Source organism: Microtus oregoni, unplaced genomic scaffold, assembly GCF_018167655.1.
Source record: "Microtus oregoni isolate MIOR12 unplaced genomic scaffold, Mior012 000001F_ref0000356, whole genome shotgun sequence".
Classification (NCBI taxonomy): domain Eukaryota; kingdom Metazoa; phylum Chordata; class Mammalia; order Rodentia; family Cricetidae; genus Microtus; species Microtus oregoni.
Genome location: NW_024543060.1, coordinates 6,187,608 through 6,475,965, shown reverse-complemented (window position 1 = coordinate 6,475,965; position 288,358 = coordinate 6,187,608). Strand labels below are relative to the sequence as shown.

At 46.1% G+C, this 288,358-nt stretch overlaps 2 protein-coding genes across 7 annotated transcripts in view; one reads left to right on the top strand and one right to left on the bottom strand.

Annotated features, from left to right (window-relative positions):
* Positions 1–86,753, top strand: part of Dpysl2 (dihydropyrimidinase like 2) — a 108,473-nt gene extending 21,720 nt beyond the window's left edge. The window contains exons 2-15 of one of the 3 annotated variants that reach the window (XR_005975635.1): positions 18,478–18,566; positions 20,906–21,090; positions 48,680–48,844; positions 51,794–51,855; positions 52,667–52,747; positions 53,427–53,495; positions 58,086–58,206; positions 67,762–67,918; positions 68,256–68,397; positions 70,056–70,226; positions 76,213–76,392; positions 77,180–77,345; positions 78,942–80,328; positions 86,732–86,753. Coding sequence is in view for 2 of the 3 variants with exons in the window: in XM_041664586.1 (XP_041520520.1) it covers positions 15,372–15,410; positions 18,478–18,566; positions 20,906–21,090; positions 48,680–48,844; positions 51,794–51,855; positions 52,667–52,747; positions 53,427–53,495; positions 58,086–58,206; positions 67,762–67,918; positions 68,256–68,397; positions 70,056–70,226; positions 76,213–76,392; positions 77,180–77,345; positions 78,942–79,033 (1,719 nt within the window). In the remaining variant the exon portion in view is untranslated. Of the gene's footprint in view, positions 1–15,087; positions 15,411–18,477; positions 18,567–20,905; positions 21,091–48,679; positions 48,845–51,793; positions 51,856–52,666; positions 52,748–53,426; positions 53,496–58,085; positions 58,207–67,761; positions 67,919–68,255; positions 68,398–70,055; positions 70,227–76,212; positions 76,393–77,179; positions 77,346–78,941; positions 81,511–86,731 lie in introns of those variants that run through there. The other 2 variants (XM_041664586.1, XM_041664576.1) reach the window with 2 other exon arrangements.
* Positions 86,754–139,583: 52,830 nt separating this feature from the next.
* Adra1a (adrenoceptor alpha 1A) lies at positions 139,584–248,944 on the bottom strand. 4 transcript variants are annotated; one of them, XM_041665513.1, is made up of 4 exons: positions 248,690–248,944; positions 245,839–247,306; positions 162,126–162,511; positions 139,584–139,775 (listed from the first exon to the last, which is right to left on the bottom strand). In XM_041665513.1, the coding sequence occupies exons 2-4, from the start codon at positions 246,719–246,721 to the stop codon at positions 139,701–139,703; spliced, it is 1,344 nt and encodes a 447-aa protein (XP_041521447.1). In that variant the 5' UTR covers positions 246,722–247,306; positions 248,690–248,944; the 3' UTR covers positions 139,584–139,700. The 4 variants fall into 4 exon arrangements, with proteins under 4 accessions (XP_041521447.1, XP_041521431.1, XP_041521437.1 ...); XM_041665497.1 differs by lacking the exon at positions 139,584–139,775 and having other exon boundaries at positions 153,632–162,511; XM_041665503.1 differs by lacking the exons at positions 139,584–139,775; positions 248,690–248,944 and adding an exon at positions 247,799–247,822 and having other exon boundaries at positions 153,632–162,511.
* Between the last annotated feature and the right edge of the window lie 39,414 nt (positions 248,945–288,358).

Below are 288,358 nucleotides of genomic sequence, written 5' to 3'. Positions count from 1 at the left end.
AACATATGGAGGCTAGGATCTGTAATGAAGATGGTTTTGATTGGCTCTCATTCACTTTTCTCTTTCTTTTGTTTTTCTGTTTTTTTCCCCCCTTGGGATAAGGTTTCTCTGTGCAGCCCTGGCTGTCCTGGAACGCTCTCTGTAGATCAGGTTGACCTCGATCTCAGAGACCCACCTCTCTCGCATCTTGACTGCTGGAATTGAAGGTGTGCACTGCCATGCCCAGCCGGTTCTCTTTTTTTAGTCAAGGCAGGGGTTGAACTCACGATCTTTCTGTCACAGCTATCACCAGCCTCAGTGTTGAGATTGCATGTATGTACCATCGTGTCTGAGATTACACGCATCTTATATTTACACGCATGCTTATAAAAATTTTGTGGGACCGGAACTGGGGTGATACCTCAGCATGTAGAATGCTTGCCGTGCAGGCATGAGGACCTGAATTTGATCTGCAGGGTTCATGTTTTTTGTTTCTTTTTATAAACCCAGGCAGGGTGGAATATGCTTGTAATCCCAAGAGAGGGTTCCCGGGCTCCCTGGACGTGCATTGTACCCTATTTTGTGACCTCCAGGCCAGTGGGAGATGCAAGATGGACAGCTCCTGAAAAATGACAGCCAAGGTTGCCTTCTGGCCTTTACACACTTGTGCATACACATACACCTGCACATACATGCACCTGCACACACGTGAAAACATGCATATTAATAAATTAATAAAAATATATTTTGTGGAAAGCTTTTTTTTTAATGAATGGTTTATTTTGGCTTATATTTTCAGAAGGCAAGATTCTAAAGTGACGGAGAAGGCATGACATGCTGGCAGCAGGAAGCTGCATGCATGGTTACATTTTCTTTATATGTGTTTATATATGTATAGACACACATCCGTATACATATGTATAGACACACATATATACATATGTATAATTTAAAACATTTTTTAGCCGGGTGGTGGTGGCGCACGCCTTTAATCCCAGCACTCGGGAGGCAGAGGCAGGCGGATCTCTGTGAGTTCGAGGCCAGCCTGGTCTACAAGAGACAGTTCCAGGACAGGAACCAAAAGCTACAGAGAAACCCTGTCTCAAAAAAAAAAATACAAAAAAAAAACCCAAAAAAACATTTTTTTTCTTAGTAGATCTATTTTTAATGAGAGTTGAGTCCAAGTTACATACACACATGCACATAGAGTTGAATTCAAGTTACATACAAACGCATATAGCGTTGATTCCTAGTTACATACACAGATACACATAGAGTTGAATCTAAGTTACATAAAAATGCATATAGAGTTGAATTCAAGTTATATACAACCAAAAAACACATTTTTTACAGATGGTTGTGAGCCACCATGTGGTTGCCGGGAATTGAACTCAGGACCTTTTTGGAAGAGCAGGCAATGCTCTTAACCACTGAGCCATCTCTCCAGCCCAAAAAACATTTTTTAAATTTAAATATAATTTGATCATATTCTTCTCCTCCCCAAGTTTATCCAGATCCTCTCTTCTTCTTTTTTTTTTAAATTTATTTATTTATTTATGTATACAATATTCTGTCTATGTGTGCCTGCAGGCCAGAAGAGGGCACCAGACCTCATTCCAGATGGTTGTGAGCCAGCATGTGGTTGCTGGGAATTGAACTCAGGACCTTTGGAAGAGCAGGCAATGCTCTTAACCTCTGAGCCATCTCTCCAGCCCTCTCTCCTCTTCTATAACTTAAGTTCTTTATCAAAACTCACACCAAAAACCCAGTGTAACAACAAAATGCCCAAAGCCTAGAAAACAAAATACAACATCACCAAAAAAGAAAAACAGGCCAGTGAGAGAGCCCATCTCAAAAACCAAGATGGATAGCTCCTGAAAATAGCTGAAGTTGTCTTCTGGCCTCTACACATGTGTGCACACACATACATGAACACACATGAATACACACATATAACTATAATCAAATGAAAGCACACACACAGCACACACACACCCTGTGGAGCCCGTCATGTGTTGGTCAGCTTTTCCTCAACACGAGGCCTGCCGTGGAGTAGTTGATGGACCCGGTGTGGCTCCACTGGAAAAAATGGGGAAAAGGCTAACACTTTAGTTGCTAGCCTTTGCCCTAGTTACTTAGTATTCATTCATTCATTCATTCATTCACTCACTCACTTTAAATGTATTTAAATTCAATCATTTTAAGTGTCACAAATAAAATACAATAAGATAAAAGCTAACACATTAGAGTTTGAGCAAACAGACAAACAGAAGGAGAAGAGGCAAGAGAAGGCAAAAGAATCAGAGACCCACTTGTTCGCTCACTCAGGAATCCCATCCAAACACTAAACCGGAAGCCACACTACACGTGCAGAGGACCTGGTGCAGGCCCTGTGCTTGCGGTGGCTTCAGTCTCTGTGCATTCACATGAGCCTTTCCCACGTTTATTTAGAGAGCCTTGTTTTCTTGGTGCCCTCCATCTCCTGGTTCTCACATTCTTTCTGTCCCATCTTCCCGAGCTCTGAAGGGAGGGAGGGATTTGATGGCGACATTCCTTTTAGGGCAGAGAGTTCCAAGGTCTGGCTGTGGTCTCTAGATCTGTTCCCATCTGCTGCAGGAGGAAGCGTCTCTGATGATGGTTGACTAAGGCGCTGATATGCATGGCAGAATATATCATTAGGAGTCATTTTATGATTACATTCTTTTTCTCCACCCCTGCCCCCGCTTTAGATCAATATTATTTGGTTTTGCTCTAGGTCCCTGGGCTATCTAATCTTGGGCTCTTGGTCACCCTGACAGTGTCAGAGAAGGGTTCCATATCCTGGAATGGGCCTTAAGTCAGATCGTTTATTGGTTGGTGACGCCCACAGCTTTGTGCCGCTGTTGCCTTAGCATGTCTTGCAGGTAGAACGTTGTTGTAGATAGGGGGCCTGTGGCTAGCTCGGTGTTTACATTTCTCTGGAGAGCATGCAGAGTATCCTCCTGAACCAAAGACGCTGGCACATAGTGGTGAGGCTTCTGAGTAGACACCAGCTCGACATCTCCGTGTTCAGAGAGCTGTCTAGGCGTGGTCTTCAGCAATGGGCCCTTGATGTCAGTTTGCAGAGAGCTACCTATAATTTTGCCAACAGCCTGGGTGGTTTGGGGATTCCCACAGAGCCTGTGGGAAGCTTTTTAAGTTGATTTTCTAACGAGTGACTTAAATAAACATGTTCATAGCTAAATTAAGGGCTATAGAAATCCCAGGTAATTCCCGTTGATCTCTTTATTGCTGTATAAGTACTTAGAAAATTGGGGCAAGGTCTCGAGATCTGGGAGAAGCACCTTTACCTGCTCGCTGACCTATCCTGATGGCCCATCTACTATTTTTTTTTTGTCGGCTTATACAAAAGGGAATGTGAGATTTTGACCTTTGTCGTTTTATAAGACACGGCCTTGGAGCTCTACATTACACTGTGGTAGAGCCAGGCCTGGGCCATCTGCCCCAGAGGCTTCAAGGTCAAGGCAAATTTAGAGCTTCAGGATGAGGCAGCTAGGGGCCCCAAGTGCCAACATTTGTGAGGGTTTTTTTGGGGGGAGGGGAGTGGTTTGGCCATTTTTGTATATAACTTATAATATTATTAATACAAAATTTTGTAAAGTGACTTTGGGCCTTAACAGTGTTTTAAGGAAGCTTGCATTTTGCAGTCGTTTAGTGTGTTTAGAGAATTTTGGAGGCCCTGTACGACAGTGCACAGGTGTAATACAGAAGAGTGCTCGGGAACAGAGCAGAGGATTAATGCAAGTTCAAGGCCATCATAATCCACTCAGTGAGTTCCAGGTTGGCTGGGGAAACACAGTAAGAAAAAAAAAAAAACAGCGAGAAAGAGAATTTGGGCATGCTGAAACTTTCACTCAGATCCCCTAATTGCTGACATTTCACTACACCCCCTTTCTCTGTCACCCCTGCTTTCCCTAACGGCATGCTTTTTTTCTGTGTCACGAGAGAATAAGCTGTCATCTGTTGCTCTGTCAGCGCCTCACACTCTGGGGTGCATTTCCTGACAATGCGAGCACGTCCTCCTCATGACCAAAGCAAACCATCAAAGCCAGAGTCACAACGGACACGGTACCACTATTTCCCCCAGACTCTGTTCACAGTACACTGTTGCTTATTGGTGTCCTCCGGTGGGTCCACTGTCCAAGGCAACACCTGCATTTAGTTCTCAGGTTTCCCTGGTAGTTTCAGTCTGGAATAATCAATCTTTGTGTGACCTTTTCACCCTAGCACCTAATGGAGATTGCAGGTCCCTGAATTTGTAGCCTGTCTACTCCATTTCAATGTATCCATTGCCTCTTTGTAATCTGTGTGCTTTCTGCAAGCTGATCTTTAAAGCGATTCCAGGTCTTCTCCAAGAAGGAGACACATCATGGGGTACAAGATGTCAGTCTGTTCCGTGACTAGTCAGGTTAACGTTGATCACCGGCCATGGTGAGGTGGCCAGGCACAGCTGTAAGATTAACTAGAAAACATACTGGGATAGTGTGTCATCAGCGACACTAGGATGTCTCAGCCGTCAGCACGCCAACACAAAAACAACAAGCAGACAGCGGTGTACAGGCGCTCTGGGAGAGTTCTGGGCACAACACAGGAACAGAAAACTGAATGGCACGTCCTCACAAGCTGAGGACGACTGCAGAGAAAAGTGTGGCGAGCCAGTGCCATCCCCTCCTGACACACACTTGAGCTCTGTGGCTGCTCAGAGTGTCCCGGTGCCTTGGATGTTGGCATTACCACAGTAGTAAGTGTGACTGTTAATTAAACCTAGAGGGGTCTTGTTGACCACGACTCATTCACTCCAGCAGAAAGGAGATCACAAGGACTCTACTGTCTCAGGGCCATGGTGAACATCTCAACTCAAAGAGTTGAGGCCTTCTTAAGCTCTTCCCCAAACCAAAAGACAGGGACACTTTCCAATTCATGTCATAAATCATAACAGTTTGCCTTGATTTCAAAACCAGACAAAGACACTATTAGAAATAAAAAGCCACAGGGCAGCATTCCTAATGAAGAGATATTTACAAACACCACCAACCAAATTCAAACTCAAGTGGTTGCACAGCATGGCAGGGTGGATTTGCCTGGGAAATAAAAATGTTGTTTTAGCACAGGCAAACCAACCTACAACATGCAGACAAGATGAAATAAAAACCCTGCAATGCCACCTGAAGAAATGTAAAACAGCTTTTCACAGAGACTAACAGTTGTCGGTGGAGACCACTTGTTTGTTCCCGGCTTCCCATACTTAAAGTTACCACACAGAAACTGTATTAATTAAATCACTGCTTGGCCAATCACTTAAGCATAGCTAGCTATCTCTTACATCTAGAATTAACCCATTTCCATTATTTTATATTTTATCATGAGGCTTGTGGTCTACAGGCAAGGTTCCAGCTGACCGTTTGCGTCTTTCTCCTCTGGCAGCTACATGGCGTCTCGCAACTCTGCCTTTCCGCCTTCTTTCTCCCAGCAGCATTCAGTTTAGTCCCCCCTCCCGCCCCCCCTGCCCTCCCCCCCAGCCTAGCTCTACTTTGTCCTATCTCAGGCCAAGACATATTCTTTATTTATTAACTAATAAAAGCAACACAAAGACTTCCCCAAAGCTGGTCCCATAACCAATGGGAAAACCCCAAAATTCTCTCAGTTTGGAGCAAAGCAAGGATGCACATGTCTTTTGAAACAGTTAGACAAGGAAAAGAAAAAAAGCTGCCTGTATTAGTCAGGGTTCTCTAGAGAAACAGAACCAGTGGATAATCTATCTATCTATCTATCTATCTATCTATTATTTATCTAATTTGTCTATCATCTATCGATCTACCTACCTATTCATCAATCTACCTACATACTTACCTATCATCTATCTGCCTGTCTATCCGTCTGCCTATCTCTATCTACCTACCTATGATCTATCAGTTATCTATCATATCTATCCTATCTATCTATCTATCTATCTATCTATCTATCTACCTCTACTTACCTATCTATTATTTACCTATCAATCTACCTACATACCTACCTCTCATCTATCTACCTACCTATCCATCTACCTATTCATCTATCTATCTATCTATCTATCTATCTATCTATCTATCTCCTGACTATCTTTTTAATATATATATATATATATATATATATATATATATATATATATCATCTAAAACCACATGAGCTTACCCACTGAGTCATCTTATGGCCCCTTTACCCTCACATCTTGATTTTTAAAAAATGTTATTGTTTTGAGACAAAGTCTTCCTATGTAGTCTGCTGTGGGACAATGATCTTGTACCCTGTAAAGACTTGTCAGTTGTATTGCTTTAATAAAATGCTGATTGGCCAGGCAGGAAGTATAGGTGGGGCAATGAGAACAGGAGAATTCTGGGAAGAGGAAAGACTCAGTCTGCAGTTATCACAGAGGAAGCAAGATGAGAATGCCTCACTAATAAAAGATACCAAGCTATGTGGCTAACACAGACAAGAATTATGGGTTAATGTAGGATGTAAGAGTTAATAAGAATTCTGAGCTGATAGGTGAACCGGTTTATAATTAATGTAGACCTCTGTGTGTTTTTCTTTGGGACTAAACGGATGTGGGACTGGGTGTGACAGAAACCTCTGGCAACAGTAGTCTAAGCTAGTCTCAAACTTGTGATCCTCCTGCCTCAGTCTCTTTAGAACTGGTATTACAAGCATAGATCACATACCTGACTTCAATCTTGTTTTGGTACACCATAAACTATCCTAAAAATGGAATTTAGGGGGCTGGAGAGATGACTCAGTGGTTAAGAGCTCTGGTTGCTTTTCTAGAGGTTCTGAGTTCAATTCCCAGCAACCACCTGTAATGAGATCTGGCCTGCAGGCAGACAGAACATTTAATACATAATAAATAAATAAATAAATAAATAAATCTTTTAAAAATAAAATTTAGAAAACAATTTCATTAACATGAGCAACAGAATAATAAAATGTGTGGGAATAAATGTGACCAAAGAAGTGAAAGACTTGTACATTGTGTTAAAAAGTATAAACTATTCATAAAGGAATTAAAGATGAGAAAGATAAATGAAAGGCATCCTATAGTTCACATCGACTAATGAGTGACAGAACTGACACGTTTCCATCAGATCCTGTTGGCACTTTTTACAGAGATAGAAACCAGTCTTAACTAATGCAGGACTACCAAGGAGCATAACTAATCTAAGCATTTTTGAGGAAGAAGAACAAATCCAGAGGCACCAACGTTCCTGATTTGAAAATATATGAAAAGCTATGGTGATAAATACAGGACAGCAATGGCGTAAGGACAGAAGCATAGGTCAGTGCAGCTAGATATGAGATACAGAGCCAATCACATCTCCTGGAGCTGAAGACCACTGGAGGAGCACTTGCCTAGCAGAATGTTCAATTCTAGCACTGTAGACAAACAAACAAAATCTCCCATCAATACCAGAAGCATTTACTTAAAAAAAAAAAAAAGAACTGGGCGGTGGTGGTGCACACCTTTAGTCCTAGCACTCGAGAGGCAGAGGTAGTTGGATCTCTGAGTTCAAGACCAGTCTGGTCTACAGAGTAAGCTCCAGGACAGCCAGAGCTACACAGGGAAACCTTGTCTCACAAACAAACAAACAATAATAGTAATAAAACAAAGTTAAGATACAAAAATCTCCAATGCCCCATGTGGTCAACTAATTCCTGAAGGTGCTAAGAACTCACATTTAAGGGAGGCCAGATACCAACACAAGGCAAAATAGTAGAATCTCATGTATTTTACGGCAGGAATGAAAAGCAGAACAACTATGTTAGAAGACAGTTGAGCGATTTCTTAAAAGGCTAAATATGCTTTTGCTAGGTGACTTTATACCTTGATGTGATGAAGCATACGTTCAGATAAAACTCTGTATGAAAATTGTTACAGCAGCAAGGTCATAACCGCAAAACCTTGGAGGCCACCAAGTTGTCTTTCCCTTTTAAAGATTTATCTTTATTATCTTAATGTGTTTGTGTTTGCTCACGTGAGTTTATGTGCACCGTGTGTATGCAGTGCCCTCAGAGTACAGGAGAGTCCATCAGCTCCCCTGGGACAGGAGTTACTGATAGTGGTGAGTCACCATGTGGATGCTGGGAACTGATCCTGGGTCCGCTGCAAGGGTAGTAAGTGCTCCTAACTGCTGAGTGCTCTCCAGCCCCCAAGATGGATGTTTTTCAATAGAGAAGCAAATAAATGGATTATCCACCTGATAGAATAGTAAGTGATAAACTAAATGAGCTACCAAACTGTGAAAAGACAGAGACTCTTACCCATGTATTGATGAATGTAAGAAGCCAACTTTGAAAGGCTAAGCAGTGTATGACTCTGACAATATGATGTTCTTGAAGAAACAAAACAACAGAGTCAAGAAGATTAGTGTGTGTGTGTGTGTGTGTGTGTGTGTGATAATCTGGAGAACGCAGGGGATTTTTCAGGGCAGTGGAACAATTCTTTATGATACTGTAATAGTGTACATTACAGAGTAAACCCGCCAGGCACGGTAGTGCATGCCTCTAATGCATCCCAGAGCTCGAGAGGTGAAGGCAGAAGGATCCAGAGTTCAAATACATTCTTAGTTTCATAACGAGTTGGAGGTCAGTCTGTGCTATATGACATCCTGTCTAAGAAAAAAAAAACCACAAAGCACAGGAATGAAGTGTGAACTTTAATGTGAGTTATGTTCTTTAATTAATAATGTGTCAACATTGGATATGATGGCTCATGCCTATAATCCCATTCTCTAGCACTTGGAGGATGGAGGTAGGAAGATCACCAAGAGATTGACACCAGCTTGAGTTACAGAATAAATTTCAGGTCAGCCAGCGCTAGAAATATTTCTATGTATAATATATATATATATATTATATATAAAATTTGAGGCAAAGTCTCATTTTAACATCAGCATATATGTGCATATATAAAAATTTATTATTATACAGTATATGATCACTGGTGGTAACAAATTTATTTGAAGACATAGATTACTAATGTGTTAATAATAAGAGAAACTGTGGTTTTGGGGATAGGACATATGGAATTCTTGTTACTTTCTACTCATTTTTTCCCCTTTGAACTTAAATGCCCTAAAATCAAGTTTACTGATTATTTTGAATAAGATGACATTATGTAATAATATAGTGTAACTTATTTTTATTCATTTAATATTATGTGGTGGACATTAAACAGCTAATAGTTGTTGAAAGAAAGTAGGAAGAGGTAACAGGTCCCTTAGGGTAAAGTCTACAAAGTAGTCCTGAGGTTGACCAGTTGCCAACTCTGTGTGAGATCTCTTTCTGTTAGAGCAGGGGAAGAAGTCAGTAGTCACAGCTTGAGAAGCCAATGGGAATGGAAGCTGAGAAAATGAAGATCATGAGAAGAGGCTACACTTTGCCGGAAGAGAGTTCTGGAAGAAGGACAGTGGCAGGGCAATAGCTGGTGAGGACACAGAGCCCGGCATGGTGAAAGGACCAGGGCATTTCCCCAAGTTCAAGGAAGTAAAGAGCAGAGACATTCGATAGCAGTCAGTCTAGAAAGAATACCGCTGCTGTAACAAACAGACCCCAGGTTGTATGTCTGCAGCACAGGAGCCATTGTTAAGAGCCTTGGGTGTGTATTTACATGAAAATCAGTTTTGTATGGGTGAAATAACCTAAAAAAATCCTTCAGTCAACCTAGCTATATGACAGGGCACCCCAGCCACATGGGGTAAGACGTGCTTTGGCTGGAGAGAAATCAGTGAAGACATGGTAGGGTCACCCGTGCCTTTCTCTTGCGCAAGACAGGGCCTGGGTTCTACAATCAAGTTCTTTATTATGGGAGAACAGACCTGTTGAACCATGGGGCTCTTAGATTTGAATATTTTCCTTGCTGGAGTGGGAAGCTACCCTTGACTAGAGACCTCTTTGTACCTTACATCTCTATCTGTGATAGGATACAAAGACAAACCTTGTAGGGCTCAGGGGAAGGTGAAAGATATGTATTGTTTTTTAAAAAATGTATTGAATTTGAACTTTGGCAGGGCTGGGGATGAAAGTCAGGGACTTGCTTATTCTAGGTAAACCCAACCACTGAGCCACTCCTGGGCAGGGAATATGAGTATAAACTCTAGCCCTCTGAAAGCTCTGTTTCCTGCCTTTTTAGCTACGCAGCAACATTGTAGCAAATTGGATTGTTAGTGGAAACCGGACAAGTTGAAAGCTAATAATATTTACCACTCTTTTGTAGAATGAAGGAGCTGTCCGTCCACATTGCACTTTGGGAAGTATAGAAAGTTCTGAGTAGGGGTAAAACCTTCCTTTTAGCTCTTTGTTTTGTTTCCTCCTCCTTTAGAAGGTCTGGGTGCGAGGCTTAGTGATCAGAGGAGAATGAGAATAATCTTCCTCAACCTGGCCATGGGAGACTGTATCCCTGAGGGTGGAGCCAGGGTTCAGATAATTCTGATGGGCAGATAGGCTCTGAACACTAGGCCAAGTAACCTAAAGGTTCTTTCCCACTATGAAGTCCACTAGTCCAGGACAAAGGAGCGAACTATCTGCATACTCCTCATTGGCCACCAGGGGGAAGACCTGAGACAGGAAGGCCAGAGTCAGGTGCCTTGTGTCTCTAGCAGGGACAGAGACCCCAAGGACAATCTGCATTCACACACATTGGGGTGCAAGGTGTGCAATGTGGGGTCCTTTAGGTGGTATCTGTGCTAACTGGAGACCGGAAGGAAAAAAATTTATTCTGTTTGTTTCTGTGGCGTGCTTATTCATCCGTGCCCCAGTCCCCTTCTCGGCCTCATGTAGTCGGGATCTTCAGGACCCTTTCAGAGCCCCAAAAGGGCAGTTCCTACATGCTCAGCTCTGGTAAAAGCAGTGTGTGACTGCCCTGATGGCCCTCATGGTCGCTACTCAAAGGACTCGCCCACTGAAGGTGGTAGTGGGCTGGCCGCGTGTACGGCAGTTCTTTGGCAATCTGTGCCCGTTGGGTTTCCACAGTCAAGAAAGCGATCACCATTGCGTGCACCCATTGCAACAGCATACTCCAGCCAAAGCCTTTTGGTTTGGGCACTGCCCCTTTCTGCTGAGCACTGTGCCACCTATCCTCTGCAGATCACATTGCAGGCTGCAGCCCTGGGCAACTGGCTGCAGTGGCGCAGGGCTCTGTGGCTCTTTCTTTCTGACCACATCTAGGTTTTGATCTTCCTGTCAGCGTTTTGTTTCCAAGTGCCCCTTGGGTGCTACAGAAGCAGAAATGATTACTCCAGCTTCCCACACAGTGAGGGAAGATGAAACCAAGAGCCTGGGAGGGTTGTGCCCGGATAGAATTCACACTGGGTAGATCCTGAGGAACTGAAAGCAGCCAGTCATTCCGGAGACTCCGAAAGACAGCCCTCAGCTCACTACCCCCATTTTCTGGTACAAAGATCTTATGAGTCTCCAGTGGGTGTTATCTCTACTCTACCCATCTGCACAGCCATCTTTCAAAGCCTCGAGTTCTCCTGCGGTACCCTTTATAAGGCTGGATAATCACCAAGACTGTAATAAATTCTTAGTTCTGTGAGTTCAAACAGAATTACCCCACCTCAGGCTCGGGGCTGGGGCTCGCCATATAGTATAGGTGGCGTGATGGGACAAACAGTATCATACATGCACAAGAGGGAAGGATGGAGCAGAGGAAGGAACAGCTTCAGAGGACCAGGGTGTGGCTCCAGAATGGAGTAAAGGCCCTGGGTTAGCACCCTTCTTCTCTTACTCATTTCCAACATACAACTTCAGAAATGAGTAATGGGGACATTTTCCTAGGGACACCTCGAGTGACTCTGAGGTTGATTTTAGGATTAAGGACGCTGCCTGTTATCAGGCTTAGTGGAACATGGTAGTTTTGTTAGGAGAAACATAACATATAAACATAGGCAGTTTTTTCCCTCTCCTCTCCCACGGGAATAATTTTGCAAGCAAAATTCCATTGTGGTTCCAGGGACTTGAGGATGAGGGACTGTGTGGACAGAAGCAGACCCAGCGCAATGACAGTGTCACAAGAAAGACTGAGGTTTATTTTTTTTTTCCTTTGGGGGGGATATTGGTAATGGGGAAGAGCCTTTTGGTTTTACCTTAACAGTTAAAGTGGCCAAGCCTATTTATTTATGAACCAATCACTAATGCCTGCTATGGGTCTGACTGCTGGGACTGCGTTTGAAAAAACAAAGAAACAAAAACCGGAAGTGAAAGAAAAGAAAGCACAAAATGTACTTTCTTACCTCTTTTATTTTAAGATACAGTCTTGGTAAGTTGGCCAGGCTGGCATTGAACTTGTGTTCCTTCTGCCTCAGCTTCCTGAGTAGTTACAGTTACAAGTCTATGCCAATAGGCCCAGCTAAACACAGCTGAGCTCTGGGCACGCTAGGCAAGCGCTCTACTACTGCTGGATTGTATCTGTTCTCTCGTTCCCTCTCCCTCCCTCCCTGTCTCTGTCTCTGTCTCTCTCTCTCTGGTTTGATTTGAAGCTCTGACTGCTGAGCATGGTGATAGGATGGGAGTCCAGGGGGAGGGGCAGGCAACTACAGTGGCGGCTGACGTCAGTCTCTGACAGGGCACCTCCACCTCACCCCTCCGCTTATTGCCCCAGATGCCTGGGTGTTACCATAAAGACTGTCTCAGTAGGCATTGCTGCTTGCTCTCTTCTGCTGCTGGGTGAGGAACTGCAGGGAGGTAGGCTCTGGAAGAGACTGTGAATGCAGAAGAGAAAGATTCATCCTCGTCATAATGCATTTAATTTTTAAACCCCCAGAAGCCAGGCTGGAGCCCGGCTTCGAATATCCTATTCCCTGATAATGATTCCCTAGGAATTTTCCTTTGAGTGTCCTTAAAGAGAGTTAACAAATACAATTCGGGTTAACCCATCTGTCAGTGTAGACGCTTCTTTCCCACCCCCTCTTATTTGCCTGCATTGAACTGAGCAGTAAAGTTTGCTAAGATAAGCAAACTACAATTATTTTCCTTCATTAATTAAAGTTGATTTTTTTCTTCAGGACCTTCTATGTGCCAAATATTCTCTTAAGCTCCAGTCAGAACAGATAAATCAATTTCAACCTTATGTCTCTGGACATTTATGGGGAGAAATGTCAATTATCATGGGTTAAGAACCTTGTATGTAAAGTTGAGGGAAGGAGATTGGACACTAGTAAGATGGATGGATAGACAAAACAAAATATTCCATAGCAAATTGTATTTAAACCCATTAAGACCAAGAACAGGGAAATGCAACAAAAACGAACAATGTAACTGGAGGCAATTTTGTTTAAATTAATTTGAATCTCATTATCCTTCCCTGACAAGAACTTATTTTTCCTGTGATTTAATAGTTGATTTCCAGCTGAACCTTATTGGTGGCTTTCCCGGAGAGGAAAGCATATTTTTTGCTTTATTTTCTTATTCAATTATTTTTCAGTTCATGATATTGCCCGAGTGGTTCTTGATGCTCCTGTCTCAGCATCCTGAGTGCTGGGATTATAGAATCCACCTGCTAAATTTTGTGAGCCTGGATTCTTTAGCCATTGCTGGCTGACATCAGTCCTTAGGATCTCAGTTGGCCCTTTTAGTGCACATCATAAACGATTGGAACAGGAAGCAAGGACTGGCTTCTGTTTTTTTTTTTTTTCAAGATGCACAGCTTAAATCGAACTTGAACTTGAATGAACTGACCAGGAGCCTCACAGTCCCCTCCCTAGTGGACTGCAGATTTTAAGGCAGGAATTGAAAGGGTGATTTCCCACCTCCTAGACTGGAAAGACTGAAGACCCCTCCAGTGGCCAGGTGCAGAAAACAAAACAAAGCAGGGAAACAGAGCCCCAGGATAATTCTGTCTTTATCTGGCAGGTGTGAGCCAGTTAAACCGTAAACCTCCCTCCCTGAAAGGCTGCCCCACGACCTAGACTAAGCAGCACCCACGAGCATTCTTTGATCTCAAGGTGAGAAGGTCAAAGTCACGCCTCAGCATAAGTTTTGTCATCTGCCTGGAGAACCTTCTCCCGGGGTGCACTGCACCAGTTTTTCCCTTCCCCTGGTATTGTAAGAACATCACAGCCTGGTTTGACAATCAAAGGCTCGTAGGCCTATTGCACTACTGGAGTGCACTTAGTGACTAGAGCTAGTGTTACTCCATGACTCAGTTTCCCCTTTCTATGGGATATAACATCCCCTATCTCCTGTTCTTGCTCCTTCATAATTCATCACGTTGCTTCTGGATGTGGGAGCCTTAGGACTCCCTGCAGCTTTCTCCCCAGATCTGCTGGCGCCACAATTACACAAAAGGAGTCAGTCTTGGAGTGCCAAGACCAGGGGGCAAGACTGGCCCTTTTGGCCCCACAGGCGCTGGCCTCCATCTCTTGTTCTTGGTAGCCCGCAGTCACACACACAAAAACAAAACAAAAAACGTTCTCGGGCGGGGCGTCCGCTGCCCAGCAGCCCACGACCTTCCCGGATGCTGTTCGCGTTCCTCCAGCCGTCAATCCCCTGTCGCAGCAGCCGCTGCAGGGCGGAGGCCGCGCCTGGCGAGCGGGGCGGGGGAGGCCGCGGTGCAGTCGCGCGCTCGCCGCCAGCGAGGCCATTGGCTCTGCGCAGTCACCCCACGCGGGGCTGCAGCGGCGGCCTCCGCGGATTGGCGCGCGGGCGGGCGTGTGCGTGCCGCCCGGGTCGAACTGAAGCCCCTCCGTCGCGGGCTTGCGCCCCCTCCTCACCCTCCCGGGACGACCACTCCTCCATTGTGCCCTGCATTGCAGATGCAGCATCTGGGGCTGCTGCCAGCCGCAGTCCCCACTCGCCCGCCCAGGCTCAGAGAAAGGGCGCGAAAGGCGCGCCCCGCGAAAGGCGCGCACCCCGCTCGGGCGCACGCACCGCGCCCTGCGCGCACTGCAGCAGTCGCAGCCCGGGCGCTGCGCCTTGCCCCGCCTTTCTCATTTGCATATCCCACGATCCTGTCCAATCAGTGAGCGTCTCTCGCGAAGCGGATGGCTTTTGCCTAGGAGGAAAGGGAGTGGCTGGCAGCGCATGCGCGGTGGTGGCTGACTGGAACCAAGGCTTTTATTGCTGTAGTTTATTTCCACCCCCTTCCCTCCTGTTCTCTCTCCCTCTTTCTTTTTTTCCGCCCTAGCTGGATCTGTGTTGGAGGAGAGAAGAGACCGAGGATTGCGTTTGTCTCTTATAGCTTTGAAATCCCCTAACAGCAAGACCAGCTAAGGAATTGGACTTTTTTCCTACAAAAATATATATTTTAAACGAAATCTTCTTTTCCGGCTGTCTTTGCTTTAAAGCTGTCGTCTTGAAATTATCCCCCTCCCCCAGGAGAGATGTCTTATCAGGGGAAGAAAAACATTCCACGCATCACGGTAAGTTTGGTACTCGGGAAACGCGAACAACCTTTTGTGACATAGAATAGCTGAAGAATGTATTTTAAAGGCGGAGGAGAGAGACTCAACTTTTCCTTCTTGTTGCCAACGGTGGCGATGGTGGTGAAGGTGGGGGGTGGGGGGTGGGAGATGTAATAACAGTTACAAGGCAAGCAGTTTGCAAGGCGTTGAAATAGGCGCGGGAGTGCATGGAGGTAGCGCGCCAGATTCGCTGTATCCTTCATTGTCAGTACGAGATGCTGCAGCGCTGCCCGCGGGGTGCAAGCAAATGGATGCCAGATTGAATATGCATGGTCGACGCTCGGATATTGTTCTCCGGCTGCGTGCTACGAGGCTAGGCTCCCGGAGCCTGGTGGTGGGGAGCCTGGAAAACAGATCCTCCCGTGTCTCCCGCCCTCTCCAGAAAGAGCTTTCTGGAGCCTTCTTCCTGCGAGAAGGAGCGAGTTCCAGCCCGGAGGCGTCATGACAGCAGAGGGATGCTGGAAAGGGCAGGGCGTACCGGGATGATGCGGAGGGAAGGAAGGATCGGGACTCGATGATGAACAGAGAAGGGCGGGAGCTTTTTGTGGACCCGGAGGACCAGGGGAGCCCTGTGGTTTGGGGCTGGGGTCTTGGCAGGGCTCCCGTCTCTCTTTCTCCATCTTTCCTGCCCCTTCCGCCACCAGGGAGGCGGTTGTGGTGGCGCATACAAAGCGGGCTGGGCGGGTGGGCGCTGGGGACAGCAGCGAGCAAGCTCGCGGAGGTAATGGCGCTGGCTGCTGGCTGTGACTCGCGCAGATGGCCCGGCCTGCCCTAGACAATGATCACCGTGGCCGAGGTGCTGGCCTCGTTCATCCCTGCCAAGCATCTCTGGGAGGAATTCGCGATGCTTCGGGGATGCAGCGGGTGGTGCTCCAACCCTCGTCCTCTCTTTGCGTCTTTTACTGGGGGGAAAAAATCTCACCGGTTATGTTTTCTACATCCTCGAAGGAAATCCCGGGCAGGGAGAATCGCCAAGGAAATTCATTGTTATATAATACTGTGCGATTGCACTGGCCAGCGTGTGGCCGGCTATGACCCAGCGACACGCAGATTTGAAATCATCTTCCAAATAGTGAAGATGGGTTTTAAGGCCGGATTTGAGGGCGAGCCTTTTCTTTCCTTGACTCTGGGGCCCCGGGACCCCGGCCTCCTTTCCCTGGTGCACAAGGACACACCCATCTTCTTACATCTTACATCTGTGGTGTAAGAACAGTTGGCCAAAGGAGGGGGCGTGTGCCTGGGGTTTCTAGCTTGGGCTAGGTGGGTACTAACTAGCCTTTCTTGAAGCCCCCTCTCCCTCCAATCCCCGGTACCAGATCCCAAAGGATTGACACACAGGATGCAACATACAGTGTTCACTGCCCTGAAGGACCGCATCTGGGAAGCTGGGCAGTGGGGGTGGGGAGGGTTCCTGCAAACCTCTTGTGATTAGCTGACTTCCTGCACGAATAAGACAATTTCATTTTGACAGTATGGGGAGGGGGAAATTAGGCAACCACCACGACCACTTTTTAAAAGAGCGCCCCCTCTATCCTGGAAAAATATCTAGTCCTATACCCTAGGACCTATTGGTTCTCTCTCCCTCTGTCCTGTGGCCCGCCTCTTATGTAAGAAGCCTTCTAGAAGGCTCTAGATTGAACAGACTGATTCCCCCCCCCCCCCCCCTCCAGCCCGTTGTCGAGGGGAGGGGTGTGGTTTTCTCAGTGATGGCACTGACAGGTACTTCTGTGAGGAAGGGGAGGTAGTGAAGGACAGGACTTACTACAGACATTCAGCTCAGGGGAGAAAAGGAGGGGTCCCTGCAGGCTTAAGCCCTCTGAGCCTCAGTTTCCTCATGTGTCCCAGTAGCCGAATCTTGCCCCATTCACTTCACAAAGGTAAAGATTTTTTTTTTTAATTTACCCTCTCCATGATGACAAGGCTTTCCCAGTGCCTACATCTGGATAGAAGACCCTGCAGTGTAAAACTGAACCGACCTTGTGTTTCAATGTAACGGAAGCAATAAATACCTCCTAAGCCCAATAGCGTTTACACTTATGCACAACTGTATCTTGTTTTCTTTGTTCGGAAGCATCATGTGTCTGTTTTAAGGAAAATTTCCCTTTTCTAGGTAGTTGCAAAGCACAGGTAGTACTTGCTGAGGTTTTCTTTTGTACTAGAGTTCTGGGCTGACTGTTTTCAAGATGAATGCTGTTCTTTGAAAGGCGTAGCATAATAAAAGGGGAATGGCTCTGCAATAGCCAACCTGTGCTTCCTCCCAGGTTGATGACATCACATACACCCCATCCACAGTGTCTTGGATAGCTGTGAGCCAGAAGATAGCACCTCTTTTACATGTTCTTGGCTGGATTAGCCTTTAGTTTTAGTATTTTTTTTTTTTAACACTCAAGTGGGTCAACCATCTGTAGCGGTATTAGACTTAAAAAATTCCCCATGTCTAATTTATCATAAAACTCTTGTTTCTTGTTAGATGGGTGTCTGTTTTTATAGTTCCTCCTTTGTCCATGCACTCGCTGTGATTTACCACAAAGATAAACGAACACAGAGTGGACACACTAAGCTGAATGCCTGTTATGGCTGAAGCCCCTGTGTTTGTGTAGCATATGCTATGACAACAGACTTTTGGTCAGTTTTCCCTGACAAAAAGTTTGCCAAGACATTACTTTCCTACACGTGGGTGGATTTTTTTTTTTTTTAAAGATGAGGTTTAGCCAAAAATCATTTCAAACGCCTTGTCTTTTTTAGCTGGAATGTTCTATAATGCCCCCCTCTTTTTTTTCCTTCTTTTCAGGTCTAAGATGTTCTTGAAAAGATGATTTGTTTATGTAGGCTGAGCTTACTCATCAGGTGATGAACAGCCTGCCTAGCATAGGTTCACTTTGGTTAAGGTACCTCCCCAAATTACCCGACTTTGAGCATCACTCTTGAATGGTGAAAACATACCTTTAGCCCCCCCCCCCCCTTGAGAATGGTGCTTCTTCTAGGTCAGTTATATGTTGTGACCTTGTTCCTCTCTTTGTTACAGAGTGATCGCCTTCTGATCAAAGGTGGCAAGATTGTGAATGATGACCAGTCCTTTTATGCCGACATATACATGGAAGATGGGCTGATCAAGTAAGTATGATTCTGTGCTATGCATGTACATATGCATCGCCCACACATACACATACGTACACACGCACACACACACACCCAGACACTGTGTTCCTAAGCTTTAGCTTCTTTCATGTAAATAGTCTCAAGTTTTAATGACTCTATGCTTGGGCTGGGAATGTCGTAACATTGGTCCAATGTGCATCTGGCATTAGTCAGGCCCTGCTGAAAAACCCGAAGTGACCAATTTAGCATATTTTAAGCTTGTTTTTATTGGTGGTAATTAATGAATTTGGGGAATTCAGATTCAGGGAATTTGAAGTCACAGCACACATGAGCACCCATGTATTATGTAATCTGCTATTTTGAGCAGAGGTGACACAGCCGCCTCCTGGAGCCAGCTCACAGACTCGGTTCACGATAGGCTGCATGCGCTTCAGTTTTCCTAGACTGTCGTCGTTTGGGATGGAGTGCTCAGGCACAGCACATGAAGGTGGACAGCAGCCTGTCCTGCTAAGATGTGTACCCGCTTGCTTAATTAGGGAGGGCCACAGGATATTGAGTTAATTATCAGCAACTCAGATAAATGACTGCCTGATGCTGGAGGGGTTTTAGGGCTCATTCTTTTTCAATTTTTTTCCTTTTAGACTTATTTTCTGTATGTGAGTGTTTTGCTTCCATGTATGTATGGATACCACATCTCTGCCTTTGAAAGTCGGAAGAGGGCATTGGATCTCTGAAATTAGAATTATGGATGGTCATTAGCTACCTGTGGGTGCTGGGAATTGAACTCAGGACCTCTGGAAGAGCAGCAAGTGCTCTTAACCCCTGAGCCATTTCTCCATCTCTGCTGTATTCTTGAAGAATCATTGAGGCCCGTGTTGCTTGTGTATTGGGTTTTGGGTTTGGGGATTCTGGGACTCTGGAGGGTTAACGGAGCAGAGTGTACAGCAGTATCTTCATGCATCTCCTCTGGGGACAGCTCATGGGCTCTGGAGAGAGAGCACATCTGTTGGAAGGCAAGCAACCCAGCGAACGACATCCTTTAAATAAGCAGTGCTCATCAGACTCTCGCAGCCAGTGAGTCTGGAGAGGGGCAAGCTGCGCTGGCTGCGATTGCTTGGACGCTCACCCTGACCGGCGAAGCCAGAATGGTCTTAATGTTTCCACAGTTAATGCTTTCTCCATGTGTGTTTGTCTGTAACAGCCTCAGCTCTGGGCGGTCACAGGCTATGACTTTCTTATTCCTTTTGCATCCCCAATCGTAGGCGAGCATGATGGGTCTGGCCGAAGGACACTGGCCTGGAATGGGGCGGCCTGATGCTATTTTTAGTCATGTTTATTTGTCTTAGAAATTTAACTCCTCCTTGATGAATTTTCCCTTAAAAAATTGGTAAAAAGATGTAGTAAAATTAAACAAATTAATTGAACGATGAGATCTTGTCTCAAAAATAAAATTCTACAGCTGGTTGGGATGGCAGCCACCTTTAATCCCAGCACTCGGGAGGTAGAGACAGGAGGACCTCTGTGAGTTTGAAGCCAGCTTAGACTACAGAGTGAGTTTTAGGATAGTTAGGGCTTGGTAGAGAGGCACTGTCTCAAACAAAACATGAAACCCTCAAACACAAATCAAAAACGTTGCCACAACACCCCTCCCCCTCAAATAGCATTGATATTTGTTTTTCTACTTTTATCTGACTCCATGTGCACCTGCTTCCATATTCTACGATTATTGGAATTTCAGTGTTTGCTTTTTAGTTTTCTTTTTCCCTCCTTGTTTTGCCCTCTCTACACTTTTCCACCTCTGTTTTCCCTATATTGAAAAGGAAAACCGTGAAAACAAATGTTGGGAGATAGTTCTAGCGCGAACTGCCCTGGGAAACTAGCCGAATGGCGGCGTGTCCGAAGAAGGCAGAGTGAACGTCATATAAGTGTTGGGGGCCTTGTCAGTATTCCAGCTTTGGGGTCTCTGAGAACTAGCCATTGAATGAGGAGTTTGCTGCCTTGTGTAAATTGTGCTTTGAGGACAGGGGCCTCATTCTCCAGTGCTGGTGGGTCAGGAGCTCCCTCTGTAGCCAAGACTACAGAACTTGAACTAGAAGTAATCCCCGTGTCAGTCTCCCAAGTTGCTGGGGTCATGCAAGCCCCCGTGCCTGGTTTTTCCTCATTGTTCCCCATCTGCTCATGTTTGGGGATGAGGAGTGGGTGGGAGTGCTCCCATGAAGGATGATAGGGATGACTCCAAACAGAAGTGCTCGCCACGTAGTGAAGGTCTGTTGATAGCGCGATGAGGACAGATGTCAGATCCGATTTGATTCCGCCTCTCATTGGTGCCTCTCTCACCGACTGTGCTTTCTCAGGCAAATAGGAGAAAACCTGATTGTACCAGGGGGCGTGAAGACCATTGAAGCCCATTCCAGGATGGTGATCCCGGGAGGAATCGACGTGCACACTCGCTTCCAGATGCCTGACCAGGGAATGACGTCAGCAGATGATTTCTTCCAGGGAACCAAGGCGGCCCTGGCTGGGGGGACCACCATGATCAGTAAGGCTCGGGCACTGTCACCTTAGTGTGGCTTCAGCGCAGCGGGGAGGGGGGACGGGGGGGGGGAGAGTCCTTGTTGCTAGATTGTAACGTTGGCGAGCTGAGCAGAGCTCTGAGCGAGACCATAGAGAAAGTAAACTGTCTTATTCCCTTAGCCTCGTATTCTGCTAAGCTCTGTGTCTGCAGTTGAACTTGAGGATGGTTTTCTGGGGGAATTCTGAAAGATAAGAGGAGGGCTGGCAGCTCCATCTCATCTGGTACTTTTGTCCTCCTTGACTTCCGCATGTGACTGGGTTATGAAAATATGGCATTTGAAGCCACAAATATTAGATTACAAAAATTCCAAGGATATTTCTCAGAGTGAAGATAGGATAGATGGAGCATATTCTGTTTGTTTTCCAGACAGGGTCTTACGTAGCCCAGGCTAGCCTCAATCCCTATGTGTAGCAGAGGTTAGTGACTGGTTTTATTTCCCTGCCTCCCAAATGCTTGGATGATAGGCATATACCACCACACTCAGGAGCAAATGGAGTGGTAGCCTGAAACCTCCATTCCAATAATGTGAAGCTCAATAGAGGGTATACTTTGTAGCCTGGGCTGGACACTACATGAGCTAGGCTGCTATACTTGGAAGAAGGCCTGCTGGTATTAGCTGTTTGTTAAACAGGAACGCTGTAGGCACACATGGTGGTGCCCTTTCATGTGTCAGTCCCAGGGTTTCGTGTTCTCGAGTCAAGCAAATTTGAGGTGTGATCACTGGTCATAGCAGCCATGCTCCGGGTTTGCATGTGAACGGTTTGATTCCGGCATGCCTTTTGACAAGGGGTCTGGGGAGGTGGGTACTGCACAATGGCCTGTCAGAGTCCTGTGTTAGAAAAGGGATTTTATCCAAGAGCAAAAGTCAGTATGCTGTGTCATGAAGGAAGAGTTAACAGTGGGGTTGGGAAGAGGGTTCAGATCAATACGGAAAGGACCACAGTTGATGCCTTTTGAAGCCTGTTTTCCTGGGGGTTTCTCAGTGATGACTGTGACTTTGGGGAGTCTGTCTAGAAGATTCTCATCTGTCTTCCTGGGGTTTTCTTGGCGATGACTGTGGCTTTGGGGGAGGGTCTGTCTAGAAGATTCCCATCTGTCTTTCTGAAGCTAGAAGTGCACTGTCCCATGTCTCCTGCATTTTAAATCACACCTGACTCCCTGGTGTTCCCATCATCCTAGTCTTCAATCTGAAGCACTAGGGACAGCAGTCTGTTCCCTTGTCACACCTGTGAGGCAGATCCTTTCGGGTGTTCCTTGCTGCTCTGCCTTGCTCTAGTCTTTTGGGTGTCATTCCTGGGAGGGCCTTTCATGCAAACCCACCTTAGCTTGCTGCTCTATTGGCTGCTTGGGGCTCACTGGGATGAATGGACCCTCCCTGATCCCCTTTTGTTTCTGAGCAGCGCTTGTGGGCTTCCTTCCCTAGGCAAGGCATTTCAGTATGTCTTGTGCTAATCCAGGGGATCTAAGATGGTCACTCGAGGGCCCCAAGGAGATTTCCAGGAAAGGGCAGTGGGCATGATGGCCGCCTCTGTCTGTTGGGATGAAATGTGATGGCGTTTTAGTGCGGGTTCAAGGTGCAGGCAGTTTAGCTCAGCGGTAAGTGGGTTTGATGACCAGATCTTCTAGAACAGAAGGGCTGAGCCTCTCTCTCAGCAGTAGAACTCTGTATGGGAGGTCCTGAGTTCGAACCACAGCACTGTAAAAGGTGGAAAGAGAAAGTCTGTGGGTAAAACGGTGCTCAGGGTTGCCACGCCCTACTTCCGTTGCTTTGGCAACGACTCTTGCCAAAACCATGGTTGCTGATGCGGGCAGGATTCCCAGCAGCCTCACTGCTCTCCCCCTCCTGGGTGCAGGTGAGGACTTGGGATTTTTTTTTTTTCCTGTCTTCTGCTTGCTGGGTTCACTTATATTCTGCCCAAGTATGTGGCTGAAGCTTGCTTTGTGAGGCAGGGGCATAGCTTCGTGTAACTCAGAGCCTGCTTCTTTAACGGGGCCCTGGCTTCCTGAGTACATGTTGAAGCCAGAAAGAAAGGCTTTGGGTGTTTTCAAGTGCAAACTTGAAGGGCTTCTGGCTGTTGTAGAAACAAGCAGTTGGGTAAATTGGTACAAAGACTGCCCACACCTTTCTCCCCCTCGTCCCTCCTACCTCCTCTAATCCTTCTCACCTGCACTGGTGGGTGAATCTTTACCTCTTTCCTTCTGGCCCTGGAGGCTCCGTTTCTGTCTGGCAAAGCCCTGCTGCCTGCTGAAGAAAATGCAGCCGCGTGTTCCAGTGTAGAAGAAGGTGACACATCACCAGCAGAATATAGTTAGCATCAAGCCAAGCTGCTGCTGAGCCTTACACAATGGGATCTTTGTGAGGGGACCAAGTGTAGGGTGGCAGGATGCCCTTTGCCCTTTCCATCCAGGGATGGGTGGGCAGTGACACCAGACATAGGGCATCCAAACTGGCCCCATAGTCATGGCGGAGACTGGAGGTGGGTTGTGGGAGTGGCTGGAATTTTGCATTGGGAAAATGGGAGTTGGTGCTAGCACTCCCCCCACACAAGGGTACTAAAATTTGAGTATGCCACAGTAAGACTGGCGTAGTATTTGCATATTGTCTACCTACACCTTCCTGGAGACTTTGAATAACCTCTAGATTATTCATAACACCTAATGCGATGCAAATGTTGGGGGAAGTTACTATCATGCTGTCTTATTCATAACACCTAATGCGATGGAAATGTTGGGAAAATTATTGCCGTGCTGTCTTATTTCAGGGTGTGTTCTAGTTTGCTTCCTGTGGCTCTAAGAGCCACCACGACCGAAAGCAGCTTGTGAAGGAGAGCATTTTTGCCAGCCTACACTTCCAGGCCACAGCCCATCCTTGAGAGAAGTCAGGACAGCAATCAAGCAGGAGCTGTAGAGAAGCGCGGCTCACTGTTCACTCTGGCTCATTTTCTTAGCTGGCTTTCTTACAGGGGCCAGGCCTAGGGATGGCGCTGTCCACAGTGGGCTGGGCCCTCTCACGTCAATCACTGGCCACAGGCCGACCTGAGGGAGGCAGTTCTCTAGTTGAGGTTCTTCCCAGGTGATTCTAGGTTGTCACGGTTACAGCAGAAACTAACCAGCGCAGGGCTTAATGATAATAGAAGTCCACACAGGTTTGGTAAGATGCAATAAAAGAAAGAAAAAAAAATGAATCTGGAGTGAGTCGAATTATCAGGTGCTGTGAACACAGAGGGGGGCATCCCTCGGAAGCCTGTGCTGGTTCCACAGGCCGAAATCTCCAGGGGCAGAAGCTATGGCTGATGCTGCTGATCTAAACCCAAGGTTTTTCCTAGAGGTGTGGGACTTGGGCACAGTGCCCCCCAATGGCCCCTCTGCTGTGTCTCCAGCACCCAGTTCCAGAGCGTTGCTTCTGCAGTCCCACAGGCTTGCTTTCCAGAGCCTCCCTGGGTCTTCACTCATGCTAGGACATTTTGCCTCTATATCCATCCAATTCCTGCCTTTGCTTCCTGCTCCTCTAGTTTGGCCCCAACCTTCTGTGGCTGAACTCTTTTTTCCAAGCCTGGCCTGCCACTGTGCCCTTCCTCTGACCCCATCGGTGCTTCTCTCTTCTTCAGAGAACGCAACCCAAGCTGTCTGCCACGTGAGGCAAACCTGCTGACTAGTCTCGATGCCTATCGACTCCTTGACTGTCTTTCCTTCTGTCTGTGAGACTCCTCACCGCCTTTGAGGTTCAACATAGGTACCCCTCTCCCTGGAACCTGTAACTTCTCTGTACTTTGGCAAAAGATGGGCTTTTATCTCATACTCTGTGGCACTTAGTTTCATGTAATGTATCCATTGAAGCCCTCTGTTTTGTTGTCAAGCTTCCCCCCAAGCAATGTCAGTGCTAGGAGGGTTGGATGGATGATGCATGGATGCATGGATGGATGATGGATGCATGCATGCATGATGCATGGATGGATGGATGCATGCATGATGCATGGATGGATGGATGCATGATGCATGGATGGATGGTTGGATGGATGGATAAAAGAAAACTCCAAGGGCTCTTGATTTGAGTGATGCTGCATGACTGGGTCATGAGGGTTTGTGAACTCTGTGTCTTGTCCTCGGTATGATGGCAGTGACTGTTCCTTTAGTGCTCCAGCCACCCCGACCAACACCAGTGCTGTGCTCAGCTCTGCCAGCAGTTGGGGAGAGCCCAGAGCTCAGGTGTGTCAGCCTGTGGTTGTGGACGGGGCAGGCTCTCTCCCGGAATTGTCCCTGCATAGATGCCGGAGCTGGAGACGCACGATGGTTTGCATAGCTAAGAGAACTTGCCGCCTGTGGACAGTAGCACGACAGAAGCCATGCGTCCCTAGGGACCCTGGTGGACTCAGAAGCCTTTCCCAGGACCCTTTGTACTTGTCCCAGCTTTTTCTGTGGGTGAAGGAAGATTGAGGGGACGTGGCTCAAGAGTACCACTGTGGTACATCCGTTGCTTGTCATTTGCTCATCCGCGTGGCATTGGGTTTGCGCCTTGCCTGTGGCAAGCCTGCGTGTGAACACAGGGAGAGCTGAATGTGTCTGTAACGGATACTTTGATTATTCCCTTTGCAGTGCTCGCTTGACTCTGGTTAGAAAGTGTTTACCAAATACCCAACCACATCACACTAAAGTTTCCAAGTCTAGGACCAAAGTTGTCACCACAAAATCTGCCTGTGGTCATGATTAGAAAGCCATGTTATCCCACATACTGTCTGCGTGGACGCCCCACCTCATTCAGTGTCTTATCTCTCCCAAACCCTACGTGATTTGCCTAAGGCCATGAAGGTCTTCTCTGGACTTGCTCAGGTGTCACTGGGTGGCTGTCTGGATTAGAAGGCTTTTGTTCATGACTGTGCCAATTGCTTGATACCTGTTGCTGAGGAGAATAAAGAGGAGCATTCTGGATAGCCATAGAGCCCTTCCTGAAGGTCTCACGCTCATGTCTCATGTGAATTTTCTCTCTGAGGAGCAGTTCTATCCCATAGATCCATTTCAGGGCCATTGTGGGAGTTACCATGATCTACCAGGGGTTCTTTGTTGTATCCTGGTTCTGAGAGTTGGCAGTCCAGCCTTAGAGATCAAACCAATTTAGGAAGGGATGGTCTTCATCCATTGAAACATTGCCCTTCTCTCGGATCTCAGTCTCCACTCTGGCTGTGGGTGTTGCACACGGATCCGGGCAAGTCTGACCTCCTGGATGCTTGCAGAGCCTCTTCTTCGTTTTTTCCTAGGGTGTCCAGACACGTAGGAACTTTCCCCTCAGTCTGGTTAGTGAGAGTGATGGCTGAGGCCAGGAGGAGTGGGGGGGAGGCTGCAGAGAACATGTTGGGGCTACAGTCAGGTCTCTCCAACCCTCATATGAATGAGTGCCAGGCTTCCATGGCTCAGTGTCCCAGTTTCAGGGTTCCCGTTGGTAGATAAGATTCCATGACCTAAAGATCCCCTGTTCTATATCCCAGCTGAATAAACTAGGCAAAGACTTCTGGAGGGCAGGGCTGAGAGCTCGGGCCATTTCTTTATGCCCATGGCTCTCTGGGAGCTAGCTACACTGGCTCCTTGGCGGGTTGCTTTATAGTGGTCCTGTACAGCCATTTGTCCCACACCTGACAGAGAACTGATGTGTGTAGCTCTAGGGGTGGGTGTTGGGCTGTGGAAGACCTGGGCCCTTGCCCCCATTTTCTCTCGTCTGCTTCCTCTTGGTAGCCGCCCTACCCCTTCAGATTCTGGAGCATCCATGAATCTGGGGAAGGGCAGTGCTTACCTTCCTCAGTGTGGTGATGCTGCAGCTGTCCCTGGCCAGCTTCCGTACTGAGTCACAGGGTAGAAGGGGTTTTGTAAACAGAGGCAGCGTGCTTAGTCACTTCAGGAATGAACTTCACTCTGCTTAGCGGCCAGCGAGCACCCCTCCTTCTGCTCAACACAGGAGCTGGGGATTCACTAAAGTGCTTCCCATGCAAGCTTGAGGACCTGAGTTCATTCCCAGAACGCATGCAACAAAAGCTGGGCGTGGTAGGGAGATTTTCGAACTTGTAATCTCAACACTCTGAGGAGACTGGACAATTCCTGGGGTTTCCTGGCCAGTCAACCTAACCTGCTTGGTCTTTCCCAGGCCAGTGAAAGACTCCATCTCAAACACAAACACACACGCATACACGCACGTGCCTACACACACACACACACACACACACACACACACACCATACAGTGGAGAGCACTGTAGGACCAACATCAGAGGATCAGAGGTTTCTTTCCTTTGACTTCGGTATAGGCTACCTTTCTATTGCTATAATAAAATACTGTGACCAAGGTAACTTAGTGGAGAAAGAACTTATTTTGTTTTAGTGGTCCAGAGCGATAAGAGTCCATCATGGCAGTAGGAAGGCATGGTGGCTGCGTCAGGAGCTCCTCAGCCATCAGCACATAGCAAAGAGGGTGAACTAGAAGTAGCTCAAGGATTTCAACTCTGAAAGCCTGACCCCTTCTTCCAGCAAGGTTCTACCACCTAAACCTATCCAAACAGCACCACCAACAGGGAACCAAATATCCAAATCCCTGTGACAATGGGCGGCGTTTCTCATCCAGACCACTGCAGGTTGCACACATACCTGTTCATGCAGAACACACACACACACACACACACACACACACACACACACCTGCTCATGCAGTATACACAATAAATGGTGTGCAATGGTTAAAAAAAACAAAACTGAGTGCCTTAGGGACTGGTTGGCCAAGGGATGTGTTGCTTTTTCCCCTCATCATTGATAGCCCTGGCCCTAAGTTTCTCCCTTAAGGCTCCTTTCATGTCCTTCTTTTCCTCTTTGAGTAGCCATTTTCCCCCCATTTCTTCCCAAGTGATGATCCCTTATTTCTTCGGGTTTTGAGGGCTCTGCCTCAGACTCATTGCCATTGTTGGGTGAGGCCTTTGCCATTAGTCAGCCTTGCTGCTGTGGTTAATGGTGAAGGGGGTTGCAGTGAGTAGGAATTAAGCCCTTTCTGGCTAACCCATTTGGGAGGCCGCACCTTTAGAATGTGACTGAAATGCTCCCCTAATGATAGAGTAGATGCTGCCTGAAGTTGGGTTGTGGTGGCTCAGGGCCCCTCTCCAGTAGAGGGAATTTTGTAGTGATCTCTGGCCAACATTAAAAAGTATAATGGCACACTCGGGCCCCCTGGGGAGTTTTAAACAAACTCCAGGCACAGTAACTTCTATTTCTAGGTGGGTTTAGCCTTGCTAGTTTGGAAGCTTCCAGCGTCTAAGATTTTGTTTTAACAGTCGGGCTTCTGATAAAATGGAACGAGTGGATGTTCAGGAGGTCTCCAGAAGCTGGGTGCCCGCTGGGCTCTTCCCTGCTCAACTCTCTCCTCTCTGCCTCACTGCTGGGACCTGGTTGTGGGCGTGGCTTGCAAAGCCGCTTTTCCTCAAAAATCTTTGGAAACCAAGGGGGCTGAGCCTCGGGATTCTGTTGCTGTCCTTGGTGTCTGGAAGGTTTCGCTTGGCTCCTTCCCCAATACTGCCTAGGACCTGGAGTGAGTGGGAGAGGCAGTGAGCAGGAGAAGGGGTGGGGGGCTAGGATGAGAGGAGTGCAGGGCAGAGGTACACTAGGCGGGGTGACTGCCATCCCCAGGCCATGGGCCACCCGCTGTGCTGTGATTTTTTTTTTTGCCAGAAGCCTACCAACTTAGGGCTGCCTCAGTAGTGTTTACGACCTCGTCTCCCTCTAATGATAGATCAGGACTAAAGTCCGTCCTTGTGGGGAGCCTGCATGTAAGAAATCAAAAGATCTTGGTAATGACATAGAATCAGTGTACTCAGGACAACCAATCTGCTGTGGTGGCTAGGTGCAACTCACTGGTCCACTTCAGAGGATGAGCTTTCCGTGACAGGAGAGCACCAAGAATCAGACCTGAGCGTGGTTTCTCTGCTGGTGCTCGCTGTATGGAAGCCACCGTCCTAACGCATTTCTAGGTAGCGATTTTACATCTGCGAGATTGACAAGGCTATTATTTCTTATGGTTATGTACAGAATCAGTGAGATTTGTGGACTTTTTTGTACCATGACATTTACAAAATGGTTATTGTGATAATTCTGGTGTGGTGTGTGTGTGTGAATCTCATGTCGCTTGTCCATCTTCATCTGTTGGTCTGGCCCGTATTGCTCATTTATTATTCATGTTGTATCTATCTGTCTGCCTGTCATTTGTCTTTTTTCACCATCTATCTTTTCTCTATCATCTATAAGTTGTCTATCATATATCTGCCATCTATCTAAATCTATCTATCTATCTATCTATCTATCTATCTATCATCTATCTATCATCTATCTATCTATCTATCTATCTATCTATCTATATCTATCTATCATCTATCTATCTTTCTAATCTATGGATAAGATCCATCTATCTACCCACCTACCTACTTACTCTTGAGCTACTATGACAGAATACCATATGTGGGCTGTTTACTGAGCACAGAAATGTATTTCTCACAGCTGTGGATGCTGGGAAGTCTGAGATCAAGGCACTAGCAGATTTGGCGTCTGAGGGCCCGCCTTCTGAGTCACAGCTGCTTGTCTTCTCACTGTGTCTTCACGATGTGGAAATGATTGGGGGGTTCTCCTGGACCTCTTTAGTGAGAGCGATAAGCCCACTCATGACGTCACCACCTCCTAAAGCCTCACCTGCTGCTGCTATCCTTCTGGGGGTTGGGGTCTCAATTTACAATTTTTCCAGGGATGCTACCATTCACTCACTGTATGACCCACCCATCTACATCTGTCTATCTGTCTGTCTGTCTGTCATCCATTCATCTCTGTTATTTAACCTGTTACATACACATCAATCTAATGTGTATGTTGGCATTTGTCTAGCTAATCGATTACGATATTAAATGTATCTATTCCTGGCTATAATCTATTGAGTTGTTCACTTACATGTTGTCTGTCATTCATCAGTCATCTGTCTGTCTCTTCTGGGAGGATGTAGAAGGATGCAGTCACCTACCACCTGGCCGTGTGTGTTATTTTATAGTACTTGTTGGACCCAGCTCATCAGGAAGAGAGCTCAAAGTCTGTTTTATGTTCAAGCCTACATAAAGCAGTTCCTCTTTTGAACACAGCAAGAAAAACAAGGACAAATAAGAGTAAAAACTGTAGCTTTTACTTTTCTTCACTCTGGGGTCTGTATTTCCTTGGCAGCCCCTTTGGCCCCGTAGCTCTGAAGTTGTGCCCCTAGGACATTGTTCCTAGTGGGTGCCAGTTCTCGACTGTCTTTGGAATTCAAACGAGGCCAATGCTGTGCCTCTTCTGAGCTACTGTGCACACTGAGCTCCGTGATTTTCATAGTGGCTCTGCTGCGCAGTCTATATCCTGGTGTCCATCTCTCCCTGAGCCAGTACCCATATCCCCCGCTCCACCAGTTTGCCTTGTAGCTTGACGAGGATCCCAGGCCACAACCTTGGGTGTTTCCTCTGCCAGCCTTGGTGACAGATCCTTTCCAGTGGGTATTTTGGCTAACGAACCATTTAGTCACGTAGTGCCTGTGACTCAGGGAAGTGGACCTGGGCAAGACCTGCCAGAAGGCAGAGCTCATTTCCCTCTGGGTGGGCATTGGGAGCCTCGGCTTCTTGTTTCATAGCATCACACCAAAAGACCACATCATAGCTCTGATGCACTGATCTCCGTGCCGTGGGTGGCCTGTTCAGGAAGAGGCATATAGCAGGTACCTCTCCTGCTTCCCTTTAGTGGTGGTCGTTACTGTCATTGTTTATCTTGTGCTTTAGTTCCTATCAGCACAGATCCCAATAGGTTGAAGCCAGGCCGAATAGAGCCACTGTAAAACCCAGGAGTCCCCAAAGCCCTGACAAGTATTCAGGGTTACTCTGAAACCTATTGTGTGGGGGCACGGGTTGTGGGCATTTAATATTTTGGAAGAAAAGAAACTTTTGCTTCAGAGTTTGAAGTGGGAACTGACAGGAAGTCATAGCTTAAGAAGTTTTGCTTGTGTATTGGGTCATTCTCTGCAACTTCGTGGAACTTCTCTGAGGACAGACATTTAAGGTCCTGTCCAGTGGGTGCACTTCCGCCTATATCCTATTAATGCGACACTGTGACTGTCTCACAGGCAAGTCAGACACGTGTTGCTGGACCAGTAAGGCGCTCTTTTGTTTTGTCCACTTGTCCTCTGATGAACTCTGATGAGAAATGGCCTTATAGATGCCCTCTGGACTCCTCTGCAGACCCGGCAGGAATCACAGGCAGATTCTGTCCTTGTCACAAGACCTGAGAAGAAAGTTCATTTGCGAGTGCAGCTAATCAATTCATCGCACTGGGATTCTGCAAACCCTAGGCTTCCATTTCCAGCCCTGTCCTCCCTTTGACCTTGACGGTCAAGAGCTGATTATTAGGTTAGAACTGAAGGAATGGGAAGGGACCCAGAGAGGCCACGGGATTTTGTTACCCTGGGCGTAGATAAGGACTGCGGTTCTGATCCGTCGGCGGATCAGTGCCGGAGAACTTGGTTGCATGTGCGCATGCGTGTGCATGCGTGCGTGCATAGGCGCGTACTTGCGTTATTCAAGTACCGTCTAGCTTTTTTTTTGAAACAAGGTCTGTTGCTGATCTGGAACTTGCTAAGGAAGCTAGGTTTCTCCACTTCTGGGATTATAAAAAACCACCACCAAGTCCAAGTTTTTGTTTATTTGTTTGCGCCCCCCCACCCCCACCCCAGGGTTTCTCCCGCATCTTTGGAGCCTGCCCTGGAACTAGGCTGGCCTTGAATTCCCAGAGATCTGCCTGCCTCTGCCTCCTGAGTACTGGAGTTAAAGACTGTGCGCCACCACCACCTGACCTCATGTCCAAGTTTTTTATGTAGAATCTGGTGATTGAACCTAGGTGTTCATGTTTGTAAGACAAGCACTTAACCAACTAAGCTGTTTCCGCAGCCGAAAGTATTTGTGGCTTTATTTATTTGTTTATTTAATTATTATTATTAATTACAATGTCTGTGAATGCCACAGAAACCCTGGGCACAGCCCTTGCCTTGAGTTTGCCTGGAGGTTAGACTCTTGTCCAATCCCCCAGCAGCAGGACTATTCTGGTATTCAGGCTTTGTCCTGCATTTCCAACCAGCCTTCACTTCAAAGTGCCTTTCCCTTTTCTGTAGTAGAGAGGGAGAAAATGATCCGTTATTGTGTATCTCTCCCGCTAAGAGGGCGGCTACACCCACGAGGAGAGGCTTGCCACCATGGTGGTCTACCCAGTGTCTCTGGTCTCTGCACAGAAGCCCTGCCTCCATGACCTAGATTCCCCCTGCATCCCAGAGGACTATTTGGACTGCAGTCCTCATAGAGACTGATACCATGATTTCACTAGTCTAACTTAATTCCCCTTATGGGCGGCACAGCCCCTGGGTCAATGTAGGGCCAGCTTGAGCCAATTGCCCTCAGGCAGGCAGTCCCCCACCCCAAGGCTCCTTGACTTTGTCTGGGACCCCTCTTTCCCATGTCTCTGTGAGGTGCATCAGCTCAGCCCTCCCTATAGCTGTCTGTGAGACAGTCCAGGAAGGAGGTGTTTTCAGAAACAGAGAGTCCGAGGACGGGGAGGGGAACTAACAGTCTGGGATTGAGACTGCCACTCTCCGTATTGTTTTTTCCTTTGTGTGACTATCCCAGGGATTCACTAAGGAAACATGAGGTGTAGTGGAAAGAATTTGAGGCCTCCCTTTCTCAAGGACACATCAAGGAGGCAACCAGGAGACCTTAGTTCTGGGATGGACTGCAGCTTATTAGCTCCGGCGAGCAGCTCCCTGTCTGCCTCGCTATGCTTGCTTGCCTGAAGCCTCTTTTGCCTCCTAGCATTTCGACGAGATGTTCAGGGTGTTGTAGATTGGATAGAACTGGGGTGAGTTACAGAGGTGGGGGAAGTGGCCCACTGGCTTCCCTTCTGACAGCCCAGCTGGTTTTTAAGACTGTCTGACTCCCGGGAGAGTTGGGGATGAAATTTGTTTTGCCAAGTGACTTCAGCATTGGCCCTTGTTTTCTCATCTGTCTCTCAGGCTTCCATCCTTTCCGTAAAGGGTTCCTCCTTGCTCTGATGTGGCTTTTGCTCTGATCCAGAGGCACACTCTTATTGTCTCCTGATGTCTCTTGTTAAGAGTGTTCAGCTGTGGCTGCCGGAGACTTCTTGTCTTTGGCTGCGTTCTGTGGCTCTAAGTAAATCCCACAGGTTGGGTTGTTTATGAAGAACAGAGGGTTTGGGGTTCATTAATGAGAGTCTAGAAGTCCAAGAACATGGCGGCGGTTTTTGGAGAGGGCAGTGGGGCTGTGGCAGAGCAACAGGAGGGAGGGGCTACTTGGTGAGATGTGGCCGGGCTTGGTCTTTCTTCTGCTTCGTGTAAAGTCATCAATGCCATCATGGGCTTCCCACCCTTATGACGTCCTCTAGCCCTAGACACCCCCTAAAGTTCCTGCCTCTGACACACCACTGACATAAGGATTTAGAGGTGAAATTTTAAACATCTTAACGCAGTGAGCTGGTGGGGGAGGGGGGCATAGCACCTCCCACCATCCGTAGAGACATCTTTCTTGTCTTCCCCTGAGGATGAGAATTTGCTTTGTTGAGCTTCTGCTTCACATGGAAGGGCAGCCCATGTACCACCTCCTTCCCCACTTGGGACATCTCTCCTGCCGGGCACAGTCTCCAGCTCAGAAGAGAGTCACGCATCCTAGATCATGGGAGGAAGTCCTTCTGAGTCCTGGCTATACCACCCACGTCGTTCTGTCTCTTGAGGGCGTAGTGGAGCTGGACACCGAGCTGAGATCTCCTTTGTTCTAGTCATTTCTTGGGTGCTGTGCTGAAGAAAGGGGGTTTGGCCTTGGGGCAGGTTTGGGGTCTCCAGTGTCTTCTTCCGCATTCCACACTCATGAAAACCATGAATCCATTTTCTGTCTGTATGGACGTGGTTGTTTTGGACAGTTTATGTAAGTAGAATCGGAACCCGTGCGCTTTTGTGCTTGGCCTTCTTCCTTCAGTGAGTTATCCTCAGGGCTCACCTGTGCTGTGCTGTGCAGTGCATCAGTCCCTGCCCCACCCCCCAGTGCTAGCATTAAGGTCATGTGCATACTCTGTTGAGAACTTAGGTTTTAAACCTGCTTTGCTAACCCTGACGTGACAAGTTCAGGGTGGTACATTGAAAACAGGTGGATTTCTGGATGTCAGGGCCACCACAGGAAAGTGGGATTCAGAACTACTGCCTGCATGGACAAAGCAAATGAAATTATTGCAACATTTTTTTTCAGTGCATTCCTTAACTATTCAAGGAGACTGATGGAAGACAATATTTGCTATTTCTTTATAGAAAAGTTTATTAAGATTATCAGCTAGAAAATACGTACTAAGGTTAAACACTTCTATAGACTGTAATAAGCCATAAACAACCAAAGGAAAATTATAATTTACATATCCTTTCTACAGGAGCAACACAAAACTAAGGATTTTAAGAATCTGATACCATATAGGCTACCTAAGAGAAAAGTTTAGTTAAATTAAAAAAAAAAAAGATTCTTTAGTTTTTTTTTTAATTTTTATTATGTATACAATATTCTGTCTGTCTGTATGCCTGAAGGCCAGAAGAGGGCGCCAGACCTCATTACAGATGGTTGTGAGCCACCATGTGGTTGCTGGGAATTGAACTCAGGACCTTTGGAAGAGCAGGCAGTACTCTTAACCGCTGAGCCATCTCTCCAGCCCCTCTTTAGTTTTGCTGTAAAGAAAGATTCTTCAGTGGTTACTTTTTGTAAACTCAAAAATCTCAAAAGGTGGCGCTGGGGAGACGGCAGTTAAGAACATGTGTTACACTTGCAGAGGACCCGAGCTCAGTTTCCAGCACCTCTGTTTTCTTCTCCACTGCCTGGCAATTCAGCTCCAGGGACCCAGCACCCTCTTGGTCTGTCTGCATTCATGTGCACGTGAATGCGTGTTCTTCATGACGTGCGTGTGGAGGGCAGAGGAAAAGCTGAAGGAAGGAGTTAGTACCTTCCTCCTACTGTGTGGATCTGGGGGCTGATCAGCCATTAGGCTTGGCAGTAAGTGCCGTAATTAGTTCATTTTTATTTATTATTTATTTTGATATATGGTCTCTTTGTTGCCTAGAATGGTCTTAAACTCCTAGGCTCGCGAGATCTTCCTGCCTCACTTTCTAAATTCTGGGACTATTAGGCAAACAACATTGTGCTGAATGGACTCCGCCCCTTTTCATTTTAAAGAGAGCGCTTTAGCGATGAATAGTTTATACATGATACTATTTTAGTGCTGTATTTAAAGTACATTTGTGTGTATAGGTGAATAGAAGAGTGGTGTAGCTATTGATAAAAACAAATGACCATTGAGCGTTTTCTTTGGCTGATTGGATGACTTGCATTTATGGTTACCCATGAATTTTTCGGTTTCCAGCTGCTTTTGCATGTGGAGCTGTGCTTGGCACCCAGGTTGCCCTTCCTGAGCCCTGTTGTTCCTGGGAACAGGGAGAGCCTATTGTGAGCCTGTGTCATTGTGAGCACACTGGCGGTGCGGTGCCTGGTGCCTGCGACACCTGGATGCTAAGCACAAGTCCCTTATCAGGCTTCAACAGCATTATCAAGCACCATCCAGATTGGCTTCTATTCAGTCTTTCTAATTAACTGGGGGACAAAACAGGCCCATTGAGGCATCATTCCCAGTGGAAAAGGGAGGCACTGGTCAGTGTCGTGGCTGTGTCAGGCTCCAGTGAGGCCATGAAATGGTTTGTGCTATGCTTTTGAATTCAGTCCAGATTCCTAGGAGGAAAACACCCATCTTTTTTTTTTTTTTTTTTTTTTTTGCTTTAAATTGAGCCCAGTCAACAGATGACCTCACCAAGTCTTCCTTCCCTGTGGGACTTCATTTGGAGGGGTTGTGAGAGGCATTGTGCAATGTTGGAACAAACACTGGAGGCCAGCTCCTTTGTTTTTGTTTCTTAGTTTAGCTCCAAGCCCAGAAAGCTGATCTATTCCCGACTGCACAGGGAACTGTCTTGGCAGCTTTTGTTACAAGGATGGGATGTTTGTCCATGTACTGACGGGGCCCTAAATACACTGTGGTTAGTGTTTGACCTAAGTGCTCCTTTCGGTATGCTAATCATGTATTATCGATAAACTGTGCCCTCAAATATAGGTGTGAACACTGTATTGTTTGTTTCAATCTGTGTTTTCACAGAAGGGTCATTGTCATCAGGCTGTAGTATTTCTATGTGGACAGCAAGAGAAATGTAAACACAACCCTTCTCGTGGATTGGCACAGTGTTCTTTCCTGTTATTGTCTGTGGCCTTTGGGCTTTTGGGAGTATTCTAACATAGCTTTGCACAAATAAATGTGTGTGTTGCTGTTAGTCCCTGCTAGCGGGAAGACTGAGTCTTCGGGTTGTTTTCTGGGCAAGGAATTTTCTGGAATGAAAACTGAATTGATTGTATTCTTTGCACATGGAAGCCTTGTAGTATATGCCCTTTTAAAACTTACTCTCTCCCCCACCTCTCCTTCCTTCCTTCTTTCTTCTTTCTCTTCTGCTGTTCCACCCTGTCCCTTCATCTCTTATTTTTGGGAAGCCAGCACCAAATCTGTGGTCCTGTAGCCCAGGGCAACCGAAAGCCGAGACAAACAGAGGAAGTGTCATGAATGACATATTTCTCCAGCCACCTCATCTGGCAAGCCCAGCCAGTGGCCACCCCCGTCTCGAGGTGGTGCTCCCAGAGCATAGCCTGGCCAGGGAGGGTTGACCTAACCCCTTGTGGAAAAGCTTTAGGCTGTCCCCCATGGTCCCCAGGCTTGTCACATCTCTTCACTCTTTCTGGAATTTGCTCATCGTCTGGAGTTTATTTCTGGCAGACTGTGGTGAAAATTGGGAAGTGTCTCTTCTATTTCCCTTAAAGGGCCCAAAGGACCCACCACACGCCTTTTTTGTCCCTCGTGTACAGGCCTGCATGCACGTATGAACTTCCATATGCATGCATATACACCACACATGTGCACATGAACACACACACACACACACACACACATCTGTGTGCATATATACAAATGGGGAAGGGAGGAAGCCAAGCATCCTGCCAGCCTGGGCTTCCAGCGTCCCTAAGGGTTTCGAAAGCAAGCATGCCCTAGCACTCTGAAAGGCTGCTGTGGATGGGACTGATGTTTGGGGAGATCTCTAGGAACCTCTAGGATCAGGTTGCTTTACTCTTTAGTGGAATAACAGAGAGCCCTGCTAATGAGGCCAGTTTGTTATCTGCCCTGATTGGCAGCTTTGTTCCCCTTGTCTGAGTCCTCTTGACATTGGAAAGGGAATTTACACTGATCCTAACACTTTCCTGATAGGAAGGTTTTTTGTTTTGTTTTCTTTTGTTTTGTTTTGTATCCTGGTGTCCAGGCATGGGGTGGGGTGGTGGGGATGGTGCAGGGAATCTCCCCAGGAACTGAGGTATCTCCTCAGCGGATGGCTGCGATTTACCCACTTGTCCTTTAAATAGGGCAGCTTCATCTTGTTCCTTGGGTTTTGGTCTGTTTCTGCAGAAGCCTGTTCCTCTGAGGGGATGACTCAGAGTTCCGAGCCTTTCTTGTGGTGCGGTGGCCTTGGCCTTCCCTCTGCAGAGCCTTTATCCAATTCCTCCCCACACCCGTTCTTCGCCGCTGAAACTCCCTGCTCGAGGCCACCCTCATTCCCATCCCCCTCCCCTGCTTCTGGGGTATGTGGCTGGTCTCCCCAAGGGGAGCTTCACCCTTTAGGGGCTACAGCACTGGCCAGGAATGGCACAAAACAGCTTTTATCCTCCTCTGTCAACTAATCGTTCAACGCAGGCTTGGCAGGAGGACCTCCTGGTGTAAGGTCTTGACACATGCTGAATCACAACAGGTACTAGAATAATGTCTATTTTACAGATAAGAAAACCGAGGCCCAGGGAGGCCAAGAACCCTGAAGTTCTGTACAACCAGTGAGAAATGGTACTCGGATACAAGCTAGGAACTGTGGTTTCAGTTTCCCAATACTATGGGGGAGACACTGATGCTATACCTCTGTAGCAGATGGAGAAAATGAGGCACCAAGGAGTTAACTTGCTCCGCTTTCTAGACCTCATCCAGGGTGGCGCCTGGATTCAAGGCCAAACCTACTGGCTGTCAGATCCCCATTTCCTGCAAGCAGGAGTGGGCAGTTCGAGCGCTGGGGCCTGATCTCAGGGTCAGGCGCTTTTCCTGGTCTGCTGACATTTCTTTGAACGTCATGTCATTCTGTCTTTTCAGATGAGTGAGTCCCCATGGTCTTCACTGAGCACACGAAGGCTGGAGAGCGTGGGGGCTTGCAGTGTTTCTGAGAGCAGGGTGCCGGCAGGGCTGGGCAAAGTCACCCTCAGGATGTCAGAGCTAGAGGAATTCCAGGCTCAACACCCCCGTCAGAATCAGAGTGTGTTTCTCTCTCTGGTGCGGGGACACGAACTGCTGTCAATGTGGTGTCTGTTCAGAGTCTGACCCAGAGTGCATATCTAATGGCAGGAAGCAGGAACCTCACCCCTCCCTCAGCCAGCGACTTCAACATTGCTTGGAAAAAGCTGCACAGCCTGGAGCCTGCCTGCAGCATTGTGAGTGAAGGGTTTGGCTAGGGTGCTCACCTTGCTTCTCCTTGCTGTCTTCTCCAGGCAACAGTTGCGTCATTCTGTGTCAGGGATGGTATTTCCTATGAACTGTCTGTGCCGGGAGATGAACATGGAGCAGAGGTGGGACATGGCTTTCCTCAGTGCTGGGAACTGGGGCCTGAGCTGCCCTGCCAACCCTGTCTCCACTGTGCCTTCCTGCTGGGTCGGTGTTAGCTGGGAATTGGCCTGGAAGCAGGTTGATAGCTGAAGAAAGGCTGAACAAGAGTTAGGACTAAAATGATACAAGTGGCCCCTGGCCCTGGCTCTCATGAGATCGTGACTCATTCTGCACAGCTGGCCTGCTGAATCCTTCGTGTGTTCCCTGGGCCTCCTAGATGGGTCTTGGAAAGTGGCCAGTTTTCGAAAACAAAGGCAACCAAGAAGGGTGAAAGGGGTGTTGTGTTTGCCCCTTTAAATAGCAATCCTATAAACTGGAGCATCAGTACTATCAAGAGTGACGTCCCCTCGAATTGCTGGTGGCAGAGTGAAGCCATTTCACTCTGATCAACTAGATTGAGACCCACAGTCCATCCCTTTATGCTGACCCCAGCATCCTCTCCTCAGGGAAGAAGCTGAAGTTGGGGACCAGTTAGGAACATGAGTATATTCATAAGAACATTAATGCATCATTGGGGAATGTAGAAAACCCACAAGTTGTTCCTCAGGGAAATTGTGAAATTAATGGACACCCCCCCCCCCCAAGGATAACTCATTGGAAGATGGGTCAAGAAGATGGTAACACAACCATGCTCTTAGGATAAAATAAAGCCCCATGCCACTAAAAATGAGCATAGCTTGTGATTACACCCACATTAAATATATGTACCTGTATGACAGATCTGGGGAATAATATGGATGATGAATAGTTATTAATAAGGCAGCGGGATTATGGGTAACTTTTTTTTTCTATTATAGTGAAAAGAAAAAAAATAGAGATTTAGGAATCAGACCTGAGTTAAATTCCATCTAATTATGCATCTTTAAAATTTTTAATAATCGCACACATGTATTTATCTAGTATGCAGGGTGTGCACACACATGGTGAGGCAGTGCCATGGTGTGGAGGCTGGAGACAACCTACTGAGGTCAGTTCTCTTCTTCTGCCATGTGGTCACCAGGCTTGGGGGCGGGCACCCCCACCCACTGAGCCATCTTGACAGCCCTGATTATGTAACATTCAAGACTTTCCCAGAACCTGAATTCTTTGTCAGGAAAGTGGTAGGTTGTCCCGGAAAATTTCTGATATCTTTTCGATTTCGGTTGCAAAAATCTCTCCAGATAGAGGCTGCCTAGCTATCTTATGTCAGCTGACTTTGTGGTCATATGGTAACAGCCTTGTGTGCAAAGCCCTCTGAGGGCTTCTCCAGATCAATTGTCAGGTCTCAAGAGTTTTTTGTTTTGTTTTTTTTTTTTTTTTTGTTTTTTTTGTTTTTCAAGACAGGATTCCTCCGTGTAATAACCCTAGCTGTCCTGGAACTAGCTCTTGTAGTTCCAGGCTGGCCTCCAACTCACAGAGATCCGCCTACCTCTGCCTCCCGAGTGCTGGGATTAAAGGCATGCGCCACCACTGCCTGGCTAAGGTTTCAAGGCTTTTGATGTGTGTGTGTGTGTGTGTGTGTGTGTCTGTGCATGGAGATCAGGGGTTAATATCAAATGTCTCTCCCTTTTGTTCTCTGCCTTGTTTTATGAAGTAGTGCCTTAATGTCTCTCACTGAAGTGAAACTCACTGTTTTGGCTAGACTAGCTGGTCAGCAAGTCCCAGGGACATGCTTGTTGCTGTCCCCAGTGCTGGGGTCGCAGGTGCGTGACTTTTATGTCATGCTGGCATCTGAACCCTAGTCCTCATACTTGTATAGCAAACATTTTGACCACTATCTCCCCAACCATGTGGCTTGTCTTAGTCACTGCTCTGTTGCTGAGAAGAGACACCGTGACCAAGGCAGCTTATAAAAGAAAGCATTTAACTGAGGGCTTGCTTACAGTTTTTCAGAGGGCTAGTCTTTTATCATCATTGGGGAGCATGGCTTCAGGCAGGCAAGCTTAGCATTGGAGCAGTAGCTGAGAGCTTACATCTGGTTCCCAACCGTGAGAGTGGGAGGGAGGGATCTCAAGCACTAACTGGGGATGGTTTGGGCTTTTGAAACTCAAAGTTCCCCTACCCCACCTAGTGACACACTCCCTTCAACAGGGGACACTTCCTAATTCTTCCCAAACAGTTCTACCAACTGCAGATCAGGTATTCAAATATATGAGCCTATATGGGAACCCGTTCTTATTCAAACCACCGCGTGGCTCTGGGCCACCTTTATGAATGAATGAGTTAGAACCATCAAGCCCTCGAAATCAAGCAAAGCTGTCTGTGGTAGAGAGAGTCATTCTGGGCCTTCTCTTCCTTCCAGAGCCTGGCCCATGCCCACTAGTTGAGTCTGGTGGACCTGCTCTTGAAATCTTGACCTCCTGCTGTCTGCAGATGGCCTGAGGGCTCTCACCCCTCCACTCATCTGCTTTTGATGAGTCAGGGAATTACTGCTTGTCATTTGGCTCATCTCTTGGAGGGATTTGCGAGTTATAAATGACCCTCAGCGCCAGATTTCATTAGCCTGGCCTTTGATCTGGGTTGCCAGGAGCCCATGTGTGAGCTGCACGGAGGAAAGGGTTTTATGAGGTGCCAATGTGTTGACAAGCTCTCAACCTGATGCTTCCAATGAACATTCACCCACACTAAAGGGGGTGTTTGCTTTTTTGGTCCTGGGGTTCCCTTTAGAGCCCTCTGCTTTAGGGAACCTACATGTGTTTGGAATTCAGGCAAGGGTGTGGCAATGGAGGACCACCCTAACAAAATGCCTGGAAGATGTTGGCACTGGAGGTTGGGGGCAAGGTTCACATTCCTAGTTTGGATGGGTTCCTTTTCCATTGCTGTAAGAAAACCCCATGGCCAAAGCAACTTAGGGGAGAAAGGATTTATTTTGGCTTACAGTTCAGAGATAGAGTCGGTAATGGTGGGGAAGGCGTGGCCACAGACTGAACAGGAAGTGGAGAGAGATGACACCTCCACCTCCACTCAGGAAGCAGAGAGGGTGATGTAGAAACGGGGGGGGGGGGGGGGGGTTGAGAACTATCAAAGTGACTCACTTCCCTCAGCATGGCCACACCTCCTAAGCATTCCAAACCTCCCCAGGCAGTGCCACCAACCGAGGACCAAGTGTACAACCACCTGATCTCCTGGGGGGTTGGCATTTCTCATTAAATGACTACAGCAGATAGCCCACAGGGCCTGCATGTCTCCCAGCTGTGACCAGAGGGACATCCACCCACCCTGCCCACCCACACTGAGACTCAAAGGAAGGTATACGATGTTACTTTATGATGGCTCAGACGCTATGCCCATGTGAATTGACGGGATTGCTGTGAAATAAATACAAGCTGGAGGATGACACCGTAACAGCTTCCGAGTCCCCTCCTCACCACTGATGACTGCCTGAGAGGAGAGTGGGTGTTTCTTGAATTGGGTGCTGCGAACATGCAGGCTCATCTGGGGCAAGCAGCGAAGGCCAGAGGTGCTGTTCTAAGGGCTTTAGCATCAGAAGACGACCGGCCTTCTCTCTGCCAGTCACCTTCCTGAAGCCTGGAAGGAATGGGTCACTTCCTCCCACCAGGCCCAACCCGTGAGTAGGAAGTCTGGGGGGGTGGACTTCAGAGGCTCGCAGCTCCCTTGGTGTGACAGGTGCTGTCACTAGTGTCCCCCACTTAAGGAGCTTATGGGGGGATTTTGCCTGATACCGAAGACGGAGCCGTCTCTCAACTCTGGTGTCTGGCAAGTGCTAGAACCAAGACTGGCTCTGAGGGAGACTGAGGCAGATGAAGGTCCAGGGAGAGGAGGTAAGGGATCCTGTACCACCCAGCCAGGCAGAGGCTGGTGTTCAGCTGTTCAGACCCTGCCTGAGTACAAGTCAGGGATGGGAACAGAAGCTGGAGGACTGTGCCAACTGGGAAGTAGGGTAAAGGGTGAGACATCTTTCTGCACCATTTTTTAAAACTGCACGTGAGGGCTTGGGAAGTGCTTGCCAGTAAGCGGCTGCGTTCCCAGCCCTCATGTAAGTGCTGGATAAACCCGGCAGCTCACCCTTAATCCCAGCACTCAGGAGGTGGAAACTCCAAAGCGGACTGGCTAGCTGTACTAGCCAAACCGGTAAGCGCTGGGTTCAGGTGAGAGACCCTGCCTCAGTGTAGAGACTGAGGAACACATCTGATGGCAACCTCTGGCCTCTACATATATGTTCACAAGGGTGCACACTCACGCACACACACATGAAAACACATACACAAACCACACAGCAAACAAATAAAAACTGGATTTGAGTCTACAGTGATCTCGAAAAAGAAATTAGAATGTTTGATTCTTTTGAAATATTGTAAATTCCAAAGGGATTTTGTATTTAGGTTTTTCAAGTTTGCAGCTTACTTCTTCATGTCTTAATATTTTGCTCATGTCCCAAAGGCTTAAATATGAGCTGTCAAAGCCATTGTACCCCATAAAGGGGAATGGAGCACCAATCATGCTGCAGTGCCCGGCCTTGGGAGCTTTGTGATAAGTGGAAGCACCAGAGGAGACACAGGAGACCGCACAGTGTACGCTTCCGTGTTCTGTGAAGTGACAGGGATCAGATTCGTGACTGCTCAGGGCCGGGGTTCCTCAATCACTCTAATGGGGAGGAAGGTATGGGGGGGGTGCTCATGGGTACTGGACTTCTTTTATGGGTGTGTTTTAAAGTTATTCGGGATAATAGCTTGTACAAACATGTGAATATAGGGAAAATACCGAGTTGGGCCCTGAACCGGGTGAATTGTGTCTTGTGTTCAGTCAAGCCCTTCTTGTAGAAATAGTGCAGGCAATGGCAAAGGTCTGGTGCCCCTTGTCTGAAGGGCTTGGGACAAGAAGAGTTTTAAATTTCAGAGTAAGATATTTACATATACATAATGAATTATCTCGAAGATGGGTCTCAGATCTGAATGCGAAATTTCTATGTAAGGTTTACTACAAACCGGGTGATGGTTGTACGTGCCTTTAATCCTGGTCCTCAGGAAGCAGAGTCAGGCAGATCTCTGAGTTCGAGGCCAGCCTAGTCTACAGAGTGAGTTCCAGGACAGCTAGGACTACACAGAGAAATCCTATCTTGAAAATCCAAAAGCCAAAACCAAAATCAAAACGAAACGGTTTATTACTGACCTTATATAATGTCTGAGGTTTCTTTTTCTTTTCTTGAGACACGATCTCACGTCTACTACGCTGGCCTCCATCTTGCTGTGATCCATCAGCCTCCTCTGCCTCCTGAACGCTGGAATTACAGACCTGAGTTTGTTAGTACTGGGGACTGAGACATGGGCATGTTAGGAAAGCCTCCTACCAGCCAAGCCCCTCCCCCAGCCCCTGAAAGCAATTCTGTACACTTCGGTAGCATGCCTGCAGTTTGGCTGGCACTTGTCATATGAGATGAGTGTGGAGCTTCCCACATATGTCATGATATTTCAGACTTTGGAGCATTTTGGAGGTAGAACTTTCAGAACTAAGAACTGACAATTCAGTCATTCTTTGGATAGTCTGAGATTTTCACGGAAAACATGTCCAGATTCGGGCCATCTCCAGGGCATGCTTTTGGCTTGTCATACAGCAAGTGGACGGGCATCTATGGACTCTATGGAGATGCCCCAAGGAGGAAATGCCAGCCAACGTGTGCAAGGCATTCCACAGATACTTTTCCCTGTGCCCACGTTTACCCTCCTCCACTCTGCATGGTTATGGATAAGTCCGGGAAATCTCAGTAAACAAGGAAGGCCACCACAGGAAGTAGGCCCAACTCTTGGGGTGCTTTGACCCTAATGTTTACCCCCTTGTCATTGCTGGCTGCTGGAGGGTGGCTGTGCCTTTCTCACAGGGCAGCTAACCCAGGAAGGCCACCAGAGAGATGATCTGTGAATAGATTTCTGCTTTGGTTCCTCATCGAGGACCCCTGATCCCTCCGGAAGTGGTCATGACCCTTTGCCGTGTTCCCGAGAAGCGGCTCTTCCCAGGAGACCTTCTGTGGAAGGAGGACAGTGGGAAAGTTCATGCAGGCATTTCAGGGACACGTTTGCAAGTGCCATTAGCTTAGGGGAAGCATGCCTGTTTTTCTGAAGTGCTGGGTATCACATGGCTCACTAATCAGATAGGGAGGGCCTAGCCTCCTTGTCAGGGAATCTGGTTCTGTTTTTGAAAGTGGCATTGCCATTGTGTTGTGAACAGGGCCCTCAAAAACCCGAGTGGGTGGAGATGGGAGGGGAGGCAAATGGAAAAACGGACTACACTCAGCTAGAATCAGAGTGGCTGCTTCTCAGAAACTCACTTCCCTGGGTCGCCATCTCGACCTGTTGTCCCAGAACAGGGGCAAGGAGTGAGGGCACAAACCAGAGTTCACACTCCAGGTACGTCTCGTGTTCCTTGAGGGTGGAGAAGCATGGTGTCACAGTGTCTGAGTTCCTTTGTGGGTCCTGTTACTGATCTTCCACTTTGTGGAAGGGTGAGTGGAGGCTGAGCTACGGCAAGCTCCTTGCTTGAGCTGTCTCCGGAGCAGGCATCCTGCACGGAGCATTCTACACAGGGCTCTCTCGGGTTCCTTAGGTAGAAAAGGAAGCAGGCAGTCTTGTAGAAAGAAGTGGGCCTTTGAAAGAAACATTTTCTTTCATAAAAATGAGAGTTCTGACAGTGTAGCTCAATCATTCAGAGGTCTTACCTACCGTGTGCAAGGCACTAGGTTTGATGCTCAGCACTGGGGGAGTGTGAATATGTATGTATTTAATGGTTTTAGGATCTTAAAGGGTATCATGGAGGCTGGAGAGATGACTCAAGGTTAAAGAGCACTGACTGCTCTTCTAGAGCACCCAGGTTTGGTTCCCAGCACCCACATGGTGACTCACAACAACCCATAACTCCAGTTCCAGGGGATCCGATGCCCATTCTGGCCTTTGTGGGCACCGGGCATGCACACAGTGCACAGACTTCCATGGCAGGCAAAATACCCTTACACATAAGATGAAATACATAAATCTTAAAGAAGAGTATCCCAAAGGCCATGTTTACTCCTGACAGGATAAATAGAATGAAAGAGAGCCCGTCAAGGGACAGAATGTTGAGAACTTAGCATTTATTCTCTGTAATGGGCAGATCAAAGCATCCAGTGTGTAGATGTAAACTATTTTATCCAGTCCAATATTAAGGTATTTAAAAGAATCATTATACTTAATGGGTTAGCATTATTCCCCGACTGAGCTTGTGGTTCCCAGTGTTCTCTTGAGAAATGGCTTGCCTTGTTGACCCTCAGGAAGGACGGGTGTCAGGCTTCCTGGATGAGGGCCTGGGAGTCTGACAACATCTAGCAGAGGCATGAGGTCATCCAAACTTTGTTTATCTATTGATGCATACACACGCAGGTGTAAACATGTATGCATGCATGTATGCCTATGCATAGGTGTGAATATGCATGGACAATCACAAAGCATTCATACAGGTCTACACACATGCACACAAATATGCGTGCATTTATTTATGTCTTCTCACACACACATGTAAACATGCAACTTACAACCTTGTTCTTGATTTCATTTTGTGTTCCCTGTTTTCTTCCTTCCCCCTTGTCATCTGTTTGTCCTGTTCTTGTTTGATGGCATCTTCTTGCATTTTAAGGTTTTATTGTCGTTTACTTGTTTTTCTTAGACAGGATATCACTAAGTGTCCATGACTGACTTATTCACTAGGTAGCCCAGGCTGACCTCAAACTTGTCAAGCTCCTCCTGCCTCCAACTCCTGCATGCTGGGATGACAGGTGTGTCAGCCAGGACTGGCTTGGGTATCTCTCTCTAAAGCCACTTCCAAGCTTTTGGGGAAGAGAGAGGCTAGAGATAAGGAAATAGAATAAAATACAACATGTAGAAAAAAGATAAAAGAAAATGTACCAAGTCGAATTGGTTGATTTAAAGGGTGGTGGTGGTGATTGAATGGATTTAATATTAATTTTTACCTAAAATTACCTTTATTTTAGAAAATCAGCTTTGAAGAAGGCAATTTTCCTTATGTCCCATGCTGTCTGGTGGAAGGAACATTCCTTGTCAAGCAGGGTGGGGCAGGAGGGTCTCCAGGTTTCAGCCCTATGGGTTAAATGGAAAAGCTGACCATGTTACCAGGAGAGTACAGTTGACCCATCAGATCCAAGGATTTTGCATCTGTGGATTCAATTAATTCTGGCTTCAGCCAAACCACAAATAAAAAAAAAAAAAACTGTTTGGAAAAAAATTCTGAAAAGTTACAAAATGCGCAATTGAAATTTGCCACAATGCAAGCACTAATACCAGGTCCACACAGGCAGAGTGCTGTGTGGTCCTGCATCAGGTTCTGCAAGCAAGCAATAGAGAGAGGCTGTGAGGTGTATGGAGGGGGTCTGGAGTGGAGCCCAGCTGTAGCATGCTGGGATCCAGGGATCAATTCTCAGTCTCCCTGCGAAAGTATACAGATGGACGTAGCAGACTCTGTGCACACACTAATGTAAGGAACTTAGGTGTCTGTGGATTTTTGGCATCCTACGGGTGTTCTAGAATGATGCTCACTGACACTGAGGGTGCAGATGGGAAGCAGAGAGTACACTGGAAATGGCACGTGGCTTCTGAAGCCTCAGAGCATCTCATTCACACCACACATACAGAGTGTTCTGTGGCTGGTTGGCCTCGGGCAGTCACTCAGTCACCGTGCCGAGTCGGGACATTGCAAAGCTGAGACTGAAGTATGTATATATATATACACACACACACACACACACACACACACACAAAAGATGGGCCATAGCAGTTCCAGAAGGCCTCATGTTATCAAGGAAGCCTGGTCAAGAGCCCTCCAGGGAAAGACCCTGGGATGCAAGGAAGCCGCCCGATGTAGCAACTGAAAGAAGGTCCATGTAGCTGGAGACAGAGGGCAAGACAGAGCCATCACAGGGTCCTGTTGCAGAGGTCAGCCAGGCTCTGGAAGAGCTTGTTGGTGACTTTAAACTACATTTGCAGTTCAAGAAGAAGGCACTGGAGGGTTCAAATCAGGGAGCATTGTAAGGTTGATAGACATTTTGTCTGTGTGTGATCTTCATAACAAAGTCTGTAGGTAATACAATCCCCTTTAGAAGCAACCCTGAGACTTAGGGCAGCAGAGTAGTTTACCCAGGGTACCTGTGAGGCACCAGTGGAGCCAGGGTACAGACTGAACAGCCTGAGTTCATCTTTGTCCTAAATATCAGCCTACCTTAGTAATAATATTACAGCAAGCTCAGCTTCAAAATGTTTTAAACTCTTAAGATGAAAGATTGTCCTTAAATTACGGAGTGGAATTACACCGAGGAAACCTGACTAGCCAGGAGTGAGCGGGGCTGCTGGCTGTGTTGGAAAGGTCCGTCGTACATGGCCTCATTCCAGTCTCAACGAGGCCTGGCTGTCTATTGGGGCGTCTCAGCAGCACAAAGGAGGGTTTGGCTCCTCTAGCTGGCCCTCTGACACTGCCATTGTCCACAAGGACTCCTTGTCCTCGGAATGTGCCCCAGGCCTCGGGGACTCAGATTTGATAAATCGGATCTGAGGCATTCATGCACGGTTTCACTTGTTGGTAGTTTCTCCCCGTTGGGCACTCAGCAGGCTTAAGTGCATTCCGAGACTTTGTTGGAGAGATCAGTGTCTCCAGCGGGAACCCAGGAGGCTCAGTTCAGGGTTCAAGTGGGTAAGCACCTGCTCCCGACTCTCCAGTGATGACGACAAATGTCTGTCTTTCCTCAGTTGACCATGTCGTTCCGGAGCCCGGGACCAGCCTGCTGGCGGCCTTCGATCAGTGGAGGGAGTGGGCAGACAGCAAGTCCTGCTGTGATTACTCTCTGCACGTGGACATCACCGAGTGGCACAAGGGTATCCAGGAGGAGATGGAAGCTCTGGTGAAGGACCACGGTAGGTCTCGCAAGTCCACTGCAGGTACTTGGTTCTAACCCAAAGCCTTCCTTGAAAGAGCAAGTCGTGGGGGCTTTCGGCTCCAGCTTATGCTGACTGCAGGGGCCCTAGCCCAGTGTGTTTTTTGACACTCAAGGACCATTTTAATACAATTTAAAAGGGGGAAAAAAAGCCCAAAGGTAGATAAGTTGCCTGGAGGGCAGAGGGAGAAAGAAAAGAGAGAAAAGATCATTGCTGTTTGAGTTACGCTGGCATGAGGCCAGCTACATGGCCGCCAAGCAGCCACCAGGCAGGGAGGGGAGCTGGAGAAGCAGCAGAGCTCAAAGTGGTGGAGAAAGCACACTTTGAAGAGGGATAGAAAGAGGAAGTGGAAAAGTTACGTTTTTCTGAGTGATTCAGAGAATCGGGCAGACTATAAAGCCTCACAGCTGCGGCCCTGAAACCCACTACACTAGAGAGCTGGAATTCTAGGAAGGAAAGCTCATTACCTCATTTAAAGGAATAATTATTCCTCCTATCTTTTTAGCGTGGCTTCTGGTGAACCTGCCTTCCATAGGGGAGGTCCCTTGACCAGGTATTTCCCTTTTAAGAGAGGAGGCAGTGTTTCATCTTCATCCAGAAGTAGATCTATCTCTCTCTCTCTCTCTCTCTCTCTCTCTCTCTCTCTCTCTCTCTCTTTCAGCTAGGAGGCATCAGCTTTCTCTTAATGGTCATTCAATGCTACTGTAACTTTTTCCCCCTTCTAAAGAGGTAACCCTAAAATCATTTCAGAACCAGACCCTGGCCAGAGCCTCCAAACACACTTCTGGCATTTTTGGCTCCTAGCGAGGACCATTTTCACTTCTTGAGAATACCCAGATGCTGCTGGATTTTTAACTTTCAATTCCCAGGGTCACTCTATCCCAAATCAGGCTAGGCAGGTTGCCTGGCAACTGTTGCCTGGCATGGAGTGAAAAACTGGGATGCCCAGAGGCCTTTAGTGCAGGCAGCTTCCAGCATCCCCAGATGGCCCGGATTAAGCTCTGAGGCTCTGAGGTTGTCAAGACGATTGTTTAGAATTGCGATGGGCCTTGGACAGGGATGTTTGGTCTGGTGCCTTGGGAGGCACGAACTCCAAGGTGCTACGATAGACAGCTGCTTGCCAAACTAATGGATTTTTTTTTCTAAAAAAAAAAAGTCTCCTAAAAACCAGCATGGCTTGCCAAAGAAAAGACAATTTCCATAGTCAGAAGTTTGTAATTAATTTTCTTGTCAAAGTCAGAATAAATGTTTCTTTTCAAAAAAGTTTTTTTTAAAGTGATAAATTATATATATATAGGCTTTTTAAAAAATTATTCATTGCCGGGCGGTGGTGGCGCACGCCTTTAATCCCAGCACTCGGGAGGCAGAGGCAGGCGGATCTCTGTGAGTTCGAGGCCAGCCTGGTCTACAGAGCTAGTTCCAGGACAGGCTCCAAAGCCACAGAGAAACCCTGTCTCGAAAAAACCAAAAAAAAGAAAAAAAAAGAAAAAAAAATTATTCATTTATTTATTTTATATGTGTGAGTGCTTTGCTTACATGTGTGTCTGTGTACCATGTGGATGCCTGGTGCCTGCAGAAGCCAGAAGAGTCCATTAGATCCCCTGGGACTGGAGTTACAGACAGTTATGAGCTACAGTGTGGGTGCTGGGAACCAAACCTGGATCCTCTAGAAGAGCAACCAGTGCTCTTAACCTCCGAGATATCTCTCCAGCCTGAGATGCACAGTTTGATTCCCTTCTAAGTGCACAGTTGCGTGGGCTCCCCCTTCACCTGTGTTTGAGTCCGTTAGTATGGGGCCTCTGGGATGGGTCAACAGGTACAGGCACTTGCCGCCAAGCTTGATGACCTGACTTTGATTCCCAGTGCACACATGGTGGAAGGAGAGAACTGACTCCCCATGAGTTGTCCTGTGACCTCCGTGTGCATGCCGTGGCACAAGCATACACACATGCACGCGCACATACATGCACACATGCAAATAAATGCAATGAAACACTCTCCAAGCCATCACCACTATCCACTTCTAGAATGCGTCATCTTACTGAAATGAAACTCTGTCTTCGTAATTCCGCCTCCTCTTCCTCCAGCCCAGGTATCCCCTTCCTGCCTGTCTGTGTGACACTGACTGCTCTGTCCCTCCTACACGTGGGCTTTGCAGCACCTGTCTTTCATAACTGGTGTATTTCACTCGGTAGGATGGCCTTCTGTGGCTGTGCCCACTGTCCCACGCAGTTCCTTTGTCAGGCTGACTGGTGTTCCAGCTCGCACAGAGACCTCCTCTTGTGTGTCTGTTCATGCTCTGATGGCCCCCGGGTGGTGGGGTGGGGTGCTCCCACCTTCTGATTGTTGTGAGTTACGCTGCGGTGTGAATGCATTCACAGCACAGGTTTTAATTTTGTTGGACTTTTAAAGTTCCCACGTAGGAAAATCCCAAGAACCCTGAAAACAGTTTCTAGAAATTCTGTTCCTGGCTTCCATTTGCTGTCTGTCTCTGTCATGCTTTCTCCTCTTTAACTCTGTGATGGTGAAGATTAAACCCAGGGCTTCATCTATGCCAGTCGAGTACTCTGCTGCTGTATACCCAACACTTTGCAGTTTTGATTTTTTGAGGCAGTCTCTCTAAGCGTCCCACACTGCTTTGAGCTCACTCTGAAGCTCAGCCAAGCCTCGAAAGTGTGCTCCTCCTGTTTTAGCTTCCTGAGCATCTGGGATGAGAGGCACGAGGCTGCACGGTTGCTTTGTCATTCTCCCGGCATCTCCATCTCTTTTTCTCTTCTTTTGCCCCCCTACACCCTCCTCCTCCCACACAGATATGCACAGGCGCACACTCGGGTGAACAGTGCTATCACTGTCTTACGTCTTGATTGTTCGGTTTGGGTTCGTCTACTACAGCTCACATGTCTACCTCTCTTCTTCCTCTGTACCCAGGGGTGAACTCCTTCCTCGTGTACATGGCTTTCAAAGATCGATTCCAGCTGACGGATTCCCAGGTAAGAAAGCCAGCCTTTCTGAGCAGGCTCCTGCTGTTCTGTTTGGTCTGGTCACCACTGGCATCTGGGGAAACATTCTTCCGTGTGTGTAGAGCTCACCTATAGGTTGATGGGACATGGCTGACAGATGTGAGTTTTGATGGAGTCATGCTCCGTCAGACTCGGAAATCCGACCTTGTGACCTCAGGATACCCGTATGGCCTGGAGGTGGTACTGAGAGCCCCTCATCATACCTGGGCTGAGCCGTCATCCCCTGCTTCTCATACCTCACTCCTGTCCTTGTGGTTGGGCTACCTCTGTGAATGGCAGAGTGGTCAGAAGCCCCCTTGAGCATTGCTAAGTCTGGCCTACCAGAGCAGCCTGACTGCTATTTCTCCCTCACCAAGCGGGTTTCCTTTGACCTGGAAGATTTGGGTGTTGTGGGAGCTGCGGGCTAGCGTTCCGCCACCCAGCTCCCGCCACAGGCTAGCTTTACCCGAAATAACAACACACAAATTGTATTCTTTTAAACACTGCCTGGCCCATTAGTTTCAGCCTCTTAACCCATTTCTAATAATCTATGTAGCACCACGAGGTGCGCTTACCAGGAAAGATTCAGCATGTCTGACCTGGTGGCTGGCTGCATCGTGTCTGCCCTGGAGAGAGCTGCATGTCATCTGAGCTCACTTCCTCTACCTCCCAGCATTCTGTTCTGTTTACTCCGCCTATCTAGATTTTAACCTATCAGGGCCAAGGCAGTTTCTTTATTTAACCAATGACCTTCCTCCATCATTTGGGTTCTGGTCTCTGAGTTCTCCCTCATCTTCCTCAGATCTATGAAGTGCTGAGCGTGATCCGGGATATCGGTGCCATTGCTCAAGTCCATGCAGAGAATGGTGACATCATTGCTGAGGTATGGGACCCTTCTCTCATATTCTATATCTCCAGGAAAGCAACCTCAACAATATATATATATGACAGCTTTGGGAGCAGAACACAGTGTGGGGATCCTGAGGGCCTGGTGTTCTGGTCCCGGGGCTCTATTGGTAATCTCCTGCTATTAGGAGATTACCTAATCCTGTGTTCTTAGGATATGTGGCTGGCTCCCATTCTAGGCTCTTTCTCCCGGCCCTGCAGCACAGATATTCTGGATGGAGTTGAATACCCAGCTCCCACAGGGGCATCATCATATACTCAGATGTGGGCCAGGAGGGCCTCTACGTTCAGCATCCCCAGGGAAGGTTCACAACCTTCCTGATGCTAAGACCCTCCCTTTAATACAGTTCCTCATCTTGTGGTGACCCGCACAACCTTAAAATTGTTTCATTGCTCCTTTATAGCTGTAATTTTGCTACCGTTGTGAACCATACTATAGCTATCTGATATGCAGGATATCCGATGACCCCCACAGGCTGAGTCCCACTACTCAAGTGGGACTGGGGTTAGTGTCGTGCCCCTTCTCTCTCTGAGGTCTGGGATGACACCATGAACAAGGCCCACTCTCCTTGCTGGGAGACTTTTAGCCCAGGTCTCTCAGCATCAGCCACCTGACACCCGGCTCATCTCATCAGTTGGCTTTTTATGCATTACAGGAACAGCAGAGGATCCTGGATCTAGGCATCACGGGCCCCGAGGGACACGTGCTGAGCCGACCGGAGGAGGTGAACATCTGGGAGTGGGATGTGTGGCTTGGGGTCTCTTGGACTCTGCAGAGCACTAACCCTTCCCCCCCGAAGTACCTCTTGAAATCGGGGGCTTTTTGGATGCACACTGGTCTTTCGAAGAAATGTGTGCATATGTGTCTGCATGTGCATATCCACCAGCATACCGCCAGGCCCCAAACACAGGCTGGAGTCACAAAACTCTTTTACATCTCTGCAACACACGTGAGGAGCCTTCACCCAGAGCAGCACGCTCGGTGGAGCCTGGTGGACAGAACCATTGAGAACTGTGGCCAGGGTTAGCCCTGGCTACGAAGCATAGAGTTACCACACCAGACCATGGAGTCTGTTAAGTCAGAGGCTGCAGGCTTCATGTTGTAGGAGATGGCGTTTTGGCCACTAGATTTTTCACCTGACAGTACTTTACAGAATGTCTTAGTTAGGGTTTTTATTGGCTGTGAAGAGACACCATGACCATGGCAACTCATAAGTAAAACATTTAACTGGGGTGGCTCGCTTACAGTTTCAGAGGTTTAGTCTGTTATCATGAAGGAGAGTGTGGCGGCGTGCAGGCAGATGTGGTGCTGGGGCTGAGAGTGCTACATCTTGCAGGCAACAGAAAGATGGCTGAAAGTCACACTGAGGGAAGCTTGAGCGAAAAAAGACCTGAAAACCCACCCCGCAGTGGCATGCTTCCCCCAACAAGGCCGCACCCCCAATAGTGCCCCTCCTTTTGAGGGACTTTTTTTTCAAACCCCCACATAGAGGCTAGTCCTTCAGTAAGGGTAAAGGTCATTCTAATAGCCGTCTGAAAAGTCTAAGGGAAGAGGATGATGGGGGAGTTCTGCAAGGAATGTTCTAGATTACAAAGATGTGTTAGAGATAAAGAGAAGTCTCTCAGGGACCTGGATGGATGGAGACTCAACATTTAAGAGTTCCCAGAACCAGATAAGAAGGGGGGTGTTTGGTACGTGGTCTGTGAAGGAGCTGGGGCCACCAGATCCCAGAGCTTGCCAGAACAAAGCACGGAAGCAGGAAGGATGCCCACGTGTCTCCCAGAAGGAGATCGCTATCAGCGAGCCACCGTTGTGATTGAGCCTTTAAACAGAAAACTTAAACCCATTTGTATGTTTAAGTTCAACATAAAGAAGTGGGGGCTTCTCTTTGGCCATTGTCATACAGAACTGCACAGCGCAGAGGGGCCAGTTATGGACATCCCTGAGGGCCAGCAGAGCTAGGACCATAGCATGGGGGGAGTAGGCTTTTTAGTTGATTTGAAGGTGCCCAACTTATGCCAGGCTCTGAACTTGATGGTGCCCTCACTAATTTCACCCTGTGGCATTCCTGTGAGGTGAGGCTAGATATAGGGTCTTCAGAGGAGCAGAGACAGGGGATGGGAGGGAGGGAGAGAGGGAGGGGCTGGCAGAATAGAGTTAGGACTCCAAGGCCTTCACTCTTGCCATTTCTTCAGATGATGACTGTTCAGTTTGCCAAGCTGAGTCTGTTGTGTGTGTGTTAAACACAGAGAATCAAACATGGAGCCGTTCTGAGTGGACTTGCTGTACAGCCCGCTTAGGAAGAAACCACCAACACATAGGACACAGCATTAACTAACGATTTAGCTTCTGTGTGGCGTCAGGATCTCTCCCATCAGTAGTGCCCCGGTGGCCAGCTTGCGTTTGAACTTCACCGTACGCCCTTCTTTGCAGCCTGCCACGTGGGCAGCTTGGTAGGATTTTACCTTGTTTTTAGATAAGGCGATGGGAAAGGGGAGACTGGTGAGGACGTAGGTAGGACTCTAGGAATCGTCTGTGTGAGGCGGTACAGTGTGGTCAGCATGTGTTCTGATCGCGGCAGTGCCTGGCCCTGTGTGGCAGTGAGCTGAGAGGGGGGCTGGGTCCTCTCTGAGAGGGACTGTCAGCGAGCTGGTGACAAAGAGGCAGACAGGAAGTATATGTGTAGGCTAGAATGTGACTGGCTGCCAGCAAGGGACAACTGTCAGAGCCTGGGGCCTGTGAAGAAAGTGGACTTTGAGACGTGCCCAGCAAAGCCAACATAGACTGTCCCAGGTGGGCCTCAGGATATATGACCGAGCTGTGCCAGGTGATGGGGTGGGACAGGCTGTCCAGAGGCCGCCATCTCCAGACTCTGCTATGGGCCATTTCCCTGTGGTACTTGTGCTGCTGCATCTACGAAATCACATCGATAACCTCCCAGATGTCCGAGATTCCCCATAATGAGAAGAGGTTTTATTTTAAGCTGTTATATTCTTTCCACAAGATTTAAAGGGATTTCTGTCAGGGCTCGGTGCACATATAACAGTATCTGCGGCGGATCAGTGGCTGGAGTGTTCTGATTGGACAACTGCGGGTGAGGTTTAAATACCCTCTTCTTCCAGAGAGCTAGCATTTGAGTCTGGCCTCTGTCCAAGTTCAGGCCACTCTGTGGGGCCAGATGGAGTCTGAATTCCATTCACAGTGTGTATGCAAATCCAGGCAGACCCCCTGGGACCAGGATTTTTCCTCACTAGTCTTAGTGGGAGCCGGTCCCATTTGGCCTCTTGATTAGAGCCATTACACACCCCACTTTAACTGAGGGCAGCAGGCCTGTAGCCCCAGCCATTATTTATAGTGAGTGTGTCTGTCCCTTTGTGAGGGGTCTGTGCGGGGACATCAATAGGGCTGTTTCTGGCGTCCCTGCAAAGTGTTGAGCATCTTGAAGTCCCTTTCATTCACACTTCCCACTAGAGACATCCGAGCTGGCAGCCCAGCCGGAGGTTCCAGGGAGGGGAAGGAGGCCAGGGAGCAAGAGGGAGGCTCCCTTCAGCCATCCCTGGAATGGGAAACATTTGAGTGTTTGGTGAGTGTTTTTTGAAGCTCTTTGCTTTCCTGTAGGTTTGTAGACTGCCTTCACATAACTGATGCCCAGAAGCTGAGTGTGACTGAGGTTTGGGCTCCCTTGCTGGAACGGGCACTTAGAGCAGCAGCGACAGACCCCAGCCCTGCTATGCTCTGGTGGAAACAGACCTAGCAAAGTCAACTCAACTAGGAGCGTGCAGCTCCTGTGAAAAGTGGCGGCCTGGCTTTTAAAGTGACATTAATAAGATGAAGCCATTTGTTTTTGTGCAAGTTTTGATTATCTGTTGGATACCATCTCTGCTTTGAGGACGTTAGGAGTAGGGCCTGGTGGGTAGAGAAAGAATAAGATCCCCCCCCCCCCACCTGCCTGAGTTTACACTAGCGTCTCCTTAGCGTTTGGCAGCACCCTTTTGGGATCTGCTTTGTGTGGGTATCATCTGACATAGTGAACAACGCCTTGTTGCATATGACATGGGCCTCCATACAAGGTGACTTCCCTAGTTGGGTGTTCAGCAGACATGACGCAGGATCTGAAATTCCATTCCCTGAGGATCAGATACAAAGAGCCAGATGGTTGATTGGGGGTGGTTCTTCATCTATGCTGAAGGCGGTACCAGGCTGTGGCTGACCAGTCCCGCTCTTGGAGAACATGCCACTGCCTACTTCATCCCCGAGCCCTGCGAAGCTTGTTTTGTTTTGTGGGTGAGGCCAGCCGGGTTCACAAGTATCTGGCAGACTCGGCTCCAGGGTCACAAACAGTAAATGTCCTCACTCAGGATCACGAGAGTGGAATGAATGGCCACGCTGAGATCAGCCAGGGTCTGTGAATGTATGGTTCTTCTTGAACGGGAGCAAGTGAAATTGTTACCAGGGTTAGGGACAAAGCCTGGGCTCTGGCAGCCCTAACGAGCTTGGCTTCACTGGCCGTCCTCAATAGGCGAATTACAGAATAAGCCATTGGCAAACAGTGAGAAAGATGGTTCAGGGTAGTTACGATCCATAAGCCGATCTTCAGAGGCCTGACACGAAGTTTAGGGTTAAACAGGAGGCTGTTGGTCATGGCAGCACACTTGGGGGGCTATGATGAAGAGGCAAGGAGGCAGGACCAGGAGTTCCAGGCCAGCGGGGAGATACAGCTCAGCGACTGAGAACCACACAAGGGCGGACACCGCTCAGCACCCACACCACACAGCTCACTACTGCCTGTACTTTGGGTAGATCCAAAGCCTCCGGCCTCCACGGGACCAACACTCAAGTGCACAAACCCACACACAGACGGACATGGCGTGGTCCCTCCCACCCATTGCTGTCTTGGCTGTGGCCGTCCTGAAGGGGGTTCTGTCAAGTCAGAACTGCGTGAGCTGTCTTTCCTGGAGACAAGTTCCTCTTCTGGCAGGCACCCAGCTTCAGCCTTTTCCTTCTCCCATCATGAAATTCGCCTCAGGAAGTTCTAATTTCTTAGGGGCCATTGTTTCAGTAGTGTGATAACTCAAGGGAGTGACCCAAGTATCTCTTCAGAGTATCTTGTTTCCTGCCAGTAATCATGCGTAGTGCTTGCAACCCATTAGGCTAGGTTCTCTTCCAGAGTGGCTAGTGTGGGTCTAGATGGGATCCATTTCCTGGGTGCCCTTTGGGAAAGATTCTTGGGGGACCCATCTGTCTCTGTTGGCGAATGAGGACGAAGATGGGCTTGAGGGTGGGCTGGGTTTTCATGCTCTCTGCTCTCCCATAGGTCGAGGCTGAAGCTGTGAACCGCTCCATCACCATTGCCAATCAGACCAACTGCCCCCTGTATGTCACCAAAGTGATGAGCAAGAGCGCAGCTGACGTCATCGCCCAGGCACGGAAGAAGGGTGAGCCGCGCAGGGCTGTTGGACCCACTGTGGGCAGGTGGAAGGAAGGAGCCTGCCCTCTGGAGAGGCTCTTTTTCCGACCCTCGTGCCAACTGGGCCACTTTTATCATGTTCCAGCATTAACCTAATTGCACTCAAACAGAGCAGGCAGCTCTGGTTTCCTCCCTTTGTTCTGCAGTCCGTGGCCTTGTTTGTATCTATTTAAAGTCAAGGCCTTGTGGGCAGGTAGCCCCCTCTCTATTTACGTTGATTTATCAGCGTGATTCTGTGTAAACAAACTGGTCACCCTACATAGGTTACATCACTCTTCTCTGGCTACAGAGCCCCTCTGGGAAATGCTACTATGTGTCTTCCCTCCACCTTGGGTGGGGATTTCTACTGGGGGACAGTGAGAGCTTGGTGCGGGACACAGGTTTACTGGCCTCAAGGGACTCCCTGGGAGTGTACTGTGGGCGCCTTCTGCCTGAAGCCGGTTCTCCCGAGACAGATCCTAGAAACTAATTCACTAAGTGTAGCTTCCAGTACTTTCTCTCGGGGATCTTCCATGGAGCACCTTATACATTATGAATAGGTTCCACTGTCACCTGGGGAGCTCCGCAAGTTTGGCTGGTCACAGGGCATGCTCTCTGCTTAGGAGTTAGCCCAGCCTGTAGAGCTGGAAAGAAGAGCACTGGCTGATGGGAACCTTAGCCTGACCCGAAGTGAGCCTTGCAAAGGGATGCCCATCTTCCTTCTTGTTCCCGCCACCCTCTGGTGGATCTTTCCAGCTTGTCTATCTCTGTTTATCTGGTTTTCCCTCCTCTCAGGTGCTCCCCCCCCCCACCTTTCTCTCTGACTCGGTCTCTGTCTAGTTTGGCCTGTACAGCTGTTCCTACTTGGCTGTGTGATCCACATGGATCAATAAGGACTGTAAGGATATTTTCACCGGTGGGTGACTTGGTACAAGCTCCAGAAGAAATTGCTCAATGGCTACTCAGTTAGCCTGTCCCCCAAATGGCTTCCAGACCAACCTTGTGATTTATGGCTCCTACTCTTTGGGGCTTTCTGGGGCTCCATTTGACCAATTGCTAGGCTATTAATTTTTGAGAGCCTGCCCTCTCCTGGCTATTTGAAGGAATTGCCTCTTATTTAGTAGTAGTAGAAACAGTATTATTTTGGTATTTTCAAACCTGGTCTTACATAGCCCAGGCTGGCCAGGAACTCGCTGGATAGCATTGAATGACCATGACTTCCTGATCCTCCTGCCTCCACCTCCTGAGTCCTGGGATCACAGGCGTGCAGCTCTTTTCCCTGTTGGAAAAAACATCCAGAATTTGTTCAGCATTGGCTTTAAGTTATTTTTTGAGGAAACCGTGTAGGTGGTGACTGGACCCGTGGCCCTTTATCACCCAGATCCACTTGTAAGGTGACTGAGTGTTCAGCTTCAATACCAAACACCCTCCTGGTGGCACTCCTTCCATGTAGCATGGGCACAGTGGGTACAGTGTCTGAAAAGGGGGGCGTGGTGGGCAGCTAAGTTTGTGTGTTTTACTGATCATTCTGCATAATAAAGATGGGGAGTAATAGGGAGTCAGGTAAGGCCAACATTCACATGACTTTGTATTGTGGCCTTCTTGTCCAAAGTGTGAAACATCACAGACTCACCTTGGCAGAGGGAGGGGGTCAGCCTTTTGACAGATCACAGCTGGGGTGGAGTCACCAGCCAGCTCCCCAGCAGCACCGAAGCCTGTGGTACTAACTCATCGCTCCGGCATTTTGCTTTGGGGACCAGACAGAATGTTGTTTTTGTTAACTTTTGAGCCTGGTCCCAAAAGGAAGAAATTCCGCCAGTTCTGTTCCAGAACCTTCCATGCATGTATCCAGCTGTGCCCATACCGTTCTTCTCAGGGTGGCCTTCGCATTCAAGCTGTTGCTCTCCGACAGACCCAAGTCACTGGGGAATTCCATAGCAGAAGGCTCTGGCCCTGTAGAGGGCTGGGAAGGCTCTTGGTGTCCTGTTGGATCTTCCTAACCTCCTCAAGAGGCAGCCTGGGGCAGCAACCTTCATTTTTTCTTTTGTTCTGAAGGTCAGAGCTTGGGAAGAGCAGAACTGGATTGTCGACTGAGTGTGTAGCTTCAGGCTCCAAATCTCCATGTTAATGTTTGACCAGCTCACCTTTCCTCTTGGGGATTGTTTTAGTAGATAAAATTCTTGTGGTCTGTATCGGTTGGAAATTAGTTCTGGTGGAAACTGGAGCCTGACCCTCAGCATAGGCCTGGATAATAAGAAATAAATACACACACACACACACACACACACACACACACATACACACATATATATATAGTTTTTATTGAACTATATATTTTACTCTGCTCCCCTTCCATCCTTTCCCCTCCCTTGAAACTCTCTCCCATGGTCCCCATGCTGCCAATTTACTCAGAAGATCTTGTCTTTTTCTATTTCCCATGTAGATTAGATCCACGTATGTCTCTCTTAGGGTCCTCATTGTTATCTCGTTTCTCTGGGGTTGTGATTTGTAGGCTGGCTTTTGAAACAAATATTCTTGAACATCAAGGACACAGTAGCAGGCTGTTTGAGGGTTTGTTCCCTGGGATTAATAACACTGATTAGGACCAGACCCTACACGTGTTACAGCCATGTGACTTAGCATCTCTAGGTCTGTTTCTCACTTGCGAAGGGACAGCCATGATTGTGACTCTCCTCACAGAGGGATGCTTGCGTTTAAAGGAGATAATGAGAGGAGAGGTGTCTCCAGTAACCAGTCATTCTTGCCACTGAGGCATGAAATGATGGTTTAACCTGGAATGTGGTTCAACAAGCCCAGATGAAGATGTTTGTGTATTTTCCCTGTGTGACACTTCAGGCCTCAGTGCCAGGAGCTAAAAGTGGTCTTGACCCCAAGCGTCTGCCCTCGGAGGGAGGGTGAGGCAGGAGCAGAAAGACATGAGGGGAGTGATCAGTGCCATTATGACTAGGCAGGACTAGAGGACAGGATAGGGAGCCTATGAGGTTCAGGCTATGGGAAGGACTAGAACAATAGTTATCCACTCTAGCCTCACGACTCACAGACCCACTTGGTCCTATGTCCAAGCTGGAGACATTAGGGCAAATAGAGAAATGAGATAAACAGGAGACTATGGGATGAAATGACAGCGGGGACTATAGCTGCATGCAAACTAGACCAAGCGCAGTGGTGGCCTGCCTTTTCTGAGTGACCCCGTGGCCACAGTCATTCTGCGCCTTGCATCAGGACACCCCTTTACCAACCTCACTGAACTCTATCCTGGTACCTCATCTTACTTTGTATTTGGGGGCAAAGTCTTACTATGTTGCCCAGACTTGCCATGAATTTGTAATCCTCCTGCCTCAGCCTCCTGAGTAGCTGGGATTACAGGCTTATATCATCAAATCATGGCTTGGGCTTTATTCTTAAGGAGAATGTGGAAAGTGGTTGGTTTAATAAACTCATGTCACACAAGAGAAATTGGGATGCAGAAACTGAACATGTTGTTCCCAAACATCCAGCCTGCAGGAAGTTAAAGCCACGATTCCAGGCCTCTGCCCTCTGTTTGTCCTGAGTGTCAGCGTGGGGACTTCTTCTTCAGGCTACCTTTCTCTCGGGTGAGGAGCCCTGGGTGGCTGCAGATCCCTCCCTGAGGGAATGGTAACTTTTGGGCAGTACCTGCTGATGTCACCCCGTGTGCATCCTTATTGTCCTTCCTTATCCATCCTTAGAACCAAGGGACAGCCACATTCAAATAGTCCTGGCTGTTGAGGGACACTAAACCCAAATCCAGGATAAGACTTCTCTTGACCAACAGGACAACAGGGAAGGCTATTGGGCATCATGAAAACCCTGTGCTCACATGAGCTATGAAGTCTACTTCACTTTGGGGAGGAGTTAAACTAATTTTCCATGTAGTAATCTTGAACCAGACTTGAGATTGAGGTGGTAGGTGGGTTGGATTGTGAGTGTCATGAAATCCTAGCAGAGTCTATTAGTCAGAGAAACAGCCCACTAGAGGATGCGGAAGGGGACAGGAAGACAGAGGAGGATTTATTTCAAGGCATTGGCTCATGCTGTAGGTGAGCTGGATTGTGAAATCTTCAGAGAAGGCTCACAGGCTGGAGACCTAGGTGATAGACAGGGTGCTGCTCACATCTGAAGGCTGTGTGGAGACAGAAGCATTTCCTAGTCAATGAACAGCACGTGGCCCCGGAGGCTGGAAATTCAGATTGCATTGTAATTCAGCCAGGTGGGATAAGATCCTGTGTTTGACGTTCAGCCACCTGTGCTCTCTGTTGGTAAAGGTATATGTGGGCACTTTCAGGGTAGACAGAAGAGTGGTTTCCTGTTGTAGGAGACTGTTTGTTCCCAGCTGCTCAGCACTGAAATAACCACACAGAAACTGTATTACTTAAATCACTGCCTGGCCTATTAGCTCTAGCTTCTTATTGGTTAGCTCTTATATCTTAATCTAAACCATATTTATTAATCTGTGTATCACTACGTGGCTGTGGCTTACTGGCAAGGTTTTGACTCATCTGTTCCCAGCAGTGGCTACATGGCGTCCCTTGAGTCCACTTTCTCCCAGCATTCAGTTTAGTACTCCCCCCACTCCCCACTTACCTCTACTCTGCCCTGTGTAGTACTAAGACAGTTTATTTATTCATTAACCAATAAAAGCAGCACATATACAGAAGGGCTCCCATACCAGTTCTGGACCTGGGAATTTGAATCCATAAATTCATTCTTTTTCTTTCCAACCTATTTTGACCAGCACCAACAGAGGCAACCAACCAGTCTTTTAATTTTAAAAAATGTTCTATGGCATCAAATACAGCATCCACAGCCTTGCCTTGTAGAAGTATTTGAGTCAGGGTCTGCAGTGGTGTTTTCATCAAGCCATTGTGGTGTGGACTACATGCATTTTCTTTACTGTAAGAATAATCAGTAGTGCTCCTGAATTACCTCAGATTAGACAATCAATTCTAGAAACTTCAGAAAACTTATCCTGAATATTTGGTTTATTGTCCCAAGGGATGGTATATACCTGTGATCCCAGCACAGGGATGGGGATTCAGCTCATGAGAAGTCTGTGATCATGAGACTATGAGGGATAATCCTTAAGGCTAGCCTAAAAGAGGCATAAGTATGTTTGTTAGTTGAAGGTTAGCCTGGGCTATATTTTAGCATGGTACTGACCCCCACCCCACCCCCCAAAAAAATAGGACTAGTGAGATAGAGTCACCAAACACTCACAGGAACCTGGATTTGTGTCCCAGAATTCATGTAAAGAAAACGGTGTGGTGGTTCATGACAGTAATGTGTTGGGGAGGCAGATCTCAGGCTCGTTGGCCAGCTGGGCTAGCTTACTTAGAGAGCTCCAGGCTAATAAGATACACTGTCTTCTATATGTGCAACTCCCTGTCCCATGTGCATTTCCCACACTACACACAAACACACGCACACCCGAACCTTCCTTGCTGTCAGCATATCACCGCATAGTCTACAGGCAGTTGAGGCTGTGGCCCGAGCACTCCTAGCGAAAGGCAGAGGAATGTGGGTCTGCCTGCCTTTCCACCAAGTCTCATTTCCCTGGTCTTCCGTGGCTGAGCTTTAAGGCTCCCTACACGTGGTTTCCCATTGTTCTTGCTTTGGATCTGTCCTGCTTCTCGTTCATGGGAAATGACAAACTGTTGGAGCCCAGAGCTGTCAAACATTTTCAAACCCCAGCTTGCAGTTATTCTTCATGAATGTGCTCAGCCCGGGGCTGGTTGTGAATAAACATCACCCGCCCGGCCCCTGCATTCCTGGCCTGACTAGTGCGTCTGCCAGAGTCTGGCTTGGGGTCATATCCTTCAGTTTAGACTTTCCCTGGAGAAGAGAATCAGAAACTACAAACAGCCGCCAAGAAAGCATCAGTAGTGTATTTAGAGGAGCATAAAAAAGGCCAATTAAGCCATTCGTGGTTTATTATTATTAGTGGTAATGATGGCTGGCACACTGCAGCTCGCTGGTGTCTGTGGCCTGACTGAGCTCTGGAAGCCAGTCCATGGCTTCCCCCAGCACACAGTTTATAGGGCAAGAGGAGGAGCCCATGGCAAGGCTCTGGGTCACTGAGGTGGGGCTGTGTGGGGGGCAGGTAGAAAGCAGTTTGTCAACCACGCTCCCCTGAAGGTGGAGGTCTTGGATATGATGGGTCCTATGACTGGCAAGGACCTCGGACTCCCTCAGGAGGTTTGATTGTAGCAAAGCTGGAGACGTGGCTCATCGGTGAAGAATTCTTGCTTTCACAGAAGACCAGACTGTTCGGTTCCCAGCACCTACACTAGACCCCTCACAACCACTTGTAACTCCTCTTCCCCCAGGAAGCTAAGACTTTCTTCTAGTCTCTGCTGGCACACAAACTCACATCTGCATATTCATACACAGGCACACGCACACACACCTAAATAAAAAAAATTTAAAAAATATCTGTGACTTCCTCTTTCCAGGTCTCTGCATGGTTCCATCTTGGGTTGGCCAGGAGTCCCCACTCTCTGATGGCCTAAGGAAGAAATTAGACGTCTCTAGTGACCTTGGAGGCTCTGACCCATCCTGTGTTTTCCAGGGGCTAAAGACTGAGTTCATTGTCACATAAGAGCTTATGCTAAGGGGGACAGAGGGCAGGGGACCCAGCCCCTTGTCAAACAGTACCACTCCCACCCCAGTCTCTGATGAAGCCTGTCTGTTTCTAGTAGCGGGCTCCCCCAGTCAGATTTCCAGGGCCAGGATGGAGGTGCAGACTCAGTAACAGGACAGAGGATGACGAATTCCAGGGCATCCTGGGGGTGTATATTTCCCAGACAGATGAGTTGTTGTTTTCTCCTCTGGGCACCTTTGCTGTTCTGAATTTTTATGGTGACAAAACCTATATACCCCGAGGGCTGTGGGGATAGTGGGCAGCAGGGTTCACAGACCCTTTGTACAGAGGTGGGGGCAGTGGATGGCAGAGCCTCGCAGGCCTGGCTGTGGTCCTTTGTGTGGAGGGGGTCAGTCAATGGCAGGGCTTGCTGGATCAGGAGTTAGATTTCGTCAGCTCTGTTGAAGTTCCTGTAACAGCCAGTGCTGCCTCTGCTCAGCTGCTGCACCTTATGAGGGGCCTGAAGAACAGCTAACAGTTGGCGTTGGCTTTAGGAGGTCTTTTTCCATCTGGGGGCAAGTGCCCAGTGCTTGTCCAAGCTTCTATTGGGAGAGCTTCCCATAGGTCAGGATTGCTGGGTTCCTCTCCTGGCTCTTTCCTCCAGGGGTCCCCTTCAACATGCTTGTACTTGGTTCTAGAAACCTCCCTCCTGCCTGGAGGCTGTCTCCGAGTGTGGATGGGAGGCAGCTTGTGGCCTCCCAACACCCTCTAACTAAACAGCCACTTCTTTGTGACATTCCTGAGGCAGGAGGGGGCAGCTCCCTGGAGCCAGTTTTGAGTGTCTGGGCAAAGAGGGTGTTGTGGGCTATTATCCAGTGATAAGCCTCTGCAAGGACTGTGGAGAGGAAGGGAGACACATTCCTGACTGAGAAGCATTTGGCCTTGAGGGTGGGTCGCGGGTTTAGAGAAAAGAAGCTTGGCTGGGTGCTGGCAGGGGAGGCAGATGGATTTGGGTAACCTGAGCGCGAGTTCCAGCTTTCAGGCCTTGAATTAGTGAAACAGTAGAGCACCAGGTTGGCGCGACACACATTCGTTAAGCACCTACTGTATGCAGGCAGCAAGATGATCCTTAGGTATGTTGAATGCCTACTGTGTGCAGGCAGAAAAGTGATCCAGGTGTCACCTTCAAGAGGCCAACACTTTGAAAGTGGATGATAATGTGGGTGGAGGATTCAGAGCTTAGGGGAATGGTGGGGCCTGAGCCATGAAAGGGGAGGCTGAAAAGCCAGGCGTGGTGGCACCCTTCTGTAATCTCAGCTCTCCAGAGTCCAGACAGGAAGAAGTTCAAGTTCATTTTCTGCCACAGACGTAGTGGGTTCAAGGCCAGACTCAGCTAGGCAAAAAAAAAAAAAAAAGCTTGGCATTGAATCATGAGGGACATAATAAGTAAAGTTTGGGGAAAAGGCAGTTTTTTGTTTTGTTTTGCTTTTGTTTAAACATGGAAGGCATGACTTGAGAGGTCCTTAGAGGGATTGTGTGGAAGAGAATAGTATTCAGAGACTGTTCTGTGAAGATGGAGTGTCATAGTGTCACTGAGCCTGCATGGGAAACTGAGGCAGCAAGCCCAAACCTAAAATCTGCTGGAATGGGCTAGGAAAGGGATGAGGCCTGTCAAGAGTGTATTTAAGACATACAGGATGGACATTTGGCAGTATAAGTGGCCCTGGCTGTCTGGCCTCTGGAGGGACAGAGAAGACACCATTTGGACATCCAAGGAGCTGACATTCTTTCCTGGACATCATAGGAAGTTAGGCCAGGTTTCTAGAGACTCTGTTGATTCTCATGAAGTCAGGTGTGGCTCTGCTCTGATGGCTGCTATTGATGGCGTCCCTTATGTGTCCACTTAAGCATCCAGGTGTCTCTAGAAGATTCTGACACTATTTGCTCCTGATACCTCAGCCTTGTGATTTCATTTATGATTTCTGTCTATGGCTAGAATTAAGCATGGTAAAGGGTGTGGGAGAGAGGGCTGTCAGGTATGAGCAAGGAGGACACCTTCTGCATAGTAAAGATAATCCACCCATCAGCCGAAAAAAGGAGATTCTAGATGGTTCTGAGGCCTGGGTTTGGAAACCATCTGAGTTGGAGATCCGTGGTATGTAGCATGTATAGTGTTTAGGATTGTCTCAGGAGAGAGTGTTGAGTCCACAGAGCAGGGTATCTTAGTGTGTGCTGACTTGGTAGCCTTGGCTGCCTAGGATACTGGACTTCTAGCCATGGGTGTCATCAACTGTGAGATGAGGTTGTATCCCCAGGGAGGGAACGCTGAGAGCATCCTGTTGTGGCCCATGAGGGTCCAACATAAATTCTCTGATTCCCTAACCCGGCTGGAACGGAGTCGTGAGGAAAAGAACCGACACAGTTTACACCATCATCATGGAAAAGGCCAGCTTCACCATTTATTGTCCAAACATTTTATATACCCACACCAAATTGAGCGGGGAAGGGGGAAAACACATTACGCCATTACCTAGGCAACCAGGTGCCTGGGCTCAAGTCACAGCCGCACCTAGCAGTCAAGGTAGGCCCTGAATTAGCATCTCTATAAGACATCCTTCCAAATTACAAAAGGAAGGAAGCACCAAATATCTGAACTCTTAAGTCATCAACTCCAGTCAAACATCTCTTCTCAGGTAATCCACATTTTAACAAAAGAAGCTAGGAGCAGGCATCCTGGCTTTTGTTAAGGGCACAGACAGCTTGTCTCCAGAGCTATGTGATCAGCTCGGACCAGGGAAATGGCTTTTGTGCCATATCGAAATATGGGCCCACAGAATCCTACAGTGCCGAGCACCTAGTAATGTCTGCTAAGGGTGGTCTCTTACTCTTGGGGCGTCGGACTGAGCCTTCTCATCTGTTTCTCAGGAACTGTGGTGTATGGTGAGCCCATCACTGCCAGCTTGGGGACTGATGGCTCTCATTATTGGAGTAAGAACTGGGCCAAGGCTGCTGCCTTTGTCACCTCCCCACCCTTGAGCCCCGACCCAACCACTCCAGACTTTCTCAACTCTTTGCTGTCCTGGTGAGTATTGGTGACTTGTTCCTATCTACACTCTAGATGTCCTCAGACCAAAATGACCCAGTAGGTGACAGCATGGTGGTTGGGAACAGGTTTAAAAATAGACCCTTATTGACCAAAGTTGGGGTTAATAAGTGAGAACAAGGAATTATTGTGTCACCGTCCTGGGTAGAAATTCCTGTTGGGAACCTGGGTCATTCTGACAGCCACCTAAAGGGTCTGAAGAGGCATCAGAAGGACACCAGCATGGTTGGCGGGTCATCACTTAGGAAATATCTCACCAGACAGATTGAGGAACCCTGAGCTGTTAGGAAGCTTCATGTCGTATGTTTCCTTCCAGTGGAGATCTCCAGGTCACTGGCAGCGCCCACTGTACCTTCAACACTGCTCAGAAGGCCGTGGGGAAGGACAACTTCACCTTGATTCCCGAGGGCACCAACGGCACAGAGGAGCGGATGTCCGTCATCTGGGACAAAGCTGTGGTAAGGACTGATGATTCCCCTCTTGGGTGGCCCAGGCATGCGCCTGTCTCCGTGGGCGCGGGGCTAATGTTGGCCAGGTGAGAACATTCTAGAAACTTGAACTCGTGAGATGGTATTTCTCCAAGGCAGTTCCTGGGAGCTCATTTTCTTCTAACTATGACATCTAAGTCCTGTGTCAATGAGGAGATGGCTTCCTCGATCCCTGCTGACCCACCCAGTCAACAGTCTTTGACTTTACTCTGTTGGGAGTGTGTTGGAGAACTTCCAGGCTTCTGTTTGACCTGTTTTGGGCAGATATTGACCTAGGGAATTTGGAAGCTTTTTCACTTTATGTTTTAAAATATAGTAACAGGTTTTCTGATTCTTAATGAATTCTTTAGATTATGTGAATAAAAATTACCTTGTGAGCCGGGTGGTGGTGGCGCACGCCTTTAATCCTAGCACTAGGCAGAGGCAGGCGGATCTCTATGAGTTCAAGGTCAGCCTGGTCTACAAGAGCTAGTTCCAGGACAGGCTCCAAAACCACAGAGAAACCATGTCTCGAAAAACCAAAAAAAAAAAAAAAAAAAAAAAAAAAAAAAAAAAAAAGAATTACCTTGTGTCAGAGTTAGTGGACAGTGAGCGTTTTGGGGCATGTCTTCAGTTTTTGCCGGCATATGTGTGCACAGTATGTATCGGCCTTTAGGTAACATTAGCGTCACACACACTACCTCATAGCCCATTAAAAGGATTCTTAATATGTCATGAAACTGTCATCATTCTTAAACCCACATGAAATACAGGAAGCATACTTTTAATCTTCTTGTTTGTTTCCCTGAGACAGGGTCTCACTGGGAGGCCTGAGTTGGCCCGAAACTAGCAATGTGAACCAGGCTGACCTCCACCTCAGAGATCCACCTTCCTCTGCCTCTTTAGTGCTGGGGTGAAAGGTGTGGCCACCACACCCAGTGGAAAACTTGATTTTTAATGGTAGATAAGGGTCTCTTTTTCTCCTGACACCAAACAGTCAATTTTCTATAATTCTTTGACTCAAAATTGGTGTTGTTTCTATTTTTTTTAAAACTGAGATGAGTCTCCATGTAGACATAGCCTTGGGTACATCTTTAACTATGAGAAGTTTCCAGAAGTGACATCACCAGGCCAAAGGGAGTCTGTTAAAGACTGTAAATTATATTGTTAAACTTCCTCCTGCAAAGATTATGACACTTGGCATGGCATATGACACTCCTCAGTGGGTATCAAGAGCAGAAGCTCAATACACAACTAACTTAGTAAATTGCATCTTTCTTGCTTGATATTTAATTTCTTTGCTGAGTGGAATGAATTTTTTGATATGCCCTTTTGGTCATTTAAATTTTTTTCTTCCTTGTTCTCCAGTGTTTAGAGCAGGTTTGGAAGGGAAGGACTTCAGGAAATGATCAGCCCTTACTATATATCGCAGAAAGCCAGGCTGGCCTGAGACTCATTGACTAGAAGCCCAGACCTGTATCTGTCTTTGTTGAAAGGGAAATCCCAGCGTGCATTGCTTGTCAACATGTGTTTCTTTATTGCCGAACATGTTTCTGACCTCTGCCCTCCGTGTGTGTGTGTGTGTGTGTGTGTGTGTGTGTGCATTTGCATGCATGTGTGCACATATGCATGTGTCCTGTGCCCCACAGGTTACTGGGAAGATGGATGAGAACCAGTTTGTGGCTGTGACCAGCACCAATGCAGCCAAGGTCTTCAACCTTTACCCCCGGAAAGGTCGCATTGCAGTGGGATCTGATGCGGACTTGGTCATCTGGGACCCTGACAGTGTGAAGACCATCTCTGCCAAGACGCACAACAGTGTAAGGCTTGCCCATCGTGGGTAGACATGTGTGCTGCAGGTACCGAGAGACAGGGCCAGTCCAGGGATTTGAGCAGGACCTCAGCTGCTTAGGAGTGAAGTTTCTCCAGGATGTGCTGTGACTTTAGTCTTCCCAGGGCTGGACCAACACTTTCTTTATTGAGGTCCACGAGACTGCAACTCTTGGCCATGTTTCAGAGCAATGTCCTCTGTCCTTCGACGCTTAGGGTTCCTAGAGTGACATTAGAACCCCAAAAGCTTCTAAAAGTCAGGCACCATTCCATTGCTGTGGTTTGGGTAGTACCTCTTGTGGTGGGCTTACTGAAAGGGACCTAGCTAGAGAGCAGTTAAGTGTCCACTCCTGAGGTGGCCACTGGTCACTTCCATTTTCCTGTCCCCCTTTCCTCAGGCTTGAGGTTTGATTGATAGCTATGCATCTTGTCCTAAAGGAATTTTGACCTCTCCTTTCATAGAAGAAATCATCCAGACACGGGGTCACAGTTTAATAACTAAAAATTGGGGAAACTCTTGGTCACAGAGCTCAGGGATATGCCTTTAGCATCCTGATGTTTCACCTGAGAACCAGGGGCTCAGTGAAGTCTGGGTGTTCTGAGAGTTTGAGGTATCGGATACCAGCAGTTCCTCGGATAGCGCTAAATATCCCGAACACCAAGTGTGTAAGGGAAGGACCTTGGACGGGTGTTTTACTTTCTGTTTTTGGAGGCAGGGTCTCATGCTATATACTACGCTGACCTCAAACTCACTATCCTCCCATCTCAACCTCCCTGTTGCTGGGGCTACGTGTATAAATCCCACCAAGCAAATAAAGTATTCTATGCCAGCTCATTACTCAAATCTTATTTTCTCCCCCATCTTGATATTTTATTTAGCTTTAGCTATATGAGCAAGAGACAGTTCTTACAATGCTGAGCTATAAAGGAGCATGGAAGTTACTTATTTAAATTTTTAACATGAACTCTTTAGAAATAGCCAAAGGGTAGAGAACCATTGGGGGTGGGGGGTGCTGCAGTATTCTGAAAGTGTCTGCAAGTTATCCATGTGCAGTGCCTGCAGAGGCCAGAAGAGGGCACCAGATAGATCCCTGGACTGGGAGTTAAGTGTGCTAATGAACCGCCCAGTGTGGGTGCTGGGAACTGAACTTTTAGATCTCTTGCGATAACAGCAAGTGCTCTTAACCTCTGACCTAGCTCCCCAGACCCTAGAGCCATCATTTGTTGGGATTCTGTTCAACTTGTTCCCCAAGAAGGCAGATAAAGATAATAGAGTTTCAGTAGCGCTTACCCTCAATGCTTGGAATCAGAGGCATTTGGATTTCAGAAATTTTCAGGTTCTCAGATGTTTGCATGAATGTTGGTAGCTGGGCATCTCCAATCTGAAAACCTCAAATCCATAATTCTCTAAAATCCAGCTCACTTGGATCTTGACATGAGTTGTTTTCCCCCTTCTTACAGGAACTGCTTGTGTGTATAGTTTTGTTGTTGTTGTTAAGAGTTTGATACACTAGTTCTGTTGTCTTGCCACAGAGCTGTCTCAAACTCATGCCTCCCTCTTCTGTAGTTAACTATGTGTACACACGCGCACACACACACACACCCCAGTGATGCAGAGTCTAGTTAGTGTCGTCCATGTGCATGTGCATTTCGAGCTAACCGCTTAGACTTGGGTAACTACCCAGATGCTAATCCCTGAAGAAAGGATGTCTCTCCCTCCCCGTCTGAGCGGTCCCTGAATGCCTGTAGCTCTCTGGGAACCTTTCCTCCATCCGGCAGAGCAGTGTGATCTAGGGCAGACAACCTTATTGTGTAATGGCTACAATCTTTCTGTCAGCAAATACTGTCTCACAGCGGTGCCTCTGGTGCTCTGGCTCTTACACTGTCCCCTCTTCCATGCATCCCCCTAGCCTTGGGTGCAGGGGCTGTGTCACTGTGTCCCATCTGGAGTCAGGTGTGGAAGGGAGTTTGTTTTTTGTTTTGTTTTGTTTTGCTTTTAAGACTGGTTTCTCTGTAGCTTTGGAGCCTGTCCCGGAACTTGCTTTGTAGACCAGGCTGGCCTCGAACTCACAGAGATCCACCTGCCTCTGCCTCCCGAGTGCTGGGATTAAAGGTGTGTGCCACCACCGCCTGGCAGGAAGTGAGTTTTTAATCAGTGGAGCGGATCTCTGAGTGGAGTTCTAAGTGACCAGCAGGTGTCACAGGGAGCACAATCCCTGCTGCTCCTTTCCGTGGGTCTGAAACCATAAGGATGGTCGGCCCCAAGTGCCGTAACGACGTAGGGCAGGTCCAGGCATTTCTGAGACAGGTCTGGGCTTTCCGCCAGTCTAAATCCTCTCTCTTGGGCTGAAGGGTTTGGCTGGGCTCAGTGCCAGCTTCTGTGACCCCTGTGGGTACTGAGATAGTGGGTGCTTCATGGGCAGACTGCTGGACTGCATGTTTATGGCTGGTCTTGCCTTGCTGGTTCCGCGTTAGCCTTGGTGCTACGCCCGCTTTAACTTGTATCATCCCGTCTTGAGATCCTCAGTGACGTCCTGAGGGTGAACCTTTTGTACGCATGTGTATCATTTTCGCATGCCCGCTCTTTTCATTTGACCCTCTCACTACAGGGTCTGGTGTGATTATCCCAAGTGGGGAGATAAATCAGCGAGAGGTGTAGAGAGCTTCAGTGACTGGTCTAATGTTACATAGCGATCTTGCGGTTGAGCCAGAGTTAGAAGCCTTCATTTTTTTGGCACCCTTCCCCCACCAGACTGTGTGCACAGCGCCATGGCGGGGAGGGGTGGAGAAAGTGCTGTCCTGTTTAGTGGAGTGCCCTCTCCAGAGGGAATAAAAGGGATGGCCAAGGCCCATTAAAGACATGTGACTGGGCAGATAGTTGGCATCAGGACCTCTCTGCTTAGGCAGAAAACAGGGAGGCATGAAGGTTCGGGAAGACAGTTGCTGCTGACTGACGCTTTTATCTGAACCTTTAGGGCAGTATCCTTGCCCTGATGTTTTTGAAGAGATGTGGCCCTTCCCGAATGCCTCATTGCCTGCTCCGGCTTCAGGGGCTGGCATTCAGCATGCCAGATGGCGTTGCTCATCTGGTGAAGCACAAACAACAGACTTCAGGTCTGGCTTCAGTGTGGAAAATCTAACTTATCCATAATGCTATTGCTAAGCCTCCATTAGATTTTCCAAGATTCCAATGTGCTCTGTAATTTTTGGAAAATCCTCTGACGTTAAAAATGCCCACGCTTGGTGGTGGCACAGCCTCCCATCTCAAAGGATGACAGAAGGTCTGGGGTCCCATGCCAGGCTTAAATCACTCAGAGCAGTGGGTTCTTAACCTGTGGGTCTCAACCCCTTTGGGGGGGATCAAACGACACTTTCACAAGGGTTCGCTAAGACCATTGGAAAACACAGATATTTACATGACGATTCATAACAGTAGTAAAATTACAGTTATGAAGTAGCAATAAAATAATTTTATGGTTGGGGATCATCATAACATGAAGAACTGTATTAAAGGGTCGCAGCATCAGGAAGGATGAGAACAATTGACTTAGTAGAGTCGTGGTCCTGCTTCCCTCGGTATTTTAAAGGGGGGATGGCTACAGAAGCCTTCACATCTGCTCCTTCCTAGGCCACTAGCCCCAGTGCGTACATTGTTCATGGTTCGGGTACCAAGGGACCTGTGTGTGTGGAGACTGAGTGCAGGACAGCCAGCCGTGGACAGGAGACTGGGGCTTTTGTGAAATTTCTCCTTTCATAGGTTAGGTGTGGCAGAGAAGCAGCTAAGGTCACTTCCCTGGCGGATGGCCAGGTCTTGGATAAAAGGGTCCATGGCCAAGGTTGTGTCTGTCTGGAGATGAATCACAAATTAGGAAGTGATGGGAGTGAGATAGACGTCACCTTGATCTTAGACAACCCTCACACACTCCCCAAAGTCATGTCAGAGGAGGCAGAATTCTCTCACCTTGCTCTACACGCAAAGATCCTTTATTGCATCCTTGTTGTCATCTAAGCCTTGGGAGGGTGGCGTGTGAGGAAGCCTAAAAGTTCTAAAGCAGGGTTTAAGTGACACGGACCACTGTTATCCAGTGCCTACCTTTCGCCATGCACAAGACAAATACCCATGGTGAAATACATCTTTAGTTTCTGTGCCACGATGCAGGAAAGCACCCAAGATGAGGGCGCTAGTTGGGACCGGCATGACCTTTGTATGGGGTCAAGAAGATGCAGGTCAGTCCTTGGGGAGGTGGTGTGGAAAAGCCCACCATGCTTCTGCTGCGCCCTTAAGGGTGGGGGTGGGGAAGAAGGTCCCACCTGAGGTTCTGAACTGGAAGCTGGCACTCATGCTGGCTTGGGGTTTAAATCTCACTGCCTGTGTGGGTCAGACAGTCTTGAGCTGAGAATGCCGTGGGTGGCACTTCCGTGGTACTAAACCGCAGGACCTAGCGTACCCCCCGGAGGATCTGGCTTCCCCTAGGCTACTGTGCCTGCACAGCCAACTCTGATTTCAGGGACAAGCATCCTGTCCAGGGGGTCGCTGTGAGCCATGGTGTCCCCCAGAATCATGGAATCCATCTTTAAAGCCTCTTGCCTGCAGCCCTGCCCCTCCACTTTTGTTTACGGCAACGCCCCACGTTTCTCTGTGGAGCCTCTGCACAGTGCTGAGAGCCGTCACTGGCCCTACAGAGCAGTGTGGCTTTGCCACATGGGACACATGCTGCTATGTCATTGTGGCCTTTCTCTGTACTCTGCGGCCGCTGCACAAGCAGAGGCGGCCTTTGACATGGGTGGTGCGGCCCCGCCCTCAACACAGATCCGCTAGCGTTTTTTTCTCTTGGCCTGAGTTTTCCCAGAAGCACATCTGCTCTGTGACACATGCTAACCTCCAGCTGCAGCCATTTGTTCCCGTGGACAGCCGTGTGGAAAGAGCTGTAGGCCTCCTGCCGGCGCTGAGCCAGAACTCCGAGAACTGTGGACATGGCTCTCAGCTCAAAGCCTCTTGTTTTCCGGGGCTTCGCCGGCAAACGCACAGGAAAGCCTCCCACCCGTTTCCCAGGAGGGGGCGCCAGACTGCCTGTCTCCACTCTCAAGGCCATGAGCCCCCAAACACGTGTGGGTCATTGAGGACTCTAAACCCTCCAGGAAAGCCTCCCACCCGTTTCCCAGGAGGGGGCGCCAGACTGCCGGTTTTCACTCTCAATGACGTGAGCCCCCAAACACCTTTGGGTCACTGAGGACTCTAAACCTCCATCCTCACAGGCTTTTACATGTCTTTTACATGCCACCAGTCTATACTGTTGAGGACTGTGATTGAATCTTAAGCTCCTTATAGGCTTGTCATCCAGTCAAGGCTGTAGGAAACCCGCCTCAGCTGGATCTTGTTCAGAGGCGAGCCTTGGGAAGGCCGCCTGAGCTGAGGAGAGTTGGACACGGTCTCCGCTAATGAAGAGCCCTTTTCTTCCCTCCCCATTCTGTTTCTCTTTTCCCTTCTTTTTAAATTGTACTGGGGACTGAACCCAGGGCCCTGTGCATTCCAAGGGTTCTACCACTAAGTCCATTCTGCCACTAAGCTACATCTCCACTCTGTTAAAACCACCTTGATTGAACACACTGTCGCTCAGGCAGGGCCTCGACTTGTGTGTGAACTTGCTGCCCCCGAATCCCGACCATCTGGTTCACAGGTCTGCCCACAAGACACAGCTGGAATAATTTAATTTGTAAAGCGTTTACAGACGCATGCAAGCACACACATACACACACATGCACACACTGTCCATGTTATTACATGTTTGTTTTTCTCTCAGATTTGGAGGTGGAAGTGAGCTGAGTCCATATTATAGACAGAAAGTGAGTGTCCCCGGGGTGGCTAATGGGGACAGGTTCCATCTCTGGGGTGTACCAGTAAGCTTCATCAGCCTGATTCAGTCTGGGACAGGGACAGGGCTTGCTCTGATGGTGGCCGTCCTCCTCTACCCCCAGGCTCTTGAGTACAACATCTTTGAAGGCATGGAGTGCCGTGGCTCCCCCCTGGTAGTCATCAGCCAGGGCAAGATCGTCTTGGAGGATGGCACGCTCCACGTCACCGAAGGCTCAGGACGCTACATCCCCCGGAAGCCCTTCCCTGACTTCGTGTACAAGCGCATCAAGGCAAGGAGCAGGGTGAGTGACTTGGCTAACTTTTAAACATCTCGGATTGAGTTTAATGCCGCAGGCATTCACTAAGTACTGTGTGTCAGAAACTGAGACGGGAGACAGAAAGGTAAAGACAACTTGACCTTTTCATCCCGAAACTGAACCTGCTGGTGGAGGAGACAAGGATGACCACAGCTCTGATGATAAGAGTGGGGTAAGGACCCAGAGGAGGGAACCCCTGCTGCAGAATCACGGATGAGGATGCTATGAAAGAATACATTTGGGGTTTGAAGTTTACATAAGAGTTTCCCCGAGCCAAAGAACACTAGGAAGATGGGTGTGTGAACACAGGGTGTTCAGGGTGTGGTGATCAGCCCGTGGTTAGGGCTCGGGAACTGAGGTGGGGAAGGGGTGGAGCTGTAAGGGAAGTAAAAGAAGAGTGAGGTTAGAGAGACAGACAGTTTGACCTTGAAAATGACCTCAGACCCTCTTCATAGTATGATCAGGGACTTCTTGGAGGGTTCAAAGATGATGTGACCATGTGGGAAAGAATTGTAAGAAACCAGCAGAGTAACCCGTTGGGGACCCACTTTGGGAGGGAGGGCTTTGGCCTGGAACTTCAGGGGCTGATTGAGTATCTGTGCCTATTGTACTTGTCCGTAAGGGGGGCCTAGTCCCCAGGCATCCCTGGTCTGTCTCCTAATCTCCAGGTATCCCTGGCCTGTCTCAGCTGCTGTTCCATCGCACTGGGAGGGTTCAGGGAAGATGTCCTCTGTGAGTGAGACACGGATTGTGGGGTGATTGTGTGTTTCAGCTGGCCGAGCTGAGAGGGGTCCCTCGTGGCCTGTATGACGGACCTGTGTGCGAGGTGTCTGTGACACCCAAGACGGTCACTCCAGCCTCATCGGCTAAGACGTCCCCTGCCAAGCAGCAGGCCCCACCTGTTCGGAACCTGCACCAGTCTGGATTCAGTTTGTCTGGTACGGCCAGGGCTGGGTGGTTCTGGGTAGGTTCTGTAGAGCCAGTCTGGGGCTTCGCAGAGAATGCAAGGTAACAACCGTCTCGTTCTTTCCCTGATGGGGAGTGTTCCAGCCACCAGACGTGAATCTGTCAATGACAAACTGGGCTTCAGAATCTTCAGATCAGATTTTGTGCTGTGGGATGCTGAGATACCCACCCTGTGCGTGACCCCTTTGAGACCGAAGGGACAGTTTCTGGTCTGTCACGTCCATTGTTAAAGAGGGACTGTGGCAGATGAGTGTGGAGCCTGGAATCTCTGCAGCCCGCCTCACTCAGGCCTTCTGTGCCTCAGCCCTCACCTGTGCGGTGAGTCTCAGCACCGGCTCCCCGTGGGCCTGCTGTGACATCCACTGAGTTAACTCACTTTAGTTGCCCACGGCAAAGCCACTGGACATGTGTGAACCATCTGCAGGGGTAAAACCTGTGACAATCCTCTCAGTGACAGAAAAGTAGACTTTCTGTCTTGGAAACTTCCTTCCCCTCTTTCTTCTGGCCCACGATGGGGCCTTCCGTTCCCCCAGCTTCCAAAGCTTAGACAGACATCCACGTCCCGTGGCCTGTCAACAGCACAGTTTATTACACAGACTCCCTTTTCTTGCCACATCTGCTGGGTTTTAGAACATACCTTGTGTGCCCATGGCGGATGAGGAATTTCCCACTTTCGGGACTCTTCGAGGTGTTTTGGTTTGGGAGACAGGCCTTAAGCCACAGTTTTGTCCCTAAAGTATGAGATCCGTCACAACGCCTATCGCCATGTTATTTACATAGATGGCGCAGGTTGCCAGACCTTTCTGTGAAAGAAATGCTTGCATTTTTAAAATTAGAAAAGTATCATGTAGATAATGAAATATTTTGTGACTAAGACCCAGATCCAAACATAACATGTGGTGGGCAGGGCAGATGGCTCAGCAGTTAAGAGTAAACTCTGATCTTGTGGGGGATCCAAGTTTGTTCCTAGCGACCCTGCTCAGATGGCTCGCAACCGCTTGTAACTCCAGCTCCAGGAGATCCAGCGCCCTCTGCTGGCCTCCTCAGGCACTGCACTTATGTGCATGAACCCCACCCCTTCATATATATATATGAAACAAACACACAGTGCATCTGTGTTTCATATACATGTGACAAAGTCTTGAAGGGGATTTCATACAGTATTTTTAGTATAGGTCTGACTGCAGTCTGTCCTAGCAGGTCAGGTGTGGAATTTTCCACTGTCACATCATGTCAACTCTCCAGTGCTTTTAGAGTTTAGGGCATTTTGGGTTTGGGAACTCTAGATCCAGTATTCTTGACCCGGACCGTTCGTACTCCTCCTGAGTGAAGAGCCATACTCACTAGGACCTTGAATCTAACTGCTTTCCCCAGAATATATCGCTTGCACCAAGTATGACCTGTTGCTGAATGGGGGTCCACTCTACTTCCTGTAGTTTGAACCTTTAGTGAGGTTTGGGAGAAGGGGTAAGGTTGTGTGTGCTTGGTTCAGTTTTTCCCCCAGGAGTGTACCTGAGCAGACCTCAGGAGTCTGATTTGATTTCACCTTTGTTTTAACTTTTTCCTAGGTGCTCAGATTGACGACAACATTCCCCGCCGCACCACCCAGCGCATCGTGGCGCCCCCTGGTGGCCGTGCCAACATCACCAGCCTGGGCTAAAGCCCCTAGGCCTGCAGGCCACATGGGGACGGGGGATGGGACACCTGAGGACATTCTGAGACTTCCTTCCTTCCTTCCATTTTTTTTTTTTTAATTTTAAAGAGCCTGTGATAGTTGCTGTGGGCAGCCAGTTCCTGGGGCTTCCTCTTGGGCCCCCCACACTCGGTCTCCCCTTGGAGTTTCTGAATTCGCTCACCCAAGTCCCTACACAGTTGTGAACACCACACCCAAGCCTAGCCACCCACCCCACACGGAGCTGCATCTCACACGCAGACACACACCACCAAGCAGATCCCAGTGAGGGTGCCCCACCACACCCTCGGCTGTGTGGTTAGCACCTTCCTGTCCTGGGAAGATATAGTGAATTGCCCTGAGCTGCCTTCTTTTCTTTTAAAATATTTTTTAAAAAGGGGTTTTCTTTGTGGGGCTGGGGAGGGATGGAATGGGGAGGGATAAGGGAAGTTTTTTTTTTTTTAATACTAAATTGAAAGCCTGATTCAATATTAATCCACGGGTCTTGAACTGGACATCGTAATGATGCAATTATGTAACCTTAGTGCAGATCCGAGGCTGGCAGGCTGCTGCTGCCCCTCTGGAGAAGCTCCACGCATCTCCATCGCCATCCCTTACTCTTCCGGGTCAGCTGTTGTGAAGAGGCGGGTTTTCTTCGTTGACCTAGATTTTGCGGCAGATTAGACCTTTTGAGGGTTCTCCTCACTCTTTTCCCACATCTTCTGTCTGTTCTGGCTTTTTCTCCTGCACTCACGGAGAGATTGTGATTGCTTTGCGTTTCCCCGACAGTGTTCTCCTTACCCTGCAGCCTGCCCTTAAAGCCGGGCATTGCGATTTGGCCGCAGGCACAGCCTGGGAGGACCCTACCTAGTTTTGTACCCACGGCCATAGTTTTGTGCAGTCCAGATTTCTGTTAAGATTGGTGCTATCCAGTTCCCATCACTAGGAGGTGTCTGAGTTTGAGGCTTGCCAGACACAGGGGTGACCCGGATTATGACACCAATATTGTCATGTGTGGGCCCAGAATAGGGTCACATGTGTGGAAACATGAAGAAGAATTAGGCCGCAGAAGTGACGGAGGTCCTGGTCAAATCTGTAAATCCAGTTCTCAAACTCATATGACCCTATTAAGCTGGGGCCAGTGTCTCTGTGGAGGAACCAACCAAGCTGGGGCCAGTGTCTCTGTGGAGGATCCCTTCCCAGTTTTTCCCAGGAAAAGCTGAGAATTCTCAAACACTAGGTCTCCTCAGTGTGTGCATGTGTGTGTGTGTGTGTGTGTGTGTGTCTGTGCAGGAGGAACATTTCTTTTTTCTGTCCAGTTATTTCAAAAAGTCTAACATGATGTGGGAAGCCCTTCTAAGGGTGGAAATCTTGGGGGGAATAATTAGACTTCAAGCCTGTTTTACAAGAGGAAAAACCCTGTCTTAGGAAACAGTATCTCATGGGAAGAAAACTGTACAGATTGAATGCATGGCCCACTTAGAGATCCTGTCACCACTTAGAGACCATGTCACCTCATGTCGGTCACCCTTCCTCTCTTCCTGTCATAGTGACAGCTTTTCATTAGCTGGCTTCTTTCTGTATTTGCCGACTTCTGTTATACTTCCTTCCAAATGTGTTTCCAGGTCCGTGTGAGCAGTGTTAGGTCCACAGGCCCTTTACGAATCCAGTCTGCTGTGTAAAGCAGGGCCGCAGAACACAGTGATGCTTTGAGTGATCACACATTTTGCCTTTGAGATTAATGGTTGGGGTTTTGGTTTGTTGTTCATTTTTGTTGTTTTTAAAGGTAAATGGCACTTTGAAACATCGGTTGACTTAATATATTTGCTTTTCCCCCCTCTTACCTGCACTTAGAGAGGAAATTCGAACAAGTTGGAAACCACCTTTCTGTTCGTTTGTTTGGGTTCTGAGAAACCCTTGCAGCTCTTCAATACTCACCGTCTTCCTGCTGTTTCTTGTTCGGGGCCGTGGCCCTGTCGGTTGTTTTTAGATCATTTTCTTAAAAACCAAACCAAACCAAACAGTTTCAAACCTGAAGATTCCCGCAGTCCGTGTAAGCATGTTTGCCCGTCGGCTCGCTTTCTGTGTCTGTACAATGAATGTCCTATGTAAATGCTAAGATAAGTCAGCACAGTGTCTCAGAACTGAATAACTGCAGTGACTTGATGCTCTAAATCAATGTAGGATTTACTGCTAGATGGTTTTTAACCCTTGAACTTGTGATTGTGACCCATGAGGGGGGGACCTTTCAGTGCTAAAGCTGATCATGTGTGTAGCCAGGAAGGTACTTTCGGTTTTTTTTTTTTTTTTTCAAAAAAACTTTTTGTTTTATTTTTTTGTAACCGCTGTCTTAATGGCAAAATAATTATGGTAAAATACAAGTCTCGTGTTTATTATTCCTTAAGAAGAAGTCTGTGTTATATTACCACTGAACACCCAATAAAGCAGAATGTGGTTGTTTCAGAGGCTTTGTCTGTATTGAGACCCTTACAGTGTGTCGGCTTCCTCTCTGAAGTTACTCATGGGGAAGCTCAGGGCGTGGCTTAGATTCAGGCCATGGACCAGCTCCTGAGTGCTTACCCCCATGCCACAGGTTGCTATGGAAACCCTGGTGACAGATGAGTTCTCATCGCAGGCAATGCCACATCCGGGGCCACAGAGGCTGAGGATCAGTGTCTGAAACCCCATCCTGGAGAGGAGGCCCTGAGCCTCCGGGAGTGCCACGCCAGATGCAAGCCTGGGATCCAGGTGGGGCCACAGGAGCTGAGGCGGGTGTTCCGGGTAGGCGCTGGGCTTCCTTCCGATGTTTTTATGGGAAAGAAGACCGCCTTGTGTGTCCTGACACCTCAGTAAAGGCGATGTCAAAACCAAGAGCAAGACCTAGGCTTCCACCCTCAGCCCGTGGCGGAGGATGCTGGTAAGGGTGAGAGGCATGCTGGGCTCTCAGTTCCCTGCTTCAGGTCGCATTGGCTCTGGCTGAAGAAGGAGCATGCTTTGGGCATTCTGGGCCGTCCTATGATAGGGCTGGTTTACCCCTGGGCCCCATAGCATCTTATACCATCATCATCATCTAAACTGGATATGAGGTAAAATTCAGAATTATACAAGCCCAGCCTGATGGTTCATTAGGGTAAATGTCAAACACTCAGAAGGCTGAGGCAAGACTGGGTAACGTAATGAGGTCCTTCCTCCAAGAAAATATCAAGGAAAAGGAAAAAGACAATGTTATTATTACAAGCAAAGAGATGGGAAAGTAATAGGAAAAACAAGGCCCCATGTGACTTAGAGCAAGGCACCTACTTGGATCCTTTAAACACAGTGAACTACAAAAACCAGTCACAACATTGACTGTAGTTAAGGGTCTTTAATTGAGATGGTAGTTCCAGAACGAAAGGCTTGGGTTCTCCTGGGAGCCACAGTGTCGAGTGTGTGGGGCTGCCTATGTGACCAAGTAAGTCAAACAAATGTGAGAAAGGGGAGCAGAAAGTCTTCTTCAACATGAAGAACCTGTGTGGGGATAATGAAGAGCCCAGCTCCATCCTGTCATCTCCCAGACTCCACTCACACCAAGAAGGGCCTGTGGGCTCTAGCTCACAAGTCCACATTCCACTCAACCCCTCAGGAGACTGCTCTGTGCAGGACAGGCCCCACAGAGGGCCCTTCAGGCACTAAGAGGTGCGGATCTACTTGGACAGGGACTGAAAGTGATCCAGATACTGAGCTGTGCTCCAGGCTGTGGCTGGGAGTGTCCCATCCACTGTGGGCCACTCTTGCGTGGCAAGAGGCATACTGGAGGAGGCTGCGTCTAGAGGTGGACCAGGTACTAGTGGCATGGTTAAGTCCGGGCAACTGTGTGCCTGTTGGTAGATTTCACTCTACACTAGTGGTTCTCCATCTCCCTAATGCTGTGACCCTTTAATACAGTTCTTCATGTTGGGCTGACTGCCCCCCCAACCATAAAATTATTTTGTTGCTACATCGTGACTGTAATTCTGCTACTGTTATGAGTTGTAATGTAAATATTTGATACGCAACCCCCATGGGGTCGTGACTCACTGGTTGAGAACAGCTGTTCTAGACACATGCATAAAAGCTCAAAGAGGACAGGAGAAAATATGAGGGGCGAGCTAGGAAGTCTGTGACATGCCTCGCCTTGACCTTGTGGTTAAGCCTTGCACTGCTCCGAGCCAAGGCCCCATCCGCAGGCAAGGCTCTGTAGCACGCGTTCTTTTAGGAGAGGTGGAGCTGGCTCTTCTCCCATCGGCTGTGATGGAGTTCAGGCCCCATCTTGCTCCTGAGCAGGAGTGTTTGTAGAAAACCTGGCTCTCAGTACAGGACCTGGAAGTAGGCTCACCTGCTCAGTCTCCAGCTTTCCCAGTCCTTTGGTGAATGGCAAGCCAGGGATGGAGTATGGGGGAGGGACAGGGAAGTGCAAAGGGACACCAGGACACTGCTAGAAACAGTGTCCTCTGTGTCCCTTCTAAGAATCTAAATACCAAGAAATGATTGATAATCACCCAAGGTTTGTTTTGGATGACCGCAAAGACTATTGGAGATGTAGGGGAAGTTGGAGATGGTCTCCATTGTTTCCAAGCAATCTGTTGGTTAAAGTCACGCAGCTGACAGCTAGCATCCATTATGACACTGGGTGCTATGAGCTGTGTGTTCATTAACAGAGCTAATCTTTGCAAAAAGTCATGAAGAAGAGGCATTGTTCTGGTGAAGTGAAAGGAGACGGAACACAGAGAGTCAAGGCAGTTTTCTTAGAAGCAGCTTTGAGTCTGCAATCCTGGGACCAGGAAACACACACACACACACACACACACACACACACACACGTGCTTTCAAGGGAGAACTTAATACTGCAGAAAGACCTAAGGAGGCCAGAAGAATGTATCAGATGCCCTGGCACTGTAGTTACAGATGATCGTGAGCCACCATTCAGGAGGTGCTGGGATCTGAACCTGGATCCTTTGCAAGAGCAGCAAGTACTCTTAACCACTGAGCCCTTTCTTGACACCTCAAGTATATGTGCTTTTTGGAGACACCGTTTCCTTAGGTATCTCAGCCTGGCCTTGAACCCATGATTCTTCTGCCTCTGCCTCTGTTTCCTGAATGCTGAAATGACAAGCACACGCCACTCCACTCAATCAAAAATATGTGGAGAAAAGAGAAACAAGGCAAACTGGATTTCCTAGACAGAAAGCCATTATTATAAATGAGTAATTATGAGAGTGATAGCAATATAAACAAAGTAGACAATAGCAAGGAAATAAGAAGCTAGAATAGATCCACAAGAGATGCAGAAAACACATTTCGGTCTCCGAATTTTCACTGTGGTCATCCTGCACACTTTAGTTTGCACAGCTGGCTTGCCCACATTCCCTCCTGCCTGACAGCCTGCACAGTCTGTTTCCCTAGTACTCTCCACCCTCTTACCCCTACCTTCCCATCCAGGATCTCAGAAGAGCGCGTAGATGATGGCAATTGAAGACATACCTCTTACTTGCTCTGTGCATTAAGTAACCCAGGCTTTCCCTCCATAAGTGGCTAGCTAGCCCGAGACAGAAATGTGTCTTACCTTATTTTACTTACCTTGGGCTGTAAGTAAAATAACGTCTATTAGAATCCTTTGCAAAAACAAACATTTGAAAAGGGCAAAGTGACCTAGATACTAGATGCCTTGTTACTTGATCAAACTCTGGCATCAGGGTAGGGCTGGCGCCCACAGGGGTGACAGATGAGGAGAGTCCTGAGCGCCAAGGCCTCTGCTGCTGCTGGAAGAAGCCCAGCTTCTGCTCACGGCTGCTTAGCCTGAGGGCTCGTGAAAGGAACCTGTGGAAGACTGGAGAAGACCTCGCACCAGGGCTTATGAAGTGTTATGTCTAGACAATACATGACAGAGCCCTGACACCTGAGCCCCACTGGTGTTAAAGTTACAGAAATGACCTTTGTCCTAACAAGCACGTGTTTCATGCAGGCCCACAGCCATCATGACTTGTTCAGGAGGAAGAGATGGAGGGCAGAGAAGACGTCTATATAGTCCCATATATTCCTCCAGTCATGACCTTGTCTGGGGACTGAGGATTTTAGTTTTATCTTCTTTATTCCTAGATCACACACACACTCACACACACTACACACACTATATATATATATTCATATGTATATATGAATATACATTTGAATGTGCTCTGAATGCACTTGAAATCTTATCCTCTTACACTTTTTCTAAGCATGGACTCAGATGCAGTCTCTCTCTCTCTCTCTCTCTGCGCATGTGCTAGAAGCCAGATGTCACCCTCAGGTAACAATCCTCAGGATGTCATCTACTTTGTTTCCTCCCCCTTTGAGACAGGATCTCCCATTGTCCTGGACCCACTGATCATGCTGTTTGCTGGTTGGCCAGTAAGCCTGCAGGATCTCCCGTCTCTGTCTCCTCAGCACCAAAATCACAAGGCTTTTTACATGGGTTCTGGGCACTGAACTCAAGCCCTCATGCTCACACAACAAACACTTAGTGACTGAGCCATCTTCCTAGCTTTCCTGTTCTGATGGTCCTCTTGCTTGGGTCTCCCTCTCACCCCAAAGATGCCTTTATCATGCATGCGCAGATGTCTGGGGAGAAAGCGCTGCTCTCTCCCATTTCTCTGTGATGTTGTGCGCCCTCTGCTGGGAGGAGATGCATCCTTCCTCTCATGTGCTTAAGCAGGCATGAGAAAGCTGGCAATTCAGTCCTAGATGGCCCGCATCAGAAGTGGGAACAGGACGAGGGGGTCAGACTCTCCGCTGAGCACAGAGCACCATCTCACTGGAGGAAAGGAAGATGGATCTATAGCTGTATCTCTCCCACCACGTGCACCCTCTACTCATCCTTCCCACCCTATGGTCTCCACCTGTATTAGCCACCCCCTAGCTTCTCCTCTGTACCCCCAGGATCAAGTGGTAGGCACTTTAGCTTTTGATATAGGTTTCATAATTTCCTCCAACCTATGAAGAACAGCCCCAACTATAGTCTCCTGGCCAACCAGCCCCTGTGCACAGTCTGAATCCAGAGGCTGACTCCACAGGGGGATAGTCGACCTGTCCGTGGCTTGAGTGTTCCCTGGTAATCCATGCTAGTGCCAGCCAGTAAAGACGGAGTGGGAACCATGGCTCAACCACGGGTGCCTAGCTTCTCTCCAGGCACTACCCTGTGCAAATGTGCTGTGGAAACCTAGTGGGCCACACTAGTTTTCTTTCCATGTGAATCCACGCTTCCCTCTGAGCATCTGCCTTCCTCTGCTTTTTCTCAGGTGAACCTCTCACATCCAACTCTATAGATGTGTCCACGATCAATTCCTTATCCAATAAGACCCCTTCCCCACTGCACAGTACCGCCTTTCTCCAGGAAGGTCCTTCCTCATCTCGGTCTGCACATTCTTTAGGATGGCTGCAGGTTAATTGTTACTTCTGTCTCAGTTCCTCTTCCTTCTTTAGGGGTAATAGCCGGCATTGCAGTATAGCAACCCAACACCAAAGGCAGACGACTCATTAAGAGAAAGGGTCTATTTTAAACGAGAGGTTTGGAGATTTCAAGTTCACAGTCCAGTGGCTGTGTTTGTTTTATTTCTGTTGAGGCTGACAGTTCGCAGTGCTCCTTAGCAAGCGTGTGTGTGAGCTCCTGGTCCAATCTCAAGCTGGAAGGTGTGTGTGTGTATGTGTGTGCCCTGCTCTGTATAAACGGTCCCCTCTGTTAGTTCTGCAACACCGGTGGCTTGCAACTCTCCAGCGTCCTCGCCACTCTATGGTTAATTTCATCTCTCCTTTGCTTTTTCATGCCCCCCCCCTTCCATGTTCTTCACAATGACTCATTTCCTCCAGGGAGGATCCACTTCCTAAAGGTTTTCTGATCAACAAAAGCAACCAGCTGTCACACAGTCAACACAACAGACCAGCTGTCACACGCTCAACGCAAGCACTGAGCTGTCACATGCTCAACACAAGAGACCAGCAGTCACACGCTCAACACAAGCACTGAGCTGTCATACACTCAACACAAGAGACCAGCAGTCACACGCTCAACACAAGCACTGAGCTGTCACACGCTCAACACAAGAGACTAGCAGTCGCACACTCAACACAAGAGTCCAGCTGTCACACACTTAACACAAATGACTAGCTGCCACACCCTCCTGTCACCATGCCTCTCCCACCATGGCGGACTGTACCCTTGACCTGTGAGCAGAAATATAACCATCCCCCCCTGTAAGTTGCTTATTGTCATGCAACAAAAAAAGTTACTAAACTGAGGAGTACTCTCCCCAAACTGTATCTCTTAGGTCTTCACTTATACTAACCAACCTCAGAGTGGTGTTCATGCCTAAAATAACCGTGGCAACTGGGTAAATGGTTTTATCCATATATTCTTCCATAGGACCAAGGTAATCAGCTTCTCTGGTTGGAGGAAACCAGTCAGAATGGAAATTAAGTTCAGGGAAAGGAGTATGAAAAAGGAAATTGGATGTTTGTGGGATAACTCTGCTTGCTGTCTTCTCTTCTCTTCCCAGTCTCTAAGTTCATCTTGCTAATTCTTATAAGAGATACTTATCTTGAATAAAATGATATTTTTATCTCAATTGAACTCAGAAAAGTCTTGTTATCAGATGGAGTCTATAACAAAGAAGATATGGTCTCCAAGAGCTCAGTAGAAAGTAGACAAAGATTTGGATATAAACATCTCACATTGATTTTATATAACCCCTAGATGCATCATAGGCCATTTTTTTCTCATTGCATGGATACTGTATTCTCACATGCCCCACCTCAATGGGTGTAGTCTTTTTTTTTTATTCTTTGGGGGCCCACTACCCAGTTCGCAAATAAATACACAGACACCTATTCTTATTTATAAATGCCTGGCCTTAGTTTGGCTTGTTTCTAGTCAGCTTCTCAAACTAAAATTGCCCAGTTTCTCTTTAACTACATTTTGCCTTTGGGCTTTTTACCTTTCTTTATTCTATATTCTTCTTTCCTTCTTACTCCATGGCTGTTTGTGTGTCTGGGTGACTGACCCCTGGCATCCTCCTCTCCTCCTTTTCTTGCTCCTAGCTCTTCCTATTCTTCTCTTTTCCTCAAGCCTAGATTTCTCCTTCTATTTATGCTCTCTGCTGGCAGCCCTGCCTATCCCTCTCCTGCCTTGTTATTGGCTGTCCAGCTCTTGATTAGACCAATCACATGTTTTAGGCAGGCAAAGTAACACAGCTTTACAGAGTTAAACAAATGCAACCTAAGAATGCGACACATCTTTGCCTCATTAAACAAATATTCCACAGCAAAAAAAAAAGTAACAATCTTAAACTAATATTCCACAACAAATGGGTTTCATTAGGTTTGCTTACAGGAACATGGGTTGGTTAGACCACTGGCATCTCTTGGTTGGCAAGATGGCTCAGGGGTTAAGGGCACTTGTACATCACCTGAACACACGTAAAGGTGGAAAGAGAGAACTGACTCCACAAACTTGTCCTCTGACCTGCACACTCGTGTCTTATAGCAGCTTCCTCTTTCCCCCAAGTAAATAAAGAACCAAATTAAAGAAAAAGAAAGCTCCTCTTCTTACCCAGGTAACCACTAATTGCCAGTAGATCCTCAGGGAAGCTGGAACTTTATGAGCTCCCCCCCACTCCTTTTCCATAATGGAATGTTGTTTGGCCCAATCTTGTGCAGCTTTTGTGTAGATAATCACAGCTGCTCATTGTTCAAGAGTGCTAAAGCCGTGCTATTCCCAGAGGCCAGGATTTCACAGTTCTGCCCCTTCTCCCAGATGTTCTCCTCTTTCCGCCCCTTCCCCCACAGTTTTGCTGAGTCATGGAGCAAGACTTGATGTTCCATTTGTTGCTGAGTATTCAACAGTCTACTTGATTTAGTACTTTGACCAGTTATGGGTCTCGGCAAGAGCCACCTCCCACTGCCAAAGCAGGCAGTGGCACTCATCTATAGGCTTAAACATAAATGTTAGAAAGGAAATTTGATGTTCATTTTGCAATAAACTGCTAAATGTAGTTTCTGCATTAAGGTCAGTCCTCCCCCTAGTTACAGGCTTGAGATGGCTCAGTGGTTAAGAGCACTGCTTGTTCTTCTAAAGGTCCTGAGTTCAATTCCCAGTAACCACATGGTGGCTCACAACCATCTGTAATGAGATCTGGTGCCCTCTTGAGGAAGAGACCTGGTCAGTCGTCCTCATCGACTTAGACCATGAAACCCAATATGGACGAGTTCAACAGAACCGCCATATACGGGCTGCCCATGCCTGCTTCAGCATTGCCAGGGCGTACATTTCACTCATTTTCATAGTACCACATACGAGTTCCTGCGAATGAAACACAATCCAATTGGAAAGTAGTTGGTTTCTCTCACACAGCCATGCCATTGCTGCAGCAGCAGGCTCATCTTGCCTGGCAGGCCCATAGTATAGCATCCCAAATCCGTAGTGGAGAAAGATTGTTAGGGACAGGTCTATCACCGTGGCCTCCATAGAACCTTCTGGTAGCTTTGAAAGTAGGCTCACTTCTCAATGTCCTGTAACCAAAGAGTGCCCTTCACTTGCCTTGTTCTTTCTTGTCTGTGATCTGTAGCATTGATTACCAACTCCCCAGAATCTAGAATTATCCTGTGGATTCTGGTCTTCTGGCCATGCCTACAAAGGGTTATCTTTTTTTTTTTTTAAAGATTTTATTTATTACATATACAATACAGTGTTCTGCCTCCATGTCAGAAGAGGGCACCATATTTCATTGTAGATGGTTGTGAGCCACCATGTGGTTGCTGGGAATTGAACTCAGGACCTCTGGAAGAGCAGTCAGTGTCCTTAACCTCTGAGCCATCTCTCCAGCCCAAAGGGTTATCTTTACTGTGTTAAAAAAATCCAATCTAAAAGTGGGCAGCACCAATCCCTGGGCTTGGGATCCTATGTGTAATAAAAGGAGACATCTAGCCTAGATGAGTGCATGCCTTCAAGCTCTTTGCTTTCCGGTTGGGGCCACAGTGTGACCAGCTGCTGTAAGTTTCTGCCTTAATCCCCCACCTGGATGGATTGCGCCTTAACCTCTGAGTCTAAAAGTATCTGCTTCTCCTCAGGTGCTTTTGTCAGGGTATTTATCACAGGCAAAGAAACTTGGACACCATCTTCCGCCCGGGTAGAGGCTCGCTCTTGGCAAACTAATGCTTGGGTTTATCCCACGAGAAGCGACTCCCCCAGGAGACGACACAGGGAGTCTCTCCGTGGTTTGGAAGTGTTTTGCTCGGAAGAAAAGAGCGCACCATCTCAAACGATGGGCAAAGGTTATGTTCAACGTGGCTTGCTAGCTCAAGCATACAGAGCTTGGCAGAACAAAGTCAATGCCCTGGAGTTAGAAGGTAGAAGGTAGAAGGGAGGGGGAGGGCGGAGAACTTCAGGTTAGGAATGTCAGGAGAAAGATGGGGAAAAAAGACCTCCACTGATGGAAACTCACCTGAGAAAATGATCAGGAAACCTTTGTGCCAGGGGGGCTAACGTTTGCTGACTTGGTAAGGAGTTGCTCCTTGTAGTAGAACAAGAGTTCTGAGAGCTTTGGGGGCCAGTGACGCCTCTCTGTGTACTTCTGCTCTTGAGTGCCTGCTTGAAACGCTCTCCTCTGTTCTGTTGCTGCCCTGGTAGCTAATGGTTGCACTAGCACTAACACCAGCACTGGGAAGACAGGGGAGAGTGTGAGCTCTAATTATGGATCTGGAAATAGGCTAGGAGAACTACATGAAAGAGTCAAGTGTTTCAAAAATGGTTTCCTCTTATTTGTTTTTAGTTTGTGGATGTGTGAGAGTTTCTGCAGGTACATATGCACACTCGGTGGGTGTCAGTGACCGGAGAGGATGGAGTACGGTGCCAGAATTGGAGCTGCAGGGGGGTATAAACCATCCAATGTGAGTGCTGGCAGCAGAACGCAGGTCCTCTGCAAGGGCAGCGAATGCTATTGATTGCAGAGCCGTCGGTCCAACTCAAGTCTTCTGTTCTCAGTGAATGACAAAGCTTGAAATGCACGTGTCCTGTCTGGAACTATCTTGGTTGTCATGAGGAGATGAGGTTCGTGCGGATGAGGGTGGGCTCTGGGACCATGCACAGACAGACGTGTATTTGTAACTGGAATTTTAGGACAAAAGCCGGGTCCCAGCAGCTTCAAGAAGGTGCCCCTCAAGGGCCATCTGCTATAATACACCAATTAAAGAGACGTGTAGTTGTAACCAGTCTTTCTCCATTCCACCTGCCAGCTCCCAAATAACCACACAGAAACTTCTTATTAATGATGAAAACCCAGCCTTAGCTTGGGCTTGTTTCTGACTAGCTCTTATAACATAGATAAACCCATATTTTAAAATCTACATTCTCTTACATGGCTCTGTTACCTTTACTCTCTTCTGCCCATCTTGCCTCCTTCATGTCTGGCTGGCAACTCCCCCTTTCTTCCTCCCAGTGCTCTCTCTGTCCCACAGTCCCCCTATACCTCCTGCCTTGCTATTGGCCATTTAGCTTTTTATTAAACCAATCACAGTGACACATCTTCACCCTGCATAAAGGAATATTCCACAATGTGGAATGGTGGAAGCCAGGGAGGGAGGACTATTTCTGTGGCCACTGTGGGAAGAGGAACAGAGAGAGGAGTTCGGTGTCGCCCCAAGTCTCTCCTCAAGGTTCTGACATGAAGTTTAGTCTTAAATAGAAGAGAAACTGGGCCAGGGAGCAAGAGGCGTGCATAGCTACTGGTTCTTGCCAAGGCATAGTGTACCTGACCCCAATTCATGTTCTTCAGAATGGTTGGAGGAAGTCCTGATGTTTATCATTACTTAGGGGACCAATCTGGCACTCGGGAGATGCTTATTCCAGGATGCTGTCCCGTCATCATGGGTGGCTGTCCTCTGGGAAGTCATAAAGGGAAGGGGTAGCCTGTCTTGAAAGACTCAAGATGACTGAAGGCTTAGGATCGTCATTCTTCTGTTTTCAGGCTTGAAGTGAGGGTGAAATGCGGTCCGACAGGCACTCCTTGAGTGACTCACACATCCCTGTGCAGAGCTCAGCTGGTGGCCCAAAGTAAAGGAGACAGGCACAGACTGAAGATGGAGAGAGACCTGGCTTGCGTCCTGCATGTGACTGCCTGGTGGGCCCAAGTGGGGAGTCTGAGTGCCTGCTCTCTGCATGCCTCTTTCTTAGCTGGGTGTGCAAGGTGCTTGTGGAAACTCTCAGCTTCCGCCCTTGAAGGATGGTCATGTGAGGTCCAGATGAGCTGGTGTGTAAAAATGCATCAGGACCCATGCCAAAACCACCTCCCTCATGGCGCATGTGTGTGCGCGCGCGCACGTGCGCGGGAGAGGGAGGGGTACCATTAGCCTTTGCTTTCCAGGTCTCATGGGTGTCAGAAGTAGCATAAATCCGTTTTATTTTATATGTGATTATCAGAGCCTTAAGGACAGAGATATGTTTTATTCGATTCCCATAGCGCTTAACAATTTCTTCCACACACAGGTGCTAAATATCCCTGGTCCTGTCTTATAAAACAGACAGTGTGGTATCAAAAACCAGAAACTCTGGGGCTTCCGGCATTTCCAGAATGAGCGTCTTAGCCCTCGGAGGTCATTCTGAGAACAGCAGTCCTTTGCCTGGTGGCCTTAACTTCACTATCACAGAGACCTGGTGGACAGAAAGGAAAGCCGTTTGTACATCAGGGAATTGAGAATGAAAGACCCCTGCTTGTGCAGTGCGCGCAGTTGGCCCCTAGATGGCGGCAGAGCACTAACCTTAGAATGACCGGACCGCCAGAGCTCTCAGAGATGAGCTTTCAGAAGATCTGGAGTCAGAGTTCCCGGTGTGGGATCAAAACTGACCCGGGAATTTAGAGACCAGGTGTGATCTGGAAGTGGTTTGTTTAGGAAGTCACTGAGCAAGTCGAGCCTTTGGGCCTAACGGCTCAGATGATCTTCCGGTGATAGCCCGTTCTGTAACAGCGTGCCTGCAATGTAACTAAGAATTAAGCATAGGCAGGTGGGGAGAATTGGGAAGAGGAAAGGGAAATTCAGGGCCAAAAATATATGAAAAAATTAAATAAAAATTATTAAATGTAAAAAAAAACCCCTTAAGTGTTAAGCACTGGTTATGTTCTGTAGTTAGATACTCTCCTTTCCCTCCTTTCTCCATCCCTCTCTCCCTTCCCTCCTCCCGCCCTCCTTTCCTTCCTCCTTCCCTCCCTCCTTAGTCTTCTTTATCCCCCACCCCCACCCTGCACCCCTTTCCTCCTCTCCCCTCCCATTTTTTTCCGGTTCTGTGGAACTGTGGGTCCTCATGCTTGCATGGTACATGATTAACCAACGAACCATCTCTTCAGTCTCAGAACGACCTTCACTTGTTTCTCTTGGTCACGGAGTTGAGAATGTGTTTTTCAGATGTAGCATTTATACAATTATTGTTTTTCATTTCTTTAAACAACATGCTTCATAAAATGAGGGTAGGTAGGGCTTTGTGTCTTTTAGAGTAGAGCATATACATTTTATTTTTTTTAGGGGAGCATATACATTTTTTTTTCTTTCTTTCTTTTTTTTTTTTTCGAGACAGGGTTTCTCTGTAGCTTTGGAGCCTGTCCTGGGACTCCCTTTGTAGACCAGGCTGGCCTCGAACTCACAGAGATCCACCTGCCTCTGCCTCCCGAGTGCTGGGATTACAGGCGTGCGCCACCACTGCCCGGCTGTGAGCATATACATTTTAATGCTCTGATCCTGAGCGTCGTTTTGGATTTATCCACATTTCATATTTTAATTCTGTTCTAAATTGGGCTATATACATACTCGTATGGCTTAGTGTTTAAAACATAGTGATACTTAATTTTTAAAATTTGTTTGCATTTTATTTTTTAAGATTTACTTGTCTCTCTCTCTGTGTGTGTGTGTGTGTGTGTGTGTGTTGTGTGTGTGTGAATGTTTTGCCTGCATTTACGTATGTGCAACCATGCATTAGTTACTAAGGAAGGCAGAAGAAGGAGTTGGTTCCCTGAACTGACGTCAAGGCAGCTGTGAGCTGCCATTTGAGAACTAGGAACTAAATCCAGGTCCTCTGCAAGAGAAGCAAATGTTCTTATGGAATTCAGGTCCTCAGACCCGATGGCAGCACCTTTACCTGCTGAGCCACCGCTCCAGCCCCATGAATCACCTCTGTACCTGGATCTTACAGCGCTAGGCTTCCGTTAGCTTTTTACAAGCCCTCCTGGATTTGCATGTGGACAAACAGTTGGTCTGCCAAGGAAGACTGTTTCCTTCTTCCTTTCCGATGAAGGTGTTTTCCATACCTTATCACACTGACCACATTCCCCAGAACAGTGTTGCTCAGCAACAGACTGAGAACTTGCATGAAAAGCATCCAGGCCTCCAGCAGTGCAGTGTGTACGATCCATCGTATCTTTTGTAGACTATTCTTTCAAAGATGAGAGTTTCCTCCTTAAAGACGCCCGGTGCTGAGGAGACTCTCACTCAAGTCTCGGGACAACACGACCCCCCCAGTAACTCACGAGAGACCGTCCTTGCTGCAATCACACGAGGCTTTAATGATGAGACGGGAACCAGTGCACTGGGGCCGAGACTCATAACCCACGCAGGGGGCGAGTTCGACCCCGAGTGACCGGGAGAAGTGATTTTTAAGGAAAGAAACCACAACCCAGTAATCCAAAAGGGTCATAGGAAATTCCGAAAATCCAGTGATGGTCACAAGGGGGCAACTCCCTGCCTTTCAGGACCACTCCCAAGGTCATAATCAGCTAGTTCCTAAAACAGTACAATAATAATCACAAGGGAGAAACTCTCTGTTTCTCAAGATTATTCTCAAGATTACAACCTAACTTTATCTTCAGCTAGTTCCTGAAACACATTCACTAACTGGCTACTCCTAGATTTTTGATTCTTCTTTTCCTGCTTGGATTTTTGGCTATTTTCTTCCTGCTGGGGGGGGGGGGTGGGTGGATTTATCCAGGGCTTTCTTTGGGGATACCTGGATTTATCCAGGGCTTTCACTACCATTCATTGTTTCCTAAGCATTAAAAAAAAATTGGTAATAGACTTTGGATTTTTATCCAATACTTTTTATTTCTCTATTGAGATGAATTTCTTTAAATTAAGAATTTGTTAATGTAGTAACTATACAGATTGATTTTTCAAATGATAAACCAGTTTTGCATGGCTGACTGAACCAGTCTTGGTCGTGGTGTATTATCCTTCTGCCACGTTCTTTGGTTCAATTGCTAGGCTTATTTTTAGAATTGTTTTCACCTGTTCATAAGGAGCATAGATTTCAGTTGGGATGTCTTTGGCTTTGTGTCAATGTAGTGTTGAATACACAGTACATTTGGGTGCCAGCTTTTCTTTCTCAGTGTTTGAAGAGCAATGTGCAAGGTTGGTGGGATTTCCTCTTTATTGTGGTTGCCACCACTGCAGTTGTTCAGACCTGGGCTTCTGTTTGTGGGAAGGCCTGTTAGGAAGAATCTTCTTCCAAAGAGCTGATAGGGAATTTTACAAATAAAAGTTATGTATATATGTATGTTTGCATATATGTACATATGTATTGTGTGTATGCGTGCATGCATATGTGTATGTGTGTTTGTATGTGTATGTATGCGAGAATATATGTGTGTATATGTGTGTATCTATGTATGTGTGCGTGTATGCATGATTGTGAGTCATAGCTCTACTTTCTTTTTTTAATATTTATTTATTTATTATGTATACAATATTCTGTCTGTGTGTATGTCTGCAGGCCAGAAGAGGGCACCAGACCTCACCACAGATGGTTGTGAGCCACCATGTGGTTTCTGGGAATTGAACTCAGGACCTTTGGAAGAGCAGGCAATACTCTTAACCTCTGAGCCATCTCTCCAGCCCCTAGCTCTACTTTTTTTTTTAAATTTATTTATTTATTAAAGATTTCTGCCTCCTCCCCGCAACCGCTTCCCATTTCCCTCCCCCTCCCCGATCAAGTCCCCCTCCCTCATCTGCTCAAAGAGCAATCAGGGTTCCCTGACCTGTGGGAAGCCCAAGGACCGCCCACCTCTATCCAGGTCTCCTAAGGTGAGCATCCAAACTGCCTAGGCTCTCCCAAAGCCAGTATGTGCAGTAGGATCAAAAACCCACTGCGATTGTTCTTGAGTTCTCAGTAGTCCTCATTGTCCGCTATGTTCAGCTAGTCCGGATTTATCCCATGCTTTTTCAGACCTAGGCCTTTAATGTAGACTCTGTAATATTTTCCTTGTCTAGAGATAGCATTTTGTACTATCAATTTCACCCTGGTTTCTTCCTGTTTTCTTCACTCCGAGGCTGTCCGAAGGGTGTTTCTCATCTCCTAATGAAGAGAAAGAATGCAGTCCTTTCTGGGAAGGACCCCAATGTTCTCTAGTAAGCTAGAGAACATGCTTACTCTGACTTAAATCCCCGTTTATTGAGACTTGTTTTATGGCCCTAAGGTGGTCCATCTTGGCTCATGTTCCCAGCGCTCCTGGGAAGAGCTGTCTATCTTGTCTGTTTAGTGGATGGAATGCTGTGTGAGCGATGGTAGGTTAAGCTGTCAGTGGTTCATGTTATGCCCAAATCTGCAAAGTCTCCCAAAAGCCAACAAGGAGACCGAGTCCCGTACATAAAAGCAAAGAGCCTTTATTTTATGAAGTTTGCAAACTCGGTCTCTCCACATGTCCAATGTATTGGAATAAATGGAGAGCCCCGAGCTCAATTAGAGTTGGGTTTTTATAGTAATAAAAATGGGGGTGAGGGGTTTCTGAGATTTAGGACCCCTGACTAGCTGACTTTTGTCTAGGGGTGTCCTGGTGAGCGTGTGCTGGCAGGAGGTCCTATCTACAGCGGTTGGAATGTTAGGCATTTCCTTTGGAAGGTCTGTTACTGGGTGGTGGTCCAGTAATCTCAGCTTCTTCTTCCTGTAAGCAGGTATTGCTTCAGGGTAAACTACTGAGACTTAGGAAGTAAAGAACTTCCTTTGGGTCATCTGTTCATATTTAACTTATCATGGCTGGCTCCTACAGTTCAAATCTCCTAAGATCTGCGGTGATCACCTGATAATGTCCAGCTAGTCTCCTGTGTTAGCTGAGAACTATTTAGTCTGGGCTGTAAGGACGATATCATAAAGGGGTCTGCAGCAGTTTTCTCTCTGTTTCTCCGTTGTTGGGAGTCCATCACTACAACATTCCTTAAAGTAGATTTCAGTAAAGTGCTTTCTGGTGAGCAAGCCTATGGAACTATTGTCCTGTAGTGCACTTTTTGAATGTCCCATCATTTAAAAGTTAACTCAGCTCCCATCAGTTTCTAGTCATGAGTGTCTGGGGGGAGGGTATCCAAAAGCTGTTCTCAGTTTGTTTTCAGAGGTCCGCTTCAGACTCAGTTTCCAAAGCGGAGTAATCCACTGTTAATAGTCAATCCTTAAGCTGCTGACAGCCTGCTCTCATTCTCCTAGGCTTGTGAGTTTATATGTCTTTATTTACACATTCTTATTTCTGGAATCTACATTTCCATATTCTTATTCTTGGACTCTTCAACTTGATTGACATGATGTCTATCCAAATCATTACATGTGTTCATTGCTCATGTTTCTTCGTCTGGTTGAATTTTTATAAAATCAATAAACTTTACTTTCAAGCAGTTTTCAGAGAGAGAGAGAAATGAACAAGGAGCACAGAACATATCTCCTACCACCTCCTGTTTCCCGTTGTTCAAGTCCTGTGTTGGCATGGCGTGTTTGCCACAGTGATGACTCCATTTCAATGGATTATTGTCGCTGGATGCCGCCTGTCAATCAGACTGCTCCTCTTTGTATGCTCTATGAGTTCCAAACTAGGATGTCACCAATCCCTTGTGACAGCGCAATTTTAACCTGAGAGCCCCTTTGCTCGACGTCTCCATCCCTCCCTCCTTTTCCTTGAGCCACCACTGGTCACCACTGGCCACCACTGGTCACCACTGGCCACCACTGGTCACCACTGGCCACCACTGGTCACCACTGGCCACCACTGGTCCTTCGGTCGCCTTTGTGGATGTGTTTGTGTTCCTCCTGGCCGCTTGCTCTTCTTCTGCAGTAGAATCTACATGTCCTCAGAGTTCCCATTTTAACCATTTCGAAGCGTACAGTTCAGGGGCATTTAGTGCACTGGCAATGTTGAACAAGCAAACCCACTACAGTCCCCAAACAAACTCCGCTCACACAGCTTGGGCCTGTGAAGGGCGGGCCCCAAGTCCTAGAACAAAACAAGTCCGTGTTTTCTTACAGCTGTCAAGGGGCTTTGTTACCTTAAGGAGACCTCCTCAACATGCCCAACTTTTAACTCTTTTTCCACTCTTCATATAAGAAATAAATCAAATATTCCTTTCATTGGACATATTTATAACTGATAACAGCTCCAGGCTCTGACAGTTTTATGGGTGTTGTTCTTTTTAAAAAATGCTGCAAGATCCCCCGTGGCAGTAGGTAGCAGAAATGCTGTAGGTCCCAAACGGTGGTGGCGGGCCATGTGGCGGCAGACAGCAGGCCCTGGGAGCAGCCAGTCCCAGGCAGAGATGGCTGCTGGTCTCAGAGCAGTGGTGGCGGGCCATGTGGCGGCAGGCAGTGGGCCCCAGGCAGAGATGGCTGCTGGTCCCTGAGCAATGGCTGGTCCCAGGCAGGGAGATACATGGCGGGCGGGCAGAAGACAGAAACATGGATAGACACGACATGCAGGGTGAGGTTGAATGTTTATTCAGGGGGTTATGGAGGAGGAAGGGTGAAGGGGGGGACAGAGAGAGAGGGAGAGAGAGAGAGAGAGAGAGAGAGAGAGAGAAGAGGAGAAAGAGACAGAGAAGGGGGGAAGAGAGAAGTGGGGAGAGAGGCAGAAGCAAAGCTGCCTCTCCGAGAGGAAGATGGAAAAGAGAGCGAGCTCAGGCCGGAAGCTGAAGATCAGCCTGCCTCAGCGGATGGGGAGGGGAATGGGTGTGGCTTGTCTCTTAAAGGGACCAAAACCATAACATTCCCAGGTCTTCCTTATAATAAAAACCATGCACGTCGAGGAAGCAGAAAAGGAAGGGCCCAAGATGGCGGCGGGCAGGTCAGAGGTAATGGGAGTGGGCGTGGCTTGTCCCTTAAAGCAACAGGAAAGCACAACAATGGGTGAGTCCATTTAAACTTTCAAGTAGACAATTCTTCTGCTGTGTAAGTAAATCATTCTGCAGCTGTAGCACTGAGTGTGTGGATACAGCCCCCAATTGATTCAGCAGGCTGCTATAGAGACCCAAAAGTAACATGTACATCGGAAGGGTTAGAGCTAGCCCAGGTGTGATTGCTGATCTAAATGAAAATCTAAACAATGTATTGCATCAGCATTGGGAATGTTACATATAATGTCAGGGCAGTGATCCTGTTTGCTTCTCTGTTGCTCTAATCAACACTAACTGTAACAGAGGTGGAGGAGGAAAAGGTCTATTTGGCATACGGCTTCCAGTCCATCGTCCAGGGAAGCCAAGGCAGGAACCTAAGCAGAGATTATGGGGAACACTCGCTCAGTTTACCTTTCTGATTCAACCCAGGACCACATTCCCAGGGGTGGCATCACCCACAGTGAGCTGGGCCCTCCCACCTCAATTATTAATCAAGAAAAGGCACCCCCAGACTTGCCTATAGGCCAATCCGATGTAGGCATCCCCAATTGAGGGTCCTCTTCCCAGGTGACTGCATTTGTGTTAGGTTCACAACAACCGAGTGGCACCAGCAGCTAGATGGCTAGTCTGCTTCATGGATGAAGAGCTAGATGGTTGTTCCGATAAGACTAGCTGCCATGAAGCATCTCTTCCTTGTAAAACCACAAACATTTTTACATTTACTGAAATCTCTACATTTTCTTCTTACATTTCTTTGGTCTGGCATGCACACCTAGCACATGTGGCGGTCAGAGGACACGCAAACTGTTTCTCTCCTTCCACTACATGGACTGCAGAGATTGAACTCAGGTTGTCAAGTGACAATTATTCACTGGGCCATCTTGTTGGCCCAAGTTATATTGTCTTAAAATGATAAAGAATATATTTGTGAACACAAAGAGCCAGTATTATATCTACTTAGTGTTTCTAAAAATATATTCCAAATAGTTTATTTCTGAATTTTTTTTTTTTTTTTGGTTTTTTCGAGACAGGGTTTCTCTGTGGTTTTGGAGCCTGTCCTGGAACTAGCTCTTGTAGACCAGACTGGTCTCGAACTCACAGAGATCCGCCTGCCTCTGCCTCCCGAGTGCTGGGATTAAAGGCGTGCGCCACCACCGCCCGGCTCTATTTCTGAATTTTATTAGCAACAAGAAGAGCGTTTTGGAGCCTGGTTTTGTGAGTGGGTGAGTATTGGCCATGTTTTATGGAGAAGGAGGCTCTAAGGACTTCTTATGCACGGAGTGCTGTGCTTACCATCTAGGGCAGAACTAGGGGGTCCAAACTAGGCTCCGTCCTCTATGGTACACCACCGCATGTCCTCAAAGGGAATTCTTTGTCTATCTCAGTCCACTCAGAGCAGAAAACCAGGTAAGGACGTGTCTAGAAAAACACTCTTCTGGAATGGGGTCTTAGCATGAGGGGCTGTGGTCTCAGTAGGACTAGGTTAGAGAACGGAGAATCGGGCCAATGAGGTGGCTTAGTGGGTAACAGCATTTGTTCCTAAGCCTGACGACCTGAGTTTATCCCCGGGATCCACACGGTAGAATTAGAGGACCGACTTTTTCTCTGCCCTCCGCATGTGGTACACAGCCCTTCCTACATAAACACCCATAGGAAATTATTTTATCACATCTTCGGAGGGACTCGTCTTAAACTGAGTCCCTGGCTGGGTCCCCCTGCCTATGGATGGTTGTCTCCCTGTGTCTACGTAGTTTTTAGATTAGAGCCCATCCCAAAGATCTTATTTTAGCTTAATGCAACCACAGTGGGAGGGACTGGGGTGTTCTACAGAAAATTTGGGTGGTTCAACTTACAGCTGTTTAGAATAGTCTGCATTGTCCTCTACATCATGACCACCAGAGGGCGCTGATGCCTGCCGCAAGCTGCAGAGAATAAGTCCGACCAGCATGCCTGTCTTGCAGAACTCTTCTGGAAGGCCAGCTTGCTTCTCTTCGGTATGTCCAGGTTTCCTTGTGTGCCCCACTTCTTTATAAATAGTAAGAAAGAAAAATTCAGGATATTCACGTATGTGTGGGCAGGCATGCGGAAACACGTGCATACAGGTTTATGCTGTGTATCTTTAATGGTGCTACCTTATGTTTGAGGCCAGGTCCCTCAAAGAGGCTGGACCTCACAGACTAGTCTGGGCTGGGTAGCCAGAGGTTTCTGGGGGTCCACCTGTCTCTCTCTCTCTCAATTCAAGCACAGGGTTACAGATAGGTACTATACCAACCCTTTACATGGGTTCTGGGGATTCCAGACCCAGGTTCTCCTCTTTGTTTGGTGAGTACTTGACTGAGCTTTCTATGAGCAGGATCTTTTTCTGTAGTAAGCCGTGGTTGCTGTCTTTCAACCTCCGCAATGGCCTTTTCTGTTTTCAGAAAACATTCCCTCCTAGATCCTATCTCCGTCAGCATTCTGTTTACTCTCTCTCCCGGCAGTTCACACTCTGTCCCCACCCATCTGGAAATTACCAACGCACTTCATAAATTGGTCTTCTTACCTATCATTCGCTTGTGGGAGGCAGTTTGCCCAGGGTACATACTGTCCTCTGTAAAGGACAGAGACTTATGACATCGCATCATGACATGACATCAGAAGGACTGGGAGGCAGATAAGCCCCTCCATCCCAGCTTGCCCCCACCAAAACAACTGCTTTCGTTTTGCAGAGGGTCTGTCATTTCTTAGTTGCTCGCTTATATATTTTCCTTCCATATCTGTGAGGAGCCAGGCAAGAAAACACAGACAGTGCGTGTGGACAACGATTTCATGTCGAGAACCGGCCGCTTATGGAACTGTAAAAGCAAGAGGCCATGCAGGGAAGGGGGTGAGAACATCAGAAACCGGGGAGCTTGGGTAAGGCCCTCTGTGAAGCTGTCTGCTGCCGCTGGTGTCTCTGACTGAGATCACATGCAATGCTGGCTCTGGACGTTTGGAAAGAGGTTAGAAACTGAAGTAATGGGCTGCCACTCTGGTGAAGGGTCATTGCTGCACAGGGCTGGTCGGAACCCAAGCAATCAGGAGGGAGCTGACTCCTTCTCCCGGCAGCTGACCTCCCTCTACTGCCCCCTACTGGCATAAGCTAGCAGCAAGTCCACCTACAGGAGAAACAAGGTTTGTAGGAGTCTAGTCCTTAGACTGCAGAGCCCAGGAGAGAAGCAAAGTTTTGGAGATGACAGAAAATAACTTGATGTCCATAGATCACCTTTTACTCAGCATCCACATACACGTGTGACCATTCACTGACCACAGTAGTAACTTCATGTTTTGGTCTAATCAGGAGCCACCATCTTCATAAAAATAAGGAGCCTCAGAGAGGCTCTCCCCATAAAAGATAAAAAAAAAGCCAAGATAGCTCTCAGTGGACAAAATAAAATAATTTGAAGTGCAAATACAGTTTGAATTAACTAATGGATACTTAATTGTTTTTCCTTTTGCAACAATGTCTCACTATGTAGCCTGGGCTAGCCTATGTAAACCGGGCTAGCCCGGAACTCACAGAGATCCACTCGTCTCTGTCTCTCAAGTGCTGGGACTAAAGATTTGCAGCCCTGTGCTGTTGCATGACACTGTTCCTGGGGCGAGGTGGGTAAAGTGCACACTCACTCTGGATAGGGAGCCGATCCAGACTAAAGTCAGGATACCAGTGAAGTTCCATCTTGGTGAGCCAAGGAGCCTTATTGGGGCTACTTACAGAAGTATGAGCTAGAGGTTACTTACAGGAGCACTAATGACTTAAGGACAGACCCATCCCCAGAAGTCCACCCCGGAGTAGGTGACAGCACACAGAGATGGGAACTTGGAGCACACTGCACAGCCTGCAGGCAGTTTGATAGGTTGGAGAGGATCACTTCCAGGCACCCAGAGGATCTGAGATTCTGCTGGGCAGCCCAGGGGGTCTCTGCCCCCTTCAGGCAGCTCGGGTTCTCTCAGAGTGTCTCCTGCTTCTATTCACTTGGGAAGGGCAGGGCCGAGCATCTATGGCCATTTTCAGGGATTCCTCGAAGCCATTGAAATGTTTACTTTGGGATCAGTGGGCTTCCTTGAAGGACGGAATGTTTTACTTCCCCTGAGAACATCCCATGTCTGAAAGAGCTTCCTTCCAAGATGGGAGGTTTTCTCTGGGAGGAAATTTCTACGCCATGCACATTTGACTTACTTTTTAATTATAAGCCAAAATACCAATGAAGCCATATTGAGGGACGAGTGATTAAATTTGCAATAGATGGAGAGACAGTTCTCTCTCTCTTTCTCTCTCTCTCTTTCCGTTTCCATGCATATGAGTGCATGTGTGTGTTTCTCTGTGTGTGTGTGTGTGCGCAGGTGTTCACACTGTGGACACCCAAGGTTGGTGTCAGGAGTAATCCTCTGTCACTCTTTGCTTTGCTCACTGAGGCTGGGGCTCCCATCAGACCCAGACCTTGCTAATATGGCCAATCTCCCTAGTGAGCATACTCTGAGAACTCCTTGTCTCTGCCTGGCTGAGGCTGGGATTACAGGAGAGGAGCCACACCTTCCTGGCGTTTGTGTGGGTCCTGGGGATCTGAACTCTGGTCCTTGTGCTCATTTGGCAAACATTTTAATGGATGAGCCTCCTCCCCGCTCGTGACAGCTCTTTCTACAGAGCAATTTCTGATGGCGGAAGTTGAGATTGATCTGGATCTGGTGACCCTCATCAAATGAACACACCACAAAAAAATAACAATGGCAAGCTGGTGGTGGTGAAACTGGCACATATAACCTATACCATGAGATGAAAGGTGACGTCACTAGTGACACCACGTGACTACTCTTGTCCTCTGTGATAAGGATGTGACAAGAAGGACCCTTCACCTTGGTTGCATTCTTTCCTAAGTCCCTCGATTCAGGAGACAACATCTGTGTTTAATCAAGAGAGAAAAAAAGGCAGAAAATCTTTACCTGAGGGATATATTTCAAGATCTCTGATTAGTACTCTTCATAATTGTCAAGGTCATGGAAAACAAGCAAAGCTGAGAGACTAAGGAGACATGACAACAAAAGCCGCATTCTGGATTGAGTCCTAGAAGAGAAAAACAATGTTAGTGAAGGAACCCTGAAACCCGAGTCAAGCTTGAGGTTTTGTTTCTAGCAATGGACCAACATGGGGTTCTTAGTTTGGAAAATGTCCCCCAGCAATCAAAGATGGTGACATTAGGGGACACCGGGTGAAAGACACAGGCATACAGGCTCTTCCTACTGTATTATATCCTGACATATTTGCCCAAACAGAGCCTTTTTCCCCCAGCTTATTCTCGCTTCCCTTTCTCAGCTGGGGTGTGGATTATCTGGTAGCTTGCCGCAAATTGCGATTCCTAATGTATCCAAATTCTTAGTGGTCGGCCGGGCGGTGGTGGCGCAGGCCTTTAATCCCAGCACTTGGGAGGCAGAGGCAGGCGGATCTCTGTGAGTTCGAGACCAGCCTGGTCTACAAGAGCTAGTTCCAGGACAGGCTCCAAAGCCACAGAGAAACCCTGTCTCGAACCGCCCCCCCCCAAAAAAAAAAACAAATTCTTAGTGGTTACACCTGAACTACTGTTAGTAGGGAAGTAGTAAGAGACTAGAGAATCCACAGAGCTACTGGCTCCAAGAAGCATCCCCTCCTTTTTGGGGAGCAGTAATCCCGTTACCTGGAGTCAATCATTAGAGCTAGTACAGAAGAAACCTCCCTCACTGGTTCAGAGGCACGAGGACCCCAACAGGACCAAGGGCGGTTGTATTTGTCCCCTGTAGAAGCAACCCTTCCCTGAGAACTAGCATCTCCAATTCAGCACAGCTAGGCTAGACAGTGGTGTAAACCTGGAATTTCTGCACCAGCTCCAATAGTGAAGGGGGTTCGCTTCATCTCAACCTGTTCTTCTCAGATTCAGGCCTGAGCACAATGAAAGGACTTGATAGTCTACCAGTCGCTGGCTCAAAATATATGATGCTTCCTATGAGGAAGAACGTTTTAAGATGTCTTCCTGAGTGACATTATACCTGAGCCTCCAAGAAACCATTCTACTGGGCCATTCGATTCTCATGGGCCTGCCACTACTAGGAATGGGCTCTTCATTAGACCGACGTGTATCACCAAAGGCACGAGCCCATCATGGTGCTCCTGTTGCATTATGCAAACACAGATAGTCATACTAGTGAAGTACTTGCATACAGAAAGGGGGAAGCATTTCTGTATCGGGAAGCTAAATTCATGCCTCCTTTTTATGGGAGAGATCAAGACTAGTTAACAACAACCAGATAGCTGCTGGTCTTCCCAGGGAAAAAGTCCCATGGTCCATGTCCAATGTTAGTCTTTGCACTCAGAGATAAACAACATGGTAGCTAGACCAGTCTTAGTGGATATAAGCCCCCACTTGTGAGTGAATATAGTACCTCTACCACCAATGCCAAGGCCTCTTGCATATGCTAGGCAGCTGGGCAAGTGACTGCTCACACCTACCTAACCACCCAGGGCCTCTGCTGTGGAGGAAACCCCGTCAGATGCACTCCTGTGTCTCCACACCTATCAGATCGGTATTCTCGTATCCATCCTACACAGTCGCTAATCTCCCTGTCTTCTTTATTCCAAGTCCCCAACCAACTTCTGTGATATGGACTCCATCAAAGACAGCTGAAGTCTGGGCCCCTCTCCCCAGAAGACAGACAATGTGCTGATCAAAGTTCTCCCCTGTCTCTCAGGGTGCCATGGAGCAGGCTATTAATAGCTCATTTCCTGTTCCTGTATTGTTTGGAATCAACCAGGAGCAAGGCCATCAGAGTCTTTTTCTTCTTTTAGCCAATGAGTGGGAAGGAAATCCCCACTAGGTGGTTGAGCTGGTTCATAATTGTCAACTTGAAGCAAGCTAAGGATACGGAGCAAGAGGGAGCCTCAAGTAAGAAGGGGCCTCCAGCAGACTGACATGTAGGCCAGTCTGAGGGGGTTGTTTTCTTGATTAATGATTGATGTGGGAGGGCCAAGACCACTGCAGTCAGTACTACCTTTGGGCAGGTGGTCCTGGGTTGTATAAAACAATGAAACTCCACAACAAAGAGCAAGCTAGTGAGCAGCCCTCCTCCATGGCCTGTGCTTTAGTTCCTGTCTCCAGGTTCCTGTCTTGAGTTCATGCCCCGATTTCCCTTAGTGATGTACTGTAAGCGCTAAGACAAAATGGTGCTTCTTAAGACAATAGAAAACAGGCTAGTCTGGTTGTGTGGGTTGACCCGAGGGAGGAAATGCAAACATGAGGGCTCCATATTGGCCCCCCTCCCAAGGCATTTTCATGGGTGTGGTGCTTCTGTCTTTGAAGCTGCTCAGGTTGGATTCATTATATCACCAGCACCCATAAATTCACACCTCAGACCTTGCGATTGCTAGCCCCAGGGGTCACTGTGTCCTACCACACCCAGTTTAAAATGGCAGCTCAGGCCACACAACCCCTGGATGCACCAGTCAGGAGCTCAATCTTGAGCGGGCCCAGCTGTAAGCTGGGAGCCATTTCTGCAATGGACAATGTTTGGCTGACAGTGGAGACCATGCTCTGTTCTGAAACCTCCCAGCCCTGCGGGATGCTGCTTCCACTGAAGCTTGTCAGAGGCTTCACACAGCCCTGCTGGTTTCCATGGAGATTTCATGCATCATGGATATTCTGGGTTATAAGGCCCAAGTGACAGAGCAGTTTGCGTTGGGGCCCTAGCTCGCCATTAGTCACCTTTTCATCCCCAGTCCCCACTTAGATGAGTAAATGAGTCAGACCTGCATATTTTATCTTATTTTGGTTACTTGAAACGGAATCTCATGCAGCTCAATGTACAGGCCTTGAATAAACTATGAAGCTGAGGATGGCTTCTGCATTGCTCCATTTGGGATACGGGAGAGTTTGAGGTTTACTGTCGTAGCAAAGAAAGGATGTTCTGGGGACTGGGCTCAGCTCAATCCTTTCTACAACAGTAGCTCTGCCCTGTGTGTCAGAGAGCCAGCATGGAATGCTGTCATTGATGAGTGGGAACATTCTAATTGTTCGTTCAGGGATAGGGGAAATCGGAAGCGTGTCAACACGATCCTTGGATCTGTTGCATTCTCCTCATCTGAGAGCTGAAACTCCATTTGTTAGTTGATGGGCACAGCCCCCTCCCCTGTGTTGATCAGATCACAAAGATGATTTGAGTTCTTTTTTTTTAATTGATGTTTATTGAGCTCTACGTTTTTCTCTGCTCCCCTCCCTGCCTCTCCCTTCCCCCCTTCAACCCTCCCCCAGGGTCCCCATGCTCCCAATTTACTCAGGAAATCTTGTCTTTTTCTACTTTCTACTTCTCATGTAGATTAGATCTATGTATGTCTCTCTTAGTGTCTGTATTGTTGTCTAAGTTCTCTGGGATTGTGATTTGTAGGCTGGCTTTCTTTGCTTTATGTTTAAAAACCACGTATGAGTGAGTACATGTGATAATTGTCTTTCTGTGTCTGGGTTACCTCACTCAAAATGATGTTTTCTAGCTCCATCCATTTTCATGCAAAATTCAAGCTGTCATTATTTTTTTTTTCTATTGTGTGGTACTCCATTGTGTAAATGTATCACGTTTTTCTTATCATTCTTCGATCGAGGGGCATTTATGTTGTTTCCAGGTTCTGGCTATGACAAACAAAGATGCTAATGGTTTGAGTTCTTTAGAATCAGATTAATTCTGTGAGAGTATCTCATAACCCCCCAAAAGGTCCAGGCATTCTCGTTTCTCAGGAGTGATGATTGGTCTCCATTCCCAAGTTGATGGTATTTGACATCGATTAGGAGACATGCCTCCGGGTGAGTCTGTGAGGTTATTTTCATAGTGGGCGGCACTTTCTGGTAGCAGCCCAGCTATCCAGAAACCCAAGGGGAAAGCTTTGCTGCACTGTCTACTTAAGTTCACGTCTGCCGCCACTTCCACCCTTTGCTGATGCTGGAAATTCCTTGGTCTTCTAAAGGTATGCACGTATGCCACAAGCATGCAGTGCCTGGAGAGGCCAGAAGAGGGCGTTGTATCCCCTGGAACTGGAGTTGCGGTGTTTGCACTCCGACTTTCCATGGTTGTTGCTCCCATGCTCCCTGTTGTCCCATAAAATCCTCCATGTAGCTCATCATCGATTCTCTCCCAAGAACGGAGCATAGCTTATATTTATTACGAGTTCTAGTAATTCTGCGTGTCTGCAATGGAAAGTAGTAGGGGCTTGTGGGTATTTAGATATTCCTGAGTGGTAAGCATTTGAATATAAAATCTATCCTTTGGTGGAGATAGCAGTGCTGGGTGCCTTAGCTGATATTTGCCAGTCTTGTGGCTGCCAGTTAATCAGATGCCATGCACACACTTCTATTTAACTGCAGCAGGTACTTGGCCTTCTGGGAAAGGGAGTCTTTCCTATGATGACCTTTGAGGGCTACTGGGCAACCTCCTATGCTCTCTCTTGTCTCAGAGTGCAATATATGAGGTTTTCTGGGACTCACTTTGGTTAAGATTGATGGGCAAACAAAGCAAAACAAATAGACAAGCAATATATATATATATATATATATATATATATATATATATATGCCAATGTTGTCTTCTGAGAAGTCACAGAAATTGGAATCTTTCTCTCTCTCTCTCTCTCTCTGAGTATGTGTGTGTATGTGTGCATGAGCATGCCACGACATGCATGTGGTGGTCAGAACACAATCTTGGGGTGTTTAAGACAGGGTCTCTTGTTCACAGATGTGTACGCCAAGCTGATTGGCCTGTAAACTTACAGGCATGCTCCTGACTCTATTTCCCACCTTGCCCTAGGAGCCCTGGGATTGTGGGTACATGCAATCAAGCCTGTCTTTGTGTGGACTCTGGGAACCAGAACTTGAGTCCTCACGTTTCCGTGTCAAGTGCTTTAGCTGCTGAACTGTCTTCTCAGTCCTGGAAGGCCTGATGCTTTTAAAGGTTTTGAATAAAGCAGCCGAAGGTTCCTTTCCAGGGCTGGAAAGATAACTCGGAGCTTTGAAGCTGGCTCTGTGCGATGCCAGGCAACATATGGCAATGCCTGTGGATGCCGATTCCAGCACCGTGACTGGCTTCTTGATATTGGCCATGGGATCAAAATAAAAGCAGAAAATGCCTCTCTGCTCATGGGAAGCAAAATGATAGCAATTGGCTGAAAAACAGAGCCACTATCGCTAATGCTTTGAGTGCCGTCCTTAGACAATGATGGCGACCGTTGCAAATCCCTATCTATGATTTTAATCCCCTCAATGATGTGAGTACATTTTTTTTTTTTTTGCCATAAACTCATACACAGGGTTGCTTCCTGTCTCAGTGGAAATAGAATCCCTATGCTAAAGGTCAGGTTCTCTGCAGTGTCCAGGTGAGCAGAGACAGCCCGCATCTCACGGCACTGTTGCATGAAGGCTTGGGGATCATCTTGCCAACCCCAGATGGTTTATGAGACTCAGTTTCAGTGACTATCTGGGCTGAGTTCTTTGATCTCTAGAGAATCAAATTGTATAACCTCTACATGTCACACCCTGGAAGTTTCTAAATGCTTGTTGGAGAATGTAGTTAGGCAGTAATCTATCTCCTTTCATTCAATACTCCATATACTTAACACAGGTTGTTCATAGAACACACAGTGTGCCCATCATGAATGCCATCTTATGAAGACGTTCCCAATACTGTGTGCAGTCAGCTGATATTTTATTTTTCTGTCAGGAAACAGGTAGCCTTGTCACTTCCTTTGGAGACTTTAAATGTGCAGAGTTATGTGGTTACCTTAGCTTCAGGAGAGGAGTGCAAAGGTTTATGCTTTGGTCCTTGTCTTGGTTAGGGTTCTATTGCTGTGAAGAGGCGCCATGACCACGGCAACTCTTACAAAGGAAAGCATTTAATCGGGGCTGGCTTACAGTTCAGAAGTTTAGTCTGTTGTCATCATGGTGAAAAGCATGGTGCTGGAGAAGGAGCTCAGAGTTCTATACTTGAATCTGCAGGCAGCGGGAAGAGACTTTGCCACTGGGCGTGGCTTGAGCATCTGAGACCTCAAAGCCTGCCCCCAGTGATGCAGCTCCTTCAACAACACAACACTTACTCCAGCAAGGCCACGCCTCCTAACAGTGCCACTCCCTATGGGCCCACCACAGTACTGTTCCTGGGTGATGCGACTTCTTATCTGGATGCTTCTTTGAAGGTTTATCACCCCAACTTTGAGTGCACTGAGTCCGTTTGTCCAATGGCTACTGTTGGGGTACCAGAGAGGCCAGCTACAGGTAGTTCTAATGGTTACTTTTGGGGGGTACTGGAGAGGCCAGCTACAGGTCATTCTAATGGTTACTGTGAGGTGCTGGAGAGGCCAGCTACAGGTCGTTGTTTGCATTTGAAATTCTCAGTTGGAATTTAATGTCCAGTTCTAGGAACCAGCATTCTCTGTCAGCTCTTGTAAGACCTGTGTGAGCCAGGGCATGTGTCCAAGTCAGAGTGCCTCCAGTTTGAACACATAACCACCTCCCCTTTCTCAACAGTAAGCCTCCATCTTACTCATCCTCACAATTGAAAGGTCTGTGGCATCAACATTTGCAAGTGAAGGTACTCGTTGACACGAGGTAGAGGGGTCCATGAGCCCCTATCTTACTCTTGGATATCCATGCTTCTGGTAAGAGTTGGAACCAGCTTCGATGCCCTTCAGTGGGTGACTGGATGAAGGAGGAACCATGCAAGTACACCACGGGGGTTACAGAGCTGGGAATTAGAGTGAAATGATGTCATTTGTAGGAAGACAGGAGAAACTGGAGAACATCCTAAAAAGCGAATAAAGAAAATTCAGGAAGGCAGATTGTCGTACTTAAGGTTTTTATTGCTGTGAAGAGACACCATATCCCTGGCAGTATTTTAAAGATTTATTATTATGTATACAGTGTTCCGCCTACATGCCAGAAGAAGGCACCAGATCTCATTATGGGCTATTGTGAGCCACCATGTAGTTGCTGGGAATTGAACTCAGGACCTCTGGAAGAGCAGCCAGTGCTTTTAGCCTCTGAGTCATCTCTCCAGCCCTACCATAGCAATTCTTACAAAAAAAAATTTAATTGGGGTGGTTCTCTTGCTGTTTAGAGGTTCAGTCCTTCGTTATCATGGTGGAGAGCATTGTGGTATGAAGGCAGACATGGCACTAGAGCTGAGTCCTACATTTTGCAGGAAACAGGAAGTCAGCTGATTTATTGGTTATTCTGAGCAAAGGAAACTTCAAAGCCCATCCCCGTAGTGGCACACTTCCTCCAACAATGCCACACCTCCTAATAGTGCCACTTTCTATGAGATTATGGGGGCCAATTGCATTCAAAGTGCCACACAAGTATTTTATACTTTCTCTTATATGCATCAGAATGTACACTTGTGTATTCCCACATACCACACACACACACACAACATAAAAGTAGGAAGGAGAAAGGGGTCTAAGAAGAGGTAGAGAATAGGAGAGGATAATGGAGGGAAGAAAGTCTGAATATCACATTTATTTTATATGTGAAATCTAGACATATATATATCTCAATAATCTCAATATTTCCCTTTCCATATATATACATATATATGTATACACACACACACACACACACACACACACACACACATACCTCATGGAAGCGTAAAGGGAACTGTTTAGAGAAGGGAAGGGAACTAGCAGGTAGGAGAGAAGAGACAAGAAGAGGTAGCATGGGGGTGAATTTAAGCACTGTACAACAATGTCTATATATGATGATGTCATGATGGAACCCATCTATTATTTTGTATGCTAACAAAAATTAATACGAAAAGAAAAGATTAAATCTTGCCTTTGTGCTTCTCACCCAAATTAAGATTGATTAGTATCAAGTGCCTAGATTGACTCCTATTTGCTCTTGGTCTGTGTTGTGTGGGGTTTCCAAAGATGTAAAGAGGTACTACGTTCAGCCCAGAGGGAGAGGGCACTGACGGAGCAGAAGATTCCGTTCAAGTTCAACCTGCTGAACCAATGAGTCTATTGGGGTTAGTCAGAGGACCGTGGGTGACTAACAGGAGTATATACCACCAGGAAGTCCCTGGCTAGTTTACAGGCATCTCTACCATGAGAGGTTCGGCTGTTTTTTGCCTCTTGTGGTCTAGGGAATTGGACTCTTTTTAAAATTGTTTTTATGAAACTATTCTTTTTTCTCCACTCCTCCTTTCCTTCCCTCTCTCCTTCTACCCTCTCCCGTGACCCCTACACACTCAGTTTACTCAGGAGATCTTGTCTTTTTCATCTTCCTGTGTAGATCCATGTATGTCTCTCTTAGGGTCCTCTTTGTTGTCTAGATTCTCCGGGGTTGTGGACTGTAGGCTGACATCAAAGGAACAAATAATCCAATAAAAATTGGGATTGGATTCTTGGGGAGGGGAAGGTCCCAAGACTCACCACCTGCCTTCTTCCCTCTCTGGGAGCACAGTCCATAGGCCCAATGCTGTGACCTCCTCATCTGGGTCTTCACAGCTTTTTGGTTCTAGATGGTGATGATCATATCCAACCCAGAGGAAATAGCTACACTACAGGTTGCTTCTTCAGTGCATCCAAGGGGGGGTTTGGTGTGGATCCTGTGGCATTTACATTCAAAAGTATGGGACACTGTGTTTCTAGACATCGAGGGAGATGTCTAAGACCTTTCTCTGTCATAGATGCACAGACACAAGGGACATTTAGCCAGGCTTTATTAATTTTTATGTTTTGAAATTATTTTTGCATGTCTTTATATATGGCATATGTACATATTTCTATGAGTGTATCCATGTGTAGGTAGGAGCATGTATATATCCACATGTGTGTATGGAGTTCAGAGGTCAATATTCAGTGTCCTTGCTACTTGAACTTGATTTTTTCTTTTCTTTCTTCTTTTCTTAGACAGGGTCTCATGTACCTCAGACTGGCTTGGAAGTCACTATGTAGCCAGTGAGGAACTTGACCTCCACCTCCTGGAGGGTTGGGATCGTCGCTGTGCTGGGCGGAATCATGCCAGGTTTCCCACCGTCTCTTTGGAGGCAGGGTCTCTCACTGGCCATGGAGTTCATCCCCTCGTTGGGCTGGCTGCACAGAGAAATCATTGTCTCCCCATTCCCACCACCCCAGCTGAGGTCACAGACGTGTCTCACTGCACCTGCTTCACGTGGGTTCTGGATATCTGAACTCAAGGCCTCGGGGTTTGCACAGTAGACAGTTTGCAACTGAGCTGCCATCCCAGTCCTTAGCCAAGTTTTCTACTGACTTCAGCATGCCCCTCGCTGCACACAACCGTCTCATGTCCCGAAAGCGAGAGGCACTGGCTCTCAACTGCAGGTTTCTCTGATGGAGGTGGCGTGCAGCGTGCAGATGGCGATTCTGTGTCCGAGGAGCTGGGACCCTGAAGACGGTTTTGGCTTTTTCCCTTCTGAGAACTTGTTCAGAGAGATTCGAGTCTACTTCCGGTAAACAAATGAGAATCCTGACTGTGAGCTTTGCAGACGCCCCCAATGAAGTATTTGTCATTCAGTGGCAAGCAATTTGGCAGCCCCTGTCCCAAGCCCAGCAGGGACCTCTGAAGTGTCCAGTACTACACTCTAAGAGTTTGTCTGTAGTGGTTCCCTGTAATATGTCAAGCGATCATCCTACCTACACACTTCAAGGATCTAGGAGAAGACTGTTTCTCTGAGCTGGGGGAAGAAAAAGAAACCCGAATGGTCAGTAGGATGACATTTCCCAGCTTTGCGCAAACAGCAGCTTTTGATAGGCAGGCCCAGCCCTTGCTGTCAATACCTACTCTGTGCGTTTAGTCTCACGGATGTGGTCACAGATGTGGTTGGTGTCAGCTGCTCTGAAAAACTAGAGGCCTCTTCACTCACATCTCCCTTGTCCTCTCAGGAGACTGAGGCTGTTGGAGCCAGAGAGCCAAGGACAAGGAAAGGAAGGCTTTTCCCTGGGTGTTAGTCATTTTTGTGATCTTTAGGGCAAAATAATCAATGGAAGCAACTTAGGGGAAGGATACATTTTCCCCCACACTGTCAGGGCAGTGGAGGCATGGCAGCTGGGGCTCATAGGGCTTGGTGTGACCCGCAGCCTCTTGAAAGCAGAGAGCCATTTTTTTTGAAACTAGGAATGTTCTAACCCTCTATCTATGTCCCTTATGCTCACACCTTCCAATGAGATGCCATGTCACAAAGGTCTATAGCCTCCTAAGACACCACAAGTGCTCAAACACTTGAGCCTGTGGGAGGGTACTTTACGCTGAGATCATAATCCATGTAGCAGCTTTAGTGTCAGTAACTACAAGGAACCATGAGTACAATTGAACACTGTTCTTGCCTTCTAAAGAGTTCTGAACAATGGGTAGTGCTGGGGCACGCCTTTAATCCCAGCACTCTGGAGGCAGAGGCAGGTGGATCTCTGTGAGTTCAAGGCCAGCCTGGTCTACAGAACGAGTGCCAGGACAGTCAGGCTACACAGAAAAACCCTGCCTCTAAAAAACAAAAACAAACGAACGAGCAGAAGAGTCCCGAATAAGAATATTTACTTCCCTGCCAAAGCTTCAGAGCCAGAGCAGCATCTATTCAGTGCGAATGTGGCTCTCACAGACATCTGGTGAGTACCACCCTGATGGTAGTGGGTGACAGGCACCTAGGTGTGAAGCACCTCATATGCCAGTGCAGGGATTGCCAAGGGTGGCAGGTTAAACCCTGAAAGCACAGTCCAGGGGCTGGAAGATGGCTCAAGAGCAACAGCGCCTGCTACACAAGCAGAAGGGCAGGAGTTTGGATCCTCAGGACCCCTCTAGGTGCAGTGGTACACCTAACAAAATGGAGGCAGAGACAGGGATCCCCCAGGGCAAGAGGATTAGGTAAACTAGTAGATTAGCCTGACATCCAGATTTGGGTTCCAGTGAGAGACCCTGCCTCAATGTATAAGGTGGAACAATGACCTAGGAAAACACTCATCATCCCTGGCTTTCACATGCTCATAGGTGTTGACATACACATGTGCATGCTATCTAGTAAGTGACCCACTTCTTCCATCAGTGTCCCGTCTGTGAAAGTTCCATGACCTCTCAAAACAGAACTGCTGGCTGGAGACCAAGTATTCATACACATGAGCCTGTGGTGTGCATGCCCCATTCAGACCACGATACCAGCTCCAGTCTCTTCCTCCAACAAGGGCGCTAATTCAATGCTGAGGGCTCCAGCCGTATTGAAGTCTAATACCCCCGATACCATTGCACTGGGGGTATGGCTTTAATACACTAATTCTGGGGACACAGACATCTGGTTCATCACAATTCTTTCACATATAAGGTGTTGGAAAGATGTAGGGGAACAAATTATGGATGGTTATTTATTTGCGGTAGGACAGAAGGTATATTTTCCTTTGGCCGACTTGTATTTTGTTTTCAAAGGAAAACTTAACTTTGATGTCCAAGAACACATGCCTCTAAACAAAAACAGCTCGCAAAGATGGATAATTACTTCCAAATGTGCGTTCTGTAGCGAGGTATGAAGCATCCGCTGCGAAATCTGGGACAGAGAGTTTACCAAACACAGCATCCTTTAGAGAGATGAAGAGATGCTGGCATTTAAAGTCACACGCAGGAGCGCTGCCTCTGGCCTTTGTGGGGACTGGGAGTCAGCTGAGCTTAGCTTTCAGTGCAGGCCAGGGAAGCTGCCTTCACACGCGCAGAACATAATTATCAAGAGGCTGGGCCATCTATCACCCCAAGTTCATTCCAGGTCAAAGCATAGATCTTCTCTCCCACTAAGAAACAAGCAGAAGAGGCCACTGGGAATTAGCAATCAAGCAAAGCATGAACCAAATCCGCGCTCTGACAGGCTCTCTGTTTCTCTTTCCTCTGCTTTTTCTTAACTCCATCATTTTAAAAATTAGATTCAGTTCTGGAGAGATGCTTTATACCTCCTTTATAAATATAAGGAATTAAATAAATAAAAGCTATAGAATAACCGGATGCGGTACAAAGCTCTCATAATCCAGCACTTGGGAGGTTGAGGCATGCTGTGAGTTTAAGGCCAGATTGAGTGACATTATATTCAAATACATCTTGGATATTGGTAATAGTTTATCTATAAAAGCAGTTTAAAAAAGTCTACAAGGGAAGTTGCCTAAAGAAAAAGAGAAGAAACTGGGAAATGACTGAGCGAGGTGTCAACATATTCCCTGTGGACTGGCAATTTCTGCCGTGTGATTGGCATTTTCATAGAGGTTATAAACTTCCCTAGACACTAAAGTGCATGAACTCAGCACAGAGAGCCACAGTCTAACTTATTAATGGCCAAAGATAGGGATGTAAATCACTGGATGATGTAACCCAACTCTGTGGACCAAACTGAATCTAGACATTGCTGGGGTCTCCGCCTTTTACACGCCATGTTAAAGACTGAATTCTGTGTCAGAACTTGGCTTCGATGATGCTTTCTGGATGGGAATCAAAGGCATTTTCCTAAGAGGATCATCCCCATGTCGCGGCAAAGAGTGAAGGCCTTGGTGACAACTGAGCTTCTCTCTGGCTAGAACATCAAAGACCATGGGAGCCTGGGGACCACTCCTTGGTCAGCAGCTTGGGTATGGTTCTGTGTGAAACTAGGTTTCCAGGCACGGAGAGTCCGACTCCAGAAAAACCGGAGCCCGCAGGTCCCCCCTCCTAGAAGCAGGTCTTACGCAGAGGATCAGGAGTCATTCTTGGGTTCCTGTGTTTTGCAGAAGCTATTCACCTTTTTCCTTATTCAGCTGGCTTGGCTGTTTCCCCTGCTCTGGAGCTGTGTCCGCGGTCCTTTTCTCTCCACAGCCTCCATACTCTAAGCTGTGGAGAGAATGTCTGTTCATAGGCCTTCTTACCGAAATTCTCCTCTCCTTCAGGTCTAAGACATGCCTCATTTTCCTCTCGATACTGTTGGTTTGCACTGTGGTCTCCTCTTGACCATGTCCATTTTGTCTTGAGCCGTGACAGGTCACAGCTGGAGGATTGTTCTTCGGAAAGGGAGCTTTTCTCACTTATTTCTGGCTTATTCCTGAGACATCCTTTCGAAGCTCCAGCTGTATGCTGTGTGCTCAGAGGTAGATGCACAGATGAAAGAGATTCAGCCTTCCCTCAGGGGGAGCTCAGGGTCTAACCGAGGGCATGAGAAAGTAAAACTAGCCATCCATAAAGTGAAGAGGGTGTCCTCAAGGAGTGGAGCTTCTAGAGAGTGTGAGGAGCCCATGATAAATCATTGGAAAAAGACGTGACAGGCAGAATGACATTTTGACATTTGAGTATTTTGTCAGGACTTTCCAGGGTCCAGTTCAAGACACCTCATTTGAATTTTATTTGTGCATGTCTTAGGGCTAGTTAAGAGGGAGTCATTTTGTAATGAATATAATACACATAGAAACTAGATTATATCTGGATGAAATTATGTACACAAATGTCTATGTAACCACCATGGAGGACAAGTAATTGACTAGTGATCTAAATGCCCTTCTAGATTGTGCTAGAGTCCTCCATAAAAAGTCTATAGGACACCCCCTGACCACCACGTGTAAGAGTAAAGGAGGGAGGGTGGAAGACAGACAGATGGACACAGAGAGAGAGAGAGAGAGAGAGAGAGAGACTCCACTTTCTCTTTACACAGTGGTACCCAAGCCATCATGGTTTCCCGTCCGTCGTGGCTCATCTTTAGTTCATTTTTGTGGCTTACTGTCTGTCTGTAACCTTTGACCTGTACTAGTGAATCTGATGAGCAACTTGTGTTACTGTAGTTTAACTTCTTTGTTGGAGGCAGAGAAGTCCGTAGCTACCATGGCTTCAAGGGAAATGGGTTCAACAGATGCTCATGTCTCTCCCTTGGAGTGGAATCTGACTCCCAGGGTACATGTTAAGGGCCTTATGGCTTTCAGTCTAGATTCACACAGGCATCTGTGAGAAATCTGCAAACAGTCAGTGTTCCCCAGTACTCGAGATCACCTGACTTTTCTAGACTTTCTTCCTGCCTGGTCCAAAAGGACAGTTTATGGCAATCTGGCTTTATGTGTCCCTGAACATAATAATGTTGAGAGTCGCCCTCCCCCCCTTCATTGGTTTCGGGGATGCTCATCTCTCCACAGAAGGGAACCCAGAGAGGTCAGTGACTTTGCCTGAGGTCATGTGAGCATCATGTGGCATCCTGGGCTTCAGTCTCAGGTCTGTTTGAACACAAAATATTTCTCTACCACAGGATCCTACTTCTGGAAGTGTGAGCCTTAAAGGAAACGCGACACACTGGGGATCACCAACTCATCATGTGAGCCTTGGTGAGGGTTCACCTGGGACATGTCTTTATTCCAAAGCTGAGCTCTCTTCTGAACAATTCGTGGTTGCCCTTCGCAGTCCCTACTATTTGTGAGTCGCATTCATGTAACACGAAGCAGTGATGTTCAATTTTCTCACCGTGTTTTTGGGTTCTAAATGCAGATCCCCGATGGTTCACTCACGTTAGAAATCAGACCTCTTCTGAGGGACAGTAGCCGGTGTCCCAAAACCAAACCCACTCTCAAAGTCTGACTATTTACCACCACTAAAGTGTCGAAAGCCGTGTGAGCCTTGGGCTCCTGCGAGCCGTTTCCTGCCTGTGTTCCACACAGCCCTGACACAGCTCTGGGATCTGAGGGTCCCCCGTGAGAAGCTGAATGCTCCATTGAAACTACACCCCTGTTTCACACATTGGACTCCTAAGTCTTATTTATTTGGTAGGAAACAGTTGCTAAAATTTAATTTATCAGCTGCCTCCCCTAGATGATTCAGCTCTCCCCATCTTCTGTGACTCTTCTTAGCAATTACACTCAAACACTTCATCCCCACAGCTTCTCAGGAACTCTCTCTATCTGGCAGCATGAAGAAGGCACACACAGAGGAGATATCCCAGAGGTACTCAATGTTAGAACCCGCAGCACTGAGCAGACAAGGCAGCAGAGAGCTGTGGCTAGGGCTGATCTGCCCTCTCCTGCCACCTGTATCTGGCTTCCGTCTCTGTCCATGGATCGATAAAGAAGAGGGAGTTGTTGGCCAGGATGCATTTTATGGGGAGCTGTTTAACCTATCTCTGCCACGGACCTCCTGAGTTATCCACCCTCTGCAGACGCTCAGAGACTAAGCCCAGTGGCAGCACATCTTGTGGATTGGATTTTGTGTGTCTTTTATTTATTCCAAGTAGCAGAGCCCCAGGTCCTGGAAACAAAAATTGATTTCATTTTCAGCTTCACAGAATCACACCAGACAAAAGCTTTCTAGACATGGAAATTGATCCTGGGGCTGAATGCACTAGCTCCTCTCCAGTTGCAAGTTAAGAACAGAAATTCAGCCAGCCCCTTAGCAGGGAGCTTTCAGGGCCAAGGACAGTCATACACCTTGAATTTTAGTAAACAAGGAATCTAGATGGGTATCTTCTCTTTATTGAACCAGTCAACAGAAAGTGCTTCACTCTGGGGCTTATCCAGTCCCATCCCATCAAGGGTGACAGGCAACCCCAGCAGGTTCAGCTGGAGGACACTCCAGCCTAGGGCTGGAGGAGGCAGAAGGGCAGAGAAAGGGTCATTTGCATAGCATTGCCTTTTAATTGCAGAGGGGTAGCAAATGACAAGGCGTGAAGGTACTGCATTAAAGGAAGAGGATGGGAATTAAGGAAGCATCACAACAAAGCAGTCACGGATGCAGCAGCTCCAGTGTAGAAAAGGGACCACGGGAGGGAGGGGGGATAATGAAAGATAGGTGATGTGAAAGCAGAAAGGGGGATACTAGTGGTCAGAGGGGACCAGCAAGAGGGTGGCAGGAGAATGGGGGAAGGCAGAGAGCCAGGAGAAGTAACAAAGTTCATTGATACATATGTATAAACCAGAGAAAAGTAATAAAGAACATTGATACATATGTAAAAACCAGACTCATTGTTTAAGTTACAGAGTAATTAACAAAATACTGTGGCCCCTGCAGGCAGTGACATGCTGGGTGGGAAGGAAAACAGTGGACACCCTGAGGTGGGGCTCATGCTCCACCTTTCATGAGATGTGGAGGAGAAGCCCGGAGTCTGAGCCCAGAAGAGAGGGGAGTGGGTCAACCCAGGAGAGGGAGGAGAGCCCGGCACACTTTCCCATTGACTCAAGCAGGTCTGGATAACAGATATGGAGTCGTGGTAAAACTGATTGAGCTTGAACGGGCTCCCAAGTTTGTTCTAGGGAGGATGTGATCATCGAATTCTAGGAAAAAACAGCAGGAGAGCTTCTTTCCCTCTCCTGATTGCTGACAGCAGGAAAGCATGGGGGAGGGGGTGGGGCGGAGGTGGGCGTGATGCCTCTGGGAAGAAAGGTATGTCTTGGAGCAGAAATGCACCTCAGGAAGGGCTGCGAGCCTAACCACAGGCTTTCTAGTTCTAGAAAGGTTCAGGAAAGTGGCTTTGGGTTATTTTCTTTTAAATGGTTTAACTTGGTGGTTAAAAAAGTAGGCTCTGTGTGATGTCATCTATGCAAATGTTAAAATGACCAAATTATAGAAATGGAGGAAATACAGCCGGGAGTTAAGGAAGAGGCAGGGGAGCGAGGAAAGTAACCATGATGGAGTTTCCTCGACTGGATCAGTATTAATATTCTGCCTGTAACTGTATTAGTTTCTCAAGACTGCTGGAACAGATGAAAGAACACAGAAGAGTCTGGTGGCTCATCAAGTGAGGGCACTTGCCACCAAGGATGATGACTTGAACTGGTTCCTGCAACTTGTCACACGAATGCCTTGGGGCATGCACATATACACATCACACACATATACACATCACACACATATACACATCACACACAGATATACACATCACACACACATATACACATCACACACACATATACACATCACACACATATACACATCACACACACATATACACATCACACACACATATACACATCACACACACATATACACATCACACACACATCACACACACCACAGACACACACCACACACACATACACACATCACACACCCCCCCACACCAAACCACACATACACACATCACACACACCACACCACACACACACATACACACACACACCACACACACATACACACATCACACACACACACCAAACCACACATACACACATCACACACACACCACAGACACACACCACACCACACACACACTCACACACACCAAACCACACATACACACCACACACACACATCACACCCACACACACATACACACATCACACCACACACACATCACACACACTCACACACCACACCACACACACATACACACACACACACACACACACACACACACCGCAAAAAGTTTTTCAAGAAAGAAAAAAATATGTATTAGTCAGAACTCACCAAAGAAACAGAGAGGTGGGGAGGGGGTGAGTTTATTTTCTTCAGGGAATTAGTTCAAGCAACACCCTGAAGGCTGAGGATCCCCAAATCTGCATGATTAAGTTTGCAAATCTTTGTAGATCCATTCACACAAGTTCTAGCTGAAGGATGCAGCCCCCAGACCCTTGAAGTAGATGGCCGATTTGAGGCTGCAGACAGGAAAAAGCCAAGGTTTCAATCTCATGCCACATAGGTAAGAGAAGTATCTTGTCAATAGCTGTTTTGTCTGTTTATGTCTTCAGCTGGTGGGGTGAGACCTACTCGTGGGACCCTCTCCCCAAACACCTTTACCCAAAGTGATGCTTGGGCACAATGTGGACAGATCAGATTGACACATAACATTATTATTTGTCCTTGTCTGTCCTGACCTTCTGTGCTCATTCTTCTCTATTTTTAAATAGGTTTGTTAAACAGTTCAGCCTCCAAATGCACGGTAGTCTCCTGCCTCAGACTCCTGAGTGCTATGATTAAAAGCACAAGTCACTAGACCAGGAAGGCCTCCTGTACCTTTAAAACAATGGGTTTCTATTTGTTTTTTAATCATCCGTGGTGACTGGGGTGGGGAGGGCGGAACCCACATGAATTGGGAAACATGGGAATCCTAGTCTATTCTGTGTCTCCTGGGACTGCTTCTGGGTTCCAGACTGGGGCCTTAGTGACAGAAACCACAGTCTCTAAGGAAGTCATTTGGGGAAGCCAGTCACAAAGCCAGTCCCTTGGCCAAGCTGGGACAGGTGCGTCCTGATGGACAGAATCGGCCTCTGGGAAATGGACGCTGAGCTGCTGACTAAACAGCTTTTCCTGTGAGGCAAACATTACTCACAGTCGGCCCTTGACCTTGACTGCACTCTGGAAACCTTGAGGAGCGGGGAGGAAACACAGATGCCTGGTGTCCATCCCAAAATCATGGATTGATTGATTCCGATATGACACACACTCTGGGATTTGAAGCAAAATATCTCATGCATCGCTTCCAGTTTTACATGGCTGTTATTGTATTAGGCTCTTATTTGCCCTCCCTGTGTCGCTCTCCCTGCTCCCTCTTCTGCTGGTCTTTCCCTCTCCCACAATTAGTGCCCCCTCTACTTTTGTTCCATGCCATGCCATGCTATTATTCCATTCCATATCATTACCATAACATTGCACACACACACACACACACACACACACACACACTCAATCTGGAGTCCACATAAGACAATCCATGCAAGATTCATCTTTCTCCCTCACCATTGTTTGCTTTCACTTCCTCCTCTCTTTAGACTCATGCAATACCCATCGCAGACAAGATACGGAATGGTTCCTACACCCCAACAATTTCTTTGGAGCTGACCATTGGAGTCATTGTGCTTTATACCTCAGAAGGCGTGAGGACTGGCACCTTCTTCCCTAAGTGAGAGGGGACATTGGAGAGGAACACAAGGACATCGATTGCAGCAGGCCATCCGGAGGCACCCAATGTGGAAAGAGGATAAATCGTCTCTTAAAAAAGCACATGTTGCAAATTGTTGCAGGGCCAGTCCAGATAGAAGATACCCTAAAATGGGATTGTTCTAGGAGCTTAAAAACAAGGAACAAGACTTTCTTGGCAAAACACAACATCCGATGACACACGAGAGCCTCTAATGGCCATACTTGAGGCTCTGTGCGGAGGGAGGAAATAAGACACCATTCATTCAGTGCAAATGAGTGAAATGATTGTTGCCAGATGTCCCCAGGCAGAAGGAGGACTGCAGGCAGCAGAGAAGGCTCTTGGATGGTGAGGTCATTTCTGAGATTGGACTCTCTCAATGGTGAGGTGCTGAGTAAGGCGCCATCACCATGGAACCAATCCACCATGAGGGAACTCAGGAAGTTTCGAGGACAAACGTTGGGGGTCTTTACAGCATCCCTCTGCATCAGGGGATTTGGGAAGATTTTCCTGGAAAGCAACAGCCTTATCCTTTTTTATGAGCTGCTTTTGAAGGCAGGATGGTCATTCTGATCTCCCATGTTCGCTCTTCCTCTTCTTAATGACTTCCCCCTCTTACTTCCTGCTTCTCCCACCAGGAAGAGCACTGGGACTCAGACACAGGTCAGTAACTGTGCTGCAGGTTCCAGAATGCATCCAGGCCACATGGCTATGAAAAGAGCTGTGGGGATGGAGACCAGAGGACCAGAAATACATCCATGTCTACAGGGCATGAATGCAGCTGTGAGGATGAGGTTCAGAATGCATCCGTGTCCACAGGGCCATGAAAGGCGCTCTGGGGATGAGCTTCATAAGTGGGTGCTTTCTGATCGAAGCAGGAGCTCTCACAGGTAGTGCCAGGAGGCCGGAAATGGGAAAACCAAACTCTAGTACTTAATTTAACTGTCTCTTTCCCGGTTGTTGACTACATCTGGGAATTTAGCGATGCTACAGTTCTGGATTCTCTTTAAAATAGCCTGACTGAAGACCCGAGGCTGCAGCAGCATCCTTCCCGTCCTGGGGATGCTAGCTTAGGAATGGGAGTGGATAGTATCCCATTGAAAATTTGGGAGTGATATTTTTCTTTCCAGGACTCTGGAATGGTCCTGACTTCCTGTCCTGAGACTCTCTATTTGGGGTCAGAGTGGGTTGCTTCACTAAGAAATCAAATTTCTTTTCTTTCTTTTATTTTTCTTCCCTCCCTCCCTCCCTCCCTCCCTCCCTCCCTCCCTCCCTCCCTTTGTGTGTGTTTCTTCTGAACAAAAGCTTAGACTCCTTGACTTTCAATTTATTTACTTTACTTTCTAGGTTTCACCATCGAAAGCACTGGACCCTGGACTGATAATCCAAATCTGGAATGCACTGGATTGATTTTGCAGAGCCCAGGCACACGCTCCAGCCAAGCCAGAGACCTTCTCTGTGGCTCAGCTCCCCACCCTCCCAGCCCAGAACCTGGTCATTTGCAGGCTCAGTTCAGCTGCCTGCCCTCTGGTGTTGCTCATGTTCTGAGATCTGAGCCCAGGCATATGAAGAAGCAGGAGCTGTTGTAGACGTGCGTGTGTGACCATGGCAGTGGCTTAGGACAGAGAAATCACCAGAGCAGGAAGGAATAGATCCAGGATTATGGACAGGATTTGGAACTTATTAGGATAGTCTCTCTCCCTCTCTCTCTCTTTCTGTTCTGTCTTCCTGTCTGTCTCATGCACACAGGTTCATGTGCACCCATGTTTGGGCATTTGTGCGGAGCCAAGGCCGACTGCAGGCATTATTCCTTCGGAGTTTGCTGAGAGCCTTGTCTGGCTGACCAGCTAGCTCCAGGGGTCTTTCTGTGTATGTATGTGCATGCATGTGTACAGCTCTACTGTGTATGTGCATGCATGTGTGCAGTACCAGCAGAGCCCAGAAGAGGACATCAGCTCCCTCCTCCAGCTGGAGTGACAGGTGCTGTTAGCTGCCTGATGTAGGTGCGATTGATGGAACGTAGGTCCTCTGGGTGAGCAGCAAGTGCTCTCAGTAACTGACTCCTCTCCTACCTGGCAATTCTTTTCATTGTTATGTGTGCTTGAGCTAAATTGCTTTAGAGAAGGATTCACATCACGCTTTTAATACATTTCTCTTTATAGTGACTATTTGTTGTATTTACTACTCAGTAACTGAATTGATTCCCCCTTTATTTTGGGGGAAAACTCCATTATATGAGCTTTGGCAGAGGACGAACCCTCGCTGGGGAAGGGAAAGACTCAGGGCCCAGCCTCTGTGTCGTCAAGCCTGCAGATAGATGTGGTCACTACCTAAGCTTAGTCATCCTGGAACACTGAATTTGCAGAGTGAGCCAGCACACTGCCCAGGGTGATGGTTGTTTAGTTGCTGGGCTGGCTGCAGAGAGCTCAGGTTTAGAAATGGTGTCCTCATTTGATGGGCAGGGCATGGCTTCAACTGTGCTCCTTCCCAGGTCTTTTGGCAGACCCTACTGCCACCCTTCACTCGGTTGCCAGTTTTCTGCGCTTGCTGATGGACTCTTAATATTTTTCAGGTTAACAAGGTGTGGCTTCTGTTCCTTCAAATAAAAAAAAAAAAAACCTTGTCAGCTGCATTTCGCTTCATCTAGCACGGGCTGAGCTCAATTAATGTCTATCGAGTGTCCTTGGACCTGCAGTAAATGATCAGCTCACAACTGCGATCTCGAGCGAGCGGCCAGACTAAACCATCTGAGCCTGGACACAGCCATCATATCAACAGTACAGACCAAACCAACCACTCGAGGTTTCTGTACATTTGTGGTGTTGTTCTTCTGAGGTTGACGGCGAGTCTGGACCCGTTCAGGTGTATGCTGTGTGTGAGCTTCCGGACCAGGCTCCTCATTGTAAGAGAACTAGGTGGTGGGGGATCAGGAGGTTGCTGCTTGTTTAGTTCTAGAAGTTTTCTTTGCTTGCCTATCTATCAGGATCATATTTGGGGTGTGGGGTGGCCTGGAGCTTTGGGCTGTCTAAAAGTGAATATGGAATCTGATTGATTCCCTTCTGCAAGCTAAGAAGTTGGTCTGTGACTATTTCGTACCACCTAGCTTGGGATGCTTTGTGGCATGTGGCATGGAATTTGGCAAAAGGACATAGGACTCCTGAGTTAGAGACCCAGCTTACATCATCTGAGAGAAGAGCCCAACTGAGGAGTTGTCCAGATCAAATTGGCCTGTGGGCATGTCTGTGAGAGATTATATTGATTGCCAGCTGATGTAGGAGATTCCAGCCTACCACGGGCAGTGCCATCCCTAGGCAGGTGGTTCTGGAGTGTTTGAGAAAGGGAGCTGAGGATGAGAGAGCCCAAGAGTCAGCCAGAGAGCAGCATCCTCTGTGGTTCCTGTTGTGCCTATCAGCTGTGAAATGAGGACCTTGATTGAATGTAATAGCATATGGAACAGCAAGTGGAGAGGCCTTCAATTCCTGCTCTGAGTTCCTGTCCTGATGTCCCTCAATAGGGGTGGGGCAGGCACAGGACTAAACCTGGAATTCTAAGCTCACCAGGAGCCCCGTCAATTCTTCCAGAATGATCAAGAGGCCAAGCAACAAAAAAATAGGAGGAAACAAAATACCCAGTGTTTAGGGCAGGCCCTTAAGGACTCATTCAAGAAGAAAGGAGCCTCATTAAATTTGATTAGATACAACAATTACAAATGCTGAATTACATTTTTTTAATGTTTAAACTTTTCCACTGGGATTTAGAATTCATGATGCCTAAAATTCAGACCCATTTAATTTTTTTTCCTGCAACCAGTAATATTCATCGTAGCCCATATTTCTGTTGTTGTATCCAGATACCAGAGACTGGGTGACTTCTTTTTTTTTTTTTTTTGATTTTTTTGAAGCTCATCAATTTATTATTTGGTTTGTCTATAACATAATTTTAAGAATTTCTACATTTTATGGTACATATTAACTAAAATTCCATACAGTGTAATTCACATATATTGGTGACTTCTAATAAAGGTTTAGTCAGCTCCTAGTTCAGCAGGCTGGGAGATCAAGGTCAAGAGGCTGCCCCCTGGTGGTGGCTTTTTTTGCTGGCGCCATAAGGGATCAGGGGTAAAAACAAGCAACAGATAGAACATTCCCATTGTCTCGGTGTGTGGGTGCACCCCTCGTGGTCCTGAGTTCCTTGCTCGTGCTCTCTCTCCATCTGCTCCTGATTTGGACCTTGAGATTTCTGTCCGGTGCTCCAATGTGGGTCTCTGTCTCTGTCTCCTTTCATCGCCTGATGAAGGTTAATATTCAGGAGAGTGCCTATATGTTTTTCTTTGGGTTCACCTTCTTATTTAGCTTGTCTAGGATCATGAATTATAGGCTCAATGTCCTTTATGGCTAGAAACCAAATATGAGTGAGTACATCCCATGTTCCTCTTTTTGGGTCTGGCTTACCTCACTCAGGATAGTGTTTTCTATTTCCATCCATTTGTATGCAAAATTCATGAAGTCATTGTTTTTTACTGCTGAGTAGTACTCTAATATGTATATATTCCATACTTTCTTCATCCATTCTTCCTGGCCCGGGTCTGAAAAAGCATGGGATAAAACCGGACTTGCTGAACATAGCAGATAATGAGGACTACTGAGAACTCAAGAACAATGGCAATGGGTTTTTGATCCTACTGCACGTACTGGCTTTGTGGGAGCCTAGGCAGTTTGGATGCTCACCTTACTAGACCTGGATGGAGGTGGGTGGTCCTTGGACTTCCCACAGGGCAGGGAACCCTGATTGCTCTTTGGGCTGATGAGGGAGGGGGACTTGATTGGGGGAGGGGGAGGGAAATGGGAGGCGGTGGCGGGGAGGAGGCAGAAATCTTTAATAAATAAATAAATTAAAAAAAAACCAAGCAACAGAATCAAGTTGACTTTTGTTATGGTGAACCCTCCAGACAGTGCATTAACTCATTAACCCACCAACCTAGGGAGGGTTGACTTATTAATAAGGCTCTGTCTCATGACCTTGTTACCTCTAAAGGGCTCACTTCTTTTCTTAAGTAACCTTTTATCTATTCTTTAAGAATTTCTATAGGTGAAGAGAATATGCAGGTATACAGTGTGTACTTTGGACCGTATTCTCTCCCCATTCTCTGTCGCACCCCCCCCCCCAAACCCTTCTTTGTCCCAACACATGCTCCTATCCCTGTTTTCGTGTTTATGACTCAAAGAGTTTAATAAGGATTGTTTGCAAGAACATGGGTGAGGTGTCCTTTCCTTGGGCATGAGCAACTCACCAGCCTTGAGCAAAGGGACTTCCTTCCCCAGAGGGTTGTCACCTCCTCAGCTAGGAGTGAGGCCTAGTGAACCCCTCCCCATCCAAGCTGATGGGCTAGGCCGTCTGCAGGCAGCCACAGGTGTTCTGAGCTGTGAGTGCTATGGCCACGTGTTGGCTAGAAGGCAGCCTCACTCCTAGCCCTTCGCTCTTACAGTTTTGTTCCACCTCTTCTCCTGTGATTTTCCTTGAGCGAGGAAAGGGGTGGATGATAAATATGTCCCACGGAGTGCAGGGTTTCTCGTCTTAATACTTGACAATGGAAATTAAACTTCAAGGTAAGTTGTGATGGGGATGTTGAAGCAATAATAGCAACTAGATAATGTAGACCAGGGGTTCTCAGTCTTCCTCATATTGTGACCCTTTAATACAGTTCCTTGTGTTGTGGTGACCCCCTCAACTCTATAGTTATTTCATTTCTACTTCCTAACTGTAATTTTGCTACTGTTGGGAATTGTAATGTAAATATCTGTGTTTTCAGATGGCCTGAAGCCTGTGAAAAGGCCATTTGACCCTCAAAGGGGTCTCAACCCACAACTTGAGAACCTCTGATGTACATGGAGCTTATAAGAAGATCAACACAGGGAAATGCTACACTCCTTGCTGGATAAAGTAGAACTCACAGAATACACAGAACCAATGGGAGGGGAGAAATGACTTGGATTGTCAAAACATCCCACAATGAATTCCCTGCTGCATCTCTAGACTCACTGCCCTAAATAATCTACCTCCACGCCCCAATATGTTAGTTCCCTAAGTCTTCTGTGAGAGAAGCCTGAATCAATGGGCATGTGTACTGCCAGGGTTTCAGAGACCTGGTGGCCGAGATCAAGGTGTGAGCGTCTGCAGAGGGTGTATAATTCAGGAGGTCCGTGTCAGAGATGGGTTAAACAGCTCCCCATAAAATGCACCCTGGCCAACAACTCCCTCTTCTTCTAAATATGGTCTTATTCTGGAGTGCTGAGCGCACACATCTCTGAGGGGGAAATACCCATGAGCCCTCTCTACTCAGTGTTTGATTTATCCTTCTCATCCTTGTGATGAAATAGCAAAGAAAAGCAACTCGATGGAGGAGAACTTACTTTGGCCAATTCAGTACATCTTGAGGAGGTTGGGTGTGTAGTGGTAGACACAGGCGACAGAGACTCCTTATGTCTTGGTGGATCGGGAAGTGGAGACAAGACTAAAAGCCGGACAGGCTGTACCCCGAAAACACCTCCTCCCATGATCCTCCTTGTGGTGATATTTTGTTTGTGCTCTAACAAATAAAGCTTGCCTGAAGATCAGAGGGCAGAACTAGTCACTAGTTAACCATAGAGGTCTGGAGGTCTATACAGACAGACAGGAAGTGTTATGCCTGGGCAGAGAGAGGAATATAAGGCAGGAGGAGACAGGAGTGCAACCCTTTTTCAGCTGAGGAGTTAGCAAGGTAAGAATTGGTTGTGTCTTGCTCTTTTGTCTCTTTGATCTTTCCACATTTACCCCGATATCTGGCTTTGGGTATTTATTATTAAGACCAATTAGAACTCACGCAAGACCTCCTCTTCCAGTGAGGTCCTATAACCTCCCCAAGCAGAACCACCAGTTGGGGATCAACTGTGAAAAGCCATGAGCCCGTGGGTGACACTTCACAGGCAAACCCTAGCACACATTTATTTAGTTTTCCCCAAGTATTTGGAAAGCAGCTCTCCATTTGCTAACTCTGGAAAACTCACGCACTGCATTCTCCAGCACTTCAACATGTTTGCACTGGTTTTCGTCAGGGTCTTGTGTGAAGCCATCTTGATGAGACTTAGAACTGCCTGCAGAAGCAAACCTCTGGGCAGGCTCCACATCTGACATACAGCCTCTAAGAATCATCGCAGACTTTTTAGCCTGTTCTTTGTGTGTGTGTGTGTGTGTGTGTGTATGCGCACGCGTGTGTGTGCATGTGTGCTTTTGTGTGTGTGTGTCTGTCCCTCACAATCTGACCTCAGCCACATTTCAAGCTTCAGACCCTACTTCTTCTTTTTCCCCCACCTGAGCCAATACTCCTGTTGAATGGTCAACACCCCGCCACTGTACATGGTAAGCTTCTCTCCCGTGTCTTACTTTAGAATTTTTTTTCTCTTTGGTTACCTCATCTTTTGTGTTATTAATTAAATCACAACCTCTCCAGAAAAGCTTTCTTAATGATATCTGGATGAAGAATAAACATCTTGTACCTTCTATTTGAGGGACACTTTTCCTATCCACCTAAGAACATACCCCGAGGTTTGCTTCTGCAGCTGATTGGGAATCTCATCAAGGTGACTTCACACCAGGCCCTGACTAAAAGCTAGCACAAATGTGTTGAGGTTCTTGCAGAAGGCAGTGCAGGAATGTTCCAGAGTTAGTGAATTAATTTACAAAATGCACAGGTGCATTTTGTTTCCAGATAAGCAAATTCGTCACTGAAGTATGTACAAAGAATCGTAGAATCGGAGAGTCCTTTGCTAAAAAAGAAAATAACAACAACAAAAAATTGACCAAGAGCAACAGAGGGGAGGGAAGGAAAGACTTTGTCCACCTTAAAATGTTATAGTCTTGTGCCTGCCCCACCCCCATAGAGGGACATCAGGACAGAAAATCAAAGCAGGAACTGAAGGCCTCTCCACTTGCTGTTCCATATGCTATTACATTCAACAAAGGTGCTCACTTCACAGCTGATGGATATAGCAGGAACCACAGAGGATGCTGCTCTCTGGCTGACTCTTGGGCTCTCTCATCCTCAGCTCCCTTTCTCAAACACTTCAGGACCACCTGCTTAGGGGTGGCACCGTCCATGGTAGACCGGACTTTCCTACATCAGCTGGCAATCAATATAATCTCTCACAGACATGCCCACAGGCCAATTTGATCTGGACAACTCCTCAGTTGGGCTCTTCTCTCAGATGATGTGAGGCTCTGTGGAGCTGGCAGTCAGGCTGATCAGGGTCTCTAACTCAGGGGTCTTATAGTTGGTAAACAAGACTCCCAGAATAGGAATCCAAGTTTAACTCTCTATCCTTAGTTATATCTTGATACTGCCTCATCCTCTCTCCTCACCATAGATAACCAGGGAGTCAGAACTGTGATGTGTAATGTCAGAAGTGCTACCCCCAGTTTGGGTGTGCTTAGATTGTACACAAGACCACGCAGTGTGGTCATAACGGAGACCAAGCTCCAGCGTACATCAAGGAAGATTAGTTCTAACACATTGATTATGCAGAGGAAAAGATGGGCCAGCATAGAGTGTTTAATAGCTTTCATTTTTCTTTTAAGAGCAGAGTTTTCTAGGAAAAAAATGGCATTTCAAGGGTTGAGGCTGACAGCTCCCGGGAAGAGAGGGAGAGCTTGATTTGTGGGGAGGGAGGGACAGAAACTACAGTACCTGAATGACAATGAGGACCTGAAGTAATGAGGCTTGTTTGATTGTACTCAGTGTTTGTTAGTGTGAGCCCTGGCTAGGCGTGGCAGAAGAGTGTTGTTAAGTCCCGTAGGAAGAATGGGACTGACATTTGCAAGGATAAAAAAATGCAAAGCCAGGGTGGGCAGGAAATTGTGAGTTCTTTTGTTAGTATTTGATCCCTCTCAACTTATTTACACAACCAATAGATAGTTTTGAGCTCTTGCTAGGCACTCGTCACTGTATTAGAGGAGAAGACAAGCAGAAATCCTAACAGACATGGTTTCCAATGGGCCAAATGAAGTTCATGCTCCGTCTAGACATGTTAGCTAAATCTTGCCAGCCCTCAAGATCTATGGGTCCTATACGTGGTTCTGACCAACTGTGGATCAGATGTATTTGGAGAAGGGCTGGGGAGGAGGCTCGGCGGGTAAAGTGCTTGCTACACAAGCATAAGGATCCAAGTTCAAATCCCCAGTACCTATGCAAAAGGCAGATGCTTTGGCATATGTCCATAACTGCAGGGCTGGTAGGGCAGCACCCTTAAATCACAGGGGCTTGGTAGCAAGCCAACCTAGCCAAAATGGTGAACTCCAGGTTCAGTGGGAGACCCTGTCTTAACACATAAGGTAGAGAGTGATGGGGGAAAACACTCAACATACACTTCTGGTCTCTGCAGGCATACACATGGGTGAGTACACCCCCCCCACAAGCTCATCACATGCATGCATGCACACACACTAAACAAGTGGGGAAGCATGTATCAGTCCTGAACATGTATAGAGCTTTTTCTTGTTGCTGGGCTTTCAACAGTAGCACATAAGTGATTTATGTTACATCGCGTCGTGCTTGGTGTTGTAAGTAATGCAGGGCCCATCTGATGTATGTGAGAAAATGAGCATAACTAATACGTAAATGCTGTGCTGTTTTAGAGAAGGGACGTGCGCATCACTTCTTTCCTTAGGATCTTGTAAGTGCTGCAGGGACAGTGGGGGATAGTGGGGGATGCTGTCAGAGTGCCCGCACAGAAGGGCTGGCCTAGTCTTGACATCTGGGAGGGGCTGATGATGTTTCAGATGAGACCTGAGATGAGCAGAGAGAGGCTGGGGAGATGGGGATTTCCTGGCAGGTAGGAGGCACAGTTCAAGAAGCAGGGGCAGAGGTTGAAGAAGGCAGAGGGGATCCAGACGGAGGCTTGATAAGGATCGGATTGTAGGGTTCAGGTAAAAGCTGACGGAAGACCCCAGACTCAAATAGTATGGAAGAACAAAGAGCATTTATTATACCAACATATGTGGGGGGCCATTCGCCTGTACAAAATGGCGACAACCTCAAGAGAAGCATGAAGGCTTCTTTTAAGCACAGTTAAGGGGAGTTTCCCAGTTAGGTCAAATGTGATTGGTTAAGCAAACAGCAGTTACATTAGCATATTTCTAATTGCCTGAGGTTTCGTCTTTATCATTTTTGGACATACTTGCATAAGGTTGGGCAAATCCAAAAGTGACCCAGGGTGGGGCTGCTGGATTTGTCCTGGAGACACTGGAGGCTGACTTGAGCCTTGCGTTTGTTCCCTCCTTCAGCCCTGAATGTAAGGACATTGTGCATAAATCACCCTTTGTCAGGAGAGATGCTGGTTTAGCCCTTCTCAGAGAGCCGAAACCTAAGCTCAGTTGTGTGGGTGGGAGAGCTGAACCCCTCAGGACTGCATGTAGAGAACACGGAGAAACCACCGCAGAGCGTCAAGGAGCAAGGAACATGATTGACCTCACGAAGATCAGGGAGCACTTGGGGCCAGTCCTCGCCTGCAATTATTTATCACTTGCTTGGGTTTGTCCTTCCTATTTAAATGGCTGAGAGATCCAGCAGGGACATCTGTGGACCAAATAGGAGGTGAGGTTTCTAGATGCTGACCTTCCCCTTCCCCCGGAAGCACTGTTGATACCCACACTGCTGGATGTAAGAGGTACCTACCCAGGGGTCTGCAGCGTGTGCTCCAGAGTTCCTCTAGTCCCCACCAGCAAGTGACTGAAAGCTTTGGTGCTTGGCAAATTTCCATCAGAAGAGAAGAGGCACTAGTGGTGGAACGATGTTCCTAAAGAAAGAGCAGGTGCCACGAGAGATGAGGGCTTGAGCCTTGGCAGTCTGGCAAACGGCTTATCTGTATGCCCTCTCCCCAGAGAAGCAGGCAGAGTTGGTTCCAAACTGAAGAGAAATCCGAATCAAGGGCTCGACCGGATGTGGCTCAACTAAAGAGCCCTGTGGCATTCATCACTGTCTCTTTATTCCCCTTTAATCCCGCTCCTTAACCCGGCGGACAGATGGTGCTCTGGAAGTGTAGGTTTAAGTGGCCCGATGGTTTATCTTGAATGTCAACTTGATTGGATTAAGGAATGCCTATGAGATTTGTAAGGCACACTTCTGGGAGTGCCTGTGAGGGCTTTTTAAGAATGATTACATCACAAGGGTACTCATGTAACTTGCATTTTAATCCGCCGATGGCTAAAATGTTTATACAGACTCTTGGTAGGTGGCAAACTGTGAAAAGTGATCTAACTGGAGGAAGAGTGTGACTGGGTGCGTGCATGTCTTTAAAGGGTGGGTTCTGGTCCTCACTCTATCCTGCTATTCTTTCTGCCTCTTGGCTGCCATGAAGCAAGCAGCCTCTGCCACACGCTCCCACCGCCAGGCTATTCTATCTCACCTCAGGCCGGAAGCAACAGATCCAGCTGATGGTGGGCTGGAGCCATGAACCCTAAAAAGTCTTTCTTTTCTTTAATTTACATTTTCAGGTCTTTATCACATGGCGAAGAGTCTAACCCATGAGGGTATAGCTGTGATAAGGACACTAAAAGCCACCCCACAGACGCTTCCTGTTTCCGCTGTGTACATGGAGGCAGAGGTCAAGTGTCAGGAGCGAGTTCTCTCCTCTCGCTGTGGTCCTGAGATAGAACTCAGATTGTCTGTTGGTGCAGCAAGTGCCCTTGCCCACTGAGCTATTTCACCAGTCCTGGAGGATGCTTCTTAAAATTGGCACATGGAGTTTGTGTCATTAAAATATAGTCTAGAAGTGGCTTTGACACAGGGGTCAAGAGGAAGACAATGATTGAGATTGGGGTTTTAATGTCTTTTCCTATTGGAAGCAATAAAATAAGGCATGCTCACACATGGCCCAAAGACTTGGAGGAATACAGTTTATATCACTGCAAGTCTTAAGTAATTGTGACTTTTTTCAGTGTCTCTTTATGAGAGAAGTATTGATTTCCCTAGCTGAGAGAGCCCTGTAGGGCAGTGGTTCTCAACCTGTGGGTTGTGACCCCTTTGGGGGTTGCATATCAGATATTTACATTACAGTTCATAACAGCAGCAACATTACAGTCAAGAAGTAGCAATGGATTAGCTTTATGGTTGGGGTCACCGCAACATGAGGAACTAGCTGTATAAAAGGGTTGCAGCGTTAGGAAGGTGGAGAACCACTGATGTAGGGAAGAGAGAGAAACTTGGATGGAACGTGTATGGTTTCACATGAGTTGGTCATGTCAAAGACCAAGGCATCAGATCCATGAGAAATAGTAAAAGCCTTTCTTTCCTTCAGGTCAGGCTTAGGAAGGCAAAACCTTCCTTTGGTCCAGGTCTGAGTGTTTACAAATGACTGACCAGTGTGCACAGAAACTAGAGAGTACAGCTTCCTCCTGGGGATGTACACAGTCTAAGACAGCTCTCCCACAGCAGCTCCTTATCTCTCCTAGCAGGACCAGCTACCCCCACCCCATACATAATAAATGCTCCAAGGTTCCAGACTGTTACATTGTTGTTACCACTCCATCCAGAGTGCTCACATCCGCCACTTACCCCAGCTATTCTGTCTGTCTGTCTGTCCTTTCTTTACTGCCTCTCACCTTTACTCAGGGTGCTAGGATCAAGCCACATGGATGGTAGATCTCCTAATTCATTCCACCCCTCCGAAATCCAATGTGGGTGCAAATTAATCCTTTTCCTCCCACTTCATCCTCACCCCTGACTTAGTTCCCTTTCCCCCTTCAAGTCTAACCTTTCTTAGGGAATATCTCCAAATGAAATTTAACTTACAACAGCAGTTTGCTTGACTTTGCAGACAGCTTTGAAAAAAGCAGCCGGAAATCACCTTCCTCCATTTCCTCTCCACCTCCTGTCTGACTTCTTCTCAGAGAAACCCCTAGGGCTGCTTGGCATGGAGCATGCCCAGTCTGGAAAGCCCCTTAGCCGGGACTCTCCTGCCGATAAAGGAGTGTGCAATTGTTTTGGAAGCTGTTGAAGAGGCCATGCTTCCTCTTAACTTTGCCTTTGTTTGCAACACTCTGAGGCCAGGGGACATATGGAAGTTTGGAAAAAGTTTGACTCGTGGGCAGCTGGAGCTTGTGGGGTCTTAGAGCATAGCAGCCTGGTTCTGGAGAAAGCAGACTTCAGACCCAGGCACTTGTAGGGTGGAACAGCGACACACCAAGGGATTTGGGGACTTTAGGATCCATGTACCAGTTAGCTTTATATGGCTGTAATAAAATACCATAGCCAAGGCAACTTATACAAAGAAAGGTTTATTTTAGGATTATGGTTCTAGATGGATAAGAGTCCATTACCACGGATGTGGGTTGGAAGCATCCTTTCACACATATGTATACCCGTCCCCCCACGAAGGAAAAACTCATGAAATTTCATGTGACAAGAAGCTATTTTATATTTGGAATGCACTGAATCTGTTTATCTGTTGAGCGTAGATGGATGAGTCAAGTGAGCATCATCAGAAATGGGAAATGAATGAAGCTCCTTCATTTGGTATTTATGGTGACGTCGAGATAGATTTAATTTAAGGATCTCTGTGGGTGATGGAAAAGGCATCTACAGGAGTTCTGAAAACTGAACGCCTACCTCATTTGCTCCGTGGGAATTTATAGAAGCTGGGACAAGGAAGTTATTGGCTAAAATTGCTGGAATAATCAGATGTTTAGCAAAAAAGGAAACAGGGCTTTAACCTTCCAGCAATATGCGAAAATGAACTCCAGACTGAAAGTAAGGAAGGGTGGGGTAGCATGACTAGCTCCCCTCAGAGGCACAAGTAGAGCATTAACTACTTGTCTTGTATTTTCTGCATCAGTTCCTTGTCTGATGCTGTGATAAAATTCCTTGACCAAAGCAACTTAATGGAGAAGGGACTTATTTTGGCTCACAGTTCAAAGATACAGTCCATCATGATGGGGAAGGCATAGTAACAGAGATCTTGAGGTTGGCTGGTCACATTGTGTCCATGGTCAAAAGCAAAGAGCCATGAAAGATGATGATCAGGTAACTTTTTCCTTCTAAAAGTTATTATTATTATTATTATTATTATTATTACTATTATTATTAAGAGTATGTGCATGTGTGCCATGGTGTGCACTGGAAGTCAGAGGGCAGCTTTTAGGAGTCACTTCCCACCTTCCTCCTTTTGAGGCAGGATCTCTCTGTTTCTGCCAAGATGCTGGATACTCCAGGCTAGCTGTCCCCAAAGCTTCCAAATGATTCTCCTGGCTTCACCTCCCATGTTGCCACTGGAGTGCTGGGGTTACAGATGTATACCACTGCATCTGGATGCTCATGTGAGCGCTGAGGATTGGACTTTTATCACCAAGTCCTTATTAACCCAACATAGGTTATAGGGCACGCCTAAAATATAACCTAAGTCAATAAAATCTTTCACAGGTATGCCTAGGTGATTCCAGACCTGTCAAGCTGTCAACCAATTTTAGCCATCACGGTGACAGTCTGTCTTCAGTAAACAAGTGTCCTTTATATGACCTATGTAGTGCCACATTTTGTTCTGTTTTTGATGGAGATTTTGCTGCTCACTGTGTCATTGTCCCCTTCCCCACCCCCAGGCAGTGCCTTAGTTCTGTTTGAGCTTTCCAACTGTAGATCTCTGCTGACCCCACATGTGTTGAGTAGGCTTCGTTCAGATTGAGGTGTTGTGACCACGGTGGTGGGTTTGATGTGAACGAATCAGCAATACACATCGAAAAAGCAGTATCTAAACAGAAATTCTTGAGGCCGTGTTATTGCTAGGGCTGGAAAGTACATAGAGCATCTGTGCTCAGACTCTCTGGGCAGCAGATCTAAGCTCTGCCCATAGGCTAGTTTATTATCTCCTCTTGGCTAATGGAATTGTTGAGGAGAGGCCAGAGCAGGCTCTGGAAGCAAAGCCAGGGCCCTTGGGACAGGAACTTGGGGTCTAGGCTAACTGCAAGTTGATCTCAAGGGTTGAGGGATACATTTCTGATCTCGTGTATTTCTCGCCAAAAACCTTTGGTTTTGAGGCTTTTGGAGACAGTAGATGGTTCTCCTCCTCACACAGATGGGAATTCTCTTGTTTTCCTAGAAAGACTTTTTAAAATTGTGTATATATGCAAGGTCATGTGTGTGTGTGTGCATGGTTGTATATGTGTGTGTGCATGGTTGTGTATGTGTGTGTGCATGCTTGTATATGTGTGTGTATGCCTGTGTGTGTGTGTGTGTGTGTGTGTAGGCCAGAGGATAACCTTGGGTACCATCCTCACAAATGTTGTACATCTTTTTGAGGCAAGGTCTTTTACTGGCTTGGAACTCACGGATTCAACTAGACTGGTCAGCTAAGGAAGGCAGGAACCCTCCTGCCTTTGCCTCCCCAGTGCTGGAATTGCAAGCATGTACCACAACTGGTATTTTACATGAGTGCTAGGGGTCAGATACAGCTCCTCTGTAAGGAGGAGGCCTGCCCTCTACCCACTGAGTCATCTCTCCAGTGAGCAATCACAAGCCAAGCATGAAGCCTGGCCTATCCAGCAGGATACTTTTCTTCCCTTGAGAACTGAGTGTTTTCTAGGCCACTTCAAGTACAGAGATGTGTGTAGCAAGCTTGCGCCTGAGACATGAGGCTCACTCTCATTTGCCTTGATTTGTCTTGGTATCCTTTCCCCTTCCCCACAGCTGTAGAGACACTGAAGATATGGGGACCTGTGTCCTAAGCACAGATGGGAGTCTGTCTCAACTTCCATGCTCCCGACCGCTCACAGAATACCGAGCCTGGTAAGCACTGTCCCTCTCTCCTCATATTAAATATTTATTATAATATGATGGAACCCCCCTGACTCTTTGTGTGGGGAACAAGTGAGGATTAAAGGGGACATTTCAATTATCTATCAGCCAGCTGTGGCGAGCAGGGCTGGGAACTCTGGTGCTCACTTTGCCGCAACTGAAGAGAGACACCCTGAGCTGAGTTTTAAGAAGAGATTTTTTTTTTCTTCTGGAAGAGATATTTGCTATCTGGGGGATTTCAACACTGAGTTCCCAAAGAGACTTTCAGTTGGAAGTCTGGAGGCCACTGCAAAAGCCTGGACATGGGCTGGGTGTCTCCCCAGCTTTCTCACCAAATAGTGATGAAGTCAGATAGAATCAGCTCACTCCTGGGACCCCAGAATTAGTCTGGAGGCTACTTAATATAGCTGAGTGTCGGAGAGCATTTTCCTGAAGAGGCTTGCTTTGGGAACTGGGGACCTGCACAGTGATGACAACCACGAATCCGGGGGTGCCCAGCTCCAACTATTCTGTCTTGTTCTAAAACCATGTACCCTCATTTCAAATATAATCACGCGTGAGGAATGACAGTACTTCAGAGAGAACTATCATTAAATATTTTATTAAGAACTTCATTATACATATGTAGGGAATTTGAAGGGTCGAAGGGCGTCATTCATTGCTCAGTAAGTTTCTTTTCTTCTTTGCTAAGAACTTAGGCTCCACGGCAGGGAGAGGAGAGCTAGGACTCCGACAAACGGCAGCACTTTCTGGGCACAGGCCTCAGTCTCTCCATCTGTGAAAGTGGCACAGTCTAGACTTGAAAAACTGGTACAGCAGCGATTAGACGGAGGCCAGTCTGGGTCTGAAATATTCTCCTAATGCACGCAGGTCAAAGGGCATCCTCAGGCCATGATCCTGAATGGAAGAGGAGGTAACTGTTAGAGGTGAGGAGGGGCGAGTGAGGTGGCTCAGAGGGTAGGCAACTGTATTCAAGCCTGGTGGCCTGAGTTTGATCTCCGAGACTCACACAGTAGAAGGAAAGAACCGACTTCCACAGATTTTCCTCTGACCTCCACCCAGTGCGATGGTTTACACGTTCCTCCCGCATACAAGCACACCAAGTAAGTACATCAAAATATAGTGAAAACATTTTTAAAAAGAGATGGGACTAGTTGGAGGAAATGAATTAATTGGCGGGCAAGCTTTTGAATTGGAAAGAAGGACTTTGGCCCCCGATTGCTCTTTGATGTCTGGCTTCTGTACAGCGAGCTGCCTTTTCAAACACTTGCGCCGTGATGTGTGCCCCTTGACAAGCCCACGGCAACTCCCACAAATGACCAGATGCTGCAACCGTAAGCCTGAATAAATCTTCCTTCTGCCTGCTGATCACCCCGGGGCTTTGTCACGCACGGGTAAGCAGATGGTCAAGGGCCCGGCCCAGAAAGGTGGTGACAGCCGCTTCGCAGAGCTGACTCTTCCAAACCTTACCTTTTTCTTTGGCCTACCTCCTCCATCTCAGCTGCCTCTTGGCTTTAGATGGTAACAAATCAACCTCTTTGCTGTGCTATCATGCGTCTGTGTACCATGCTGGATTTCTATTGGCTCCTTCCGCTGCTCTGACTCGCCCTCGTCTCCTGGGTGTCTGTGTTTAGAGGGAGTGATCCTCCATCCTCTTTATCTTTTCTCCCATCCCTCTCATGTAGGCATAGTTTGATCTGATTGGTGGATCTGGAAGAACAACAAGCTGGTAGACTCAGCTCCAAGACTCCAGCCCTCCTCCTTGCGGGCAGCCCTTTCCCTAGTAGCTCTCAGCTCTGTTACTGTTTAGCAGACTGCCTGGTCTCTCCCCCTGCGTGTTCCCTAGACCCTGCACTGTTTATAGCGGAGACCCCCACAAAGCTCAGTTGCCCACAGATGGAAGTCCTTCCATTTGAGTTTTTATGGAAATAAGTCTAATTCCAGGAAGTTCTGGCTAAGAGTTGGTTTCCTGAGGTGTTGAGAAGGTGGATCAAGGGGTAGAGTGCTTGCTGCACAACTCCAGGGACCTGAGTTCAGATCCCCGAATGTACATGAAAACTGAGTAAGGGAGCGTGTGTTTGTCTAATTCCACAGAGATGGAAATGGGCCTATCCTGGGGCCATGCTGGCCAGGCAGTGAAGCCAAAACAGAGTTGTAGGCTCAGGGAGAGAGCCTGTCTCAAAAAATAAGTTAGAGAAATGATTGAGAAGGACATGTCGACATCAATCTCTGGCTTTCCATGAATGCTCACATGGGCCAGTACACCTGCACACACACACACACACACACCCCTATGCATACTGCACAGAAACACACGTAAGATCCCTGAAATCCACGCAACTGGGTTCAGATCCTAGCAAGGCCATGTGTTAGTAAGTTATGCCAATTTTCCAAACTCCTAATCCTTGCTGAACCCCAGTTTCTCTTCTTTAAAGAAGAAAAAAAGATAGAAGAACCTATTCCAAAACTCTGTGGAAAACGTTAGCTGAATTAACACATTGAAAGCGTTTCAAACACCTGCTCCCAAGCTGCAAATTGAGGGCAACTAAGTGCTTGCCATTTACTCTGCCAGTGCCAAGGGGAGGCGGATGATGGAGCCTGGGCCCTGCACGACTCATTTCTGGGCTGCTCTACCTGCCCTGGGTATACTTCCCATGAACACTTTCTCAGTGTACATGTTTACTTGGCTAGTTTTAAAGATTTTCTTAATTATGTGTATGTGTTTGCATGCGTGCATAAGTGCCAGTACTTGAGGAGGCCAGGCAAGGGGCAAGGGTGCCAGCTGGAGTTGAGATGGTTGTGCGCCACCCGAAGCGGGTGCTGGGAGCCGAACCCTGGTTTCTTTGCTGCCGAGGAAGGGAACAAACTGAGTCCTGAGTGCCTGTCACCTTCTCTGTCACGAGTTCTTGTTCCTCACGTCCTGAGGCTGAGAGCAGTCCCTCTGCTCCCACCAAGTCTTCTTAAGCCCAGGCTGCTCTTGATTTCAGCTTGCCGGGAAGAGTCCTTGCAGACGCCGGGCCTGTGTGGTGACCGGCTTTGACCATTCTCTTCTTTTGACTGTGGTAGGCTTCTATAAAGCCAAGACCTTCAGTGACCATGCTCCAATCCCAGTAGTCAGACACTTCTTCCCTGGTTTGGGGGAGCGCTCTGTGATTGATGGCTGTGGGCAATAAGCCTATGGGAGAGCAAGATGGCTGCTGCTCCGGAAGGCTGTGCGGTTCTGCTCAATTTTAGTACTGCTTCCGTGGTTCTTACGGAGGATAGGAAGAGAGAGAGAGACAGAGAGAGAGAGAGAGAGAGAGAGAGAGAGAGAGAGAGAGACAGAGAGAGAGACAGAGACAGAGAGAGACACACACACAGACAGAGAGAGACAGAGAGGATAGGATATATGTGTGAGTAACTGAGCAGCTGGGGTTTGCTCTTTTCCTCACAGCAGTCCGTGCCTCCTTTGTTTTCCTTTGTTGTGCACGGTAGGCATCAGAGTAAAATTTTATTCGATGAAACAATGGTGCTGATTAGAAATATTTGGGGGTTGAAGAGATGGCTCAGTTGGTAAAGTGCATGTCATAACTCGTGTAAAAAACAGACAAACAAAAAATCAGAGCCGTCCACAGTGGCTGTACTTGTAATCGCAGTCCTGGGGAGATAGAGTTGAGGAGATTCTGGGGCTCTCTGGCTAATCCTCCTAGTACAATAGGAGAGTTCTAGGCCACTGAGAGACACTGTCTCACAACAGCAAGAAGGAATGGCACCTGAGGAATGACACTTTCAGCTAACTCCTGGTTTCTACACCACACACACACACACACACACACACACACACACACACGAAGGAAAAAAAGGGAAAATTTAAGAAGGAAAGAAAGGATAAAGGGGAAAAAAAGAGAGAAAAATCTGTGAAAAGCATTGACCTAATTTTTCCCAGTGACTACTCAGAACAGCTTTTTATAGTGGTCTGACCTCTGTGACTTGCATCTGGCTAAAAGGATGACAGAGTCATCTGGCCAACGCATTGGCAATGGCCACTTGAGGACCCAGCAGCAGGGGTCCCAGCAGCTTCCTCTGAGCCTAGAAGACTCACACTTCTCATCTGAGAAAGGAATTTCCTTGCCACGGCTAGTATTATCTGCGGTCATAAGTACATACACGGCTGTCAGGGGACGGTGCCATACATAAATTGACTCCAAAGGCAATCTCAGAAGAGTTCCAGAAATATTTTGGGCCGTGTCAACACTGTTGAAACAAGTTTATGGCCCTTCAAAATGCTAGAAACTCTAAAATAAGCTCTCCGAGTCGTTCTGTAAGACTCCCGATATTAAACTGCTGTTTTCCAAAGGGCAGGAGACTGGACTTGGCGTTGACTCGGTGGTGTGTTTGTTAAGTCAGAAGCACAAGATCTAAGATAGCCAAGGATCTCCATTTACTCAGTTGCTGGCCTATAAAATGCACCAAAGGCCATCAAGCAGAAGCTCCGGCTCACTCTGCTTTTACTAGGCAAGTAAAAAGAGCTGCGTATTTGAATGTGCGTAGACCATTTCTGGAAGACGTCTAGCATGTGAGCATCATGGCCCACATCTTTTCCCCATTATAGTTTCCTTCAATGTATGTTGAGATGATGTCAGGTATATGGGAAATGCCCAGTAGAAATGTGTTGTATGAATCAATTAATAAGAAGTGGTGGTCGCTTCCTGGGAGCAGGGCTGAAGGCTGCTAGAATGGGGCCTTCTCAATTTAAACCTCATCTAGCATTTACAGGGAGAGAGTGAGAAAGATGCCTCTTTGCTCCATGTACCTCTATACCTTAGTGCACAGAAAAGAAGGTGCTTATGGCCCTGACTTTCCTGAAACCCTTGGCCCTTCCAGTTTCCCATCCCCTGTATGAAGGAGGAATGAGCAGTCTGGATGGCTGTCTTTGAACCACATAGCCCTAGTGTAGAAATGCCACCCTTCCTTGTCCTTGTTCCCTCTCCATTGCTCTGTGGTCAGGGGCTTGCTTGTGTAGTAGGTGTGGCTTAAACTTTGCAGTGTTTCTGCCTCTGTCTTGCTTGTGGAGATGGGTGGATGAGGACAATGAGGACACTGGGGTTTTCTCTTGTCTTAGTCTGGGTTGAAATATATATATATAAAACTGGTGTCTTCCACTTAGCAGGAATTTGTGGAGGCCAAGGTACCCAGAAGCACAGTGTCTGAGGCCCATTCTCTGGTTTGTAGATGGTCTTCTGGGTATAATTTCACGAGGCAGAAGGGGTGAGGCAGTTTTCTGAGGTCATTATTTGGGGTGTAGTCCATTTTGCTGTTATTTACTATAGTTATTAAGGCAGACCAGTTGTGTTAGTTATTTTACATGTTGTCTTCACAAAGTACCTAATATATGTAGCTTATGGGAGGGAAGGTTTATTCTGTCTCCCAGTTCAAGAGCACAGTCCCTCAGGATGGGGAAGAGGTGGCAAAGGCAGGAGGCAGCTGGCCACATTGCATCCACAGCCAGGAAGCAGAGAGAGATGAATCCTAGCCCATGGAATGGTACTACCCGCATTCAGGGTAGAGTTTCCTGTCTCAACCCACCCAATATGGATATAGACATGCCTAGAAGTTTGCGTTTATGATGATTCTAGATTGTATCAAGCTGACAATCAAGATACTCTTGTACAAGTTAATAAACATTTCCACACGCACACACACCATGCTGTGAGCACATTGGGACATTCCCACATGCACACACACACACACACACACACACACACACACACACCATGCTCTGAGCACACCAGTACACAGACACACACACACACACACATACCATGCTCTGAGCACACCAGTACACACACACACACACACACCATGCTCTGAGCACATCAGTACACACACACACACACACACACACACACACACACACACACCATGCTCTGAGCACACCGGGACATTCCCACATGCACACACGCCATGCCGTGAGTGAGCTGGCCCACTCTTTTATGCCCTCTAACTGTCTTTTCTCTTTGTTCTTCCCCAGTTACCTTCCCTTTCCCTAATACCCAGAGTTTGGGGAGGTCACAAGCCTATGAAGGAAGGGTCTTTCCTTTACTTAATTTTTCCATCCCCAAACATGTTAACGATGGAAATTAGATTCCCATGTGGAGATTTTGGAAAGATCTGAACAATCAGCCTACGTAGCGTTCTTCAACCCTGGCCATTTCAGATTCAAAAAAGGGGTGGAAAGCCTGAAGGAGTCAGAACGGTTCAGTAATGGCACCCAGCATGTGGGGCCTCTCCTGGGGATTATTAAATCTGAGTGTCACGTCCATCTGACTCAGATCCTTCTGTGTTTGATTCTTGCAGGAGGGAGTGGCACAGAGGTGGTGTGTGAGTGTGTTCAGACCCCAGAGCTCCCCTCGACCTCAACATGATTAGCATCCCGTGGACATAAATTCCGTTCATGCACATAAACTAGGGGTGTGTGCATCAGAACAGAGCAGCAGCGAGGAGTGGGAACGGAGACTGTTTTTCCCATTTACATAACACTAATTCTTTTTCTGCAAATTCTGCTAGAAGCAATTAACATTTATAAACAGGACTGATGATAATTGGCCCGCAGAATGACTTAGTGTTCAGTCTCTGTCTGGGGTAACTGGTTCATAGAGTCATTAAATACCTCGGCTAACATCAGAATGGGAAGGGGCAGAATTATCATCATTCAACCCTTTGGGTCTGAAATAGAGATGGACAAAGTTCAGCATAGGTGGAAGTAAGGAGCCTGGACTATCTAATGCCTGAAACATATACCCCAGAAGAAGCACTACTTAGGAGCTGAGTGCAGAAAGAAGACTTGCTATTGCCTAAAATTTTTGTTGGTGTTTGTTGTATGTGGTACTGAGCTTCATAAAGAATTCTTTGAAGTACACTATGTACTTTGACCACATTTAACCCATATCCTTCCCCTTTCCTTCTTTCCCTTTCTCTCTGTCCTGACAGTTTCTTCTCCCGCAGCCCCCAGCCTCTCCGCTGCTTTCATGTCATACACATGACAATATAAATGGGTTTATATACCTCTGTAAAATCTAGGATCTACAAATGAGAGAAAACAGGTGATAATTGTTTTCCTGAGTCTGACTTATTTTGCCCATATGATGATCTCAAACTAAACCTATTCCCTGGCAAACAATGTATTTCCGTTCTTTATGGTTGAATAAAACCTCACTATATATGTATGCACATAAGTATATCTATGGTATTTCCTATGTTCATTCACTGTTGATGGACACCGCTGCTGACCCGTTCCTTGGCTGTTAGGAATAGCGCTGCAGTGAGCAAGTGTGCTCAGGTATCTCTGTGAAAGGATGAGTATGCATGCTTCAGGTACGTACCCAGAGGTGGCATAGCAGAGCCAAATGGTAGTCTGTCTAGCTTTGTGAAGAGCCTCTATATTGACCATCATGGCTTGGCTCGCTTACACTGCCATTAGCGGTATGTAAGGATCCCCCTTTTCCCCCCATCTGTGCCAGCATTGCCTTTATAGTTCTCTTGACCAAGGACGGAACCTCAGTGTAGCTGTGAGTTTCCATAATTGCTAAGGCTGTTGAGAAACTTTTGCATACGTTTGTTTTTTTTTTTAAAGATTTATTTATTTTATGTGTATGGGTATTTTGCCTGCATGTATACCTTATGTGTATAGTCCCCACAGAAGCCAAAGGAGGGAGTTGGATTCCTTGGAACTGGAGTTATAGACAGTTGTGAGCTGCCAGGTAGGTGCTGGAAATGCTCAGGTCCGTTACTGAACCAGACAGGGCTCTTTTTTTTTTTTTTAAGGTTTATTTATTTATTATGTACACAGTGTTCTGCTTGTACACCAGAAGAGGGCACCAAATATCATTACAGATGGGTGTGAGCCACCATGTGATTGCTGGGAATTGAACTCAGGACCTCTGAAAGAGTAGCCAGTGCTCTTAATTTTTGAGCCATCTCTCCAGTCCCTTAGACAGGTCTCTTAACTGCTGAGCCATCTCTCCAGCACCCACTGCAACAAGCTTCTTGACTTTGTAGTTCATCTTTTGAGGTCTGTTTATTGGCTTGTCTATTAATTAGCGTCTTTGATTTTCTTGGTATTGAGCCTTTTGAGTTCTTTATATACTAGATGTTAATGTTGTGCTGAATAATGTACTGCTAATAAAGATTTTCTCTCATTCCATAGTCTGTCTCTTTGCTTAATATTTGTTCCCCTGCTGGAAAATTTTTCGTTTCATGCAATCCCATTTGCCCGTCATTGGCATTAATTCTTGAGTTACTGGAGTCCTTTTCAGACAATTCTTCCCTACATCTTTGTGTTGAATGTTTTCTTCTAACAGTTTGAGAGGTCCAGGTCTTAGTTAAGGTCTTTGATACATTTGGAATCTGTTTTTTTTGCAGGGTATGAATTAGGAATCTTGTTTGTTTCTCTACACGTGGACAGTCATTGCCCACTAGCTACCAGCTGAAGAGGCTGCCTTTTGCTGAATGTATATTTTGGCATTCTTGTAAAAAGTCAGGTGACCGTACTTGCATGGGTTTAGTGCTGGGTCCTCTGCTTGGCTGATTTGTGTGTCTGCTTTTGTCCAACACCTCGCTGCATCTGGAAGGACGGTTCTGAAAGTAGAATCTGAAAGTGGATATGGTTTTGTTTTCTTCTTAGAATTGCATTGTTTCTACAGGGTCTTTTGTGTTTTTATATGAATTTTAGGATTTGTTATATCCCAGATATATATGTACCACATATATAACATATTCATATATATGTATGAGTATTGTCATTAGCATTTTGATGGGGGTTACATTGAATCAGCACATTGATTTTGGCAATGTAGACATTTTCATTATATTAATTCTGACTATCCCTCAGTGTGGGAAGTCTTTTTACACGTCTTCTTCAATTTCTTTAGTATTTTAAATTTTCTATTATAGAGGTCTTTCACTGCCTTAGTAAGACTTTTCGCTAGATATTTTATTATCTGGATATTATTTTGAGTAGAATTATTTGCAGTTAGTATATAGGAAAGTTGGTGGTTTTTGAATGCTGATTTTATATCCTGGTGTTTTATAACAGTGGCAATCATGCCTAGGAGTTTTCTAGAGGGATCTCTAGGTCTCTTACGTGTAGGACCTATCATCTGTATATAGCAGTATTTGACTTCCTTATTTCTTATTTGTGGTCCTTTTATTCCTTCTTCTTGTCTTATTTCTCTAACCAAGACTTCAAATACTGTACAGAATGAGAGGAGAGAAGATGGACACCCTGCTCTTGCTCTGACTTTAGTAGAACTACTTTGTGTTTCCCACTTAGTATCCTGTTGGTTATAGGTTTGGCATATAAAGCCGTTATTTTACTGAGGTATTATCCATCCATCTATCTATCCATCCATCCATCCATCCATCCATCCATTCATCCCTTTGTTTCAGTTCTAGTTCAGTGGGGCGTTTATCATGAAAGGATGTTAGACTTCACTGAAGGCCTTTCTGTATCTGTTGAGATGATCATGTGATTTCTGCCCTTACATCTATTCGTCTGATGTATTACATGTATTGATCTGTTGCATGTTGAACCCCTCCCTGCATCCCTGGACTAAAGCTCACTTGGTCATAGTGAAAAATCTCTGGGAGGGAATGGGGCTCAAGTGTAACCCTGGGGTTCCAAGGTTCTTCCACTGCGGTCAGAAACCGGTCTCCACTGGAGAGTTCTCCTTGCCCACACCCTTTTCTGACCACTGGCTGCTCTGCTCTTTGCCTTGGCTTTGGGCCACTCAATACATCCTGCCCAGAACACATTTAACATCTCCATGTCGGATTTCTATGACTTCCTTCTCTGGCTTCTTTCCTCTGAGCCTGATGGCCTGGTCATCTGGCCTGTGTCCTGCACATTGCAAGTCCATTCTCCCATAAGCCACCCAACAGCAGCTTTCCTCTTCTCAGCCACCCGCTCCCTTTGTCCCCTGCCGTGTCCCCAACATGTCACAACTGAACAATGAGGGCGTTATGCATTTAGAGAAAGAGGTTTAAAATATTTTATTAGGGAGCACTCATCAATATGGAACAAAGCTTAAATACATGGCATCAATATGCATAAGGGACATATAAATTTTCATCACCGGGATGGTCACATTATGAAACAAATTAAATAAATTTACTCTTAACAGTGGGCACAATCATAAAGTCCATATTTTAATAATTTATTCATTTGCTTAATATTATGTACATTTATTTTCTTGAGAAACAAAAAGAACATAAAACCAACATGATTATTTACCATGTCACACCATAAACAAATGGTCCTGTAAAAATGGTGTGTAAAAAAAAATCATAAACACTTAAGTAGCACATTCCAAGGGTATGGAGTGCATTTAAATGAATTTAAATGCTTCAAAGCCTTTGTAGATTTCTGGGTGTTGCCTAAATGCATCAATACACAACAGTGGACACAATTCAAGTACAGCAATGCACACACACGAATATATTATTTTCACATGGTAGAGAGTTCTCCCTTATAGAGCACAGAGCACATACCAGGCTCCCAATGGAAGAAAATGTGATCGTCAAGTCCACTGACCAAAGACAAACCCTGGAGGTGGTGGGCACCGGGCACTTGGGAACTCTACCTCCTGGGACTCTTACGTGTCACAATCGTCAAGGTTATAGGAGAGTCAGGGCAGCTAAAACCAGCCAGGCAGCCCACATCTGCATCTCCAGCAGCCTAGCAATGTTGTGTTTGTGTTTTTTTCAGCAGCTCTGAGGAAGAGACAGGAAGAAAAAGCTGCAGCAGGCCAGCCAATGTCAGGGTTCGTGTCTGAATAGCAGCAGCCTTATTTACTAAGATAAGCTTTTCCCGTGCCCTAGCAAGTCAAGTCAGTAAGCGCTGGCCGATGGCAAAAGTGTAGTTCAGGTCCTTCGCTTTTTCTTCTCTTTCCTCCACCTCCCGGGCTGTGTTTGGTTCATAATCATCACCAAACACCATTGGCTGAACATGTGTCCTGGCAGAATCAGCTGCTGCCTCTTTGGCACGGGAGGCAGCCATTGTGGTATCGTAGCGACGCAGTTCACCGAGTACTTGTGCAGGACAAAGCTCCTTCTTGCCAAACGTGTTGTGCAACGTGTCCTTCCTGTGGCAGCTTCTCTGCTTTTAATAGCACTGAATCACCTTCCCTACGATTCCCTTGCTGAGTCTTCCCAAGCCTTCAGTTACTTTTTTAGATTAAACACCTCATATTTGAGAAAATGTCTGATGAAAAAGGAAATATATATATTTCTGTTTAGGTGTCTCATTGTAACGTAGAAAGCATTGAGAACAAATGTGGGCTATTGAATAACCGATGCTTTTGAATTTTTCAGCCAGGCCAAACCTGGTGGCCCTACCGGGAAAGAGCCCCTACACTCTCTGTGTTCGGGTTTGTCCGGTGAGTTTTCCGTTGTCTTAAAGAAAGGAGTGAAGGGGAAAACAGGTGTGGTTCATCTGCAGGCCAGGGGGATGAGGTTTGCTGAGCGGAGGGACCAGCATGGTTAAAGAAGCTGTTCCTCCTTGAGCCTGAAGGAGGGACAACCCTAGCCCATACTTGGGCTGAGCCAGCCCCAGGGCCTTTGCATGTGCATGTTCCTTCCTTTCTGGGAGCCACTTCCCTCCTTTCCCACTGTCCTTTTCTCTCAGGACCCAGAAGGAAGTTAGTATTTTCAAGAAGCCTAATTTTGTGGTTAGTGGGCACTTTTTTCCAAGTTCCTACCCTGGATCCTGGAGCGCTCTTTCCCCCCATGGACAGCAAGCATATATTCCAAAGGTAAAGACCATGTCTCCGTCATTGCATTCTCTATCCCTTGGGTCCCAGGAGGCCCATACTACATACTGGATTGGTGATGGAGCCCACAACTGGATGCAGTGGCAGCTTCCTTGGGAAGAGGGGAGGATTTGTTTTGTATACTGACTTTCCCTCTGCCTCTGCGGATATATCAGAGTTTGAGGAACACTACAGGAACATCGTTGTGAGGGTTCAACTGGTTTTTGTATGTAGTGCAGGGGATCGACCCTATAGCCATATTCACTCTAAGCAAGTGATCTACCACTGAGCCACACCTCCAGCCTTGGGGTTTAATTTGTCAGGATCCAGTGGGGGAAATTGTCTCAGCTTGCTATATAGACATGAACGGCTTTTGTTCCCATGTTGGCAGCAGTGATAGGTTAGATTTGTATCCCTGTCAGAGGAAGCTTAGACAAGGGACAAGTTTCCCTGCCAGGCAGGACGCAGTGTTTCCTAAAGTGATCCCAAAAGGACAAAGGATGATTTGGGGAGGACAGAAGTCACAGACAGGGATCTGGCTTACTCTAATAGGCATATGTTTAGATAAAAAGCAGGACCTTTGGGGAACCATATTATAATTTTTAAAAATGAGCTTTGCTTGTTTTGCATTTTTAGATTTGTTTTGTGTATACCATAGCACACGTATGCAGGGCAGAGGACAACTTTCAGGGGTTGGCTCTTTTCTACTGCCATGTGGATCCCAGGGACTGATCCCAAATCCTCAGGCTTGGTGGTAAGCGTGTAGCCATCCTGATGGCCCTCCTATTCAGAATACTAGGCATCGAGGCATAAAATTCTATCTTTTCATAGAGTAGCAATTTTACTCCAGTTCCCAAATATTCATGTTTTTTTTTTAGAGTGCCAAACCTAGGCAGAGAGGGTTCCTAGAACTGAGACACATGTCCTCTGTCAGTGGGATAACCTGTCTGCCCTTCTGCCATCTGAGGGGTCATGTGTCAGCTTCCTTTCTCCCAGCACTCAGAGAACCAGCCATTTGGGCCAAGGCCCTTCCCTTGGCTCTTGTCATAGCCTTCCAGCTGCTCCCTAAAATCCAGAACTGAAATAGTCATGGGCTGTGTTTGTATGAAGCACAGTTGGGCCAAGAACCTAAGCTCGGAAACTGATTTCCCCCACCCTGCTTAGAGCAGATTTGAGATTTTGACTGTTGGCTGGGAGATGGTGGCCAACCTCTGCCAGAGACAGCCTCTGAATGTACTTATGTTCCCATCCAGTCATGCCCAGCTGAGCTTGGGGTGGGGACCTTCCCATCTAGTCACCTGTCCAGAGGTCCCCAGAGGTCCTTTCAAGGGCCCATGGTAATATCTGAGGACAATAGGTTGTGACCTACAGCTCACATGACAGGCACTCGACTCCACTCAAACTCAAACGGCCCCTGTTAGTGATTGGGAATGGCTGTTCATCTCGTAAACACTTACTTCTGACAGTCGCCAGGCGCTGCTGAGCCCTGCTCCCTTAGACAAATTTAAACCGGACTTTTGTGTCGAATCCGGCAGTCAGAATGACTCTCCTTTCTCATGGCATCCGCTTTATAAATACACATGCACCTTGCATGTAGTGACCTTTACAGGACAGCTGCGATAATATAAGTCACTTCCCAGCACCACGCCGGTAGCTGGAAAAGTATAAAGCACCATTTTTTTGCCTGGACAGTCCTGAGCCCCATGGAAATCCTCGAAACAGTTCAGGGAGCCTGACTTAAAAAAACAGTACAGTGAAATTTCCAGGTAAAGGTATCTCTAATCCAAAGGAAAAAGCACGATGCAGGGGGTGCAGCTAACTGAGAGCCCACAGCTGAGTTTGGCAAGGGCAATGCCCAGCATGGCATGGCTCGTTTCTGATTTCCTTTATAATCATACAGAAATGACCTGTGGATGCTGGCGAATTCTGCAGGTGAGCCTGAGGCGGGGTAAAGGGTAAAGGAAAAACTTACTCTCTCAATTGTTGTTTGTAGAGTGTTCGGGTTTACGGAGGCCTCGAGGGTCTTTTCTCATACTCACCCCATGGAGAGAGGTGCTGGGAGGGGGGATGAGTTAGGGAGGATGCTGGCAGGTGGTGGAGGCCACTGTGACAGACTTATGTCATCTTATGAGGTGTCTTCCTGAACGCACATCTCACTGCTCCCCATTTCACAGATGAAGACATGGGGCCAGAGGGGTCAAGGGGCTCGCTCAGAGCCACTGTAAGACAGGGGCCTGCACTGAAGCCCAGGACTGTGACGGCCCTGCCTATGGCTCTTTCCAATATCAACATCCCTCCAGCTTCCCTCTTGTGCTGCGGTCTGGGTGGATCCGAGTAGGTCAAGGCTCAGCAAGTTGAGTCTGGTTTAGGTTCCCACAAGAGCACTTGCTTCAGAAGCAACGGTGTGTGTGTGTGTGTGTGTGTGTGTGTGTGTGTGTGTGTGTGCCAAATCTCAGGTTTCTATTCCCAAAGTCCCTGCAGACCTTTCCCTCCCTCTGCTTTGATGCCCAAATCCTTGTGTCCACTCTCTATGAAAATCTCCCACCTACAATACGACTCTACAATCTTGTTCATGCCCATTTCAAACTGCGTTAAAGGGCTTAACAGTGAGCAGGGGTTCTAGAAACAGATGTGAGCAGAAATGTTTAAAGTTTGTGGGTTTGTGTTGTGTGTGTGTGTGGTGTCTAGACAAGAGGACACTCTCAGGAATTGTCCTTAGGAGCTGACCACCTTGTCTTTTAGGTACAGTCTCTCACTTTGACCTGAAACTCACTGATTTGACCAGGCCGGCCAGCGAGCTCCAGGGGTACACCTGCGTGCTTCTCAGTGCTGTGATCTCAGGGGTGCACTGTTGTCTTCCTTCCTTCCTTCCTTCCTTCCTTCCTTCCTTCCTTCCTTCCTCCCTCCCTTCCTCCCTCCCTCCCTCCTTCCCTCCTTCCCTTCTTCTTTCTTTCATGGGTTCTGGGAATTGAACTCATTCTTAGGATTTGCAAGGCAAACACTTGATCAGCTATCTCCATAGACCTAAAAATCCACCTTTTGTGACTTTTTATGACCTTGTTTCTGCACCACTTGTTAGAGTCAAGGAAGGAATGAAAGAATCTTAGAGTTTGCCATGTGGATTAAATTGCTATGGAAATGACTGGAAGGATGTTTTTTGTTTGTAATTTACTAGAGTCATCGAATAAAGACTTGTTTTTCTTCACTTCCGATGAAGAGAGCATGCAATTTGATTGGGGCTTTCAACACTGAGCGGGATGACTGTAGCAGGTGGCCTGCTCCCACCTGAAGTTCGGGAGGAGGGTGGTGATGCTCAGCACAGGAAGGCAGGAGCCAGGCTGGCCGCCAGAAATGGAGGTGAGAACAAGCAAGGGATGCTGCCTTTTAATTCAACTTAGTCTCCAATAAGAGTTTTACTCTTTAAAATCAAACAGAAGCAAACTGTTAATAAGTCTAGGGGTACTGGCATGTTTTCTCTCAAAAGCACCTGCCGCTGCACTGTCTCTTAGCCTCCGCATTTGTCACCTTGGGTTTGAGCGCCTCTTTTGGAGACGAAAGCTGCTCACTGACCTGCCGTCTGTCAGTGTCCTCTGTGCCTCTGCTTTTTACAACTGCTGTCACTTCCGGTGTGACACAGGGACCAGGAAGGACACTACATGCTCAGATTTTGATCAGTGAGGAGACAAAGTCAACATCAGCTGAAGAAGACACAGCCAACTAACACCTTGATTTGGGATTTCTAGCATCTAGGACCGTAACGACCCTGGCGGATGTTGTTGAAGCTGTACAAGACTGCGTTATTGAGCAAAAATGTGCCCGAGCAATGAACATGAGGATACAAACGCTGAAGCTACCAGCAAGAATGGGAACACTCATGTGGAAGAAGAGTCTTCAGGGAAGACATTTCTCTATTTCAAGGGCAGGGTAGGCAAGAAGGGGAATCCCAATTTTCAGGAACGTGCAGCATAACGTGTAGGAGAGGAACAAGGAACAGAGGTTTGGAGGAAGCAGCATCCCATGGACAGTCTAGCTGAGGTGTGCTTCCTGATGGATTAGCCATTGCTCAACGGGAGGGGGGACTGAGTTTACTTGATGGGTTCATCAAGGCCTTGAAGAGCCTGGTGACCTCCTACTACAGAAAGTTCACAAGAAAGAACAAAAGCAAGAGCCAAAAGGTGATGGTGGAGAATAAGGTTGAATTTGAGAGCATGAGAAAAGTGTCTAGATTGTGAGAGGTTGGTTAGAGGTACTCCGGAAACCATTCCAAGCCAAAGCACCCCTGAAATGTGGCCTCACAGTGTGCCCGTGCCCTTTGTGAGGGATGGATCACCCAAGAATAGACAGGCAGAAATCCAAGGTGAGGCTCAAAGTCCTGAGAGGACCAGTGCCCTGAGGATGCTCTTGCCTTGCGGGCCTCGTTTTCTGGTCCAGGCTTGTGGAACTTATCCTTTTATTCACAGCATGGTGCATGTTTCCCACAGACAAGGGCCTAATGAAACACCGTTCATTGTCTGCAAAACTGGCAGGAGTGGAGGGTTGATTTATGGGGTTAAGATGGAATCAGCATAAGGTAGAAAGGACAAAGGGTGTAGACACAGCACGAGGTGGGAGAAAGGGTGTGGAAGGGAGGCTGCCATTCAGCACCTCCCAGGCCTTTCTTTCCAGGCTCAGCTTGGTTGTGGTGCCAATAGTTACGGGTCTTTACAGATTATTTCTGCCTCCACTGTCCTACCCACGGCCCAGCCTTGGAGTCTCCTTTCTCAATACTCAGATGCTGCACTAAGTCACATGATCTGAGTCTTAATTGCGTCTGGAAACCCCCTGCTCCTCATTGTCCCTTCAGGACTGGAGAGGAAAGGAAGGGGTCCTCCATTGCAGCATTAGCTCAGGGAAACACGGTTTTTGCACTTCTCAGGGAGTGCTAAGTAAATTTTCTGATATTGGAGCCATTCTATTTCATTCATTAGTGATTTCAATTTAACAAAAAACAGAGAAAGAGGAAAGAAAGGGAGACATAGGAGGAGGGAGACACGAGAGAAAATTCTATTCCCATTTTTCTTCTGGAAGATGCTCTCTGTGTCCCATCACTTTTCTTAATGAGTTCCAAGTAGGTTCCAAATGCCCTAACACAGGGGACTGTGGTCATAAGGCCTCTTCAAGAAGCCTCAAAGGTTTCTAGGGATCTCCACTTCAATGAGTTCTGAGGACCTGGGAGAAATTTCAGGGCAGTCTTGGTCAAGTGGCTGCTCTGAGATGGACAGATGTCATAGGGGGAGACTGCTTTCTAAGTCTGGAAGACCCCTGGACTCACTGTGGCTTCTGTTGACCTGCCTGCCCTATAGGGCACAATGTGGGGAGTGATAAACCCTTCCCTCTGCTCCTAACACCTGCCTGAAATCCTGAGGATGTCAATGTGAACTTGCCACTGTATGTAACAACTCACACAGTTTGGGAATGTTGACTTCATCCAGGGGTGACCCATCAGTGACCTATTTTTTATAAACATGCCAATCACCCGCAGCCACAGTTCAGTAGTATTAGCTCTATACTGCAAGCTAGTGGTGGTGTGGAGCATGGATGGAAAACTGTGGCCCATGGGCTAAATTCGGTCCAAACCTTGCTGTCTTTTGAGCTACCAATGGGTCTACATTTTTAAAGGACTGTCCATAGCCTCCCAGTAAAGAGCCAAAACTGAGAACTTAAACCACCATGCCTGAAATGTTTACCTTCTAGCCATTTATAGAAAAAGCTTGCCAACTCCTGGTATACATTAAACAGATGTTTATTTATTTATTTTTGGTTCCGCTAGGAGCACCTCCCAATTTGTAACAATGCCTCTTGGAAAAACACATACTTGACTTCTGAACACACCGTCAGAACCCTGCCAGCTCGCACACTGGGGACTGTCTGTGCCTTGCGTTGGCTTCATGTCAGGGTGGTGCTGTGGAGAGTGGCCATTGGGGACTGCTGATCAGAGTGTGCCCAATGACCCACAGGTTCCCTTTGGGACCTTTGTATTCCTGAGGACCTTAGGGGGACAGTCACAACTGACTTTGCCTGACACGTCGCCCTACCGAGCAGAGCAATCGCCTTCTGCCCCTAGCTATTTCCCTGGATCAGTAGTAGCCTGATCAGGTGCCTGTCTGTCAGCCAAGGGAACAAGAATGGGTGACCATGTACTACAAGTTCTTCCCAACCGTTGGCCAGGACAGGCAGGGAGAAGGTGCGGTCAGAGTTAGAGCTCTGACCTGGAACTGAAGAAGGGAGCTATGGAAGTCAGAAAGCCAAAATACATGGCAGACCTGCGGACACGGAAGCCTCTTGGAGAAAAGCTGGATATGAGGGTGCTCAGAGAAGTCCTTAACTCCTGACTTCTATTTTTTCACGTGCCAAATGTAGATAAAGGCTCCTTCCCTTTTCTCCTCCCACACTGGAATGACCGGAGAAAGGTTCGATAAGTATGTGGTAATACACATATCCATATATCCATGTGTGTGTGTCTGTGTGTGTGTGTAAATTCTAAATTCATGTTGGAATTTCTGTCTTAGCTGCTTCTCTACGACCTTCAGATACATTTATTTTATTCAGCCTGATTCATAAACCAGGTTATTCATCTTTTTTTTTTCTCTAAATGCAATGCTAAGTTGTGCTAAGATTTTTTTCCCCCACCTAATTAAGTCTGTGTTTTTCATGGCTCAACAATCCTCAAACCCAGCTTATAATGTGACTGCATTGAGTGTGCGACAGGGACCGCATGACAATAACTCCCAAGCGACACGAGAGAAAAGGTCATTATCTGCCCTTTGTGAACAAGCCACCAGTTTCAGGACAGTTTCTTTCCTGTCAGTTGCAGCAAAGCATGGCTAACCCTTCCTGTTTTGAGTCACGGCTGTGGTCAGTCTCCTCCTTCAACGCTCCCTGCCACCCCTACAGCCTTTGGAGGTTCAGCAGCGGCAGTCTGAGACATGACATTCTCCCGCAGAGAGCAGGCAAGGCTCTTTCTCAGCTCGCTCATGTGCCACAGGGCCCGGGAAACATGAATGAGAGCCCATCCATGGCACTGTTGCCCAGGGACTGGCTTCATATGCTGCTAAAACCCTAACTCGCTTCCCGGCCCAGCCCCCACAACAGTCATGTCCACTCAATCATCTTGCAGGGAACCTGGAGGGCCAGAGGCCACTGTTGTCACGGCTTTTGGAAGATGTGACCTCAGCTCAGCTCCTCAGCATAGTTTGGAGGCCCAGAGCAGGTGCTGTGTTCCAACTGGGCTCTTTCGGAGCTGTGAACGGACAGGTGGTTTCACGGTTAAAAGCCCTGGTAGTGTAAAAAAGAGACCAGAGTGACCGATGAGCGCCTCTGATGCCTGCGCATCTGCTACCTCTGTCTCCTCTTGTTGCCCTGGTTTTCACTCGCCTCTCATCTGTTGCCTTCCACCTGTTCGCCGTTCCCTTTGCTGATGAGCCATCTCTTCCCCTAATTAAGACAGCAAGCATTCATTGGAGAGGCAGTGTATATTTTGGCAAGAGATAGAGCTATCCCCAGAAGCAGCGAGGAATGTTTGTTAGCAGTGACTAAGGAGTGGTGACTAACACAGGGACAATTACCTGCTCAAGAAAATGCTTCCTAAAATAGTTTTGCTCCTGGGCTTTCACCCCCCAACCTATTGTGCTGAAAGGTCTTCGTGGTGGCTCATATAGAAAAGGAAGCAAGCTAACATGCACAGCTGTTGACCAATGGCCTGTCTTCAAAAACTGCCAGTCGCTGGCTTACCCAGAGACCAGCGTTCTGAGTGGCATCCAGGAAAGTCACGTGCCCAACACAGGCTCTGTACTTCCTGGTGGGATGTCTCTGGCCTCTTCCCTTTTTGCTATCTTGTAAAATAAAGGTTGGAATTTAGGTGTGTGGGAACTGGTGTTGCAGCTGTTTGTATATATTTTCTAAAAGGCATACGTCCTAAGTGTCCATGTTGACTTCCACATACCACTCAGTACGTGTCCCAGTTATCATTGGGCCTTTCCATTCTTGGCTAATTCTTCCATGTTCGGGTATATGCTCATCTTGTCCTGGTCTAGTACAACCTATCCGCTTTGTAAGGTTTTAGCCATATCTGGGAGCAAGCACTATGTCCTGGAGATGGGAATGCTCTCTAATCGTTGGAATTACAGATACAAGGTTTGATGGTGTATTTGCTAAGATTAATTTGTAGAAAAAACCCCAAGGGAATAAGTTCCATTAAAGTTGGGGTGTGGAATAGTCTCCTGAGAATCTCCAATTCAAACTCTCCTGTCCCAGTGTGCGAAGCAGAGGTACTATGTAGAAGGTGAACAGCTAGAGGGAAGCTCAGGCTTGAGCCACAGTTCCTTCTTGACTATGGGCAAGTCCTTAGCCTTTCTCAACCACCAGAGTTCATTTTAAAACTGGCAATGGAAGAGTTTCTAGAGGATCAGAGTCATTGATCCCTGACATGTGATGGAGCTAAGAGAAGTGCTGTAAGAGAGGGCTTATAGCTCAGCTATCATTCTCTGTCTTGAATGGGCCAGTCGGAGTCAGTGCTGAGAGCTGGAAGCTTCAGTGCTTTGCAAAGGGTGTCACATGCAGAGTAATTCCGTGCAGAAGCAGTCTGGGATGAGACTATGACAAGGAGGAGCTTTTCTTGCAGTGGTATAGCCTGGAGTTTTTTCTTAATAGGGTCTCATGTAGTCTAGGCTTGCTCAAACTTACTATGTATTCAAGGTTAACCTTGGACTCTTGATTCTCCTCTTTGTACCTCCTGAATGCTGAGTTCACAATCATGAGCCACCACTCTTGGTTTTAGGTGCTGCTGGGCTGTGTATGTCAGGCAAGCACCCCACCAACTGAGCTGCATCTCTGATGCTCCGGAGGAACTTTTGGGTGAAGAGAGCCAAGGTTCCTCTTCATACACATGGTCTGAATCTCACACTAGTCTCAAAGTCGCCTACCATAATGCCCCCTTGATGTTGTGACAGAGAGACAATCCCAAAGCGATCGTTTTCTTAGAACACGCAAGAGAGGATATTTTAACTGGGGTTACTCTGGGTAAATTCTTAAAACTCCAAATAGAAGCAGTAAACACGTGAATATAAATATGACAATCATTCATTTGGCTGTAACCATTTTAGATAGCTTTTGGCACACTTAAAGGTACAGCCTTGTTTTTTTTTTTTTTTTTTTGGTCGATGATTAAAAAGACATTCCACTTTTATGCTGTTTACCCCACTTTTGTCTCCATGTTTTTTGGTGACATTATCAATTTCTTATAAAGTTGTTGTGTTTCTAGTCAGCACCCTGCTGTGGGAATGGAAAAGGCTGTTAGATACTTGCTTCCTTAAGAGGGAGGGATGCCAGCGGGGTGTGCGGGCAGTTGTTTACGGATAGCGCTACATGCATACTATTGGTTTTTATCTGAGGACCTAAACTGGCATTAATGGTAGCTTTTTAGTGTGCCTAAGTTTTCCACTTTTAACATTTGTGTTTTTTCACCCAGAGATTTAAGGATCATCGGTGGCATGGGATGGTACTCTGCTGAAGAAAGGCTCTGCCCCTCCCCATGAGGATGTTCTTCTATGGGGGGATGACAAGAACAAGGGTCGGTTTTAGAATGCAGATGTAGAAGGAAGTTAATTGGAACAAGGATGCTTATATTGAGAAGATGAGCCAGGCTTGCCTTCCGGAGTTCTTCCTGGACACTTTGACACTCACATCTGGTAGAGTTGTTAGGAGCTATGCAGAGAGCCCAAGAAAAGCCTAAAATCCCAGCCAATTTCTCAGTAGCAAAAGCCAATTTCAGAAGAACACAAGGCCAAGAAACTCTCTTGCTGGCCAACAAGAAGACACGGCCCAGGAAAGGGTAGAGGAAGCAGGTCAGATTCAAAGCCCCAAGACAACCAATCACAAAACCCACAGCCACACGCATGCACTTCCTTCATTGCGATGTGGATAAAGATTTGCCTGTAGAAAGACTTATGGCAGAGTTCAGTTTGATGTAAGGAGGGAAAGGAAAGCTGCAAGGACCAGGAGTCTCCCTGTGGTGGTTTCATAGTAACTTCAACCTGCTCAGATGCTCTTAGGGGAAGAAGTTATGAAAAATGTTGGCAGTTGTGATTCTTATTAGGGTTGGTGCCACAAACATTAGACCTTATTTTACAATTCTTACGGAGGAATGACAGGCATGTTTTAATTTTTATGTGTGTTTGCCGTGGTCACCATTCCTAATAATGTGAATTATTAAGGATGCAAAACATATTGAAAAAAGTGGGAATCAATTTTGGGCAGTTATTTGGCAATCAATTGAAATGTTTGAGGGTGAGCATCAGTATGTTTGAAAGCTTAGGAGGGGTGTGCCTGGACCCTGAGACTCCCTCTATGTGCCATCAGTGAGCCCCATTCACTACACAGCAAGGAAGCAGGTGAGAGGAAATGGAAGCCAGTATTCTGCCATTCCTGAGTTTCCATTGTGGAGTCCTGGAAAGGGCGAGTGGTTTGTCCTATCAAAGAGGCGGCAGAACAACAGGGCATTAGCTTGATGTTAGCATCCTCTACATTCCAGCTTCTTGGTCTTTAAGGAGGTAAAAGAAGAAAGCTTTCCTTCACCAGGTCTTGCAACTGTTGCCCTGGCCATACCCTCTGCTCTTGAGAAAAGCATGCTTTCCCTGGCTAGTCCTGCTCATACTCCTTGGATCCAAGGATGGAGAATGTGCCCTAGTTTCAACTGGGGATAAGGAACCCATCAAAAAACAACCTCTGCGAAGACCCCTGTCCAGGTTCACCCAAGCTGAGACTTTGGTGGCGCTTCCAAACTCACTTTAAAGCATGCTGGCCACTACCTTATACTCCTTTCTCTCTAGGTCCCCTCTCCAGAAATGTCAAATGTGGTTGCCAGTGGGTTCAGCCTGAAAATAAAATACCCGCCCTTCCATCAAGAAATAGCTCCAAACTTAGAGTGTGTGCTCAAAATATTCACAATGAAATCACCATCCTGTATTTATAGTCTTTTGGATTGTGGATGAAATTTTCTTTCCCATGGTATTTCTTGTTGAAAGGGTCAGTTGTGGAAAGCAGGATCAGAGAGTGGCTGAGGGTTTGAGCGGAAGGGAAACAGGCCTCCCATCATTCAGAACCAATTAGTTACCAAATACCCTGCCTCTTACCCTGTGCCCTCTTCCACTGTCCCCGGGAACTAGTGCCCTCCCTCTCCCCTTTCCCAGATGGGGACCTCCTTGAACGGTCCTGGATTGTCCTTCAAGAATTTACTGGCCTTCTGAGAGGGAATCGGAGGTACCTAGTATCACCCTGTGACCTTTCCCGTTCTCTAGACTTCCTCCCCATTTTCACCGAGGGAGATGGTATGGATCTTAATGGTTGGAACTTGGTGATTTTCTTCGAGGCTGGGGGTCGAGGACCCCACACAGCAGCAGACCTGCAAAAAGCTTTTACTTCTCACCCTAGCTGTGGTACAGGCAGATTGGTCCTTCGGCATTGTAATCCTTGCCGATCCCTGGGACATGGAAGAGAAAAACTTCCATTCACAGACTCTGTCTGTCTTGGAGATCTTGTAGAAAGTCTCTCCCGAGCCCACCGGGATACGAACCATGTCTCTCTGCTGTCCTTCCACGGCCTGGCTGGGCGGGTGCAGGGTGTAGCCCAGGGCATGCTTTGAAGACTGCCGTCTTCGGAGACACTGGATTCTCAGCACATTCTGAAAGGCTTTCTTGAACTCCTGGCTGGAGCAGGGGTATATGATGGGGTTGATGCAGCTGTTTAGGTAGCCAAGCCAAAATACTATTTTGAAAACGGTTTCCGAGGGCTTGAAATCAGGGAAGAAGGAACCTGAAAGAGACAGGAAAGGATTACACAGATGATTGGCAGGTCAAGGGGCCAATCAGTTAAAACCACAAACCAACACACATCTTTTTCTACTTTTAAAAAGTTTCAAAAGCTTCCCGATGCACGCAAGTGTCTCATATTTGCTGGTAACCCCTTTGTTATGATTTCAAAGATCATTTCAGACTGCTAGGGTTGTACCAGCTCCCTCTCTCAGTGATAGACAATCATGTGTTGGTTTCCTCAAGCCTTAGAGAGTACAGTGTGCCATTTTTGGTAGAGTCTAGACACACGGTTTTGCCTGAGTTATAAAACAAGGTAGGAGTACATTCAAACCCACATCCACATTAAAATGTGATTACCCTCGCTGAGCCAGTGACTCAGGCCTTTCATCCCAGTACTTGGGAGGCAGAGGCAGGTGGATCTCTGTGAGTTCAAGACCGCCTGGTCTATAGAGTGAATTCCAGGGCAGCCAGGACTGTCACACAGAGAGAAAAAACTGTGATTACCCGATCCTATCCTCTGTGAACAGAAGGACCAGCCCAGCACTCCTTATTTTTCTACCCCAGACATTTATTAGCTCCCTGAAAAGGCATTGTATGGTTTTCTGTACCCCCAAATGTTCCTCTTCATTCCTTTCTGAGGGGTTTGTAAGAACAGCTTCACAGTCCTTTCTGCCTTCCCCTGTTTCACTCCTGAGCTGCTCTCCTTTCTTCCCTTGCTACCAGTAACAGTTTGATGTCCACTTAGGAGAGTGGTTTTTGGGAAAGCCTTATGACACTCGTGGGCTTCCGTTTTTCCTTCTGAACAAAGCAGGAAGTTAAGAGAAAGTTTTTCTCCTGGCCCCACACCACCTTTATCCTTTCTTCTGTTGATGACCTTTTATTACTATTTTAATCTATCGTTTGAGAGGTTGGCACACGAATATAACGTATTTTGATCAAATCCACCCTTACATCTTCCCCTCCAACTTCACCCACAACTTACTTCTTTTCCCTCCCAACTTTATGTACTCCTCCTAGAACTCAGTGAGCCTGCTCAGTGCCGCATGTGTGCTGGAGCGGGGCAGTCCAGCAGGGGATGCATTCCTGAAGAAACCCAATACTCTGCCTCCTCCAGCAACTACCAGCAGCTGGAAGGTTCTTACAAACCTCAGGTGAGGGTGGGATTTCATGGGCCACTTTCTCTATCCATGCAGAAAGACCATAGTCTTGATTTTCTTTCTTTTCCTTCTTCTCTGAGCTGCAGACCCATCAGAGTTTGGGACACACGGCATGCACGCTGGATGCTCTTAGAGGCTGCCCCAGCCAACAGCATCCTGAGCTCAGAGACACAACTTACACACCATGGAAGTCAAAACATACAGAAGGGTGCAGCAGATGATGGGAGCATTTATCACCAAAGCACAAATCTCCTCAAGTTCAACCATGTCTCAGAGCAATCACAGACACACATGAATTGTCAGGTGTTTACTTTGGAAAACCATACAGCTAAGGAAGTTTTATTCTTAAGGTTCCAAGTTTTCAGCGCTGTCTCATTATTAAAGCAAAGTTTAGAGTCATCAATTATCTGTCTCGAGTCAGGCAGTGCGCTTAACTTTTTGCATATAATTTAACTATTATTAGTAATACTGTGAGTGGTGTGACTTCTGGACTGGGGAGATGACTCAGTCAGTAAAATGTTTGCCTTGTAAGCATGAAGACCTGACTTTGGTGCCTAGAACTCATATTAAAAAAATACAGATGGGAAGCATATACTTATCCCAGCCCTACAGAGGTGGAAACAGGTGGATCCTTGAAGCTTTCTGGTCAACCAGCCTAGCCTGTTTATTGAGTTCTATCCAGGGAGATAACTTGTTTTCCACTCCTCCACACACATGGATAGTGCCTAAGAAACAAGACCTGAAGTTGTTGCCTCCTGACATTCACATCCATGCACATACACATGCAAGCATGTGTACATCTGTATGCATCCATACACATTTGTGTGTATAAACACATGCTCGCATACCAAATGACATACTTATTATTAATGTTTCTATTTTTCCAACAAACAAACCTTAATGGGGTCGAGTAAGTCAACCAAGGACACTCAGGTAGTCTCTGGCAGCACTAGGACTTGGCCTTAGACGGTCTAATTTCAGGAACTCTCAGAATCTCCTAGACTAATATCTTGGCAAGAGGACGGTATACATGAAGAAGTGAGATGGGTAAGTCAGGGAAGGCTGAATTAGAGTCAAGCTTTTCCAAGCTTCACGTGGGAGCAGAGAAAGTCTATGCTAACCAGATGACTGGCTTTGTGCAAATATGGTCAATTCTAGGGAAAAATTCATTTTGCATTCCAATGACTATATATTGTTCAATATTTCTCTCTCATGGTGACAGCCATGTGCTTAAGGCAAGCCATTATACAATCCTCGGCCTTTTCCTGGGCACAGTGACTGATGGCAAGCAGAGATGAGCTGGGCATAGCAAAATCCACCTCATCTGGAGATTTCATTACTACAAATCAGCTGGACAGGGGGAAGTATTTTCCTTATTTGAAGAATTTTTTAGCCAACAACAGCAACCATGTAGCCCATCTGCCCTCTGAACATGAAGCTATTAAAGTGATTTGAGAGCCCCAGTCCCCTCAAGGATGCTATTTCTGTTTAGAGTCCAGGTTTGCATTTGTAATTCTTACTTGTCCCTTTTACTCCTCAATTTCTAAGCCTCTGTGTTCCCCCCGACCCCACTTCCTTAACCTCGGGTCTAGCAGACCCATGGGTTAAGATCCTGATCTCTCTTCCTGGGGTGTCTATGCTGTGTCCACAGTGTCAGCAGGAGATGCAGTTCTTGTTTCGGCACCCACCACTCAACACTGCAGGTTTTCCTGCAGCTGAGACGTAAAGCAAGAAAAAGAATTTAGTTGAAAACCAATGCGTTAAGATTTGGATGTAAGATAGTGTCCAGCCTTAATTCTTCAGGAGTATTTTCCTTTTAATCCAAGAACATCTTTGGAGATTGACTGTTCAGTGAGTGGGAGAGACTTCCGGGCCCAAGATCTTTCCATAAACAGCACGTTTGGTTTATTCCATTAATTGTGTGCTAGTACCAGGATGTGTCTAAGCTTAGTACGTCCTTGCCCACTCTCAATCTGATGACTTCCCTAGAGGCCTATGGCTGAATCTCCTTCCTTGCACGGAGCATTGGTCTCACTTTAGAGGGGATGCATGAGAATCTCTCTGAGTAGCTGCTGATGGATTGTGCTCAGGGGAAGGATTCAGAATAGTGCCTCTACCAGCAGCTTCCCACTGGATGAGAAAAGATAGCAAGGGGCTGTGTTCTCCTTTGATTACTAGCCATATCCTCAGCTCTCCTTTTTCACTTCATTTTCCTGCCTTAGGAAGAGAGCCCGGAGTGGGCATTAGGCTTGGAAAAGAATCACCCAGTTCCTAGCATCATTCCTTACCCCACTCTCTCCTCCCTTGCCCTTACCACACAGACCTAGTCCTTTTTGAACTCCCCAAACTTCTCTCTCTAAACTCAGTTTCTTCTCAGACCCTTCTTCCAGGTTCCTGGTGATGCTTTTGAGAGTGCGAACACAGATAGGGGAAGCTGTCCCTGGTTCTCCATCTATGAGGACCACGAGAGTAGAACCACGAGAGAGAGAGAGAGAGAGTTGAGGATGTGTGATGGTTAATACTGCTTGTCAGGATTAACAGGACCGAGAATCACCATGGGGACAAATCGCTGGTTGTGTCTGCCAGAGATTTTCTAAGTTAAGCCAACTTGGTTGGTAAGACCCACTTTACAAGGTAGGTGGCGCCATTGCATGGGTTGGGGTCTTGGATTGGACGAAAAGGGAGCTAGCTGAGCACTAATGTTCATCCTTCTCTGTTTCCTGGGTATGGATGCTGTGTAACTATCTGTTTCAAATACTCCTGCCACCATGACTTACCCACCATAATAGACCGTATCCCCTTAAACCATGAGCTTACGACTTACCCACCAAGATAGACCATACCCCCTTAAACCACGAGCTTTAGTAAACCCTTCCTTCTTTAAGTTGTTCTTGCCCAGTGTTCAGTCACAGCAACAGACAGGCAGCTAATACAAGACAGGTTTCTCTGACCCAGACTGTAGACTATGCACCCCCCATTCCACTAGGAACTCTTTTGTGATCACCCACATAGTTCCAGAATCCAGCACAATGACCTGGAAGGCCAAGTGCCATCCCTGCTAAGTGGTTGACCTAGTTGACAATGGCTGCAGCTCACTGAGTGGCTGAATGTTTTTGTTTTCTCCGTGCTTGCGGCTACCTTGTGGTCTGGGGCTTTTATTTTTAATCACTTTGCTTCTCTCCTTGAGCCACCTTTTTCTGTTGTCTCCACTCTCTGTGCACGTTCTTTTCCGTTCTCTGGTGTTTTCTGGGTTGGTATTTCTCTCTAGTTTCTCTCCCACTCCGTAGCATTTGTCAAAGGCCTCAGGGTTTCTTGTCAGGAAAGAGCAAGTCTTCTGAAATCCTCAGGCGGGAAACTCCTGCTCCTTTTCTCACCGTTGCTGTGTTCCATCTCCCAGTGGCCTCTGTCCTGACTTTGCCACCAGGGATCCAACAGTACTCAGCTTAGCTGCTGGAACGGCTTGTCCTGTAGGCAGGGTCACCTTCCACATGTGAATTTGTCTAATTTCTTTCTTTTATTTTTTTAAAAAGATGTATGTGTTATGTATGTATGTTTTTTATTTTATGTATGCAAGTGGTCTGTCTGCATGTATGACTTTATGCCAGAAGAGGGCATCAGCTCCCACTGGAGATGGTTGTGAGCCTCCCTGTGGGTGCTGGGAATTGAACTCAGGACCTCTGAAAGAGCAAACAGTGCTCTTAACCTGAGCCACCTCTCCAGCCACCTAATTTAATTCTGAGTTTTTAAAAAAATTTCAGTTATTTGGAGCTTCTTCTTTAAAAATTATTTTATTTTTCATTCATTTATTCAGTGTGGTGTGTGTGTGTGTGTGTGTGTGTGTGTGTGTGAAACCATGTTGCAACATGCTGCAAAGGTCAGAGGAAAAACTTTCCAAGACAGATTTTTTTTCTTTCTGACTCGTTGAGGCAGGATTTTATTATTATTATTATTATTATTATTATTATTATTATTATTATTTTGCCCCTGCCCCATGTAGTTCAAGCCAACTAGCCTGTAGATTTTGAAGTTTGGCCAGTTTATTTCCAACTCCCCTCTTGCTGTAGGAGTGCCAGTGTTACAGATGTATACTACTGCATCTGGCAAAGGGTGAGCTCTAGGGACTGAACTTGTTTGTCAGAGGTTTTTAGTGAGTTCTTTTGCCTGTTCAGCCATCTCCTTGACTTGGGACAATTGAATGTCCATCCATTATTAGTTGCTGCAGGTTTGGGGACTCTTTTCCAACAAAAATATTGTGACCACCTTAACACCAGCTGGGTAGAGACACTGAGAGCAGGTGCTCACGGCCCAATGCCAACAACAACAATCTTCTCACCTTTAGAGAGTCAGAATCCTCACTTCTACTGTGGAAGCTTCTAGATCTCAAGGAGAAACAGACACTGGTGAATTAAAATGAAGCCTCCTAATGTTACAACTGAAGTCCTCACCATCAGCAACATCTGACTTCTGGTGGTTGACCCAGAGCTCCATGGGAGCCTCGGTAACGAGACACTAAAAGGCTTGGCTGTTTCAGGTTTGCTTCAGCTATGAGGTGACACACCCCCTTTTCCTCAGTGCTCTCAGGAAAAGTTCAGCCAGCGTTGATCCCCTTACCCAAGTTTACCCCCCACAGCACTCCTGTTTACTCCCAAACTCAGGGAGAGCAGAAATGGAGGGCCTCATACCTCAGTTCCAACCCAGCAGTGGTCCTCAGGGGGCTCCCTTTTCTAGCTCAACTGCTTCTTCCTGGATCAGGGGGGCTGAGTATGAGAGCAGAAAGCTGTTAGCCTCCCAGCCTGTGTGCTTCTTGTCACCTATCCGAAAGCTTGAGATCCTGGAGGCAACTTTAAGAGACCCTAAGTTGGGATGAGTCCCAGGTAACTGCAGCCATGGACTTTCTAGGCTTCAAGGACTGGCAGGGCTGTAGAGACAGCAGCCTCCCTCTGCCTTGCAGAGACCAAGACAGTGAAGCGGGACAGGCCAGTGATTTCCCTAAGTTGGATGATTCTTCTGTTACTGGGTCAAGACTAGACCCAGATCCTTTTTCATTTTACCTATGCTGACTCCCAATCTTCACACAAGTGTTTTAGTTATCCCATGATGGCATGGGGACTGTTAAAGGCAATGCAGGCAGCTTCTGTTGTGTGGCACATATGATAAGCACGAACTGGTTGGTATAACTGATATCTACATTATTTAAAAAAATAGAATGTACTGTTCAGAAAGCTTTCCAGAACATCCTTATTATTGTATTTTGAAAATTAGTGTTTAAATGACTTTAGATTTAAAATAAAAGGTCCACTCTAAAGAAAGGAGAATCTGATGTTATGTGACCCTGGGAGAAAATTACCCTTAATTGTTGATTATTGTCTAACCAATGGTCTCAGTAGTAGGCCTGGTCCATATCCAATGAACATAGAAGAGAAACAACTGGCCAGTTTGCCTTGCCAAAGAACTCCAGTGCCAAGAAACATTCAGGCCAAACAAGTTGGCACCTTAATACCAGAGAGAAAATTGCCTCATCCAATCAAGCCCCAGAGAAATGCTGGAGGTATGACAGCGTAAGAAGAGACTCGAATTTCTTAGTCTCTTGGGGTCTACCAGATGACCCGTGTTGGACTCCTCATTTGGCGGTGTCACAGTGACCTGACGGAGTACCTCCTGGGCTTCATTCAGGTCACAGTTAGACAATTCTCAATTACCAGAAATCTTCAGAGTAGCCACATGGGGTGGCGGCCAGGGAATCACTAGGAATGCTGCCTGGGTTAGCCTATAGAGGAACCCTAGGTTCACAACTCAAGACCTATAGACAAATTCCCTGTGAACCTCAATTCAAATCTTTGTATATACAGTTTACACCTTCCTGGGAAGAGCCTTTAGTTTCTATTAGCATCTTACAGTGGTCTGTGGTGATGGTGATGGCTAAGCCGGGGGAGCTAGTGAGGACCAGTTGGGCCTTTGTCTGGTGCACCTCCTCCAACCTGTGTCCCAAGATAGCACCCAGCTTATAATCAGGGCTAGCAGATGTGACTTGAGAGGGCCTTTCTGGAAGTATCTCTCCTGTCTAACTGGAAACTGCTTGGTTCTCATCGTATGCTTGAATGTAGACATGTGACTCTTCCCTTGAGAAAGTAAGAATATTAGGGTCTTTCCTGGACTTGCTGGCAGAAGGTGAGAAAGCGTGGAGTCATAGGAGGGCATGGTGAGTAAGAGGAATGTACAAAGTAAGTGAAAGGGCAAGCTTGGATCCCCTGGGTGTCTGCCCAGTGTGGAGTGGGATGGCTATCGATTCCCCCAAGAGATGCAACCACCCTCACTCTCAGATTAGGAAAGGCAAGAAACCACCAAACTGTAGATGAAATGCGCTTTATAGCCTTCTCTGGTTATCCAAACACAGCTCTGCAGAACCAGAGATTTTCCCCAAATACATCCAAATTGCCCAAACCAGAGCTCCTCAAAAGTCCTGTCTCCCTAGTCAACAGTGCCCAGAGCATTACTTCTCTCCTTCAAAAAGGGAAGCATCTGCCGAACGACATGGGTCACACACCATCTTTCTGTTGCTCCTAAAACTGGGTCCAAGATCATCAAATAGCATGCTATCATTCAAGTTCTTTCATCAAGACCCTTCTCTCTCTCTATACCAGCTTCTCTTCCATCACTTTATTTGCTTAACAAATACTTCTCCGGGTCAGGCAGTGCAGTGGGGACTGAGGAGGGGGTGATCAGAAGCAGGCACATCGTTCCCGCCTGTGGAATTCAGAATCTACACACATACCCAGTCAATCCCTGTGCAGTGACCTATGGGCTTCCAATGCAAAGGTTTTCTTCTTGTCACAGTAGATTTTTCCTGTCTCTTCACAGATCCACTGAGGCCACTACAGCCTCAGAGACATGGCTAGGATTCTTCTCTCCTTCTCAGTGATCTGTCTCCTATAGATACTTAAACATAAATCTATTAAAGTTCCTTTTGTTTGTTTTTAAGATTCTGGTCAAAGTTCAACTCATCTACAAACCCCTTTATACCTTCAGTCTAACCTGCTTCTCCCCCTTTACACTATTTCACAGATGTTAGTTTTTTCTCTAATAACCACTTCTATTTTCTGTGATTTATTTATTTATTTATTTGTTTGTTTGTTTGTTTTTCCTAAACCAGAGGACAGAGCATCTCATTTTCGGCTTTGTTGTTGTATTCCCAGCATATGTAGGCTCCTGCCAACACAGCGGGATGGTGTCCTTTACCTTTTTATGACTCTAGTCTTTTTAAAATTGCATGCTACTTGTGACCCTTTGTTTCTGTCTTGGTGATGGGCATAGTGCTCAATGAATGTTTGTGGAGTACATGGATGGCCTCTGTTGATGGAAGAAAATCGTATTTTGAATAAAATTCCTGCTTCATTAACTCACAACTATAAATACACTGTTAAAAAGAGAGAGATCTTAACTCAATTCCAAAACTGTATCTTCCCGATCCTCAAGATGCTCATATTTACATGAAAATAAGAACATTCTCCAAGCAATTTTATATGGCTAAGTTGCAGGCACTTCATAAAATTATTACTTCCAGTACTTATAAAAACATTTTATAGGGTCTTGAAGGAAGAGCTAAAGCCTGTAACTCAGCTGTGATAGCCATCATCTCTACCCATATTTGTGGACGTGAGTCCAGAGCCAAACACCATCAATCCAAAGCCATGACATAAATAACCAAAATCGGTCTTCCTAGGAGGAAATGTGAGACTTTTTCAGGACTATGCGCCTTTGCATTGAGTTGAAAGGTGCAGTGAAGTCCGAGTTCTAGTTCTCGCCAGTAAGGTCATGGGTGAGCCAGTTGATGTTGGGGTAGTGAGAAATGAACAGGGGAGCTCACAAAAGGGCTTTGGTTCTGGGTGCTGTTTAATGCTTTCTGGAAATTTTCCCTACATGGAAACTATGTACTATGTACTCTTGATGGTTACTGGGTCCCCATAGGCACGTCCACTGATTCTAGGGCCACCTTCCAGCAGTATGTAGGAAGCTGGATAACTACTTCTTTTCCATTCCTGGTTCCTACATGTCAACCTCCCTCTCTTTCCAACAACAGCCCAGGATGAGCCAGGGATGGGGCTGTCTGGTTCCCTTCCTCTTCTCTCAGGCCATAGAGAAAACTAGCCTGGGCTCATGTTGTACAAACTACCATAGCCCCTGATCTCTACTGAGTGTGGGTATTTTAACTGTCAGAATAGATACAGCCAAGAGTATTAACAGCTCATTTAAAATGTACAGGATGTCTTTTAGAATCTATAATATGGCTTCTAAGCACAGTGAGGCTAGCCAGTTTTACTATAAGGGATTGCAGCAATAAATTTTTAAAACAGTAATAGTGTGTTGATGACAGGCATCACTGTAAATGAGAATTGGCTATAGAACTGTCTTTCCTCGTAAATTTTGCAGCATTTGGGTACTTCCACTTTGTTTGAAGGAGCCATTTTCTTTCACTCTTCCAACTCAATGAAGTCTTCTGCGGTCTCTCCTGGGAACTGTGGTACTTCCAGAGAGAAGACTAAGCTTGGAGTAGCTCATTGATTTCTACACTTGGAGTTTCTTCTTTCACCCAAGACTCTCAGATCCTCTTCCCTACATTCCATCTGAATCCCGAGCCCCTGTTTCCAGTGCACAAACATCAGACCTTCCTCCTAATGCTCACAAACTGGTTCATCCTTAATAACCAAATCGAACTCATTGTCTCCTGGGGAACTCACTCTTCCTTCTTGCTCCACATGCAGGCAAGGGCAACCTTTCCCCTCAGTTGCTCAAGCCAGAATCCTGTTGGCATCTTCAATCACTCACTCTCCTAACTCCTCCACGATGGCTAAGCAATGGGTTCTGGCCACAGAGCTTTTAATGTTCTGTCCCTGTCCATCTTCATTCAGGTCACCATCTCCTTTTGCTAGGACCCTGTGCCAGTTCTCCAACTGGCTTCCTGTTGTTGGCCTTACCCCTTCTGTGATGGCTATTCTTGGCTGTCAGTTTGAATACATCTGGAATTAACTAAAACCCCCCAAATGAAGGGGTGCTCCTGGGAGAAATTTTCACTTAATTTGAAGTGGGAAGATGCACTTCTAATCTGAATCTTTGAGATTGGACGACGTACCTTTAATATGAATCTCGAGGTGGGAAAACCCACCTCTAATCTGGGCCATGCTTTCCATAAGGACATGGAAGAAGGAAGCTTTTGCTCTTTGCTTGCTTTCTCTCTCCTCCTTAGCAACTCTATTCCTTCACTGGCATTAGACCCCATTACTTCATGATTCTGGCATATACTGAAGACCAGGTGAGACATCCATTGCCTACAACAACTACTGGATTCTTGGACATTCTGATCACAGGTAGCCATTGTTGAATTAGCTGGACCATAGCCTATAAGCAATCCTAATAAATTATATACATGTAGCCAGGCGGTGGTGGCGCACATCTTTAATCCCAGCACTCAGGAGGCAGAGGCAGGTGGATCTCTGAGAGTTCGAGGCCAGCCTGGTCTACAAGAGCTAGTTCCAGGACAGGAACCAAAAAGCTACGGAGAAACCCTGTCTCGAAAATTCAAAAAAAAATATATACATGTATGTATTCTGTAAGTTCTATTACTCTTAAGAACTCTGACTTATATACCTTCCAAGCTATTTTCACACTATAGCCTGAGAAATTCAGAGAAAAAGAGAAAAAAGCAGTCCTGATTATAACCCTCCCTTGATAAATTAATCTCAGTGACCATTCCCTGGTGACGTACAAATACTAGGAGACTGAATAGTAACTTGGTTTGGTAACAAGTTAGTTACATATTTTTTTTTTTCTAGTGCTCACCCAAGTATCTCACAAGTACCAAAGAAGAATAGGGAATTCAATCTACAAAATTTGAATACAAGTGTGCTTGTTAAGTCTATGGAGCGATATAGTGTCTTTCACTCATTATGACTGATATAAGGCTAGACTGGATGATGTACACAGTGGCTGATGTGCTTACTTCTAGACTAAAAATGTGTTTTCTAGGCAGCAACATATGCACTAAAAGTCTTCTTAAGACCAAAGATAAGAAACCATGCAGAATGTCCAGTGGCTCTACTGGAAGTTTTGACAATGGCTCAGAAAGTTTGATAAAGCTCAGCAGACAGGAGACAGAAATGAAGATTCATGGGTAAAGTGGTAATGAAGAATCTAAGCCAGGAACCATGGCATTCAAGGCTGTTTGAAAGATCTAATCTTGGAGCCAGAGAGATGACACAATGGTTAAGAGCCCTTAGGGCTGTTCTGAACGAGGACCCAGATTCTATACCTTTCACCCACATCCAGCAGCTCACAATAACCTATAACTCTAGGTCCAAAGGATCTAGTATCCCCTTCTGGCCGCCATGTGTGCCTGCATACATGTGGTATACATACAGACAAGCAGGCCCACACACATACACATAAATAGAAATAAGTAAAAATTTAAAAAGAATGATCCAATCCTGGGTGCAGGGTGTCTTTTTTTTCTGTTATTAAGGGTTAGCCATGTTTGTTATGGAAGGTTGTTCTCCAATGTTGTGGTTCCTGCCTGACATGCCAACTGATACCCATTCCCACTAGGGGATTGCTTGAAATCACATGACCAGAATCTTACTCTTTATAGAGCATCTTACTGGAAAAAAAAGGAGGACATGAAGTTGGGAGGAAGGCATTAGGGGGAGCTGGAGAGCCTGGAGGGCAGTGATGATGGGTAGACATGATAAAAATACATAGTATAAATGCATGATATTTTCAAAGAAAAAAATAAAAAATTTAAAATACAAATAAACGATCCACGAAAGCATAGCCCCTGCTAAGCTGATCATTCTACAATGGAAGACTACATATTCAAGAATATTTTGGCAGCACAAATTGATTTTGAAGGGTTAAAAACAAAGGTCATGAAGTTGGGTGGGTAAGGAAGGGGGTGGATCTGAGAAGCGTTAAGGAGAGAGTGGTAAATATCATCAAAATGTGTTTTATGAAACTCTCAAAGAACTAATAAAAATAAATTAATGAAAGAAAAACACTCCTTAGGGAGACTCTTAACCCCGAAACCTCAGAACTTCTTGAGAAGCAAACAGTACTGAGGGACAGCAAACTGGTTGTTTTGAATGTCTTGCTTTCTTTTAATATTGTTAACAAATTGTCCACTGGACTACTTTTAAAGGTCCATATAAAAGAATATGGGTATCTTGTTTGCTACAACAAGTTACTTAGCTTGATTTACTTGCTTTGGAGAGAGGGTAGAGCAGAAATGGTTCAAGGACTTTACAGATTTTCTTCACAGATAACCATATTCATCTAAGTAATACTGAAATTATTTACTCTCACTGCCTGCAAACCCTTAGGCGTGAAGAGTCAAGTTTATTTGGCTAAAAATAGGCAACAATGTGACCATCCAGCTAAGTAGGACCCAGGTGAGGTGCTTTAATTTTCGAATTCCTGGTTTATATATAATGCTTCCTGTTACTTAGTATTCTAAAACTTTCATTTGCAATGGTAGAAATTCCTCTAATTAGTTGGAATCACCCAGGAAATCTACTTGAGGAACCACGGGCACTTTTGCGATGAACATCTTTAGCTGGCATCTAACCATCAAGTATATGGCCTGGTCCTTTTTGTTTGAGCTCACAGCTTTGTGCACATTTCTACTTAGATGTCCTAGGACCCTGAATGGTGGCTAAGTCCAAAGTGACACACGTGGTTCTGCTTGTCTTCCAGGGCTTCCCCTTTGTAAGCAATAGACAGCAATGGGCTCATTTGTCAAAAATAAGTAGTGCAGCGTGATGATTGATCTTGGTCTTCAACTTGACTAGATTTTGAAGTGCCTGGGAGATGGGTAAGTCACATCTTCATTTATGCCTGTGAGGATGTTTCTAGAGATTAGTTAAAAAGGAAACACCTGAGTGTGGGTGGAACAGCCGAGAGCTGGGGGTCCAGATAGAGTAAGAGAAGAGAGAGAAGGCTAGTTAGCTCTCTTTCTTGGATGCTGTTAGTGAACAGTCAGTTTCTTCCTGACAAGATGGACTAACACCCCGAAAATCTGAGCCAAAGCAAATCTTTCCCTGTTGAGATTGTTTATCTCAGGTCTTTGTCACGGGAATGGAAAGGTCCACAAAATCAATTCTGCCATCATCCTCTGGTCATCCCCAGTAGATGACAAGTTTAACACTGCCCGAATACTCAATGTCCATTCATTATCTAAGCCAAGTCATAACACTTGTCACCTGCAAAAGCCTTCTCATAGGACTTCAGCATGTTTTTATAACAGTGCCCTTTCCCAGGGATCATTTTAAACATTGTAATTCTAACTTGATGACATTTCTGCTAATCTGCCATAAATATCTCCATGGACTTTGAGGTGAAATCTAGACTCCTTTAACTTGGTTTAGCAGGACACACGATCTTCTGTTGTTTCTCCCTCTTTCCAAGGTTGCTCTGACCTTGCTCTGGCCACTGATTGATGGAATTCTTCTCTTCCTTAGGACCTCCTGTTAGGATACTAATGGAACATTCTCTGCATCTCCATCTCCTTTGTGATGTAAGCCCCTATTTGCTGCTGAGGTCTTAGCTTAAATTCCACTTCCTAAAGTAAAGGACCTCTACCCACTCATATGCCCTGGAAGGAGTTGTGTTGTTAAAACTCAGGCTAGGCTCTTCCATTACAGCATTCAACACAATTGTTCTTCTCTGAAAATGTGTGTGATGACTTCTTCAGTGTCTTTCTCTCTATATATAAATTTCACTAATGAAGAAATTATACTTGACACGTTATAGATATTTAATAAATGTTTTTTCATAAACAAAATGTATTGCGGTGTGTGTGAGTGGATGGGTAGGTGCATGCACATATGTGTCTCTGTGTGTGCATGTGTGTGTAAGTCAGAGGTGGGCATGGCTCAACTCTCTCTACTACTCTCTGTCTTATTTTTTGAGCTTGGGTCTCACACTGAACCTGGACCTCTCTGATTTAGCTAGGCTGGCCAGTCAGTAATCCACCCATCTCTGCCTCCCAGTGCTGGGACTACAGATGTGCACAATTATATCCAACTTTCGGTTGGGTCTTGGGATCTGAACCTAGGTCCTCCTGCTTTTCTGGAAAGTACCTTACCAACTAAGGCATCTCTCTGGCCCTTTACTGGGACCTTTAATATGGAACATCATGTAAAATATTTTGTGAACCGTATCCCATTAAATTCCACTGAAAACTCTAAGTGAACACACAATATATCTATTTTACAGGTGAGGAAACCGAACTAAAATATCTGGCTGGACGAAGATGCAAATCCAACTTGGTGTTTAAATTATGTTTAACTTTTTAGATTATGTAATCTATGCACTCTGGCCCTGATTCTTCTGGCTTTGTGGTATCACTGGTACACATTATTACAGTAATATGAGTTTAAAAACAAAATAATCACCCAACAGGACAAGAAAATTAACCATACACACCTTAGTCCTATTTTTTTCAGAAAGCAGAATTTTATGCAATTCAGAACATTAAGAGTAAAATAAAATGATTGAATGTGAAGAATTATGTGTTCGGGATAGATATGTTTGGACATGGGGTCAACTGTGAACACCATGTTCCATCAAAAACCTCTTATAAAATTTTATTAGTAAAATATACTTATAAAACAAGCAGGATTGGATCAGAAAGTATGTTCTATAGTTTCAAATAAATCACTGGGTGAAGTTAAAGACTATATTATACAGAGAACTATCTGTCATCTTTATGTATCTTTCTATTTTTCTATCTATCTATCTGTCATCTATCTATCTACCCATCCATCATCTATCTATCTATCTATCTATCTATCTATCTATCTATCATCTATCTATCTATTATCTATCTATCTATCTATCTATCTATCTATCTATCTATCTATCATCTATCTATCCATCCATCATCTATCTATCTATCTATCTATCTATCTATCTATCTATCATCTATCTATCTATTATCTATCTATCTATCTATCTATCTATCTATCTATCATCTATCTATCCATCCATCATCTATCTATCCATCCATTAGCCTATCATCTATCTATCTATCTATCTATCTATCTATCTATCATCTATTTAGCTCTCTTTATCAACCTAGTGTCTGCCTACTATCTACTTAGCTCTACCAAACTATCATCTATGTACCCATTGTTTTTTTATCTATTTATTTATCTTTTTGATAAATATTATATGATTTGATAAATTATCTATTTTTAGGGTCATGCTAGGTAGCTCAGACTGGCCTTGAACTCACAATCTTCCTCCTCGTTCAGCCTTCTGAACTAGGATTACAGACATGTTCCACTGTGCCACCCAGAATGTTTGTTTTATTTAGATGAAAAGGCTTCTAAGAATTAGAAATAACTGATTTTACGGTTATGAAGTTTGCAAACACATAGCGCATTGGTTGGTAGTGTTGTCTACTGACAATAGCTATAACAGCAGGGCAGTTCATCGGATACGTTCACACATTTGTGCCAGCTGCTTGCTCTGGGTTACTGAGTTGCCTCAACTCAACCGTAGAAGCTGCATACTGTTTATTTCCATTTTACAGATGACAAAAATGAGACAGGGGTATTTTGTAATTCTCCAGAGAACAAATAACCATGGAGTTCAGGGCTAGGCCACCTGGTTTCATCCCTGCTCTGTAGCCCTAACAGCACACTTGCTGAGGTCCGCCTGGCTGCAACCCACACTCTCTCCCTACTGTGTGCTGCTCAGTGCCTGTGGATGAACCTTCATCAGTAAAAATCAGGTCTTGACTTTGACAGCAAAAGGAAAGCAGGCTGAATCAGTGATTAAGATACTTCTAGAAACTTCTCATATAGATGTGTGTAGTGGCTTTCCTTTGAGAATAACTGCCTATATCCAGGCACCAAAACCATCTGAAAGGGATTATTGTAGCTGTGCTTAAAAATGGCCGTGTTTGAGTTGCAAGTGCCAAATATGTATAATCTGTTAGATGTTTCCATAATCGGTGTGTTCCCCACTGTGTGCCTGTTTTGTGCAAGGGGTACTCTCACACGTGTGTGATTGTGTGAGTGTAGACATGCACATCGTAAACCAAAGCCAATTAAGATGCTATAGTCTAGAAACATGGACATGATGGATCCTCTCCAGAGCTGTCTTTCCCTTCCCTTCCTTTGGTCCTTCCACACCTTGTCTGCCTCTCCCTATTCCCTTTGTCAAGAATTAGAATTTCTAAAGAAAAGTCTTGCCTAAGAGGGCTAAAGTGTTCACAGCTAAATCTTTATTTACTTTTACCCAGAATATCTGAAAACTTTTGAAATAATCTTGCCGGGCCAGTTCTGGGACTTGATGTAAGGTTTAACTTACAGAAAAAGTGCAAAGATTTTAGAAAAGAAGTAGAAGAATTAGCCACCCTGCCTTTGAGAGGGTGGTGGAGTCTGTTGCCCAAAAGGATACACACACCCTAAATGAGGAAGATGCTGATTGGCACATTACAGCCTGCTTCTTTTCCTTTTGTGCCTCTGAGCTCTTGGGGTAGAGTTTTGAGGTGACAGCCCCTCTGTCTTCTCAAGACACAAACACTCTTTTTCCTGTCAACACTCATCCTCACAGCACTGGCCTCTGTGTGGCACCGCGGCTTTAACTCTGGTTACAAGAACACATCATAAACAACTGCGATTGTATTTCTAGCACATGCTTTTGTGACAAGCCTTTCTTCGTTTAAAAACCATCAACATTTTTCTATTTTATTTTTGCTTCAGAGAACAATTTTTCATGACATCATAGCTTTTCATCATATGAGTCAAATAAAATTTATTTGCCTACTTCACTAATTTGAATGTTTTGCTTCTTTCCAAATTCTGTACATTATAAATAAATAAGAATATATATATATATATATATATATATATATATATATATATATGGCATTCTTTGGTGTATTTTCTCGAAATAGATTCTTAAAAAAGGACTTATGAATCATATGATATGTATTTTTCTAAGTGTTTGAACCACATTCCTGAATTTTCCTTTGGACAGAGTACACCTATATACATGTGTGCCAGGATGAAGAATAGCTACTGTCACAGTGAGGTGAGGTGCATATGTACTCTGTACAAGGTTCTTAGTCCTCACAGCAACAGCTGGTTTTTCAAAATTAAGAAGTGTCATACTTGCCAAATAGGAGCTATGATTGTCAAATTTTATGCACATAGGCTTGGGAGAGAGAAGAAAAAGAATACAGGCAGTTATAAAAAAGAAGTAAATGATTTTTTTTAAAAAAAGGTAATGTCTTTAAAGAGACAGAGTACAGACAGTCATGGATTAAATGGAGTAAAAAAAACCCACATAAAGATGGAATATATACAAAGAGTCTGGATTGTGTATACTATTTTTTCTTTGAATTTTTTGACTATAGAGAGACATTTGATTCTGAGGACTGCTAAACTAAGCCAACATATATATTTTAAAGGTATCTTGAATTTAAAATATGGGTATAAGGATATGTTGCTTTGGAAAAGAAGTTCTTTGTTTGTTTCCACAGAGGATGAGAACCTGTGGAATCCTTCCAGACAAATGTAGTTTGATGGACCAAGATCTCCTGAAAGGTCACTCTAAACAGCCCCCAAAAATACTTTGCCCAACAAAAAGCAGAAATCAGTTTAGAGAGAACTATGCCCAAATTCCCTAAATGATTATTTATAAATGTTTGTTTACATTTAAAGGAAGGTATGATATAGATATGAATAATTTGCATTGTTATAGATCTTGGTTTCTTGATACAAACTTAGGGCTAATTTTGTTATACTGTGTATAATATTTCTGCTCTTCATTAAGGTGCTGTGATTGTGCAGTTCATTTATATAAATATAGGTTAATAGATAGTCATCTATAATAGTTAAGTTTGTAGTCAGGTTTTCTAGATATACAGAGATATATTTCAGTTAGCTAGATACTCTTCAGATCTTTCAAAGAAAAACAGAATATGGCATTTAAAATGTTTTAAGAAACTTAGGACTTTTTATGACAATGAGATACCTCTGCTCCTGGCAGCACCAATTGCTTCAAGAGGAAGACGGGCATTAAGAGGCTCCGTATGGAGTTTGCTAGCCATTTGGTCAAAAAACTGCTCTTGCTTGGACTGCTTGATGGTATGCTGTGTGAACTGAACATGCAGGACCCACAGAAAATGACTGCTAACTTGCCTAAAGGTGAGATGATCTTTAGGGATTCCTGTTTCATGAAAGACTCTGCTAGACATTTTGCATGATACAGAAGAAAGTGACTGGCAAAATGCCAATATAGGCAGAACTGTCTTTGAAATTTCCTGCTTCATGGAAAAATCTGCTGGATACTATGGACTTATAGGCTGAGGATGAATGCCGCAATGGTACAGAAGAACTTTGGGTGACTGTCCAGGCAGCAAGAAGTCTCTGTCAATTCTAGAGTTTTAGAAGTTGCTTACAATGAACTTCCTATTTACTTAGGTAATATTATATTCTTGTGGAGTTGAAGAATTTATAGTTATAGTTTTCCTTAGTTATAATAAAAGGTAAAGTAGATATAAATATTGTAACTGTAATTCTTGCTTGATACCTGTTTTGTTATATGTAATTTTACTATGTTAAAGTTCTTTTTTATTTAAACAGAAAAGGGAAGGTGATGTAGGATTCCCTTCTTTATACTGTGAATACCATTGGTTAATAAAGAAACTAGCTTGGTCTATCAGCTAGTTGGGGGAAAACTAAACTGAATGCTGGAAGAAAGGAGGCAGAGTCAGAGAGAAGCCATGGAGCCTCCACCAGAGACAGACATGCTGAAACTTGTCAGGAGGCCATGAGCCTTGTGGTAAAATATAAAATAATGAAAATGAGTTAAATTAATATGTAAAAGCTAGCCAATAAGAAGTTAGAGATAATAGGCCAAGCAGTGATTTAATTAATACAGTTTCTGTGTGGTTATTTTGGGAGTCTGGGTGTCCAGTAAATGAACAAGTGGCCCTCCGACTACATTCCCCAATCACTTTATTTTTAAAATTTTAAAACTTTGCTATTAAAAATGTTGCAAAAACAAAACAAAACAAAAAACAGCAGCAACAGAAAACAGTCCATGTGGAAACTAAGCAGACTCACAGACGATACGACTCAATACGCTCCTATGGAGTTGTTAGACTAGTTCAGTGGAAGCTGTGGAGTGTCTCACTGGGTTTTACACTTTCACTGGTGAATGTATCTTTATATACACTCATCCACCATCTCAAACAAAAAGTCTGTGCTAGTGTCGGAACCAGAAGACAGCTAGCTTTATGTCCTCTTTCATAGTTGATGCTTACTTACTACACTCAGTCTTTCTTCTCTGCCTTTACTGGTCTTTTTTCTACATGTTATACTGTATCTGTATGTACATTATAAGCTAGATTCTGCAGCTAGATAAGAAGAAAAATGCAGGGTAGTTTTCCTTCTGAGACTGTGTGATATCACTTAATATTTTACATTTTAAGTCTGTTCCTTTTCCTACAAATCTTGTGATTACAGTTTTCTTTAGATAATGGTATTCATTCATATATGTACACACACACACACACACACACACACACACAGAGAGAGAGAGAGAGAGAGAGAGAGAGAGAGAGAAACATTATTGTCCATTCATCTGTTGATGTATAGCTAGGTTGATTCCAATTCTTTGCTATGTTGAATAAAGCAAATTAAAAGTCATTACTATTAAAGATAGCAGAACTCTGATGCCCAAAGTCAGAAACATTTCCAAATCAAAGCAAAGAAAATGAGAAATATCAACTATCTTCAGCCACCAAAAGACAAACATCCCCAACAGCATTAGGTAGAAGGTAAGGTTATACAATACAGCATTATAAAATACTTAGTTATATAATAAATTTAAAGTCATTGAATGCGTTTGTCTTTTTGCTGAAACACAGCATGGCTGAGGGGGGCAGAACCTGGCAAATGTTTTTGTGTGAAGGGTCAGACAGTGACTATTTCTGGCTTTGTAAACCCCAGAACGCTGACTGCTTAGCTCTGCATGCACAAAGCAGTTGTAGGAATTCAAATGAATGTGTGATCCAATAAAACTTTATCTGTAGACACAAAAATTCTAACTTTACAAAGTTTTCATGAAATACATTCTTTTGATTTTCCCCCAGTCATTTACAAAATGCCAAAATCACTCCTAACTCATGGGATATGCAAAACTGGGAGTAGGACTGGCCTAGAATTAACCCAGGGACAACAGTTAACTGACAGTTCAGCAGGAATTGTCGCTTGTTTTAAGGGGGACTCTTGTCTCCATTGTTATAAACAGAAAACAGGTCTTTTAAGTTATAGCTAATTAATAATAATTTATAAGATTAAATCAATGCAGCAAGAGAAGAAAATTGGAAACACATAAAAATGTTCTTTCTTAGCTATATACTGGTGATTTGTTACCTGGAAACACAGTGTATTTAAATTTAAATAATATTGTGTGTGTTTGTGTGTGCACATGTGCATTCAGGGACAGGTGTGCCAAGGCAAGTGTGTGGGGATCAGAGGACAACAACCTTGTAGGATCCAGGATTGAACTCAGGTCAAGTGCCTCTGCCTCCTGTGCCGTCTTGCTACCCCTACTCCCAATGATATATTTTATATTAAAAAAAATCTCATTTTCTAAATTTGGCTTCTTTAAGTACCTAGAAACAGTTATCAGTGCAGTTGCAATGAGCATGCCATCCAATGGTGCGCCACTCCCTTTGAGGAAATAGAAGTCTGTGTGGACACCTGAGGCTAGACTGGCCCCAGGGAAGGCAGCCATGAGAAACTGCATACCCATGTCACCAGGCCTTAGAACTCACCCATAAAGTCACTCTTGGCCAAAAGTGAGGCAAAGTGAGATCCAACAAGGCTTTACAGAGGCCGGATAACAGCAGTAGGATTAGCAATGTGTCTAATTCTGTAAGTTCATAAGTTCTGAGAAAAATGAAACTCTTACTGATAGTCTTGGAAAGACGTTAATTAACCACCTTAATTATTAATAATTAATGACATCAATTATTGAGAGAGCAGACAAATAAGTGAGGGTTCAACATTAATGCTGTCCTGTGTGCAGTATCTACACCTCAAAGAGCCGGTGAGCAATGCCTCTTCTTAGGGATTCTTCCAGTTCAGAAATGAAGACAGAATGCAGAGCTAGATAGAATTTTACCACTTTTGGTAACCATTATTAACATCTTTTTAATTTACAAAATTTTAAATATTTTATGTTTGTCTGTGTGTCTGTCTGTCTATGATGTGTGCAGGTACCCTTGGAGACCAGAAACAGGAGTCAGGCCCTGGAGCTTGTGAGCACCCAGGTGTGTGCGATGGGAACTAAATTTGCATCCTCTGGAAGAGCAACAGGTGTGCTTAACCCCTGAGCTTCTTCTCCAGTTCTGTTTGCTTGTTTGCGTTTGAATTTGGAAAGCAGTTTCTTTTCACAAAAATACATGTCATCTTCTCACTCATAGGCTTGTTATTCATGTTGCTATTGTTGCTGTTGGGTTTGTTGTTTTTGTTATTTTAAATGAGTTGCAACTAAAGCTTTTCTCAGTTATAATGTTTGATATGTTAGATACTGGAGGATACAATCTGCAAAGACAAAGTCCTCCTGGAGGTCCTGTGTGATCCTAGGCATGCATCCGGGGCCCAGTAACATCTGAAAACCATTGTCCATTTGTTGAGAAGACTTCCAGGGAAATTTCAAAGAAAAGAAGTCAAGACAGAAATAAATAAATAAGTCAATGGATGATCCTTGAACATTTCCTGGAATCCTGGTGCTGAAGTAGGAGAGAAAAAGACCTTTGTCTCAGTGTCTGAAAAAGCATGGGATAAATCCGGACTAGCTAAACATAGCGGACAATGAGGACTACTGAGAACTCAAGAACAATCGCAGTGGGTTTTTGATCCTACTGCACATACTGGCTTTGGGGGAGCCTAGGCAGTTTGGATGCTCACCTTACTAGACCTGGATGGAGGTGGGTGGTCCTTGGACTTCCCACAGGTCAGGGAACCCTGATTGCTCTTCGAGCAGATGAGGGAGGGGGACTTGATCGGGGGAGGGAGAGGGAAATGGGAAGCGGTTGCGGGGAGGAGGCAGAAATCCTTAATAAATACATAAATTAAAAAAAAAGAAAAAGATCTTCAAGTTATCAACCTGACTGTTTGATTCTGAATCAGATTGCTGCTTGCCCCATCAGACAGATGAGTCTTAAATAGCTTCTATTTAAAATTAAAATTTCTAGTTAGCGTACAAAATAATGGGCTTCATCATGAGGTTTTCATGCATGTATATGATCACGCTTTGCTAATTCTCAGCCTATTAGCCTCTCGTGTCTGCCTCCCTCTCTCTCTCAACCCCACCATTTCTCTAAACAGTAGACATTCTGACAATACCCTAGGTGTCCATCTGGCTGGATGAGCAAATTTTAGTTTTCAAATTATTTGTATTTATGTATTTAGTCTGTGTGTGTTTATGTGAGTGTGCGTGTATGTTTGTGGGTATGGCTGTCACAGCTCAAGTGTGGAGTTTAGAAAACAACTATTGGAAATTGGTTCTAGCCTTCTAACCCATCTGTCCCAGGGATCAAACCCAGGTAGGTCTTCAGGTTTTTAACAGCCAGTACCTTTTCCTCCTGAGCCACCTTCTGGGGTCAGTTCGGGAGAATGAACTTCTCCCATTCATAAAAAGCTGTTTTCTTCCCCGAGGTGGGATGAACACAGTATGAGAAGGGCTGAGAGCACAGTTGGCAGGTTCGCATGCGCATTTCTCTGTTCCCGGAAGTCGGGAGCCACCGGGGCTCTTACCCACCTCCTGCTCACTCTCATTTACCTTTTATACTTAGGACATTTTTCATCTCCAGACTGCTTTCCCAGGCAGAGATAATAATTCCATTATCTTGACATGCCATTTAATGTATGTGCTGTGAAAGCAGGCTTGTTTGAATCTCTGGAACCTAATGAAAAATGGAGCAGGCATGCTATTTGGAGAAAATGCAATTTATAAGAAACGTTGAAGTTCACAAAAAGGATGTTTGGGAAATTATGTAGGTTACCATTCTTAAGATGGGGAGGGGAGACATTTTGTAGGAACTTTCTAAAACATACTCACATCAACCCATGCCCAAACTGTACCCTCTGTCCGTGCTCCCGGAGGTCCTTTGGGCTTCCTATTTTGTGTATATCAGCGCGCGGCCAGTTTGCTGCCCTTTCCGCTCCCCCACATCCAGAGAGAGCTTCCCAGGAGATGCTGTGATTATTGCTTTCCAACTCGTACACAGAACCTTCTATGTACAAATTTCCACAATGGAGCTCAAATTTAATTAGCCGGAAGTTTCTGAGAGTTATCTGTGTGATGTAGGAAGCTGCTCAAAAGTTCAGTGCTGGGTTCCAGTGGTGGTACAGTCATGGGGGGTGACAAACCTTCCTGATCTAAAAAAAAAAATAACTGGTAGAATTGGGCATTGCCACTGGTTTCAGATTTTAAAGTTTTGGGCTCCAGAGGAGAAAAAAACGCAGCTTGGAATGAGCGCTCTCTCTCTCTCTCTCTCTCTCTCTCTCTCTCTCTCTCTCTCCCTCCTTCCCTCCCTCCCTCTCTCCCTCCCTCCCTCCCTCCCTCCATCCCTCTCTCCCCCCACCCTCTCTGTCTTGCCTTTTGCACCTGTCACACAGGAAGGGAGGAGCTTGCACAGAAGCATTCCTTGGGTGGAAGAAGCACAGATTGTTATTCAGGGATGCAGAGATGGATGAAGCACACAAGGGAAGGGTTGGAAGGAGATGACCATGAGGGATGTGCCAGCAATCTGAAGATGGGTCCTCCTGAACTGGGCTAAACACTGAGCTCTGCAGGCAAGAGGTGATAACTGCAAGGGAACCGAGGAATTTGTTGAGACTTGACTTTAAGCTTTTCTACTGCTCTTGGGTCCCTAAGAGATACTTCTCTGAGGTCTCAGCTGAGCCTAGATTATGAGATGAAGTTTCCACTCTGTCCTGTTTCATTTTTAATGTGGCCACATGTGTGTGACCTCTTGAATTGCTCTTTAAGACATAGAAGGTAGTTGAATATTTTGGATGATTTTCTACTAAATTCAATAATGTAGATGGGTACATACTTTGAATAGAAAAGCCTTCAAAAAACCTACTCAAAAAAATAAAAAGCAATTGATCAATTTATGTAAATAATTTAGGATTGCCAAGGAAAATAGGATAATGTTGGCAACGTTGCACCAACTTCATGGCATATGAAGATGACATAGTCATTAAAGCTGTATTGTGTTAATGAGAGGAAAGAGGAATGGATGGACAGAAGAGAACAGACTATACAAGTGTAGTCAAATGTAGTCAAATTGGGTTTTCAACCAATGTTTGAAAGCAATGCAATAGGGGAAGGAAAGTGTTTTCGATGAGTGGAAAAGAGAGACTGGATATCATAATAAAATGATGATCATTTATTTCTTCTTTATATTGCACAACAAACCTTAATTTGATATGGATTTGTAAACTTAAAGAATTAGGCTACACAAGCTTTCTTCATTGTAAAGATTTGTTTATATTTGCCAGAATGTGTGTATAGGTACCATGTGCATGTCTGGTGCCCTCAGAGCCAGAAAAAGCTGTCAGATTTCCTGTAACTGCAGTTACAGATGGTTGTGAACTGCCAACTAGACACTGGGAACCGAACTTGGGTCCTCTTCAAGAGCAGCAAGTGCTCATAACTCCTGGACTGCCACTCTAGGCCCCTGACTACAAAGCTGTTTACAAGAAACTAGGGACATCTCTTTGTGGTCTTAGGAGAATTTTTCACAGGACATAGAACTCAATAACTACTGAAGTAGATCAACCAGCTTGATAAAAGAGCATTAAAAATGAGCAGATAAAATAAAATATGGGAAAGAAGACAGGCGTTATCAGCGTCTTACAGGCACCTGTGTCTAGAAGGCTTGCATGGAGGAGACTACTCAACAATAAGGTGCCAATCCAAAGAATAGAAAAAACTGAATAGACACCCAGAACAAGAAGATGCACAGCTGGTTTAAAGGGGCATGAAAATATACTTAGCATCCACTAGTCAGCTTTCTGTTAATATAACAGAACATCTGAGATACTATCCAATCAACTTAAAAAGAAGATAAGTGTGTGTTGGCTCATGGTTTTGGAAGGTTTGGTTTGTGGAATGGTTGGAATAAGAATGTCCCTTGTAGGCTTAAGTTTGCCACAGACTTGGTCTTAGTGGTGGTGCTGTTTGGGAAGGTTTAGGAGGCGTGACCTTATTGGAGGCAGTGTGTCACTGGATGTGGGCTTTGAAAGTTGAAAGATTCGAGCTACTTCTGCTTTGTTGTCTCTGCTTCCTTGCTTGTGATTCAAGATGTGAGCCCTCAGCTTCCTGATCTTGCCACTGTGTTCCCTGCCATGAGGGACCCTTAATCCTCTGGGACTGTAAACCAAAACAAATTCTTCCTTAAATTGCTTTGGTCATGGCATTTTATCACATGGACAGAAAATTAGCTAATAATAAATAGTACGAGACAAACTGGCCTGATGGCTGTAGTTCATGGTAGCAAAGCAGATCACTGAGGAAGTGTGTGGTGGAGGAAGCCTGTTTGCCTCCTAGCAGATGCTAGTCACAGGGAACGAGGAAGAGGCCTGTGTCCCACAATTCCCTTCAAGGGCACAACCTCCCACGACCTAAAACCTCTCATTAGGCCCCACATCTTATTAAAGATTTCTGTCAGATTCCTATAGCACCCCAAACTGGAAACCAAGCCTTTATTGCACAGACCGCATGGAACTCCTTCAGTTCCACACAATAGTGGCATCTTTAGTCATCAGGAACGTTGACGTTCCAATCCCAATATGATACTACTAACACTGCTGTCACTTTGCGAGAAAATAAAAAAAAAATGTGGTTTCTCAAAAAGCTAAACTCAGGCCACATGCCTTTCACCCCATCCAACGGTTTCTCTCCTTGATAGTTAAGGGAAACACAAAGCATATAGCCACACCAGGGCTTGCACTTGTATATTCAAACATTATCTGTAAAAACAACAAATTGGAAACACACACACATGCTCATTAAAAATAATTCTCTGTATACATGTAAATATTTCCAGAATAAAGCAAGAGCAAGCTGCAAGCCCCACATGGATGCAACTCAATATCACTGTGGTGGGGGAATAAAAAGGGAGGAATCTACTGGATGACTCCTCCGTGTCCAACTCAAGAAGTAGAGAGCTGATGTGACGGTAGACAGACAACAGCATCTGCCTGGAACCTGAAATCCCATCGCCACGGGTGGCACGGGCATCTGGTTTTGTTTAGAATCACCTTGACACGAATCGAGGCTTAGTGAACGAATGACCATAGAAAGTAGAAGTCAGTACACTGAAAGTTTGGGTCTAGCTCCCAATGATACAGACCACCTCTGTGTGACTACTTGGCAGAACAGAGGACAGCTGTGGGAACGTCCAAATGAAACGAGTTATGAAAATAATTGCAATGATAAGGGCTGATGGAAATTTAATTTATTCTTATTGTTTGACATTAACAGCTGTGAGAAGCCACAAAATTGGAATTTCATAGCTCATCAGTGAGCACAGCGACGGCTTTGTGTTGAAATTATCTTTGAAGACACACACACACATACATACACATACACACACATACACATATACACACATACACACGCATACACACATACACACACATACACCACACACACACACACACACACACACACACACACACTTATATTCCACAGATTCTGATTCTGACCTCTGAGACAAGGCCTCGATTTTTTTCCCCAATGCCTTTGGTGATTGTGATGAACGCTGCAGGTTAGGAATATAATCCTAACAGATCAAGTAGATGGCTATTCTTTGTGGTCACTGACGAGGAGATCTCAGGCACGTCAACACCAGTTTGTCCCCTCATTCTCTCTTCTTAGATTTCCCTAGGCAGCCTCAATATAGTCCTGTCATTGTCATGGTTGGCCTTGTCAACTTGATATAACCTAGACTCATCAAGGAAGAGACTGTCTATGAGGAATTGTCTACAGTGGGTTAGCCTGTGAGCATGCCTTGGAGCATTGTCTTAATTAACTTAGTTGTTGTAGGAGGGAAGACCCAGTCTACCGTGAGTGACACCATTCCCTAGGCAGGAGCTGTGAACTAGGTCAGTGTGGAGCATCCTAGCTGAGCACAGGTAGGCAAGCAAGTTAGCATGAATGCATTCTGTCCTTGATTGTGCATATGATGGGACCAGCTGTTGGATGTTCCTTACAAGGGTGGGCAGTAACCCAGAACTGTGAGCTGAAACAAACTCTCTCCTAAGGTGCTTCTTGCCAGGCTCTTTTTTTTTTTTTTTTTTTTAAATCACAGCAGCAGAACACTAATGGTGCTTTATTTCATTCTCCAAGCTATCACAGCTGGATAATAAATTGATGTAAATAATGTGGACTGGCCAGGATCTACAAGGTAGAGCCTATACCCACTTTCGAGCAGATCATCTGTGTGCCAGGCATTGTGATAGGGAGACCATGACTTGAAGCGAAAAGGGGTGTAGGAGCAACTGTGTGGCCTCTCTGTGCCCCAGAACTTTTCTCATTTAACTTTTCTGAAGAAAGATGGTGATAGCTTAGAATTTCAGCATAAAAACAGGTATGTGAGTCTAAATTACCAAGTAGGCAGGGGTGGGTTTGAACCTGACATTGACATTCTCTCCTTCTGTGCTCTGTTCAGACAGCAAAATGCTAACTCCATTTCTATTTTTCCTCCTTTGAAGGATGAGAGAAAATCCTTTCCATGGGCTCTTTCCTCCCATCCTTCCCCTCTCCCCCTCCGCGATACACGGATACACCCCTGCCACGGGGGGCTGCTACTTCTGTACTTTTAGCTCAGTAAGACTCATTTAACCTCCGGTGTTTGAACCTCTACAGCCTTCCTGACTCCAGATGCTACGCTCTCACACCTAAGCTGACCTGTTTTTGCTCATTCTAGTAGGATAGCGAATACGAAGAGCATAGGTAACCCCTCGTCCAGTTCATAGTCCCTCTAGGTGGGAGAGAGAGCGCGCAGCTCACGCTTTCTGTGACTTCTGGCCGAGTTTTAGTGGAATGAAAGTAGAACGCCAGAGCCTGACAGGAATGAAAAGACTCCAGCGCTCAGGGCCCTATCCAGGCAGTGAATAATGGCTAAGAGAGTCGTCATACAGTAGGGGAAAAGATGTCAGGCCTCGATGTATGGAGACAGAACAGCCTACAGTTTAGTGCAGACTCTCCAACACCGTGGATGTCTCCCTCAATCTCTTCACTTCAGTTGCACCTGAGTTTGTGCATTGCAACAGGTGCCACTCACCCCCAAGGATGAACCAGGGATGAGGCTGGGAGGAGGGGAGCAACGGACCTGGCGGGGACAAAAGTGGTGGATGGAAAACCTTGGGAAAGAAGAACAGGCTTTGAATCTTCAAGAACGACAAGTGACTTAGGAGAAGTAAATTAAGGAATGGGAGGGGGCTATTGATATGACTTACCAGAGTGGATGATGGTGGGTACCATTTACAGACAGGAGAGATATGAAGGCTATGGGAATAGGGCAGGGCTTGGTTATGCAATGGTCTACATGACTTTTCATTTACTTTATTTCATGCAGGTGAGTGTTTGCCTGCATGTGTGTATGTGTACCATGTGCATGTAAGAATCTGCAGACCTGCACTTTATCCCTGAACGCATAATAAAGAGTCCCATATGATGGTGGCGTGCTCTTGTAATCCCGGCATGAGCGAGGCGGAGACAGGCAGATGCTTGGGGCTTCTGAGCACCCAGAAAGTCAAACTGGTGAGCTCCAGCAACCCTGCTTTAGAATACAGGGTGGATAGCCCATGAGGAATGGCAGCTGAGGGTGTCCTCTGACTCCCACACAAAACCTCATACTCCCTTCACATCCACATAAAAAAAATATGTGGGCTGACAGAAAAATCCAGAAGCCTTAGAATCATCAATTTTTCACAAGGAGAAAGCCTGGCGATCCTTTCACAGCAAGTCATTATTTCTCTTTACAAGACTCACAAAGCTAATCTTACTCACTAAGCAGGGCTTCCTAAAAATATCGGCTTGGGAGCCTGGTGGTGCACACCTATAATCCCAGTTACTCAGGAAGACAAGGAAGAGCAGCAGTTCAAGACTTGCCTGGATAATTTGAAAAGAAAAGAAAAAAGGAAAGAAAAGGGTGTCTAGCATTGGGCATATCGGTCAACTCTCCAAATCTTTCCTATAGGTAGGACTAGAAGAACCTTTATGAGTCAAAGACTTCTAGAATTTTCTTCCTATTCTTTATCCATGCAATGAGGATGATCATGCTATATTCCCAGGTCTTATCTGGACAGTTGTGTACTGGTAGAGGTAGAAGGATAAAGGAGGGCAACTAAGCCTATGGGCAAGGAGACATGGATTGAAGAAATCAAACTGAGGCACGTGACTAGCACCTCGAGGCTCAGAAGAGGCTCTGCCCCTCTGCTTCCCTCTGACTTGATGGGAAGGAATTTCTTCCCTGGCGAGATGTTGCTAATTAGAGTAAACATGACCTACCTGGGAAGCTGCTCTAGAAGACTGGGCTTCACAATTCAACCCTAACCTTTTAAGGGAAGGACTGAAGGTTGCTCAGCTCTGGGGCTTCTGTGATGTCTTGGGCAGGTGGGGACCTGGTTGAATGAAGAGTCCTGTGGGCAGAAAATAGCAAGAAGGATGCCCACTTCGGTAGGACAGTAGTAGGACTTGAAGTGGGAACATGCACCCGAGGTTCAGAAGAGAACAGAATAAGGACTGTGGGGGACTGAGGAAGAGATGGATGTGACGAAGGGGCCAAGGCGCATCCATCTTTGCCCCTCATCTATAAATTCTGAACCCACCTCTTCCTTTTCAAGCTCTTGACGGACAGCTTTCTTTGCCATCACCTGTTCATCTCTGGAGACATACCCTTCTCAAGTCCCTCAAATCAGACACATGGCTGTCTGCTCTGCTCTATTTTCCTAAGTTCATACCCTGAGTATCTAACAGTTCCTTGCTTCAAAATTAGAATGAAGTGCACAATACTCAGTGAGCTGTTTTAGCCTTGACCCAGTCTCTCCTGTTCCCCTCCAGTCCTGCACGTGATCATTTTTATTACTTTCTTGCTTATTCATCTACTGTTTTATTTTATGGAAATACAAGAAAATATGTTGATAGATTCATATTTCTGATATTTTCGATCAAAAAGGTGGCATGCTATATGATTCTACGTGGGTTTTTTAAAACTTAATGCAACTTGGCCCTCTCATTTCTGATCATGCATGAAGATCTTCAGCCTTACAGGCTGCTATGTGTATTTGTGTGTGTGTGTTTATTCAGCCCATACCTATTGTCGTATAGCTAGGTTGCCAATTTTTCACATTATATACACTGTGGAAATAGTGACTAACCATGAAGAGCTTGTTGTCCTGGTTCTTTACATACTTGTTTTCTTTGTTTCCATGGTAACTTGGCTATTCTTGGGACTCTGCAGCTCACATCTGTGGCAGTGATGAAGCTTTCCTGCTCATATTTGTCTCTCTGCCTGCTTCTGGATGCCTGCCTGATATTCTGGTGTTGGTATCCCACTCGCATCTCAGCTGCCTCAAAACTCACATTGATTATTTCTTTCGTATTTCTCTGCTGTTGTCTCCTCCCAGTGAAGAGGCTCCAGCTGCATGCCACACTCGCTGTTCTCACTGAGTGGAGCAACCTCGCTGTCTATATCAGGCAGAGCAATAAACTCGGTCTTCTTTCTTGCACAGGGCTTTTCATTCTTCTTTGTTAAGACCATTGAACTTCTTGGTCTCACTGTGTATTCCTGTCTGATTTGAAATTCACTATGTAGACTGGGCTGCCTTACAGACTTGCAATAATCCCCCTGCCTTTACTTCTGAGTGCTGTGATTACAAGGTATACTACCATGCTTGCCTATACTTAGATATTCATAAAACAATGAATAATTAACCAATAATGAAGTTTCTGAGAAAGAAGTCAATAATACAATCCTAACTGCAAGCATCTCACAAAGAAAAAAATTACTTAGGCATAAGCCTAGCCAAGGTGGCAAAAAACTTATTCATTGAAGACCATAAATCACCAAGGAAAGAAGATGAAAGGATAGCTCATGTCAATGGATCAGCAGGATCAAGACTGTTAAAATGAGAATATCACTGAAAACAATCTATAAACTCAATGCAGTTCCCATCAGAATACATGTCTCACAGCTCTAGAGAAATAACCTTAAAAGTCCCTAATAGTCAAAACAACCGTGAGGAGAACAAAGAGCTATCCAAACCATCACCATACAACACAACCATAACCACACAACACAATCATCACCAAACACACAACCATCACCACACAACACAACCATCACAACACAATACAACCATCACCACACGACACAACCATCACCACACGACACAACCATCGCCACACGACACAACCATCACCACACAACACAGCCATCACCAAACACACAACCATCACCACACAACACAACTCTCACCACGCGACCAACCATCACCAAACACACAACCATCACCACACGATACCACACCCAAAGTAAGCACTACAGAACTGTGTGGAGAACAACTTAGTACTCAAAAACATAGCCAACAAAGACAGCTGTCACAGCAGGGGATGGGGTAGACACCCAGAAATAAAGCAACACAAATCTCCCTGATTATCAGGAGGGTACCAAACACATTCCTGGGAGAAAAGACAGTGCCTGACATGTAGACCGAAGAAAACAGTGTATCTGCACGCCGAAACTAGACCCCTATCTCTCCCCATGTGCAGAAATCAACTCAGAATGGATCCAAGGGACTTGAAACTTCTGGAGGAAAACATGGGGGAAAACTTCAAGACAGGGGCATAGGAGAGACTTTCTGAAGTGGACTCCAGTAGCTTAGAATCCACATCCAAAATTGACAAATGAGATTGCGTGAAATTAGAAAACATTTTACAGCAAAGGAAACAATCAACCGAGTGAGGAGACAAGACTATAGAGTCGCAAAACTCTCTTTCCTAGCTGCACATTCAACAGGATTAATACCTAGAACATACAGAGGACTACAAAAATAAAACCAGAATACCAAGAGATTAAGTCAGTTATTCAACAAATGGGCAAATAAACTGATCGGATAGATCCCCAATGAAAACATACAACCGGCCAGTGAATGCATGAAAAAAGTCAACATTCTGAGCCTGGTGTGGTGGCACACACCCTTAATCCCCACACTCAGGAAGCAGAGGCAGGTGGATCTCTCAGTTCCTGGATGGCCAGGGCTACACAGAGAAACTTTGCCTTGAAAAACCAAAGCAAATCAAACAACAACAACAAAACCAAAACCCTCAACACCCTTAGCCATGATGAAAATGCATATGAAAAGCACACTGAGATTTTGTCTCAAGTTAGAATAGCCATCACTGAGAAAACACAAAACCACAAAAGCTGGTGGGGATCTGGGGAAAACAAATTGTTCTGCATCCAAGGTAGGAACGTGAATTAGTCCAGTCACTGTGGAAATCAATATGGAAATTCTTCAAAGAACTGAAAGTAGAATTGTTGTATGATCAAGCCATATTGTTCTTGAGTTTATATCTAAGGAACCTAAGTAAGCACATGGTGCAGGTGTCTGCTAACTGTGTTTATTGAGGCATTACTACAACAAGATACAGAATCAGTCCTAGGTGCTTGTTAGCACACAAATGGGTAGAGAAAATGTGTATACATATATGTACATATATAGTTATAGTTATTAGAGGAAGATGTGATAAATATACATAATGGAGTATTTTACTCAGTTACAGAAGTGTTATTTTCAAGACAGTGCTGGAACTGGAGGCATAAAAAGGTTAGGGAAGAAAACTCCCACCCTCTTAGAGGGACATCGTGCCCCTCATTGGGAACGTAGTTTTTGCTGGGAATGAAGGAAGCTGTTGGTCACCAGAGCCCAAGGCTATCCTTGTTAATGGTGAGCTCTGTCACCATTCGCCATGGTCCCTTCAGAATCTGTTGTGATGCAGAACAATGTATACACCTGCCAGGACACATGTGCTGACCTGGCCTCTGCAGGTGCACTTTAGGGGGGCACTTCCAGTCTCACTGCCTGCCGTACCCCAGACTGAATTTTATATCACGGCTCGTTTGAGCTACTACCGAAAGATGCCTCCTAGCTCCCACTGCTTGGACGATGCCATCTTCTCTGCCTAGAGAACTTTTCTTCTTGACTCTAACCTAAAACGAATCAGATCTCAATGCCCAACATCTCTGAAAGTGTTACCTAATTATCCTAAAATCACCGAAGCCCAAAAGAAATCACCTTAGGAGAGGAACTAGAACCAGAATTCTGTCTGGAATCAGCAGGGACTCATTCTCCTGCCTCCCGACAAGGTTAAGTACTAAGCAGATTGGGGAATGTGGAGGCGGTGGGACAATCAATATAGTAACAGTTTATGAAATCAGAAAGTCTTATATACGTCTGTCAAACATATAGTACATGAACAGTCAATTAAATGGAAGTATATCAACTTTTATTTTCAGATCAGGAAATGTGCTAGACATGGAATGCCATCTTCTGTTGAAGGGAGGAAGAAGGGAAGGAGGGAAGGAGAGAATGAGGAAAGGAGGATGTGGTAGTTTGAATGTAACTGACCTCCTTAATCTCACAGGGGGTGGCGCTATTAGGAGGTGTGGTGTTGTTGGAGTAGATATAGCCTTGTTGGAGGAAGTGTGTCACTGTAGACTTACCTATGCCCAAGTCATGCCACTTCCTCTTGTCTGCCTATCAAGATGTAGGACACTCATCTACTTCTCCAGAACCATGTCTGCCTGCCTGCATGCTACCATGTTGTGCCGTGACAATAATGAACTACACTTCTGAAATGTAACTGAGCCACCACAATGAAATGTTTCCCTTTATAAGAGTTGCCGTGGTCATGTCTCTTCAGAGCAATAGAAATCCTAAAACAGAGGGGGGGGGGGGGAACACACGCGCGCGCACACACACACACACACACACACACACACACACACAGAGAGACAGAGAGAGAGACAGAGAGAGAGAGAGACAGAGACAGAGAGACAGACAGAGAGAGAGAGAGAGAGAGAGAGAGAGACAGATAGACACAGAGAGAGAGAACCGAAAATGAATTATGGCTACTGATTTAGTCTTAACACATGCAGACCAATGCCAGCTACCCACACCATGGTAGCAAAATGAGAATCCTAGACATGGCTTGTATCTCCAGTCTATTTGCTGTTTGATTTTGGCAAAGTTCACAATAAATTTGGGCCTTCCATTTCACAGAGGGTTAATGGAAAGTCCCTTAGACTGCAGTTCCTTCTTTAGTACGGAGCCCCTGACTTTTGTCACAGCTGTGGAAGTTTGGTTCTGAGGGGGGACCTTCTGGCTGTACTGTTACTTCCTGCCTTTCCCTGAACAGAGGCCCGCTGGCCAATACAAGTCTTTTCTTATGGCCAACTATTAATACTTCAATATGCTCAGAAGCCATATCTCTAACACCAGGATCTTGACCCGTTGTGGTCACCACCAAAGCCAATTTTACAAAGGGACCACCTTGTGATTTTTATTAGTTCAGACAAACTTTACTTCAGCCTAATTTCGCGCTGCATGTCTGAATTCCCACTGAGTCGATCAAGATGGCAGGATTTTTGTTTTCTTTGCTCCATCTGAAGACTTGGTGACAGGCAACGAGCCTGAAGCAGCTGCTCTGCCTCACTGGGGAGAAAGGCCGCACACGTTTCCTGAAAGCAGCCATCTGCTGGAATCTTCCAGTCATGGGCACACGGATGAGGGAGTGGAGAGTGCCTTCAAGAAGCTTGACGAAAGGCAACTAATCGGTCCTAATTACTCTCATAGTGTTCTAAAACACTCGAGTGAGAAGGAACACTTGGGGGCAGTTAGATGGCTCAGAGGGCAAAGGCACTTGCTGCCAAGTCTCCTGACCTGTGTTGCTCTCCGGGACTGTGTTGGAGGGAGAGAACCAACTCCCGCAGGCTGTCCTCTGATCTCCAGCTGTGTACCTTGGGATGCCTCCTCTCCTCCCAATAAGGAACATGTGAAAAGAAAAGGAAGGTCTTCATAACATCCTAATACCACGGCGCTTTGGTGATGGTGTTCTGGCATGATCCAGTTTCTAGCTCGCTCTGTGCTTCTGCTTGTAGGAAATCAACTATGTATAATATACCCATAACCAAATACCCATAATAAAATAGCACAGGGACTCTCGGGCAGCCGTTCTCAACCTGTGGGTCATGACCCCTTTGGAGGTTGAATGGCCCTCTCACAGGGGTCGCCTAAAGACCATTGGAAAACATAGTTACATTACCATTCATAACAGTAGCAAAAGTACAGTTATGAAGTAGCAATGAAATAACTTTATGGTTGGGGGTCACCACAGAATGGGAAACTTTATTAAAAGGTCGTGGCACTAGGAAGGCTGAGAACCTCTGCCCTAGAGGATCCCAGAAGTCACTCTTTGAGGTCTGTCCTCCTACCCTAGGATGCCCGCCCCAGCATAATCACATATGCTCCCATGATTTTTTTCATTGAAGGGCAGGTTTTTTAAAAATATTTATTTATTATGTATACAACATTCTGTCTGTGTCTATGCCTGAAGGCCAGAAGAGGGCACTGGACCTCATTACAGATGGTTGTAAGCCACCATGTGGTTGCTGGGAATTGAACTCAGGACCTTTCGAAGAGAAGGCAGTGCTCTTAACCTCTGAGCCATCTCTCCAGCCCCGAAGGGTAGGTTTTGCAACTACTTTTTATAAGCACATGCCGTATTCAAGTGAGATGAAGAAAATTGCTTTGATTTCAGCTGCTATCAAGCAATTCCTTGGAAAACCCCTAACACCCTCTTCCCCCAGAGAAAAATCAAGATTTGCTTGGTGTGGCATTTTAATTTTTCATCCTTTCCCAGCCACGTATGGAGCTCGTGTTCAGGGCTTCACTCATGCACAATGATGAATTTAGAGGACTGTTTTGAATCCACATGGGACATTCTATAGTCCTGAGTTGATTGGCAAACTGGCTGTGGCCATCATTATTTTAATGGGCTCTTAGGAGAGGAACAATAACATGGAAGGCTGGATCCTGCCTAGGGAAGCAGCTCATTCTCTGTCTGTGTAAAGACAAGTCATTCCTGCCACTACTCTCCCATCATGTATGGCCACGGAATATCCATCCATTCAGAGACCACTCTTAAAATTTTCTCAGCTCTTTGGTGAGAGGAACTGGTGCTTGGAAATCAGCATGGGGGGGGGATTCCTTAAGAAGTTAGAAATGGGGCTTGAAGCATGATCTGGCTACAGCACCCTGAAGCATGTGCCCAAAGGACTCTCGGTCCTGCCACAGAGACACTAGCCCATGCACGTTCATTGCTGCTTCATTGACAAGAGCTAGGAAACGGAGACAGCCTAGATGCCCATCAACTGAGGGACAGACAGTGGAAATGTTCTACATACACACAATGAGATTTTGTTGAACTGTAAAGGAGAAAAAATAAATGAAACTATGGAATTTTCGGGAAATAGATCGGACAAGGAAAACTATACTGAGTGAAGCAGCCTGGTCAGGAAAGACAGATGCCACACGTTCTCCCTTACATGCGTTTCGCAGCTTCTGTTCTTTAGGTTTGTGGTGTAACTTGGAGCACCTCATCTGGGGATGGAGGAAGATTCTCAGTGGCATGGCCCTGAAAGGATGATGTGGTTATCTGTGGGTACCACGGATGTATTTTGTTGTTTGGCCGGCACAAACATTTTATGAATTTATTCCATGTCAATTTTTTCTTTGTTTTTTTTTTTTGAGACAGGTTTCTCTGTGTAGCTCTGGCTGTGTTGGCACTCACTCTGTAGACCAGGCTGGTCTTGAACTCAGAGATCCGATGCCTCTGCCTCCTGAGTGCTGGGAGTAAATGCATGCGCCACCGTGCCCTGTACTTGTCAAATTTTAGAGTTAGACTATTTTACATAAATTATGAGAGGGTGTTGAAAGATTCTTAATTCACTTTTTATTATGGCACATTCAGTGGGGGTGACGAGATGAAAGCTGAGTAGTCGGTGAATTTCATTTTTCCGATTCTAGGAGGAGTTGGAATCTGAACTAGAGAAGGCAGAATCTGACAGAGAGTCAGGCGGTATCATTCCTTAACATAAACTCTTCTGCTCTCAGACCATTTTGATACTTTAGAATGGCACCGTCCCTGCCTTTTCATCCATCAAAATGACTTAAACACATGGGCCCAAATGTCAAAAATCTCCATTAAACGATTCTCATCCAGCATACTGAATTAAATTGCATGGGAGAAGACAAGGAAAGGGGAGTCTTCCATCGGCGCTTAAAGGTCACATTTTAGACTTCCAGGTTTGGAAAGAGAACAGTCTAGAAGTTTAAAAAACTCTCCTGTGGCAGAGCATTTAACTGATAGATAAACTTTGACAAGCTCCCATTGGAGCACATGGTTAAATTGGAAGGAGACAAATAATTGTCCAAGGATCAAGAGGTGAGAAAGAATAAGAAATAGATAAAACACGCCTCAAGCTAGCTTGAGGAGGATTTGGTAGTGCTGATGAAGAAGAGACTCTTGACTAGGGACTAAGTCCCCTTATTTATTTCTGCTCCCTATAAAAATGGAGGCTGAGGGAAGGGGGGGAACGCTAAAGGCATCCTCTGAGAGGTCCACCCCGGGGCTGGATGAGCTGAAGCAGGGGCAAAACGGTCAGGGAGGCAGGGGATGTGTTCACTAAAGGTGATGTGTTCAGGTGCCTGCTACCTGCTGCTCTGTGTGCGAGCCCTGATTGGGCCAGCTTTGGATCACTCATTCACTCCTCTGCAGCTACAGAAAGGCTAAGCATTGAACAGGGCTCAGTAAGGGTCCTGGGGAGAGCTACCCTTGTACCTGATTCCCATCAGGCTGTGGTCTCCAATGGAAGAGCCTTCATCCACAGACCCTGGCACTTTGAAAAAATCTGGAAAACCCATGGAAAGTAGGGTAGGGAGCTGGGACAACTTCTTTTTTGCGGAAGGGGCATACTTGCTGGTTCAGACTTAGAGGATGGGGGATCAGTGAAAGTTCAAGTCCAAGGACAGAGGCCTAATCAGAACTCCAGGGAACACCCTGTACTGCTCTCCTGGCTGTCCTGTTCCCCCCACGCTGTCCCACAAACACCGAGTAGCAAGTAACTGTGGGTTTATTAATTTGTCTTGTTCTGCCAAAACACAATACTTAAGACTAATTTACTGAGAGCATAAACTTTTATAAAATCATTCTGGGGCTGCAAGGTCCAAGATCAAAGGGCTGTTACTGTTAAAGGCTGTCTTCATGCAGTGTTACCTCACGGGTGCCTGGAAGACAGGATGCAAGGTGAGAGGGCTAGAGACAGGGCTCAAGATGCTTTGATAACTATATCAATACTTTTAAAAGGGGAAAACACCTCGGGATCCAATCACCTGCCCCCTATTAGCTCACACATCCCCACAGTTTGACTTGCTTGCTTTATTGGAGAGACATTAAACTAAACTATGGCTTATAGTTAGGGGAAGGGAAGGAATGAGAAGAGAAGACTGGGTGTGGTTCATTCACCAAGGGAAGACCTAAGTCAAAGAGACAAGCATAAACCCAGCAAGCTCAGTGGCTTGCTTAGGGGTTAATGATTGCCATGCCAGTGTGAAGGCCAGAGTTAGGATTCCAGGAAGCCTAGTATATTCTGACTGGGAATAGCAGCAGCTGTAATTCCAATCTTGGAAAGCAAAGACAGGAGGGGATTCTCAGAACAAGCTAATTAGCTAGCTAGACTGGCCATATCAGTGAGCTCTGGGATTGTTTGAGAGCCCCTGCCTCAATGTATAAGGTGCCAAAGCAGCTGGGTAGTGATGGCACACGTCTTTAATACCAATCTTGGGAGGCAGAGACAGTCTGAGCCCTGTGTGCTTGAGACCAGCCTGGTCTACAAAGTAAGTTCTAGGATAACCAGGTGTGAGAAACTCTGTCTCAAAAAACAAAGGCAAAAAAAAAGGTGCCAAAGCAATCAAGAATGATTCATGACGGCAACATTGGGCCTCCACAGACTAGTACCCAAATGTATGTACATATCAACACACGCATATGCATCTGTACATATGCATATATGTATGTCCATATATGTGCAATCTCTGCTCTCAAGTCAAGAAAAAGAAAATAAAACCTGCTGCTTTTAGGGTCCACTAGGAGAATGGGAGCAAGCTCCAGACCGGGAGGACACACTTGCAAGTTCCATGTCTAGTACATGGCTTGTATAGATACACAAAACCCCTTAAAAATCAAACAGTAAGGTAACAACTCAACAAAATCAGGAGCAAAGGATTTTAGCCCACAGTTCACCAATAAATGACAATCACAAATAAATAGCCAGCTCCATCAGTGGTCTTTAGGAAACCAGAGATTAAAACAATGAAATGCCATTATGCATGCATTAGAGTAGTTAAAAACAAAACGAGACAACCAGTCCTTCTCATGTGGTTTGAATGAGTGTTCAGATGTTGTAGGTTTGGTCTCCAGCTGGATGATGCTAATTTGGGAGGTTCTGGAAACTTTATTTAGATGGGGCATAGCTGGAGGGAGTGGGGACTATGGGCATGTCCTTGGGGACTGGGACCTTGTCCTGATCTCCTCCTCTCTGGGCATCTCTGCTTTCTGGCTGTGGAATGAACAGCCTGACCTCACACGCAGCCATGATGCGCTGTCGCACCAAGGGTCCAGTGTGGGTGGGGCTAAGGACCGAAGGCTGACATCTCTGAGATGGAGAAAATACAAACCCCTTCCTTCATGGGAAGGGCATCAGGCATCTCACCACTATGTGAGGTATCGGACTAACACAGCCCTTCCCACAGAAACCTCCTTGACAATCCTATCTGAATTGCTCACGATAACACAAGACATTGCTGTTACGTTGGAAAGTAGTTTGACAGTGTCCTAGGATGCTACGTCTACAGTTACAAAAACAACCCAGCAACTCGTTTGTAGGAGTTCACTCAAATGAAATGAATGCTCATCCAAAGTTCCATATGTGAATGCCAACGGGAGTTTTATCGGTAATGGTCAAAAGCTGAGATTATCCCAAGAGTCCTCTAACTGGGAGATAGGAAATGTGGCCTATCTGCACACTAGAATACGTCTCAGTTTTAATAAGAAGTATTGGCTACACAACACTGAGGGATCTGAGATGTGGGTGGAAAAAATAAAATAATAAAATAAAATAAAATGTGGGTGCTGAGGGAAGCCGAACGTGGATGCGTTCATGACTGCATTCCTACAGCATTCTCAGAAAGCTAACTTTACAGAGGCATTAAAATCAGTCATGGTGAGGAGGATGTGAAACGGGGAACTGCCTACCCCATATCCTACCCACTTCCTGATTCCATTTAAAAGTTTTTCGAACAACCTGAGGAAATGACGAGTGAATGCACACTCTCTTTGACCCTCTCACTGAAAGAATAATTACACCCAATTCCTAAGACAGTCCCACTATTAAAGGAGAGGACGTATGTAGACATGTTAACCAGGGCTCACCATGTAAAAAGAGATTAATAACGGTTAGGAATTTCCACACAGAAAATCCCCACTAGGCATTATATGGAGGTATAGTTTATAGCCAACAAAATGTATTAAGTTCTAGAATTCTATGGGTGTTTTTGACAAAGGGGTATAGACATGTACTTGCCGCCACAATCAAGGAAAAGAAATGCCCCGTCACCCACAAGACTTTCTTCACACAGAGCAGAATTGCTCACTTCCCCACACAGAAGGGATCTGCTCAGCTGAAGAAACAGTCTGGGGGCAGAAAGGAAGGGGAGGGAAAACAAAAGGTAGGGACTTACAGCAGCTGGAGTGCAGATCCTGCCTCACGTTCTACAGGGTCCCATGAGAGTCACAAGGAGCCTTATCCACACTTCACACATCCCCATCCCCTTCTAGTCCCCCCTGGCCCCCAGCGCTCAGTGCTTCTTTCCCACATAGTTGGCAGCCACACGCGCGGTCCTCTATCCTGACGGGGACTACAGAGGAGGCACCCAAACTGAAGCACACCAGAGCACTGGCCCGAAAGGGAAAAGCAGGTTCACTGAGAACGTTGGAGGTCCCCAAAGGATCAATCAAAAATAATGATGGAAACACATATAGTCAAGAATTTTGAAGGCTGCTTATTACGTAGAAGGCAGATGGCATCAGGCCACCAGCGGCTTGCTCAGTAGATACTTTGGAAGACAGGGAAGAGCGCCGTGATAGACACAAAGTGCAGGAGAGAAGGAAGGGAGGAAGGGAGGAAAAAAGGAAGGAAGGAAGAAAGGAGGATGAGAAAAGAAAAAAAAAAACCTCCCTGCCAGGCAGGAACTCTATGCTTCACCAGGATGTCCTTCAGAATTGAGAAACAGAAACATTTTTTTCAGGTGAACAGAAGCTGAGAGTTTGTCTCACCTCACCTGCCTCATGAGAAACGCGAGGGAGCCCTTCAGGTTGAGATAAAAGGACATGCATTAAAAACAGGAAAGGGCATGGTAAATGGTAAAACTTTTAAAGATCCATGCATGTTGAAATTGAGAACGCTCTGAAGGCAGTATGTAATGCCCTTTCTCCTAGTTCAGAAGCTCAAGACACATGCTTTCAAATGACAACAGCCATCTTAGCTTAGGGATTGTACAATTTTAAAGCGTTTGAAAAAAAGCCAGCTGTAGTGGCGAATGACCCACCATCCCAGTGTCGGGTGTGATGGGAATGCCCCGGCATTCCGATGCCGGGTGTGGTGGGAATACCCCGCCATCCCAGTGCTGGATGTGATGGGAATGCCCCGCCATGCCAGTGCCGGTTGTGGTGGGAATGCCCCGCCATGCCAGTGCTGGGTGTGGTGGTGAATTCCCTACCATCCCAGTGCCAGGTGTGGTGCAAATGCCCTGCTATCCTGATGCAGAAATCCCTCCAACCCCCAGCTCTGGGCAGCCTCAGGCACACAGATACATCTCCAACTCATTAATTCTTTGATGAACAGTTGAATTGATTTTACAATTTTTACATTTTTATTTATTTGTTTTCTGTGTGTATGTGTGTGGGCATGTCACAGTACACATTGGAAGTCAGGAGACAACTTGTAGGGGTTGGTTCTCGCCTCCCTTCCGTTATGTGGGGCCTGAGTATTGGATATAGGTCATCAGGCTTGGGTGGCAAGAACCTTCACCTGTTTGAGCCTTTTTGTTTGTTTTTTGAGACAGGGTTTCTCCATGCAATAGTCCTAGTTGTCCTGGAACTAGTTCTTGTAGATCAGGCTATCCTTGAACTCAACGAGATCCACCTGCCTCTGCCTATCGGGATTAAAGGCATGCACCACTAATGCCTGACTTTTGAGCCATCTTTTATGGTATTTTGAGATCAGGTCTCATGTAGCTGAAGCTGGATTTGAACTTGTGTAGCTGAGAATTGCTCTGAACTCCTGATCTTCCTGCCTCAACCCCCTTTAGTGCTTGGATGACAGGCACCCATCACCATTCTCAGGACTTTTCCACTTCATATTATTTTGTTAAAGACTTTTGGGTCTTTAACAACAGGCGCTAAGATTGGTATTTATTTTTAATGGTTTTAGTATCAGGGCAATATAAGATTCACGAGAAATTCTGAACGAGTCTACCTTCTTAGTCCTGGAAGAAAATGTCTACAATTGTCCTTAACTCTTCTTTTGATTGAATTCTTTAGTGAAGTTATCTGACACTGGCTATTTCTTTACGTGCAGTTTTGAAATTATGAATTTAAGTTTTCAAATGATTAATCACAGGGCTGATTAGTTAATCTATTTGAGGAGTTATGGTATTCCCAAGACACCATTCTACTTCATCTAAGACAGTTCTCAAACTGACACATGCTGAGTTTCTGGCATTAGTTCTGGACACTTTGATATTTGCAGAGTCTGAGGGAATATCTCATTTCACTTCTGATATTTGTAGTGTATTTCTTGATTCTTGGTTTCTTCCTAAGACCTGTTGAAAGTTTGTCAATTTTACCAATCTTCTCAAAGAATTAGTCCTTCCTGTTGTTGTTTTTTTCTCTTTTCAATTTCAGTGATTTCTGCTTACTTTTTTCTTTCTTTCCTTTTTAACTTAGTTCTAGTTTGTTCTTCATCTCCTACTTTCTTTTTCAAAATTTTTATTTTGTGTGTATGAACATTTGCCTCAGGAGTATGTGCACTGTGTGTGTAATACCCATAGATGCCAGAAGAGGGCATCGGAGTCCCTGGGACTGGAACAAGCAATAGACATGTCCATGATAATACAGAGAAATACAAAGGAGTAGTAAAGAATCAGTGATTTGGAAGACAGAGCAATAGCAGTGATCCAACAGAAATGGTGGAAACAATGGATTTCTTTTTAGTAGTGGAACCTAGCTTCAGGGAAAAGCACAACCATAGAAGAAAGGTCTAACATTGTGTCACTAGAGCCTTGGAATGAGAAGAGAAATAAAACCAAGTCAAGAAACCATGCATAGAAAACAGTGGCAGAAATTTACCCAAATTTAGCAAAAGAAATAACCATACAGATTTAAGAAGTTTGCTCTGGGCCTGGAAAGATGGCTCAATGGTTAAAACACTTGCTATTCAAGTGTGAAGACCTAGAATTCGAGTCAGAGATGGCCAGGAGTTTCCATGTGGGAGTTGGGAGCTGCACCTGGCTCTTCTGTGAGAGCAGCCCGTGCTCTTAACAAGCTATTTCTCTAGTAACCTATTCTAACATTTTCTTTGTTTGTTTGTTTGTTTAGAAAGTCTTATGGTATCCGTGGAGGATTTGTTCTAGAACTTAAATCCATTGGTTACCAGGATACTAACATCTGGAAATGCGAGAACTCCTTGTACAAAAAGGTACTGTGTTTTGGACATAACCTGTGCACATGTGTTCATTTCCTCAACAGCATTTTGAGAGGATTTATAATGCAGGATGTAAATGCTGTTACACCAGGGCTGGAGAGATAGCTTTGCTGTTTTTGCAGAGGACCTGGGTTCGGTTCCGAAAGCCACACGATGGTTCACAGCTACTGCAACCCCAGTTTTAGGGCCTTCAAATGCTCTCTTCTAGCCCCTGAGGCACAATGTATCCACGTGGTGCACATACATACATGCAGGCAAACACTCACCTAAAAAAAGTAGGAGTGTTTCTACCATGTTATTTATAGAATAACCGTGGGGCTAGAGAGATGACTTAGTGATTAAGAGCTTGTGCTGCTCTGGCAGAGAACAGAGAACTTGAGTTCAATTTCCAGCATCTATGTTGGGCAGCTCACAACCACTCATAATTCTAGGTCCAGGGGATTGAATACCTCTGTTTTTCTGGGCACCTGGGCACTCTCAGTCTCTCTCTCTCTCCTCTCTCTCTCCTCTCTCTCTCTCTCTCTCTCTCTCTCTCTGTGTGTGTGTGTGTCTCTCTCTGTGTGTCTCTCTCTTTCTCTCTCTCACACACACGATAAATAAAATAAATCTTAACAAATAATCATAAGAAAAAATAGTAAATCTCTAACTGTGTACAAGTTTTATAAGATACAAACACAGCACCCTAGTCTAACTACCCAGCACACATCAGCAGCAATACCCCTCACTGGCCGGCAGAGAAGATGGCCCCTGATATCCAGGAGGTCTTGGATCCTCAGCTGTCTCCATTAAGGTCACGGTGCACATGGTGAAGAACATTTTGTCAGTTGATGGAGTGAACGTCCTGGCTTCCTAGACCAGGGTCAGGCACCTCCTCCAAGCCTGGCAAGGGTGGAAGTCTCGGCTACATACTTGATCTACATTTTTTCCTTCGCTGTTTTTTTTTTTTTCGAAATAACTGTATAAAAACTGTCATACGCTGTCTGCTCCTACCAAGGACATCTGGCTGAAGAAAGCAGCCTTGGCTCACAGTGTTCTTTATTGAACCTGTGTTTCTGCAATGCTGGCTTCTTTACCAGTGAAGTGATTGATGCAAAAGAAAAAAGAAATCTCAAAGGATCTGTCACCAGATCACTTCTCAGGTCCCAAGATCTATAGCCAGTCACCTCTGCCCAACTCTCAGGATCTTCTCGTTTCTGCTTTATAAATAGTGCCTACGGTTTTCCATTGTGCTCATAGTGAGAAGGCAAGTGAAAGACCTCATGCCCCACCTCCCAGAAGCAGAATTTACCCAAAGCATTCAGTAAAGCATCCTCATGGCTATTTCTCGATATGATGCTTCAGAAAGGGGACTCAGGAGCCCGATGAGCTGATATCCACCATGCTTTTGTTGTATGCTCTTTCTCCAAAGCCCAGAAGCTTTACTTGCTTCATGGATCATTTTGCTAAGTCGTGTGAGGTCTAAACATGATCACATGTATGTGTTTACTATTGCACAGGGCTACTGAGACTTGAGATATGATTAGTATGTGAAGAAGTGGAGATTTTCATTTACTCAGTTTTGGAGTCATTTGAAATTAAATTGTCATGTGTGGCTAGTGGCTCTCCTACTGGACACACAGACTCACATTTCTATAAAATAACCTTCCAATAATCTTTGCACGGGCATGTGGTTTGTAAATATTGCCACGCACAGACTAAAGTGATTTTGCACTCCGTATAATAGCGCAAGGATATTTTGAGTGCAGGATGACCTCATCCCCAACTGTAAATTGAAAGTTCTTTGTTACAAGCACGGGTATATAAACACAAGAAGTGAACAAACCAAGGGGAGGTGGCGGAGGCTAACGATGGAGCTAGTCTTTCTTCTCGTGTGCTTATGCCTGTGATACACACCCCCGAGGCCTCATTCTGTAGTGACCCCCCTCCCCCGCATTTTCTCAACTGCTGGGTTTTGCCTTAAGTGGTGGCATCGGTGATGGGGGTCTGGGTACTGGCAATGAGTTCTGCTCACTGCAGATAATTGATTTGATTTGGGGGACAGGAGATCAATGAAAATATTCCCCTGGGGAGCCCTGCCTCTAGAACCCTGACTCGAGCCAAGGGAAGTTAAGAGTTTTATGGGAAAGAGCTCACAAATCCTCTCCAAAAGGTGTGGTTTCCGTGAAGAGAAAAGAACCCTTTCTACACTCTTAAAAATGGGGCGACATGGGAACAAATGCGCTGGCAGAGTTCTCCAGGCATGAGGCCACCAACATCTGTGCAACACCAGGAAATGCACCCCCTGCTTTCTGTTCAGTAGAAGTCTGGGACCAGAAGGCCTAAGAGTTGTGGGACTATAATCCCATCATTTACACCTGATGTTTGTAGGGTTTTGTGACTTGGAGGGATCAGCCCCTGCTGTTGTTTGGTTTTTATTGCTAGGATAAGCACCATGACCAAAATCAACTTGTGGAGAAAAGGATTTAATTTATTGGATAGCTTATAGTCTCTTGTGAAGGAAGCCAGGGCAGGAACGCAAGGCAGGAACCTGGAGGCAGGAATGGAAGCAGAAGCCATGGAAGGATGCTGCTGACTGGCCTGCTTCCCTTGGCTTGCTTAGATAGATTCTTACACAACTCAGGGCCACCTGCCCAGGGGTGGCATTGCTCACAGTGGTCTTGGCCCTTCTGCATGTAACCAAGAGAACACACCATAGTCTTGCTTAAGGGCTAATCTGATGGAGGCACTTTCTTAACTGAACTTGCCTTTTTCTAGGTGGTTTCTGTCAAGTTGACAAAAGAAATCTAATCAAGACTATACCTCTTGCAGATCATAATGCTAGCCGGAAAGGTGACAAGGAGCTAGAGGCATGGTAAACATATTGGATAGTGAAGAAAGAGACAAATTTTACATCTCGTTCCCATGCTGCTCTGAGCTTATTTAGAAGCAAGTATTGCCCAGCTCTGGAAGACCATGTGATGAATAGAACTGCCTCTCTCTTCTTCCTAGGCCCTTCCCTCTCCAACCTCTGTACCTGCTTCACCAGCTCTGGTCTGGATGTGGGAGGAAAGAAAAGAAGAAGCGCACAAAAGGGGGAGAGGGGTAAGGAAAGGGCAAGCCAGAGAAGATGCTTAATAGCTTCCACCGCTCAGCAGAAAAAGCGCTCAGACACTCAGCAGAGCCAGCAGCGTCTGCGCAGTGCCACGATCAGAGCAAGCAGGGATGGAGAGGCAGAGTGGCGGTTCCAGGAAACCCAGGTGTACTTAAGAGGTGAGCCAATGATGGATGGAGGCGTGGAGGAATCAAGACCAAGGAGAACTCTGGTCCCACTCTTGTTGCTTCCCAGCTAAAAAGCCTTGATCAAGGCAGCCTTTCTGAACTCGATGTGTTCATCAGGGTAAAGGAAAGCATGATGCCAGCATTGCAGGGTGCGGGCTACACGAGATGCGTGCACACTGCAGCCGTCTACAGTAAGAAGGTAATAGGAGAGAGAGCTTATTAGTTTGGACGAGAACTCAGTCCGTTTCAAGCAATTCTTCTGACATTATAACATGCTGTCTCTCCTCTCGCCTCCCACGCCCCCTCCCATGCCAACCGCTCCCTTCAGCCCTCTAATTAGCTCAATAAAGAGTGCAGACAGGACCCATGTTAAAAATGATTTCTGAGCCCAATGAAATCCCCGGGGAAGCAAAGAAAACCACATGGCCAATTACCGTGGCATCATTTCATTTCCTCGGAGTGACTAATACCCAGAGACAGTCACTTAAACGCTAATCACAGGAGAACAGGTAGAAATTATGTTAAATGAGCCCATCTTTATTTCTGAAAGCGAAAAAAAAAATCGGCGATGCTCTCTGATCCATGAGTGTGCTTACTCCTTAATCACGGGCAGAGAGGAGAGGGCGGCTTCCATTTCTGACCAGATGCCGGATCTCCGTGGGGTGAGGAGGTTTTTTTCTCAAGAATAGATTTAAACATCTGCAGCGTGGAACCCAACCGCCATTCTCACAGCGAGACAGCCCCATGCTCTCTGCTTTGGGTTTCTCTAAATTCAAGGACTGTATAAAACAATGTGGCTGCATGTTGTAAGGAAGCCAGGGAAGCCCACTCATCTCCCTCTCTCTTGGTTATGCTTTCAAGGTCTTGGTCCACACATCTGTATTGAGAGACAGAAGAGCGTTCCGTCTCCCAGGATTTGTGAGGGTGTTCGTGTGCTTGCACACACCCATGCATACAAGGGTACGAATACCTGCACATGTGTGTGTAGGCACAATCGGAGGTTAGAGGTCGACTGGATGCCATGCCTCAGTCACTGCCCATCCTGTTTTTTAGAGACGGTTCCCACTCTCACTGGGACTTAAGGCTCACTGATTGGCTACACTGGCTGGTCTGTCTCTGCCTTCCTGGTGCTGAGATTACAAGTGGGCACACCAGGCCTGGATAAAAACCATCTCAGGAATCAAGCACATTGCCCACTGATCTATTTCTGTAGGCTTTTCCTGGAATGTTTTCAGATGGGAGACTTATTTACTAAGGGCTTCTGTGGGTCATCGGTCCCTGGCCTGTTGTCTTCCTAGCTCCCTGTGGTTTCCTTCTCATTCCTGCTCATTAGATTTCAAATCTTCAGTGTCCCTGAGAGGCCACAGGCCAAAGGCTTGGCTGCTACTGGAAGAGAATGGAAAGTTTAGAAGGTGGGGACTAACTGCCATAGGAGATGTTTGGAATCATGTCCTTGAATGGTATATTGGAGCTATGGTCTCTTTCTCTCCTCATGGCTTCTTAGAAGACACGAGGTGAACATCTCTCCTAACATATGATCCACGTCACTCATGATGCATTGCTTGGCTATAGCTCTCAAAGACAAAAGGGACATGTAGTCTATGGACTGGCATATATGAAACTGAAGGATAAAATAGACTTCTCCTCATTTTCAAGTTACTGTGTTATGTTGGACACTCCATGATGGAAAGGTGACTGTAGCTGTTCTCCCGTCAATACCAAGAGTTTGGGTTGTTTTATGAAGTGACAAGGGTGGGCAGATGGACTTCATTTCCGCACTTCAGAAGTGCTCATTGACATTCCGTGTTGGTCATCCTAGGGTCTCTTGTTCCCCAAAGCCATATTGACCTGTCAAGCATCCTTGTCAAAAATATCCCAGTTCCTCCTGCTTATATCCCTCGGGCTTCTGTCACCGCTTTATGATAGATCTGAAATCAGACCATAACTTTATCTGAATTGAATTGTATCTATTAGGCGTGTCAGTCCTGATGTGATGGTCTTACGAGACGGGCTCAGCCTTCTGTGCTGGTTGCTTGTCTTTCTGCTGTAATCAAATAGCTAACAGTCATCTTGAGGATGGAAGGGTTGATTCTGGCTCACAGTTCAAGTGCACAGTCCATCACAGTGGGGGGAAGGCAGGACTGGAGAAGCTTATACTGCTGGTTACATTGTATCTGCAGAAGCAGGGAGACAAGCGAAAGCTCCTCCTTCTCCTTTTTAAGTAGCCTGGGGCCCCAGTCTATGGGGTGGTATTGTCCCCAGTCAGGGTGGGTCTCCCCATCTCATTTAACCTAATCTAGAAAATCTCTCCCAGACACGCCCAGAGATTTGTTTCCCAGGCGACTCTTGGTCCTGTAGAGTTGGCAAGCAATATTAAGCACCATGTCTGCCACCTGTCCAGTGTTCTGCAAAGGGTGTGTTCGCACAGTGCTGGGCAATGCGGGTTATCTATGGAATGGCTACGTACAGAAGAGAACCCGCCTGAGTGTGCTCGCTTTGTTTGCATGAGGAAGCAAGCTCCATTTCTTGAATTCCTCCAGTGTTCCAGATACGGAGCCTGGCTCTGGCCCTGCCAGCATCACATTCTGCTCTGTGAGCACTCCCTTCCCTTCCTGTGGTTGAGGCCAACACCCCCACAAGTTGACCTCATTCTCCTTGTGGAGACAGTGACCACGGGCAGGTCTCCAGCCAGGCTACCACTTTCTGCCTGTCGTGACTCAAAGCAGATCAAATTTCTCTCTGTGGCTTTCCTCAGAATGTGTAACTCTAACACACTCATTTTGTCTAGAAAAATGGCATAAGGGATGCTAAGGCAATAGATGAAGGTCATGCATGAACTCTTGAGTCTACTTCTAACTGGTAGTTGGGCCTTTGTGACTGACAGGTACATGTGCTATAGGAGGGTTCCAGACTCCTCCTACTTGAGGCTATACCACCCCCTAAATGGCTTTGACTGGTTAGCACCAAGGGGACTGGGGGAAGATGGCATGTGGCTTTGTGACTACTACAGCCCCAGCTACTTTTGCCTTCATGAGACCCTTCTGCCATGCAGAATACCAACAATTATGTGTTATAGCTCTTCGTGGTACAAAGATGCCTTCACTGTGCATCAGTACCCCTTATGTGACATAGGGCTTATTTTTATTCTGATTTTTAAAGGAATCGAGCCTCTCTCTAAGCCCTTCGAATGTTGTGGGGTAGAGCTGAAGAGAGAGTTCAGTGGGTGAGAGTGTGAAGACCTGGATTTGTATCTCGCCACCCATGTCAGAAACCAGAGGATGGCACATATTCATATCCCCCCCACCCCCCAGCTCGGAGGGATGGAGACAGGAGGGTTGCTGGAGCTCAATGATGGCCAGCTCAGCTCTAGCTTCAGTGAGAGACTCTATCTGAAGTGAACAGGGCAGAAAGTGATAGAGAAGGACATGTGAGATCATCTCCTGGCCATTGTAAGCACATGAACACACACACACAGACAGAGAGAGTGCACTGTGGTATGTAGACATGTGCTCATCCAACTGATGCTTATCATCACCTCTGGTCTCACTCAGCTCCGCATCCTTAGCATCATCTCATGCTACCTTCATGGGTATCACCTCCCGCAGATAGACAGCAAGGAGTGGGCCTCTTGCTTGCTTCTTAGCACACTGTACTGTGCTTTGTCTAGAGCCAGGGTGTTGTGCATATGGATGAATAACATGGCCATGCATGGTTGAACAAGTTTGTGACTCCATGTTTTCATCTATAAAATGGAGTACAAGAGTGTAATTCTTTCATGGTAGCATTAACTGTGACTGCTGTACCCCTGTGATTCAGCACAGTGGCAACTTGTAATTATGGGCTACTTAGCCTTTGTAAGAACTGCCGCAGGACAACAGACACCAGGCTATAATTTCTTGGTCTCACTGCAATCAACAGTTTTGGATAGAGTGTTGATGTTTTGTAGAAATGTTTTGGGGTAAACAGACATGGATTGAGATCTCGGCTCTGTCACCCATCAGCAAGGTGGTGTGCAGGCCCCATTTCATTTCTGTCTTGGTTCATTCCATCTTCTGTAACAGAATAGCCCACATTGTGTGGCTTAGAAGCAATTGAGATTCGTCCTTCATGGTCCCAGAGACTGAGAAGTTCAAGATCAAGGTGCTGGTAGAATCCATGTCTAATGAGATCTGATTTCCTGATTCAAGAGTGCCGTCTTATTGTTGTGTCTCCACAGGTGGAAGAAGAAAAAACTCTGCAGGGTTCTTTCATAATGATGGCAATCTTAACTGTCAGGGCTATGTTCTCATGACCTCATCACCTCCTAAAGTTCTCAGCCCTGGCTACTACCACACTAGTGACAAGGTTCTCTCATATGGATTTTGGGGTTCAAATATTCAGACCATACCACTGAGACCACACCTTCTCATCTAAGAACCTTCTCATCTAAGAAACTGTGTGATACTAACATGGTCCTCCTTACAAGGATCAAAACCCTGGCCCAGGTATCCCATACACTACCCCCCTATATTAAGGAATATTGGTGTCTAAACAAATCCTTCCTGTAGGTGAAAGTTTCTGTCCTGCCTGGTCCCACAGTCATTCAGTCCCAGAGAAACACACAGAGGCCTACATTAATTATAAACTGGTTGGCCTATTAGCTCAGGCTCATTATTAAAAAGCTGTTACAACTTAAATTAACCAGTAATCCTTTTCTGTGTTAGCCACGTGACTTGGAACCTTTTATCAGTGAGGCATTCTCATCTTGCTTCCTCTGTGTCTGGGTGATGACTGCAGACTGAGCCTTTCATCTTCCCAGAATCCTCCTAGTCTAGTCCCCTGCCTATACTTCCTGCCTGGCTACTGACCAATCAGTGTTTTATTAAACCAGTATGAGAGACAAATCATAATATGAGAGCATTTATCCCACAGCACCTCTGACTTACCTGTGGCACTTTATCCCCAAGTCCTCATCGGGGACTAGATTTGGTGCTAAGCTCAGGTATGCTAGCTTCCTTCCCTTGTTTCTATCTCTGTTAAATAAAAGCCATAACCATCTTCCTGGAGGAGGCCATGTACATGTCTTTTGTATGTGCTTCTCATTTCTCAGATAAACTGGGGACTGGTGGGGGATTTGATGATGTAGGCTGGGACAGGTGGGGGTGGGGTTGAGAGTCTAGACTGGAGGTAGGTAAGGGTGTGAGGATACAGGCTGAGGATGTGAAGGGATGTGAAGGTGTAGGCGTGGTACAAAAGAACCAAGACACTGAGGACTGACTTTTTCCCCCTAGTCACATTGGCATTTACACAATATGACAAAATCCTCTTGTTTTTGGAGAACCTAATGCCCTGAAAAGCCCTTACCTATGAAGCCTTGGCTTGGTTTCCCAGTTCTTTAAAGTTCTTGTGCTTCCTTATCTGATATTTAGCTGAGCTGAGCAACGAAAACAAGATCACAAAGTCATGCCTATGGCCACTTGTCAGGGGCATGTGATCATCAAACAAATGTGCTCTGGGTAGGAGCCCAGGACCTGGCTCAAATCCTGCCTTTCTTAGATGCCAGCTCACGCTGTCTTAGGATTTCTGTGCCTCTTCCTTTACCGTTCCTCTTGCACCTGCCATTGACACTGAAGGAGACCTGGGGTCCTTGCTTCAAAGAAAAGGGAGAACATGATGTGGATGACAGTGTCCACTAAGCTAGCCCTAATGACTGGCTTGAAACGGTGTTCTCTGCCATCCCTAGAACTCCAAACGTAGTCCCCAAAGTTTCCTTGTGTTAGGATACCACACATCTGGACCCTTGAGAAGTGACCATAAAAGATGATACCACTGAAGCTGGGGGAGATGGCTCTGCTGGGAAAAAAAATGTTTGCTGTTAAAGCCTGAAGACTGGAGTTGGAAACCTAGAACCCACACTAAAAAACAGGAACAAAAGCAGCAACAAAACCTTGAATATGATGGTGTGTTATCTGAGGGCAGGGGAAGCAGAAATGGTGCATGGCTGAGACTTAATAGCCAGCTCACCAAGCTCCAGTCTTAGTAAGAGGCTGCCTCAAAGAAACAAGGAATGGTACCAAGGTTGTTCATTGGTCTACATATGCATGCGTACACCGTACATGCATACACACATGTGTGTGTGCACATACACATGTGCACTCATGCACGCACACACACAAATATATACACATTTGCACGCATGCACACAAACGCACACACGTACATGCATACACACATGCAGATGTACACACATGTGCACATGTGCACACACTCATACTCACAGATGATACCTGGTCAGATGGTATTCCTTTAACACAGAAAAGGAAACATTAATACAAAAGAAGACCGAAGACGATTTGGCTGGAGGGACAGACAGCACAGCTGGACCTTGTCACCAGATGCGGTTGCAACAAGAATCTAGAGATACACTGGACGTTTTATTTCAGGAATTCACTAAGAAACAAGCCATTCTGTCTACAGTCATTTTAGCTGACAACACCCAGATGAATTTCCTACTCTAAGTGATCCTAGAAGAACCATCCAAATCTACAGAGCCAGTTCTACCCCCGAATGTTGTAGAAACTCCTTTGCCACCTACCAGAGCAGGTTGCATTGTCATAGCAGCTCTGGGAGGGGACCAAGGTTAGTGGGGGGGTGTCTCTCTCTGACCTTCTGATGTTTGCTGATTCCTACAAGATTGAATGACTTGGTGAAAGCACAAGATAGTGTTGCATATAAAGTGCCTTTGTTTACCCTGATACATGGTTGTTCTCAGATTTCATAGTTTCTCACAGTTAAAGAAATGTGCTTGAGAGATGAATCTGGGGTGCAGATGGTGGGGGAGAGGGAGGTTCAGGAGCCCCAGATTGTGGGGTTATAACCTCATCACATTTCCTTGGCAGTCACACAGAGAGCCCCTGCAGATCTGTCAAACTCGCACGGACCTTCTGAAGATTAAGATAACAGCATGCCTAACAGAGCTAATGAGGAGGCTCTAAAACAACTGGTAAAAATAGACGGAGTTATGAAATGCTTGTTACGGATAATGACTCTGCCACAAATCGGCCTATAGGGTCAGCTTCATTTCACACACTGATGAGGGGAGAGAAGATGCCAACAATGCAAAGTGATGGCAGGAACTCAGGGGTGATGCTGTACCCAGGGCTCAGGGAGATATGCTGGCACCGAGCCCCACTGAAATTGCCTGGGGGCCAGCCCCCAACAACACCTCTTCACTGGCGGTGACCAACTGATGAAAGGGTTAGACGGGGCTCAGGTGACCACTGAGCAGGTCAGAGCACTTACTGGGAAGGCAGGTGTGAGGACCTGAGTTTGAACTCATGAAAAAAAAAAAACCCAAGCTGTGGTCCTGGACATTTGTAAGTCCAGTGCCAGGGTGTGTAGGGGTAGCAGAAGAGGATCGACAGGACTTGTTGGCCACCAACCCAACTTCTTCAGTGAGAGATCGTGTATTAAGGGAGTAAGAGAGGGAGTTAAAGAGCAGGACACTTTGTATCTTCCTCTGGTCTCTGCATGTGTGCACGCCCACACTCACACACACACACACACACAGAGGGAGAGAGAGAGAGAGAGAGAGAGAGAGAGAGAGAGAGAGAGAGAGTTAAGAGGTGACACTTGGTGTCTTAGACACTGGAGGAGGTGTGTTGTGCCTCAATAGTCCAAGTGAGCTTTTCTAAATCTAAGAATAGTCATCCTGACTGTCCCCTCCTGGCCTGGGCAGAGGAGCAACATCAAAGTTCTTTTCCTGTCCTCTCCTCCCTCAAAGGAGAAGAGCATAGCATCATACTCGCAGGCAACTAAGGACCCTTTGGGAGCTTCTACATGAAGCTTTCTGCGCATCCTTTCCTCATCTTCAGTTTTGGCCCTCCAGTGCCCCCACCCCTTTCTAGGGGCTGTCAGCAGTAATAGCGGCCCATGTACTGTGTGCTCTCTGTCTTGGATAGTCCATACGCCAGGCTGGTTCACCTTTGTTCCTGGTTTGCAGGCTGGGGAGGCAGAGGGGAGGACGCCCTACTGGTTCCTCGTCTGCTTAGAGGAAGAGCCACCAAGAGCCTAGGCACTTTTCCTCCTTTAAGACCACCAACTTGCCTTTCTTCTGCCAGATTCCCCCTTCCATCAACACCGGAGGAGTGCAGTGCGCGGCAGTGCAGCTGGGAACAGAGTGGTCCGGCTTGCCCGCTGGTTTGCAGGTAGGACGCTTACAGGGCCAAGAAACAGCAGGGTGCTCTCCTTCATGGCTAGAGAAGCATGCTCCAGCCTCCTAAGAAAGGGATCTGGGGACATTTTTGTTTTACAACAAGCCTCTTCATCTGGCAGTCTCTAGTTAGAAGTCTGCCTCACGCTAGTGAAAGTTCCTATGACCAACAAGGAGCCTTATGGACCAACGAGGACCAACTTATGACCAAGTGGAGTCTGGGACAATATCGGTGACAGTTAAAGAGGAAGCAAAATCATCCAGACACTCTGGATAGCTTTCATTGAAAACATATATAGAAAAAAAAATGCATAGATTAGGCACAGGCTAGGCTGTATGTGGGACAAGAGGTTGGGAGAAATAAAAGGTGTGGGGAGTTTGAGAGATGGTTCATATAGTATAGTAATTGTTTTACAAGTTTAAGGCATATAAGAAGAGCCAGTTGTGGTGGCATGAGCTTGGGAACCCAGCACCGGGGAGTCAGAGTGACACATACCCTTGGGCTCACTGGCAGGGTAGCCTAGCCTACTTGGTAAGTTCCAGATACTGTCTTTAAAAAGACCAAGATAGGTGGCATTTGAAGAAAGACAAGAGAGAGTGACTTCTGGCCTCCATACACTTGTGCATACACACCTGCACACACACCTGCATACACACCTGCACACACACACACACACACACCTGCACACACACACACACACACACACACACACCTGCACACACACACACCCCAAGGAATGTGCATGAATGTACACATGTATGCACAAAATGATGCCAAAGAGACTGTGTAGGCTAAGGCTGAGTTGGACACAGCCCTTCGCTCATCTTATTGAACCTGTCCCCATTGTTGTACCTGTGGGGAGCAAGGCAAGGAGAATGAAGTATAAAGAAGAACAGGGCTACAGCAAAGCCAGGACAGGGGCCTTAGCCCATCTCTGGAAAATGGACAGTTTGGGCTAGTTTTAAGTCAACTTGACACAAGCTAGAATTATCTGGAAAAGGAGGGAGCCTAAATTGAGAAAAAGCCTCCATATGATCCAGCTGTAGGGCATTTTCTTAATTAGTTATTAACGGGAGAGGGCCTAGCCCACAGTCGGCCGTTTCTGGACTGCTGGTCCTGGGTTTTATAGCAAAGAGGCTGAGCAAGTGATGATGATCAAGGCAGGAAGCAGCACTCCTCCATGGCCTTTGCACCAGCCACTGCCTCTCCCCAGATCCCTGTCTTGCTTGGGTTCCTGTCCTCAGTGTTTTTGATAATGAAGGGTACATGGATCTGTGGGTGAAATAAACCCTTTCCTCCCCAGTTTGCTTTTGGTTGTGGTGTTTCGTCACAGCAACCCTAAGAAAGACAGCATGCTTCTGGACATGGGTATCCAATGAGGACATGGATTAACCCCTGGGCTTTCTGCTCTAAGGAAGGAGGTAGCTCCCACCTGCACAGGGCAGCCATCAGGGCAGACACTCAGCTGCCTGTTGTCAATCATCCACACACATTGGAGTGGATGTGGACAGGCCGATGGCTCAGCACAGCACTTGGGGCATGGGCACAGGCTGTGTAGATCTGTGACGTGAAAGGCACGTGTGTGCAACTCTAGGAAAAAGTAAGCAGAAGAAAGCTCTTCAATTCTCGGTTCGTAAAATATATCAATCATTCTAAGGCCAGCAGGACTCTTTTTCAAAGAGAGAAAGACAAGGCTCTGGGTCCTGCTGCTCTGGTTCTGTCTCAGGACTGATGGTTCCCTCTGACCCTGTCACCGTGGCAGCAGGTGCTCGCCCTCCTGTCTGAGTGCGTACCAGTTCCTGAGAACTCACGGCTTTCTATTTTTGAATGGGATGAAAATAGAACCAAGGGATAAATTTTTATCTCCCTTTGACTTGCCTGGAGTACCTTGAATATGGATTCATACCGGCGCCGAGAATAAAACACAGAGTAAAGACCCTAAGGAGACTCCCCGCTGTCTGCCTCAGGCTGGGAGTGACTCAGAGTACTGAAAAAATGAAGGTACTTGCTCTGCCTCTGCCCAGAGCAAGCAGCCCAGTGTGACTCAGGCTCTCTCCTCTCGAGACTCATTAAGACGCTGTAAAAATGAAAGGGCGGCATCGCCAGACACTTTCCCCCCAACTGCATCACCAAAGCAAGTAGACACGATGTATTCAACATTAGTTCCTCCCAAGATTGCTGTTCAGTGTGAGACTGCTTTTATTAGCAAGTGTTGGAGGAAGGATGAAGGTGAAGATGAGGCTCTCCCACAACCTCAGAGTAATCTGTTGCTTCTGACATGGAAGGAACAGTCCAGAAGACTGTTGTATTCTAACTGGGTATTTTCATTTATTTGGTGCTTGTGATAGTGTTGTCACCTTGATAGAATCTAGATTCCCCCGAGATGAGCTTCAGGGCTTGCATGCGAGAGGTTATTTTGATTGCCTTAATAGGTGGGAAGACCCGCCCATTGTGGGTGGTGCCATTCCCTGGGCACGTGATCCTGGACCACATAAGATAGAGAAAGCAAGCTGTGCACTAAGGAGCATTTCTTGTTCTACGCAGTTTCTTGGCTGTGGATGTGACATGACCAACCAGTGAGCTTCAAGCTCCTGCTGCCTAGATTTCCCCACTGGGATGGGATGATCCTTGAACCATGAGCCAGAATAAGTCCGATCTTCCTTAAGATGCTTCTGTCATGGAATTTTATTAGAACAGGGAAAGACAGGGATGTTCTAGAAATAATAGCCAATGCGGCCAGCCAGGAGAAAGCCCAATTATGAGTACTGGGAAGAAGAGGCAGCTGGTAAATTAGGATGGCCTCTATAACCCACGGGGATTATCTGGAAGTAATTGGCAGAATAGTAAGAAAGAAGGAATATACTGGCTAACCAATAAATGCCTAAAAACCTGTGACTTTATTTAGTAATGACACAACCAAATTCCATTCACATTAGTAGTAAAAAAAACGTGAAACACCTAGGAATACACTGAGCAAAGAGGTTCAGCATGAGTAACAAGGAAAGGGGCGCAAATGGACCGACTTATAGGAAACTGTCACTTTCTTCAACGGGACATGTTATACTGTGAATATATCGTTTTTATCCATTTGAATATATTAGTGAACAGAATTCCAGACCATGGACACTGGACAAAAAGCCTTCTTAATTTCACCTGGAGGAATCAGTGTGGATGGAAAGACAAAATGAGACCGAGCAGGAAATGAATGTTGACTGGTTAGATTTTTAAATGTATTTTAAACTTGCACGGGCCGGCAAGATGGTGCAGTGGGTACAAGTGTTAGCTATGAAGCCAGATAATGTGATTGGTCCCAGAGCAGCCTTAAAGGTGAAAGGAGAGAGCAAGAGCCACAAAGTTTTCATCTGACTTCCATATATGCACCATGGCATGCATAGTTGACACACACGCACGCACGCACGCGCGCGCGCGTGCACACACACACACTAAATGGAAATAAAGTTGTGCACATTTATAAACACTTGTAATAAAAACCCTATCAAGCATTCTTTCAATTATTCAGCTAACATATCTGGGCACAGGAAGCAGCATTGTCTCCTCAGGCAACTGTGTGTTCTTGTAGGTATTATATTACACAGGGGCTTGCTCTACCCCAGTTTACCAGCCCAGGAGAGCCCCCGTCCCTGAACTCCCGAGGCGTTATCTTAGACAGAGCAGCAGGCCTACAGTTTGGACCTGTGTCTATTGGTGACACAGAGAAAGCCTGTAGCTCAGAGCACATCCTGTGCCTGGGTCTCCATGACAACAAACATCTGGCAGAGAAGGGGTCCATCCAGCTGGAACACTGGATGCTTCCCACTTCCTGTGGGCCTCGTGCCTCATGGGTGAAAGGCATAGATACCCGTTTTAATTTTTAATGTGTCTGCGGGACTTCGGAGGCCTCACCTGGTGGTAATGGCCACATCCTTTGTGTGGACAGCCAGCATTTTCAAACCCATCAGGTGCTCGTTACAAATGTAAGAGAAATCATGGCAAAAAACAAAGTGAAAGAGAGAAACAAGAAAAGCAGCTGCTGATTCTTACGTTCAGCGGGAGACAGAAAGTTGGTCTTATTGTTGCTATCAATGTCTCCAAACACTTAGGTTTCTTCGGCGGCGGCCCTCATTGACTCATCAGAAAGAACCTGACTTCCTTTGGAGTGGGCGGAACTTCATGCGTCGTGATCTCTGCAACACTGTCTTACACATCCATAATGCTTCAGTGTCTGTGGTATACAAATCACTTCTCTTTTGGGAGTTTCCAATAATCCAACTTTGAGCTCCATGAGGAACTTGTTACAAACCCCTTTTTGCGGGTGCTTAGAGAGATACTGCACGGTGTATTCTGAGTGGGTAGTGTCTAAGCTAGAATGTGTTCCATAGTGTTCTCCTTCATGATCTAATCTACCACTCAGTGAGCAGAACTGGCTGCCGACTGGATACATGGTCGTAAGTGCCAGTACGTCAAAGCCCCTTTCCTGGGGCCAATGCCAAGGCTCACACCGTGTCTTTGTAAGAGGAAGTGACAAATAACCTGTCAGTTAGAAAGCAGGTGTATTTCAGAAACAGTGGACTATATCACATTGTTGCTAAGTTACTAAAGACTAAAAACACAGATGTGGCTGGGTATGGTGGTGCTTGCCTGCAATCCTAGGGCTTGGAAAGAGGAGACAGGAGGATCACGAGTTTAAGGCCAGCCTGGGCTATAGAAGAACCCCTTTTCAATAGACACAAAATGAGAGTGGGGGGGAGTCAGTAACATAACCATAAACAAAGCAATTTTTGTGGATTTAGTATCTGCCTGCATAAGCACGTGTGAGAAAAACCAGTAGCTCTCATATGCCAAATTGCAAACCACGAACAGATTTCAGAACTTTCAAGCAAAGCACAGGTGGTTGTTCAGAAGAGGTGTTCCCATGTGTTCCACAGGTGTGTTCCCCATGTTCTGCAGGTGTGCTCCCCTGTGTTTTGCAGGAGTGCTCTCTCAGTGTGCTGCAATTGTGCACTCCCTGTGTTCTGCAGGTGTGCTCCCTCCCCATGTTCTGCAGGTGTGCTCCCTCCCCATGTTCTGCAGGTGTGCTCTCCCTGTGTCCTGCAGGTTTGCTCCCTCCCCATGTTCTGCAGGTGTGCTCTCCCTGTGTCCTGCAGGTGGGCTCTCCCTGTGTTCTGCAGGTGTGCTTTCCTGTGTTTGGCCCCAGGGACCACGTGGATCATGAATCAAAGTCACACTAGGCTAAGCACAGGAGGTTCAAAGGGCAGAGAAGAAAACAGAGGCCCATAGCAGACCAGGGGAGCCAAACAGCTGGGAAAGGTGCTTACCCTAAACACTGGAGGTCCTAGGTAGATCCCAGTCCAGCCACTTCCTAACTGATGAACTTGTATCTGCTGTGCCCAAGAATTATTAGTAGTAAACAACGAGGAAAGGAACTTGACTAACACAGAGGCACCAAGAAACAGCTGGCTTGGGGAACTCTAATTCTCATGGACTTCATCTTTTTCTGCTTATACTCCTTCAGCCCCATCCAAAGAGATCGTCAAGTTATTCTTTCTACGATTTTTCGTCCCATGTACAATGAAAACAGCTTCAGGAGGAGAACAGATTTAAAAACTCATACACAAAGAGATAAAAGGAGAAGTAAGGAGATTAATACCAAGGTCTCTAATAGGCATGGGCACAACAATCTGAAGGCCCTGGAGATGTAGTGCAGCCCAGCCACACCAGCGTGGATGCAAGAGACTGCTTTGTGGGGGCTGTTCCGATGCCTAAACTAGTGATCTGGCCTGTTTGCAGAGGGCTCTGTGGCTGGACATGTGATCCCAGCTTTAGTGGCTCCTCCCACCCTGTGTGTGTGTGTGTGTGTGTGTTTGTGTGTGTGTGTGTGCATGCATGTGTGCATGTGGAGGCCAGAGAACCTCAGGTGTTATTCTTCAGTGCTGTCCTTTTTTTGTTTTTGTCAGGGGTGAAGAGGGCAGCTAGCTCTTCTACTGGCCTGGAACTTGCCAAGTAGTCTATGCTGTCTGACCAGAAAGCCCCAAGGATGTTTCTGTCTCTGCCTCCCCTGAGATGGGATTTTTCACATGACCTCTGAGGATGGTACAGAGGTCCTCACAATTATAAGGCACACATTTGCCAACTGAGCCATACCCCCAGTGACCTTTAGTGACCTTGATGTCTGTCCTTCTGTATTCCTTTAGTCTTTACCAAAGTACTGCAGAAGACAAGGAACTAGGATTGATCAACTTGTAAGCGGGACGCACAAACAGGACAATTCAGCTCTTTTTTCTTTTTTTTTTCCTGGCTTGAGTCGTTCTAGTTGGCTGTCTACAGCAATCACAAGACTCTTGCTTCTCCAAGTTGTGAAAGGTTAAGCCGAGTAATTGAGTACAAACCAGGCAGGCAGTGAATCATACAGATGTTCCACACCGTGTTCTCCCCACAGACATCAACACGCTGCTAAGGTACATTTTTAAGTGTATAGACCATATTTAAGCCCCTTGGATATCCAAATTGTTTGCCCTGTGTGTATTTACATATTCAACAACATGTGACCCAAACCCAGGACTTGTCTGAATCTACATCTTAAGAAGCCAGCTTGGACCTACTTAAAGATCAAATCGCTAAGGTCACCTTTGGCATCTAAGTGACAAGCAGAAAACTGAAGCTCCTTCTGTTAAACAAACCACAGCTGGCCAGGTGCTCACCAATGAAATACCATGAGACTTTAATTCTCTTTAATTTAATTCAGTAAATATTTATTCAGCATTTATATTCGAGGCCTAGTAGGTCTTGAGAATTCAGATATGATTAAGACAGATCCAGGCTAGGCCCCTAGAATCCTCTGTGGCTTAAGTGCTCATCTTTAAGCCAGCCCAGCTGTCCTGCTGATGGAGCAGAGGCCGGCCTGGAGATAAGGGAGCTTCCCAAGGGTACAGAGGGAGGGAGAGCTTGGGCAATTTAAATGTTTGAACTCAGGTCTGCCTTGGATTGCATTACTACAAGAGAAACAAACTAACAAAAGCAAAGACAGCTAAAATACAAGCCCAAGGCCCATCCCTGGAGCCCTAGTGCTCAGAGAATCTCCCATCCCTTCTCTGCACACCACATCTCCACACAGTACAGGGCCACCTCCTCTCAGAGCTAAGCTGCCTATCTGTCCTCCAACTGATCTCAGATTTAGAAGAAGTGTAAAGTTCACTATGACTCCGACTGTATTCTATTCTCGGTAGGTTAGATAGTGAACTCAAACTAGTAAAGACTTTTTCACGCTCAAGGTCCTCTAGGAAAGGACAGAGGGAGTCTGGTTACATATGAATGCGGGGCTCTAAAGTATGGGACACAGGGCTGGGGTGATGGCCCAGTCAACACAGAACCTGACATCTCTAAGGACAAGGACCTGAGTCTGAGCCTCAGAGTCTGTTTTAAACAAAGCCAGGTGTGTGGGTAAGCATTTATAACCTCAGCACTATAGAGGTAGAGACCGGCAGATCTCCAGGCCTCCATGGCCAGCCAGCTTTAGCCCATTTGGTGAGCATCAGGCCAGAGGAAAACCTTGTCTCAAAGCATAAGGTGAACAACGTAGGAACAGCACCTCAGACCGACGCCTGACTTCCATAACTCCCTCTTCCCCCATAGCCACACCCATACCTCCCACCAAGCACACAAACCAAAGGTGTGAGTCAGAGAGAGGACTCATTTGACAAGGGGCTTACCACATAAGCAATAAGACCCGAGTCTGGATTCCCAGTATCTGCATAGAAAGCTGGGCATGGTGGCATGTGCCTGTAATCTCAGTCCTAGGGAGGCAAAGACAAGAGGGTCCATGGGGCTCGTGGGTCAGCTAGACTAGCTGCATCAGTGAGCTCCAAATTCGATAAGGGACCCTGTCTCAAAATGTAAGGCGGTGATTAAGAAAGACATGCAACATCAGCCTCTTGCCTCCGTAAGCATGTTCATCCACACGGACACACACACACACACACACACACACACACACACACACCTGCTAATTGTCACAGAAGGTGATAGATTCTGAACCTAGATTGACACCCTGACCTCCTTTGACAATACCTGTGTGACCGTCAGAGCCCGGTGCTGAGCTTGGTCATAGGCCAGCTGTGAAGGCAGAGATTTTTTAGAGTCTGGCATTCATTAGGGTTTCTTAAAGCTATACTGAGACCCTAGTCCAGTGCGGGCTAGCTCTCCAGAAGAGGAACACTCAGGTTCACTTTAAGAGAGAGAACTGATGTGGTGAAAGGGGTAGGTATTTTCTCAGTTCTTCCCAGAGACTAGAAATCAGAAGAAGGAAGAGAAGGCCATGGGGTTGGGGGAGAAAGCACACAAACTAATTTCATGACTCCCCCACAATTGGAGGGTCAGGCGAGCTAAGTTGGCCAAGGTCAAGAGAGAGCAGGCCCTTGGCACTACCTCCTGCCGTATGTTCTCCATATGAGACACCTCTGCATGGAGCTGCACACTGACCTTGGACCTCACTGCCATCTGCCTGTCTGGGTGAATCACAGGAAGGCAATATGCAGTTTCTCAAGTCTGTGCTTCGCTCGTGATGCCAAATCTCCATCCTGACCCTTGTGAAACACTATTACCCAAGAACACTCAGATAGAGTCGGCATTAGTAAACTAAGAGCCTGTGGCTGTAACTCCCTTCAAAGGAACACAACCGGACTGTAGAGATGCTCGCAGTGGGATACAGGCAGGCAGGGATCCGGGGTAGCACCGAGGACGTGGTCCACACGGTAGCAGAATGTAGGGAGGCAGTGACCGTGTGGGAGATGGTATTGTGCACAGGACTTTTCTTTCTGACTGATGTTTGTCCCAGAAGATTCATTTGATATCGACACCTGATCTTTGACACACAACCAGCTCTTGCCAATGGCTTGATTTATACCAGCCAGGATAAAGGCAGTTACCGTGAAAACCCCAGTCCCGGGTTTGGAAAGTATAAGGGATATTTATAATGACTATGGAGATGGCTTGTAGCAATGCACTTCTTGGGGCATTTCTGTTTTATTCTGAACACTGGCATTCTTTCTTTCTTTTTTAAAATATGTTGTCCTGCGGAATTTGGCAAAAGAAAAGTTTTAAATCGGATTGGAAATATCACCTTCCCAGTTACATAGCTGAAGCAGGAGGTCTTGATTTACTAAAACTCTATTTGTTTGAAGACAAATTCAACTCTAAATGGGGAAACTGCTCAAAGGTCAAGCTTGGCCTTAGTTACTTTGGAAGAGTCGCTAAAGCACTTTTGTCCCCGGTGGAGGCCGGGTTGACACGGGGAGCTGTTATTTGTGTTAGTTCCCACACCCATTTTTCCACCTCTCGGTAACAAGGCAGAATTACAGCTGAAGGGAGCAAACCAATCCTTATGTGGGCATGGGCACAGCTGTGGACACGCCACTCACCATAGCAGGAGTAGACTGGCCTCTGCAGCGTGCTTGTCTGGAGGGCACGGAGGACATTAAGGGCATGAGACTTGGCACCAGGGAGATGCACTCCAGTGCTCGCTCCGCCACACGCTCCTTGCATGACCCTGGGCAAGTTACCTCATCACACTCTGCCACACTTTCTTTTTCGAAATGAGAACCAGAATGCTTGTTGCTCTAAACGTCTTCCAGGACTTCATGAGTGAATGTGCATAAACCATTGCGTATCTACTGCAGTCAACTAAGGTCTACGAGGAAGCCAATCAAAAGGAAGAATCTCGGGGAGGACAGGGAAACAAACGGGATTAGATGCGCTGGGATGTTTTGTCTCCTGGTCCACCTGCGGCTCCTTTTCCCAGAGATCCCAAGCTCGACTCTCTCCTCCTTCCCTTTCTCATCCATCCAAATATGAAGGCGGCCATTCCTGTGGATGCCGTGATGGCCAATAGCGATTGTGTCACCCTGACACTATGGAGGAGACAAACCTCTGTGTGCAAATAGAAAGTTTCTAGATTTGGATAACTGAGGTGAGAAGGCCCATATGGAATGTGGGGGGGGGGCACCGTTTTGAGGGGTGGGGTTCTGGACTGAATGAAAAGGGGAGAGAAAATGTGAACATTCTTCTCTCTCTGCCTCCTGACAGCAGGCACAAAGTGACCAGCTGCCTCATGTCCCTGCCACCATAGCATCCTGACGATGAGGGACTGTAACCTCAAACTGTGACCCAGAGTAAAACCCTTGTTTACTTAAGTTCATTTCTACTGCTATGACAAAATACCAGGACGGAAAACAACTTGGGGAAGGAAAGGTTTGTTTCATCTTGTAACTGTGATGTTACAGACTTTCTGAGGAGAGTCAGGACAGGAATGTGGAGGCAGGGACAGAAACAGAAGCCATGAAGGGACTTTGCTTACCGGTTTACTCCTCATTGCTTGCTCAGCCTGCTTTCTTATACAACCGAAGAACTTTGTGTAGTGGCATTTTACTTGTATTATGATAAATAAAACTTTCCTGAGGATCAGAGAGTAAAACAGCCCCACTGGTCAGATTTATAATCCAGGTAGTGGTAACACACACCTTTAATCCCAGTAGCCTTGCTGGTTGCCATAGAAATTGGTAACCAGTGCATGCCTTTAATCACGGTGGTGCATGCCTTTAATCTCAGCCCTAGAGAGGATTACAAGATGGGAGGAAAAAGCTCTCAACAAACAGTCTCATTCTGAGATTTCTGAAGGCAGGATTGCTATTTCGCACTGAGGTTGAGGTTAAAAGCCAATGGTTGGCTGTTTTGTTTTTCAGATCTTCAGGCAGGCTTTATTTATTGAAATACAATTGAAACGCCACTACACCCTCGTAGGGTTGGCACTGCCCATAGTGAACTAGCCCCTCCTATATCAGTCCTTCCAAAAGAATACTTTGAGGAGGCAGACTATTTATCTCTGTTTTGTCCAATATGGGCGCCATCAACTCCATGTGGAGATGGAACACCTGAAATGTGGGGACTCTGACTTTTAACTTTATCTGATTTGAGTTTTACTTGCACGACTCTGGGGGAAGTTCTGAATCAGTTACTGTGTGTCCGGGGCATCTTGTAGGGTAGCACAATTGCAAAGACTTTCACTTCTATGCCATAATTTCAGGCTGAATACTATCAAAACTCCAGGCCTTCTGGGGCCACCTGCTTGCCCATCACCTCTCCTATGTAGTACTCCACACGGCCCTCCTCCACACTTGAACCCTTGGGAGTTCCACTATGATTCTCCCACACGTGTGTGGCCTCTCACTCCCACTGACCCGCCTTGAAATGTTTCGACTCTCTTCCCTGCCCTACCCCTGCCCTTAAAATCTGAGAAGCAGCCTGAACTTCTCGTCCCCACGCATGCGTCTGAACTTACTCTAGCCCTGTTCTCTATGTTACTTAGCTGTTTGCAAACTCTCAGTGGCTTCTCGCTTCCTCTTAGTTCAAGACTCAAATTTTTATCTGGTTTGCAAAAAGACCTTAGGGACAGTGTTCCAGCAAATCTGATCATTGTTTACTCCACGATTCTTACAGTCTATATGACACCTCCCTTATACACGCGCGCGCGCGCACACACACACACACAGACACACACACACACACACACACACACACACACGCCCGCACATTCACAGACCCAAACCACTGATTATCTCACTCCTGACCTTGGCATCCAACCAGCTTTTCCAATTCTTCCTTTCAAAATCCCATTGAAACCTGCTTTTCTCAAGGACTATCCTATGACTACCTAAGCTCCCCCTCCCTGCTACATTGTATCTCTGAGCTTCCAGACCATTCCTAATACACATAATTTCATCCCGATGACTGTTGTTCGGTTTGCGGAACCATTCCTCTCAACGTGGGCAGTGAGTCTTCTTCCAAGTACCTCACAAGACTCGGCTTAGAACTGAGGATCCACTAAATGCCCCAGTGCTTCAGAAACACCAGAAACCCTTCTTGGTTAACCAGCGGGTTCAGGGTTAGCGCTGGATATGAACCCACCAGAGAACTCAGTGGACATTAGACCACAGAGTTAATCATTTTCTCTCTGCTTGCCCGACGGCCTGCTTACTCCTAGCTTTTGTTTTCTCCTCTTCACGCAGGGGACAAGAAGAACAGTTAATATCAGGGGTGGAGCAGAAAGTGCGGAGCTGTCTGTTTTCTCCTGAAGGAATGGCCACCATTAATGCTACATTTGCCAAAGAAAATTAACATGACACAGAAGAGAAACACTGGCAGAGCCTCTGTCATGCAATAATGCTTGGTAGCATCAGATAAATTATTAATTCTCTATGAATTAATGGAGAATTTATAGGAGCAGAAAACGTGATGAAAAATACCGTCTTAAAATCTTGCGGACAAACTATAGGGTGAGTAAAATAAATTACGATGTTGGACTGGTTATGCCCGAGGCAGAATATACACACGGTAGGGATGGCCTGGGCATTGCCATCTGAAAGGATAACCCAAAGCTCAACCATAGAGACCGAATAAGGTACAAATTTGAAGACTGTAAGCGAAGCAGAAGGAGGAGAATTGTCGGGAACCACAGCTGATCCAGGAGTAATATAGAAGAACATGGTGCTTTGGCCCGCAGGGCTCAGTGGTGCCATCATTGTCAGTTGCATAAAACAAATGCGACTGTTAATTTTCCCGGTGTATTTCTAAGCGGAGACCGGAAATCATCAGAGCTCTGAGCCCTGTGAGGTAACTGTTTCCCCAAATCTTTGGAGCTAAATGTAGTTTGGAATGTAGATTTTCATAAAGGCAAGGAGTTGTATAGTGATTATGGTGTCATGTTTCTAGTGCAGCACATGCCCAAATAAAACATGAGCATTTGTGAAGCACGCTGTGTGAGTTTAAAACCAGCAAATAGGTTCACGAATGCAGATTACACTCTGCCGAGAGAGTGCTCATAGGCCAGGCTACGGTCCCTATTATTATTTTAATTGTAGCTATTTAGGAGGTGCCTCTTGATAGCTTACTATGTGTAGACACTGAGTAATCCTATCAGGGAAGCTAGCTTTTTCATCTCTTGGAAAGTTTGGAAATAGTATATCAGCACCACAGCTTATTAATATTGAACCATGTGTCTTGGTAGGTTTTGAAATGAGACATTCCAAAGAGAAGTGTTTCTGCACCACACTACACGATTTTCCATAAGAAGCAACGATTTTGAAAGTTTCCAATTAGCATCCAGAGATGTAAAAAAAAAAAAAGTGAGTAGCAATTTAGACAACTTACCACAAACCTACAATAGTCAAAACAGTGTGTTTTAACGTAAAGAAAACATATGTGCAATAGATCCCACATAGTGGGATGGGAGCCCACGAGATGGCTCAGTCAGTAAAGTTGCTGCCAAACAAGCATGAGGATCCGAGTTCTGATCTCAGGCGCTGACGTTAACAAACAAACCACAACAACAAGAAGCCGGGAGCCGAGTCTCATGGCTGTAACAGTGCTAGTGGGGCAGAGGCAGACACAGCTGCCAAGTAAAGTGGTGAGCAGTAAGTTTCCTGAGAGTGGGAGAAGGTGGCGGAGAGCTGTTGTAAATACGGGGCTGTGTCCCCAGCACCCCGGCTGCCTGCTCGGCTAGCTTATGCCCCGAAATAACAACACACAAACTGTATTCATTTAAACACTGCTTGGCCCATTCTCTTCTAGGCTAATTCTCAGATATTAATTTAGCCCATTTCTAATCATCTGTGTGTAGCACCCCAAGGTGCGCTTACCGGGGAGATTCTAGCCTATGTCCATCCTGGGTCGGAGCTTCATCCTGGGAGCGGGGCATGGCGTCTCTCTGAGGCATCTGCCCCCGAGAGGAGAGCTGTCGAGTCTGAGCTCACTTCCTCTTCCTCCCAGCGTTCTGTTCTGTTTACTCCTCCCACCTATCTTCTAACCAATAAAATGGGCCAAGGCAGTTTCTTTATTAGCCAATGACCTTCCTCCATCAGAGAGCAGTTGAGAACACAGGGGAAGTTACCCTCAGACCTCTGTATGTGCATAGTAACAATGTGTCCAGTGGCCACAGCTGTTGAGTGGGGAAGAGAGCATCGCTTCAGAGATGCTGCTGAAACAACTGAATCTTTCCAGGCTGAAGAAAAAGGGTGGAGCCTTGCCTCACACCAAATACAAAAATTAATTCACAGTTAACTCTAAGAGCCAAAGCCATGAAATTCCTAGAAGTAAACATAGGAAAAAAAAAAACTTCCTTTGGATTAGGCAATGGTTCCAATATATGGCAATCCAACACAAACAACAAGAGAAAAGGAAGATTGCATAAAAAAATCAAGACAGATGCCTGAAATTCTAGTAGTTGGAAGGCTGAGGCAGAACAATTGCGAATCTGATGTCAGCATAGGTTATATATACATATATATTTATATAGATATAATATTCATATATATATACATATATGTATATATATATATGAAGCGAGGAAGAAGGAACAAAGAGAAGAAGGTAGGAGGAAGGGTAAGAACAGTCTAAAGAATAGAAATATCTACAAACTCACAAAGCTAATAGAGATCTAGTATCTGACACCAATAACTCCTAAGACTGAGCCACAGGTGGCAGACAGAAGTGGACAAGAGACTCAAGCAGGCAGCTACTACTGCAAAGAGGATGAACAAACACACCATAAGCACACAAGAAGGCCCAGGACATCAGGGTCATTAGGAAATGACAAGCAGCTGAGAACCACTGCATGCTCAGAGTCCACGGCTGCAACGGTTACAGGCAAAGACATAAGAAGTGGTGGCTGCCGTGACCGAACGGGGCCCTGGTACGCTGGGTGGTGGCAGAAACTGGGGCAGCCACTGTGGGAAACGTTTGGCAGACCCTCTGTAAACTCAACCTAGAAGTCTCAGATGACTCAGCAATTCCACTTCTGAGGACGTATCCAAAGGATCTGCAGCAGACACTCAAACAAAGACTGAAACACCAATATTCATCTCGGCAAATGTTCTAAACTAGCCCAAAGGGGGAAAGCATTCAGCTGCCCGTCAGGGGATGGACAGGTAAGGAACATGGCGCATAGGCACACAATGAAATATTAGTCGCTTACAAGTCACAACATGGGTGACTTCTCAGAAGAGCAGGCTAAAGGAAAGACGTACCAAAGGCTACGCATTGTGTGATTCCTTATGGATCAGAGCAATCATATAGACAGAGAAGGATGGATGACTGCCAGGAGCAAGAGAGGAATCACTGCTACAGGATACGGTTTCATGTGGGGTGAAGGAAAAGAGCCAATTAGTGGTGATGGGTACACAATACTCGGTGTGCTGTCAAATGCCATTGACCTGACACTTTAAAATCGTTAAAATGGCAAATTTGTATGTCATGTAAATAGCCAAAATTAAGCAGACAGACAGACAGACAGACACACACACACACACACACACACACACACACACACACAGAGAGTGATAGGAAGACTTTTAAAAAACCTTCAGGAATCTGGGTGTTCTAAAAAAATTATTTAAGATGTGGGAAGCCCAGTAGGCTATGGTGGTCAATGCCCATCATCCTAGCCCTTGGGACGTGGAAACAGGAGGGTCAGAAGTTCAAGGTCATCCTCCACTCCATAAGGAGGTTGAGGTCAGCCTGATATGCATAATATGGCTCAAATTTTTTTATTTCTAAGATTGCCTACTAGCAATTGGCCAGTGATAGTGAAATCAGGAGAGAAGACAAGCCAACACCACCGCAGACCGCAGGGATACTTCATAATGAGGGACGGGTCTACACAGTCAGCTTGTGAAAAGCTCGTTTCTAACCCAAGCTAGATGCCTGGCAAGAAGCTCAATGCGAACAGCGCATAAAAAGAAAGTGAATGCGAGCTGTTCCCTTCTCAAACCCTTTTTGGGCAAAGGCTACTGCTCTGCAGGCATTCCAGCATGAGGACAGCCTGGGTGCCCAGGTCGGCTTCATCCCCTTCCTTTGGGAAAAGGCAGGCTGCTCTTCTTGCAGCAATCCTCTCAGGCCATTTACTGAGTCTGGAATTTGACACCCTTGGTGAAGAGCAGCCTGTGTGCTGCTCCTCTGGCAGGGCTGCCAGCAGGAAAGGGGGTGGGGCGGGCGTGTAGAAGTTAGTGCCTGGGACTTGGGCTTTGCAGTCCGTTGTCACCAGCAAGGCGCGCTTTTATCCAGTTTAGATCTTGAGTATACTTTGCAAGGTATTCTGAAACTTACTTTGAAAGCCGCCAGGCTAATGCAACAGCCCCTTGGATAAGCAGGCAGAGTGCAGAAGGTGGGCAATGTCCTGTGAGTGAGAGCCGAGAGCTCGGGGTGGACAGTGAGGCCCTTTGCACTGCTCCTGGGTAGACAGCCACCCAGGGCCAGCAAGAAGTCACTGACTCCCAGCTGGGCCTCAGTTTCCTCGCTTTACATCAGTGTTGCAGCTTCTATCCTGAAGTCGAAGAATTGAATTGATGCCGTAAGTGACGTACACACACCAGTGGCGAAGAAGGACACAGTGCGCATGCTCCCCACTGGTATGTTGGCAATCCAGTCTTCAGGATGGTGGGTATGGGCAGATGGGAAGTAATTAGAATTCAATGAGGTCCTGAGGGTGGAGACTTTTGAGAGGGGCCTGGTGTCCTTTTAAGGAGAAGAGGGTTAAATTCTTTTGCCACGTGAAGACACAGGGAAGGTGAAAGACTGTCTGTGAGTCTGGAAACTGGTCATGCCTCCTCCCCCTGAGCCGAGCCAGAGCTAGGAGTCATCACAGCTTCCAGAGCCGTGAGGACTAAATGATGCTGTTTAAGCTACTAATCTGCTCCGCTCTGCTCCGGCAGCCCCAGGCTGACAAAGACAAGTTCCCATCATGCTATATGGAAGTGCCCACACGCCGCTCAGGAGCAGTGAAAGTTCGTCAGCCCTCGGAACATTTGAGAAACTAGAAAATGGATAACGGTGCAAACGCAAGAAATGAATCATCAACATACATCTATTAAACATTAAATCTCTGAAGCATATGAACTATTGATCATCTATTAATTCTAAAAGCCTCAATTACTCCCCTAGCTAAAAATGACCACGTTTACATTTGCCGACTAGAATGCAGTAAATTGAAATTAATTTTTAAAAACTAGGCAATAAAATACTAATTATTTTCAAATTAACCACTACCAAAGGACTCCTTTGATGTCTACACAGAACAAAAGAAAAACCAGAATTAGAAGTGCATGCCAAGCAGATGAGAAAAGTGGAGGGAGAGACATTAGGGGAAGAAATGAGAATTTGCTTAGAGGAAGATGAGTAGCTCTGATTATTTTCAACCTTCAGAAAGAGAGGATCAAACACATAAACACTGTGGTCAAGCTAATATTGAAAAACAAAACTGTAACCAGGAAATGAAGGAGAGAAATTGCTAGAGACTAAATTAATTAATTGGAAAGCAGATGAAGATAATAAACCCTGAACCTGAATTTGTTGATAGAAAATTAGGAAAAAAAAACCTAATAAAATTGATAGTCTTTCAGTTTCTCATAGTGGACAGGAACAGTGTCATAGGAAGAGGCCACTGGTGTCTAAAGAGGGAGGAAACAAAAGATGTCCAAGAGACGAAAAATTATAGAATGTCATGCATAAATCCAGACTGAAACATTCAACTGCAAGGAGAAGGAAAATGGAAAATAAAATAAAAACTTATCAAACCTGACAATCAGCATAGATCAGTATCCGTGGAAGGAATGGAAACGCGTCTCAAGGACTACATCCATAAAAGGAGCCGAGCCCAAGTGTTTTATGGGGCAAAGTTTTCAAAGCTTCAGGGCACACATAATTCTTACGCTAGTTCAACTGTTACTGATGGTCAGAAAAAAAAATGCAAAGTGTCACAACTTGCTTTATAAATCTGGTACCCAAAAGTGGCAAAGATGAGAGTCTGACTCCGTGTGGAAGCGGAAACACAACTCGAAGGAAATACTTGGTGGGGCAGCTTCCTAATCTGCCCCTAATCTGTCAACATCTAACCCAGAGATGTAGGAGAGGACAACGGGATGGGACAAAACTGACTATGTCAATGTCACCCAAAAGACTGAAAAGAGAATCTGTGTTTGATGAAACTGTAGATCCATCCAGCTTTGATGAAACAGTGTAGCAAAATGGAAATAAATTAAAATGTACTCTAAAACTGGGTCTGAATAGTTCTATAAAGCAGGGAAAGGTCAGCCCTTAATTTGATGAGATGTACTGATCCATAACCAATAGTCAGAGTCACGTGCGTGCGTGCTGTGCGTGTGTGTGCGTGTGTGTGTTTAAAATGTCAAGGCAGAATCTCTTAATGCCATTGTTACAAATGGGTTTTGGGAGACGTGTGACCCAGGCAGAGTGACAGCAACAGTCCAAAGGTGGGTCAAGAAGGTCCAGAATTACAGCAACACCAAGAGCCAGTAGGTTTCTGGGAAGAGTGGACAGCCAAAAATGCATGGGATGATTTGAAAAGGAATATTCACTCAGGGGTTTTAAGCCAGAAGGCCTTAAACTGACCACAGTCCCTTGCAAATGTGCAGGGAGCTGGGGAGGAACAAATGCAAATAAAGTATTACGAAGGCACTGCAATTCAGTTAGTGTGCACCAACACTGAAGTACAGAGAGAGATGAGCGGGAGAGTCAAGGTCCCTTTTAATATGACCAACAGCACTTTCAAAGTACGCTAGGATCTGATAGATTAGTCAATACATCTATGGAGAGAGATCTAAAACCATTTCTAAATTAACATAGCTATGAGTCTTCTACCAAGATACAAACAAAACCTTCCAGCTAGAACATACGCCATGCTTTGGAAGAAACAGGCTATCTGACTCACACTAGGGATGTGTCTCCAAGTATCCCCAGAGGACACATTCCATGAAGAAATGGATTAAAATGTTTGAAGGCATAACTATTTTCTATGTCTACACGACTGAAAAAAATAAGCCCATAAAAATACAAATAAAATGGTCACCGTGTATAAGGATTACATAACTATATCTCCATTCTTCTCTATAAACCCTTTTTTGTCTCTCAGTAGTCCACTAGCTATGAGTATTCTACAGCAGCTAGGTGCCACCCTGGGAAGTGTGTGTGTGTGGGGGGGGCAAGATTCAAAGCAGAGTACCAGTTATTTGCCAAAGGAAGAGTCCTCAGCACTGTCTCTTCTGAAGCACTACAAAGGGAAGGGGAAAAAGATGGTGGAAAAGGGCACGTAGTCACTTCTGTGCTCCCTCAACAGGGCTGGAGGAGCCATTAAAATGGTCTGAAGACAAGGTAGGCCAGAGGTCAGAGGAAGTTTCTCAAACTCTGCATTCCAGTGTGTGGAAGACAGTCTAGAGCCTAGGGCTCTGCAGCTGATTAGAGACGGAGAGCAAGTCGGGGGCAGCACACACGTCAAGGGGTCCCTAGACCTCTCTGTGCTGGGACCAGAATGGAGACACTACTGAGGATTGGCTAGAGAATTATCAGAGGTGGGCAAGGGGATGCTTGGGACAGAGTGACTCCCTGCCCCTTGCCAATAGAGCAAGTAGACTCTAGCCAGGGGCTATGAGATCACAGTCAGACCTATAAGTCTATAATTATAGGGAGGGGAGGATGTGGCTGGCTCACCAGGTGAGCATTGGTTTGTGAGTGATCAGTCTGAGTTTCCTCCGGTGTGGGAGTCTGAGACTAGATATCCAAGGGCCAACCACTGGGCTAATTGACCTCCCTCTGCAGGACACTAAAAACCCACAAACTAATAAGACGGACTTTGGGTCATAGTCTGTACACTAAATATCTCACAGTGGGTTTCATAAAGGCTTGCTCTCACACCTGGTGGTTTGGGGTGACATTGTGGACCTTCAGGAGGTGGGGACATACGTCACTGAGATGAGCTCCAAGGTGGATGGGGGATTTCTGTTATTTTCTGTCTTGGTTGATTTTCTGGCTCATGGAACTAAGTACTTGCTCTGCCATAGTCTCCCATCATGGTACACTGTCTTTACCAGAAGACCAAAGCAATGAGGCCACTGGACCTTGGGCTGCAGTCTGCTGAGTCATGAACCCAAACATGTCCCTTTGTAAATTAATTTTCTTGGGGGATATATTACAGCAGTGGTACTCAACTGGCAAGCTAAAGAATAGGGTGGAAAGAAGAGAAACTCATTCGTTTCAAAGAAAATGCCTCTGAAAATGTCTTCTTTCCCACCTAAAACCCTGAGGTGAGGCCATAGCTGTGTGCTTCTTACATGGTGCCTACAGAGTCAGACTTCCTTGGGCTAAGACCTTGTCAGGCTAGGGCCTGCTTTGAAAGAGTCAGCTATTGTTCAAGGCCCTGCAGGAGTCAGGGCCAACAGCTCCCGAGCCAGCAGTGCATTCTTTTGAATATGACAGTATATATCTTCAAGACAGATTTGTCTTGGGGAGGGAGCCGAAGTTAATTTAAAGCCAACTGCGGATATACTATTTGTGATGATGAGACAGGTTTTCTTGTAAATCAGAGCTCGGAAGGCGCTGGCCAAAGAGGCACCCAAGAGCCTCGCACAAAGGCTCCCGGGAAGAACACATGATCCACATCCTATCTGGCAGGAGATAGCTCGGCCTGTCCGATGCAAAGGTCCCCCAACTGGTCTATCCACAATCTTGCTTTCATCAAGTCTGTGAGATGCCGAAATGTGAGCTTGTTATCTTTGTGTCCTGGCTGCCATTGGATTAAAAACAACTTGTAAAATGGCTCTCGAACTTTGCCTGGTCTGGTACTTCTCTCTGCAGCTGATACCCACAGCGAGCATCCGGAAAATCCCTGTAGGCATTGGACTGGCCCTGCCAGATTCTTTGCACATTCTGTTGGTTTGTTTGAGATAAGGTATCACGTAGCCCAGGCTGGCCCTTGAACTCATTATATAGGGGACTTGAACTGCTGAACCTCCTGAACCTCCAGCCTGCACCTCTGAGTGCTGTGATTCCAGGTGGGCCCCACATGCCTGGTTGATTCACGCTGTATAAGCATGATACCACTGGAGCCGCATCCCCAGCTATATGGATCTTGGCTCAAAGGTGGGCCATTCTGTGAGAGGATTTTAGCCCTCAATGCCTAGGAGCACCTAGTCCACCGCATGGGTTTTGAAGGTATCATCTACAGCCACTTCCTAGCACTGTGTACAGTTTGGGGTTGTTCATGTGTCCGTCTCATTCTGGAAGCTGGAAACTTGCAGGAAGGAACAAAAAGGACCTTGAGTGTCATACAAAGCACAGCTCACAAGAAATTCTTGCAGTAGATAAAAGAGGGAGGCTACTTGGCACACCCATGATCCATACTTGGCAAGAAAACTCCCATAGTCCTCCATCCCTGTATGGAGTCACTCCTCCCATACCAAGACACCCCATCTGCTTCTCTCTCCTTTGGACTAAGGTGGGTCGGGTCTCCTCACTTGCTTTGATCCAGAAAGAGGACCAGTGGTGCTGGGCCCGAGGTGGATGCATTTTGTTCCACAGAGGCCTGGTGGGTAATGCACCATCATGGAGACACAGTCCCACTGTGAGAAACTCGATTTAGAAAGTTGGAGGAAGGGAGGCCACCATGAAGGTCAGCCAGTGCTGACCACCAGCCAAGCCGGGTTCTGACTTACATTACAGACTCATATGCAGTTACATACAGTAACATACAGTTACTGCTGCCCTGTGCCACTGTGCGCTGGGGTGGTGTGTGATGTAATAGGTGTACCTGAAATACTGCTCTTGTGTCATAGAGCAGGATTAGATTGCCTTCACAATGCTGTCTCTAAGACTTCAAACTTTTCTGTAATAACCAGGGGCCTGGTCCCACATTACCTACAGGGAAGCAATGATTGACACCTCTTCCCTGGGCACCTGCTGAGGAACCAGTCATTATGTGACAATTAGAAGCCCTGCTACGCATCAGTGCTTTCTCTTTGCTATATTGTTAGCTGTCTGAAGCTTTTGCTACATATTTAATTGTTCTGACTTCCAGGGATTTATTATTATTATCTCCAGTGATTCTCCAGTTCACCTAAAACATAACAGATCATTTATAGAATTTTATCAAGTAAACAAATCGTTTTCGCCAGCTCTTCCTTCACCCCGGCATCTCAGCTTAGAACACACACCTGCATCACTGCCCTGTATGATTTCTGTCTTCTGGGGAGCACAATTCTCAAATGCCCTCTGCCCATGGAAATCAAAACCCAACCCATTTATTGTTTCCTTTAATGCAGAAGCAAGGGTGTGGGTCCAAAGGCAATGTCAGGCATTGTATTGAAATACGGTGCTATACACAGAATTCAGACATGTAACTATATGTTTGATAAATGGTGCCCCCTCTTGCTTTCCAGTGCTCTCTCCTTCTCATAGCTCCAGGGACATCCACCATCCATGGCAACAGTCAGACCCCCATGGCAACAGCCATATGTCAACACGCCCATGATGATTTGTTGTTCGCACGAATCCTAATAAGAGCAGCAATTGGTGCCATTTGCTCTGAGCTAGGCACTACAGGGAAAGATGGTTTGTATGGCGTCTGCTGTTTTATGGAAAAGAGAGCTAAGTCTCAGGCCTCAGGAAGCAGTAGGTGACAGACGAGGGGTCAAGTACCGAAGACGATATCATGCAGCTGCTGGACCTTTCCTCGGGGACAGGCTCCAGCCGTCCTTCCTTTCCACAGCTGAAGGCTGACGCCTCCCTAGCCTCTCCACTCATCTCTCTCAACACTCACTTTTTACCAGCTGCCACTGCGGTGTCAGAACGGCTGATAGCAGCCCCCAGCGTGACCTCCCTCAGCGAGTTTCAACCAAGCAACTGACTTGCAAAAAAAAAAAAAAAAGAAGGAATGAAAGAAAGAAAGAAAGACAGGCAGACAGACACAGGGCAAGCAAGACTTATGTTTGAAAGCAGTTCAGCAGGATTCTCACAGGCCATTACACTATTTATCTCAGCATGCATCCCAGGCTGGGCGGGGAGAAGCTTGGGGGGAAGAGGACTTGTCTTAGCAATGCCAGAGTGACAAAGCCTCCTCCTGGTCTCCAGGAGGACTTTCAAAAGACAGGGTCTTTACACAGTCCAGGCTATTCTCTAAGTCACTGTAATTTGAGTGGAGAGGAGTGGAGGGTGACCTTGAACTCTTGGTCTTCCGGCCACCACCTGCCAAGTGCTAAGACCACAGGTATGGGCCATCACACCTGAGTGGTCAGGAGCCTCTGGTGATGAAACAGAATCCACTCTTTTGTTTTTCTTTAGACAGTTTGCTCATGGGTGCTTCACTTCTCAGATCAGCACGCCCCCTTCCCTTTGGCTTCAGTTTTGTTTCTGGTCTTTTTACTCTCGAGTTGCCTGGTGCAGATGGATGCTCTCCTCTCTCAGGGTTTGATAACATAATGGCATATTTATTTTTCTGTTCGCATTTTGTGTGAAAAATGCACTTAAGGCTGCTAATGAAAACAAAAATAACATCTCACTGATGGCCCAGCTGAAATGGCGCTGTCTTAAGAACCTGCTCCATCAGCGGTGGTATTCTAGAAGCTTCTGCAGTGATTTCCAGCTGAATACAATTGCTAAATCCCTCTGAGCATCAGTTGCTCAGGCCCATGTCAATTACTCACTGTGTTTTTTTAGCTAGCTTATCAGGCCCTGGAAAGCAAGGGTGTGCTATATGTAGCTTTCTTTGCTTTAGTATTTGGGACTTATCACCTGTTCATATCCCCTGGGAGAAGCATCTTCATATTCCTTTGGTGCTAAGAGGAAATTGCCAATCACATATTGGTGAGTTTAGGTCTCCTACCTCATCAAGCCGTCTACTGACACACTGTTAACTACAGGTTCTCCGTTTTCCTCTTGACTTTGTTGTCTTTTCATTTTTCATTTTTTTTTAAATCATGAGTCCCTCTGTCCTAAGATCTTTATCCAAGCAGTATCAACTCCTTGAGAATACAGAGTCCAGGAGAAGACTCTTCTAAGTCCCAGGCATCCACCTGCCCTTCAGGACACCAGAGCCTAGGTCATTACGCCCCATCTCCTTTAGAGCCCCGATTACCAAAACAAACCTGAGGATCCAGGTATCCATCATCACTGACTCTTTCCCCCATCCACTCTGTGTGGTCAGGTCATGAACAGAGTCCATGTTCATCCCTTGCACATGCACCGTCTTTACCCTGTTCCCTAGAACTCATATCGATCCTCGGCCACACTCCTGTAGCCTCCAGCCACTTAGCTCTGGGAGAGATTGTGTAGCCTTCTTCCCTGCCCTGTTTCATATTCATGATCATAAATTCCAAATAGGCCCTTGGGACTTTAGCACCTTGACTAAATTTTTATAATATACCGACTCTCATTCCTAAGATATTTCATGTCTTTTCTTTGCTTCTCAACAGACACATTCCTTATTCCTTTTTCTCTCTGCTTAGGCTCCCTGGGGCCATGGAAGCGTTCCAAAGAGATCTCTAATGTTCTTCACTCCTTCTTGCTAGGGTGCTCATGTCCCTGGGCTTCTTCGTCATTTCCTTGTCTTGGACACTTTCTGCTCTTGCCTGTGCCTTTGGTGTCCTGCTCTATCCAATCATTCCCATCAGAATATCAACATCATAGTCTATGTTCCACCTCTGAGAATTGCCTCTGGATCTCTCAAGCAACACCCGTCCCCATCTCCCCTCTAGCAATGTTCTTACTAAGAGTTGACTATTTTCCCTCATCCCACTCCATCTTCCATTCTTCCCGAAGATGCACAGCTGGACTTTTGTTCCCATCACCTTACTGAAGTTATCAACCTCACCTGACCACTGTCCATCATTTAGGACCGCCTCATCACCAAGGCTACCGCTGGTGTAGGTGTGTCCTCTACCCAGGAGCTGTGTGTGACACAATCGACTCTTCTTGTTTGTGTTGTTGTTGTTTGTTTGTTTTTGTTGTTGTTGTTGGGGGGTAGTTTCTCTGCAACAGCCCTGGCCACGCTGGAACTCACTCTGTAGACCAGGATATTTTTGTTTTTAAATATTTTTCTTCTGCCTTGGGGGTTCCACATTCTCCTAATTTTCCTCCTACCTCATATGCCATACTCCTCCTCTCTCCTGTCTGCTTTCCTCCCTGCCTGGTACCTCTAGGGCTCAGTTCTTCTCTGTCTTTTCTCTGGATGCCTCCTCTCTGGCAGATCTCCCTGTGCCTCTTACCCACGCATGTGTCCAAGTTTTTACTTTTAGCCCATCTCCCCTCCAAGCTCCAAGTTCACATGTCCACTAGCCACCTGGCAACCTGGCAGAGACTCGGGTGTCTAATAGACATTCCCAGCATAGTGGGAAAGCAATGCTCTGATATTCCCCTTTCTCTAGCCCCTCCCTGCTCTCTCTCTGTCTCTGTCTCTATCTCTCTCTTTCTCTCTCTCTCCTGTCTCTGTCAAATACATTACCATTTACCTAGTTATTCGGGTTCTGAGCCTAGAAAGCACACTTGAATGATTTCTCATTTTGCTCTTCCACATGCACAAATTTGTCAGCTCCGCTTTTTAAAAAAAAATTATTTATTTATTTATTTATTTATTTATTTATTATGTATACAATGTTCCTTCTGTATGTATGCCTGCAGGCCAGAAGAGGGCACCAGACCTTGTTACAGATGGTTGTGAGCCACCATGTGGTTGCTGAGAATTGAACTCAGGCAATGCTCTTAACTGCTGAGCCATCTCTCCATCCCCCATCAGCTCGGCTTTTGAAGGAAGAGCCCAGTGTGCTCACTCCTCACTGCCTCTCCTTGCACAGTACACCAGAGTCCCAGGCCTCAAGACCCCTCTCCTAGACCTTTCTAAAGCCTCCTCGCTGGTCTCCTTGTTTCCACACTCCCTTGCAATCGGCCATTCTTCACCCAGCCACCACAATAATCATTACAAATGATAAAGATAAGCCACTCAGTTGCTAAAACCCCTCCAATGGCTTCCAACCATAAACACACAAGCATGCAACTTTTACTTGAGCAAAAAGACCCCTCATGATGTGACCTCATCTGCCCTCAGCCTCTTTTTGCGCTTGCCTCTTGCCCTTGCTTGAGCAGACGAGGTTTTCTCATCTTTGTACCCACTGTTCCCTCTGCCAACCGGCTCTTCCTTCCTGATTTCACAAGCTTAGCTGAGTCAGCGCTCTGCTTCAATATCCCTACACTGCATAAAATTTCCCAGACTACCTGTTCCATCCTCCTTATGCTACCTGTCTGACAGCATTTAGTAATCCTTAACTTCTTAGGGCATATTTGCACACATCTATTTCATGGGCAAGGGCTTTCTGCCTTGTTCACCCTTAGCGGCTAAAACAAGGGTTCAGCCAGCATTTGAGTAAGCAGGTACAACAATAATATTGTACTCTCAAGGAGGCAGAAAGAGGAGGCGTGTGGGAAGAGAAGTAAGCAGAGAAGCTAAAGAGTGTCCTCCAATAAACTCAAAGCTCCAGCATCCTTCCAGGAGAAAAGTCAGGAACCGTGGACAGGCAGGCACAAAGAAGGCCATATTGTGAGTCAGCCTCCCTGGTAGCCCTGTTCTACTGAATCCCATAACAACAGAAATCCAGTATCCCCACTGTCTCAAAATGTAGCTACTGGTCCTGGCTGGTTGTTGAGCGCTTGAGAAGTGGCTCGTGGTACTGAGAGACAGAAACTGGGGATAATTTAAATTCAATCCACATTTAAACAGCTGTACATGGCTGGTTGCTATATCATTCGATAGAGCTTGAAAAGCATCATGTGGGGCGAGATGGTCGTTGCTGAAAAGTCTGATCAGTATCTGGGGCACAGTTGAAACTCAAAAGTTAGACCTATTATTCTCCCACAGTGTTGCAATATATGCTGCTGTAATTGATACTGGCCTCCAAGGAACTTTAGAGGGATTGTGTTATTAATGTTTTTCGCTATGATTTTGTGTTTGTGAGAGTTCGTGGTAACCAGACCGTGAGTCTGTGTTTTAGCTTACAAACTAAAAATAGCAAAGAAGTGCTTTGGGATTGCATCGATGGCCTTTCGGAGACAGGGGACTGTTCCCAGTGGGTTGGGTTGTGGATACTTAGGAGGGGCTAATTAATTTCGACAACAGCTAATTTTGCATCTGCAAAAATTGGATTTGCAGAATTATCGTCCCTTTTTCAAGCTGTCATCCGCCACTTCCGGGATGATTCTGGCGAAGAGCGAGGGCTGTTTTCAAACTTGCGGCTAAAAATGAAAGAGTGCTTGCTTACTGGATTGTTATGGTGGGTTCTTTAAGGTTTTAATGGTGTTTGGATGTAAAACAGCAATAAGGACCACCATTTCTGTTGTCATGGTGGGTCACCATGTTCTCCATACTCTCTTCCAGAACAAAGCGGAAAGCAAAATGAGCAGCCAGAGCCTATGCAGACACTATAACTAACTATAACTAACACCGTGAAATGAACCACCTAACCCAATCCTGCTGCCACACATCTGTCAAGAATAAGCACAGTGGAAATTTTCAAGCCAATAGGACTTACTTCCCCACCCATAGCGGACGGAGCACAAGCAGTCTGCTTTGGGGACTCTAAAGGAGTGACTGACTTTAAATTAAACAGGCTTAAAGGCATTAAGAAAAGTTGACACTCTTGCTAAAGAGACCAATGAATCTGTAGTAGCCAGGAGCCTTCTTTACTAGAGCTGACAAAGTGACCTAGCACCCACTGCAAAGGCTACTGGAGTAGAGAGAGGGAAAACTCTAATTCCCAGGAGGAAGTCCTGTGCGCTTTGAGATGCAGACCAGCCCTTTCCTCCCTAGTCTCCCACGGAGACTCCCCCTCCCCCGTAAATGTTAAGCTGTGGCGCTGAGAACACTCACCGATGGGCATCACTAGGAAGAAAGGCAGCCAGCAGAGGACGAAGCAGCCCACCACGATGCCCAGCGTCTTGGCCGCTTTCTTTTCTCGGGAAAACTTGAGCAGCCTCACGGAGAAGTGAGTCTTATTCTTGGCACTGTGCACCCCGCCGCCTCCTGCTGGGACATTTTTCCGGTGGATGCGGAGCGTCACTTGCTCCGAGTCCGACTTGTCGGTCTTGAGGCCGGACTTGAGGCCCCGGCTTTCCCTCTTAGCCACCACGTAGACTCGACAGTACATAACCAGGATGATGGCCAGCGGCACGTAGAAAGAGCCCAGCGCGGAGAACAGCACGTAGCCGGGCTCCTCGTTGATCTGACAGATGGTCTCATCCTCAGGCGCAGGCTGCCTCCAGCCGAACAAGGGTCCGATGGAGATGACCAGGGAAAGAGCCCAGACACAAAACAGAGCCCTGACGCCCCTCCTCTGGGTCACAATGGTGGGATAGCGCAGCGGGTAGCTCACACCAATGTATCGGTCAATGGAGATGATGCAGAGGCCCATGATGGACGCTGTGCAACACAGGACGTCCACCGCTGCCCAGATGTTACAGAAGACCCTGCCAAAGGCCCAGTAGCCCAGGATCTCAAAGATGGCCGAGAAGGGCAGCACTGTGGAGGTGAGGAGAAGGTCTGCCACCGCCAGGTTGACAATGTAGTAGTGAGTCACCGAGTGCAGATGCCGATGACAGGCCACCGAGAGGATCACTAAGATGTTCCCCAACACCCCGAATATGATGAGTCCCCCTAAGATCACCCCGAGCAGAATGGCCTTAGAAATGTTCACTGGTGCTGGTGGGTGGGTGCAGTTGGAGCCTTCGGAAACATTTTCAGCGAGAAGCACCATGGTCCCAGGGAGGGGGGCAAGGTCCGGCTCTGGACGGCCACCCTCTGGTGGGGGTGGGGTGGGGGAAGTGAGGAAGCCAAGTCAAACAACCTCAGCTTGGGGGAATCCTGCCAGCTGGGTTGGGCTGGGGGAGCTAGAGAACACACCTGTTGGAAACCACCCTGGGCAGCCCTGGAAACCCTCAGAGGGCCACACTGAGTCACAGAGCATTAACGGTGACATGGCCAGGGGCGCTCTGGGCTGCTGGGGACACTTTCCCTACCCGAGGCTTGCAGCCAGGTTCAAGGGGACATGCTGAGAATGCAGTCTCAGAGATTACAGGAGTTCGCTTTTCTGCGTGGTCTGATCCATCCTGTGCATTCGCATGTAAATTAGAAATTCACAAGTCTATTGCCAGTCTTTGCGGAAAGAGGAATTAAGTGTGGCTCAGCCTTCGAAGCTCAAAGGCAGGGACCCTGGGCAACTGGGCGCTGCCATTGGCCGGTAGATACTCTTAGCTTGGCCGGCTGCTCTGGCGAGGTGGCATGGGTCTGAAATATTTGCTGAGACCGAAGTGGCCCTGGAACTTCGTTTATCTGAATCCAACTGAAAATACAAAAGTGCAAAGAAAAAGGCAGACAGTGAGCCAGGCGCCCTAGACAGCCAGGCCCTGCTGAGCTCGCCCAGTAACCAGACTCCTGCTGGGAGCCCGCTGCTCTGCAGTCCGGGAGTGGCTTTGGGCGGCCTTGACACAGGCGATGAGGGGAACACAGGAGGGTTAAGATCGTGTATTATATCCCCCTCCTCAATCCTCCCCAGTCCTCCCCTCTGGGAAGCTGCCTTCGAGTGCTTCACCTCTCCATCAATGGCCAATTTCAATACCCCAAACAAAACCACACCACCACCACCAATAATAATAAATTAAAATAAAATCAAAACAACCTTCCCACCTCAAATAATGGCAACAAAACCCCAAGCTGCAGTAGCGGAAAGCTGGATTTCGTGAGCCAGAATGAAGAACATAAAACCCCCAAACGCCCCCTCCCTGCACCACCACCCCAGCTCTACATGCTCGACTGCGGTTGCGGGTTGTCGCACAGAGGCAAGTCGGCGGAATCTGGGGGATCCTCCGAGTCGCCTTTTGAACAGGTTGCACCACAGTCACCTGGAGAGGGCAGCCTGGGAGAGCGAACCTCAGAGAGCACGGAACCGCAGGGCCACGCGCACGCTCACTCCCGCGGAATTGGCGCTCGTGGGAGCAGAGCGCGCGAGTGCCCGTCAAGCCACCTCCGAGAGAGAGCCAGGTTCCCAGCAAAGGCGATCCCCAGGACTAAACAGGGCCCTGATAGATTCAGGCAGGATCTCAAAGGGGTGCCCGCCCTAGGGATTCCAACCTCTAGCCACACCCGAGCTTCTGGGGAGCTAGGTAGGAGCGCATCACTCCTCGGACCAGGGTTTGTGAGTAGCAGTCTCTGCGGATTCCCTAAGGGTCTAAAAAAGAAAAAGCAAATCCGTGTGCCAGCAGTCGGGATGCCTGAGGTTTTCTGGGTTAGTGGTAATGATCTACCTAAATAACTCGATTTTTACAAACGACACACACCAGGAAACGTGTGTCAGGAGTGCGGGGCTTGGGGACATGCACACTTTGTCTTTTGGGGTTAAGCCCCAAGGTAGGGATCTCAGGTGAAGGCTGCTGTGAAATCACAAGTTCAAGCCTTCACAGGAGATACCCAAACCACGCCACTGCGGAACCCTCTTTCTCCCACCCGGGTCTGTAACTGGGTTAAAATGACACTTGTTAACTAGAAGGTAACTTCTCGTGGCAAATCAGGAAAACGCAGTGGTTTGGGGCGTTGGTATCAAAGCGGGTCCCAAAGCGGAGACGCGGGGCTAAGTGGAGGTCCAGCGTCAGCTGGAGGCCGGGCACACCTGCCCACCCCCACCCGGCTCTGCGGGATCCCTGCGCCCAGCACCGCCTGTGCTACTCACCTGCTGCGCGGCTGTGGAGGTCCTGGTCTGGGAAAGAGCGGACCTTCAGTCCCCGCAGCCCCAGCTGCTTCTCTGCAGCAAGGAGAGGGGCGGTCTCCAAAGACTGAGTCCCAGTCCTTAGCACCCGCTGACTCACTCACTACTGCCGAGCACCTCAAACTCCGGGCTCGCTTGGGCTTCTCTTAGATCTTTTAAAAATGAAGACTAATATCAGAGAAAAGAAAAGGCAAGTACAGCAAGCCAATAACTCCACGATCACCGGTTTGATATTCAGTTCCTGGACACCAGAAAAGAGCGGCGAGGAACTTTGCAGCTCTGGTTGACGTAGTACAGGCGGTAGCCCAGAGAGTACCGTAATCTCCAGCTGTTACCGTATTCCTCTGCGGCAACACGCACAATCTCATAAAACTCGGGGTTAGTGTCTTTCTCCTTCCTGCCTAGAAGTTGATTCATCTCTATTCTTTCCATTTCTCTGTCCAGTTCTGTATCTCTTCCCCCCTCCCCCTTTTCATTTTCTCTCCTCCCTCTCTTCACTCTTGATTCCTCTCCCTCCTTCCCTTCTCTGGGTCTACACCCATCAATGGGCTGATATATACATTAAAAAACAAACAAACAAAACCAGACACCCTTCCAAGTTTTTATTGAATAGATAATGCGTTTACAGAAATTCCCCAAAGGTTACTTTTAAAGATTTAGTCCAACCGATGGCCCGGGTTTGTTTAAGTCAGGAAGTGCATGGCTGAGGGTGAAGAATGTGTAAGTGTGTGGCATTATTTGCAGATGTTTAAAAAGTACACAAGACCAGATAAGATTCCCTAGATTTGATTGTAACAGTTTCAGGAAAATAAAGTCTACTAAAATATGACCTACCTTTCATTTGGTTGGAGAGAGTTTTTAAAATTAAATGTTCTCAAGGCAGTTTCTGCTACGATGTAGTATCTTTAAGAGTATTTGTTTCCAATTCTCAAAAGAAAATGTATCCTCAGAGAACTTCCTGTCTTACGATTTTTTTTTTAATAATTTGAGTGGCAAGCCCACACAGTCTTGTTTACTTATCTATTCCTGACTAATTCCATGGTCTGCTTAACTTAGAACTTAGAATATTAAGAACCCACAAGAGTTTTCCCAGTTTAGAACCCGTTTCCGTTGTCATCTTCTTTCTTTGTTATTGACTCCGACAGGACATATATTTTTTTTGAAGTGCTTACTAGAATCCCTGAAGTGTGGTGATGCAAAAGTGACCTTAGGAGAATATAGGGCTCAGCTGTGTGTAGCAGCTAGTCTTTGCAAGCGTGAGCGAAACTCTGGGTTGGACCACTAGAGTGCTGTGCTTCTATTCCCTCTCCTGAGCAAAAATGTGTTCATGTTCCAAAGCGGAGATGCTGAGAGAGTTTTTAAAATTGCAACATGTCACTGTGTGCAGAGACACAGCCATGGGTTGAGTTCCGGGATCCTCTACAATGAAGACCTGGTACTTAGATTTTGTTCTCCTTTGTACATAAAATCTCCCCAAGCTCATGTCTAGAGACATACTACCCACGCCTACCACATTTGATTCGATTTGACTTTCGTAGCATTTAAAGTGTGTGTAAATGGCTTGCTTCACAAACTGAATATTTGAGTCTAGAAGAAGTCTCGTGGATGCTCAGACAAGAAATGCGAGCCTTTTAAACCTTAGTCTATTAGTGACTAGGGTACAATCTTTCTAAGATCCCCTCCCCATTTGGAGGAGAATGCTCTACAATCCCTGAGGCTCACTCCCTATCAAATAAATGGGGAAGAGTTCTTCTTTGGGAATCTCGCCCCCTAGAGGGAGATCATTGTTGAGCCTTGTATCCTTCTTGCCCTACATCATGAGCCGTCAGTCATTCTCTTTAAGATTTGTTCAGTGGTAAAGAAGGGAAATGGTTTTGTCTGCAAGAAAACAAGCTCTGGAGGAAAAAAATGAATGAAGATCTTGGGAATTCTTAAACCTCTCAGCCCGACAAATGGGAGCACACCCATTTCAACCACAAGCTATGGCCCAAGCCAACAGCCACTCCCTGCAACCAAGTAGGTTGCAGCTTTTGAATGCCAATCTTTATAAAACAGACTCTCAGCACAAGCCTTCTGGTTGCTAGCCACCAATTCGTGAATGGGAAACCACTTACTTACTCTTAGGTTTTTTTTTAATCAACTCATATTTATTATACAAAATGATAGTTTTAAAATGACATTTTTATCCAAATATGTCATGCACTTTGATGATATTCACTCATTGCCTTCTCCCACTAGTTCCCCAAATCTTCTCAAATAGTCCCCATTCTATCTCCTGTTATATATTTACATGTATTACACTCATATATGTATAGAACAAGTTGCACACATGGAAGAAAATATGCACTGTTTGTCTTTCTGGGTCTAGTTTAACATGATGGTTGCCAGTTCCATATATTCCTTGCAAATGACATAATTTTGTTCATCATGGCTGGATCAAACTCCATTGTGTAACTGCACAGTTTCTTTGGCCACTGTGTGATGTGTGGCTAACATCAATGACAGACTCCCGGAAGCTATATAGAAGAGATCGTGGCCATGGAGACCCAAGGAGCAAGCCCCACCCTCTGTGAGGAGTTTCTGGGTCTTGGTTTCTCAATTTTTAAAGGGAACAATGAAACCCAGCAGGGTTGAGGGTGACGTCAAATAAAATTATTTCTCTGAAGAATGTTGCTTGTGGTCCTGATGGACTCTTATTACTAATCTTATGAATGAATTAATCTTATGAATTTTTTCCTGTACATTTTGGATTACTTTCATTTGAAATATGCACCGAACCTAACATAGGAAATGAATGCTCAGTTTGAGAATTCACTTGGGAAAATGGGGATGTTAGACTTGGACCTGCTCTTCTTCTCTTCTGCATGGGAACCCCTTAGCCCAGGCATTCTGAGAGCCCCCTGTCAGCAGTGGATCTTGACAAGTACAAACCTGTGGTGTCTGTCCAGAGAGGATGGAGACAGGTGAAATTCCTGAAGGCCAGAAAGAGAAGAATGTGTTCGAGGTTCGGGTGCCAATAAGGCACAGGGCTTTAGTTCCTTGGACACTTTCTATCAAGGAGGACTCTGGAACTGCAGAGAGTCAGAGGTGAGCCCTCTAATCCAAAAACCCCACTCGAAGACAGGCTCCTCTGGCTTCATTCTGAAGTGTGTGTGAGCAGGTGTGGTGGAGGTGGAGAAATGCCATTGATGGCGAGATTCTGGGAAAGCTTCTGGGTGATACCACTTGACTCAAGGATTGCAGGAGAAGCCAGATTTGGTTGATAGACAGAGATGTGAAAAACAGCTGGACAGAGCTGAGTCACAAGGGGTGCGTGTGTGTGTGTGTGTGTGTGTGTGTGTGTTCAAATATTCAGTAGCGTTAGAAGAAGCATTCTGATTAAAGAAGGACTGACCAATCAGCGATATCTGACACCTTTGGCTGCTAGGATTGTGTTAAGGATAAGTGAGGCTTGGAGGTTTTTTAAAAAGGCAATCCGTCAGCCTGCTTCTTAAAACAATGCACAATGGAATTAGGGCTATTTTCCAGGATTTATGGTTTGAAATGGCGGAGTGGATGGCTTCACGTTAGCAGCCACCATAGCGACCCAGCCTTATCCATCAATTCCCTTAAGGCTTAGCCAGTTAAAGCGGGAGGAAAATGAAAAGCATTGCTCAGAAGGCTGTGGATGAGGCAACAAATCACAATTCCCCAAATGAGTGTTATGTTCCAGTCCTCTGACAAGCCATGCAAACCACACAGTGCCCAGACACTGTGGGAGGAAGCTTCCTGAGATCATAATTCTGTCTTGGCCATCATTGCCCCAAACCACAGCAACCCAGGGAAATAACCTACTCAGCCTGCCATCTTCGCCTTGCAGAATGCACAGCTGGCACATGGAGTCCAATCAGCCCTTCGCTGCCCAGGCAACCTTGCTCTTGTAGAGTGCATCTGGCTTGAGCCATGTCAGTCACGTGCACTTGGTCCCTGGATCGAATGGTCCCTAGATCAAGCCTGCTAGGGCTGAGCATGTCAGACACTCCACTAACCACCCATCCTCAGTCCTCTCCACTCCGGGGCTGGATATGGAACTCCCTGCCTTCTCCATTGCCATCCCCTGCTTCCCATCACAGTCATTTCCTCAGCCACTTCCCTGCTGAATCATGCTCTCTTCTCTGCTTCTCGGATGAGTGAAAATTAATGCGCAAAATGAGCTTTTGTGAGATTGGATAGATCTTCTTGTCACAGGCATTTAAAGAAACACATCGTAGATCTGTTTACCCGGAGAGACTCTGCATGTCCGTTATCCCGTAGCCATCACAAGTGTCAAGTGTACGCCTAGGTCACCAGATAGTTGCATCTGTCTGTGTTTCATGCACATCCCAGGAGTTTATGAGATTTTCTTTCTGTGATGAGGAAGGGCGATCTCATGGAAGAACTTACCCTCATCTTATCAACTCTTTCAACTTCCCTGCCATGTTTAAGGCTTGTTTTAAGACCTGTATTAAGTCATGTGAACCAGATGAGAAGTGATACTAATTTTAAAGACTCTCTGGGGGACAGGAGAACTAGCCCAGTCAGTGAAGTGCTTGCTATGCAAGAACCAACGTCTGAGTTCAGTTCCCAGAGCCAGAAGGAACTGGGTGTGATGAAACACATTTGTAATTCCAGCACTGAAGAGGAGAGGAGAGACTGGAGGATCCCTAGAGGTAGACAGACAGTCAGCCAGCTTAGCAGAACCAGTGAATTCCAGGACAGTGAGGAACCCCCTTCTCAACAAACAAGGGGGATGGTGCTGAGGGACCTCTAACCTACACACACACACACACACACACATTTATATAAGAATGCACACATTTTTTTTTTCTTCCCAAGACAGGGCTTCTCTGTATAGCCCTGACTGTCCTGGAACTTGCTCTGTAGATCAGACTGGTCTCAAAGTCAAAGATCTGCCAACCTCTGCTTCCCAAGTGCTGGGGTAAAAGGCGTGCACCACCATTGCCCAGCTGAACACATATAAGTCCCTAAAATATTTTTGGAAGTCTTTCTGAACTGAAGACCCTGCAGAGCACTGGGACAGAGATGATTCTTAGTGTCCACTAACTTCAGCTCAGCAAAAGGATGACGTCATCTGAAGACTTGAAACAGGAGAGGATTTGTGCTTTTTTATTGAAAGCTAAGCTTGCCCTCTGGATCAATACCCAGACTTCTATCCAGTCTTGTTAATTTAACTGCCAACGATGCAGCCCTTCTAGAAGTCACGAGACATAAATTGGTAAGATGGTCTTGTTCCTCATATCAGCAAAAATCAAGGAACGATAAATTGTACTACTTTAAAAAAAAGTTCTGAAATGGCCTTTATCATTACTGCAGTCAATAGGAGCGATCAATGGCCCCAACGGAGAGAACTCTAATAAGCTTAAGAGAGGGGAAAAAATGGAAGTTTAAAAGTTGGCTGATCTGATTATCACACCAACAGGAACTAGGAAGTCACCGAAAACCCGCTGCATCTGTCGGCCCCACGCATACTCTTTCTTCCCTAGTCGCCTTAGCGGTGTCCTGCCATCACTATAGACAAGTAACCAAGGCAGAGGGTTACGTAATCAGCCGAGAGAAACAAATGAAATGAGGCCTTGGAAGCAGGGACTCCTCAGCATGTGTTTGCTATTTTCAGTCAATTTGTAGTGACATAGGTTAAACATGGTGGTAAGTTAACATGGTGGGGGTTGATCATAAACCTTCTGGAGGTGACCACGCCAAATACACAAGGTTTAAATTAAAACAACGTATTCATTCAATCTGCTCCCCCACAAAATTGGTTTCTTAGTTTCCATCTCCAAAAATTCTGCAGCTAACAGTGGTCTATAGTGAGAATAGCAAGATGGATGGATAATCAAATTATTCATTATGATAAGTCAGTATGTGAGAGTCTAAAATGTCCAAAAATGGTTGTTGGCCATTATAAGCAAAGGTGAATTAAGTCAGTTTATTACTTCATGTGGATCCGGATGCTGCAGGGAGTAGACTGACCCAGAAGGGCTTCCCGGGAGAAGGTGGTGAAAGGGCTATTGGCCGCACTTGATATTTCCCTGGGACTAGGGAAATGCTTTTTACATGCCATCAAAAGCAGAACTTGGGAGGTGGTTCAGCAGCACAGGTGCTTGCTGCCAAGTCTGGTGACCGGAGTTGGATCCCTAGAACTCACATAGTGGAAGAAGAAACTGACTTCTGCAAGTAGCCCTCTGCCCTCCACACAGAAGCTGCAGCACACACACACACACACACACACACACACGCACGCACGCACGCGCACGCACACACACTCACACACACACACAGTAAATAAACACTAAAAACTCAGAACCTGTAAAAAAAAAGTCAGTGACTTGGGCCACATTAATAGCCAACATTTCATTATAATAAAAGGAAGAAAGTGGCGGTGTTGAATTACAACTTTAACTGGGAGAGAAATCTTTAAAATAGTTTAACAAACAAGATTATTTTAGAATGTGTATCTTCTCTCATTTTTCTGGACACTATTGTCCTGGGAGAGTCTGTCAAATGCCCATCACTTGAGCGCAGCAGACTGTGTTTCACTTCTGGTTTTAGCATTTTCTCTTTGAACTCTATCTGCTCGGTTAGGATGCATCTGTGTTATATAATAGTCCCGTAAATTTTCTTGAATCTGCACTCTTAGTTTCCCTTTCATTTATTTCACTTGTTTTTTTATTATTATTTCTTCATAATTTCATATGCATATATATATATATATATATATATATATATATATATATATATATATATAGTCTTGACTATATCCCCTCTTCCATCACCATTTCTATCCACTCTCTTATCTTCCCTTTAGGGCCACTATTGTATGTACACATGTTACCCGGCAGGTTGTCATCAGACTCTGTGTATGTGTGTGTAAGTTATTTTTTACTTTTAATGAGAAGACTGTTTGGGGACAAGAGAGCAGCCTGGAGAGTTTCCATGCCTTTGGGGCACACAGAGGACCAGGGAGCAAAGAAACTGGGAGAATCAAGTTTCAAAATGTCAAGTTGTTGTTTTTTCTTAAAGCTATGGATATTAAATGCTACATATAAATAATGCGGTAGTATATTAAAGATAAAAAGACAAAGTATAGAGCTGGAGATGGTTTCTAATGCATATTTTATAAATGGCCTTCCTCTGGCAGCAGAGTACCTTTAGAGGGTTGGAGGAAGAATATAAAATCAGTTTTGGTCAGTGGCAACAGTTCCGTGCTATTAATGCTGTTTAAATGCTTTGGCAGGGAAGCGTTGCCGTTACAGCTTTTATTCATTTGCATGTAACTTTTTTTCTTCACTGGGGTATACTATCCTAATTATCAGCAAGATCTAAATTTTTCTCAAGAAATGAATCTTCAGTCATTTTATTTTTAGGAGGACAAAATCTTTGGCATTTCTAATTGACTTCTCAAAATATTTTTTTAGAAAAATAATTTTTCTTTTGTGGTTTTTTTGAATCCATTGAATGAGAAAAGTCAAGAAACCGCAACCCCCCCCCACACACACACAAAGTAGTTTCCCATATAAACAAAATCTCAGCTTCTAAGAAAAGCTCAGAGCTTACTAATAATTTATGATTCAAACCAATATTTCTTTAGGATTTTCCCACACTATCACTGGAACCATATCCACACAGACTAATCCATGATGTCTTCTGAGAATTAATATCGTCTTAGAGTTCAGTGACATTCACAGTCCCCAAAGCAAGGAGTTTATGTACAGTTCAGAGTCGGTAAAGGATTTTTTACATTCCTTCTCTAAGGCTTGATGGATCAAGGCTTTAAGACAATTCTAACTGTATAGAAGTTCACCGAGTGTATAGACTGCAGGCCTGCTTAATTTTGGTGTGTGATATTTCTATTTATTTGCATTTAAAAAATAATAAAGCTTCTCAAATTTTTTTTTTGAGACAGGGTTTCTTTGTACAACAGCATTGACTGTCCTGGAACTAGTTCTGTAGACCATACTAGCCTTAAACTCACAGAGATCCACTTGCCTTTGCCTCCTGAGTGCTGGGATTAAAGGAGTACACCACACCTGGTGTACTCAATTTTTTTTTAAGGCAAAGTACCTGGGACCTGGAGAGATGGCTCAGTGGTTAAGAGCACCTGCTGCTCCTGCAGAGGGCCATGGTTCCATTCCCAGCACCCACATGAGAGCTAACAACAACTGTAACTCCAGTTCTGAAAGACCCAGTGCCTTCTCCTGATCTCTAGGGTACCGCATGCAGGTGCTGCAATACATACCTGCAGGCAGAACACTCACGTATATGAGATAAAAATAAATTTAAAAATCTTTAAGACAAGGTAACCAAAGCTTAGAGAAATCATATGAGTTGAGGGCTGACTCACACAGTGACTCAGAGACAGACAGATTTTTGGAGACTAATCTCCTTGCTCTTTTCCATGCAAAAATGTCCAAAATAAGATGAAATTCTTGCTGTGTTGCATGCATCATCAAATGGAGAGAACAATGCCATCTTTGAGCAGCCGATTTGACATGGCCTGGGAATCAGTAAGCTATCTTTCATGGGCAAAATATGACCCTCTGGCTTGTTCTTTTAATTATTTTTGAATGTCTACATTTACTGATTTGTTCATTTATCGTGTGTGTGTGTGTGTGTGTGTGTGTGTGTGTGTGTGTGCGCGCGCGCCAGTGCACATGTGTGGAGCCAGGAGACAATTTGTTTGAAGTCAGTTCTCTCCTTCTACCATGTGTGCCAGGGATTGTGTTCAAGTAGTAAGGTTTGTTGGTTAGCGCCTCTATCCCCTGAGCCTCCTTGCCAAATTTTCATATATAAAGTGGCAAGTTTCGCCACAGTGTTTCCAGGCATATCTGACATCATACCCCCCCCCCCCCAGCTACCTTCTTCCCCTCAATAACCTCCCTTCGGTTTTCATTTCTTCTGTGTTCCATTATCCTCTCCTCCCCAGGTTCAAAGCTCTTCCTCCCTCTCAGGATCCCTTTTCTAGTGCCATGACCCCCACCCATACATAGAAACAAGCACACGTTAGAACTCTATGTCTAACAATGAGAAAAAAATGTAAAATTTGTGATTTTGAGACTGCCTTCTTTCACTTAACGTAATGATTCTGGTTCCACCACCTGTTTTCCTGAAAATACCATGGTGTCGTATTTCTTCCCAGCAGTTTAAAATCCACTGGGTCTAGATCACTACGGTTTCTTGGTTTCTTACCTGTGTATTTGTGGATGCTGTCCACTGGTTCCCTCCATGGCTACTGTTACCAGTACAGCAGAGATCATAAGTGGGGTGCAGAGTCTCATCCTGGAGTCATGTACCATCTGATATTTTTACGATTCTCCAACTAAGGATGTTTTATATATTTTTCAAGTTTATAAAAACAGCAAGCAACACTTGCTTAACAAAGAATACACAACTGAGATATTTGGAAGCCATAAAGGCTAAAATAATTATGTTTTTTGTTCTTTTTTTAGATTGTTTTGCGAACTACCATCTGGTAGGTACCAGGGACAACAGGAGCAGGACACCTGTTTGCTGGCAAGTGGCAAATGTTCTCGTAGGTTGACATCTTCAGTGGGGAGACTCGCCTGGAAAGTTTTCATTGCAAAGCTGAAGGTAATATACGTAGAGAGACATAGCTCATGGAAAAGCTCTAGAAATCAACGTGCCCTGCAGTTTTGGGTTGGTATTACTGACCCTCAATAGGAGAGGTCATTTGTCCTGGGCCTGGCTCCTCCTGGGCTTCTACAGGAGGCTCAGGCTGGCTCTGCATTTGCCCCCATGCGCCCTTTGGTTCTCCGTGTGAGAGAGCAATCACGGAGGTACTGGATATTTCAAGCTTCACTGGCAGAGCTTTGGAATGTCTGCGCCCCGACTCAGGGCACTAGAGGACAGTTCTCAATGGTGGGTGCAAAGGTCACCTCACCGACTGCGGTGTGAGAGGCAAGGCAGAGGAGGCCAAAGATAACCTCACTTTCTGTAGTGTGAGAGAGACGTAAAGGAGACAGGATTTGAGCAGATGGTCTTTCTTTTGACCTATTCACCTGAGTTTAGTGCTTCTGTTATTTAATTATTTAACGTGAAACAAAGCTTGCTAAGGGTGTCTTTTCGAACAGACTTTTATTTAAAAGCTATTTTGAAAAGGACTATGCCAGATGTTAGAATACAAAGGTGAGAAAAACACCTGAAGACGCCAGAGACACTCATGTATGACTTTAATATATTATAGGGATATTGAGGGGAAGTTTAACACAGACATGATCATATTTCAGGCCTTGAATATAGCTGGATTGTGACATTTATTGTTCTTGCCTCTTTTTTATTAAAGAGTATCCTGCTATCAAAGTCTGGTCAGTGCAGGGGCACTAAATTCCACAATCACTCACCAAGTACCCATTGTCATTTGGCAACTCCCAACGAGCCCACCTAAGCGAATTACATAAATAAGACAACAATCAACTAACTCTTCAGTCTCCAACAGAGTGTTGAACCAGCGATCTCACTGCTGGTTAAAACTGTCTCAGACAGGCACCACCAGGTAGCAAACCTATGTGCTGTGTTGTCGAGGGCACAGGACTTTGTATTCATGGGTAGGCGCCAGGCAAACCTGGAATGCTAAACCATCAGAGCTGCCTCTTCAATGAAAGAGACATAAACCTGGTTTTCCACTCAGAAAGCTGGGAAGGGATATGGTTAATAGCCTGGTGAACTCTGCACATCTGTATGACTGAGACCATGACTGTCTCCCCCATACTCTTATAAACGGGACTGGAGATGGTTAATAGCCTAGTAACCTGTACCTGTATGACCAAGGCCACACCAGATCCTCCCCTAGGCCCTTATGTGACACATATTGTCTATCTACAGAACCCATCTTTATGAAAGAGGTGACGTGTAATTTGAAATGAGTTTCAGTGTAATCATGTCTTAGGCTTTATTGTGCACACGGGATTGTGTTACACCGGGAAACTTTTCCCCTAAATTTTACTATACTTAAATATGCCTAAATAAACTACCTGGTGTCAGACTCTAGAAGTTTAGACCCACACAGTCCACTGAGCTGTGTAGAACCCTACTTCCTCCTTGCCTCACATGGACTGACACTCTGCTGGCCATGGTGTTTGCAGAGACTTCCACACCATGTCTGCTTGGTGACAGTCTAGACCAGTAGTTCTCAGCCTATAGGTCATGACCCCTTCGGGAGGTCAAATGACGCTTTCATAGGGCTTGCCTAAGACCATTGGAAATACCAGATATTTACCTTACAATTTATAAAAGTAGCAAAATTACAGCTAAGAAACAGCAATGAAAATAATTTGGGGGTTGGGGGTCACCAAACATGAGGAACTGTATTAAAGGGTCAAAGATTTAGGAAGGTTGAGACCCATTGGTCTATACAGCGTATAGCTAGCAGTCGGAGCAGGTTTGGGGCAAAGAAGTTTCCATTACAAGAGCTCATATTGCTAAATAGCAGCTCCCTGGAGTGGCTCTGCCCTCAGTTTTTTGAGTCAGATGCAGAGGTGGCCGTCATCTGGTGCCGTCACTGACTGGCTCTGCTCCACACACAGGTTTGCTCATTCACCTTTCAGGTGTCTCAGCTTTTACTTTGCACAAGAGCACGTCTGCTTCTTGCAGTTCATCCTCCCCAGGTCAGAAATTCCAAAAGGAGAGTTCACTGCAGCATAAACAGGACTCCTAGCCCTGTTCACAGAATTTCTCTCACGCTCTGGCATTAACTTTGGCCATGAAGGCATTTTGAGCCGTTCTAGGCTTTGAGAGGAGCTATGAGAACCAGCAGTGAGGGAAGGGTTGATGCCTGGCCAAATTCAGATAGAATGATGTCAGTCACTCTCCTTGGAGACCCTTGCAAACTTGGGACTGTGCACAGCACACACAGGAGGCCTTCCTGTTCTGCATCACCCAAAAGACATGCACAGGCTGCTGTTCCTAGGCCGCTGCATCCAGAAGGACCAGAAGACTCTCTCCCGCAGCAAGAGAGGTAACTTGAAACGAAGTCAGCTGGAAGAGTGAGAGGATTCAATTGCAAAAGGGAAAAGCAAAATTCTTTGGAGGTTTTGTGTTCGTGGGAAGAAATGCATGTGTATATAAAAAAGCATGTGCCACATTTGTGTTGATCCACAAGCAGAGTGTGCAGTGGGCACTGCAGTGGCAGCTGCTACAGATGGGGCGGAATTGCAGGGGCAGGGGCATGACGGGAAGAATGGACTCTCAACGGTGATGAACTTAGAGGAGCCGAGTAAAAGGTTTCCTGTCTTTAGGTTGCATCGGACTTAAGACCACTCATTCCAGCTCATCTTCAAGGTGGTTAAGTAAGGGATGGCTCAGCTGTGGAGAACGGTCAGCTGTCTTGTGGAGGACTGGTTTGGTTGTTTGGTTCCCAGCATCCATGTTGGAGGGCTTACTATTGCCTGTAATTCCAGTGCCAAGAGATCTGCCACCCTCTTCTGGAGATATACTTAGAAAGCATCACCTAGGAAGCCAGCAGAGTAGGTGATGTGCTTTGTGGATGGAGTTGGCCTGGGGTGGTTGATGCTTTCCTGTGACACATATTTACCAGTTTGCCATGAGTCCAGGGGCAGGTACCACATGTGGCTAGAAAGTAGCAAGACTCTAACAGCAGAAACTAATTATCGGTGAAGGCAAGGAAACTGAAGTTTCCTAACAGAATATGAAACAGGCAGGTGAAAGCAGCAGCGCGAAGTCCTTTGTAGGCATGTGGGGTTTTAAGGGGTTTTGCTCTCTTTCCTTCCACCTCCCTCCTTCTCGGAGTACAGCATTTTGCTTTATCTTATGATAAAGCAAGGCTCCTCATAGACATGTAAAGGGAAGGTAAAGGTCAAAGAAGAGATAGTTTTTGTAGCGCAGGTTGGAAAAGCTGGGGTCTGAGACTGAGCGGTAGTTCACGATCTTACATTATGTGCTGAAGTTTTGCAGCGAGGAAAGCAAAGAGGCGACTCCATGAGATGGTAAATGGGCTAATTTCCCTGACTGAAGCCGTCCTCTCACTACCTGACTGTGTATCAGAACACACTATTGTTCACTTCACAGTTATAAACTAAACCAGGGCTAAATCAAAAATAAAAAAGGAAGAAAGGAAGGGGAGATGGAATCAAGATTTTAATAATATACTAAATCTAGAGTAGTACATGAAAATTGAATTTTCTTAATCAGGACAAGTGAGACGACTTGCAGGTAGGAGGAACACTCGCTGCCAAGCCGACTTCCTGAGTTTCATCCCCCCCAACCCCAGAGCCCACATGGTGAAAGGGAAGAATTTCTGCTTACCGGTTGTTCTCTGACCACCACACATGCGCCGGCCAAGGCATACACCCCCTCAAATAAATAAGTGTAAAATTTTTAAAATGTCTTCATTAGTGTCACCTCTGTGACCACTTTTGGTTTTGTTTTACTGTTTTAGATATTTTGAAATTTCCTAGCTTATCTTAGCACGGTTTTTCTGCTGAGGAAACAACACATTTAATCTTGGGAATCTCCTTCCTGCTCATGGCTAATGCATTTTGAAGATGCATATCCCTCCCCCCAAAGCAGAATCACTTATTAGAGAATTGCAAAGTTAGCTCAGTTTGCGTATCTCATGGGAATAAAGCAATTTTGGAGGAATTTTGCCTTACTAAAAATGACAAGGAACACTCCCTTGACTCTGGTAGAACTTTGGTGCTTCCAAGAAGGAAGCAATCCAAGGTTGATGGGGAAGAGGGCTGAACTAGCTGTACCACTGTAGAGCGGCTGCTAGGGGCGGGACCGAAGGTGGACGCAGAGGTAGTGGTACTTCCGTTACTGTCCAGTGGCAGCAGCAGGAACAACCCTGGTGGGGGTGCCTGAGACCACAGCAGGTGGCAAGAAAGAAGTGGAGTTGATGGCTCTGCAGGGGCAGCCATGTTGGGTTAGTCTCAAGTCAGTGGTGGGCGGGGCCTATTCTAAGTGGTAGGATGCAGCTGCAGAGCTGAGAATGAACCCGTTAGGAGAGGAGTCCTTGCTGCTTCATTGAATTCTTCCACCAACCCTTTATGTATCCTCGGAGAGCGTGCCTATCCCTAGAAACAGCAGTTTCTGCATCTTTATTGGAATGTCTATTCTTTGGGTCCTGGGGGGAAGGGCTCAGGGGGCAAAGTAGTTGCTTTGCAAGGAAGGGGACCTGAGTTTGATTCTCAGCACCCTTGCAAAAGCTGCTAGGTGCTATAGTGTGCTTTATAGTCCCAGAGTAGAAGGTGAGGGAGCAGAAATGGGTGAATCCTGGAGGCCAAAAGTGATAAACTGCAGATTCAGTGAGAGACTCTGGTCTAAAAAAAAAGAAAAAAGAAAAAATAAAGAAGTGAAGAAACAAATGGGAGAGTGACATCCAGGTATCAACCTCCTGGCTTTGTGTGTACCTTGACAGGCAAGCACACTTGCACATGTTTACACACACATACACAGACACACACAGACACACACACACACACACACACACACACACACACACTGTTCTCTGTGTTTCCGTGGAGCTCTAAAAGTCTCTGATGTAGTCTACCTTACCACTGAAACCTAAAGAATACCAGATCAATTGCTGTAATAATCATCTCAAATCTGTCATCTATAGTCAATAGCAATTTACATCTTGCTACATCTGCTCTGTCTAATTTTTGACTAAATTAAAAGAAAAACATGCATGTCTTGGCAATCACCTTGCTAAATGCCTTAAAGAACTAATGGTATGGGGAGTCCTTCTGTATATGTGTTGCTTTTATTGGTTAATGAATAAAGCTGTTTTGGCCAGTGACTTAGCAGAATTAAGCTAAACGGGGGGGGGGGGGGGGGGGGAACTAAACTGAATGCTGGGAGAAAGAAGGCAGAGTCAGAGAGAAGCCGTGTAGCATCCAGAGGAGAAAGATGCAAGCCACCAGCTGGAAAGTTTGCATAGGCCACAACCTCGTGGTGAGGCACAGATTAAAGGAGATGGGTTAGGTTAGGATATGAGAACTAGCTAGGAATATGCTTAAGCTATTGGCCAAAGAGTATTGCAAATAATATGGTTTCTGTGTGATTATTTCGAGTCATGGCAGTCAGAGAATAAACTAGTGGCCCCCAACAATACACTCTTCTGAAAAGTGGCTACATTTGCTGAGATAAACACAGTACCATTATCACAATGAGTAGGATAGTAACTTTTTTATATTGGTCTATGTCCAGTCTGTAGTTGAATTTCCCTAGTTCTCCACAAAATATTTCCAGCTTGTAGCTTGAAACAGTGTTGATACCCACACATTGCATCGGATGGTTGTGCTTTAAAACTTTCTTTTAATAGAAACCAGGCCTGGGGCTAGAGCAATGACTCAGTGATTAAAAGCACCCGCTGTTCTTCTAGAAGACCTGGATTGGGGTCCCAGCCCCTACATGGTATCTCACAGTCATCTGTAACTTCAGTCCAGGGGATCCAATGCCCTCTCCTGGCCTCTGAGAGCATCAGCTGTGCACACAATACACAGACATACTAGCAGACAAAGCACTTGTTCACAAAAAAAAAAAATGCTAAATAAAATAAAAACTAATGCCTCGGATTTGCGAAATAGTCGGGGCCTTAAAGTGCTTCCTGTGCAAGCTTGAAGACCTAAGTTGATGCCAGCACCCTCATAAAAAGTCTGTGTGTGGATTATCAGCTCATGCATGGACACACACACACACACACACACACACACACACACACACAAAACACACACATCCTATTTGGCCAGTTTCAGACCAGTTCCAGACCTATCTCAAAAATACAAGGTGGATGGCTCTTAAGAAAAAAGTTCCAAGGTTGACCTCAGGATTCTACATGCTTATACATGTGTACATCACACATGCACCTGCACACACATGCATAAATACACACATCCACATATCTTTCACCTTTTAAAAAAATATTAACTTAGTGAAGAAAATGTAATTTTGGTGACACATAGCAGTCAGCCTGTCTCCTCGTCCTCTGTACAGGTGCAAGGCTGGACTATATCCGATTGGGTTATAAACACCATTGAACTCCTCCTCCTCACAGGCACAATGCTGGGCTGTATCCAACTGGTTTATAAACACTACAGAGTGCTGTCTCCAGTAACCTTGCTCTAAGTAACATGCAAACAGAACAGAACCGACATCTTTGGCTCAGACAACGATGACTCAAAGCAACAAGCTCCTGTCCCCAGGCTCCGGAGTTACAATTGGTCAGAGAGCCAGACGGGGCTGCAGAGGGTCATGACTGGTAAATGCACATGGAGACAGAAAGAAAATGTTTCCCTTGCAGAATGGGGAGGAATTTAATGGGGGCATTAAACCCGCAATATCATTTTAAGGAGTTTCTATTTTATTAAATACAAGCTTCTAGTTCCTTCGATCCCAGGGGAATTCTTAAAAACATCCAGCTATGCTTTTTCCATTACAAAAACTATAACTTTTAATTCACTTCTCGAGGGTAATTTAGAGAATGGTTATGACTTTTTTTTTTTGTTACTGAAGAACAAGCTGAGGACTGGGGAGGGGCACTTTATCTAAACATTGATCAAACCATTTGGAACCGTCTGCTTCCTCTGAGATGTCTCGTCAGAGTGCCCTATGCCAATGCTATTTACGGTGGAGTGTGAAGTATTCATATTCTGGCATTTGCCACCATGCAAGCGCTATCCATAAGCTGCTTAAATGTGGGGTTATTCACTGGATCATGAGCAACATGTCAGTGGCCGTATTTTCTCTCAAAGACCAATAGCTCCTTAGCTGAGAGCGGAGCCTTGGAAGCCCTTCCATCATCCATGCTGAAATTTTAAAAATTGTGTATGTGTGTGGTGTGTACATGTGTGTATGTATGCACATGAGTGTAAGTGTATATGGTGTGCACATGGGTGTGAATGTATGTGTGTATGTATGTGTTCCAGAAGACCATATCGGTCCCTCAGGAGCTGGAGTTACAGGTAGTTGTGAACGGCTGGTGTGGGTGCTGAGAAATGAGTTCCTGTCCTCCATGCCACTTTAACCCCGGTGCTGGAATTTTTAACTAACTTGAGGGTATGATTCTTGTTCTCTTATTTTTGTCAAAAGAGGTGTTGGTCTGAATGAGGTGTCGCCCATTCTCAGGCATTCCAATACTTGGTCCCCAGTTGGTGACCCTGTTTTGGTAGGTTTAGGAGGTATGGCCATGCTGGAAAAACTGTAACACTGGGAGCAGACTTTAAGAAACCAAAAGCTAAGTACTGCTCACTCCTCTTTAGCCATTTCTCCTTTCTGTCATTGCTATGACAAGGCACCTGGTCAAAACAAGGTAGGAAAGGTTTATCTAAGCTTACACTTTCAGAGATTTAAATCCAAGAAAGCAGATTATTTGCTTCCAGGAGACACACAGATGTCCCTATGGGAAGGTGTGGTAGAGAGGAGATGCTCACCCTGTAGCTTTGGAAAGCAAAGAGGAGTGACAGGAAGGAAACAGGTGGAAGGCACAGCCCTCAAAGGCACATCACCTAGAGACCTCCTCCCCAGCTAGGCCTCACCTTCCCCAGTCCCCAGTTCCCCTACCTCCATTTAGATTTTGAATCCAGGATGGATTAATCTCTTGATGGAGCTATAAGCTGATGATGTTGTTATTAGGAGAGGTTAGAAACTTAGAGGTGAGGCCAGGCTAGAGGACAAGGAGCAAAGGGGATACCTCAGGAGGATTTGTCTTATCTGCACCCCTTCCTGCCAGAACTTCCCTGCTTCCCAGTAGCCATGGGGTGAACACTTGACTCCAGCAAGATGCTCTTCCATAATAAAGGAGCCAGTAGAACACGCCTGAAATCTTTCAAATCAGAATAAGTCCATTTCTTAAGTTGCTTTGTTAGACGTGGTCACAGCAAAGAAGAAACCAACGAACACCATTGCTGGAGTCAAACTTTGTCTTTACTAAGACTCCTTGGGTCAGCACTGGCATTTTCCATCAGTGAGGGACAGTCTTCCATGCTATAGAGAATCCAGGGCTTCAAGTATTTCATGATCACAGTAACGCTAAACCTCACATCCCAGGCACATTGAAGAGGATTGCATAGCTGTCTTTACAGCTCTTACAGTGGGTCGGTGACACCAACTTCTGTATCCCAAGAAACAGCAATGGGAGGAAGAGGACACTCACTGTGCGTGGAAAGCTCTCTTTGCCTTATGGTGAATGTCAGGGTCTTGGGGTCGCATACCTAACTCTTCATGAACTGCAGTGCCTTCCTGGACTCTGTGCCTGGATTCACCTCCATCAAATCTGCATTAAACCCTCACTTGTGATTCTCTCATGCTCTGTGCATTTTCCTGGCACTTTTCCCATGTACCCCTAACAGTTTGAATTCATGAGGTCTGTTATTCTTTTATATTTTATTTACTTTTATATTTTTTTTGTGTATGTGCTTACATGCTCATGCGCGCTTGTATGTCGATATTGGGTATTTTCTATTCTCCATGGTACTTTTGAAGCAGGGTCTCTCATTTAACCCGGAGATCAGTGATTCAGCTAAACAAGCTTGCCAGAGCCCCCCAGGAACCCTGATGTCTCTGTTCCCTAGTGCTAAGACCACAGATGTGTGCTGCTGTGCCTAGCTTTTCTACATGAGTGTTGGGGGTTGGACTCAGGTTCCTGTGCTTGCATAGGACTGACTGAGCTGCCTTCCCAGCTCATGGATATCTCACTCTTAAAGTCTGGAGCTACCATTGGGATAAGTCTGGTGTTGTGCGCTCTACTGGTCTGAGTCAAAGTGTACCGACAAGCATCCATTATGGCAGGGTCATAGAGGACTTTACCAGGACTAAGCATCCCTGAAGCTCCACCTATGGGTTTCTCTTTCTCTCCAGACCCTGGCAACCATTGGTCTTTTGTCGCCATAGTTTGTCTTTTACAGAATAACATAGAGTGAAGCTATACACCCCCGTGTTAATTCCAATCCTACACAGTGTGTTGCATTGAGCATCCACTTTTAAATCTCTAGCCTCATCTCGAGTGCCCATTTTCCCAGCTGACTCATTTTCTTTCTTCCTGAGTTGACTCCCTCACCATTCTTAACCCTTTATATTCTGTATGTGGATGTCTATGCTCACCAGGTATGTAATTTAGCTCTTGCCTTGGATCAGCACAGGGAACTGGGTAGGTAGTGATTAATGTTATCAGTGCTGCTCATCACAGTCTAGCAAATGCTGACTTCTCTAACGGCAGAGCTGAAGGTAAGTCAATGATGTGATGATCTCAGATGCCAAGTCTCCCACCTGATGTGTTATTTGCCAATCTTGTCTGTTCCAGACATTATGCCAACTGGGAGGGACAATTGGGCTCTTCAAGAGTCTCATTTAGTACAGTTTATGTCATGCTCATCTCTAGCAACAATATCTAGCTACTTCTCAAAATAAAAACATTTCGTAATCTTTTGTTTTGGTCAGTGTTCTATTGCTGTGAATAGTCACCATGACCATGCTGACTCTCCCAGAGGAAAGCATTTAATTGGGGCTGGCTTACAGTTTCAGAGATTTAGTCCATTATCTCATGGTGGGATGTGTGGCATCATGCAGGCGGCCATGGTAGCTGAGAGTCCTACATCCAGATCTGAAGGCATCAAGGAAAGCGAGTCACTGGACCTGGCTTGGGCTTTTGAAATCTCAAAACAGGCTCGTGGTGACACACTTCCTCCTATAAGGCCACAAATTCTCCTGCTTTCAAATGGTGCCACTCCCTGGTGACTTTACCTTTAAGCATTTGGACCTGGGAGGGCCATTCTTGTTCAAACCCTCACAAAGGGTGTGCACTTCCTTTGAAGGGGACTGAGAGAACACCAGGAGTGGTGAGCTGGCTGTGCTCCTCTTTGATGAAATGGTTTGGTTTCCTATCTGCTGTGTGCTGGCTTCCCCTGCCACCAAACCTCTCTTCATGGTGCAGTCCATCGTGATGTAGTGCAGCCCTGAGGGCCCTCACCGGAACCAGTGCTACACCTACTGGATTTTTCAGCTTCCCAGAGAGCGAGCTATGCAACCCCTCTTCTTTGTAGGTCTCCAACCCCAGGCGCTTCATTATGGTAACAAAATGTGGACCTACCAAGGAATTAGCTCTGATGAGGACAGGGGCAGTAAGTTCGCTGGCTGAACACACAGGGCAAAGTACAACACAGGCACCAGTAAACCTTGAGAATTCTGTGAGGTGTTTACAAAACAAGCGTGCACAGTCTGAAGTCTTTAACCCTTCATAGTGATGTAAGGACTCAGAAACAAACGACTTTAGCCTTCTTTTTCACATCTTAATTCACGTGTTTGTTCCAATCATTTCTTCTGGCTCCTACATTATTTCTGGGTTTCTCATCTGTGTTGAGTGAGATGCATCTGCTCAGTGTCAACAACACACAGTGTCTTCTATAGTCGATGTCTCATAGCCACATTGCTGCTTTAAACTGTTAACAAAGATGACACAATTTTCTTAAACACCCTCCCCCCTCCGCTTTGGGTAACTCTGCATTGGAACATGGTATCTTCTCCTCTTGATATACAACACGGTGGTTTGTCCTCCCTAAAGAAGGTTTGCCAAATGTTGGCTTTTCAGCTCGTCGCGTACGGTGTGTGTACTTTGAGACTACATTAAACGGGGCCTGGAGGGATGGTTCAGTGCTTAATCACTACCTCACATGAACGTATGCACACGTGTGAAAACATGTATGTGAGCGTGGCACTGGTTTTTCCTTCCTCTCCTGTGTGTGTGTGTGTGTGTGTGTTCATGTCATCTGTACCTCTTGGAATCATATGGCTTTCGGATGTTTTCTGAGGGTCTCATGCAGCTCACTCAACAACTAGCCAAGAACTGAACACACCCTTCCTCACATTTCCCATGGCCTAAACAGCACATTGTAAGACAGATACATTTTACTAACAGGGAATGCATTGAATTCTAATACAATCTTCCCCATCTCCCTACCCCCCCCCCCCCAAATCCAGGCTTTAAATATCAATATTTTGGGGTAGGGATTCTTAGAGCAGTGGGTAAGAGAAGTTTTCTGCAATCCATTTAGTAAAAATAATTGGGTTAATATGCCTGGGTGTACAGCATTGTGGATAAAGCCCATGCTTCGCTGCTCCTGCACAGAGTGAGCTGCCAGGGGAAGCTGATAGATTCCAGGCAGCTGAGAACAGCAGCCTGTCTCCCTGGCCACCCCTCCCCCACCATCATATTCTGCTTGTGCCCAAAGAGCAAGACAACAGTCGAGAGCTGTTTAAATCTCTTCGGAGATGTTTACAAGGCTTGGATGCCGGTAGCTGCTGCGAGAGGCAAGGCTAAGTCAGTGAATTACTTGAAGACATCATCTGTGAAGGCTGTGTCTGAGGATGTGAGCCCACTGACAATGGCTGCCCTCAGGAAGGACAGCTCCCTGAAAATGGCAGGCTGCTTTCTTTGTTCTTTTCTTAAAGACAAAAGTCGTGTTTATTTGTGTGGGGGTGTGCATATGTGTATGGCATACTTATTAGGGTCAGAGGGCAGCTTGCAGGAGTTAGTTCCCTTCTTCATCATGAAGGTCCTTGGGGATGGAACTCAGGTCACTAGGCTTAGGAGTAGGCTCCTTTACCCATGGAACCATCACACTGGCTCTGGCCTTTTCTTACAAAGACTCTAATTCCACTATTACATCAGGTTCTTTTAACTACCTCTTGACAGGTCCCATTGGGGGGTAGGGTTTCAAATGCCTGAACTTTACGTACATTATTTACCCTAAAACAGGTAGACTGATGAGATGTAGCTTGTGTGGAGAGAGTGGAATTGAGATTCAAAGAATTCCTTTGCTTCTCTATGTACTGTACGCCTTTCACAAGGCGTCTCACATTCTGAGTCTCCGTACTCCTGTATGAAGGACATACGACTTTCTACCCTTCCACTCTGTCTAGGGCCGTCAACCGCATTGCCTTTCTACACTTTCCCTCATGGCACAGATGACGTTTTGCAGTACTGTGGATTTTTTTGTTATTGTTGTTTACTGTCCTGATGTGGTGGGATTCCCCTCTGTATGCTGTGACTATCATTGCTTAATAAAGGAACTGCTTTGGGCCTATAGCAGAGTTATAGGGGAATAGAGCTGGGTGGGGAAAACTAAACTGAATGCTGGGAGAAAGGAGGCAGAGTCAGAGACAGACTCTCTAAAACTTTGCTGGTAGGCCACGACTTCGTGGTGATGCACAGATTAATAGAGATGGGTTAAATTAAGATGTAAGAGTTAACCAATAAGAAGCTAGAGCTAATGGGCCAAGCAGTGTTTTAAATAATACAGTTTCTGTGTGATTATTTCAGGGTTGAGCAACCGGGAACCAACAAGCGGCCTTCTTACAACACTGCCCCTTCCACTCATGTATCTCAACTAAAAACCAAGCATCAGTGGGGGAGGGGTAGCTCTCAAAGCCACACCATCACCTTTGTAGTAATAAGGGCGGTGGGGCTGCGTCCCCAGCACCCCGGCTGCCTGGCTAGCTTATACCCGAAATAACAACACACAAACTATTCATTTAATCACTGCTTGGCCCATTTCTATCTAGCCTCTTCTAGGCTGATTCTCACATAATAATTTAGCTCATTTCTAATCATCTGTGTAGCACCCCTAGGTGCGCTTACCGGGAAGATTCTAACCTATGTCCATCCTGGGTCAGAGCTTCATCGCGTGCGTCTGCCTGGGAGCTGGGAGCACGGCGTCTCTCTGAGGCGTCTGCTCCCGAGAGGAGAGCTGTGGAGTCTGAGCTCACTTCCTCTTCCTCCTAGCGTTCTGTTCTGTTTACTCCTCCCACCTATCTTCTAACCAATGAGGGCCAAGCAGTTTCTTTTTATTTAACCAATGACCTTCCTCCATCACACCTGGACTAAAACAGCAGAAAAATTACAGACTGAAAGAAAGGCTGAGCAAGTGTGGGGTTTCTGAAAGATGAGGGAGGTCTCATTTGTCATATAACAAGAGGGCCTTCTGGACACAGTGATTTCTATGTACAAATGAGGAGTGGCCCATGGGGGTCATCATTGCGGGTGTGGGTGTGGGTGCACTGCGCTGAGACCAAAGATCTAGGATGCACAGGTAATAATGGCTGTCCTAATCCAACAGTTCTGTGCTTGTGTGCTACACACTGGAGAAACACAAGTAGACTGGCCCAGGATTACATAAAGTTGGCTGGGTATGGAGGTGGGGAAGATCTGGGAGGAGATGGGGGAGGGGAAACATGATTAAACTATATTGTATGAAAAAAATTTTAATTAATAAAAGCTCATATACCTCTAGAATAACAGAGAATGTTTCAAATAATAAATCTGATGGAGGATATGTAAGTGAAATATGTAATTCAATTCCTTAGGAAGAGAAACAACCTGGCATATGCATGACGCGCATAGTCATGCACACCTGTAATATAAACACTTGGGATGGCTAAACAACAACAACAACAACAACAACAACAACAACAACAAAATCTTGGCATCATAACCCATTCAGAAAATGTGGGTCAAATCCAGAATGAGAAGTTTCCTACTTGCCAGGGTGGCTAGAAGCTTCAGTTTATCATGAAGTTCAAACAGTTTTGTATTTGAAGCAATTTCTGTCCAAAGTCTGCATCTGAGTGCCTGGTGCACAAATCATTAACCACTCATTCAAGACATAAAACATCTCAAGTGATAGTGGACTCCTGGCTCAGCATGCATGCCATTTTCTGTGGGGGCCCATAGAAGTGGGTCCACTCCACCTTGACTGAAGGTCAGAGACTTTAAGCCTACTCTTGCTCTTTCAAAGTCATTGACAAGAAGTCTGACTTAAGGTGTCACTACAAGCAAGAGATTCTGGTCTAGGGTGTGATTACTTGGTGATTTGAATATTAGGATGGCCCATGGAGGTGGATGCTTTCCACCTTGACAAAAGGTTAGAGAATTCAAGCCTATTCCTGCTCCTTCAAGGATAAGACATGAGGTTTGAGCCAGGGAATGGCTGCCTACAGGATACTTGGTCTAAGGTATAATTGTGATATGTTCTGCCTAAAACATCAGAATGCTTAATTCAGAAAATAGCTGCTTGACATTTTAAGTATTGAAGCAAGTAATTGTTCTGTTTGTCCTTTGTGTAATATTAAAGCAATCTTTGGTGTTCTTCCTCCCTTTTTGGATTGCGGTAGATAAGCATATTGAAAATAAACATGCGTGCATTCAGTATTTACTGGATAGCCCTCCCAGTCCTATCCTATGTCTCTATTTCTTTCTCATCTCTGTTCCTCCTACCTACTTTTTCTAATCCACACACCCCTACCCTGGAACATGGGAACCCCATCAAGGCTGTACCCCAACAGATGTCACCGCAATCTGTGTCTACGACACTTTTCCGTACCTTCACAGCTCCCCAGTCAAGGCCAGCAGGAAGCTCAGAAGGCATACTCACAGAGACCTCTCTGTTTTCCTGCTCCACTTGGAACCCTTCCCAGTTTACATTTTATGCAATAGACAGTCACTGTTATGATGGAGGAAGGTCATTGGTTAAGTAATAAAGAAACTGCTTGGCCTCATAGGTTAAAACATAGGTGGGAGGAGTAAACAGAACAGAATGCTGGGAGGGAGAGGAAGTGAGCTCAGAGGCCATGCTTCCCTCTCCAGGGCAGACGACATGAAGCAAGCTGCCAGGTCAGACATGCTGAATCTTTCCCGGAAAGACTGATGCTACACAGATTATTAGAAATGGGCTAGTCCAGGTGTGAGAGTTAGCCGAGAAGAGGCTAGATATAATGGGCCAAGCAGTGTTTAAAAGAATACAATTTGTGTGTTGTTATTTCGGGGCATAAGCTAGCCGGTGGCAGGAGCTGGGTGGCAGAATGCAACCCGCAGTACCCCACAACACTGTTAAGCACTGAGCTATCTTTGGTTTAATGTGCAACCCTTTTTCTTTTTGTTACCTGTATAGTTGCTATGATTTATTTATAATATATCCTGTGTGCATACTTAATTTTTAAAATTTGTTTTTTAATAAAGGGTAAGAGAATAAGCATGGGTGAGAATACAGAGAAATCAGAACCTTCATAGAAATCTAGAGTTGGGGGTGTGGCTTAGTTGGTAGCGTGCTTGCCAAGCAGACACAGAGCACTGGATTTGACCTCTAGTATTGCTTGAAACCAAGTGTATTGGTGCACAGATGTAATCGAGCACTTAGGAAGTGAAGGCAGGACATCAGAAGTTTGAGGTCATTCTCAGCTATCTGGTGAGTTAGATGCCAGCTTGGGCTGCAGGAGACTGTCTCAAAATAAAGCCCACTACCACCACCAGCACCAACATAGCCACTACTAAAGAAAGTACACACTGAGTGATTTATTCCACTAAAGGTATAGACACAGGAATGAGTGCAGATGTCTATCTACAAGTTGTGTAAGGATGTTCAAAAAAGCATAGGCTGTAATAGCAAAACGAATAAACCCAACACGGCCATCAACTGGTGGATTAATGCAACGGGGTCCCTCCATACACTAAATATTACTCAGTTATAATAATGGAGTACTGAGACATGGATGGACTTTGGAAAAAATCCTGCTAAACCAAGAGAGTCAGTTATTTGAGCTGCTCATTATACAAGACCATCTGCAGGAAAGAAGCAGAACAGATGTGTACAGCCAACAGATGGATGTATAGAGTCAGAGCTGACTGATGATGGTCCAGGGCTGGAGATATGAGCAGAGTGAGTTGGTGAGTAACGGCTAATGGCTACTGGATGTGTGTGTGTGTGTGTGTGTGTGTGTGTGTGTGTGTGTGTGGCTACAAACATGTTCTAAAATTGGAGTGATGGCTGCATGGCTCTGAAAACATACAAACGTGGAGTTGGATGTTTAGGTGGTGGGTGACACAGAATGTGACCACTAGATGAAGAAGTTGCTCTTACAAAAATCCTGGGGTGACTTTAATGTTCAGCTAGAATTGAAAATTTCTTTCTAGAACTGAAGACACGACTCAGCAGCTAAGGGCTCTTACCACTCTTGCAGAGGACCTACGATCTGTTTATAGCACCCATGTTGGATGGCTCACAACCACCTATAATTCTAGCTCCAAAGGGATCCCAGGTCTCTAGCCTCTGTGGGCACCTGCATGCTCTTGTATAAGCACATACACAATTTGAAATAATAAAAATAAAATATTTTGGTTTTGAAAGGCAAATTCCTTCTTCCTCCACACTGAGCCGGCCCTGGTGGCAGGGAGTCCAGTGTGGCAGAGTGCAGACCAAAACATGCTCAGTCCTTAGGCTGTAACTTTGAGAGACCAGATTGGTTTAGACATGAAATAGTCATAACTGATGATTATACAGGTATGGTGGCTATGGTCCTACCGACCTCATGGCACCATGACAGGCTTGACAGGTTGCTGTGTTAGCAGGAGAAGGCCCCATCTGTCTAAGGCCACTTCCAATCCAGAGAGAGGAAAGGGTGAGTGACACTGGCTCCTCACACACACTGGACACCCCACCAAACAGACTCATTGTGGGCTGGGATAGAAATTTCTGGTTTGTTTGCTACAGTCTGAAGCAGACTATTCTTCAAGAAAACATGGATGCCATTTATGGACAGATCATAGAACTCAGGGATGGTCCTATGAGAAGAAAGGGGGTCAGAGCAGGGCTAACCTGGGGGGTTTATTGCATTTAATGATGCTGGCATGGAGTTAAATCAACAGGCAAAAGTCTATCTCGTGAGTAATGAGAAAAATCCATCACAGAATCTTAAATACAGATTAGTTTTCAAGGAACAGTAAATCCAAGTTATATATTTCTATGGTTGCGCAGGGTCACAGAAAGGCCAACTGACCACCCAGGCATGTCTCAGGCCTTTACAAAGCTGCTTAGGAGTCTCCTTCCACCTGGGGGCAATACCTGATGCCCCTACAGGGCTATGTGAAGCTGGATTTTCCAGGAAAACAGCACCAATAAGTTGGAAGTGTATGTTGTGTGTACAGTAGCCTCCAGAATTGACACTAAGATTTCCTGAAGGATATAACCAAATCTACAGGTGTTTATCTCTCGCACCTAATGGTACCTTAAACACATGTCTCCTATGCACATCTTTCTGCCTACCTTAAATTAACTCTAGATTACAAATGACAAGCAAATACTACATTACATAAATAGCTGTTATGGTTTGGGGGATAAAAATACTAATTTAATGAATAAAGTAAATTTATTATTTAGGGAATGATGATTAACAAAAGAGATCATGAATTGTTTGGTACAGGTGTGGTCTCTCCCAGAACATCTTTAACCTGTGGTTGTTTAAAGCCGTGGATGTAGAAGGCAATGAGGGGATGAATGGACATGACTGGTAACAAGGAGCTGGTTCCTTTGGTCTTAGGATCAGCCCTAAGCAAACTGCTCAGTTTTTCTCATATGAATTCAAAGCCCCAAGAACCAAGAGACTTGATCTCACACTGGTAAGATCATTGTGGTCCAGAGCAGGTGAGGAGGCTTCAGGAACGAAAGAAGCTTTAAAATGATTGCATTTCCCCACCCCCAGGAACAGGAGAGAGAGAGGGGATTCTGCTGAGAAAGCAGCATGACCACAGAGCGATTTGGGCATTACTATGAAGGAATGGGTGGAGCCACAAACAGGAAACAGCCTAAGCAGAGCAGAGCATGCTGGGAATCCAAGAGACCCAGACTGACAGCCAGGGCATCGGAGAAATTCTAGAGAAGAACTAGCCCTTCTGCAAATTGTAGCAGCAAGCCACATTGCCAAGCCAGGGATTACCCTGACACCTTCTAGAAAAAGCTGTCTGCTCCCACAGCTAGTCAGCTATGCAACCATAATCAAATGCATTTCACGAAAATGCAACAAAAGGAACGAGGTCAGTAATTTTAAAATTCTATTTGTCTTCCATTCTTCATGTACTGAGAGAATTCAGAATGAACCCTCCAGGCTCTGTGTGAATTTAAGAAACAGGCCATTTTTACACATGGGAAGCTGAGGCAGGCTATAGAGTATTGGGTGAGTGACAGTGTAGATTTCCTACTCTTAAGCCTGATGTAGTAACATCATTTTAAAAATTCACCCTTAATAGTCAGCAACGATATCGTCATCAGCCCTGAACTATCATTGACTGGGGGATGTTTCATTTACTTTTGATTTGCAGCCCAGTGTTGCAGGCTAATGCTCTCTCAAACACTGAACGACTGTAGCGAGCTCCCGGCTCACCCTTGACTGGCCTAGCTTTCTCCCAGCACCTGCTCAGAACTCAGAGCTGGATAACTGCCATCTTCTTCTTCACCACCAGGAGCCATGCAGATGAATGTAAACGTTATTTAACAGCCTGCAGTTCTCAGATCTTCCACATGGAAGGAACATTCCTCAGGTGCAAGTTCGAAGAGCTCCTCAAACCAGTCCAGTGCCAGCCCCAGCCATGAAAAAACAAAACAAAACAAACAACACACACACACACACACACACACACACACCCAGCAAACAAAGAAACAAAACAAAACAGAGAGCTGCATCCTTAGTGCTGTGTTCATCATTTCCATAGGATGAGACAGTTGCCCTCTGGTATTTGAAGATAGGTTGGAATGGGAATATCCCCCTTTTATAAGGCTGATATCTATGTTTGTAAGAAACTTCAGCCAGAGCACTCACCTTCCTGTGCAATTGTCAGTACAGACCCTTTTAAAGACACGACAGGGAGGGGCCTGGGCAGAATCTGAAAGCCGCGTTCTGGAGAAGATAGCCTACTTGATGGTACTCAGCTGCACATTGAAATTACCTATTTTTTTAGTTTTTCCCTTCATCTCTCCTCTGGCCTCCTTCCCTTCCCTTTCCTTTCCCCCTTCTTTTAAAGTCTTTATGTCTTTTTTAATTGACAATTGCTAATCATATCTATTCACTGAATACAGAGTGATGTTTTGATCTGTGTGTGTTAAAAGATTCAGTTCAAGGGCCATACCATCAATGCAGAGAGCTGAAGGACTGTTGTGTATACTGCCCACCACTCCTATCCCAGTCTCTTTCACTTAACCAACCCTATTGAAGGAGGCAAGAGCCGGGGCCCAAAACCTCCCCAGGATGAAGTACAGATGAGGGAGACATAACATCTCATTTTAAGTATCCAATAAGTGCTCATGGGAAAAATGACACATTCGCCTTATGGTTTAATAGACTTAAATGGCTAACCCCTATTTATGATCGCTGATATCAAGCCAGCATTTGAATTCCCTGTTGAAGCTTGTCAGCTGCCAATGCTCCTGCAGTAACAGTGACTATGCTTTCCTTCCCAGCAAGACAAAACAAGAAAGCAGGTTTATTTCATCCTTAGCCCAACAATGAACAGGATCCAGTTATGTGCGGAACAGCGGATAAGCGAGTCCAGAGAGGAGAGCGTTCAGCTTGGCCAAAGCAGCAGGTGCCTCCGTGTAAGCGATGAGAACGTTCAGATTCCATCCGCCGCTGCAGGAGTTCCTGGACACTGCCTGTTGGCTTGGCCCTGCTTGTTCTTGCTGGGTGGAGTGACTAAGCCATTTCAGAGCCTGTGATGCAGGGATATAGCAGAGAAGGAAAAGAGGAAAGGGAGGGTTGGTAATTGTTATTCCATGAGACAACACTGAGTTAAAACATCTCCATATTCCTGTGTATTTAAGGGGTGAAGTTGAAAATTTAAAGATTGGCTCATGAGGTAGCTTTTCTTTCCTCCCACTTTATTAAAGATTAGGTGACACATTTACCACTTACTCTCAAAAATGCTATCATTATAGTATTAAAAGTTGGTCCACTGAACTTCCTTAAGGTAAATTTCATCACTAGAATGACATTACAGCCAGTGAAGTGAGCATTGCAAGCATGGAGATCTGAGATCAACGCCATATCAGCCATCCATGCAAAGAGAAAGAAGCCAAACAACAACAAAAAAAAACACAGCATTAATAAAATAAGGCCCAGTGACTAGTACTTATAATATCGGCACTGAGAGGGAAGAGGCAGGCAGATCCCTGGGCTAGATGACCAGTCAGACCAGCTACATGGTGAGCTCCAGGCCAATAAGAGAGCTGTCTCAAAGACACAACCCAGCTGGGCAGTGGTGGCACACACCTTTAATCTCTGCACTCGGGAGGCAGAGGCAGGTGGATCTCTGTGAGTTCAAGGCCAGCCTGGTCTACAGAGCGAGTGCCAGGACAGGCTCCAAAGCGACATAGAGAAACCCTGTGTCAAAAAACCAAAAACGAACAAATCAAAACAACAAACAAACAACAACCACATCCTAACACAAGGTACTACTGAGGTCATTGTCCCTTGGCTTCCACATGCATGTGCATACGTACACACACACATACACACACAAACACACACACCTATTTACCTACATGAACACATGGATTCCTCCACCATACCTGCCATCTTGGTGGTTTTGAGTCCTTCCACCCACCCACCTCCCTCTGGCCCTTCACCATAAGAGAAGGATCTTGTGACTTCTGGTTAAGAAGACCACCTTGGCCGGGCGGTGGTGGCGCACGCCTTTAATCCCAGCACTTGGGAGGCAGAGGCAGGCGGATCTCTGTGAGTTCGAGACCAGCCTGGTCTACAAGAGCTAGTTCCAGGACAGGCTCCAAAACCACAGAGAAACCCTGTCTCGAAAAAACCAAAAAAAAAAAAAAAAAAAAAAAAAAGAAGACCACCTTGTAGTTTTCCTCCAAGGAAACTATCATCTGTGGGGGAATTAAAGGGGCCACACACACACACACACACACACCCCAGTGTAATCAATCACTGGGTCTAAAATCACTTCCTTAACACTGGAAACCATTAGCGGTGACTCTTCTTGGGTTAAGAGCAGATCACAAACAACAAATGTGTTGTCTTGAAAATGTCATGAGGCAAAACACATTAGAACCAGCAAAGACCTTGAGATAATACCATCAGCTGTCCCATCTTCTCACCCTCTCCCTTCATGTACCTGCTGCATGCTGGAAACAAGTTCTCTTCAGAAGCATGTGAATGGGAAATTGTCTCATTAAAAAAATGGCATCCCTTTCTTGGAGAATTATTGTCTATTTATTCCCTCGTTATAAATCCAGATGTTGGTATCAGTGTTCTGCAGTTAGTAACTTGTTTAACTTTTGTGATGCATCCCAGAGAGAAGGGTACCACTTTGGACTGATTCTGCAGAGAAGCAAGTGTCGGCTAATCCGCTCTTCTGGCCTGAGAGCTCTTCTGGCTCTTGACCACCATGCTGCCCTTCTGTCACGCTGCCTCTTCAAGGACCTTGCTCATGAGGACTGTCTTGACCACTCTCTTCCCTTGAGTCCTCTTCCCAGAGATTTCTTTTGACACTTCTCAGAAAGTTGAACGATTTTCTAAACCCTGGACAGTGAGTGGAGCTCAAGGCGGAATCCGATCCCAAATCTTATAATCTTCATGACATCACACAACTGGATATAGCTGAAGTTTTCAGCTTAGGAAAGATTGGCTCTGAAGCCAAATAGCTGGTACTATTTCATTTTTTTTTTCAGAAACACATTCCACATGAATTTAAGAATTAAATCTTGTGAGGGAAACCATAAAAGTACTGGGGGAAGTTTGGGTGAATATTTATGTAATCTTAGGGTGACAAAGGTCATTCTAAAAATGGTCCTAAAGTCAAAAAGATGGCTACATTAGATTTCATAAATATAAAAAAAGCCAGTCTGTGAAAACATTATAACTAAAAAGGAAAGTTGTCCAACTCGGTGCGGGTAAACAGTTTTCTTTTCGTTTCCTATCATTTATTCATTCCAAAAAAAAAAAGTTGGTCATGGGGTAAAATGGAGTTAAAAACAGACAATATCCCAGCCTTTCTGCTTGTGTATGTGTGTGTTGTACATGACCAAATGTGTTGGTGCACATACATACATGTGTATGTACACGTGCAGGCCAGCGGTTGACATCCAGCATCTTCTGCGTTATAGTTCAGGTTTGCTCTCTCACTTGAACCTTGAACTCCTGATACAGTCTCCTCAACCATTTGCTCCAGGGATCTCCTGTCTCTGTCTCTCTTGTGCTGTGATTACCCTTTGACCTCCACAACCACCTACCATGGATGCCAGGGGTCTGAACTCTGGTGTTCATACTTGTGAAGCAAATACTCTACCTGCTGAGCCGTCTCCTAAGCACCCCTTCATGGAGCCTTGCAGTCCAGAGGAGTCAAGACAGACTGAGGAATGCACAATTACCCAAAGCAGCAAGGGACACATTAGTGACAGAAGGGATCTGATGAACTCAACAGGATGAGAAACACCTGTAAATAATGCTCAAGGAGTTAACTCAGCTTGGGAAAAGCAGCAACGCACATCCCAAGAGAGAATATCATACCTTCTGGAGAGGAGAGCAGAGTCCAGCTGATGAACGAGAGGAGGCCAATGTAGGCTGGGAACAGAGTTCAGCTGACTGAATGTGTGCCTCTATATATGAGCCCCGGGCTGGATTCCAGAACAGCATAAAAACAGTAGAGTGTGGTGCATGCCTGTAATCTTTGGCTACATAGCAAACCTGAGGACAGAGTGGACTACATGGAACTTTCTCTCAGAGAGAGGAGGGAGGGAGAGAGAGAAAGGAGAGAAAGAGAGAGAGAGAGAGGAGAGGAGAGAAAGAGGAGAGAGAGAGAGAGAGAGAGAGAGAGAGAGAGAGAGAGAGCAGTTTAACCCAAAGCCAAGCAGTGGCATGGGAAGAGGGAGAGGTATGTACACATCTCAGTTAGGATTTCTATGGCTGTGATAAAGCATCATGACCAAAATCAACTTGGGGAAGAAAGGCTTTGTTTCAGTTTACAGATCGTAGTAGATCACCCAGACAGGAACTCTGCAGGAACCTGGAGACAGGAGCTGATACAGAGGCCATGGAGGAGGGCTGCTTACTGGCTTACTCCCCATGGTTTGCCCAGCCTGCTTGCTTGTACCAATCAAGAAAACCTGCCCACAGGTGGCACCAGCCCCTGTTGACTAAGCACTCCCACGTCAATCGTTAATGAAGACAATGCTCTACAGGCTTGCCTACAACCAATCTATTGGAGACATTGTCTCAGCTGAGCTTTCTCTTCCAAGATGACTTTAGGTTGTGCCCAACTAACAAAACAATAAGTGAGTATAGCCCTTGATCTGAATAGAGGGCAGTTTAGGACAGACAGAACACTAAAGCTTTGACCTTGAACACATTTAAGGCATCCTTCTCAAGGTGTCCTTAAACATCCAAGTGGGGATGATTGTTGAAGTCCAGAGTAAGAAGTTCTAGAGTGTGAGTTGGGTGCCAGGGTTCATCAGTGTCCTGAGGCCACCATCATGGATGAAGACATTCAGGGAGGGAGGGTAGAAGGGAAGAGTATTAAGAGAGGAATTCTGAAGAACGCTGGTATTTAATGGCCAAGTGGAAGCTGAATCTACCGACAAAAGCACTGTGAAGATTGAGCCACAGGGAAGGCTTGGAGGGGCCGATACCGTGGGAGTAGGTGGCTTCGTTCTCTTTTTGCTACTGTCCGCAGTTTACCCTCAGATGGTAATTTACAAACAGACATTAATTCAACTCATAGTTCTAGAGGCTGAGGCACTGCATCGGGTGAGCGCCTTGCTGTTGTGCCAACCCATAGCAGAAGGGTGAAAAAGGACGGGTACTGGGGGCCATCAGGGGAAGGGGGTCACCCCCATCCTTTTCAGAGGACCCCATTTCATCAGTATCTAACCTGCCTCACCACAGTGATATTTGCCATCTCTTAGAGGTCTTCTCTCTCGATGTGGTTGCGTTAAGGAATAAGTTGCCAGCGCATGAACTTTGAAAGATCCTTTACAACCACAACATGAAGAAAGCAGGTGTTTAGAAAGGGAGACAGTGCAGTGTCCACATGTTTAGAGATGAAAGAAAGGCGGGAAACGCCCCAAACACCCACTGCATGCAGGAGCATCGTATGGGATGATGGGAGCTGCGCCAGAATGGGATGAGATGTGAAAGGGAAGAAACAGAAACTGAAAGAGCCAGGGGAGGACAGAAAATGTCTGAGAAATTTGTCCACAAAGGGGAAAGAAAATGAGTAGAGGCAGAGGGAAAATTTTTAAGAACTAATTTCTTATTTTAGATGGAAGATGTTTGCGGCTATCGTGGTGTGTCTCTATGCCTACAAATTTAGTAGGGAGGAGAAAGATATGCGGCCTTAACTTTTGTTTAGATGCCTCGCGGTCAGAGAGAAAAAACGGAGGTGCAGTTGTTGATAGCAGCACCTCCCTCCTCAGGGTCGCAGCTAGGTTCTGAGTAGAGTCACAAATACCTGCTGTGTGGCCACAGTGCTTGGCAGAGGGAAGCTCTCATGCCTTATGCCTGAGACATAAGCACTCATTCCTCTCTTGTTGTGCTGAGTCCAGCTATTTTCTTGTCTCTTCAAGAAGTGCAGGGCCCTTGGCGCTGAAGCCCAATGCTTCACCTTTGAACTGTCTCTTCACTCTGGTCTTCTCTCACGTTGGCCCATCTCGCTTTAATCGGGAATATTTCTGTCTCTTTGACTTTTCTGTCACTTTCTGTTCCATTCTGACTCAGGGGTTCCCCAGCTATGAAGATTTAAAGATGTTCTGTTCTCTGGCCTTCCTTATCTGTCTATGCTGTGACCCACGTGACAATTCTGCAAGAGGATTGCAAGTCCCTGGGAGGCAGAGATTGGCTGTCTTCTGGACCTTTCTGCCTCCAGTGTGGAGAAGCATGTCTGCCACACTCCCAATGACTGTCTGCAAGTGATGGAAGAGAAGGGAATAAAAGAGATGAGGATTAGAGAAGGCAGAGGAAAAGATCAGTGAAGTAAGGAGCAAGGGACGAAGGGAGGGAAAACAAAAGAGGAAGAGAAAATGAGTATAAGAAGGATGGGAAGTACGGGAGCAAGCTGGGAAGAAAGACAAGCAGTGTCTTCATGACTTCGTACCTAACTTCAGCAAATATCTGGAAAATCTTGACTCTGCAGCCCCTTGTGAAGTGATGCCTTATCTGGAGACCTAAGCTTTCCATTGTCCTTTGTCTATAGTTCTGGGAGACAGCTAGGAACCTTCCCATGTGCCGTGTGTGTGTGTGTGTGTGTGTGTGTGTGTGTGTGTGTGTGTGTCTTGGGTGGAGAAAGGTTCCTATAGTGTTCCTCAAGCATTGGTCCTTTGCTGTGCCCAGCCTGTTATTTTCTGCAGAAGTCTACAAGCATCTTCTGACACTGGGCAGCCCCCGGTGCAGTTTCCAGGACCAGTGCTGTTCTTCATATGTACTGCATTCCTTGAACTACCCCAGCTGGGAACGTGGAGAGAGAGGGAAGTGAGCCTAGAGCATCTGTTCAACTGGGTTCTCTGTAATGGGAGCACTGGGGACATGAAAGAGCTCTGAGAGGGGCCTGCTGGCTCCCTGCAGTCAGAGACCTCTCTGGAAAAGCTGAGCCACTCTGACTAGTTCCAGGTTATGTCATTAGTACAAAACACAGCTTTTCACTAAAGGATGTTAGGAGCTTCTCTCCTGCCCAACCAGAAAGTGACCTCAGGGCAGAAGGGAAGCTAGAAGGAATAGTAGGTTTTAAAAAAAGTTACAAGCAGAGAAAAGGTTAGCCCTGCTATGATCCTGTCCAGAATGACAGGGCCATTAGAAAATGCCAAATTCACAGGGCCTGAGCAGAAAAGCAAGGACCTTCACATGAAAAGCACATGACTGGAGACAGATCACATTTGCTGTCCCAAGCTCCTGAGTGAAGGGATTTGGAAAAAAATAAAATGACAGGAAGGGAACTCTCATTCTTCACCAGCGCCGTGCTGGGCTGGCACTGTGCCCGCTGAGTCACACCCCAGCCACTCAGCAGAGCAGTGAGGGTTGAACTGACTAGTTTCCTTTCTGTTTGTTGACGATAGGAAGGCTTTTGATTTTATTTCTCACCTGTTTCCAAGCCATAGCCGACACTAAGACAGTCCGGTAGATTCATCAGGCTCTCTTGTCCCCAACTTTATCCTTCTCTCTCCTTTCTATCCCTCTCTCAACTTCTACCTCTCTATCACCCACTCTCGCTCTCTGCCTCTGTCTCCATCTGTCTCTATCTCTGTTTCTTACGCTAGGCCTATCTCTTTCATAATATTTACTGGAAAAACACGTTCATGTGGTTGGTAAAAACAAAACAAAACCCTTCACAATAACCCATCATTTAGATACTTTCTCTCTTAGTGCTACAACCTTCTGTATTTCCCACTATTTTCCAATTTTTCTGTCTAAGGTTTTCTGCCCAAGAATAAAACTATACTGATTTAACAGTATAAATTTTATTATCGGCCGTATTTCCACTTATGTGCTTTTCATTTTCATGGCTGAGCTTGCTTCTGAGAATTAACTTATATGGCTTTATTGAACCTCACGGATGCCTGTACAAGCTCTCTGTACCTGCTGTAAAAGTCGCTTTGGGCTATCGGTGTGTGTTTTCCTCCATGTTCCCAAATTCTTTACTAAGGACACCCAAGTGGCTTGGAAGTTTTTCAGTCTGGAGTTCCTAAAGGAAGAGTGGTTACATGTCCAACATTTTAAGTGCCCTAATTCTTTATAAGATAAACGTGCCTTATTGCTAGGAATTGCATTTGGCCCCAACTGACAGAAATGAACACGGGCTTAGGATAGAGTTCTATTTTGTTTTATTTTTACTTGTGAATCCATGCATTTTTATTGCTTTGTTCCCAAACTCCTTCTCCATCCCCATCCATACCCTACCTGCCCCCCACATGCCAAGGTAGCACGCTAGGGAATATAATTAGAATCATAGAAATTCCCAATGTTTAAAAAACATTGGCTAAGATAATCCCCGAGGGTTCTCATGCTTAAAAAAATGATTCTTTAATTTTTTGAGTGGTTAGTAATAGCTAAAAGATCACATTTCTTGGTGATTATAGTATCATGCTTTTTTAAACTGTGTACCAAAATAGGTGTCAAGAAGTGATGCCCCCACTGAATTATCTCAATCTGCGATTCCACTCATGGGGACATAGAGCAGCTCCTTTCCCAGAGTCACCAAGGTCAGAACCAATAGAGAGGGCCTAAAGTGGGGCTGAAGATACAGATTAAGAAGTTTATTTGTTTTTTGGTTTCCTTTCCAAATGCATGAAGCCCAGTAGTATGGGGAAAGCTAATTATTTTAAACTTACTCAATTGTTTTGGTTCTGTTGTGTTTTCTGAGTAACTTGTAAGCACATATTGTTCCAAACAGCCCAGCTCAGAAAAAAATAATCCCACATCCCCAGGCTAACTTTAGAATTTAGAGAAAGAACATGGGTTTTGGGACACACATCCTTGTCCGTAGAAATAATTTCTGATTCTTAGCTGTGAAGATAGAAGAAAATCAGGCTTTTTTTCTTTTAAAAAAAAATGTCTTTATCCAACCAACAGGGCTATCTACCTTGCTGCCTTCTGGAGTGGAAAGAAACAGCGGAGAAGATAAGCTCCACAAATGTTAGTTTTCCCAGAAGAACACAAACCTGTCTTAGTCATAGGCTCCTTCTCTGATGGTGAAGGGTCAGAGGGAAGTGGGTGCGTGGATGGACTCATAACCACTAAGATGGTAGGTTTCGTGGAGGAATTCATGCAGAGAAATCGTGGAGGCAGCCCTTATGGGATACAGGGTAGGGCGTTCAGTCTCATTAAGTACCTACCGTCTATCTGTGTGTGTTCCTGAGTGTGTGCGAGTGTATGCACACACAACACATACCGGTTCATGCAAAGCACCAAGAAACATCAAGAGAGGTGTAAGAGCAAACGAGGAGCAAACGAGCATTTGTGTTTTCCAGAATTGCACTGCGGTTGTGAGCCTAAATTTCTTGGCTCCAGAACTGGGGATTTGTCTGGTTCAGGATTATTCTTGGCTCTTACGTGAAAACACAGGCCTAGCCAAAGGCCAAATTAACGAAGCTTTCAAGTTGGACTCTGGCAAGCCTCCTCCTTTCAGCACCTTCCCAACCCCAGAGTGGTGAGGGGAAGGAAGAGAACGTGGAGGTAATGTCAAAAAAAAAAAAAAAAAAAAAAAAGGAATACAAAGCTCTTGCCTTGAAAAATGCCTTCTTGAAGCGAAATGCCTGCCTGTGCGCTTTCCGGGAGCTAATAGAAGCATTTGCTCAGCCCAGTCCAGTCAGAGTCTACAGACAGTGCAAGAAATGTCAAGAGCGCTCACCGAGGGAGCCATGAGACACACTTTCTGTTGGGGACGATGAGTGGTCTTCGCTCGGCACACACCCTTTCCCTTCTTTTTTGCCTTTCTTGACTTAATCCACCCCAAAAGGCATTGCTTTCATAACGGCTGCATCCTCCAGCCTTGCCAGCTGTGGGCAGCTAGTGCTTCATGTGGTCCAGCCAGCTCCAGTCTCCAGCTCAGTATCAGAGACCAGAACCCCTGATGCCTGTTTCCTGGTATTCAGCATTTAGTTGGGTGACTCTGTGCTTGGGTATCTGTCTTGGTGTCATGATCTGCCTGGCAGTTCCTCTCAAGCACTGTCTGAACTTCAAGGAGCTGTGCTGGGGCCTTGTCATGGGGGACAAAGAGTGGATCCTTTTTCTAAGAACCTTTCCATTTTTCCCTTACCTGGGTATTTTACACTGTTTATTAGTGTTCGTCCATGTGTTTGTGTGTGGGGAGGGTATGCGTGTGTCATTGCATATGAGGTCAGAAGGGGGATTCTGTTCTCTCTGTTCATCATGTGGACTCTGGGGATTGGACTCTAGTGTCAGGCCCTTTGAGTCATCTCCTTGTCCCCTCCTCTAGGGAATCCTGCTGAATTTTATCTCACATGATTTCTTTTACTGGAGACGTGGCTGTGGAGCAGCTAACCCATCAGGTGTATGAAGTCCTTTTGATATTGTAGCTGTAGCCAGCATGGTTTGGGTGAGCCTTCCGAGCTTAGCCATAGGCACGCTTCTGTACTCTGGATGCACAGGTTTTGCCAAAACCCATATATTGGAAATTAACTCCAAAGCGACGATGCTAAGAAATAAAAGCTTTCGGGAAATGATTGTGTGGTCAGTCTCCTTCATGATCAGATAAGATTTTTATAAAGGAAGGTCTTGGTGCTTTCTGCTAGGATGTTGATTTGTCCCTTCTGGAGAAGGCAACAATCAGGTATTATTTGGAAATAGAGTAAACCCAAAATACCACCGAAGCAATGCTTCCATTGAATTGTCTCATTCTGAGATTCCACTCATGAAACAGTATAGCAGCTCCCTTACCAGAGTCACCAAGTCCACACCAATAAAGATGACCTAAACTGGGGCTATATTGTTTATTCTATTTGGTACAGTCTCAACTGTAGCTTGGTCTTGGAAAAACAAATTTCTGCTATTTACTATACTCAGGTTATATTTCGTTAGAATAGTAGCAGTGGGCTACCCCTTAGAAAACCAAGTACATAGAGGAATCCAGACTTTTTCACATCTTTGTCCCCCGTGACAAATCCCCAGCACAGCTCCTTGAAGTTCAGACAGTGCTTGAGAGGAACTGCCAGGCAGATCATGACACCAAGACAGATAACCAAGCACAGAGTCACCCAACTAATACTCTCTCGCATGCTGGGATCTGGAGTTCAGACTAATACAGCTCTCAGGCCTGGGGGCTGTGGGCTAAGCTCCCAACTT

Bases quoted from the DNA above. Each gene is read 5' to 3' on its own strand.
- Adra1a (XM_041665497.1), bottom strand. From the start codon at position 246,721: ATGGTGCTTCTCGCTGAAAATGTTTCCGAAGGCTCCAACTGCACCCAC. The intron at 162,512-245,838 runs GTGAGTGTTCTC...TGTCTCTTTCAG, and splicing joins CTTCCTAGTGATGCCCATCG to GTTCCTTCTTCCCTGATTTC.